The following is a 229,240-nucleotide window of genomic DNA, read 5'->3' as shown; positions in this document are numbered from 1 at the left end:
AAGAGAAAAAAAAATAGGAGAAATAACTTTGGCTTGTCAGCATGTTGAGGGAGTTTTCTAACAACAATTTCAAACAAATTGCTGCTTTCCTCTAAGGGCTAATTTCTTGTTTGCTCTGCAGGTAACCATTTGAAGTCTGTAACTAAACTATTCCCATGATGGGGACACCCAAAGCTTCCTATGTCTTAATCTCTCAAAGAACATTCCATAGGCCTTAACAATTCCCAGGTGCTTTATATGAATTTCTTAAATGCTTTTGCTGAAGCATGTTTTGCTTTTTGATACAACTCATATCCTTTTTTACACTCCTGCATCCTTTGGGATTTCTGAATCCTGGTCAGAAACTGGACATCAAGATTAAAGTGGAGTCCATATTGGAGTTTATGACTTTTGGTCTCTGATTTCTAGATCTTAAATAAATTGCATCAATTCTGAGATTATTTTCAAAATACACTGGAGAATTTCAAGCTAATGTTAACTACAGCCATTTAACCACTCCCACCATCTTCATTGTTTCGCTAAAACCTAAAGATCCAGTTTTAGGCAACAAGTGATAAAACTTTGGGTCACAAATAATCCTATAAACTGGGAAAATGACAAGTGGCAGAACTCACTCAAAATCTGTCTGTGTCCAAATACAGGGAAAGCTTTGGCTTCAATCTCATCTTGTATGATGAGATCTGTATTACAACATTTCCAGATCAAACTTCCCCTTGCTCATCTCCCTTCAAGAACTGCCAGTCAAGAAACCCAGCACAACAGCCTGGATGAGCTGTGATAAGGTAGGAATAGCCACACTTGTAGAATAGCCAAAGTGAGACCATCTATCCTGAAATATTGTCTCTGATAATAGATGGAAAATGGAACATGGAAAATGGTGCATGTCTTTCCCTAGGGAGCCTCCACTCAAGGATTTCCTCAGCTGGATGTGGCAGCTCTGTACTTTGTAAGTGGAATTTCTCTTCCATGAATTCTGCATGTTGTTTGCTCTTGAGCCCACATAACTTTTAGTATCTTTAGTTTAGCGTGGGAAGGTCATCCCTAACTAAATACTGACATAAAGAATCACCTTCTCTGCCTTGAATCTGGATCTAGATTCATTTAATGTCCCCTGCTTCATGGATCAAGGAAAACTGTGACCAAGCAATCCCCAGGCACTTATTTTACAGACCTTTTGCATATCTGCCTTTTTTTTCAAAGAGAGAATAGAATGATTAGTCATCCTTTACGATCTCACACCTTTCATTTTCCTCATTTTCTTTCTCTATGTCCTGTTTAGTTCTAAGTCCTTTTTGAAATGAGGGTCTGCAGCACCACATATGCTTCAGGGAGCAGACAAGGTTGGGATTTGTGCAATAACACGATGATATCTATTTTGTTCTCTGGTTGCTAACCCCAACACTCCTAATTTGCTTTTTCAGACACTGTAGAGTTAATGTGTTCCTGGAATTGCCTTTCAAAATCTTCAAATCTTGTCTGTTGCTGCTTAGTTCAAAGCACGTAGTTTTATATGTGAATTAATGTTTTTTTCCCCAGTGTGTATCACCTTATACTTCTAAGCCATGTTATGGTATGGCTGCTTAGTTTCCTTGAAAGCCTTTGGTGAAGGAATTTGTTGAAAGCCTTTTGTAAATCCAAGATCAATCAGATCACCCTTATCCACGTGTTTTTTGATCCCCTCAAAGAGCTGCCTTATGTTTGTGAGGCAGGAGTTCCTTTTATGAAAACTGTTTTAACTCTTCCCAGATAAGTCATATTTATCCAGATGTCCACTGTTCCATAACACAGCTTCCACCTCTTTCTTTTGGATAGATATCAGGCTGACAGACTTCTTGTTTTCTGAGTCTCTCTTGGAAGACTTGAGCTAAAAAATGGCACTCTCTAATCTCAGTAATGGTCAGCTATTTCAGCTTTTAATTCCTTTAAAGCTCTGTGTGGTCTTGGTGACCACTTCTTAGGGTTTTTTTGCTTCATCTGCTGCCACTTGTCCATATATTTTCTCCTTGTGCTGTCATAATTTATGATACTGAACAGTTTTATTACAAGTGGATTTATCTAAAATCTAATAATCAAGTATTTCTGCAGCTGAGTTCAGAAGACATTCTTCAAATGTGAGAAGAAATAAGACATATGTTTGTCTTTTCATCCAGCAATAAAAGCAAAGCTTTCATTTCACCTACAGTAGTATCCTAGGTGTGTGGATTCTTTAAAAATGCAAACATTTCCACCCATTCCTTAGTAATGAGGAAGAGACAGAGAGAAAGGGGATATCATGATCTCTAATTTATGGGCAGCATTTTACTGCTCTAAGTACCCATATGGTCTGGCTTCCTCCTTTATCTGCATTTCATTTTCTTTTCATATCTGATTTTTTTCCACATTAAAATTAACATAAGCTAGTTCTCCAATAATACTTATTTTAACTGCTTTCTAGATTTAACTGTATCATCTGTAAACAATTTAACAAAATTCCCAATTAATTGTAGAATGTGATTTTAGCCAAATGGGAGAATCAGTGGGCGGGGGGGGGGGGGGAAGGAAAAAAAAAAAAAAGCCAGTGCTTATTTGCTTGGTGGGTTCTTGGTGGGTTTTTTTTTGTTTGTTTGTTAGTTTGGATTGGTTTTGGGGGGCTTTTTCTGTTTATTTTTTTTTTGTGTTGTTAATTATGTGGAGAAAATCCCTCACTTGTAAATATATAGCTGGTTTAATGAAAAAAATGATAAAATCACAGCCATGCCACTTAAGAAATCATGGCACACAGTCTCTTCCAATGAAGGGAAGACAACCTCTTCCAATATATCCCTTCAAATTATTTTTTTTTGAAGTGGCTTCTGCAAACTGGGCAATGTCAGGCACCTCAGCACATGTTCTTTTCCCAAATCATTGCCTAATAACATACCTTCTTTTGTAGTCCTACAATTCAGTAGTTACATAAGGCAAAAGCAAATACCATTTTCCACAAATGTTACAGAAATAGAAAAATAAACTTCTGCTTAATTGCTACCCTTAAGTCTTTTTTCTCCTGACTTCAGAAGCAACAAGGAACAGAGACACATGGAAAGGATTTAATTTTCAAAAGAGGTACAAAATGACAATGTGAATTAAATATATTGATGGAAGCTTCAAATGCGTGGCTCCAGCTAACATCCATTAAAGCTGATTCTCTTCATCTTTTCCCAACAAAACTCTCTTGTCCTACAAGACAAGTTAATAAAATCCACATGTTTTGATTGCATGAGGAACATTGCAGTGCACTGCCAGATGGATTTGCTCACTGGAAGTACAGACATTAAGTACCAAAAAGGCAAGGGTACCAAAACCAGTAATACCAAGTTCTTAGTGAAAACAAATCAAATATACAAGTCATAGATAATTCTTAGCTACCTGTAAGGCTAGACAGGAAAACTCTGCTCACACTCATATTAGGCATGAGTAGTTCCTCACCAGTAAAGGTAAAAGCTTTTAATTTTAATTCCTAAAGTGGATTATATGGCAAGGTACTGTATGATGGGTTGGAATTTTAGAAGTAGCCCTGCTTTCTTTTTTTTTTTCCCCAGCTTCAAGACTGGCAAATGAAGCACAGTGGAATAAGCACAGAAAAGTACAGGAGCTTATTTCTCAGCATTTAGGTTACTGGGTGTCATCCTAGATCAGGAGTTCTGGATCTATTGTGAGGAGGAAAATCCAAATAAACTGGCAAAAGAAGCCACTTTCCTCCAAAACACAGAAACAATGTTGTTAGCATTGAGCATTGCTGAATTATACAAGAGTAAATGGAAATTTGTGTAGAGAATGTAACTACTGTCCAATTAAGGAGCAGCTCTCAAATCATGTACGCAGGCCCTCTGCAGCCAAAGACCTGCACCATTAAATATAAGACATAAGAATGTATAAAAATGTATAGATAACTCAAAGAGATAAGAATTTGGGGAAGAGGCCTCTCATGTTTCTTTGGTGTTTGTCCTACCTGTTCCTACCACAGCCAGTCTCGGATAATCAGGAAATACTTTCCTAAACTAGCTAAAGAGAAGTTAACTTTTTTTTCCTGTGGACTTCTTGGAGAAAATTATTTTGAGGTTTTCCTTTATGAAAAGACAAGGATTTCAGATTGTGTCCAAAAATTAATTCACAAAATAGCTACAAGACTTTGTTGTGAGAGAAAGTAAAACACATTCATTGTGAACATGGGGAAAAAATTGTGATGCTGAAATTACTGTTTCTTATTAATCTAGGAGTAATGTTTTGGGCTAGAATTCATGTTTCCAGGTGCCATTCCACTGCTGGTTTTACTTATCCCTGTGTTTTAGCAAGTAAGAACTAATTTACTCTTGGGACTTGGAAAGACTCTTAGGTGTGTATTTCCTTTTCATTTTGATTCCCAGGAGATGGGATGACTACATTTTTGGCTTCAGTAGTTGGAAAAATTCAGATAAAAGCCTCCAAAGTAAAAAGAAAGCTATTTACATGTCATTTTTGTTCTGGTTTTGGCAGGGAGATGCTGCATCACATTCTTCCTAAAAGAGCCTATGAGAATCAAAATTGATCTTCTCTGCCAAAGCTTGGAAGAGCCTTGAACGGAACACGCATGTAAGTAATGCAAGCAGGTGTTTCACTTTCCTCACCTCTGCCCTAATGCTTCATCCTGCTCTTTGAATTGTCATTTCAAGGGGGCAGTTAAGTAACACAGCACTTTTTAGCCATCTGTTCATCTAAAATAGTTGGATTTTATGGTCTCCTCTCTTCCTATTGAAAGAACATTTCATGCCAGCGTGTTGGGCTAAAGAAATTCACCATGCCAAATTCTCCTCTGAGGTACCACAGTGAAATTAATCAAGAGTAATCACATCATATTCAGTTAGAAAATATATTTTCATCATAGCTGAGATATGAATTAGGTCCAAATAATCTACTAAATTTTGAAATATGGTTTAGTGGGGAATTTAGGATTGAATACAAATATTTAAAATTAGTCTGATGAATACTCTCCTGCATCAGATTTTATCTTTTAAATTTTGTTTCCTGTTAGCAAGTGTAGAGGTGATTCACTCCCCTTGACTGGTTGCTTGGAAAGGGCTCAATTACATGCATGGCTGCAGTCCAGCATAAAAATCAACTATTTTTGCATTGCAGTTTAAAGCAGGTATTGTTTCTTACTTGGAAGGCTCCTAAGAATGATTTTTTCCATAGTGAAAACAAGAACAGGAGAAGCAGAGAAAAACTGAGTTATAGTACAGCGCTCAGGAAGTTTGGGTTCTGTTACTACACTGGAAAATTCTTTTTTTGGTCTGGGCCTGGAAAATGGGAGAAATAGCTGCTAGAAACCTTGAGGAATATGATAACCTCTGAAATTCTCTGCTTTTAGTTTGGTAGTTTGATAGTTTGGGTCCTCCTCCTCCTTTCCTTCCCTCTTTGCTCTGTATTACAAAATAAGCTGTAAGGTTTGTGAAGCTCACAGCTGCAGGGAAGGGTTTTGCTCAGTGTGTGCCCCAGAGGGTCTCATGTTGGTGGTTCCAACTACAGCATCTGGCAAAAGGGCAGGGCATAAAAAGTCACCTTGGCATCAAGTCCTGCCTGCAAAAGGCAGACAGCATTGCTCACTGTGCCTCTGAATGGTTCTGGTTAGGCTTTACCAGAGAACCAGAGGTGACACAACCAGGACCTCCCTGCATGAAATGTTGCCTTCCATCCAAATAACTGCGATAGATTAAAAAGCAATCCAGCTATCTTCATTCCTGGCAATAGGAACAAGAATTCCAACTCTTTGATAACTAATTCCTTTCCAAGTGGAGCAGATTCTATTGGAAAAATCTGCCCTCCAAAAACACCTTGATATTTAACCCCTGCTGATCCTGCAGCCTTGCCTGCTGCACTGCATCTTCTTGCCACGAACCAGTTCCCAAACTTCTCAGCTCCTTCTGCCTCTGGTACAGGCCTCTGCTTTTGGTGGTCATGTACTCTGTAGCTGGCCTTGACTTGGATCTGTCTGTTTTCCAGACAACTGCCCGTGTTTGCAAATGCTGACCAAGTGGTTTATGTGCTTCCACAGGGCAAAGCTACCACACATGCTGTGACACCAAGCATGGCATGGAATTTTGCTCCTGCCCTTAATTTTAACTCCAGCTGCATGTCCTATCCCTCTGTTGCTTCTTTGGTGTAAAAATAACATGATGGATTTTTTAAAAAAGTAATTCTGATGTTTATTTTTGTTGATCATGGGGAAGGCATCAATTGCTTTATACTAAAGGTATCCATATAGCATGAACCTAGTATTTTTGGGTTAACTTACAGATTACTTTGTGATCAAGACTAATATTTAACATTAACGGTGGAGTAAAGCAGAGGCACAGTCAAAGTAAGAACACACATAGAAGTATTTGCAACTTAAGTAACTCAGTCAAATCACCAGTTTGTTATGAAGAATTCAGTCAGCTACTCTTTTTTTTATTGCTAGTAAGTTTGAGTACTGCTCTATAGCAAGACTCACTACTACATCAGACATTTTAAAGACAAGCAGGAAGCAAAATGAAACCCAGTCTAAATAAAGCTGCTTCAGATGCTTTTGAGTGTAAAAGTGAAATATATCAATGTTTGAGAAATTCCATACATTCAGCAGGTAAACAGAGAAAGGCTGGTTCAACTTTCTGCTGTTCTTTCAGACTGATGGCCTAATGTTTATTCACAGTTCTTTATAAGGGATACATTATTAATCAGATTATACTAAGACCTCATCTTTGTTTTTATGTTAGAGTTCATTAAGTAGCAATTACAGCAGGATAATCAAGTCTTGGGGGTTTTTTTGTTAAGCACAGGTAGTGCAGTCTTCCACTCTCATGCATCTTAGACAGTAGTAAATGAATTTTAAAAAGAATCTAAATTCCCCAACTGAAACATCACAGCAGTTTTCTCAGAACACCACATCTATCTCCTGTAAATGTTCCGGATCAAGTTGCCAGAATGTTGATTTCATTAGAAAACCAAAATAGCAACAGTCAGTGAGAGTAAGCAGAGGAGTCTCACAGCTTGCAGATACTGGGAAATCCAGAGTCTTGAACTAGCCAGAGAGTATTTTTTGGGAGAAAACAGTCATTTTTCTAAAGCACATTTGCTTTTGTAACGTGTGCCTTGCATAGAACTTACCACATGTGGACCATAAAGCGTTTTATAAAAATTTCTGTTTAACTGAGTTTCAGGGAAAGAAAGTGGTTTTAGCTAAAAGGGGACCAACTTAACAGGAGATCAGGACCTTGGCTTTAAGGCAAGTGCCCTGTTCTCAAGACCCAGAGTGTCTCCTGAGTAAATAATAGCATTAATAAATAATAGCATTAAGTACTCTTTCACTTGCATGTAGTTTTTCATGCCTAAATAGAATTTTTTGCTTTGCAGAAGTGACAGCAAACTCTACCAACAGTGTCTGAGGTAGGCAGTGAACGCCCTCTGTGCTGGTTGGTTTTTGTCCTCTGGGGGAGTTAGGGAGCATGGAGACAGCAGGGGCAGTCATTGTGGATTTCCCAGTTGCCAGTGATGTTGAAAAGGGTTGGGGCAGGGAAGAAATGAAACACTCCCAGTCCTCCCATCCTCTGCAGGATATAACAAAATTCAGCCATTTCTAGGGTGAAGCAGTGCAGCTGCTCTAAAGCTTACCAGCAACCAACAAAACATCCCAGTTCACAGCAGGGAATAGAATGTATAATCAGTCAAAATGAATTTGCAGATGAATTCAGACAAACAGAATACAAGTTTATGAATTGGAATTGGATTCACACTTCTTCTCATCCAAAAATAGTTTGGAAACTTTAATGAGCACAAGGTGCCAGGATGTCTTTATGCTGGAAGCAGCCTGAGGGGTAGCACAGCTTCACCATCACTGTGGAGTGGGAGGTCAGCACTCAGCAGAAGGAAAAAGGGAGATTCACTGGCATGATCCATGTGCTCAGCAATCCCTAAGGGCCTCCCAGTGACCTCCTCGACTGGCCAGGACTCACTGTGGTCCTGGGTGCTCTGATGCACAGCCTGAGTTACCTTGGTGAACAAAAACCCAACAAACCAGTCAGGAATTATTCTTCCTTTACTGTGGCCTGAGCTGACATTTGTGATAGTGGACAGTCCTTGTAGGAAGTATCTATTAACATGGGGTACATAAAATATACAGTAATAAATGCATGGCCAGGATTTTAACATTGCTGTATTGTTTGTGCTGAATAACAAGGCCTGCAGACATCAGTCTGGTATTCTGAAAACCCTTGGATGTTTTCATTCCCTATAGGGCAGTGTTCAAAGGGTGCACTCCAATAATATTTTCTAATTGCCTTTGAGACTGTTGAATCAAAATATCAGTATTCACTTCTGCTGTACCCTCTTTCAGGTTTCTACTGTGCTTAGCTTTTTATATTAGAAATGCAGCCAAATCACAGCACTGATGTGTTTCTTCTGACAGTAGTGTTCTGATTTCTGAAATATTACATCTTCTCTTTTTCTTCATATAGCATTTTCTAATCTGACACATGATTTTTTGTGAGGAACATAATTCCTTCAAACTTTCATTGGTTTTTTTATACCAAAGTCCTTGCCTTCATTTTAATCAAATAATATTTTTAAATATAATTTCCATTTTTCTTGTAAAGCACTTTACACTGAGCTGTAAGCTGGTTTTCATAGACCTTAAATATACAGTAAGCAAAGCATTAAAGAAGATTTTAGTGAATATAGGTAAGCAAGATAAGAAAACAAAGTATATTTTTACGTCAATAGCTCTTGGGACCCTTCTGATGTGCAAAAGCAAACCTGTAGCTTGCCTGAAGGACATACAAATGAAATAAAAGAAGAAAACCAATTTCAACAAAAAGAAGCATTTTTTAAAATGTGTAATCCTTGGAGTTTTATGAACTATTCCTTGGGATGAAATAGTGTTTACTTTAAAGAACATACCAAATATTGCCTACATCTTCCCCTAGGGAAAGGTTTGTTCTGATTCTTCCTGGCACCTTGTAGCAATGCTGTATTTTAAGGACATGCAGTAACTGAACAGGTTAGGATAGGATTTAGGGTTTCCTGGAATCACACACACATTGTCTAAATGGGCTGTGCTATGAGATAGAGACAGGAGATCTGCATGGTTTGCTCAACTGGGGCTTTTATAGACCTCCAGTAGTAATTTCTGGGAACGGTCCAATCTCAAATTATTTGAAAAATAATAATAACTAAAAACCAAATTTTATAATGGTCTCTGAAAGATTTGAGGTAGCCTTTTCTAGAGCCTGTATACTACTCCAAATTAGGTCTGAAATGTATGAAATCACATTGATTATCAGCAGCATTGCATAGGTACCACTACAGGATAAATTTTCCAACTTAATTAATTCTGTTAAGAAATGTAATTCAACCTACAAGTTCATCATCACTGACAATGATTGAGACCAAACCAGTCTGATTCTCAGATTTTATGGCACAGTTTAATTAAAATTATTTAATACAATTACTTAGAATAGTTTAGCAATCCTGCATTCTCATTTCATTCACATTCTCATGTGAAATTATATTCCAGACCTAAAACACACTTTAGTCTTTAATGATGTTTCCACATTTCTGAAATTGAAAATCTTAAAATACTTTAAATGTTATAGGTGAAAACAGAAGATAAATCCTACTTGTAGTTCCAAATATGCAGACTGTGACATGCTGCATGCCTTTTGTCTCAGTGTGCCAGGCTAAAGGACAACAGGAGCATCCTCGAAAAAAAGAGGTATCTGGATCCATTTCCAAAATGGGCCTGAATTAAGGGAGGAACTTCCAGTGCCATGGCTTCTCCTTGGTATCTTTTGCTGATCTCATGTTTCGGTTTCACTGGAGCTGATTTCTGGGACGAGAAATCTGATAGTAAGGATTCAGTGGCCAAGTAAGTGCAGGGTTCCTCAGTGCTGAGTTATCCACAGCTGCTCACTGTTAATAGCTCAGAGAGAGACACAGCAGGACTGCTGGGACAGTGGCTGCCTGTCTCCCTGGCAAAATAGGCAATGTCCAAACTTAAACCGGTTATTTTCCTCAGTGGCGTCGTATTTCAGAAGAGCTTTTGCATAACTTTAATGTGTCTGTTATAACCAGGAAAAGAGATAAGGGTGAGGAGTGGAACTACAGCACAGCAATGATGAAAGGCATTGGTTTGCATCCTGCTTATGAAAGAGTCACTGATACCCTGCAGTATCAAAACCACAAAACCACATCCAGTTTAACCGATGCTTGTCACCTCAGGGATGACATTTTCCATTCTGATTAGACAGTTGGGAGAGATTTGAAAGCTTTTAGACTGCCCCTGACATATCCAATGTATTGGCTCTGATAACACATAGAAAACCAGCTTATATTACTTAGTGGTGAATCTAGCTCTGGTTAGCAAGAATAAGACAGATCAAGCCCTGTTCTTGCCTGCTTTGTGTTGCTTGTTGAGGTTTCTAGTTAATCTTTCATGTAAAGGATGCCACCGTCTATCTTCATTATGACATCTGCTTCAAAGGCTCCGGGGGTTTTTTCAGAATATTTTTGTACAGCAATGAATGCTTTGGACAGTTTGTTTTGAGCTCACAGCCATTACTGAGGTATAGCTCTAGGTAAAACTGTTTAGTACTTTCAGAAGATTTAATAAGGTTGTAGAACAAGGACAAGAAAGCCTCTGGAGCCTGAATTCCAGATACACGTGAGTTACATAGCTGTTGTGGTGTGATTCTTGGGGCTGTCCTGTGCAGGGCCAGGAGATGGATTTTGATGATCCTTGTGGGTCCCTTCTAATTCAGGATATTCTATGATTCTGTGATTTTTTGAGTGATTGCTTTTTTTCCAGTCTCTTTTTACTTTAACACAATTATGTTTATTTGTGATAGGGAAGAAAAGTAACTTTACAAAGACATCTTCCTCATGTTACTTCCAATCTCTCTCATGTTACTCCCATGTTTCTACATTGTTAATTAGAAAAACATCACCTATCCTGTAACCAAGGCAGCATTTTTAAATGCACTTGGACAGTAATTAAAACCAGAGTATGCAAACAGGTAAAGTACCTGCATCATATTTCACTGGAGATATACAGGTGGCATAATTTTACATACAGATATGCAAAATATATATGTGTAAAATGTAGTTGTAAATATACATATATACACCTTCGACCAGGCAGCTGGCCACAGGATGAGAGGATACAGTCTTAAGCTGCTTTAGGGGGTGTTTAGGTTGGACATTAGGAAGAATTTCTCCCAGAATCGATAACCAGCCATTGGAATGGGCTGCCCGGGGAGGCGGTGCAGTCACCGTCCCTGGAGGCGTTTCAGGAAGGCCTGGACGTGGCACCGAGGGACATGGTTTAGTTGACGTGGTGGCGTTCGGTCATAGGTCGGACTCGGCGACCTCAGAGGTCTTTTCCAACCTAACTCATTCCGTGATTCTGTTTTTCAAGCACATAACGAAGCAAAACAAGTGTCCCTTTAGTAACCGGGCTCCGTGTTCGGAGCGGGATGGATCCCCGGGACAAAGGAAGCTCCGTGGCAGCCCGACCGCCCCGGGCTGCCCTTCGCCCCCGCCGGGAGGGCACGGCCCGGCCGCGGGCGCGGCCTCGCTGCCCGCACTGCGCAGGCGCGGCCCGCGCCGGGCCGCCTCAGACGTGGCACTCGGGCGCGTGAGGGAGCGGGCGCGCGGCCGCAGGTAACGGTCCCAACCGGCCCCGCCGGCTGAGGGGACAGCGCGGGGACAGCGCGGGCGGCGCGGCGGGCGCGGGGCTGCGGCCGCCCTCAGCAGCGCCGAGCCCGGGGGCTGCGGCCAGCGGCGGAGCCCGGCCCCGGGCGGGCACAGGTACCGACTGCCGCGGGGCGGGCGGTGGCTCCGAGCGCCGGGCCGGACCTGTTGCGAGCTTACGGTGGCTGAAAGCTCGTAGGCGATGGGGATAGAAAAGTTACATGCATGCAAAGATGTAGTAAAGCTTGACAGCGAACGGGGAAAAAAATGAGATTTTGCTTTCATAGCAGTGTGGTACCGGAAAAGAGCCCAGAAATAGGTGTGTGGCTGTGCTGCATGCGGTGTGTGCGTGCAGCGGTGTTCGCTCGGCGGGTGTGATAGAGGCGCGCACCCCGGCATGGGCACCGCACTGACCCTGCGAGGGAAGGGACGGCACCGCTGCCTGCACGACGTGCTGGGGAGAGCAGTGTCTCCGAACAAATACAAAGTGGATACTTCTCCTTCAGGGAGCCAAGGACTCGAGCCTGTTTTTGTTTCTGTTGTCCTACTTCTGTTTGCACATAGTTAGCTTTTACATATTCCCAACGACAGCAGAGCGGTGCATAGGTGCAGCGATCCTCTGAAAAAGTTGACAGCCTATTCGGTAATAGAGGTCAATTAAATTTTACAGCTGTTCTTCAGTGTTGGTGTTGTTCCCCGGGTTATGGGATACAAGGTAAACTAGTGTTGAGACAAGGAGAAAAAAAGTTTTCATGACCTTCTCTATGAACTCTTTTCATGGTGTGGTGGTGCATCCACACCCCCACGGTATAATTTCTGAAATGCTCATAATCCTTCAGGCAACCTTAAAGCACTCATTTGTGATAGTTGGTATATATACCTATCCTGAGAGGAGAATAAGTGTCCTTGGTGCTAAATAGAGTCTGGAACTGTGTGGAAGAACTTGTATTATTTCATCTGTGCTTAGAGCTTCTGTCTCACTTCAGCACAACCTCTCTGTGTTTATACTGTCTGTGGGAAGTTTGACGTGGCAAGATTTTTTTTTTTCTTGTGTGTGTGTGAGTAAGCTGTTGAGGAAGTAATTTCCTCCGAATGTTCTTGCAGCTTAAGGTGCAGCTGGCTCTAAGTGAAAATCTCTTCCTTTACGTAGATATAAAGTGTGTGTACGTCTGTGCTGGTGCGTAGGTAATTTAATGCTAATTTAGTGTCTTTTGGAACAACTAAAGCTCTTACTGCCGCGTCTTCTCTGATGGAGGTGGGGGAGGGAAGAAGGTGCAGCTGGCCTCAGCAAGCCTCTGATTAAACATTTTTCGTTCTTCTTCCTGTGCTTACCTTGTTAACCAATAAATAGGAGAAAACTCCATAGGATTAACTCCTGGGAGCAGTTAACCACTGCAACTGAGAAATCTTGTGCTGCAGTGAGGAATGTGGAGAGGGCCAGGCCCTGTAACCAGCCTTCTTGTCTGATGTGGATGATCAATAAAACTGTTGAGGTTTTTAACTTCAGAAATGTCTGTTTAGTTTGGGAAGCCTAGGAATGGGCTTTCTGGTAGGGATAACTTTTCTCTACTGACATGTGCCAGTGCAGCATAAATTTATCTGTGTGTTCTTGGAGTTGTAATTTCAAGGTGCCTTTGTGTGTGCTTCTGAAACTCAAGTAGTGTTTTATTCTCATCCAGTTTCCATGTTTAAAAATGACTCCATGGCTTGAGTTTAAGAATGTGAAGTACAGGTGGTTGGGAAAGCTATTTCAAAGGAACACCTAACACCTGAAATGCTAATTTATATTGTGTAGTTCTTTAGAATGACTGGCTTATGTGCTTGGGACTCTACAAGAGTAGTAAATGCTTGTTCAGGTTGGATCCTCAGCATTTCTCATAACAGTTTAATTTGGGCTTCAAGAAAGCGAAATTCTGTTATTGTCAAATTCAGTCTGCTATCAAAATGGAAGCTCTGACATGAAAAAGAGGAATCTTGTTATCAAGGCTGCAGAGTGTGCAACTTTAATAACTTTTCAGATCCCTTGGTGGCAAGGGCTCTGTATCTGAAAACTGATCTGTTGAAATACAATCATATGGTTTGTCAATGCAGGACTCTTCAGATTTTTTGCTTCTAAAAATGATGGCAATTACCAGGACACTCTTTCCTGGAAGTTTTCTAAAATGTTACTCTGTCCTGTTAAACGAAATCTGACTCCAAGAAAGAAATTACATATCTTGTGAATGCTCTCATCATTAAAAAACTCTTCTGAATTGCTGTCTATCACACTTTGGGGGTTGCTTGTTTCATTTATTTAACAACAACAGGATCAAGATGTGAAACTTAGGGAGAAGATGCCTGATAAAAGCAAGGGCAGCATACAGTGCTGTTGAGGCCACACTGCCTCAGCTGTCCCTCGTGGGATGCCTTGTGCTCACTTTTGGCACACTGGGGAGTTCTGCAGTAAAAAGGCTGCTCAGGCCTGGGCCAGTAATGCAGAAGACAACCAGAATTAGGAACTCTCCGTATCCTGTACTTGATTCTCTGTTTCACCAGCATCAAAAGCAAGGAGTCTTCCCATCACTTGCTTGGAGTGGGGTTGATGCAGAAGGTTTGTAAAAGGTTTGGTGGAAAACTGGTGTTGTATTCCACACCTCCTGTAAAATAAGGTGTGCTAGCACAGGAGAAGTCGTTGTTAGGGGGAGTCTTCTGCTGCGGTCACTCTGCCTTTGCTGATTTCTCAGTGAGTTCTGTGTTCTTTGACATGGCTGGTATTTGAGGAGCTGGAGTCACAGGGTATTTTCCATGTGTAGCTGAAGTCAAGGCTCTCCCAGTAAAAAGAATAGTATGGGAATTTCCTTTGAGAGTTTTTTCCATCTGCACATCCATTGCTTACAGTTCTCTCTGTGAGCTTGGGATAGGTGAATCCCATTTAAATGCAGCATGTGGTAATGCTGAGCAAACTAAGCTATCGAGCAAAACCAATATTTGCCCCTGACTTCAGGTAATTTTTTGCCTTCAAATGTGTCTTTTATCTTTTTTGGGGGGAGAATACTATTCATAGCCTTTTAAAATGCAGAGAGAGTGATGAATATGAGTGAATGTCGTTTTCCTTTTTGCAGGTTGCTGTAGAGGACACAGTACTTGGAATGAGAAAATTGCCATTATGAGTCAACAAGGTTATGTTGCAGCTCCTCCATATTCCCAATCCCAGCCAGGAATAGGAGGCTTTGGACCACCCAGTTCTTCAATTCATTATGGACATTATGGGGACCCTAACTCTTCATACTCAGCACCTCAACCAGGTATTATTTTGGCTTAAAATTTGTTTTCAGACTCTACCTTTATCTACTGGTGTTTTGCATCTCTTTCTACTGTGTGTAAATTTTACACTGATACTGCAACTGGAAACAGAAAAAAAGTTTTACCCAGTTTCTCTAAAAAGACAGCAGGAGTTGTGTTCCTCTAATCAAATGCTGAATATAGTCAGAATTCAGATAGAAATGCTTCTGGTAATTGACTTATTGGAATACTTGAGGTAAATACTGGTTTTTGTACCAGATGGGTTTTTTTTGTGTTAGAGTAATGTAAAGGGAAATTAGTTCAAGAAATACAGTTTCTTGAAAGGTTGTTCATTCAACACTGCTGTTTACATAAATCACAGTTTCTTCACAGTCACTATACTAGGTCTGAATTAGGAACACTTTTCAGCACAGGAGAGCAGGTTCTACATATGGAAGCTCTTTTTGTTTTTACTTTAACAAGTTGTTTTAAGTTTCCATTCTTACCTTGGCCTCTGAAATCAAACGGACCTCTTGTTTCTACCTTGAAATATAACTGGGTGACAGAGAATTAGCACTGCCCCAAACTGCTAATTGCTGTGTCTGTTTGTTCATTGTTTTTTTCTTACTATTCCTCTTGGGTTCTTTGCTGGAAAGTTATAAACTGCTGTTTGTTTGCTTTTTACTCTCTCTTAGTTTTTTGTATCTGCTTTTATAACTGAGCAGAAATCTGTGCTTTCCAAGAGAATCACTGAGATTGGAAGGGACCTCTGGTCCAACACCTCTGCTTAAGCAGGGTGACCCAAACCTGTTATTCTTAATGCCAGAGCAGAGCTGCACACTTGCATTTCTTGCCCATCTTGTTCTTTTTACAGGGTTTTACATAAAAGCACTTAATCTTTTGCAGGTGTGTCCAAATCAACTGTGCCTTTTGGATCTCCAGCTCCTGTTGGGCCTCCACCACCTGGTGCACAGCAATTGAGCCAGACCAGTTTCCAGAATGGCTCTGGTACACCAGGACAGCAGCCACACAGGTGACTGGAAAGGATCAACACCTGAGCTGTTTGACCTCTGTTACCTCTCTGTGAAGGAGGCAGGAATGGGAAGGGGAGAAAACAGGGACAGGTGAAAGCTGTAGAAAGAAATCTTTGCAAAAAGGTTGTATGAGGGGATAGACAAGCTTTATTACACAAGCCTTATTTTATTATTTGTGTTGCAGGTAAATATGAGTCAGTATTTGAGTCAATATGCAGCTCTTTTATTTAATTCTGTCAAATATTAGTTATTTTCCACATTTCCCAGGAATGGCAAAATTAGTTTGTGTACCCATAGCTCCTTCAGTTTTAGTGACCTTAGACACCGTTTAACAACATTCTTCTTGTATGGTTGAAATCTTCATCTCCTTCTGTGGTTTTTGTGTAGCTATTTCATTTTCTCTGTGGGAAAGAGGACCCAAAAAGACTGGTGATCAGTTCTTCAGGATGATGTACTCCTGCATAGGGAGGAGTGGTGGTTGTCCTGAAGATGACAAAACAGGGTGAATAGAGTCAGGTTGACATGACCTAGCTAGCAAAATACTGATTCTCTTCTGTAGCTTCCCATCATTGCCCTGACAGCTGCACATCTCCTGTTCTTCACCTGGTCTTGTTTTTTTTCAGAATTGCTCAGAGCTGCTGTTCTAGGCCAGGAAGTATCTAGACAAAAATTTCAAGTAAAGCGAGCTCCACTTCTCTTAAAATAGCTGGGCTCATCCTCAGTTTTACAAGGGAAAATCCATGTTGATTGTCTCTGGGACATAGCCTGGGATCTTATTTTACCAGAGTGAAATAGTCTGGTAGAAAATGCCTTTTTAAGCCATGTGTGTGTTACTGCTTTCTTTTCTTTGGTTATTTTTCTTGCATTCACATATTCCATATCTGATAGTCATGAAGTTTTTCTCTACCTGCATCTTCTTTTTTCCTCTACTACAGAGAACTCCTCAAGCATTCCTCACTTCCTTTTCTTCTCTTCACAGATTTTTCTCGTAACCTTCTTCATCCATCCCTGGTAGGGAGTCTTTCTTTATAAGCTTGGACAAGCCATGGAGTGCTGTGATATGTTCAGAAGCTTGTGTTTCTTAATCTTCAGGCTTACAGTTACTACTGCTCTCACTTTGCCATACCATACTCACTCTGCTTTGTTTCTAACAAGTGTGCAAACAAACATGGACTGCCTGTTTTTATTAAACAAATGTGCAATCTCTGTGTCCTTTGTGTATTTTAATACAAGTGTACATTTTCTGAGCAGAATGTGGGCATACTCCATTAGGGTTTTGTCCTAATTAATTGTTTCAGCACCATCTTGAGGAGGTATGAGATCTTTGAGAGATGTAATTTTTTTGCATAACTGCACTGATTTTTTTCCTTTAGGTTTCAAGGCCCTTCACCTCCAACTAACACAGGACCTTCCTATCCTCCCTACAGTCATCAATCCCAAGCAGCCTTTCCAAGTACTGCACCTGCTTCCTCTCCAGCACAGCTTGCTGACCAGCTCAACAGCATGCAGATAAATAGCTATGGTAATTGGTTTATCTGATTGACTTCTTCTCAGTTACAGCATTAAGACTATGATAATTAAAACTTACTGAAGTTCTGTATAAACAGAAAATGAGACCTTTGACCACCATCATTGGCTTAAGTTCTTAGCATTTTATCTCATCCAGTTCCTTTAATGAGTAGTATTGGGTTAATTCTCAATTGATGTTTGACAAACCTTCCATAAAATTCTGATACCCCAAAAGTTGTTTCTCAAAATACTCCGTGCATGTGTCAGTAACAGCCAAGGCATGAGCAATAATATGCAGACAGGGTTTAATTTTTCTCAACTTTTTACGGGTTCTCTAGTTACAAAACTATTTTCTTTTCTTGTCTAAACATTTTTGGGTTTTAATCTAAATTTATCTCCATTTATTTTGATGTTATACCATCTCAAACCTAGGCCATAAAGATGTGATCATGTGATGCTTCCATGTAAATGACTTCCAACAACGAATGCTGATATGAATTTAAATTATGCAAAATATATTATATAAACAATTTAAAAACAATTATATAAAATACAGTGTTCTCATGTTATGTACTGGGAGGCTTGAATTTTAAGTGTAAAGATTTTTTTTTAGTTAACTTATGTGACGGAAGACGTATTTCAGTGTTTGTATATGAACACGTTCTTTTGCTTCAAACCTAATATTGGTTATTCTTCTAGCTCTCTTTAAAGTTGTGTTGTCTTTGGGGGAAAATCTGATTAAAAAATGCAGGTTTTGTAAAGTAATAAGTGTTTACAGATTGTAAGTCTCAAAAACCTCTCTTTCTAGAGTCTTCTTAATTCTAATTGAAATCTGGATCTTATAAACAACCAACAATTCCTTGCCAGTGTCTACAAAATAATTCCCACATGTTTCATCTTTTAGTATCAAGTGGGTTTATTTTCCATCAAACCTGTAATGGTGAAATACAAATAGCAGACTAACAAAAACATGCCACTTAAGAGAAATGGATTATTGAGCAAAAAGAATGTTGTTTCACATTCTGAAATGAAGTAGTATTTTGAAAGCTGAGTGACCTATGTGTGTTCTGGTGAAGAACTGTCCAACTCTGGCTTCTCTCACTCTTTCCCTATCTGCCCCAGCTGCAGGGTTTTATTGCAAGTAGAGCCCAAAGAAATAAAATGACCGAATCAGCTGAGGCCTAAACCACGATTTGTCATGTGGTCTGGCACACAGAGTCGCATAAGGCAGTGCTGTCAGTATGGGATCCAGTGTTGGTTGTATGCTATAGAAATGTACTGAGCAGAACCAGAGCACCTTTGACTCAGGTTTGGGAGGTTTCCATTCCTGACTCACCTGCTGTCATCTCTTGCTCAGGTCCTGGCACTGCTCCAGGCTCTGGCATGTCTCCCGGGCACCCGGCGGCTTTCCAGGGCCCGCGGCTGCTGCCCCCAAGCCAGCCGCAGATGGGTTTGCCTCCTGCACCACAGCTGCCTCCTCCACCAGCAAACAGTGTCAATGGCCTTGGTGCTCAGCCAGCATTGCCTCCTGTGGCCAGGCAGGGTGGAGTCCCTGGGCCTGTCCCTCCAAATCCTAACTTGCAGCACCTTCCGGGACAGCCTCCAGGGCCTGGATATCATCCTCAGCAAGGTAGGGAAGGATGTTTGTTATGTGTTTGAAAACAAAGGTGCAGGAGCAATCACTGGTGGAACTGTGTCCATTCATGACTGAATCTTAGCTGACTGGGGAAAATGAAATATGAGTTCCCTTTCTGTAGAAGGGAAGGATGTGCATTGTCAGTCAGTACACTTGAGACAGGCTCTGCTTTTGCTCACAAGTTTAGCACTCTGTTGAGACTGTAACAAGAAAAAGGAGATTAATTAGGATCAGAATCAGAATTAGTAGTTAGTAATTGGTGAAGGCACACCCCACTACAGGAAGGTGTTTTTCTTACACTCTGTAAAGGTATAGGCTGCTTTCTGTATTGTAGTAGTGTCATAAGCAGCTTTCAAAAATGCTTTGCTACAGCAGCAATGGATTGTAACTGAATACAAAAAGCCAACTAATGATATCAGTTTGCATTGACTGATGTTAGTGGAGAGATTGTCACTGAGGTAATGGCCTGGCGTGAGTAGCTGTGGTAATCTCTACTAACTGTCCTACTTGACAAAACCTGAAAACTTTGGAGCCAAAGTTATCACATCTGGTGTTGGTCTTGCTTTTTAAAAACACAAACTAAAGCCAAATTGAGCCACAGAAATCCAATTCTTTTAGTTGCTGAAAACAGAGGGGAAAGAGGAATTGCACTTAGCTGAGTAAGAATTAATTGCATGGCAGAAGTTGATGTTAAGCATTGATAATGGAACTTAAATACTTGAAATGAATTATCATTTGTAACTCTGCAGCAAACTATGGTCCTCAGATGGCAGCATCCCAGCTGTCCTATCCTGGTGCTTTTCCTGGTGGTCCAGCACAGCTCTCAGGCCCACCACAGAAGAAGCTTGATCCTGACTCTATTCCAAGCCCAGTAAGTAATGTGGCTCTAATTTTTTATAAATGTAACTTGCTGCTGCATTTAAAATAAAGCAATGACAAATGCTAACATTGTGTTCGTTTTAGCTGGTGGGGTTTTTTTTTGCCAAACATACTTTGGCACTTAGATGTGACTTACATGGCTTGGTTCTCAACATACCTTCTAGTTCTTCCAATTTCTAATTAATGCAATTTTGTACTCTGTGCTGTCAGTTTTGGATCAATTAGTGTATGAAATTAGTTGGAGTACTGAAGAGGCTTTATAACTTTATCGAACATGGGACACTCATACATGAGTATGTCCCAAATAGTTTATAGGAAATACTTCACTAGGAATTCTCAACAGGATTCTTAATGAGACAGTGACCAGTACTGAAGAACTGCTTGTGTTCACTGCAGCTTTCCTTCTCACTCTGAAAAGTTTGAAGGCTTGAACTTAGTACCAGATACCAGAAGTAGGATTTGTACACAATACAGGTACACGAACTCTGCAAGTGCAGTCCTGGCAAGGCTGAGAAGTCATGTGCTCAGAAGCCACTTTGCCTTTTGATTTCAAGAGTTTCTCAGGCAACTGGAGTTATTTTCCTGAGCCATCATTTCAGTTGCTGCAGCCTTGTAAAGATTTCAGTAGCCTGGAATATTCCTGGTGCTTAAGCTTCATGCAGGCTGAAGAGGCTCAGCTGTTGAGCACGCACTGGTGGGACAGTGTCTCTTCTTAGGATGGTGCTAGAGAAAAGAAGGTTATGCTTGCATCCATCTTTGTGAAATAGTCTAATTGGTGTGCAGAGAAAGGGCTGGTCAGGCACAGGCAGCATTTAACTTCTTTATTGGAAACAGCTGATGGAAATAGAAAGCAATAGTGTGCTAAACTCATGGAGAAAATGTTCTGGTGCCCACACTTGGAGTGGTTCTAGCAATCACCTGGGCAGCTCAGAAGGTCCTCAGAGAGTCAGAATTCTTGAAGCTTCAACCTAGAACTTGCTACTTTAAAAAAATGTTTTCACCACTGCACAGCAGGCTAGTCTGGGTGAAGGAATTTTACACTTCTCGCTGAGGCAAGTTTGCTGTACAGGAGAAACATTTTTGCAAAAGCCTCACACTGTTTGGTATGAAACTGTCTTGCTTCTTTAAATTTGGGTATTCTTTTGTCCTTCTAGAAAAGATTTTTTTTTTCTTTACCCAGTGATGAATTTGATGCAAACCCCCCGTAACTTTGGAAAAATACTTGTTGGTAATCCCTTAGGGGTTAATGTAACATCTCCAATTGCCTTGTTAAAGGCAATTTTTAACTGAAAAGCACTGTGTAAAAAATCCCCTGAATCAAGTGTCTGTATAAATAACAAATGCCCTTAAGTCAATCATTCCTAGTGTTTCAGTGCAATGCTTTTTACAGTAGAGGGATAAAATGATCTTGTCTAATTAAAAAACAAAGGGCAGGGAGAGAAGGAGGTCTGGCATGAAAACATGGGCTGATGTCTTGTTTCAATTATGCACACAGTATAAACAGCCGTGACTGCAACAGCTATGTTAAAATAGGTTAAAAGGTTTGTTTAAGCCTTCCAGAGAGGATCAGAAGGTATGTTTAAAAGAAACATGATCTGGGTCAACGTCTGTAAAGGACAAAAAGCTAATTCAGAACGAGGAATAAGTATGACCATGTGTATTTCTGTTGTTATATTTACATTATATAATTATAGTAGTGTTGCCAGATAAATTTACTTCTTATCTGTAGCCATTGTTGATTTATATTTCTCTTATATATGTTAGAGGCTGATTTGTACCCTGACAACATCTATGAAAACTTGCATCTGGACTTTGTCAACAATTATTTCCAAGAACAATGATATATTTAGGTCAGTTAGCTGCAGAATACCGTGGCACATTGATCCTTTGCAGAGCTAAGTCTCAGAGTGGTTTGCTTTCTTGAGCCAGTGGACCTTTTTAGAGCAAAACCTTTTTCCTTCTAATGCAAGAGTTAGCTATAAGTATACAAGCCAGGGAGGCAGGGAAAAGTAATCAAGCAGAAGATCTAACAAGCTCTCTGAGGAATGTCTTGTATATTTAAATTGCAGTACAGAAAACTTTATTGATGAAAAAAAAATTATAGGCCCCGGACTATTTTCAGTGTGTTAGGAAATAGCTCTTGGACATTGATCAGTAGACTCCATGCAACTAATTTAGTTTTTCTTCTCTGTTTGCTTTCCAACAGAGGCTTCTGAAGTTGCCTAGCTATTATTAGAAGTTCATGTGCAGTGTAAAGGCACAATTCCATGAGGTACCAGCAGCAGTGGCAAAGCCAGTTTGAGAAATTCCCTGTCTCGTTCCTCTTGCCTCCCACAGCTGTTTGGCTGCACTCTAAACCAGGTTGCTGAGGAGAGAGGAGGAATGATGGTATCAGTGATTGGATTTCTGGTGTGGAACAAAATACAGCTTTACATAACTTTGATTATATCCTGAAAAGTGTCAGCATTAAACCTGAGTGAGGGATCATGCAGAAGTAACAGGGAGCAGCCTATGGGAAAGGAATTTGGGCAGCAAAGTCAGCTGCATAAATATTTCCTGACATTATATTGTAAATGGTTATAAATGAGGCTTCAGCCAGAGTCTTTCTTTGTGTAGATCTTAGCCTGTTCATGAGTGTAGCTGAATGCATGACTTACCTTCCTCATGCTGTTCTTGCTTCTTCCTCATCAGATCCAAGTGATTGAGAATGATAAGGCTGCCAGGGGAGGGCAGGTCTATGCCACAAACACGAGAGGACAGGTTCCTCCCCTCGTCACCACCAACTGTGTGATCCAGGACCAAGGTAACTGTCCTTGTTGCTCTTTGGGAGTCTTCTAGGGGAAATCTAATATCATTTAATAAAAAAAGGTTAAATTCTCAAATTTCTCATCTGAAAATGATGGTATTTGCTCTAAATTGTACATTAAATTGCAAACTTCATTTGAACAGGAAATAAGGGGGGGAGGAGGGAAGTGGGAACTGAGTTCTTACTCCTTGACTTAACACCTCCTCTACCCTTCCTGGCCTTTCAAAGAATATGAATAATTGAGACAACTTTCCTTTTTAACTTAAAATTTTTGAAGGTGTTACATTTCAAGTTAAAAATCCTTTCTGGATTATTCTGAAAATTTGAAAGGTGGACATTGGAAGAAGCAGTAAGACTAGACTAGCACTGTTACCTTTTAGGATATTAATTTCTATTCAAGTGATAGAGGCAGTGTGCAAGCTGTCTAGTTGATGTACACTGGCCAAAGGAAAAATTTATCTGCCTTTGCTTCTGCCTGGAGCCTGGAGTTGCAATCTTCCACATGCTGCTCTTGACAGCAGGCTCAATATTTTAATACAGGTTAAACTGGTGGTCTTACTCAGCCCAACAGTAATTTATCAATGCTGAGATAACTTGAATAAAATGTACAAACACACTAAGATTTTTTGGCATTATCTGAGAATGGGATAAATCCATTCTGATGATCCAAGAAATTCCTTTCAACAAACTGAGCAGAGCTGCAGTTTGTTGGTTACAAAGGGAGCATCAGGAAGCTGATTCCTGAACTCCTGTCTATGCTCTTGCCTGCATCTCACAGCAGCTTCTCCTTGAGGGGCCTGTGCTGAGTGTCTTCTTGGAACTGTGGTGGTGGCTTTGCACCCTGTATTTTGCAATGTAGGTGAGCATGGTGATGTTAAGACAGACACAGTGTTTTCTGAATCAGAGGTAGCTCATGAGAGCAGTCTTAACAGTAGAGATCAGTCTGCCTCATCCCTTTATGTACAGTGTTGACATGTCCACTAGGATAGCATCCACATTTTCTTCTAAGATCCTAGATATGGGATGTTTCCAAGTAATCTCTACTGAGATTGTCCTTGCAAGTAATTGTTGGCTTATTCTTGTCATGTTTAAATCTCTGCTTTAAACTCAGGAAGAAGAGATTTAACAAGAGGGAGGGGCAATGGGCTGGGATATAAGGAAGAAAGATGGGTAAAGCCTGCATGGGAGGAAAAGAAGGAATGTGTTGAATGTGGCACATGCACTTGTTGCTTTGTGTTCTGATTTTCCTGCTCGCCGCTGGGCAGGGCAGGTTCCTCCTGGCAGCCTCTCAGTGCTCTGTGGTGTTTGCAGGCCACGCCAGCCCCCGGTACCTGCGCTGCAGCACCTACTGCTTCCCGCTGACGGCAGACATGGCCAGGCAGGCCCGCATCCCCCTGGCGGCCGTCATCCAGCCCTTCGCGGCTGTGCCCCCGAACGAGGTACGGAGCGCTGGGCTCGCTCCTCGGGCCGTGGGGTTGGTGGGGAGGGTGTTTTAGCCACACTGGGAATTGCTACAACCAATTCGTAAAGAGGCGGCAGAAGACTGAGGTGTGCTTGGGCCATGGTGTAACTTGAAAGGACAGGAGTTGTCATTTGGAAAAGGTACAGTAGTGATGACTCCCCTGGATTCCTGGTGTTTCCCCAACTGCCTCTTGTTCATGCCACCTTTGTCACTTGCTTACTCTGCTGGAACTCCGTAGTTTTAGGCAAAGGTATTAAAAGAGGATGACCACAAACTGCATGAAGTTAATTTTAAGGTGTGGAGAGCTAGATTTGAAGAAACAACGTTTTTCCGTTGAGGTCTTTACAAAATAATTTAATTTCACAATAGACCAAGAAGATAATTGGGTTTTCTACTTGGATGAGTTGAGTCATAGAAAGAAGACAAACGTAACCAGCCATTTTTAGCACTCATTTGAAGGCACTAACCTTTTCTCACATAACCATCTCTAATGACCCTCCATATTCAAAACATTTCCCTAGTTCTTCTGCAGATCTGTTCTGCAGTATTCTCTGGTCTTAAAGCAATTACACAGGTTTCCTGGCACCCCAGAGGATTCTATCAGTGGCAGGGATAAATCCATTTTTCTACTGCAGCATTTAGCTACATCATCTGTGGGATTATCTTGCTTGGTCTTCATCTGCTGTGTCTTCCATTGCTTCTAAATTCTTCAGCTTCCAAATTCTGCAAGGTCTGCAGAATGCATTTCCTTTTCATGTCTTACATTGATTTACTCCAGAGTGCTGTGTCATGGGGGAAAAAGCAGGGATTTCATCAAAGTTGTAGTATGTGATTGTGTCTTCAAAAACTCCTCATAAACTCCCTGCAGAGGAAAGCCTTATTAAAATTGCTAAGACATTCAGTGCTTGGTTTTGCAGTCTGATTTTTCTTTAACTGATTTTTCTTTAACTATAAATTCTTGGTAGGTTTTTTTTTCAATATATGTTGGAAAAAAGCAGATGTTGCTCTTTATCAGGATGGATAACTTCCAATCCAGCAGACCTCTGCAGTTTGAGTTGAGAGTATTATTTCAGCAGGGTAGATTGCAGTTATCTTCTCTGTGGTCCACAGGGAAATAGGATGTATTACTGATGGCTCTGCAGATACCAAGTCTCACCATTTGTCTGCTAGACAGCAACTTCGGGTTTCATTCCAGTTCTTGAGGGAAACGTGCACCCTTGGCTTGTTGCCACCCCCCTGCATTTTCTCCTAGATGAAACTCCTGCTGCTGCTTCTCCACGCCTTCACTTTATCAGGCACCCTTTGCTCTTTACCACCCTTGATCCCAGTTTCTGTGCCCAAGTGGCACTTAAAAAATCCATTTTCACATTGGCTCTTCATTTGTGCATCTTGCACTCAGAGTCTGCCTCTAGTCCTTTACATTTCCCACACATGGCTTCCTTGTCTCCTGCATTGTGTTTGGACATGGTGATCAATGAGTTGCTAAAATCTAAATTTCTTCTGCATACATCAATTTGCAGTATGTCCAAACATTTGTCCTTGGCCAAGTTCAGGGGGGTTTTCCTGGGGTTGCCAAGAAGATGTGCTCAGTGACCCACCCGTTGTGAAGTGTGAGTGCTCTTGAGCTGTTGCAAAGGTCTCTGGGGCTCATTAATCTGGAAGGAGCAGTGTGTTTTTCCCTAGCCTCTCCTTTGGAGGAGCCTGAAAAATGGCTCTCAAAATTGGCAAAAGCCCAGTGTGGAAAATTCTAGTCAGAACAATTCTAGCTTGGTAAAATTGTAAGAACTAAGGAGATAGTGTTGGAGTGGGAAGAGCTGGGCAGTCTTAGCTGAGGCAGTTTTTCCATGGCTTGCGTGTGCCCTTTGTCTTCACTGCTGCTGCCAAAATAAGATCTTACTCTTAAGATATCCTAATAAAAATGGTCTTCCATATGGGATTTATAAGTACTTTAATTTTGAAAAGCCACTTAATTTGAAAGACCTGGGCTTTTTATAGAGGTAAAATAGATTCAGGGGCTTATTTGTGTTTCTGAACTTCCTAGTATGGTGTGTTCTGCCTGAAACTGGTGACTGCAAGGCACAGCAAGTTCTTTCTTTCAGAATATCCACCCTATTTTAGAGATAGTGCCTCTTAACAGTGTCTACAGGTGTTGCTCATCGCGTGCTGTTGGGTTACAAGGTGAAAATATGTCTTATTTTCTTTATTTCTTGATAAAAAAGCATGTTTTACACAATAACTGCAGCAAAATTTAGTTAAGAACCAAGAGAAATAGCTAAGTCTTCTGGCAGTAGCAGAATTAGGAATGTGTATGAAAGGGAGAGCCCAGTTGTACAGATCTTAACTCTCTTTCTTAATTGAACACTGTCACCGTTCGGGTGGATGACTTGTAAATGTAATGGATTTTGTTTTTAGAAAATAAGCTGTCAGTTGCCTTCATGGAGACAGTAACTCAGCTGGAAATTGAGTTCTGGGGATTTGCTTCCTTTCACTAAGCATGCAAGAGGAGATAGAGATAAAAGATCCTGGGAGCTTTCAACTAAAAAGTTGCGATCTGGGGACTCAACAGTATTCTCACACTTTCAGTTGGAAGGTTTTCCAAAGGGGAAAAGGTAATTTGGGATTTCAAAAAGTCTGAAAGGCAGATTTAAGTTCATTATTCACTATGGGTTCTTTTTGGCCAAGTGGAATGTCTACACAGAGAGACTGGTGTCCTGCCTCCAAAAGTGAAGTGGGAATATTAACATGAAAGTGTATTATTTTTTTTTAATTTATTTTAGCTAAGATCTGATAAGAAATTGTCAGGAACAGAAAATTGTCCAAAAAATGAACAGGGATGTCTTTTTAAGAGGTGTACACCAGTTATCTCCATTTCTAGTAAGGAATAGGATACAAGGAATAGGATTACAAGTTAATCTCTGTAGGAGAAAATAAGAGCAGAAAATGAAATCATAATGTTGGTAGATAAGGATGTTAAATGAAAGGATGTCATGCATGTCTTTGAATAAATGTAATCCCCCAAACAAACAAATCTCCCCTGCAGTGAGAAAGAAAAAAATGAAAAATGTAACCTGGTAAGGCTGCACAATGAAAGCGTTGTGGAGAAGCCATAATTAAAATTGAGACAGTAACAGGACACACTGAGGAAAAGGTCACAAATGAAGCTTTACTTCAGAAATGTGAAATTACACAAGAGTGAATTTAAGGCATTAGTGGAGACCACTGGGTAAAGAAGGTTGTAGGGTTGTGTTTGATACCCCAAGAACAGGTGAGGCAGCAGCACTTGGCATGCAGGCACTGAGCCTCAGAAGGGCAAGTGAAAGGGATTTATTCAGAAAAACCCTCAAGCTGAAAGTTAGTGGGGGAAAATCCATGGAGGGCACAGAGTCTGTTAGAGGTTGCTACAAAAAGCCTGCAGCCAATCTAGAAAATCATGAACTAGTGAACATTGCATGTGCACTATTTATCACTGGAAATAAAGGCTGTTGAAACATTCATGCCTTCTCTCCTCTGCCAGGGTCTTAAAAGCACTACAAATTTCACAGTCCTATCTTTCCAAGTCCATATTTATTATTTCTCTAAAGTAACAGTTCATTTTCACTCTCCTGATTTGGATGATCTATGGAAAGTATTTGGTTGTTATAGATTGAGAGTACAGTATCATTGTTTGACAGAACTTATTTTTAGTCCACCAGTGCTTTAGCAACAGTCCATAAAAATAAACTAACTCTCACAGTTATCATCCTAGACCAAGCCCTGCATGAATTTGTTTTGGAGATGGATGAATATTTCCACAGCCTGAATAAACCATGTGATCTTGATTTAGCATTAATACTACTTGATATCAAAAGTTAGTTAAAAGAGTATTTCATGTTGTAAAATCCAAAATAAACAATTCAAAATACTTAGCTCTAGCTTTAGTTATTTGCCTTCTTTGCTTCTTAGTAATTTTGTGTCATTGTTCTCTGCCATGTTCTTTCTTATTTATTTAAATTTATTAGCTTTTAGAAATATTTATTGGTGGGAATCTAATATATCACTTCCATTTTCTCCTCAGTTAATTAATTAGTTAAGAGAATGGAATTGCTTCTCAGAAATGCTGGTTCATGAGCTAAAAGCCATTTTAACCTTTTCAGAACTTGTCAGAATAGTGAAATTTGATGAGGCTCAGTGCAGCTAAGCTGTTTGGAAAGCCGTGATTTTTACAGAGATGATAGGATGGGTTCCTAGATGGAGCTGTAAGGTCGGCAGCAGCTAAAAATTGAGTAAGGTGGATAACTAAAAATGTGATTGGACTCTGTGGGACCCAGGTCCTGTTGTCCCTGATTTCACAGCTAGTGAGCAGGGCAGGCAGGCTGTGGCTGCAGTTGGAAGCACAGGTTTGCACAGATACACACATTCATGAGCAGCTCTGTGCTTGTGCAGAACTTGGATTTGAGGAGAGTGAGGAATGCTTAGTCTGCAAGATGAAATTATTCCACCTAAACATCCTGCTGAGGGCTCCTTTCTATTAGGAATGTGTTAATAAGCTGGCTCTGAGGAGCAGAGGTGCTTGCTGATAACACCTATGCACTGTAAAAAGCCATCATTTGGGTTTTACCCTTTGATTTGTGTCTTCTATTTGGTTACTGATTCACAGGAGGCTGTTATTCCTTAGAGCATGGGAGCTTGGCTAATTTAAGAGCTTTTAAGGAGGGATTCTGTTGAAAGGTTCTTCCTTCAAAAGGGCTACATTATATCAACCGGGTCATGCTTATCTGCATGGTGGCTGGCTTGACACAAATGAGGACATCTCTGTCATGACACCCCTCCACAGGAGCAGAGTTAGACAGTAAAATTGTCCATAATGCTAGTAAGATGATAGTTCTAAGGAAATTGAAGAAAAGAGCTGCTGTTGACACCTCTGTCCTGTTGTCAGTATGGATTATTTTGCATGTTCTGATGTCTGGATTGTCCAAGCTCCAGCAGGGAATGATTTTGTCAGTGTCTTTGGGTTGTTGTGTTTGTTCTAAAACATTTTGGGAGTAGATGATAAGCCCTGCATATGGGAGGTACTTAATACATGTTGCTGCATACCATGCTGTGTGAGCCTATACACACATTTTCCAGGTATTAAAGTAAAACCATTTCCAATGAATCCTTCTTGGTGGTCTTGTTTGGGAGAGGACTGAGACTTCGGGGTCATAGTTTTGAGTCTGCTTGGGGCAGGACCATCTTTGTTGCTGTGTCAAAGCTGTTGTATTTCATTTTTTTTAGCTGACTAGTAGCAGGTTAATGTTTGGGGTTTTGCTAAGCTCCTCTGAGGTGCCAGATTCATGGTGTGGAGGGCCCAGAACTTGCAAGCACTTGCAGGTGCTTCACCCAGGAAGTGTTACACAAGTGTTATCCCCCTCTGGAGATCAGTGCCTGTAAGCTTGGTTTCACAATGCCTAATTTAGAGGTGCATAAATCCTGTGTTAGATGAGGCTTTCTTTATGGAGTATGCCCTGTGCTAGTGTGCACTTGGTAGTAAATCATTTGGAATTGGATTGCTTCCCAAGACTTCCTCATCAAGGGGCAAGTTTTTTGTTAGCCTGTAACTAGCATGAGCATTCAGAGGCAGGTTTAGCAATGGCTTTTGCATTAGCTTTTGCAATGGCTTTTGCAGCAGAGCTTCTTCTAATTGAAGCAAATTTTCTCATTTACTTTCTTCTGTCTTTTGGTTTTTAGTGTACATTGAAAAATAGTCCTAAAATGTAAGTCCTAAAATGTACCCTTGAAAATACTTCTGTGGTATGTTGGTCCCTGCATCACTGGTAAGGATGTAATTCTGATAGAGATGAGAGCAGTGACCTGAAAATGGGACATGTATATAAATTTTATTTGTGTTCTAATCAGAGTTCCTGACTGATTATATACAAATCTGAAATTTAAACCAAGAAGAAGCCTTTATAAGGATGATGTAATACAGTTTCTGGTAAGTCAGAGACTCTGACTGTCCTTCAGAATTGTAATGGCAGAAGAAAAGTGTAACTCTACAGCAGTACATATAAAAGGGAAATAAAAAGTAATAGTTATATCCATTTAATTAACTGGCCAATAATAGTGATAATTTGTTTTGCCAACAAAAATGATGCTCAAGTTAAAAATCACTTGGGCTATTGATCTATTCCTTGAAAACTTCAGAGAGTCAGAACACACTGGTATTGACTAAGTTCCAGAGGAAAGGTTTGTATTTTGCTTTTTAAACTGGAGTTCTTCTTGCATATTTTATCTATCTATGCATATTATGCAATGTTGAATTTTGGATGTCACCATGTGAGGTGTGTTATTACATGGAAGTTGTGTGCTTGCTAAATAGAGGCACAGATCATCTCCTCAGGAGGGCAGCTCTGTGTCCTTCACAGGATTGCTTTCCTCCTCTCATGGTTGAACCCCAGGCAGTTCACTCCCCCCCCAGTGGGGCCAGGGAGAGAATGGGAAGGGTAAAAGCTGGAAAACTCATGCCTTGACACAAAGATTAATAGGGAAAGCAAAAGCCACAAGTGCCAGCAAATCAAATCAAGGAATTTGTTCACACTTCCCATGGGCAGCCAGGTGTTGAGCCATCCCCAGGAGAGCAGGGCCCCCTCACAGTAATGGTGCCTTGGGAAGACAAACTCCATCATTCCAAGTGTCCCTTTTCCTCCTTGTTCCCCCCAATGCTCCTTGTTCCCCACTTTTACTTACTGACCATGAGGTCTGGAATATCCCTCTGGTCAGCAGGGTCAGCTCTCCTGGCTGTCTCCTCTCTCAGTCTGCTCCCAGTGTGGCACTGTGGAAAGCAGGAAAGGCCTTGGCCCTGGGTGAGCCCTGCTCAGCAGGAACAGAGCCATCTCTGTATTCTCTCCTGTGTTCAGCACATATCCAAAACACAGCTCCATTCCAGGCACTGTGAGGAAAAGGAACTGTAACTGAAACTGAACTGTAACTGAAAAGTAACTGTGCCCAGCCCAAAGCAGCACACTGCAGTAACTCAGTTCCACCCAGTTGTGACACTCAGCTGTGCTAATAAAAGAGAGAAGGGTGGTTGCAAGTCACAAACAAATATTATTAATGTTTCAAGGGTCTGGACTCTGCTTGAAGCATCCCAGCTATTGTAGTAGCAAATATATTCATGAAAGAGAGACAGAATAGGAACATTGTGACCTGATGTGGTATTTGTGAAGTAACAGTTAGTTTTACTATTGACCTTCAAAACCACCATCCTAGAAAGGACTTGACTTTGTTATAAAGGGCATTAAACTCATCCCAAATGTCCTTGCTACAGAGGTGAAATTTAGTGCTGTTTTTTGTTCACATAGCAAAAATTCTCCTTGTACTTTCTAAGTTCTCCTGTGGCAATTGGCTAGCTCTAGTTGGCTTGGGAATGCAGCATGATGCTTCAACTATGCTCACTTTTTTCTGATCTCTGTGGAAATAAATTAATTAGCCTTGGAAATATGTTCACTAATAAATACTATCCAGGAAAGGCTGCACATAAGCAGAGCTGTTCTTTCCATCTCTAATTAAAATACTCCTAAACATTTCTATGCTTTTTTTCCTAATTAAAGTTTCTTTCTTTAATATATTTGGCTGTGCAGAAATGGGAAGCATACAGTTCCTATTGTGAAAGTTCTCAGGAATGCAAACATGAATAGTCAGTTTAAAAAGTCAGAGTAGTGTCTTCTAACAAAAGAGAAACAGCCTTGGTTTTGAGAAGGAGGAAAACCTTCCACTCATTAGATTCTCATGCATGGTCTCAGCTCAGCAATTGCTTTTCTCTCATATGCTGATAAAATCCATTATGTCTATGGATACACATCTGCCTCTCCACCTGTGTGTGTATAAAAAGGAAAAATTCCCAACACCTGATTGGTCCCTAAAGTTGCTGATAGCCCAGCAGGCCAAAATGGATCTGAAATCCAATGTGGAGTTTTAGTTTTGTTGTTGCTGTGAAGACATGAACAACATTGATAATGTTCTGGCACAGGATTTCCTCTAGGAGAGTGCTGCATCAGAGGTCACTATAGCACACTTAGATTCGTGTGTAAACTGAAATAGCTGTTCTGTAAACCTAGAGCTGCATGTTCCATGAGCACTGTTTGGAGTGTTGCTTTATTGCCTGTCCTAAGGATGTAGAAATGGTCACAGCTTTGTATGCATTAAATGGTCTTGGACTTCTTAAAGCAGAATTGCTGTGCCAAGTAAGCAATTATCTTTGTATTTTACAAGCTGTGCCTGTGTTTTAAACTATGGTGTTGAGCTGATAATTTATTTAGCTAGCTTAAAAAAATTATGAGAGGATAAACTTACCTTGATAAATCATACAGCACCATACAGTAAGAGACTGGTTCTGTCCAGAAATCAGTATTTCATGCCCAAATTCAGTCTGACATTTTGAAGATTCTCTAGAACTCTGCAACAGTGATTTGCAGAAAAACAGAAATCATACCTGAATGAGGTGTCTTTAAGAGTTCTGTTTGGTTTTGTAAAATAAGCCAGACAGATATGTCACTGAAAATCCTACTTCAATTTTAATGTGAAAATCTTATGACCAGTAAAGCTAATCCCTTGGAATTACTACTTAGCATTTCTGTAGAGAAGCTCTTTGAACCTTGCCTGTCTTGCTTGTCAGTGATTTTACAGTTAGTGTAACAATCCTGCCTTAGAGTCTGGGAGCAGGGGTGCAATGCTGCACCACCTGTGATACTGATAAGGGGGGAAGTGGAACTGTGGATTGGTACAGCCCTGGCATGTGATGGAACCTGTGCTTATCACCCTCAGGGGTGCCAACAGCAGTGACAGCGCTGTCCTGGGGCAGTTTGGTCTGGCTCTTGTTCTTGCCGTGGGTTTGTGCCTCTGCAGCAGCTCCCTCCTGCTGGGTTGAGGTGCCCTGGGCTGAGGCAGGTCTGGCTGAGCTGATGGGTTCCAAGTGCTACCATTGTGGAAGTGTGTTGTGCAGCACTGTCTCTTGATGACCAATTTCACACTCCTGCTTCTGTCCTCAGTGAATCCTGGCTGCTGGCCATGCCTCCAGATACAGCCTGTGCCTGCATCCAAAGAGCACTGAGCACTGCAAAGCTGAGAGGGGCTGCAGAGCCCTGCCCTCTTAATGCCTGGGGCTCCCAGCCTGGGATCATCATGACCAGCAGAACTTGGGGTGCCTCTCTCAGGCATGGATAATGAACTTCTGTCCTTTTTTTTCCTCTCCTTCTGTTCCCTGTATGATACATGTATCATTATTACATGTGTTTTCCCCCATCCCCGAACTCGCACAAATCCTTCTCATGTTGAATAGAGTGTAGTCTGTATTTACACTCTTCACACTGCCAACTCTGTTCAGTTAATTGCTATATTCCCCTTAAAAAGGGAGTGCTGAGTAAGGATTTCAGGGCTGGGCTGAGGTATGATACACAGAAAGTGATAAATGGTTTTCTGGGTTTTTTCCTACATACTGAATCATATCCCATGTGCAGGGTCCACTTGAAATTCAGCTCCCATGCCATGGTGTGTTTTGCAGTGCTGTGTATGCAGAGGAATGTGCAGCCTGGGCCTGGAGGGGCTTTGAGCAAGGAGGTTTGAACATGCTTTTGGCATTTTTATGTGGTCTGAGAAAACCAGGCTAGAGGCAGGAGAGCCTGCATCACGTGGGGGATGCTTTAGCCTTGCTGCAGTCTTGCAAGCAAACAAGGAAATCAATGGAAAAGCGTGGTACAATAAATAGTTGAACCTGCTGTGAACCTTGCAAATGAGATAGTCCAAACTGGCCTGAGTCATCAGCTGTTCAACATCTGAAAACCAAGAATAGGCAGAATAACTCCTGCCTTCAGAGGGAATGGCTTCTGATAAAACACAGTGGGAACATCACCAAGGGAAATGCTTTCTTGACGTTTTAATGTGAATCAGTAAAGCAACTCAAAACCAAGGGATTATTTGTAGACTGGTTAATCTTTCTCAAAAGCAATCTATGATGATAGAAAAAAAGAAAACAAACCCTTTCAACAGTGCTAGGAAACAGAGACACTTTGGTTCATGACCTAGTTTTTTTCCAAAAACATCAGTGTTATATTTCAGAATTCTCTTTGATTATCCAGTGGAGGTTTTTGTCATCTTTTTACTGTGCTAATTAAACACAACATTTTCCTGGGGCAGCAGTGCCATGCTTGGACAAAGCCTTCTCCTTTGTTCATTAGAAGGTTATGTTGTATAGCATATATTGACATTTTCCTAGGAATATTTTAGTGACCAGATTTTCATCAATGTAACTGTCACTAACAACTCTAGGAGCACTGCTTACACTGTAAGGGTGTGAGAGAGACACTGATCTGTTGATTTTGTTGTCTGAGAAATGGGTCATTTTCTTCAGTATCTGTATGTGCCTCTATTGTTCTCCAGAGGATCTCTCCCTTCGGATTTTTTCTCTTTACAACGCTTTCCCAGAGGTGTGCCATGATGATCTGGAGCTTTAGCACATCCTTACTCCTACACTTAAAATTTGCAGCTGTGGTCCACATCCTGCAATAAGAATACGGTGATAGTTTGCAGGCATCAGCCTCAGGAGCATGTCAGGACTTCATTTTTATAGCAAACAATAGAAATTCAGCTTTCTCAGACTTTAAAGTGCAGGTTCAAGTCCCTTTGGAAATTTTTATGGATGTGTTTTATCTTGGAGCTGTGCCACCAATGTCTGTCTGTTGCTTTGTGATATTTTTCTGACTCCTGAGAGATGGTCTTGCTGAAATATTTCCAAAATAAAACTCCCCTTATTGCAGCTATATTTGGGGTTAAGTTATGGTTTATCAGATCAGCACGCAGGGCTTGCACTTCAGTGGGGCCTCAAGGTTCCTGAGAAATTTAAGTTTGTGCAGGTCCCTTGCAGCATTTTCCATCTTCTGCCCAATCCTCCTTCGCTTTAACATAAAATTACAATGTTGTGCCTCCCAGCAAAACTGGGAGATTCTTTCTGAGACAAGAGAGAGAAAATGCTGATACTTGGTTGGTGCAAAGGCAAAAGAAACAGGAGTATTGCATTTACTAAAAAAAAAAAAAAAAACCAACAACAACAAAAACCCCAAAACAAAACAAAGAAAACCCCCACCAAAAACAAAAGAAAAACAACCCCCCCCAATATAAAAAACTCTTACTAAATTTTACCCCATTCCCCTGCTGCTATGGGAGTTTGCCACTGATTTTGATGGGAGCATAAAGAGATCTCTCTGCTTTTTCTTCTGGTGTACAGTGACATCTACAGAGAGTGGAGCACACCAAGCAAAACTTTCCCATTCTGTATCACTTTTTTTTTTTATTACTCTTTTTCTTTTATGTATCCTTATTTTAAACTCAGGACTTTTTATATGCACAGTATTACTTACGTTCCCACAGAAATCAATTTTTTTTAAAAAGTTGTTTTACTATGACAGAAAGGACTTTGATGTTTGGAAGTGCAATAGCAGTTTGCACACAGAAATAGGAATTCCTTTCTCTTGATTGGGTGGTGGGATGCTGGGCTCTACAGTGCAATGCACTGAAAGGCAGCTTTTTGGAGATGAAGATTCTTTCACAACTTCATTGTTCTCATCAAGAAGTGGATTTTGAATGCTTTTAGTCTGAGTTCTTCTGCAGTTATCATGCAGATAGCTTTTTCATTAAATATTTTAATTATTGATGTAATGTTCTGAAGTGTTAAAGAAAAGACTTCAGATTTAAAGCTGTAAATTTCATTATTTTCCTAAAAATTCCAATTAATAAATTAGTTTAGGAGGCAAATAGGGCTGCTTTAAAAAAAATTAATTTTTAGACTTAATTAAAAACTCCTTAATTCTGTCAAGTACATTTTTAGTTGTCATTTCTTGGTTTATTTTTTTTTTGCTCTTAATTTTTTGTCTTCAAGAAGGTAATTTATTACATGTGTGTAAGAATGTAGATACTTGGGCTCTGAACTTCATGGCATTTATTTTTTAATTGTTCTTGTTTATGCCTTTTATGGTAGAAGTCTTAATTTTGAAATATCAAAATGTGAACATTTTTGGGGAGTAATTTTTTCTTGGATATTAAATATTAAATGTATCAAACCAAGGTTGAAAGTGACTGCATCAATGTGTACAAATACATCAGGAGTTGGTTTAGTCTTGGCTTTTTCCCATACCAGGTCAGATGTTATGATAATATTAACTGCAAACCAGATCCAGGTCTCATTAAACTAATACAGCAGAATGATAAGCAGAAAATTGCCAAGTAATGAACAAAACCCAGAACTTTTAAACCTTATTAAGCCATTGTGGCTGATGAGCAGGTTTCATGGCCAAGGCTTTCATGTCTGAAAAATGACCCTGATGTTTGCCAGCTGGCATTATTGGTTAATTTGGGTTAAACTCAATTTGCAAAGAGGAAAGAACACAAAGTAAAAGAATATTTCAGTGGAGCAGGAGGGAGCACTTAAAACCCATGTAGTAAAAATCTACTTCTATGTAGAAAATCCTTGGCAAAATGCAGCCTTATGCAGCAGTAAAAAATAAATTGTATAATAGATGAAATACACCCATTCCTTAAGAAGAGACAGAATAATTATTTTAAAGAAAAAAAGAAGGTGCTAGTGTGATGTGTTAGCATTGAAAGGCATTGTCAGCATTTTTCTTCCTGTAGGGATCTGCTGTGTCCAAACTCTGGACATTTCTTATTCCTGCCTTTTGAGATTTTTAGCTGGGGATGACAGGAGTAAGGAAAAAAAGATTAAAAAGTATTGTTTCACCAGTAATTGAGGGAACTTCCATTTCTGCAATGGTTTCAAGTATGAATTTTCTAACTCTTAAGAATAATCACAGGAGGCTTTCAGTTGCTGCAGTTTTTATGGAAGGAGGCATCTGGAAAATGTCTTCCCTTAGCCGTGGGTTTTGGCAGGGGCTGCAAGCAAGCGTGGTCAGTGGAATTAAACTGACAACTGCTTGAGGTACTGTACTTGTTTGCTGTATGTGCTTTCCTTCAAGAAATATTAGTATTTATCCTAAATCTCCCCTCTAGCTGGTGACCCTGACATCATTTCAGCTGGAGTGTAACATGTAACAAGGCAGCACAGGGGGCAGCATTTAGGACAAAATATTAAGGGCTTTCTCAGCAAATACCCCTTTGCAACTGACAAGCAGCAGTAGATTTCTTTAGGAAAAGTTCCACCTGACAGAGAAACCAAAAGACCTGACTCCAACAGATTTTTCTTAGCGAGCTATAAAAATTACCCTTTGCTGGAGAAAATCAGCCTGGAGCCCTAAACTTCCAATGCTTGCAAAACCTTGTGGGGTTTTGGTCTGAATCTATTCTTTTTCTGATAAACATCAGAATACAGCCCATGAACTTGTGAATTTAGCCCTGTCACAGACATGTTTTATGAAAAATCCTTTCCTTAGGATTTTTTCTCCTGAGAAGCTGAGAGGCCTCAGGAACAAAATGTAAACAATGGTTCTCTGCTGCTGTGAAATGCAACAGGTGCATCTGGGATTGGTCCATGTTGGTTGTTTCTAATTAATGGCCAATCACAGTCCAGCTGTTTGGACTGTCTTGGTCAGTCACAAGCCTTTGTTATCATTCCTTTTCTATTCTTAGCCAGCCTTCTGATGAAATCCTTTCTTATATTCTTTTAGTGTAGTTTTAATATAATATATATCATAAAATAAATCAAGCCTTCTGAAACATTCTTGTTTCAGTCAACATTCTTATCTCTTCCCTCATCCTGGGACCCCTGTGAACACCACCACAGAGCCCCTGAGGGGATCTCTGGGGCTCAGCAGCTTTTGTGTGAGTGCTGAACAATAAATGATCTCTCAATCAGGTGGTCTCTAAGGAGTTCAATCTGAATTAACTCTTTGGAGCTCTCCTTGGTGTCATGTTGACATTGCTCTCTCTGTACCTCTTCCTCCACAGACCCCTCTTTATCTCGTAAACCATGGGGAGACCGGCCCCATCCGGTGCAACCGCTGCAAAGCTTACATGTGTCCCTTCATGCAGTTCATTGAAGGGGGCAGGAGGTACCAGTGTGGCTTCTGTAACTGTATAAATGATGGTAAGTCGTGTTTCTCTCGTCTGGCATTCTTGTCAATTCCATAAGTCTAAAAAGAAACTGCATCCCTGAAATTATTTTCTTGACTTGCTGATTTAACAAAAAATAGTTCAGGGAGATGCAGTAACTAGGCTTATTTCAAAATTTAAAAAAAAAAATTCCCAAGAATAGTAGAGGGAAATATTTGTTCAGTATAGTTTAAAAAAATATATGAAAAATAATGCTGACTCATGAAATCCAGCCTGGTATGATCAAAAGTTTATTTTAAAAATTTTGTGACAGCACAGGATACAGAACTACTTGTGTTGTTAATTGAAAGCAATTTTTGTGCTGAAAGAAAACATTAATTTCTTTAAGAAATGCAAATTTACAGCAAGAAGCAAATATTTAGACCCATGTTAGCTTCTTCCTGTGTATAACTGTGGGTGCAATGGTTAAATAATCTATTCATCTTGCTGTGACAAGTGTTGGTTTTCACAGAAGATACCATGCCATATTTGTTCAAGTGTGCTGCATGTGACTCATAACTGTTCTTGTGCTCCTGGCAAAATCCCAAATCTTGGCCAGAATGAGCCTTTCTAGACATTTGTATCAAGCTGCATTTCCTCAGCTGGATCACAGGGCTATGGTGCTTTCCCTAATACAGTCATCTTTTCAACTCTGAAACATGAACCTTGTCAGACTCCCTCCAACTGCTTTGCTGCCTGGAGCTCTAATGTTTGTGCAGGCATAGCAGATAATAAATTTCATCGTTTGTTAACAATTTAAACTCTCATAAAGGGAAGTTTAGATGCACTGGGAGCACTTTAAGGAAGACATTTAAGTTGCAGTATCATTTTAAATCATGCTGGTATTACTACAGTGACTTAGTCAGAAAGCACTTGGCAAAAAGAAAATCATTGATAAGGATTAAAAATGGCTAAGAAAGTAGGTTGATATTCCCCTCACTCACACACACATGCACTTTTACAGGCAAAAATGTGAAAAATAAGCATTCTGAATATGTATTCATTGAGGAACCATAAGACTGGCTCTGTGTAAATTGTTGGTGCAAACCCATTTGATTTCTTACTGCTTTGGAGTATATCACATCTGCTGAGAGGATTTGTTGTGTTGTTGCTCTATTTGCCCAGTTTGAAATGTTTGTTCCTGTTCTTGTGTTGGCTTGTAGTCCCCCCATTCTTCTTTCAACACCTGGACCACGTGGGCAGAAGGATAGACCACTATGAGAGGCCTGAGCTGTCCCTGGGATCCTATGAGTACGTGGCTACTTTGGATTATTGCAGAGTGAGTACTGCCAGTGTGCAAACCAGTGTACACTGTTATGGCAAAACAAACAAGCTCCTCAGAGTAAATGCACTTGTAAGCTGCATATCAGCTTCCAGGAGCATTCTAGGAAATATGGATAGGTGTAGAGGATACAATGGTTTGTTCTTTGGTGCTGCAGAACATGATACAAGCAAGCAAGAGTAACAAGCAGTGCAGCAAAATCATGGATGACCAGTCTTTAAGCGAGACATGTGCACATGTTTACCAGCATGTTGCACTGTTCAGGGGATAGCTTTGAAATTCTGGTGCATTGTTGCATTTTAGATGTATGTCTTCTACTGATTTTTTAAGACCAACACATGCCTAAATTGCCTTCCTAATATCCAAAACCTTAGCAAAGGAATTTGACTTTGGAATCTGTTCCTGGCAAGAGTCTTCTTAGTATTCTGACCAATAAGTTACAGTAGAATTGGTTCTCTCTTTTTCATATCAACTCACTGAAGAACTCAATCCAGAGCCCACTCATGTTACTCTAAATATTTGTAGTTGGTTTTATTACAGAACTCTATTTGATACTTCTGAAAGCATAAATTACTTAATCTTTTCAAACTTCACCTCATTTTACAAAACTGCAAATGTGACTTCATCTGACTGCAGCACGGACACATTTTTCTGTTCTTGCTGGAATCAGGCAGAATTTTTTTCCTGTGAGTGGAGCTGAGGCTGTCATAAGGTTGGAAAAGACAACTGGGTCATACAACATCTTGGAGTAGCTACCAGTATCCTCTTCAGACCATCAAATTATTGCTGGGATGAAGAACATGAAAAGGTTTGGTTCTGCTTGCTCACTAGAGTACTGCTCCAAAATCCAGTGAGATCTCTGAGCTAACCTGTAAGATTTGATTGAAACCTGGGTTAAATCCCAAAGCAGGAGAGAATTTTGGTGGGATGCTGCAGAAATACAGTGTGGGACACTAAGTGTACATCTAGTGAAGCTCCATCAAATCTGAAGCCTCAACTTCTGCCACCTGTCTTAAACCAGGGAGTTTCCTCTACAGGTTACCCAGTCTGGTCTGCCTGCTTGCTACAAAGATGCATCCTCAGACTTACTGCGATGTTACAAAAAAGAAATCTCTTAGAAAATAACACTCTGCTCTGGAAATGCTAAGTCATTAAATTTAGCATTATTTTGTAATGGACTTTTCACTTGGCTCCAAGTTGCAGTGGTTCCCTTCTTTTATAAATCCAGTACAAGACCAGAACTGAGAAGTCATTTCCTTTTGTGCTTATCAAATGACAAGGATGAAGAGCTACAAAGAATGTTAACAAATCCCAGCTGTAATGGTTTGCATTACTGCACTCCTGCTAAGCGGATGTGGTGAGAGTACAAGTCCGTGTTTCTGCCATATATTTGTCAGACCTTAGAGATTCTTTCTAAATGCTGATCTGATACAAGAGTTTAGAAGCAGTTTTGGGTGCAGTTTCTGAATCCAAGTACAGTAAACAGAAGAGTTTTGACAAATCCTGCCTGGTTTTGGTTCGCTGGAATTAATCCTGATTTGCATGAGTCAAATAATTCAGATGCAGGGAATAATGTTCAGTTCAGTTTAAAGTTTGCCAGGGACTAGGGATAAGTCATAATTCAAGGGTTAGATTAATTTTTCTTAACTGGAATTTTTCTAGGGTTTAGTTTAACAAGCATGATTTGTTTAAGAGCTCAGAACTCTATATGAAGGAAGTGAAACTGTAATGAAAAAGCTGTCCTGAATTTGACACCAAATAATGACCACTACTCATCTAATGGGAATTAAGAAAACCCATTTCAGGGAGTGTGATGTTCACTCTTGCTCTGTTCATTTTGTATTAACTTCCAAGGTACATCTCTTGGCATTACATTTTTTAAAACAAACCTTCCTCTTACCTTTTTCTTACTTACAGAGGCTTGTGTCAGTAGTGTAGGCCCAATTTGTGTGCCAGTTACACTGTGGATAAGAGGAACTCCCTAAGGAAAACAGGAGTACAGAAAAAAGCCAAAATACAAATTTTTTTAAACACTTGAGTTCCAGCAGAAAAGTTGGTGCTTAATCTTCTCTAATGAACTGTTATCCTTTAGAGATTTTATTCCATTAGGATGCTGTTTTCTAGTGCTAGTGTTCTATTCCAGGGCTGGGCTTTACCCAATATGTGTCAGCTCTCTGCAGTAGTTACTATTTACGATTCACAGCATTTTTCAAACAACTGAACACTGTATTTGCATTTTGTTATGGTATCATCTCTAAATTTTTTCCTCATAACAGGACACTGTCTAATTTTCCCTGTGAATAATCTTTTTTTTTTTCCCTGTGTAGGACAAGAAGCCTCCTAAACCACCAGCTTTTATCTTCATGATTGATGTATCATACAGAAACATAAAGAGTGGCCTAGTGAAACTCATATGTGATGAACTGAAGACTCTGCTAGATAAACTTCCAAGGTAAAGAGGCATTAGTGTGCTTGGCTTAAACTCACTCTGCTGCACTTCTCATACAGCTTTGTATGATGAAAGGCAAAACTAAGCTATGGGTCATGTCAGAATTTCCAGAACAGGAGTTTTTTGAGTGATAGTGACCAAATGTAAATTTTAATGCTGCTGGCAATTGTTACACTTGGATGTCTGGCCTTACTGTATGAACAGAAACAATCTGCCATGCTTTTGCATGTGGCGTTTGTATTCTTTTCCTTGCTTGCAGCGAACTCTAGTGGTGTTATCAGCTCAGCCACATCTCGTAGCTTCCACTTCACTGGCAGCACTTGTGTTTGCTGGGGCCCTGCTTTTCTCATTGAATCCAGCAGGGAAACACCCAAACCAGAATCCTCAGGAGTAGCCAGTCTCTCTAAAGCCATAGTGCTGGTGGCTTGTATCTTAGCTCTAAATGTTAATTAGCAAAACTTTCAAAGCTTCTTGCTGCACTGTGAGACTTTTCTGTCCTAGTTTGTGTCTGAGAGAAGAAATCTTGTAGTCAGCAACAATTCTATGAAATAGAGCACATGTGCTTTGTGAGCATGAAACACAGCAGCAGTGTTACTGCTCATCAGTATTATTGATAGTGTATGATTTTAGTGTATTTGGTGTAAATTTTAGTGTATCAATGTAGTTTTCAATAGAGTTTAAATAGCACAGACACGTAGGGAAATGAGAGCAGTGAAAGACTGAAAAATGAAGTAGACAAGATGTTTCTTGTCTACATATAAAGGCATATAAAAAAAATAAAATGCTTTCTAAATAACAATGCTTGCAGAGAGAAAACAGACTTATGAAGTGGAGAGAGCAGTGTGAGGAAGGGTGGGAGATGACTTCCTTGGGACAATCTGGGATATGTTAAAAATCTTTTTTCTTATGGCCTTCTGGGATCCCTGTGCCGGAAAGAAATTCCAGTCCGGGGTGGGGGTTTATTTTATCAGATGCCCATGTAAGGCCTTCTCTCAAGTAGTTTTTCACTGAAGATTACACTGGAGACACAAGTGGTTGATATTATCCTGGGCATATCTCAGAGTTTTCCATCAGGATTGGTCATGATTCTGAAGAGAATAAGAGGCATGAGTGGAGTAACAAAAAACATTTGGCAGTTTGGAAATTTGAATGGGGCAAGCAGAAAAGGAATGAAAGCAAGTGTATCTATATCACAAAAGAGACATACTCATCTTTCTCACCAGCACTCTGAGAGATCTGTTGTGAAATAATTTGGGCCAAAGTTTTCATGTCTGTTGAAAAAGCAATTAAAAAAAGAAAGCCAGGCCCTTCATTTTCCTCAGATTTTTCTGTTGGCTTAAGCAATATTAATTTAAAAGAAGACAAACATAAGGCATTCCACCAAAATCTATGGTGAAAATTTTACTATGTTGCTTAGACACAGAGGTCACTGTGTGGTCATTTTCTGTTGCTGGGCAAAGACACCAGCAGAAATATTCTGCTGTTCCCACACGAGGGAAAAGCCCTATGCAGGGAATTCCCCTTGAGCTTGTATCTTTGAGAGGAAGGACTTTGGGTACCAAAGAAATCTGTGCAGAAAAAAAATTGCTGAAATTTTACAGCAGATGTTTTCAAACCTGTGTTCCAAACAAGAACCCCCTCCCTGACTGTATCTTGAGAAATACTGAGAAATGTGTTTGTAGAAATGTGCTTATGAGTTCAGAAAACCAGAGTAATGAGTTATGCAATTATGATTTTTAGGTATATAATTAAAAATAAAAAACAAAAAGTATTTTAATGCATTTCTGTGGATATGGGTCAGGTTTCTCCTTGTGAGTCTTCCAAAATAACTAGAGTGTGAGCTACAGAGACAATTGGCTGCTTAAAGCTAACCCTTAAAACAATGATGGGACTTGATGGAAGTGGGGCAGTGCAGACTGACACTGGTAAGAGCAATATCTGGAATAAAGGTCCCAAACACCTGGTCTGTAACACCTTTGGGACTGGGGTGATGTGGATGCTTCTCTTTGAAGTAGCAAGGTGGTGTATGTGTTGAAATTGAATAGCACTTTGTGCTCATCAAGCTCCATAAGTAATTGTGCTGCTTTCTTTGCCATGTTATGATGTCAACCTAGTTTAGTCTTTATCTTTGGGATTTTTGACTGTTTGAATGGGATGCACCATTGATAGGGTTGATGTAACTTTATTACCTTTTTTTAAAGAGTAAACATTAGAGAAGTTGATTTTATTCAGGTGTTGGAATTTGACCTAAGGCCAGGCTTGAGTCCATTATATCTGCTTGGTTGTTGTTTGCTTTGTTGTCCCCAGTACAGATAATGATCAGAGAGCAGCGTTGCATGTCAAAGGGACGCTTTTATTGCAAGGTCAGGATTTCAGAATTACAACCAGTTGGGTTTTGTTTTTCTTACAGAGAAGAGCAAGAAGAATCCTCAGCAATTCGAGTTGGTTTTGTCACTTATAACAAGGTCCTCCACTTCTTCAATGTAAAAAGCAGCTTAGCTCAGCCTCAGATGATGGTGGTCACGGACGTGGCAGAAGTTTTTGTTCCTTTGCTGGATGGCTTCCTGGTTGACTTTGAGGAATCCCGATCAGTTGTTACCAAGTAAAGTACAATTATACTTCACGAGAGTAAGATGTCAATGCTGATGATGTGCATTATGCCTTTTAGTCAGTTGGGTTTGGGGACATACAGGTATCTATTGAAGTACTTCAGAAGCCTGCAGATGCTTCAAAGCCCTGTGTTTGCTCCTCTGAGGCAAAGAAAAAGCAATATCTGTGGCATTCCAGTGCCAAACTGGAAAAGTTAGTAGGCCAGGTGTAAGGCACCTTTCAGCTGTGCTGCTTCAGAGCTGGGAGGGGGGTGAGGCTCTGAGCCACGTGGTGTTTTCCCTCTTGCAATGCACATGATGTGGAGTCCTTACAGCACAGCAGAACTACTTAATGGTTAGCTATTTATTTATTGCATGTTCCTTTAGGTTACAAGCTTTGAAACAATGCATCTCATGGAAATAAAAAAATGCATCTTTTCTTTTATTCTGGCTTAGATCCTAAGAAATTGAACAAGGAGAATTTGTATTATTTTTTGCACTATAAATTTTCATGATCAACATCTTCCTGTGTGAAGACAAGGTGTGTTTGGGGATTACCTTCCACTGACCAGCTGAGACACTGATCCTTTCTCTTTCATAGCTTGTTGGACCAGATTCCAGAGCTGTTTGCAGACACTAACGAGAGTGAGACCATCTTCGCTCCAGTTATCCAGGCTGGCATGGAGGCACTAAAGGTTAGAACATTCCTCTCTGTCAGAGAAGCAGCTTGAAATCAGTTTTGCTAAAAGCCAGTCCCATCACAGCTGGAAATTAGGGGAAAAAAGGTGTTGAGTGTTTCCAGCACTGATGTTCCGTTCTTCTAACAGTACCTTCCAACCGCTGTAGTCAGAATAAGAGCTGACAAGCATAACATCTGTTCCCAGATGTTCTTATTGAGGGAAACCAGTCCCCAGAGTCTATTTTGTGTAGGAGAGATGTTTAGGAGAAGATGAGGAGCAGGAGTCAGGTTCTTGTTCAGCATTTAAGAGAAATAAAGACACGTTTAGTTACCGCAGCAGAACAAATCAATCCTCCTGTGTCTGCACAGATACCCAGTCCTTGCACGTGTGAAGGGCAGCAAAGTCAGTATAATAATAATAATAGCATCAGACTTTGCTCTGGTTATTCTCTTGCTTCTGCAAAACTTGTTGTGCAAAACAGAATATTTATAACTGTCTGTCTGTGACCAAATCAGGCCATGGCTGGAGGGTTTCCTTTAACTGACAAGTTCTCCCAGCTTGGATACAGCTGGCAGGGGATCCACAGCCCAAGGTGCTCCCCAGCTGCTTTCTGTTTGTCTGGGACATCCCCTGAAGTGCTGACATTGCCATGGAGCATTGCCAGTTAAATGCACACCACCCTGCTTCACCACAAGATTTGTAGGGGCAGAGAACAGCGAGTGGTGCTTTAAAATGGTTGATTTGGGAGCTTTGTATGAATAATGCATGAACTGTGAGTACATAAATTTGTCTGAAGAAAAATTTCTCAAATATGTTTTTTTTTATATTTTGATTTAATACCTGCTTTCTTGTTATTTATTCATATTACCAGCAGGTATGTGTGCAAAGCACAACTGAATGCTTTTTCCTAATATTTGATTTCTACAAAACAAATGTAAGGGCCATAATTGTAAATTACCTTTGATGGTGGCTATAAAAGAAAGCAGCTCTTAATTAAACATTTTATTTAGCTCAGGATTTTTAAGTTATAATTTCTAAGGATTTTCTCTCTGAATTATTAATCTGCAAATACCTTTGCTCAAGAAAACAGTCCTTGTCTAAAAAGAATAAATGGCTTCAGTTAAAAATACATACATTTTAGAAATTTTGTCAAACTGGTATCACTAATTCATGATGCATATCAGGACAAACAGGTATTTGGGAAGTCTTTCAGCCTTTAGCAGAAGTCTTCTTCAAAGAAATTGAAGAAATTGTCATTGGTGATCAAAAGTAACTATTCTTGAAATATCAGGGGTGAAATTTCAGCCATTTGAAAAGTCATGTGCTGCCTTCAGTTGTGTTTCTGCCACAGCAGAGAGACTTCTGGTTTTGCCAGAATGCCACAGCTGATTTTGAAAGGTGGAATACTTTGTGAACATGGTGATTTCTGATTTGTGCCTGCATCTTGGCAGTGTAGATTTCAATGTGGAACCTGCTACAGGGATGGAATTGTCACCCATTTATAAAAATGTATGGAACACCAGTGTGCCTGAACTGAGTTTTTCTGTTCATAAAAGCTGCATTTCCTTTTAATTTGATCCCATCTGAGTATTTGTATTTTGTTCCCATTGCATAATGCTTGTGTCCAATTGGAAAGTCTCCAAGAGAGGAGCTCCTCCTTTTGCCTCTGGAGAAAGTGCTGCTGGAATGGCTCAGGCAGCAAACCTGTGTGCTGGAGTGCTGCTTCCTGAGAGAAAAGGCCCCGTTTCCCTGGGGGCTTATTCCATCAGGCTGTGAGCCTGGAGATGAATTCCTGAGCTGAGAGGAGCTTGCAGGAAGCACCCACTGTTCCCTGAGCCCCCAGGGTGTGAGTGTGGGCCCCTTAACCCTGCAGCAATAAACGTGCCAATGTGGTGTCTTTGGAACAGGCTGCAGAATGTGCTGGGAAATTGTTCATCTTCCACTCTTCTCTGCCAACTGCGGAAGCACCAGGGAAACTGAAAAACAGAGATGACAAAAAGCTGCTCAATACAGATAAGGAAAAGGTATTTTCTGCTCTGAGCAAAGAGGGGACTGCTGTTACACTGCACTTCTCTAATAGGGCATTGATCCTTTCTTATCTCTTTTCTTTCACACAAAATGTTTGGTTATATGATACCTCTGTAGTGATGGGTTCTCCAAGAACATACTGAGGTGTTCCCTGTATCCATGGGCAGGGAAGCATGTTTTTGATGATAGCCATGCCTCACTTCAAACTTGCACTTCATCCTTTTGTCTTCATCTGGCCCTTTGAGTTGTGATTAATATCTAATATGATGGCACTTGCATTTTTCTTCCTGTGCAGACCCTCTTCCAGCCACAGGGAAATTATGAGGCCTTAGCCAAGGATTGTGTGGCCAATGGCTGCTGTGTGAATTTGTTCCTCTTCCCAAATCAGTACATGGATGTAGCCTCCATGGGCCTTGTCACAATGTACACTGGTGGAACACTGTACAAGTACAACAATTTCCAGGTCAGTGGTGTGGGTTTCCTGCCTTTCACATAGTAACTGCTGTGGGGTTGCTGTTGTTTTTCATCTCATTTCAGTGTGTCCTTGGACATTTAACTTAAAAGCGGAGTGAGTCTGGAAAACCTGGTTATCAATTACAGGGGATAAAATCCAAATTTAACAATGGCAGGTCAAGCTCAACTTTGGATCTTGAAGCAGCAATAAGCTGGTTGGCATCCTAAAATTTTGCTGAAAGATTAAGTACAGGAATGTCCAGTTAATGTTCAGGCCTGGTGATGAGTGGTGGACACTTGCATATACTGATTCTGTTAACAATCACATTTAAAATCCTTTTTAAAGGACTCAAGAGCTGTGAGCAGATTTGCTGTGGGGACATGGAGATCATGGCAGGGGATGTTGGGTCACTGCTGTGCTGCTGCCCTTCGGTGTTGAACCTCTGAACCTTGTGCTTTGTGTTTGCAGCTCGAAACTGACAGCCCCCAGTTCTTAAGTGACCTCAGGAAGGACATCCAAAAAAAGATGGGATTTGATGCAACAATGAGGGTTCGGACAAGTACAGGTAACAGGACCCATGGGCATGAACTTTAAATAATGTAGTGCCATGCAAATCGCTGTAAGATCAGGCTGGCTTAATTTCATTATGTACCTCTTGAAAATGAATTTAATAGACTGGCAAAATCCACGGCTGTGTGTGTATATATTGGTACTTAGATACATATATATGTACACACACACATGCACTTGCTGTGTGTGCCTCCTTAATAACTGATTCTCAAGTCTGAAGGCTTCTGCTCACTCTGCACACAGCATTGGCTGCAAGCAAGTTGTATAAAAATGTGTTGCTGCTGGATACTGACCTATGCCTTCATTTTTGTACTCTAATGACATTCCTGTGTCTGTCCAGCTTCTTTCATTCATTCTTAGCTCAAATGCAGGTATTAGAGAAAGGGACACACCCAGAGGCCAAGCCAGCTGGGCAGAAGCTCTGGGTGTCCAAGTCACAGCTTTTCCCTTTCTCCAGCTCTCACAAATGCCATCAGCAAGGACAGTTGTTGGGACTCCTGAGGCCGTAAAGCCCTGAGGGGAAGTGGCTCCTGCTTCAGTAAGTGATGTCAATTTAATTTGCCATTTTTAAATGAAATGCTCTGTTTTAATCTGGCTGCAGGCTTCAGGGCTACAGACTTCTTTGGGGCCATTTACATGAACAACACCACGGATGTGGAGATGGCAGCAGTTGACTGTGACAAAGCAGTGACAGTGGAGTTCAAACATGATGACAAACTGAATGAAGACACTGGAGCCTTAATTCAGGTAAACAAACCTTAATTCATGTCTACCATAAAAGGGTAAGCAAGACATTCTGCAGCCAGAGGGATGGTGTAGGAGTGATGGGAACAAGGCACAACTTGCACAGACTCTTGTGCCATAACACCACTAGTAAAAAGTGTGTTCCCCTACACCTGTGCTGCATGTTCTATTCAGGGGCACCCAAATCCTTTCTAAACACTCACTGAGACCTCATCAGCTGTTCGTTTTTTCCATTTCACTGTAATTAAGTTTATGTGGAGACAGAGATTCATTGCTACTTATATGGCAATTGTTATTGCTGTGGCATTCCTTGTGACCTCTCTATTCAAGGGCAGCTCTATTGCTAAACCTCATTTCCCCCTCTAGGGACTCTAGGATTTTTAATAATTTTAATATGAATACCTTATTCTGTAATGTCTGATAGATGTCCCTAAGAACCACCAGTGCTGCCAGCAGCACTGCCAGGCTGCCCTGGCTGCAGAAGTTGTCATCTGCCTTTGTGTGCCCAGAGAAGGTGGCCCATGGTGACACTTTGTGCCTCTGTTGCAGTGTGCCGTGCTGTACACTTCGATGAGCGGGCAGAGGCGAATCCGCATACACAACCTTGGTTTGAATTGCAGCTCCCAGTTAGCTGATGTCTACAGGACTTGTGAGACTGATGCGCTTATCAACTTCTTTGCTAAGTCAGGTACAGCAACAAAGCAATTTTTTCCTTTTTTACTTTGGCATGAATGAAGGGGAAGCAAAGGGGGCTGAAGTGATTACCTAGTGGGAAATAATTTTTTATAATTTGCTGCTCCATGCCTGAGCAATTCCTGAAGTATTATGAAATTGAAAAGACAAATAATTACCTATTTTAGACAAAGTGCCATGGAAGTAGTACTTGTGTATAGGTAATACACAGAAGTGGGCAGGTACAGTAAGTGGCAATGGGCATCCTACTGCAGATTGGGGGTTTGGTGGGGTTTTTGGATGTCTGTAGAAGAGACTGAGAAGCAGCCTCAGCCCTCAGGTCTGTAAAATCAGAAACCAGCAGCAGACAAAGATACTTTGAGAGAGTGTCTTTTTTAACACACACTTTTGTTCTGTGCTTGCAGCTTTTAAAGCCATTCTGAGCCAGCCGCTGAAGACAGTCAGGGACATCCTGATGAATCAGACTGCTCACATGCTGGCCTGCTACAAGAAGAACTGTGCCAGCCCAGCAGCTGTCAGCCAGGTAAAACCTGCACCCAGTCCTACCCACCCAGGCTTTGCCACAAGTGCACAACCACCCCACAACATCAGCAGAGCCAGAAAGGAAAATTTCAGGACAGACTTGTCCTTTTCTTTCAAACAGAATTAATGACAGGTGGGATTCAGTGGTGGCACTTGGAGCACACAGAAACTGTTGTTCTGGAACAAAAGGCAATGCCACTGATGAAACTGACGCCTGTACTCACACAAAGGAGCTCAGCCAGCCTTTTTCTTCTGCTGGGATTACGCACTGACTCACAAAGCTTTCATTTTTAACTCTTAGGTTGTTATGGATGGTTGTAGTATTCTAATTTTTGACTAAGCAGAGTGACTGATTTGTTTCCATTTAATTTATTCAGTCACATTTTAGTGATTCAACTCAAGGAAAGACTCAGGCTTTTCCATCCCAGAGGTGCTGCCAGTAACCACAAGCCTGGGCAGTGAACTGTTCATTGTTGGTGAGGACCAAATATGTCAAAAACCAGAGTCATTTATTGTGGACCACTATTTCTCTTCCTAATTCTCCAGAGAATGCCCCAAAAACTAACAGTGTTCCAGGGAGATGACAGCAGCCAAGACAGCAACTGCAGCTTACACAGCAAATCATTTCTGTTGGATTCTTTTTAAATGTGTTGTTTTCTCAGCTGATCCTGCCAGACACAATGAAGGTGCTGCCTGTGTACATGAACTGCCTGCTGAAGAGCTGTGTGCTGGCTGGCAGGCCCGAGATCCCCACTGATGAGAGGGCTTTCCACCGCCAGCTGGTCATGGCCATGGGGGTGGCTGACACACAGCTCTACTTCTACCCCTTGCTGCTGCCAATTGTGAGTCACTGGTCATTTTTTCACTTTAATTTCTAACCCCTCTTACCTGGAAAGGAGCCACTAAGATGTACCAACCCTTTCAGTAGTTACTTTTCAAGTGAATCCCACAGCTCTTGTGTGTCTTGCCCCACAGCACAGCCTGGATCTGAAGAGTGACGCGGTGCCAGCCGCCGTGCGCTGCTCCGAGGAGCGGCTCTCCGAGGGAGGGGCCTTCCTGCTGGCCAACGGGCTGAGCATGTTCCTGTGGCTGGGAGCCAGCGTGTCCCCAGAGCTCATCCAGGGCCTTTTCAACGTGCCCTCCTTCGCACACATCAGCACCGAGGCCGTGAGTAGATGCACGCTAAGAATTGAGGATTTAGCAAGACCAGATCAGAGAAACAAGTGAGGGCTTTTCTCATCCATTAGCCTTAAAAGCAAGAGCAGGTGGCCAGCAGAAGGTGTTTAGACACCAGAATTGCTTTAAGTTACATAAAACTTGACACTTTGATACTTCCAACACCAAGAGGACAGAAGCTTTCACAACTTCTTTCATCTTCTTCAAGTCCTTTCAACTGTGTATTACTAAAATTAGAGCAAAACACTTTGCAATGGTTAAGTTTTCCTGGTGATGCATTTTCATGTAGTAATTATTTTAAATTGAAAAATGAGTCCTCAAGATAACACCTTCTAGTGAAAGACATGGATTTTCCTGGTTTGGTATGAAATCCACAGTACCTTAGCATGTAACTATCAGCAGCTATTCTTGGTTAAAGATGTGACTGGACTGTAACAACTTGCTTTCCTTCTGACAGACATCCCTGCCTAACCTGGACAATCCATTTTCTAAGAAACTGAAGCATATCCTGGAGCAAATCCAGAGCCAAAAGCCCTACACTATGAAGGTAACTGCTTTTTGCCTCAACTCCTTCTTGATACTTGTTCAGAGGAACGTTCCAGGCTTTAAACTTACCAGTGGCTGTAAAAGGTTTTTTAGGTATCGGGATTCTTCCTGCACGTGGATGAGTTCAAGCATGATTTGTAGGCACAGGCATCTCAAATGTGCTTTATTCCAAATCAAGACTGATTTTCAAAGGTACTCAGGTTTAAAGGATAACCATTTTATTCTGCACTCTTCAATTCCCTTAGTCTCTCCAGCTTCTGCAATGTGGAGATTTATTAGTTTTGGGGGTTCTCCCCACCTCAAGAGCATCCACTATGTCTCTTACTATGTCACAGTTTTCCTTACATAGGAAAACTGTGCTGCCATCTAGTCTGACTACATCCTAAAATTATCTGTCTGTATCTTTTATCTCTGCAGCTGATGATAGTGAAGCAGCGGGAGCAGCCAGAGATGCTTTTCCGCCAGTTCCTAGTAGAAGACAAGAATATTTATGGAGGAGCCTCATATGTGGATTTCCTCGTGTGCATTCACAAAGAGATCAGCCAGCTGCTCAGCTAAGGCAACTCAAGTAAAACATTCAGTTCCTTTTTGCCTTTGCAGGAGGGACAGTTTTTGGTGCCTGAAGGCTGGCCCACAGCTCCACCAGACCCAGGCCTTCTGCTGTGCTTTACTGACCCTTTTCTGTGCTCTTTTTGTACAGTTTCATTTGATCCCACCTCTCCCTGAGTATTCTGCTTACTTCTTAAGCTGTAGAATAGGAAGTTCTGCACTCAGGTATTAATCTTCTGGGAGTAGTGACTCTCTACATGAATTGCCAGATTTCAGACTACCAGTGCTTAAGAGCATATATGGTATATCTTTCTTAAAAGACAATGTAGAAACTCTCAATTATTCCTTTTGCTAGTCATAAGTTGTACCAGAGCTGGGAAAGATGATCAGAATCTGTACAGAGGATAAAAAAAGACAAAACACTTGTTTTTCTAAGTGAGGACGTGGAGTTTAATCAGATTTGAAATAAACATGTAGTTCAGTTTGAAGGATTTCAAAGTCCTTCCTGTGAATCAAATCTCTGTCAAGTAAATCCCTTTTTCCTTGGAAGGGACAGGTGTTACTGTATACAGAAGTAGAGCTCCAGGGACCCTTCCACTGCCAGGGTTATCCAGGAGACATAAATGCCTCAGTTTTGTAACTGGACTTGAGTAAGTGTAACAACAACAGGGATCACAGGAAGAACAGTAATCAAACAATCCTTTTGCCACCTTTGGCAGATGATGTCACACTATTACGGTACAATTCTGTCCACTTGGGGGCAGCAATTAGCGTACAATTTAATTACATTTTCAAAATTGCACAGGTTAGGCTTTATTTAGTACATTTGCGAACTGGAATATTCCCAACACAACTCAGAAAAACCTGTCCCTCAAAATTTCTGTGGCAGATCAGCTGTGAGACAGTTGACACGTTAACCAAAGGTTATCTGTGGTGCTATAATACCTCTTATTTAATACCAATTCTATTACAGTGACCTCCTCTCCCATGACTGATTTAATCAATGGTCACTGCTTTGAAAAACTAGTCTTTGCTAATACCAATATTGAAGGTAGTATTTGGAAAGCCAGAGCCTTTGGAATGGCTGTTTACCTCAGATACTTCATCAGTCTCTCTGTCTCTTTAGGACCAATGCCTCTGAACGTGAGGTTTGAACTTTGCCAAGCTTGAAAAGCTATTATTAAATAAATTAGTGTTTCAAAGAAAGCCAAAAACACTCAAAAGTAAGGCTAAGCCTCAGTAAAGAAAAAAGTGCCTTTAAACATGTTAGTGTTGCTACTTATATTAATCATTTAATATCCACAATAAGCAGTGAAAATGCATAGTTTTTTGGTTCAACAGCTGATCTATACAGTCATTCTTGTGATTGACCAAGAGCTCTTGAAATAAGTGGCTGTATTACAAAAGGGTCCTCAGCCTGAATTCAGCTGCCAAGACAAGCACTTTTTAGCTGTAGACATTACCCTGTAAAAAGTATTCGTTGCCATTTCATTTGTAAAATGACACCAGCAACATTTGTGTAAAGAAATAAGCAATTATTAAATATAATCTGTGTGTGTGTTTATTCTTTCATACATCCCAAGTTCTCCAAGGTTTTATGGCCATGGCATCCAGCAGTGAGTTCACTGTAGGTCACCTTCTCCTGTGACTCTCAAGACAGGCAGCTTACATGGCCTCAAGCATTTTCAGTGTGTTTCTGCTGCTGTCACCACCCATGGCTATGGTGAGAAGACACAATCCAAGTGAAGCCAAGTGTCTCCAAGAGGGGCTGTTCAGAGGCAAGCTCAGGTAAGCCAAAGCTGGAGCTACTGCAGCAGAGCTCTGGCCTGCCTGGGCAGTGTTAGCTACACTGAGGCATCACGGTGGAGAAAACTGCACATGCTGACAGCTGTCATGGCAGTGACAAGCATCACACAGACATACTACAAGTGCACTGCCTGGCTTCACCATAAACTGCAGGGCTGGAGTATTTAACTCAGTTTTACACAAATTAGCACTTTTTTTTTTCTCCTTTTTCATTGCTGCAGTAATTATACTCAAAATTACTTTGTGTTTCATAGAACTTGCCTGCTGCTTTTTTTTCAGCCCATGAAAATGACCCTGTTACAAAAAGGATTAGTGCAGCTCTCTTCCATATTAGGTTAACATTGAGCCCATTATACAGTTGCCATTTCTGTTAAAGGAATAAAGTTGCCACCAGCTTCAGTAATTTTGCCAGGAGAAAAGACCTTTTCTACTATATACAGAAAGAGTGGTTCATTTATCTGTCCTTTTCAGATTACTCAGTGTATCTTTATAAAGCCACAGGATTCAGAGATTTTTTTCAATGCGATGGGCTTGAATTGTTCATGTATCCCTTTTTAGAGTGCTCTCAGGATACTAAAATCTATAGCAGGGCATAGAAAGCTAGCTGAATATTCTAAAATTAATTCCATTACTTACTTCCAGTTAACTTCGATGATCATCTCCAAACTGCTCATTCAGGTTTGGAGCCTGAATTCCACTCCTCTGAACAAAGCACAAACAGGTTTGTGCACAGGTGCAAAGACTGGAGGATGTAAGGATGAATCCAAAACTATGCTCTCCAAGAACTGAAAGAACACATTTCTTAAAACAAGACATCCAAACTGGAATGAGGGACTTGCACTCTTTCCAGATCTTGCCAGCACCATAACTCATTTAAAAAAAAAAGCCATCTGTGGAAATGGGATGCTCCTTTAAGCCTGGCAGAGACTTTCTCCAGCACCACAAACCACCCTTCCTGTTGCTCTTCCTTTACCACTCAGGGCTGAGCCATGGAGACCTGCTTCTTTAGTGTGTGTGTGTATTTCAGGTTTTTTTTAAACCAAGAAAAAAATCAATATCATATGTTAAAAAGAACCCCCAGAGCTTTGGGGAAAGTGGGCATAAATGTCAAACAAAACACAAAGAAAGACTGAGCTACTAAGGGATCATTCTTAGAGCAGCAGTGGTGGGGTGGGAGGGAAGAAATATAGGAGACAAATTTAACACCATTTAGGAGGGTTTATGCACAGTGTTTTCATTGCAAGCAGCATTTAGAAGTGACAATTTAGTGATTTATCATATCCCAGCACACTCCTTCCCTGTCAAAGTGATGGGCAGAACCAGCAGAGCAGCTCTGAACACACTGTTCACTACAAGGCACCACCAACAAATCCAGAACAGCTCCACCCTTGGCCAACCCTGTCCCCTTGGGCCTTCTGAGAAGCTGGGATTTAGGAGAAGGCCTTGCAGGGGAACAGTGTTTCAAATGTCAAAGGCTTTAAAAATCTACAAGGCTATGAAAGAACATTTCAGGGTTTTTTTCAGCTGATTGTTTAGGAATTTACTTGGAATAAGCTTCTTCCTCAAGAGGGATTTCAATTCTACACATGCACAAAGAGGAGAAAACATGAATGCAGTGTTGAGACAGCTCTGTGCTGAGAGCAGTGGTTTTAAGGTAAGGCCCTTGTATATCTGGGAGGGTGAAACCTCTGTGTTCAACCCTCTGGGATCATCACTTGGGCTTCCTGTGCTTCTCAAGCTCTCAAAGTAAAATTGACCTACCAAACTCATCTTTGTCTCAATCCTAATCCCTGCATCATCCTTCAGGTGTGTTTCCTCACAATGAAATTGGAGTAGAAAATGCTTTAGGAGATGCTTTGCAGCCCCTTCTTCCCCAAAGGCCCAACAATCTGCTTTAATTTTTAGGAATGCTCTTCAAGCACAAGGTTTGGATGCAGCCAGTGAGACTCACATTTCAGAAGGACCATCAATGGTCTGATAAAGACACAGCACTTTCAAGCAGGCTGCTGGGACTGAGGAGGATATTTGAAAGCTGTTGACATGCAGTTCTAGCAGAAGTGCAAAATGAAACGTAATGTAGTAGAAGTGGAAAATGAAATGCTGTTAGACAAGGCTGCTGCCCAAATTGGCTCTGCCTGGATCCACCTGGCCTGCAGCACAGCCTTCTCCCTTTCTCCTCACTGCCTTCTGCTCAGCACCGACCCAAACCTGGGCTATTTCAATTCCTGTCAGACACAGAGCAGCTGATGGGCAGCAAATGCAGCCTTCCCAAAGTGGCTGTCCATGGCCCGGCCTGCAGGGCAGAGCTCAGGGAGGAGGTGGCAGCTTCCTCAGTGGCTTTTCATGTCCTCTCTCTGCCATGCAGACACTGGCATGCATGGCACGGCTCTGTTTTGGCAGCCGGTCCCTTGGCAGGGCTGGGTGAGCACAGGGTGAGTACAGGGTGAGCTCTCTGCTCTTTGCTGTGACACCTGGGCTGGCAGGGATGACACAGTGACCTCGGCCGGCCCATGCTGCCTGTGCCATCACCTGGCACTGACGTGTTTGATGAAAATCCTTTGCTGGGATTTTTCTCCTGAGAAGCCTCAGAACAGAAATGGAACCGGTAACAATCTGCTGGCTGTGGAGTGTGGGCTGGAGATGGTTTAGCAACAGGGGCATCTTGGATTGGTCTCCTGTGCATTGTTTCTACTTGATGACCAATCATGGTCCAGCTGTGTCGGGGCTGTGAGCAGTCCCAGGTTTTTATTATTCATTCCTTTCCAACTTTCTGATGTCTCCTTGCTCTTTTAGTATAGTTCTAATATCTCATTTTCTTTTAATATAATAGAGATCATAAAATAATATTTCAGCCTTCTGAAAGGTGGAGTCAAGATTCTCATCTCTTCCCTCGTCCTGGGGACCCTCAAACACCACCACAATCAGCGGCCGAGCGGGTTTGTGCGACCCTCTCAGTAACCCTCGGCCAGTCCCGAGTCGGCAGAGACCGGGGGGCAGCCCTGACACGGCCGAGAGCGGGGAGACACTGTCTGTGCCCCGAGGGTGCTGAGGGCACCTGGGCTGGGGGGAGACACTGTCTGTGCCCCGAGGGTACTGAGGGCACCTGGGCTGGGGGGAGACACTCTCTGTGTGTGCCCCGAGGGTGCTGAGGGCACCTGGGCTGGGGGGAGACACTGTCTGTGCCCCGAGGGTGCTGAGGGCACCTGGGCTGGGGGCAGACACTGTCTGTGCCCCGAGGGTGCTGAGGGCACCTGGGCTGGGGGGAGACACTCTCTGTGCCCCGAGGGTACTGAGGGTACCTGGGCTGGGGGCAGACACTCTCTGTGCCCCGAGGGTGCTGAGGGCACCTGGGCTGGGGGCAGACACTCTCTGTGCCCCGAGGGTGCTGAGGGCACCTGGGCTGGGGGCAGACACTCTCTGTGGCCCGAGGGTGCTGAGGGCACCTGGGCTGGTCGCCTTTGCAGCACAAGAGACACCAGAGACAGCGGTAGAAGAGAAAGGGCCGACTCTTAGCAGGGGTTAATCCAAGGTTTTATTAGGATCCCAAAGGAGCTCCTGCACCTCAGGGGCCTCCTGCCGAGAGCCCCAGGGAGATGTGCCAAGGTCACATTTAAAGGGAGGTGGAAACCCAAAGTAGATAACATTTTACCAACCATTAAGTGACCCTAAGGGACGGATGCTGTGGGATAGACATTTAGGACAGCGTATGGGGCAAGGCTTGGGGGGCTGACCCCTGGCCTCTGGCTGATCACTGGACGACTTGGACCGAAACTTCTGCATGGAGGGGATGGGAGGCTGAGTGATTGACAGAGAGCCAGGGTGGGGGTTTGCGGATGATCTCATCCCGGGAGAGGGATAACACAGGTAAAGGGAGGGGGGTACAGTTTGGGATAAACCATTTGGGAAAAATATGGGGATACAAAACAAAATGACTTCAAAGTATTACAAAGTATAAAAATGCACTACAGCAGCTTTGGGCAGTACCAAATAAAATGTAATAAAATGCTTTAAAAATAGAAAAATTAAAAATAAAAATTAAATAAAATTAAAAAACCAAAATTAATCTAAAATAAATGAAAAACAAAATAAAAACTGTAAACTGCTGTAAGAATTCCATAAAAGGTAGTGCCATAATGCAAGACCCTAAAAAACACCACCACAATCACCAGCTTCAGTTGGTCTGGGCAGCAGCAAATAAAAAAAAACTAAAAAGCTTTAAAAATAGAAAAGTTAAAAATAAAAAATAAATTTAAAAAAATAAAATAAAAACGTTAAAAATTAAAAAAATTAAAAATTTAATGAAAAATAAAATTAAAAAATAAAATAAATGCATTAAAAATAGAAAAGTTAAAAATAAAAATTAAATAAAAAATAAAATTGGAAAAAATAAAAAGCTTCAAAAATAGAAAAATTAAAAATAATAAGTAAATAAAAATAAAATTGAAAAAATAAATGCTTTAATAATAGAAAAATTAAAAATAATAAGTAAATAAAAAATAAAAAATAAATTAAAAAGCTTTAAAAATAGAAAAATTAGAAATAAATATTAAATAATTAAATTTTAAAAATAAAAAGCTTTAAAAAGAGAAAAATTTAAAATAATAAGTAAATAAAAAATAAAATTTGAAAAATAAAATGAAAAGCTTTAAAAATAGAAAAATTAGAAATAAAAATTAAATAAAAAATAAAATTAGAAGAATAAAATAAAAAGCTTTAAAAATAGAAAAATTAAAAAATAAGTAAATAAAAATTAAAAAATAAAAAGCTTTAAAAAGAGAAAAATTAAAAATAAGTAAATAAAAAATAAAATTAAAAAAATAGAATAGCTTTAAAAATAGAAAAATTAAAAATAAACATTAAGTATAAAATAAAATTTAAAAAATAAAATTAATTAAAAATAAATGAAAAACAAAATAAAAACCGTAAAGTGCTCTAAAGTAGCATAAAAGTTCCATAAAGGGTAGTGCCGTAAAGCGCGACTGCCGTAAAATGGGTCGTAAAGTGCGACTGTTGTAAAAGGGCCGTGAAGCGCCAGTGTCGCAAAAAGCGGTCGTAAAGCACAACTGTCGCAAAAGGTGCCGTAAAGCGCGACTGTCGTAAGAGGTGACGTAAAGCGTGGCTGTCGTGAAAGGGGTCGTAACGCGCGACTGTCGTAAAATGGGTCGTAAATCGCGATTGTCGTAAAAGTGGTCGTAGAGCGCGACTGTCGTAAAAGGGGTCGTAAAGCGCGACTGTCGCAAAAGGTGTAAAGCACGACTGTCGTAAAAGGTGTCGTAACGCGCGACTGTGGCGAAAGGTGACGTAAGGCGAAAATGCCGTAAAACTGCCGTAAAGCGCGACTGCCGTAAAATTGTGCCATACAGGCTGGCGGCGCCCTGGCTGTCACGGGGTGCCGTACAACATGGCAGCGCCGTGGCCGTCGTGGAATGCCGCACAAGATGGCGACGGCCGCCCGAGTGGGCGTGGCCGGGGCGGGGCGCCGCGTCGACGGGCTGACGTCATTAGGCGGCACTCTGCCTGCAGTTCGCCGATGCAGACGGCAGGGGGCGCTGTGCCTGCAGTGCCCCAAAGCAGACGGAAGGGGGCGCTGTGCCTGCAGTGCGCTGGTGCAGACGGCAGAGGGCGCAGTATAAATAGAGTATAAAGTATAAACTATACAGAAGAAGAAATAAAAGCTCTATGTCACCTGCAGCTGTAGAAAATTTCAGGCTCCAATGGAGGAAATAGTTTTCCTAAAATCATTACCGTTTTGGGGTTTTTTGCACTCCCAGGTAGCCTGAACGTTTCTACTGCTGCTTTTTTATTCAAAAGCTAGAATGGAAAGCCAAGATTAAAAATACAGGGAAGAAAGAAAAAGAAAGAAAAAAAGAAAGAAAGAAAGAAAGAAAGAAAGAAAGAAAGAAAGAAAGAAAGAAAGAAAGAAAGAAAGGTGAAAAAGGAAAAGGATGAGAGTGAAAAAGGAGGAGTGAGAGTGTAAAAGGGGGTGAAAAACAGAGTGAAAAAAAGAAGAAAGAGTTGGAGTGGAAAAGAAAGGACATTCGGGAGGGGCGGTGCTGCCTAAGGTGCTTCCGCGCCCAGGAGCGAAGGAGCCGCTGGATCCCCTGGCGGGAGCGCAGCTCCCGGTGGCGGCAAGCGGAGCGGTGGCTGTCAGTCCGAGACTACAACTCCCGGCAGGCCCTGCGGCCGTAAAGCGCGGCGTCTGACGCAACGGCCGACGCGCCGTAGGAGTGGCTGGCGGCCCGAGGCGGCCGCGCGCCGGGGGAGCGGGCTGGGCGCGGGGAGCTCCCGGCGCCTGTCCCGCGCGGGACGGAGCCGCGGCAGCGACGCTGGAGGGGCGAGGCCTCCGTCCGGCCGCCCGCACGGAGCCGAGCGGCGCGGAAGGGGCGTCCGCCCGGTGCCTCGGCCTCGCTCAGCGGTCCCGGTGGCGGGGGCTCGGCTCGGGCGGGGCGCGCTGCCGCCCGCCGATGGCGGAGCGCCGGGCGGTGCTTTGCTGCCGCGGGCCGGGAGCTGCAGGAGCCGCCCCGGGCGAGCGGCGCCGGGCGCTGCCGCGGTCACTGTGCGGCGGCTGCCCTCGGGCTGGCGGAGGCGCGGGAGCCGCCGAGCTGCAGCGTCTCCCTCGGGCCGCTGCCGCTGCTGCGGGCGGGGGCGGACGAGCGGCTGCGGAGGCGGCTCCGCGGCGGGCTCAGCCTTGCGAGCAGAGAGCGCTCGACATCGCTGGCATGACACGGCTGCTGAGTGCCTCAGTGCTCGTGGCTCTTCCTTCCACGCAAACAGATGGAGCGGCATCGCTGAGCAGTAAAACACAGCGATGGCCCGGAGAATGGCGAGCGCAAGGAGCGCCGGGCTGGATCCTTCTGATGGCACAGGTGCGATCGGCAAACTCAGCCCCTTGTGCCCCTGCCCTCCCGACCCCCAGGGGAAATGCTCTCCAGCCTCGAGCTGCTGAGAGACAAAACGTGTGATGTGACACCAGGGTCCGGAAAAGGTTTCCGTTTAGATTAGCAAATGCCTCAATTGTTCTTGGTTACATCCTAGGATCGGTTTTAGGCAGTGACTTTATACTGCTTGTCGGATTTTCTTGTGCAATGGTAAGAAAATAGGCAGGTCTGATACTGGTTTCGCTTTTTTTCTACTTCACGTTCCATGAGCTGCTTTTATCCAAGCAATTGTTTTAAAGTTCTACAGTAAGCATTTATGGTTCACTTTTTTTTTTTCTTTGCAGCACCCATGACTTTTTTTTTTCTCTAAATCGGCAGTAAATATAGCTGAGTAAAATTACCTTGGTTTTCTTCCTTCTTTTTTAACTGAAATGTTTTTATTGATAATCCTGTTTGAATATGCAGAAAAAGTGGGTATGTCCTCTAATATATCCCAGCTTTTCTTGTTTACAGGGTACTCAGAAAATCTGTCTCCCTTAGAGTCCCACTGAAACATTCTCAGTGCAATCTCCATTAAGGTATGGATTGACAAATGAGCCACCATCAGTTGAGATATTTGCCTGTGTACCTTTTCCTGTAATTCAGAGCTTGCATTCTGTGGTTTTTATGATAAATCTATAAAACATAAAAAATGGTTTTGCAAGTCTTAATCGTTGAAGGGAGCAAGAAGTGGTTTTAAAGCCTGTTCTTGACCAGACAAAGGGAAAAAGTGTGAATTTGATGCTGAACTTGTCATTTTTCATTTGACTTGCCTTGAATTATTTAGGAAGAGAGAGAACTAGAAAAAGAGAGAAATAGAATTGGTTCTTGAGCCCTCCTAAAATGCTCCCCGTGATTCTGTGTGGAGCCCAAGTGAAGGGTGATGGAACAGAGCCCTGTGCTTTAGAAGGAAATCAATTTCAACCTGATCTCCACCCTGAGTCTCCCTGATTTCTGTTTTTAAAATGCAAACTCAGTTTAGGAAGTGTTGGGAGTCAGTATTTTGGGGAAGAAATGGCAGTTGCACAAACCGTTCCATTTCCCAGAGGCTCTGGGAAGGATTCATTTTGTAAGCGCTGTAACTGCCATCGGTTGGGGGTTCGGGGTTGGAATGTGCACTTGCCCTCCTATAAAGCACTCGTTCATTTGCATTTCAGTGCCAGGAGCCTGGAGAAACTGGAGAAGAGCCCAAGAGACATTTTTCATCCTGAGATACAAAAGGTAGGAAGGGACTTTTTTTTGTTTGGTTCTTTTTCTGTATTATTTTCTGGAAACAGAAGTAATTAAGTATAGATACCACTGGTTTGTCTCTTCCAGTAGCAGATAATAATAATAATAATTATAATGTGATACTGCTTAAACTGTCTTTATCCATTGAACTGGCCATTTCAAATCCAAACTTCTAAACACAAATAAAACCATCATCCTTGTAGAATCTTTAAGAGGAGGGGGCTAAAGATGCTGTTTTTGTTGACAGGATTTATTGGTTCTTGAAGGGCAAGAGGTGAGTACAAGCCTGACTACTTCTAGCTCACAGACCCGTCCAGTGAATACAGCTTTGTATTTTAATGGGCTTATGGTGACTTGGAAATCAATTGCTCATTACAGTAAAAATAAGTAATATTTTTTAGAACATGACAGCAAAAATAGCTTAAAGCACCAACTTAATAATAATAGATCACCAATTTAAGGAAATAATTTTATGCTGTACTATCAAAATGTAAAGGTAAATGATTATGTATTAGGAGCTGGTATGAGATGTATGTTCTAATGCGTAGGATGTATACAAAGATACAAACGTACTTGAAAGTCCTTAGAGGAAACAAATTTTCATGTCTTCTGTTTGACTGTTTACCATATAATAGTTGGTTTTATGTCCCAGGGATCGGTGAATTTTAAATTTGGAGTCCTGTGTGCTATGGATGGTCAGCTTACAGATGATGAAATGTTCAGGCATGGTGAGTTTTTCACCTTCTCCTTAATTGTTTTGTTCACCTACATAAAAAAAAAGGCATGTTTATTATTTGTTACCCTGTTCTGATCGTTTCCTCAGTATTTGCTGGAGCTCTGCTTACCCAAGCTTTGGGTAAAACAAGCTTTGGGTTCCTTCTGTCCCACTGGGAGTTGCCCAGTTTGGTTGCATCTGGTGAAATTCACCCTGAGCCCTTACAGAACCAGCTCAAACCACGTGAGAGCCATTCGCAGCTCTCTCAGGACACCCGGAGGAGGATGGGTGACGTTTCTGAGCATCTGGCAAGTGCACTTCTATCAAAACTCGGCCTGTGACATTGCTGGGGAAAACCCTTCTGTATCCTGAAGGGTTCCTCAAACTCTGTTGAGGATCCAGTTAGCAGTTGCTCACCTGGATGGTTCCAGCTCCTCAAGCTAACACTTGTACTCTTGCCCTGTAGTTTAGATCTATTGTAGTTTTGGTATTTTGCAAGATTTTACGTCTTTGGACAATAATGTGCATTTCACTCTTTGGAACCTCTTTGGGAGGATCCCACTCTTTGGGATCATTCCTTGGTGCAGCACCACCTAATGGGACACTTGGCTGCTGTGCTGAAGGGCTTGGTTACTGGAATTGTAAATCCCGGAGAGTTTGTCAGTCTTCTGTCCCCAGGGAGGTGTCACGCTTTGTTCACCGTTGCTCTGTTTGTCAGGTGCTGCTTCTCGTCGGAGGTATTAACTTCAAACTGCCCTGTTCTTTTTTTAACTTTTTTTCCTGGTTCTCTCCGTAGGGCAGGGAAGGACTCTCGTATCCCGGTCGTCAGACTCAGCGCTGCCCGAGAAGATACAGAGACTGTAAAAATCATAAGGAGCAAATGTGACTGCAGAGGAAACAAACTGGAGAGAACAAAAGGTGATATTGTTCTCCTTCCCCTGGATTAGAAACATCCACTGTGCTTTGATGCCGGTGGCTGCCAGGGGCTCGTTAGGTCTCTTTAGGCAGGTGTAGGTGTTCACTTGTAGGTTTTCTCTCTGGACGAGTCAATTCAGACTTTGCTGAGCTTATATTTGAAAATTACTCTCTAGTACAGTCCAGCATGACATTTTTGAATGTTGTAAAAAAACCATTTTACTTTGAATTTGCTAATGATGAGAAGCTTTAGGTTTCAGGGTTGGGAGATAGGAGAAGAATTTTGTGGGGACATTAGACTGGTGTAAAGCCCGCTTTAGGCTGGACTGGCACACTTGCACATCCCCTATCCAACAGTAGTGCTTAGATTAGCCAGGGTGCTGCCCTTTGTTTCTGTAGGAATAAATGTTTCCTGGCCTTCAGAAGTAAGCTGCTTTGAAAACCTGGAAGTTGCAGTACAGTGACAATCCACGTGCTTGGGATTCAAAGGAGATTTCAGAAGGGTGATGGGCTTTTGTCTTTTCCTACCAGTCCATGTAATCCTACGGAGGAGTTTTTAATTGCGTGCTGCCGAGTCATCCATCAGAGCCCCGTTGTACCGATCATCGTGCAAATACAAAACAAAAACTCAGAGCCTGTCCCAGCCCTTAGAGCCCAGCCCATTATTTCCTCAGGCTGCCTCTGTGTGCCATTGATACTCACCACGGGAGCGAGCTGAGGGTGGCTGCAGCTGTTGGGAGCAAACTCCTTCTCGGCACACAGCAACAGAACTGGGACCACGCCTGGGCCAGCGCCTCTCTGCTCTCGTCTCCCCAATCTCCAGCAGAGCAGCTCCGGCCCATCCGGGTGTGCGTGACCCAGTTCCCGATGGTCTGAACGCGCTGGGCAGCGCTCGGCTGCTGTGGGGGTTCAGGGAAGGCAGAGTGTGCATCATCATCCTCCTGAACCTACAGACAAACCCAAGGGAGAAGCCATAGGGTGGCAATCAGTCGCATCCATGCTAAATAAAACTCGCAGGTGTTTGTAAGGATTGTTTCTGCTTGTTCTTTGTTGTGCTTCTGTGCTTAGAAAGCGTCCCTTGAAAATGAGTTCAGTTCATCACTGGAAACTTTGTTTGCAGACCCTCACTGAGCAGAATTTGTTGCAGACTCGGTGCACGCTGTGCTGCCCTCCTGGGAGTGTGAGGAGCTCCAGCGTGCTACTTTGTGCTTTAGGACACTCTGAGGGATTTATTCCTTTTGGGAGCCACGATGAGAATTCCCAAGAGAAGTAGTAATAGGGTATGATATTGGGAAAAAGCCTGTGTCCTTGGAATGTTGTTGTTGTCGTCAAAAGTTAATTTTTCCTTCTTTCTTAGCCAGTAGTCAGCTTTTTGCCTTTTTTTTTTTTTGTGGTATCAGTATTTGATTGTTTAAAAAATTGCTTCAAAAGAACTGCAGTGGCTGGCCACCAGGACCTTGTTCAGATTTGCCTATTTGCTTGTAGCTAAAACGTTTCCATATTGTTTATCATTCTATTGAAGAAACTGCTGCCCAGTCAACTAAGAACTGAACATCTCTCTGTCTGGGACATGGGGAGAGGATTTAGGTCATGTCTTTGTTTCCAGAAAAAAGTTCCAGTGTAGTTTCTAACTGGAGGAAAAGGGGAGGTGAAGACTCGGGGCTCTGATGCCGTTGGGGGCACCCCGAGGTGCCCAGGAGAGGGAGCCCCACTGCGGTGCAGGAGCAGGTATGTTATCACATACTAGAGAGCAAATTATAAATAGAAATATGAAAATTGTAAATATAAAAATATTTTTTAAATCGTTAAATAAAGCGGGTTTTTTTCTTTGTCAATAGGCAGGGTTTTGATGATAAAAATTATAAATACAAATAATAGACAGAAATCTAAGTCTAGAAATATATCATAAATACATACAGATATATATAAAATTTAAAAATATAAGAAAAAATTGGTTATAGCAGTAGATATGATAATTTAAATATATTTTTCGAATTTTATATATATCTAATTATTAATATAATGCACCAAAGAAACGATAAATAAAAATGTGAATATAAGTATACAAAGTAGAAATTAAAATATTTCCATATCGTTTAAAATAAGGCATTTATTGTATTTATTTGGTTAGAGATGGGGTTTTTATTTGGACTAATAGAAGTATTCTAGAAATATAAATCTAACTATAGAAAGATAGAATCAATAGAGAAAGATATTTCTAAAAACACAACCGGACGACGCCGCCTTCGGGGGAATCGCACGAGCTCGGCCGAAGCAAGGCGAGAGCGGCCGACCCTGAGGGCCTCGAGCGAACCGAGGCGAGGCTTCCGAGGCTGCCTGAAGCGAAGCGAGCCGAGCTCAGGCGAAGCGAGCCTGCTGCTCTCGTGCGCGCTGCTTAGCGCCAGTGCGCTCCCAGCCTAATGAGCTCCTGCCCGAGCCCGCGCTCCCGGTCGTGTCCGCGCCGTGGCCGGGCCGCCCGCGGGACGCGGCAGCGGGAGAGCCCCGAGCCGGGCGAGCTGAACGGGAGGCGGCGGCGCTTGCCCGCCCTCAGGGAGCCGAGGCGAGGCGAGCGGAGCCGAGGCGCGCCGAAGGCACAGAGCGGCTGGGAGTTGGGCCGAAGCGAGGCGAGCTCGGCCGAAGAGGCGAATGCAGGCGACAAGAGCCGAGTTTAGGCGACAAGAGCCGACTCGAGCCGAGCGTCTCCGGAGCGAGCCGAGCTCCGCCGGGCGCCGCAGCATCCCGGGCAGGGCGAGGCGCCGGGCCGGGCTCGGGGTGCGGCCGGGGCTCTGGGAGGCTTCCCCGCCTGTCCCTCTCTCTAGCCCTCCTTCCTTCTCCCCGTATTCGCCTTCTCTCGCTCCCTTTCCCCCATTCCCTCTCCCCCCACAAACCCGGCTCCTTCCTGTCCTGTCCCTAGCCCGCTACTCCCTTCTGTTCCCCCTCTCTCCCTCCTCTGTCCAGCCTCCCTCTACCCCCGTCCCGGGCTTTCCCTTCCCGTGCCGCTTTCCTGCACAGCCCGAGCTCCCTCGCCGCCCTTTCTCGTGCCCTGCTCTCGCTCCTCTCTTCCCGTGCCCCCTTTCCTTCTTTGTCCCGCAGCCGCGGGGCTCGGGCTGCCGGAGAATAAAGCCCCGAGGGCCGGAGCCCGGCGCCCCTGGGCCCTTGCAGGAGTCCCCGCGCGGGGCCGGAGGCTCTCGGCGGATCCCCCCGTGCCGCTCAAGCAGCGCGGCCGACAGCGCCGGAGCTGCGGCTTTGCCGGCATCGCGCTGAGAGCGGCCCCCGCTCCGTGCCGGGCCGTCCCCGCCGTCTGTGCCGCTCCCTCTCTCGCTGCCCCTGGCCCGGGACAGCGAGGCTGGGCAGGAACCTCAAGCCTTCTGGGGGCTGCCCCCCCTTTCTTGTTGCAGCAGAATCCCTTGCTGGGGCCATGCACGTGTGGGAAGGGCTTGGGGGAAGCGCTGCGCTGCTGTCCAGGGCAGTCGGACTCGTTCTGAGCCTTCTTTGGGGGTCAGGGAAAGGGGGGGGTGAAGACTCGGGGCTCTGATGCCGTTGGGGGCACCCCAAGGTGCCCAGGAGAGGGAGCCCCACGGCGGTGCAGGAGCCGGTGGGGGGCGGGCGAGGGGCGGGGGTCACGTTGGGTGCCGTCCCCCAGAGGGACCCAAAGCTGCCCCCAAATGCACAGGGAAATTGCATTCCAATGTCTTGGAACAGAGGCTCATCGGAAGTTTTCTCAGCTGTCCAAGGCACGGAGCCCTGGAGCCAAGTCAGCCTGAGCTGCTGCGTGCTTGCTGTGAGCCTTGAGGTGAGCGCGCATCATTGCGGGCTTGGGATCGATTGAAATGCGCTAAGGAAACCAGCTCTGGGGAGGGAGGGAGGGAAATGCTCTCTTAACATGTGCCAATGCTTCTGTCAAACTCATCAGGGCAGGACAGCGTTCAGACTGAAAGTGTGAGAAGATGTGGAGTGAGACAGAGAATCTGACAGGAGCACCGGACTCACAAGTGCACGAATTTTGCTTTTGGCTTGGATTTAAACTCAGAATTTGTAAGGAATTTGGGAAGGAGAAGGGACATTTCAGAAGGAGAAGAAGAAGTTGTTGCAGTCCTGGCAAAATCTTTGGTTCTGGCTAATAAAAGAACTTAGTTTAAAAAATTAAAAAGAAAAAAAGTGGTTTTTTTTTCCTTCACTGTGATATTCATTGGTGGTATATGGTGTGTTGTTTTATTTCTTGGTCTTACTAACTCTATGTAAATAGTTTTTTGAGTGAAACTAACCTTCTGGACGGGTTGGTTTGTATTTGAGGTACGATTAATTTCAAGAGGTTTCTTTCCTAGACTTCTGGTAGGTATTCCTGGGATTTTGGTTTTGTTTACTGCATGTGTAAACACAGAGATTTGGTAGGGCCAGCTGGGCTGCTGGAGTTTTGGGTGTTAATTTATTAGATGGCTTTTGTTAGATGCAGTTTTTAATTGTTGAAAGGGTTTTTAATGTAGTTGTTTTAAGGCGGTTTTTAAGAATTGTTTGTATTGTTTCATGTTGTTTGTAGTTGGTGTATGATCAGGGATATGGTGGAACTTCTTGAACGTTCTGGTTTTAGTGTTCCTAAGTTCCGATTTCTTTCTGGTTTGATTTTTTTTTTTTAGTTTTATTTTTGGAGGCAGGGGCATTTATATGGTGGGTTTTTATAGCCAATATGTTTTTAAATTTGGGTAGTGATATTTTTTACTATTTTAATAGTTTAGATTTTTTATTTTCATGCTTTTATTTATTTTTTTAATTTTTAAAATAATTTTTATAGATTATTGGTTATTATTTGTGAGTTAGCATAAAGGTAGAGCTTTGGGGGCTTTTTTAGTAATGTTTAGGGTCAGTTGTAGGGTTTTGAGTTTAGTGAGTTGGTTGGATTTAATTTTTAATGGGTGTTTGTTTTTACTAGCAGTTCTGTCATTTTCCATGTGTATCTGAGTTTTTTGGGGTTTTGAGCCATTGGTTTAGGAGGAAGTTTATGATGAGAATGTGTGGAGCTTTTGGGCTAGTTATAGTGGGATTTCAAGTTTCTTTACAGTTAGGTTTATTTGAGTTTTTCTTAGGGTTAAATGTCGTGGGGTCTTTGTTCTGTTAGTCCTAGAAATAGGTTTTGTTTGGATATGCTGTGATGGGATGAGCGTGGGCTGCGTACCGGTGCTGACAAAGGTGCAGGATTTTTGTGGCTCTGATGTGTTGGGTTAATGAATTGATATGGTCTAATATATAGATTAAAGTAGAAATAAATACAAATTTAAAAATAAATATAAAATGATAGTGGTAAACATAAATATAGAAAACAGATAAATATATAAAACTATAATATATAGTATATTATTGTAACGTACCATAATATATATAAATGATAGTCTATTTTATATATATATCCAAAGACATATAAATATAGATTGTAAATCTAAAAATATTTAAATATAGTTAAAATAAATTGGGGATTTTTTGATTTGATTTGGTTATAGGCTGGGTTTTTCTACAAATAATTAAAATAATATAAAAAATAGAAATACAAATATATATTTTAGATACCAATATCTATAAATATTTATTATAAATAAATATAAGAAATATATAATATAAAAATGATATATCTATTTTAATATTATTTATATTATTTATTTTTTAAAAAACCCTCCTCCTCTGTGCAGTCTGTCACAGTTGCCCACAGTCTGTTGTGCTGCTTACAGAAGTGCCAAAAGCCAAAACCTTGAGGAACAGACCTTAATGTGACTCTATAAATGGCTTTAACAATCCCCTCCTTTCTTGTTTTCTTTTTGAGGCAATCCTGATTGCCTTTGGTTTTCTCCAGCCAGAGTTAATCCAAAATCTGTCTCTTCAGGCCCCTTTCTGGCCTTGCCTAGAGCACAGCACACTTTGTTCCCCCTTGAATGTTTCTCCTGGCTGGTGAGGCCATGAAAGGAGTGGGAGATGATGTGAGAGGAGCTCAGTGCGGGGCAATTGCAGAGTTCCTCGCTCTCCCCTGTGCAATAAGGAGGGGAGCAGTGCCCAGCAGGCAGACGATGGAACGAGTGGAGATGCCTTGTGAGGAAGGCAGAAGGAATTAATGTCTGCAGGAGCCCAGGGAGCGCTGGGGCTGTAACTGGGAGATGCACAGCAGACATTCTCCCCACACAGGGCAGGGCCGGTTTCTCCTGTTTCTGGGCAATGCCGGGGTGGCTGTCACTGCTGCTGCCACTGGAACTCTCAGCCCAGGGCTCAGGCCATCATCGCCAGCAATCATCTCTGCCAGCTCATGGGCATTGCTGAATGTCTCCTGTGCTGCTCAGTGACGCTCAGCAGCCTCAGTTCTGCTCAAAATCATTTCAGTGGGAGCTATGAGGCACAAAAATGCTGAGACCGATTTCACAGAGCCACCTGTCCCCCGTGAGTGCAGGGTGCAATCCCAGCAGAGCAGGGGCAGCTCTCCCTGGCTGTGCTTTCTCTCAGCACCTGAATGACCCTCAGTGGTTGGCAGGAAAGGGGCTCCAGTAAAGTGCCTCCTTTCTCCTCTTCCTGGAGTCCCAGCTGCAGAAAGAACTGAGCAGTGGGGTGCAATCCTTGTTTGAAATGGCTGAGAATGAACCTCGATCCCAGCCTCAGAACTGAGCCCCGATCGTTGCGTTTGCCTTCTCCTGGGTGCGCTGCAGTCGCTGCCGTGCCCCAGGGCAGGGATTTGTGTGCCAGCCTTAGCAGGCTGAAGTGTTGGAGATCTCTGGGTGGGCAGGAAATGGAATGGGCTGCCTTGGCCGCACCTGCTCCTGCCAGCTGGATCCAATATCCATGGGGGACTTTGCAGGCACCGCGTGCGTCAGTCCCGCTCCTTAGGACAGGCTCCCAGCTCTGCCCTGGCACTGATCCGGGACCTCTGGGACACCAAGGGTTTGGAGCGGCCCCTGAGCCTCGGCAATGCCTGCAGGGCTGGAGGCTTCCCTGGGCCAGGGCAGGGAATCCCTGCTCGTTCCCAGGCGGGAATGCCCGGGCTGGAGCAGCTGGGAGGCGTGGCCCATGGAAAGGGACGCGAGCTAAAGGCCGAGAGCTCCGGGGAAAGCAGCGGCTGCCAAGGGAGCTGAGCCAGAGGCAGCCCGGGCAGGGCAGAGGATGGGAATCCTGAAAGGTGAACGTGCCCAGACCGGCAGAGGGCAGAAAGCAAAAGTCCAAGCCAGCAAAAGACAACGTAAACCGTGGAGATAAAAAGACTCTTGAATTTGCCTTTTCTTAATGAAATAAATCCAGCTGCAGCAACAGAAATAAAAGCAGTGGGAAGGATCATAGCAACAGGCGGGGTTTTGCTCAGCTCTGCTTTGCTTTGATTCCACTACAAAAGATCAAGGCTTCTCAGGAAGATGGAAATGAACACATAGGTTGATCCAAGAGCAGTGAAAAGTGGGAATGAGGCACTTTTAGCCCCAGGAATGGCTCTGCCCTTGTGCACTAAGAGAGCTTCTGCAGCAATTCCCGCTTTGGTGGCATTTTCCAACAACGTGGATTTTCTACAGGGGCAGACTTGGAAAAGAGCAGCTCCACGTTGAGATCATGTTGAGAGCTGCTCATGAGTGTCACAGAAGCAGCTCCCCAGAAGCTGAACTGTTCACTGCAGAAAGAAGGAGAGGCAATTTGTTTTGCCATTCTCAGTGTGCTAACAATGTGTGCCATGCAAAGGTCACGAGCAGAGATGGCAGCAGGCTTTGCTCTGAGAAGCAGAACAGGTTGGATTTAGGGCATCCTAATGAGATTAGAGTGAGACAAAACCTCAGCTGATAGGAGCAGAGGAGCACGTGGATCCATCCAGGGATTTCTGTCATGGAAAGCTAAATCGGCAAAGATCTGGCATCAGCTTTAATTGATGGCTGTCAGCTTTCCGCTTTTGAGACCTAGTCAGTGGCATGGTATTGGCCAGAGTTTTAAACAGAAAATGGCATCAGGTGTTATGAATCTTAGCTGGGTGTGATTGCGTAAAGAAGGAAAGGAGAACAGCGCTGTTTCTCTTTGTTTTGGAGCCTGCAGCCATGGTGGCTGCTTTGCACAGTGCACGTTGGTAGCGGTCGGTGTGCGAGAGTCTGTCAAATGAATATGAAAGCTTCTGGCCATGCCTTGATCCCGCGCAAGGAGCACAGAGCGAGTTCTCCCCTCAGGAGCAGCCCTGTCGGCCGGCAGTGCCGGCTCCTCCCGGGCACTGCCATGCGCCTCCTCCTCCTGGCGGAGCCCGAGCAGAGAGCCCGCGTCCCCGAGTCCCCGGGCGGGATGCGAGTCCCGGGCTCGGGCCCGTCCCTCTGCTCCCGCTCAGTGCAAGGGGCTCGGTGCCGGCTGCTGCCGAGCCCCGGCCGCTGGGGCTCCGCTTCCTCTGCCAAAGCTGCCGCTGTCCCTGAGCGAGGCGGGGCAGCTGCCATGGCCCGGGAGCGCGGCCATCCTTGGCGAGCTGCTCCTTCCCGGCGGCGGCAGCTGGGAGCTGCCTCAGCCTGAGCTCAGGAGCCGGGCAGGAGCGCCCGGATCGTCACCCGCTGCTGCCCGCTCCGGCCCGGGCACCGGGCACCCCTTCGCTTCCCCCGGGCCGAGCGGATCCGGGGCTGTTCCCCGCGCCGCGGCAGCGCCCGGAGCCACGAGCGGCATCGCTCCGTGAGCCGGAGGCGGCGCAACAAACCCGGCTGGGGATAATGGGATATCCCAGTGCTGGGATAACGCGGCATTGCAGACAGGCTGCATTTGATGGCATCCTTTCAGGGCAGGCTTCCTACCTTCTAATGCCACGGGTGGGTTTTCTGCTAGCCTGGAGCAGTTCTCACAAGAGAATCAAATGTGTGAGAGGTCCATTCCCTGTGACCATCTGTGGGGATGGCCGCAGTCAATTCCACGACCCTGTGAACTGAGACTAATAAATTGGGCATTTTTCTGGTCTCAGAATCGAAGTCTTAAGTCCTGTGAGTTGTTTGGGGTTTTTTTTTTTTGTTTTTTTTTTGTTTGTTTGTTTGGTTGGTTTTTTTTTTGTGGTGGTGAAGGTGAGGAGGGCTCAGGGACAAAGTCCTCCGCTGCTGGCACTTGGACCCAGTCGCAGCTGGCCAGGCCGAGGGCTGTGAAGCCGGGACTTGAGCCCTGTGTTTCGGGGGTGCAGAACGAGGCTCGCCCAGGCCCCGAGCACAGAGGCCGAGTCCTGCATGTTGGGGCCCGGGGCCAGAGCCCGAATGCTGCGTGCGAGTGCTCGGAAGGCGGAGCCCCGGCCCGGCGCTGTCCGGGCCCGGCCCCGGACTGACGGGGGCGGCTTCGGGGCTGAGAGAAGCGCTCAGGCGCTCCCTCGTGGCGCTCGGCAGCGGAGGCCGAGCTCCGGCCGAGGCTCTTCCCGGAGCCGGGACACTCGTGGGGCCTCTCCCCGGTGCCGATGGGCGGGGGGTGAGGAGCCGGGAGCGCGGCGTTGCGGGGCCCGTGGGGCCGGCGTTCGGGGGCTCGGGCCCAGCCCCCGCCGCGGTCTCGGGTGCCGGAGGCCCCGGGGCCGTTGTCGGGCGGGCGGGGAGGTGCCGGGGGCAGGAGGCGGGGCGGGAGCCGCGGTGTCCCCGGGCCTGGGCGGGTCCCGGCCGGTGCTCGGCGAGCCCGGGCCCGACGGAGCGGGACGGGAAGGCGGGGCCGGCGGTTGCCGCTCCCTGCCCGCCACTCCCGCCCGCGGCGCCGGGACACGGAAGGTGACACCGGGACGGGGCTCTGCGGGCTCAGGAGAGCCAGGCCCCTCCCGCCCCATAGCGATGCCAGTCTCGATGGCGACGGGGGAGAGGCGGCACCGGCCGGGACCCCCGGCAGAGCCGGGCAGCGCTCGGCCCCCGCAGCCCGGGCCACGGTCACGGCCCCGCCGCAGCGCCCCGGGCTCCGAGCGGTCCCCGACGGGAGCAGCCGTCGGGCGGGGCTCGCACAGCGCCGAGCGAGGCTCCCGAGCGATGGCCCCGGGACTGCGGGGGACAGGGGGGCGGGGCCGTCACAGGTGTGAGGGGCGGGGCCACGGAGCGCGGGCACGGGGCGATGCGACGGTGCCACCGCCACCCTGGCCGGGGGTGGGGGGCAGAGCGCCGCTGGGGTGTGCCGGGCGGTGCCGCCTCTCCCCCGTCGGACGGATGGAAGCGGCACCGGGCCCGGGACCGGTCTGGGGCCCGGGATGGGCGCGGGCACGGGGCGCTGCCGAGTGCGAGATCGCGGCCGTTCCCCGGTGCGGAGCCGCAGTGTGGGGCCGGGACCCCGTAGGGCGCCCTCTGGCGGACACGGAGCGCGGTGCGAGCGCGGCGCCCCCGCCTGGCGGGGGACAGCGGTGCGGGGGGCGAGGCCTGAAAACAGGGGGCGGGGACAGGGGCGGAGCCGAGCGGCACAAGGGACGGGGCCTGAGAGAACGGAGGCGGGGCCAGGCGGCACAAAGGGCGGGACCAGGGGCGGGGCCGGCTCAGGTGTGCACGGCGGGCGCGGCTCAGGTGTGCGGGGCCCCAGAGCGACTGCGCGGGGCGGGGCCGAGGTGTTTTAAACCCCCGAAAGCGCTTCGGCCGCCATTTGCTCACTCAGAGCACGGTGCGGACGGGAGCTCCGTGTGCGGGCTCCGCAGGTAAGGCGCGGAGGCTTCGGCCTCCCCTCCTGTCCCTCTCTCTACCGCTCCTTCCTTCCCCGCGTATTCCCTTTCTTTCTCCTCCTTCCCTCTCGCCCTAAAACGCTCCTTTCCTGTCCTCCCAAACCCGACTCCCCCACTCGTTCCTGTCGTGTCCCTTCCCCGCTACTCCCTTCTATTCCTTCTCTTTCCACCGTCCCTCTTGTCCCCCCTCGGCCTTTCCCTTCCTCTCCCGCTTCCCTCGTCACTCCGACCCCTCTCCCTCCCCGTCCTCACCACCCCCATCTCTCCTGTCTCCCCGTCCTCCCCTCTCCTCCTTTTCTCGCAGCCGCGGGGCTCGGGGTGCCGGGCAATAATAAAGCCCTGAGGGCCGGAGCCCGGCGCCCCCGGCCTCGCTGGGGTCCCCACACGGGGCCGGAGCCGCTCTGCGGGTCCCCCCATTGCAGTCCAACACACCGCCCGACACCGCCGGGGCTCCGGCTTTCCCAACATCACACGGGGGGGGTCCTGGGGTGGGGGGCCCGAGTTACAGGGGCCCCCTCATTAGGAGGGGGTCCCAGGGGGGAGGGGGGGTTAGGAGGGGCCCCCTCATTAGGAGGGGGTCCCAGGGGGGAGGGGGGGGGATAGGAGGGGCCCCCTCCGGAGGAGGGGGTCCCTGCGGGGGGTCGGGGAGGGCCCCCTCCGGAGGAGGGGGTCCAGGGGTGGGGGCGGGGCCTGGGGGGTACCTCCCCCTCCAGGCTCCGCCCCCTTCCCCGGACCCCCTCCTCCGGACGGGGTCCCACCCCGGCCCCCTCCAGGGACCCCCTCCTCCGGACCGGGGCCCGGGAGGGGGGGGGGGAGGGCGGGTGGGGTGGGGGGGAAGGAGAGGGGGGCACGTCACTCGGCAGCGTGACCACACGTAAAAAAAAAAAACCCCAAATTGCCAGACACACGACCCTCCCCTCCCGTCCTGTCCCCGCCCACCCCACCCTCCCCCCGGGCCCCGGTCCGGAGGAGGGGGTCCCTGGAGGGGGCCGGGGCGGGACCCCGTCCGGAGGAGGGGGTCCGGGGAAGGGGGCGGAGCCTGGAGGGGGACTTACCCCCCCCAGGCCCCGCCCCCTCCCCTGGACCCCCTCCTCCGGAGGGGGCCCTCCCCGACCCCCCCCCAAGGACCCCCTCCTCCGGAGGGGGCCCCTCCTAGCCCCCCCTCCCCCCTGGGACCCCCTCCTAATGAGGGGGCCCCTCCTATCCCCCCCCCCCTCCCCCCTGGGACCCCCTCCTAAGGAGGGGGCCCCTCCTAACCCCCCCTCCCCCCTGGGACCCCCTCCTAATGAGAGGGCCCCTCCTATCCCCCCTCCCCCCTGGGACCCCCTCCTAATGAGGGGGCCCCTGTAACTCGGGCCCCCCACCCCAGGACCCCCCCCAGTGTGATGTTGGGAAAGCCGGAGCCCCGGCGGTGTCGGGCGGTGTGTTGGACTGCAATGGGGGGACCCGCAGAGCGGCTCCGGCCCCGTGTGGGGACCCCTGCGAGGGCGGGGGCGCCGGGCTCCGGCCCTCAGGGCTTTATTATTGCCCGGCACCCCGAGCCCCGCGGCTGCGAGAAAAGGAGGAGAGCGGGGAAGAGAGAACGAGAACAGGGGAACGGAGGAGAGGGTGGGGAGAGATCGGGGTGTGCAGGACAGCAGAGAACGGGGCTAGGGGGAAGGCAGGCTGGAGGAAGGAGCAGGATTGAGGGCGGGTGGGGAGCGACTGGTGGGGGAGAAGGGGGAGCGGGGAGCTGGGAGCGGGATCAGGGGGGAGTCAGGCTGGGGAGGGAAAGCAAAGGATGGAAAAGTAGGATAGGGTAGGTAGGGGAGAGAACGAGACAGGGGCGGCCGCAGGGGGGGAGGGAGGGGAGGGCTAGGGGGGAGAGGGAGGGGGGGGGGTTTGGGGGGGGGAGGGTGTAGGGGGTGGGGGAGGGGTGGAAGGGAGGGTAGAAAGGAGAATTGAGAACTACAACACAACAGAAACGCAGCAGCAAAGAAACGCAGAGAAAAAGAGATATAGGGCCCCGGCCGACAGCAACCCCCCTCACCCAGCGCCGAGGAGCAAATGGCTCCGCCGTGTCCTCCCCGCGCCTTAAATCCCCCAAGGCCCCGCCCCGCGCAGCCGCACTGGGGTCCCTCACACCTGTGCAGGCCCCGCCCCTCGCACCTGTGCCGGCCCCGCCCCCGGGGCCCCGCCCCCCGCCCGCCCATAAATCCCGGCGGATCCGCGCCTGTCCCGTTTTCTGCGGGGGATGCTCATCTCGGGATGCGGCGGGAGCGTCGGTCGGAGCGCTGTGCGGAGATCCGGATGGGGGGCTGCTGCTGGTGCTGTGTGCGATCCAAGGCACTCGGGTGGGACCGGGATCGGGATCTAGGTCTGGGAATTCGTATCCTGGTCCTGCCGGTACTTCCTATGGGAGCTGGGCTGAGCCGCTTCTTCCTCGGCGGGTAGGGTACGGGTACTGGGGCCGGATGATCGACAGGGGACTGGGGCTGGGATCGGGACCACCATCGCTGTGGTCGGGAAAAGCCGCTCCAGGACAGGCACTGCCGCTCCGGCTGCGGCCAGTGCGGGGCTGGATCCCGCCGGGGCTCCAGGCGCGCTCTGGCTGCGGCGGTAGGGAGCCGGTGCTGTGCCGCTGCCATGCTCGCCAGGAGAAGGACGCTTCCCCGGAGCAGCCTCTGGATCGCGGCTGGCAGCGGGAAGGACACCGAGACCGCCCGTACCGGCCCCGGGACCCCATGGGCATCGCCGCTCGCTCAGCGCCGCCGCCCGCCCCGCGGGGCGCCCCTTGGCGGACACGGCGCCGCCCCGCAGCGCCCCCGGCCCGGTAACGCCACGAGCGCCGCGCTCCCCTACGAGCCACAGCGCCCGCAGCCCCTGCTCCGTGCCCGCAGCCCCTGCTGGGGGCTGCAGCTTCCCAGCCACGAGCAGCCGCTCTGGGACGGCCGCTGGGGCCGAGGCGTTGCTGCTCCCGCTCCCATTGTGCCTCGGGTGGGACTGGAGCCCCAGGGAAACGCTAAGAAAAACTCCATGGGTTAAAAAACCAGTGTAAACGATTTGTTCTTTATTTACAGAGCCGTGAGAATCATCAAGTTAAATGCTGAGAAGTGACTGGCCCAGCTACGTATCAAATACAGAATTTTGGCCTTCTCAGCACCCTGCTTCAAACACCTGAGCCAATCCCAGGGCTGTTCCAAAGGCCCTGTGTGGGATGGGAATGACTGCTGCCACTAAGAGAACTCCTCTACAAATGCAGCTCCTTCCCTTCTGCTACTGCTGCTTTACACAGCAGCCCCTGCAATGGCTGTGGGGCAGAACTGGCTGGCACTCAACATGGCAGCACCAAACTCTTCCCCATAGCCCTGATTGTTCTGCCCTTGCCAGGATTTCCCCAGCAGCTGTAAATGTGCTCCCACAATGTCCCTTTGTTTCCCCAGGAAGAAGCCAACAAGACAAGCCCTGATGATTACCTTGCTCCGTGGCCAAAGCTCTTCAGGAGAGTGCCGGGGGGCGTTGCCTGCAGGTGAGTGTTGCCAGCTCCAAACCATGCTGGCTGCTGAGGCCAGGGCTGTTTTTCTGGCCCAGGGGCCTTGGTGTCTCCTGCTGGCTGCCAGCCATGCTCCTTGGTGTTCCCTGGCTGTGTCCCAGCTGGCTGGGAGCGCAGGGCAGGAGGAGGCCAGGAGCTCCTGAAAGGCAGCAGCACCTCGTGTCTTTGGCATCTGCAGGGGAGGAGCTGTGCCTGCACCGTGGCTCCTGGGCCAGGGGCTGCTCTGAGCAGGCCCCTGGAAATGCTTCAGCCTGGACAGAGACCACCAGCAGCCCAGCAGGACCCCAAGGAGCAGCTGGCATTGCTGGGAATGGAGGCACGGGCCCTTTGCAGAGGGACTCAGCAGCAACTCCTGGCTCAGAGCTCCCACACAGCTGCCAGCTGTGGCCCAGCCACCCCAAATCCCTTCCCTCCTCCCCAGCCTGAGGCCATCGGCCATCAGCAGCATCAGAGCCAAGGCCATCTTCCCCCACAGATGTTCAAGCCCAGGCAGCAGCCCTCAGAGGTACCTGAAAATCAGTGGGATGGAGTTTGGAGTTTTCCAGGGATCCAGCTGGAAGTGCAGAAGTGATGGAAAGCTTTCCCAGGTAGGTGCCACTGGAGGGGTGCTGAAGACAAAGCTGTGCATCCCTTTCCTGAGAGAAAAGAATTTGTAGAGGCCCCTGCTGAGGCTCTGAAAGGAGCTGAGCTTCTGCAGGGAGAGATGTCCCCCCCTGGGCACAGGGGCTGCCTCAGCTCAGGCTGGGAGCACATCTGGCCACTGCCTTCTCCTGCTCTAAACCATCCACTGGATGTTCTCCATCCTGGAGCTCAGGGGGGTGAAATGGGCTCCATTCCAGGCAGCTCTGGCCAGTGAGCCCAGGGACACCATTGGGCTGAGGGTTCTCAACAGCCACTTCTATGGAATAGAACCCTGGCCTTGGCCCTGTGCTGCTGAGCTTCCTTGGAAGCTCTGCTGGCTCCTGACACAGCTGCTGTCCAAGGCAGCAGCTCTGCCTGGGAATGCCCACACTCCATGGGGCACTGGGAGGTTACTGCAGTGGGAATGGAGCAGGGAATTTGGGGCTATGGGTATAATTCATCAGAACTGGCACAGCTGACAGGGAACCCCAAATCTGGGCACCACACAGAGAACAATCTTTGTCCTGCCCTGTCAGCTCCAACCCCTGGGCTGAGAAGTTTTGGGAATTAAATGGGTGGAATGATACAAACCACAGCAAGTGGCATCACCCCGAGGGACAATCCAGGTCCCAGACAATTGCTCCACAATCCACTATGGGGGAAAACACCCTGTGCCTGCCAGGAGCTCTGACTCTGCTTCTCTACCAGCTCCTGAGCAGTGTCAGGGCCACCATGAGAGCTTTGAAATCCAAACAAACCCCATATCCCACACAGTGAATAATCCAAATAAAGAAATGCATTCTTGTCATCAAAGCTCCAAACTGTATCAGGAGCTCTGGCAACAAGTTAATGGGATTCCCAGGAATCTCATTAATGCTCTTGGTTTCATTTTTATGTATTTTTAATCCCTCAGTGGGCAGCCTGTACAACTTATCCTGGGATTTAGAGGCTGAGCAGGGCTGGCTTTGGATTGACCTTCGCCTCTGGCCCCAGCCTGTGCAAACACACCTTGTGCCAGGCTGGGTGAACTCATCACCTCAGCGTTTCCCTCCTAAATATCCCCTCCTTATCTCTCTGGAGATTCACTGACATTTTGCCCAAACCATGCACTCCTCACCTCCATGTGGTCTCCAAGTGTCCATTCTGTTCCTCACAGGTGCCCTGGTGCCACCGTGTTGGTCCCTTGGCCTTTCTCCAGCCCGAGGCTGCTCCTCTGCTCGCTCTCTGCAGTCTCATCCCACAGGGATCCTCTTCTCCCTTCCCTGCTGGCTGCTGCCAAGGAAGGAGGACACAGGGAGTCTCCAGTGCTGCCTCCTCAGCCCTGGAGAGTCCTGGCTGTGGGCCTGAGGGGCCTGGGATTTCCCAGGGAAATTGTCTGCTGGTCTCTCTTCAATGACCTCAGCAATTCCCCCCAAAATGCCACCTCACTGCCCCTGACATCCCCTCACATTCCATTGCCCTACACAAACAGTTCTTGGATCCCCTCTAGATCACACCAGGTTTTCAGCCACATGAATGGCATCACCTGTGCCCACTGCTTGTTATTCATCCAACCAAAATCAAGAGCAAATGTTGGCTGGGCTTTAATAACAACTTGAAATAACTTTACAGCAAAATAACTCACCTTTTTTTTTCTGTGTTTTTTTTTCCTTCAGCTGCTGGGCTTCCCTGTGAGGATGTGTGCTGAGCTCTGGGTGGAGGGGACTGTCAGGCTGAATGGCTGTGGGTTTGTGTTCTTCTCCCTGGGCATCAGCCATTGCCCAATCCCTTTGCCCAGGCTGTTCCCTGTGCCTGTGCTCAGGCTGGGGCAGCACAGGCAGACACAGCTCTCAGCACTCCCTGCTCCAAACACAGCTCTGGTCTCCTCTGCAATCTGGCTCTGCTGGGAGGTTTGCTCCTAGAGAAATCCAAGAATTGCTCATGGCAATGTGGAGAATCAATCTCCACAAAGGGAGGTAAGGAATAAAATCCTGCTCTGGGAGGCCTTGGGATCTGCAGGGCTGCTGAGGGAAGGGGACATTCCCTGCCTGCAGTGCACACAGCCCCACCTGCAGCAGCCAGCCCAGCCTGCCAGCTGGGCTCTGCCAGCCCCTCTCTGAGCACCCTCCCTGTGCTGCTCCCTCTCGGTGCCTTTGGCAATCCCAGCCTGAGCCTGAGCAGCCCAAAGCTCTGGCTGGCAGCCCAGGGACAAAGGGACGCTCCCAGGGATGGGGCACATTCCCAGCAAACGCTCCCAGCAGGGCCCAGAGGCACCCCTGGAGCTCCTGGCTGGGGCTGGCAGGAGGGCACAGCCCCCAGCTGGGCTGGCAGTGGCAGTGACAGCAGCCAAGTGCCACGCTCTGGTGGCACAGCACAGACACCCAGGCCAGCACTGCCCGTGGGAGGGGCACAATGAATGCTGCTCCCTGTGCTGCCCCATGCCAGCAGGAAAGCTCCAGGGGCATGGAAACTCCTGCCCCTTCCCCCCAGCCCAGATGAGCACTCCTCAGCTCCCAACACCCAGTTCTCACCTCCAGCCTGCTCCCGGGGCTGCTGCCACGTTCCTGACAAGGTGCCAAAGGCCCCTGGGCACAGGGCTCCCTCTGTGTCTCAGGGCTTGGGCACGGCAGGGACCAGGCTGCTCCAGCAAGGACAGCCTGGAAGCAGAGCAGATGTCCCAGGGCTGGCAACGGGCTGGGGACAGCAGTTCTGAAACCCAGAGTGCTGAAAACAGCCCCCAAAGTGTTCTATGGTCACACCTTGAACATGGCTCCAAAGGGCAGCAGCTCTGATGCCAGAGCAGCACCTGCACCATTCCCTGTGCCAGCCCTGGCTCACTGAAAAACAAACCAAATCAACCACACCCAGGCCTTGTTTGCACAATTCCTGATCCAAACCCTCACCTTTCCTGCCCAGCACTGAGGCAAATCTGACACAGCATTGAGAAGTGACCTTTGCTGAGAGCAGCCATCATCCCAGTCCTCCAGCCTTGGCAAGACTGTGCAGTGAATGGACCTCAGCTCTACTCCTAAACCTCAATTTCTGTCACTTTTTGTTAGAAAGATACTGGACAGGAAATCATGCAGCAGAATTTGCAAATTGCACAAGGAATAACAAGGCCCAGAGCAAAGCCAATCACCCCCATCACTGCTGCACCCCAATTCTGGGAGAAATGCTGATCTCATTTCTAAATACTGCCCTTCCCTCCCACTCAGTCCTTCCCTGCACATCCCTGCAGAGCATGGACTCCATCTTTTGCTGCCAACAGCTCCTCTCCAGCCCAGAGCCCACTGCTCACAGACACAAACTGAGCAAGCCTAAGGCAATGTTCCCAGCAGCAGATGCAATTCCTGAACTCCCTTTTCCCTGGATTCTGAGCCCTTGCAGGAAACTCAGCTCAGCCCAGAGTCTGTTCTGCCTTCCCAGAGGGAAATACAGCCTGCTGGGCCCCAGCTCTGGCACCACATTGCCCTTGTTCCTGCTGCCCTGGAAAGGCACAGGCAAAGCCAGTCCCTCAGAGCCCATCCCTGGGCCCCAGGAGAGCTGGAGCTGCTCCCAGATGCCAGGGCCCTGCAGGGCTGTGCTGACACGAGCACAGGCTGACCCCTGTGCCCAGCACCACCCCTCACTCTGCTCCCACGGCTCCCAAATGCTGCCAGCCCTGCCCCTGCCCCTGTGCCAGGGCCGTGCCTGCCCCCAGCCCCAGCAGAGGCTGTCACCCAGCCCTGCAGCGGCTGCCAGCCCTGGCAGAGCTGGGCATGCACTGAGAGCTCCCCAAGGAAGGCCCAGAGCAGCCCTGGGCTGCACAGACAATGCCCAAGCTGCCCTCAGGGCACAGCCAGCACCACAGCTCCAGCATCCCCAGGGAACTCTGGCACTGCCTCTGCACCTCTGCCCTTCTCCAGCAGGCACAGCTGGGGCTGGGCTGGCAGCAATGGCATTGCCATGGCAGCTCATGCCAGCAGAGAGGAAAAGGGGAGCCCTGTGTCCCTCTGACTCACCCCACAGCGTGGGCAGGACCAGAGCCCTCCAGCGCAGAGCCCTGCTGCTGAAGCCTCTTGCCTTTGGCTGCTCCAACACCAAAGCTTCGGGCAAAGATGGGAGGAGTTGGATGATTTTTCCTGCCCTGAAAGAGAGGAGAAAAAGAAAATTAAGTCCACTGTGGAAGTCCAAGGATCCCAGCTCTCATAGCTCTGCTCTGCTGGCTCACTATGGGGTTTTACCCAGGAGAGGTGACACCAATTCAAACACAAACGTGTCCTTTGCCAGCACTTTTATTCCTGACTATTTCAGACAATAAAAGGATGCTCATTTTTCATCTTGCATTCTCTGCCTCATTTGAACAGAACCATTTTTATCCCAGAGCCCACGTGGCAGCCATTCCATCCTTTCCCATTGGACTTTGCACAAAGGAAGGGACACCCGGGATGCTGCACCACAAGAAATCCCAAAGAGAATCCCCTCCAAAACCTCCCAGGGAAAGGTTCTTTGCTTTTGGGACACAAGAAAGGCCTTGGGCCATTTGCACCCACATGGAAAGCCCACACTGAGCACTTGCTTTTAAAGATGTTGCACTTGAAGTTACAGACATGGAATTGCTTTGGGATTTGGCATTTCCTGCACCCACACAAACACATTCAAGGAATTAAGTGCAGAGTCCTGAAGTTTGGTTATTCCAGTGCTGTTTTGGTAGTGCCACTTGACACACCAAAATCCACAGCAACACTTCAAAAAATGAAAAGCAACTTTCACCCCCACAGCCCCCTTCCTTTCCATTTTGCAGTTTTGGGCTCCTCTTAAGAACAGGTTAAAGCAAAGAAGAGAAAAGGCCAGGACCTGCTCCCAGCCAGTGCCCCAGCCACCTGTTTGCCAGAGATTCTCCTTACAGCTGATGGCTTTTCTAAGAAAGCTCCAGCTCAGCCTTATCCCAATCCCCTGGCAGCCCTCACCATGAGCCCCAAAGGCCAGGGCACATCTGTGTGCTGCCTCAGGAAGCTCAGGGGCTCTCTGGGGGACAAAACCTGGTTTGGGCCCCAGAGCTGACTCTGCTCCCTGCTGGCTGAACTGTGCAGCTGTAGGATGCAGCTGGGTGCTGCAGGGCAGAGTGTGTCACCCTCTGTGCCAGCCAGGCTCCAAAGGCAGCCCTTGGTGCCCCAGCAGCCCTGCTGGAAGCGCTGGCAGTGCTTGGCACAGATGGGATGGAGCCTTCCCACAGCTCTGTGCCCTGACACCGAGGCTGGCACAGCAGAGAGGCCGATGGCAGCAGAACAAACCCAGCTGGCTTTCCATGGGCACTGATGGGACTGAGAGCCCCAGGCCAGAGCTGCTCCCTGCCCAGCCCAGGAGCTCCCAGTGCTGCTGCAGGGCACGGGCTCTGAGGGAACCCTGCAGCTGGGACAGGAACGCAGCAGCGACAATTCCCAGGCACAAAGAGATCCCCACCTGCTCCAGCAACTGAACCTCTGGGGCTCAGCCCCACGGGCTGTCCCTGCTCCAGGCAGGAGGAGCCACACAGCCCCCGAGGCTGGGCTCACCCCCTGCCCTGCCAGCAGGAAACAAGGGCTTCATGAAGCTTTGGGGACACCTTCTGTCCCCAGAGGGCTCTGACACAACATCCAGCAGTGTGGATCTTTAATAAAGACAGCTCGGACCTATCCTTGCCACAGACTCGCCTTTGTTATTGCCTCACAGTCTCTGCTTTAAAATATTTTGCTATTACAAGTGTTTAAACAAGACTGACCGTGAGCCCTGCACCCTTGCCGTGCTCCAAGCCCTAAGGCAGAGCTGGATATCCTCACACTCATCCAGCCTGAGGGAGCTGCTGCAGCATTTAAAACATTTACAAACCACCCCTGCCCTGAGGCTGTGCAGCCCTGGGAGGTGCCTGGGTGCCAGCCCAGCATTAGAGATGGGACATCAGGAGAGCGAGCAGACAACGCCCACTGCAGCCTCTGCACTCTCGGCGCTGCAGCTGCACGATCCTCACTGCTCAGCGACTCTCAGCTCTGATTCCAGGACTCCCGCCAGGAAACTGAGGGCCCTTTCCAGATGCAAATCCCCACAGAGCCACTGCTCTCCTCTCCACCCACCCTCCTGCTCCACCTTTTACCCCTTTGGTAGCCACCAGCCCACCCAGGACACAGAGGAGGCTCTCGGGTGCCAACTGAGACCCAAATCGATCCAGGTGCCTCAGGAAATAAATACAAACAAACTCCTCCCTTCTAGGCTAACAAAATGTCCCGGTGCCCAGTTCCTGTTTCCTAAGGCAAAACCCACGGATCAGGGGAAAATGGCAAGTCCCAAACCCAACCAAACCCGGTTTGGCATCGGTTTCCATCAGGACCGTTCAGGTTTCCCAGTGCCCCTCAGCTGCAGCCACAGGAGCAGCTTCTCTCTGGGACCCAGGGGGGTGGGCACAGGGACACCCATCCCGCTGCTTCCCGGCAAACAGAGCTCAGCCCAGCCCAGAATGGAACAGAACAAATGCAGTTCTTGCCCTTGCCCTTTATGTCTGAGCTCTGGCACGGTGTTATTGAGCACAAAACTCCCGAGAGGGGACAGTCTGTAACTACTGCTCTTGATCCAGGATAATCTGTCAGTTCGTGTATGCACTGCACAGCTTTCATAAACAGCACTGTAACAGACACTAGTTTAGACTGTAGCATAATAGAGACTGTGAAATGTTCAAATGCTGTTACATGTAAGGAACTCAGAAAATGGTGTCAGATAATGAGGTGATTTCCCACAGCTGGGGACAATCTTATCTGAAACACAAGATAACAGAAACCAGAGCACTGAAAAAAAGGAAAAATTTACTGACCCTCGTTATCAAATAACGAGGGAGTGAAAATAAAACAGGATGGCACCACAGGAAGAAATAAAGTATATTGGTTTAATCCACAAGATGGCACGAAGGTTCAAACCAAGCAAAAGAACATCTAAACTGAAAGGACTGTTTGAATATGTATAAACTCTAATGAATATGCACACACCACTGCAATGGAACAGAATCTAGACAACACGGTTTAAGGGAACCGGGTGCTCCTGGCAAACAGCCAAGCACTCCAGCGCTGCCCTTTATCCCTTAACAAACGTGTAAAAATTCTAAAGAGTGAACTCTGTTTCTCACCCAATAAAACGCTGTTCCCGCAGCTGGGACGAGCCCCAGCTTTGTTCCACGGCACACGATCCCAGAGAGCCGCAAGGCCCGGGACAGAGCCGTGCCACCCGCAGCGGGTCCCACGCAGCAGCGCCCAAAGCAGCCCCGGCCCCCTGTGGGTGCCCCCGGCCCCGGTGCCCCCGGCCCAGCTCCCTCCCCTCCGGCCGCTCACCTGAGGGCACCGCCCGCTGCCTCCCGGCGCTGCTGCCGAGCCGAGGGCATTGTCCCCGCTCCTGGCCCAAAGGCCGCGTTCTGCGCTGCAGGGCGCGCTCCGGGGGACGCGGGGCCGGGCAGGGACAGGGTGAGCCGGGCTGAGGCGGCTGTCCCAGCGCTCTGTCCCCTCCCGGGGCTCAGGCCGGGGAGCGGGGCCCTGCCAGCGGCCGCCATTGCAGCGCGGAGCAGAGTCAGGTAGGGCCGAAGAGCCGAGTGTGGCCGAGTGGAGCCGGCAACAGCCGAGTGTGGCCGACAACAGCCGAGCCTACCCGAACGGCCGACTCTGGCCGGGATTGGCCGAATCGATCCGAGCTTAGCTGAGGTGAGCTGAACGGAACGGGACGGAACCGCGTTCAGCTCAACCGAACTAGATAAGCCGAACCGAACTAGATAAGCCGAACCAAACTAAACTAGATAAGCCGAACCAACGCGAGATCAGCCGAACCAACCTGAACATTACAGAGTCGGTCGAACCAAACCGAGCTGAGCTCCGAATGCAGCGATCGGCACAGAGATCAGCCGAACCGCGCCGAGCTCGGCCGAACCCTGCGAGTGGCACCGAATTCAGCTGGATCAAGCCGAGCTCGGCCGAACCCTGCGAGCGGCACCTAGTTCAGCCGACTGGAGGCATTATGCATTTAATAAAAGCAGAAAGGAACAAATTCATCAGGTTTTTTATCTTCCAGGAGAGCATGCTCAAATTAAGGCTTCATTTACTTGTGGCAAATTAAATACTCATCAGTGCAGTGATTCTGAGCCTTATTCTCCCCTTGCTCTGAAAGTGTTACAAGTGAGAAATTAACTGACAGTTGCTAATGGGATTAACAGTTTTTCATCTCTAGTCACCGTTTCTATATGGTCCAAATCCCAGTGACTGAGAAAATGGCCCAATTTTCTTCCTGTATAATGGGGTGTGTGGGACTGTGTCTCACTCCAGTACTTCCTAAGTCTCATGTCCATCTCCACAAGGATATGGACCAAGATTTGGGAGTGCACAGCCCTGCACTACTGCCTTACCTGTACAGCCTTTGTCAGTCTGCCACTGCTGAAATTCCACCTTCAGTTGAGCAGGGGCAGTGTTGCTCTTCAGGAGGACAAATGCAGAGGTGAAGTTCCTTATCCATTAACCTCAATTAAAACATTCCATCAGCTGCTCATTAACAACATGGACATCAGGCTTTTCCGGTAAAGGTGGCCCATCCAGACAGCTCTAACCTAACACTTGCTGCAGTACTATTCATTTTTTCCTTACAGTTATTGAGCTATTTCTGCTTTGATGGGAAGAACCAAGAAACCTCCATCACCTGCCACGACTTTGCTCAGTCAGTGAAGTCTTGAGCAGCACCACAAACTAATACAGAAGCACTTCAGATCCAATAGCTTTTGACTCTCCTCTTCCCTTTAGCCTAAATGTATGTTAAAAGCAGCTCATTCACTGAACTACCAGTATTGGGCATGTAATTAAAAGAGGGAAATGGAAATTAACGTTTTCTACTCATTGAAAAACAAGAAAATACTTTTCCCTGGCACAAAAGCACTGGTCCTAAGGTAAAATTAAAAAAAAAAATCTTTACTTTTCAAATAACAACATAATTAGGGCAAAAATCACCAAAAAAAGTGTCCCTTCTAGGGCATTTACCTTCTCTCAGGTGCGTTCCATAGCCCATGGCAGACTTCACCAATGACCATCAAGTTCGTAACTCCCCTCAACTTTAACATCAACTTTAAAATTCCCCTTCCCAAATCCAGTCACTCTACAGATACACACATATGGCAGAGGAAGAAACAAGCTGTAAACAACAGGCAGTTTCCATTGGCACTACAGCAATCTCCTGTTAAACATGACCAAAGCCAGGGAGTTCCCCAGCCCATCAAAATCTTCAAAATCAAAAGAACAGTTCCTGTTTTCAACAGCACAGAGGAAACCACCTAGCAATTCCAAAACCTCAGGGACAACAAACATAAAATATTAAGAAAGACATTTAAACATCAGCTTTGATAAACATGTTTAATAATCCACTACTTTACAGGACAGTTATTTAAAAGCTGGGCTTCAGGAGAAACATTTAGACTTAAACGCCAGTTTTCCAAAACCCTCACCTAAGACACTGAGACACCAAAAGCCGGGTTTGTTCACCCTTCAAGAACTGCACAAGAAGCTCAGAGTTGTGGTTTTGCTAAAAACAGACATTGTACCTAGGGAAGGGGGTCGCTTTCTTTCCCCACTGCACTGGATCAGCAACAGCCATTCTCAAATGTGTGCAACACCCGCAGGGAAAGGCAGCACTCAGTTCCCTCAGCGTTCCCTGTTTCAGGAATCACACACTCACATCACCTCCCGGGTGCAATCCTCCCTCCAGCGAGGTCTCTGGGACTGCTCTGCAGTGACACTGCTCTCCCTCCCAAGGAACAAGGTGTTACAGACACACACTGGGGGAAAATCCCCACTCAAGGAGCAGCCCAGACCTGTGCACTTCTGGGCTGCACATAAATGCACAACTTGGTGCTTTCCAGGAAGGACAACGCACAGCTGCACAGAACTACCACTGTCCCCACTGCTGCCACAATAGGTGAGTGCATACACACCACAAATTAAAAATTCACCTTTTCCTATTCCCAGAATAATTTGGGAAGTTTAAACCAAATAAGAAAAAATAGAATTCTATTTATTTCATTTGCTCCTTGGTTTCAGAGAAGTTAAAATAGGTGTCAATACAGACACAGAACTTTTTCTTCCACAGGACACCAAGTCTGCTGTGGCCATCCAAATCGGAACTGCATTTCATGCCCACTCCATCATATTAATGCAAGTCAACCCAAACCCAAACCTCCAATGATGGAGGAGGAATCCATGTTTTGGAGAAAATGAAGTTGAAAAAGAAGTCTCCAGCTTGCAAGGTTCCTAAGTGGAGAGCAAGGGGGTAATTTCCATCCTACCCGCGGTGTGAAGGGCTGAGACTGCAAGGCCGACTGTCTGGAACTGCGTGCACCAAAAACAATTGTAAAAGTCATCTAGCTTGAGTCCCCAGAGGAAGGGGGAAGTTTTTCACTGTAGGAAAAACAAGACTACAGGAAAGATTCCCAGTCAAGGCGTAGGCAGGGGAAGCAGCCGTCACCTCCTCAGCGGGTGGGGAAGCCCCCTCGATGGGTCCCTCCACGGCCCCCTCTGAAGCCTCCCCGCTCACCACGGAAGTTGGTTCTGTTCCTCTCCCTGCCCCTTTCTCCCCGTCCTGCCGAAGTCCCTCCTCTTCCTCCTCCCCTGGGAGCACCCCCACCCCGGTCGGACTTGGATTTGGGCGGCGGGGACTTGGGCCGCAGCCTCTCGATCTCCTCGGTGCAGCCGGTCAGGTGGGAATTGGGAGCCGTGAAATACGAGGAATACGTTTCTGCGTTGAAGTTGCTGTTTGTGAGGGTGGGTCCCACGGTCAGCCAACCTCGGGAACAAAACCACAGTGAGCAGAAGCAACAACCAACTTCACTGAACAGAATGAAAAGTCACCTCTAGAGTTGCTGCCAAGTTAAGATTCATCTGGGCATTTCTAAGGGCTTGTTTTCCTTTTTTTTAAAAAAAAAATTATTAGACATGGCTGTGGCAACATTCACACTGTGCTTTCACAAACCCCTACCCCTTCTTCTTACTTGTCCTTACACCACAACAGTGCTTTTAAAAAAGACTCTGAAGTTATACCAGAGTAACCTGACTGTGAGACACTGACATACAGAATCCCCTGGCAGCAGCATTGAAGGAATACCTGAACAATGTGTCCTGATCCATGTATTTTTTTGCATTTTGCATCATGCCAGATGCAGGACCTACTGTGAGATACTGCCACTTGAGACACAGGCAAGAGCACTAAGCTCATAGGGGTTGAACATCAGTTGGAAAAAGAAATCACTTTTCTGAGAAGCATAAACATATGGGAGAAAAGGAATCTCAGCTGGATTTTTTTATGCTCACTGATGCATTTAACACATGGAAAGGCAAAAATATTGGTAAACAAAAATCTCTCTTCTGGAAAAATTACAGAAATGAGAGTTCTCATAAACTTTCTAAACAACAGTTCTGTGACTGATGGATCTTCACATACACCAAAAAACTACGTCCTTCAGATCTGCTGTCTGACCTATGACATACATCTGGAAACCTTTTTAGGACCCTGCAATGAATTTTACTGTTTGGTCAAAAACAACACAGCAGTTACCTGGTCGAATAGTGCTGTCTCTCCCGAAGAGGTGAAGCCGCCGTCGCCCCAGGCAGAAGTGCTCAATGATGTGAAAAATCTCCACAGGTTTCTCTATGTTGCCGATTTCAGGCTCCTCAGTGATGATGAGGTCAATGTCAACGTTGGCGTGGATGAAGTCTCCGTCGGTGCTGCGGCGCACGGTGCCCTTGATGCCCATGAGGCAGTGCTCCTGCAGACACACAGAGCTGTCACCTGTCACACCTACTGCTGTGCCAGGTGAGCACAAGGGACAGCAAGGACAGTTCTGAGCACATTCCACTCTTACAGGAGAGAAAAGCCTGAAACAAGAACTAGAGCAGAAAAGCTGGAGCCACAAAAGGAGCCAGCTGAGAACAAAGCAGAGCAGTACTTTAGGCAGAAGCTTGATAAACTCCACTATGAGGTGGTAAAACTCAAATCAAGGCTCAAGTCAGCTACGTAGACTTCTTCAGTTACAGAACTTTAGGCTGGAAAGGCTGAGAAGTCTCCACAAGGCAAAAGAGAAAAACGTGATGGCAAGAGCAAGGAATGGTTATTAATTGTGATTAATACCTGTCTTAGCATTCTAAACATAACTTTATTCATATAATAATTTGAAAAGTTTTCAGTCATGAAACAGGCAGTGGAAATAATAGGTACTTTTTCATACTGTACCTCTGTTAACAAAGGGACCCTCAGAATTCCCCTCAGATTCCTTTCTAGAAGATATTACTGCATAAAACCCCCAACCACTATCACACTCTCAGGCAGCTCATCAGCATTAGAAGTGTTCTTGAGCTGTAACATGCATCATTTTCCTTCCTTCTCCAACACTGCAGAACAATTTGAGTGAGTGATATGTGGCACCCATGAATGAGGGTTGTTCCAGGATGAAAAGAGGCTCCTACATACTCATTTCAGAGCTCTGTTTCTGGGAATATCAATCTTGGATGAGCGATGTTCCCAGGATCAAATGCTCTGACTCGCTAAGCGCCACCAGATGGCTCAGGAAACAGCCGCAGACAAGAGAACGTAATCATTCCTGAATTTTGGAAAGGCTTTGCAAAGTGAGTGGGTAAACATGAAAGGCACAACATCAGACCTGTCAAATCTGTGCAGATGGTATTGCACTCATGCAACACGGCTTTGGACCTAGAATTTACTTAAGGGAAAGGCAGAATACTGCTAGGCAAATCACGCACCAAGCCAAGCCTCCTCAGCCTAGTCCTTAGGAGAACTATCCCCAACCTTTTACTTTCATACCACAGGGTATGTCACTCACAACTCACTGGGATTCTCTGACAAGTGGCACAGCACCAAGTATCCCTGGAGAGATTCCTCAGCCAAACACAACAGAACCCATTTGCTGCTCTAAGCACTGGCAAACACAGCTTGCAACAGTGTTTGTTTAGTCAGAGCAAACTCACTCCATTTTCAGTGTTCATCACAAACAGTGACCTCAGCTCAACTCTTGCTCGATAAACAGGAATTCCCCCATACCACAAACTATTTTTCTGGGCTAAATAAAGACATAAACTCCCCTCAAATCGTCCTGTGTTAGTTTAACCTTGCCCTCATGAGCAAACTGCACATATTTGCAAAACTATATGCAATAAACACACAATACTTATACTTTTAAATATTTATAACTAATACAACACACTTTCAAACAAACTTCAGATTAATGTAAATGCAAGTCAAACAGAGATTCCAGATATCCTAAAGGGAAGTTTATACTCCTAACAATGGCCAATTTGAGACAGACTTGAGGATGTTTAATGCTAATGAATGATTAATGAATGAGGAAGGAGCCCTGAGGTTCACTGACAACTGGAAATTAATAAATTGTCAATCAGTTCTCTGTACTCAGTAAAACTTCCAGTTACACCCACATATACCCAAACTAATTATTTATGAGTCCCATTAACATTTCTCTAAGTTTCTGATCAACAGACATTTGAGACACAAACCAGAACACTTTTTTTTCTCTGCACCTCCTTTAATATACATCCTCCACCAAGCATCTTAAAAAAAGTTTGGTTTAAACCAAGCTGACCCATTCTGTCACTGGTGCTATACAATCACTTCCAGGAAGGCAGGAGACGCTCCGGTTCCCCCAGGCTTCTCTCTGGTCCAAACTCTGGGTGCACACTTAGTGTGCATTTAGAACCAATAGCTGATCTTCTATAGTTATTTTTTATTAATAGGTTCTGTTAAAATCTACAGATTTAAAAGACTTCTTTTGACATTGACTTTAGTCAAATTCTATTGCTAAGTTTAGTTCCATAAAATGTACTTTGCAGAACAGAACTTGGAAGTCTTCATGTTGGCTTTCTCTCACAAGCCTGTCACCAACACTGGCTGTGTCATCAGCACAGAGAGACAGAATGGAAACAGAGGAGGAATGGAGCCAATCCTTTACCTTGGTTCTTTGGAAGACAGCCTTGGGGTCTAGAGTCTTGGTCTTGCCAGGGTTGTTCTTATTTGTTTTAATCCAGCAAATGTCCTCACATCTTCTGTAACCCCATTTACGCAGACACTAAATGTTAGAAACAAATAAACCAGTTCACACTACATAAAAACATCAAGTGACCTGAACTGAACACTCACTTAGGAGTGAGTGTCAAGGACTGTCCAGCTACTACAAACCTGTCTATGACCAAACCCAACTTCAGACTGAAACCAGCCAAAGCAAAGAGATCCGTAATCACAGCTGCCCTTAAACAGTTGTCTGTGAATTGTTTTCATGGAAAGCACTGCTTGAACTAAATACTGCAGGAGCCAATTGGGAATTGGCTTGCTTGAAAATACTGCTTGAACTAAGCACTGCAGGAGCCAATTGGGAATTCTTAGTGCAGCATCCCCAACACGAGCAGCATTTCCCTGGCATGCACAAAGATGACAATTGTATCTCAATTTCTGAAAGAGTAGGGCCTTTCTTCTAGCATGAACAGCATTGCAGTTTTCTGGCAGAAAACTACTGAGACTTCTGTTCAAAAATTCTAACTTGGCAACCTGCTCCTCTGTCACCACACATACATCCAAACCACAACCCCAAGGAATTATGCTTCCTCACATAGTCAGTGACTCAGCTGGACATTTACAGTACCTAAACAGTTAATGCCATTTAAAATCACATATCCTCTAACACAGTAACAAAACATCCCTCAGTAGTTAGGGTTGAGAATTCTATACAGGGAAAAGTCAAAGATAAAAATAAACGCGTAAGCCTGTCCCTGATAAATTGAATTAAAACAACATCTTACCACTCGGCCGAGATCCAGACCCTCGCCCGAGCCGCACCACAGAAACACAAATGACCTTGGGGCTGCAATTTCTTCAATTTCCAATTTCATGATCTAGTAACAGTAAGTGCAATAAAAGCATTTCTGAATTAAATACAAATCACCAGTTGCATCAGGAAGAATACTAAGTCTTGAGGCATTGTCACAGAAACCATCAGGAAGCACAGCTGGGGGCCACCCAAGGGAAGCAGGGAACTAATTCCTTGTTTTGCTTTGCTTGTGTGCTTGGCTTTTGTTTTCCCATTAAACTGTCTTCATCTCAAAATTTGAGTTTTCCAGCTTTTACCCTTCCAATTCTCTACCTGATCCCATTGGTGGGGGAGTGAGTAAGTGGCTGCCCAGGGCTGGGCTGCTGGCTGGGATGAAACCATCACAAACAGAAATTCTACCTATTTTCAGAAATTCTAGACTTAAAAGGTCAACACAATCCACATGGTCTCCTCCTCCTCAAATCTCTGCTTTGTTTTATCATTAGACTGGCAGCAAAAATATTTAATACAGAAGCAACAGTACTCTGTTTCTTCTCCTCTCTCTAAGTATTCACATGAAGGTCGTGAAGACATTCTAAAAATCTCAGCTTAATTCCTATCACTAAATAGGAAAGACATTCTCTCCATTTTCACTTTCAGGAAAAGCAGCCAGAATTTATGAGAACAGTGGTTCAACAATGGCAAATGAGTAACATTCAAGATGAAATAACTTTGGGATGCAAAGCATCCGCTAGTCATCACAAGCTGAAAGGATTCATCTCCAACTTGCTAACACATCAAATCAAGCTTCATTCAATGCCATTCCAAGGAAGAATAATGCAGTAGGAGCCAGTCTAGGAGGATGTAACTCCACACTAGGAAGATGAGTCCTGCCTCCCACACTCTAGTTTTTCTGTTAGGATGGAATGTTTTTTCCCTGGGCAGCACTGGCAGGCATAATTTTTGAATAAATACATGAGAAAGACTTCCACAAGTGAGGTTTACCTATTTTGTTAAGTTTCTAGGGATTATTACTGGTTTGACCATCAAAATTTCCTACCCAATCAATACTTGGAGAATGGAGGAATGTCAGTAAAGCAAACTAACCTGCACTTTTTACTAGAAGACCAGCATATTAAAAAACATGCCTTAATAATCTCAAGAATTTCAAGAAACACTGGAATCTTTTCAATGGACATTCAGTATTTCAACAGCTAAAAATCAGAGAAAGCTCAGTGAAGGTAAGGGCAGAGAGAAAACCCACTATTACTAGGCTCAAGTTTTCAGCCAGGCTCAGAGGGAACAAAAAGTTGTATTCACTACATTAAACCCTGAAACCATTTGCTTAAACAAACGTATGAAATGTTCTTCACAGCAAAACAGGTACTTACGTCATCCCAGGTCCAGCATTTTTCATTGGCAGTAATGCCAGTCTCTCGGTAATATTCTTCCAACGGTGGCTCCAGGAGAATCACATCAAATTTGGACTTCAGTTCTCTAATATCAAAGGCTTCCAAGTCTGCTTGCAAATACCTGTTTAGACAGATGATGCCAGACTGCATCAGACAAGGTGAAACAGTGAACTCCATTCCACACAGCACTTCTGTGCAGCCAGTTAAGAGCAGGGTCTCCTGGGTGGGTTGTACATCTCAAATGCTCTAAATCCAGAGGAGATCCATTACACATCCTCACTTAATCAAGGCTGGATGCTATTGCATTGTGGTTTTTAAGTAGTCTTAATAAACAGTTTTTAGGCTTCTAACTTAGCAAGCAGGAAACAGATGCCCACGCAGACTGTACTACAATACCTAGTGCAGACTCACTGCACTTCCTGTACACCTGTGGACTATAATAGGAAGAAACATAAACATTTCAGAAGCAAACACTCACTGCCTGGCTAACTGGGAAAGTGGCATATTTTTAGAATTATTCCAAAGACTCTAAATACTGGAAACATTGTCACTTTTTATATAGTATACATGTATTTCTCTATTCCTGTACCCCCTGTCCCCAGCCATTGACTCCATTAAACACATGCTCACGCACACTCTTATGACTCTCCTTCACACCTGCACACCACTCACTGCTCTATCACTATCAAAAAATTACACTGCCCTCCCCTAAATTCCTTTAACTTTAGTAAAGCTGATCAATAGACCACCACCTTCCCCTTCCCAGTGTGTGGAAAAGATTCCATATGTACTTGGTGTTGTCAGAAGGCAGCATTTGATTACTGGTTTTCCTGCTTTTGTACTTTATGACCAAAACACATGCCTAGCTTAAAAGAGCAGATTGAGTTTGCAATTTGCACTGAGTTGTTCAGACAACTATTTCATAGGGTTTTATGTGACTATCATTAAATAAGGTGGATTTTTGTGGTACAGATCAACACTACTGCATGTGACAAGCATAAGGTTAAGTTGTTAAGTTCAGAGAGGTCTGAATCCCTGGAGTAACACGCTGCACACTGGGGCTGTGTCTGACATTCAGCAAAAACAAGGACAAATGACTTTCAGTCAGCCTAAACATTTTTGTCTTCAACTCCAAAATAACAAGTGATTGATGGACACTGAGATAATAGCTGAACACTATACAAAACCAGCTGCTACAAGAAAAGCTAAGGTTATATTAAGAGGCAAATTTTCTAAAGCTCTTGTTATCATAAACCACATAAAAACACGAGATTCACCACCACATGATATTCTCTTAGTTCCCAAATTAGAGCCTTCAGCCAAATGAGTTGACAATTTGGCCTTAAAAAAATCAAAGCTTTAGAGACTATAAATAATCACACACTGGAAAGAAAATCTGGTTTATACACGGTATTAAACATCTAGATTAAACTAACAACACCAGAGTGGTCTTATTCTCTTCTATGCTTCAATTGATTCATTTGTATACACAAACAGAAAGAGAAAATGTAAATTCTAAGCAGTTGCTGAAGATAGAGATTTGCAAAGCAGACAGCTAACTTCAAACAGGTCTGGAGAAGAAAGGCATTTTCCACAAGAACACTTACATGGGAGGAGTGTTAGATTTAGATATCAGCTCATCCTTCAATCTGATGAGCTCTCTAAGTTTTGGATATTCTTCAAACCTATCTGCTAAGCCTAAGAAGAAGAAAACATGAAGTTAACAACTACTTAACAGAGTAAATCTCTATCAATTAAGCATTGTCCAGTATTCTAAATACGTCCAAATGTTAATACTTAGCCTCATTTTAATTTTTGTTAGAACAAAGCAAACCCTTTAAAGCAGTTTTCATTCAGTACTTGAGAAAAGCCTCCGGCCCTCACCCAGCCAATCAGGGCTGTTACTGATGCAGTGTCTACGCTCTGATCTTCTCTAGAACACTACAGCTGATCAGGAATTCACAACTCCCGTTACCAGAAGGAAACAACCTTTCATTTAAACTCAAAGTGCCAAGATGATGAAAGAAACTATTTTGGTTTTCCCCCATCTCTAAATTTCTATTAAGATCTAATTAATATTAATTCACAGCAGAGTCTGTGTAATCTTTGACTGTGTAATCTTTGGACTGTTTCCAAAGTGGCACCTGGGGTGTGGCTGGTTCCCTGAGGCAACCCTCAAACTGAGATTTGGTGCTGTGTTGGCAGTCATGAAGATCTGAACACATACTCCTACATTTAGCTTTATGATGTCAATTTTCCAACCTTTCATGTGCACAGAATGCAAAGGAGAGAGCCCTCATTAGATCTTTTGCAGAAAACGTTGTGAAAAGCAAAATATTCTTTGAAGTATATTTCATTCTTGCTTAGAGACAATGGGTTTGGTACTGCCAGCAGCAGGTTCAGCATAGACCAACAAGGTGTCATTCCTGCTTCCCAAGCAGTATCACTTCAACTTAAGTAGGAGTGATTTAAAAGGCTTCATGTTCATTTAAAAGTACAACTTGGAATGGTACTAATAAATTGGGGGGGGGAAACTTCACCCAAACCCACGAACCCTTCATCTCTTTCCTTATTTTAATTCAAACTTCTTAAGTCCCAATTCTAGGAATGCAATGATAAAAGTGAAGTTCTCAGTACCTAACCTTTATTATCTCTTGCCACTTGTGCATGAAACACCCAAAAGTTATTTTCATCCTTTTTTTTGCATATGTAACAGCTTAAAGTTACTGCTGTGTTCTCCCAGTTTCCACTACTGTGCTGCTTCCAGCCATTTTGAGTCCAATACCCCTGGGCAACAGCAGCTAAGCAATAGACGCAAAACAAATTTCAATCCAAAACCCTCAAACTAACCAAACACAGACCCACAGGTCTCTCCCTCTTTTCCAACAGCAACATCAAAAAGATACAGCTGGGTGTTCTCTTAGAACCACTTGTTTCTCTTTGGGCCATGTGCACTAACATGCAGCACCTCAGCAGAGTTGTGATCATGGTGTGGAAAACGTGTGCTCACCAATGTACAGCTTGACACAGCTCAGCCCTGTTAAAGGCTCGGGCCCTGCTGCTGCGGTATTCATCTCCACACCAACACTGCCTGTTTGTCCTGTCCCTTCCCCGTTCATCTCCACAACATCGCTGCCTGTTTGTCCTGTCCCTTCCCCGTTCATCTCCACACCAACACCGCCTGTTTGTCCTGTCCCTTCCCTGTTCATCTCCACACCATCGCCATCTGTTTGTCCTGTCCCTTCCCCGTTCATCTCCACACCAACGCCACCTGTTTGTCCTGTCCCTTCCCTGTTCATCTCCACACCATTGCCGCCTGTTTGTCCTGTCCCTTCCCTGTTCATCTCCACACCAACACTGCCTGTTTGTCCTGTCCCTTCCCCGTTCATCTCCACACCAACGCCACCTGTTTGTCCTGTCCCTTCCCTGTTCATCTCCACACCATTGCCGCCTGTTTGTCCTGTCCCTTCCCTGTTCATCTCCACACCATCGCTGCCTGTTTGTCCTGTCCCTTCCCTGTTCATCTCCACACCAACACTGCCTGTTTGTCCTGTCCCTTCCCTGTTCATCTCCACACCAACACCACCTGTTTGTCCTGTCCCTTCCCCATCCGTTACACAGCAGTCATGGCACACAATAGAGGCTGCTGTTTCTCCATTTCCAAGAAGAGTGCAGAACTGCCTCAAGTACATAACTGTGAAGGCCAAGGGCTTTTGGCATAAAGATCCAATTGAGTCAAAACAGCCCAGATATGTTTCACAGAACCATTCACAAAATAGAGAAGAATAAACTAAAAAGCCTCTGGAGGCAAATCAAACCTCTTTGGGCTGCCATTTAAAAACACAACCCCCTTGCCTTGGCAATCTTACACTTGATAAAATAAAGAGAACTGTTGCATAAAACTGCAGAGGGAGATGTTCTGCTCCTTTTAAAAACCAAATGCCAGGCACCTATTCTGGGAAACAGGACCAAACCATGCCTTAGTTTTAGCAAGTTTAAGTTCAGGCCCAGTGCAGCATCATTTCAGTAGTAAGTTATGTCTGGATACATGTAAACCTGAAAAGCAACGTCCTCTACACCCGGGCATTCTAACAAGCTGTCAGCAGTTACCTAACTTAGCTGAGAAACATTATCCATATTGCTTCCTGACTTAAATGTCATTATTTCCCATACTTTACATGCTTAAGAGGCAATACAGCCCAGTACACAGCTGAACTGTAAACTTCCAGAGGTTTCAAGATCTCCTCATTAAACTCATCTACTTTCTGGAATCAAAATAGCTTAGGTTGGAAAAAAAAAATCTTCCTGGTGAAATACTTTCAAGTAAAACTAAGGGTAAGAACAGCCTTGACAATAATGACCTCCTAAGTAACTGAAAATAAAACCATTCATGTAGATGCCTATACTGATAGTATGCACACTGAGACAAAAAACTAGGAAGAGTTTGTGTATCTACACTTCTCAGCAACTGTAAGGAATTACAAAAGGGGAGGAAAAAGAAGTGCTATTGAATCAAATGAGTCATCTTCAAACAGTTCCTGGCTGTGACATACCAACGTCTCTGATGAAGTTCTGGGGTCTGTGTCCTGTATCCACAAAGTGCTGGCAGTAATCGTTGTGTGGATTCAAGCTCTGAGTGCCCTGGAGAATAGGAAGAAGTTCAGTGAGAGCAACAGAAGATAAGTGGACATACACAGACACATTGTACATGTTAATCTGATAAATGAGAAAGGAGCAGATTATCTTTTCAACATGCCCTTATAATTTCCCCTGGTCAACCCATCCTTTTAGCTCCAACCCAGGCCCACCATTCCTGCAGCCCATTGTGAGGTGCCTCAGAATAATGCAAACACCAGTTACAGTCAGAACTGTCACAGGCAACTTCTGCACCTGTGAGCTCCAAGCCACTACTTCAGCCTTTAAAGCTGTATTTCAGATCCCATTAGTTGCAGAAACAGATTAAGACAACTAGGCCAGCTTTGACTACACTTCCAATTGCAAAAGCAGCTCACCTTAAGAAAGGTACTGGAATCTTTGTAAATCTCTTCTTCATAGGGCAGGTTTTCTTCATCTTGCTGCAGCTCTACTTCATCCTTGGAAATAAAGCAGGTATTACAAGTGTGCACACAAGATCAAGCTGTTTCGGTCCTTTGCTTAAGAAGCAGATCATAAGGAGAAGTGGAATGTACAAACAGCAGATTCAGCTCCACGGCTTAAGTGGGGAAAAAAAAATTACCTATTCCCCAAAAGGTCTGCACCTCTCTCACTAACAAGGAGAGAGTTACTGGGAAAGGCCTCGGAAAGAAGAAAAAAGTAAAAACCCCTTCACTTGCAGCCCCTGAGAGTGCTTTACATTTTTGTCCCACAAAACTTTTATTCTTTGGACTGAAAGTATATCTTTTGTCAATATTATTCTGCAGCAGAACTTCTGAGCATTTATATCCAGACAGCCATCTCTTATTTCCCAGCCTTAGCAAAGTCCACACTTTGAAGAAACAGCTCACGGTACAAGTCAGTATTGCATCTGGACTGTCCTTAAATATAACTTTCTCTTCTATAGCCCCAGAATTTACATTAAAACTATCTAGAGAGCCACTGACTGTTATTCAACAGTTTCTGGGACTCAGAGATCTGTTACACTGACATGCTCTGAACATTCAACAGAGAACTGAGAGAGAACAGAAACTCAAGAGACTCACTTGACATCACTGCCTTCCCACTGATCCTGGATCAACCCAGTATATAGATTTAGAGAACACAGAAGTACAACTGAACAACTACTCAATTGATAACATCTGCCACATTATTACAGCTGTATTTACTCTATGCTACATAAGCTGTCTGAATGCAGAATAAAAAATTAAGACCTGTCCCTCCCAATTTTGATCCCTCTAAATGTTAAAATCTTCAAGTAAACTTCTGTTATTTCCAAGGTGGAGCTTTGGACTGACTTCTGAAATGCCTGATGGGATAAACAAGTCACAGCTTCCCCTTCCCCATTCAGGTGATGAACTTAGAGAGAGACTGTCTTTTTGCTTGTCTAACCAGATCAAACAAAAGATTACAATCAGAAACAGCAAGAGTGTTTGCAAGGAAAAGAAATGTACAGACAAGCAGCAGCAAGTGTTATTCAGGTCAAAAAAAAAAAAAGCTGAAAGCTTGAATTTTACTAAAAACTGCTTATGCCATCATAAGTTACACCTGTTTCCCTCTTTCATCTTTCTCTAAATCTTGTCCTTTTGATGATAAGTGTTACCAGTTAGATACCTGAGTGATCCCAATTCTCTTTTATGCCTTTGTAAGCAGTTTAAAAAGAGTCTTGTGGCCACAAACAAAAGCCCACACCACCAACTTTCAGAGGGAAAGGACACAGACACAGCAGAGACAGAATGACACCAGTAACACAAGGTACTAGGTTCTTGTACATTAATTCTCTGTGTTTTCCAAAGCATCTGCTATAGAGCTGCTGAGTTAGGGAAACAGGAACGCTGCACAGTATTCAAACATAGCTTGTTTCAAATGACTGGAGATACATGGAATCCATGATTCAACCAAGTAAGCTTTCTTCAGCCTCCACAACAATGGCATGGAAGCACCCCAAGCCTGCAGGTCTCTGCTTGCACCAACCAAGTAGAACGGGGCAGTCTCAAATTAGGTTGGCTGACAGCAAAATAGAACCACAAGTGGTTTTGTACTCCACACACCAGACAGACACATTCAAACAATGGAGCCAAATCACCTGGGGAAGGCAGCAGGTGGAGCAGCACTCACAGCTCCCAGAGGGGCCTCACAGTGGCAGCAGACTCTAATCCCATTGTTTCTCACTTCCAAATACACACCAGGGAGCTCAGCTAACCCTGGGACAACTGTTACAATTCCACAAGAAAGGAGTATTTTAGGAGCTCTCCAAAACCACAACTGAACTTTCTGACTTGAAAATAGCCATGATTCCTTTTTCCAATAGTGCATCTCTTCCCTATCACCCACCTCCCAAGGCTGGCAAGGCAGAGCCAAGGCTCCAAGACCGGAGTCAAGCTGCCAGACTGGAGTCAGTGCTGCACTTTGTTCTCACATCAGCCCGAGCCTTATGAAGAATCACCACTACAAATTCACACTTATGCTACAAAAAAGCCAAAATCAGACACACAGAAATTAAAAAACCCACCAAAATTAAAACACATTGCTTTTTTTTTTTTTTTTTTTTTTTGCATCAGATGTTCCTACATGGCTGAGAAAAGTAAAATACTTCACCTTTTATCTTAGAAACTGCTCTCACACAGGTTTGAGGGTACATTCACTTCCACCAAATATGAAGCCAGGGCACAAAAAGTTTAAATCATTTCAGAAGACTCACCTGATCCCATCACATAGAACCCAACAGTGCAAGTCAGGGGTATAGACACAAGTCCCTTCACATCAGAAATACCTCTGATTTTCCAAACAAAACTGGCAAACTTGCAAAACTTGTCCACAACAGTTCTAGTTAAGTCTACTATTGCTTTTGTCTAAGTTGCATTAAACACAATACAATAGGGCTTGACACCTTAAAGATGCAGATTTTTGTATGAGTTCATATTAGAAGAGTAAATTTAAGCAGGCTCAGAGAGCTCAGGAAAATGCAGATGGAATTTTACTGTTCTTATCTCCTTGCCAATAGAGAATTAGCAATGCCTGCAGGAAACAGCTGATGACTCCACAATAGATGTTCTACTCTGGGGTTTCAAGTTTCTTAAGTCTGTTCATCTGCTCGACTGAATTTTGTCTGAGCTAATGTTATTAAAATATTCTTCCATTTCAACAATATAGAAAAAGTCTGACCACTTGCAAGTGGTTACAGCTCACCTCAGGGTAAGTCTTCTCCACAATGATTAAGAAAATCTTAATGATAAGATTCATGTACTTTGCCAACTCAAGTAACTTATCCACATATACTTTATAGGTAATAAAAATTTAGTTCTTTACCATGTACTTGGTGAAGAAGTAAAATTAATTGATATTAACTGATCGCTAATGCAAGAATAAAAACACTGCTTCTCAAGCAGCTGTCTACCTCATGGTGACAAATTCTTTACTAAACAAGATACACAGACTAACACTTATCATGTTAAAAATAATGTCTGCCCCTTCACAGAGAGACTTTCAAAATCAACCATCAAAAACCATTCTGTCATACATTAACCTTTTGGTTTAGTAAGATAAAAGGTAGACACTATTACAGGAAGATTTACAAACCTGTACACAAATGTAACATGATTTACAAACCTGTACAAAATGTAACATGAAGGCTTTTTATTAAAAAAATTACTATTTCATCCAAGAGAATAGCAGACACTGAACTATTTCATAAATACACTGACATGGATTCGATTTAACCACAGAAAGAAGGTTATTAGGATATGGAAAAAAGGGAGGAGGACATACACTGCAACCAGATCCCAACCCAAATCATAAAGACAGCTGTATCGTAATCATGCCTTTATTTAAGCTCTTTATATCTCTTATCTCGGCCAAAACATCACATGAGGAGAAAGCTGTCACACAGCTTTGGGATGAGCATTTGAAAAGTGAAGGGCATGAGAGTTTGACACTGCAATGACCATGGAGGCATTTTGGTTTGTCTTTTTTAACCTTACTCTTCCTGGGCATTTTGGACACTTAAAAGAACATCCCGAACCAAGCCTCTTACTTCCAGATCCTTTAGGATCCCTTGTTTCTTCCACTCATCCAGAACTGCATTCCTTGGCACTGCACAGATGGGCCAGGAGACACTCTCAGCCTCCCTTGTCTCATCCCAGGGCCTGTGCCTGCTGCTAACTGCGCCACTTTTCTTTTGACACAATGAAATTCTAGTCAAGATTCTTTCTGTGTTTCCCCAAGCACACAAACACACATTTTACTGCTTCTTCCCACAGCCAGGTACAGCTCAGTGCTGTTCCCTGTGGGCACTGACTCCTAGGCCTACCTCCTCCTAGGAGCAGTACTAATTAAGCCTCCACACATTGGGGTTTGGTGAGTGCACAGTTCAATGCACACCTGAGGTGAACAATGTAGCATCTATGGCCTCTCTCTTACACTTCTACAGTGGAAGGCATCAAGGGAGATGCCACTGGGGAAACATACATATTAAATGATGTATACACATCACATTTAATATACACACTAATTTTCTAAGTCAGGGACACAACACCAAAGAAAAGTAACTTTTTTCCTCTTTTCCTTACCTTATATTCTTCAATCTCTTCCTCATCAGCTTCTCCCTCATCTGGATATTTACGTTTTGCATTTGGTGCAGAAGTATCATAAGCAGCCCTATGAAGAGCCAAAAATCCTCTTAAGAAAGTTTCTGTCTCCACAGAAAAGTGTTCAGGAATCTTTGATAATATGCTTGTCTGCATGTTACAAATTTGAAACTATTTCAAAACATCATACATGAAAAGCTATTCCTGTCTCAGTATATTTGAGTTCAGCACAACTTATTAAGAATAGAACTCTTGAAAACAGTAATTCCCTTGCCTTTCTCATTTTTCTGCTCTCAAAAGTAAAGTTTATTTTAACCAATGCACTATATCTACAGAATTAAGCTCATTCCCTTCCATTTCTCATTTTTCTGTTCTAAAAAGTACAGCTTGTTTTACCCCAAAGCAGTTTGTTTACAAAAATTTACAGCAGTTTGTTTACAAAAGTAAGCCTGTTCAGACAGATGTTGCAAAAGCAGGGGAAAAAATCAAGGAAGAAGACACAGCTGGGGGGGGGAAAAGATCAGAGACATGGCATGTATACTTAAAAAAAAAAATCCTTGCCAAAGTCAAAAGCCATGAAAAGGCCTGTATGCCAACAAGTGCAGGGACATGGATCAAAGCTTGGCAAAATTCCCCTTCAATTTCATTTCACCGCTGAAAGCCAAAACAGAAAAGAAGGCCTTACGAACACTCTGGAATGGAGATACCATCAAAGGAAATGAAATTGAAGGGGAAAAAAAATTGGGAAATTTAGTGACTACAAGAAGATGGACTGGGGTAACATCTGGTGCAGTGCAAAGGACCAAAACTAACCTAACAGATGTTGCAAAAGCAGGGGAAAAAATCAAGGAGGAAGACACAGCTTGGAGGGAAAGATAAACAGTAGATTTGATTTGATAAGCAGTAAATGCTCTGTCCTAGACGTATCTGTAGTTTCATGAGAACTTTCAAACTGAACTGCCCTGAACTGTGCTTAGCAGAAGCATGAAGGCTCTGGGACCGAAGCAGACGGCCCATTCTAAATTCAGATCTCAGTTTTCTTACACGGTAGCTTTTTTCACACCAGAAACAAAAGTCAGCCTGTATTTCCAACCTGCTCCTAGAAGGGAGTAATCAGACCCTACTCGCCTTAGTCGCGGCTCTGATTTGACTCATTAGTTAATTTCCTTTTACCGAGTGCGATCCCATGGCACTTGCCGGGCCTGTTCTCCTATCGAGCCCCCAGTTTTGGACAGCCACCGCCCTCCCATACCGACCTGCAGGTCTCTCTGGTTTCCGCGATCTCCCGCTGCTCATCCTTGCTGTTGAGCACGGCGCCGATGCTGTCCGCGTTCTCGGCCCCCAGCTGCACAGCGGCAAACACAAAGTCACGCCGCGTCCAGCCCGGTCCCCCGCCCCGGGCCCCCGCCCCCGCAGCGCCCCGGTGCCTCGGCTGCTCCGGGCCGTACCTGCTGCGCCAGGAGCTGGCGGCGGAGCTTCTGCCGCTCGCGGATCTCCTGCAGGCGGCTGTTCATGGCCCGCACCGGCCCCGCGATGCCGCGCTCCCGCCGCCGCCGCCGTCACTTCCCGGCCGCGCGTCACTTCCGTTCCGAGCAATTCCCGCAGGGAAATCCCGGTGCCAGCGCACCGCCCGTTCCCGTGGGATGCCGGCGATGGTCAGGTGTAGCTGTCAGGTTCACGTTCACTCAGGCGCTGCAGTGCACGGACCCCCCCTGAGGCGACACCCGGCTCAGGCCGTGTCACAGCTGTGACCACCTAAGCAGCTGGTCGGTTTTTCTAAAGTACATCCTTTATATCCAATTCCAGTATCCAGCGTGGTTATTCGTAGGTTAACCTTCATGTTTTGCTTCATCTTCTGATCCTTTAGAAACTTCCACTATGAGGGAAGAGAATCTTTGGAGCTCTTTTTATCTGATTTTTGGTGTCTTTCCCGCTTCCTCCTGTCTCCCTTCTCCTCTGTACTATCTGTCTGGGAATGAATCTAATCCATATTTCACGCTGACTTTCTGAGAACTATTCAGAATGCAGTGAAGAATAAAGATGGAAAGAAATCAAGGCCTGCAATAAATGTCAGTCCCTACTGTCTCACAAAAGGAAAGTTAACAAAAGAAAAAAGAAACATTACAAATTATCCCACAGTTATAATTAATGCTGATGTTTGCTCTCCTGACACAGACCAATTCTTCCTATAATTGCCAGACCCAGCAAGAGATGTGGGCAGCAAGAGCTGAGAAGTGACACTCAGGTCCCTGCTACACACAGCATGCTGTTCCTCTGCTGGTTTCTGAGTGCCAGATAATGACACACTTTACTGGTACAAGATGTTATTTTCCTTTTTTTGAATGTGTGAATATTCTTCTTTTTTTTATATTGTGTACATGACAATGACATTATGCAGGTCACTGAAAACTGAGAAAGATGCATGAAGAGAAGGAAATGAAAGAAGTCCAGACTAATACAAAAAGAAACCATTTGCAGCTATCACATTTCTCAGTGATACAATATCCTAGGGAGCTTTTGAAATTTCATCTATTTGATCCAAAACCCTGCAATACCAAAAGTTGTTTTTTTAATTTCCTTAGGGAATACATTACTAGTTATACTGTCCTATCCATAGAAATGTTATGGGGAAAGAAATGCTCAGTAGCTGTCTCGTGCTACTGTGCACTGCTTTGATATTGTTGGCTGTAATGAATACAGTAGAAGCCTCTGCACAGTAACAAAATCACTTCCTCCTGGATGTGATCTGATGAGGTTTGTGGGAGCCTGCACTCCATTTTTAGAACTGGTTGCTAAGATGAGCTGATCTTTACAAACATTAATGGCTTTGAAGATGTTCTGCTGTATACATGCACTCTTTCAAAACAATAAAGTTGTATTTTTGCAGAATGATCCATGCCTTTCTGCTTCTCTCTGCGTGCTGTGGTCAGTATCAGACAGAATTCTCACTGGTCTAATGGTGACTAAGGAGTTTGTGGAACTGTCATCAACTCTGGATCCATTATCCAGAGTTCTTCCTTCATGTTTATGAAGCCAATTGTTTACACATCCTATTTTTATTTAGCTGAATATTCCTGAGTACTTTACCTTTCACTTATCTTTTCTGATATGCATTCAATTTTTTTAGTTCCTTCTATTGTTGCAATAATTCTGAATTCAAATACTGTCCTCCAGCCTACTTGTATCTACTTCCAACGTCAGGTGGCTGTGCAATAAGCAGATATTCTCTGCCACTTTGCTTAACCATTTACAGCATTATAAAGTATTTATAAAACACTAACAAATAATGAGACAAATTCTCACCCATTTGGGAATTGTGTTACACTGTCATATATTCAAGTCTAGACTAGTCCATTTAGCAAAAACTGCTACTTATTTTGTGTCAGTAGAAATTATTGTAGAAGTTACACAGAATTAGACACAAGTGGCTACCTTGATTTAGCACTGTTCCCTCATTTTAATTGTTCGTCACATCACAAAATTCAAACTACATTGTGCCCTATTAGATGCTAAAAAAATTAATAAACTAAAAGCACCAAATGGATCAAATAGCTGAAATGAGAAAGTTTGTCTCAACTCAAAAAGGATGATTAGAAAAACAAAAAATATAAGAACCTTTTATAATAGAAAAACAGATGGTAGCATGGACTAACATCACACTCTTATTTAATGTCCCTTTCCCCCATGCTTTCAATGAAGTACCTAGATGTACCTCTTTAGCAATGTCTTTATAAATTGTTACCTCAATATTGGAGCCTATTTTGAACAAGTGACAGTATCCCAACACCCAGTGACTGCAGCTGCCCTTGATTTTGTACCCCTGCCTTAGGCTGTGTCCCCACCAGAAGGCAAATCCCACTTAGTGAGCCTAGTGCAAAAACACCACACCCATAAGTCTGTACAAGCTCACTGTAGCAGCTCCAATTTAGTTTAAAAATCTATTGGAAGGAACTAAGTAGCAGCAGAGTGTCTATCAGGCGAGCACTGCCTGTCCTTAGTAAGCCCACAAGCATCCAGCCAAAACAGAGCCTCCATAAACACCCTGCCACTGGCTGGGGATAATTTGCCCAGCATGTGCTGCGATTTCACACTTATCTAGATCAAGTTACACTGCCACTTGATCCAGCCCCGGACATGTCCTTTGTGATGGACACAGAGCCTTGATGTTGGAGGTGCTGCCCCTGCACCAAGTGATCATACCTGGATGTGACCATTGACAGGAATTTTCCAAGAGATTCTGTAACTCCTCTGCTTTTGAGTGGCACCATATTTCATTCTACTTTGTCAGCAACAATAAGGGACTTGCACACAAATGTTTCAAAAATGATAAAATAATTCTAATTCCCCTACATGGAAGAAACTTATGTAAGGCCTGAACTAAACATTTTTCTGGCTTCCTCACAAGCACTATCCAACATTGCTGAAAGAAAACCAGCAGGATTGGAGCAGAATTAGAGAAGCTATTTGAATAGAACTTTGTTTAGCTGAAAAATGTGGATGGGTCAAGAGAGGGTTTTAAGACCTTGCACTGGATTTGTTTAACTGCTGGGAATAGTAATAATTTCTGCTTTAAAAAATTATTCTGATTAATATATTTTGTTCTAGAAATGTCACAAACTACCAAAATTATAGTCTATATTCTTAATTCAAGATATCCTGTTTACAGCTGTTCAGACTTGACATTAGGAAGCATTTCTTTAGGAGAGGGTGGTCAAACACTGAGCAGGCTCCCTGGAGAGGGGATCAATGCCCCAGGCAACCTGTCAGTGTTTTAGAGGTGTTTGGACAATGTCCTTAACAACAGGACATTTAACTTTTGGTCTGCCCTGAGGTACTCAGGCAGTTGGACCACATAACAGTCTGATCTAGTTTGTTCTACTCTACAAATTCAGTGTGTTAATTTGTATTGCAAAAGATAAGACTTGGCCTTTTTACATTTCTTCCCTCAAGTCCCACTTCATTTGGAGACCAGGCAATAGGCTTCTCACCACATTCAGAGAATGCTTTTCAACAGAAATGTCTGTGTATATGCCTTAAAATGCAGCCCATGAAGAGAGGGTGGAGTGCAGCTTTATGTTGCATTGCATCTAGCCTTGTATGGACTCCTTTTCACTTAGACACTGCCCCCTTAGTGAGGCAGGAGTAAATCTCTAGTAATTATACAATTCAGTGTTATTATTTGTTCTACCACTGAGCTGAATTTGATCCACTCAAGGGCAGTACAGATCTAATGACATGATGTCTCTGTCTCCTGGCTTTACTGTTACAAACCAAACCATTAAAGTGTAAATTGGTAATGCTTTGAATAACAGACAGCCATATGTCTATACATCTCACTGTTCACCAACTTACAGACTTAACTCTACAAGCACCGAGACCAGAAAATATTATGCATCACTTTCCTGCTTTCCTATGTTTTTCACACAATACATTAAAATTATACTGCTTGTTTTATCTTACAGCCATACCCTGTGTCCCATCATGCTTGCAAAACAAGCCCAATCATTTTATGTTTACTTGGCGTACTTTTACACATGCTCTGTCTGAGCTGCTTTGTTGGTGCTGACTGGCAGTAAAGGAGACTGAATGATACTGTACAGAATGTGACAGGATATGGCAGCTTTGTACACTGAAACCCTCCTGTGTCTGATGCCTCTGTATTCCAGAAAACTCATCTTTATGTATTACCTGACATACTCAGTGCTTTAGTTTTCAGTATTATTTAGTGTCTCCTGGCTATCTCCACAGCTAACTAAATGGGGTATTTTCCATCAGCATGTTATTTGTACAAAATATTTTAAATATTTTTAAATATAGCCCTGAATTTATTGTTTATCTTCTTGTTACTCCAGAATATGGCTTCCAATGAAATCTTAGAGAAAGGAGTTTTTTACTTTTCCTGGATCCTAGGAAATTCAGAGAGAAATTCAGGAAGAAAAGCCCACATATACAGAAAAAAAAAAAAAAAAAAGTGAACACATGGATTACAGATCATTGAAGTAATTTCCCCAGGGAAGTGTGGATTTCCCAACATTGGGCACTTTTAAGAGTGCTGAACCATCCTGTCTAGGTTGTGCTTTTGCCAAGAAAGTTTGGGTCAGATGATCCTTGATGTCCTTTGCAATGTGGTGTTCTATGATCCTATGATTCAAATTGCAAGTCCACCTCCTACTGCTTGCAGCACAAGTTACTTACTTGATTTCTAAGGGCTAAATGAAGGCTCTGCTGAAACTAATGGCAACATTCTGAGACCTGGTTCCAAAACAGAGTAATAATCATAATAAAGCAAGGAGAGGTTTGAAATTTTACAATTGATAAAGTTAGCAGTACTTCTACTTCAGACAATTGGACATTTGGTCTGGTCGAATTTAATGATTTACCATCAGGAGGTATTGTGTAAAACAACAACGTTTAAAGGTTTAAAGTAAAATAGGTAGAGTGTAGTGTAATACAGTGCTTATTCAAAAAATAAATGGAGTGCCTAGCAGATCAATATGAAAACAGAAGTCACTATCTATGTTTTGTATAGCTGTACTATAGAAAAAATAGTGTTCTTCATAATCTAATGGGCTTAGTTTTAATTTTTCCTTTTACGTGGCATATCGTTATGTCAGCCAAGATGGCTAAGTATGAAACCAGTAAGTTGGAATGTGTAATTCCACAGACCCATTAGATTAATAAGGAAATAGCAATGGGGAAATCACAATAATAGGACAAGAGGGATCTGGGGAGATAAAGTCAGAAGTGAAGATGAATGAGGGAGGATTTAGCCAACAATGATGATTACAAGAAAGCTCTTTGTTTTGCCAGTAGTTCCAGCAGTGGAACTTTCCTGCTTTGTGCCCTTGTCATCTGCCACCCGTCCCATTCTGTGGGAATAAAGGCAATCTAAGTGCCAATGTCTGTCACTGGTCTGCAAAATGCCAGTGCTGTTCTAACTACAGGAGACATAATTCAGTAGTGCAAAGATAACTCTGATCCCACCTGGTACAGAAACTCCTCAAAACTGTACACAGGATCCCCACCTTATTTATTTTAAAGCATATGTGTCTGCATTGTAAAATTTCAACTACATTGTTAAAAGGAGGCACAAATATCAAGTATATCTTTGTGCATCACTTTATAGCAATCAATGTGAATATATGCAGCTCTGCATATATTTGTGAAAGGAAGCTAGGAACTACTGTATTTTTTAAATGGTACCAATATGGGCAAACTAAGGCATGTATTCATAATGCACAATATCTTCTCACTAACATGAGAAGATTCACTGGTTTCAATTAAATTATTAACCTATAAGCCAAGAGACCATGGATTATAAACACTCATCAATATATTCCCCTCCTTAACAGTTACACTTCTCAAATAATTCAAGTAAAACAAAAGGCAATTTGAAATTAGTCCTCATGCTTTCAATACAAACCAATAAATCCCAGTCTCCCTGAGTCAAATAAGTATAAACTATTTTTTCAGCTTTCCCTTAAGTAAGTATGAGAATATGGGTTCCTTTGAAAAAATAAGAATAATATCCTTATCCAAAACTATTATAAGAGAAGAGAATGAAGAGAGAATGAAGCCTCCATCTTTCTCAGAAAACAAATTTATATAAAATAGATAGGATTAAATTTGGCTAATGTTGACCAAGGGTCATTGCACATATGTAGCTCAGCAATAATAAATTCCTGCATCCCTCTGAAACTCTGCAGAAAAAAAAGTCTTTACAGACTCTGTGTGTGTTGCTGTTGGAGGTAGTGTAGCAATTAGCAGAAATGACTCATTCCACTGCTGCTAATGGGAGATGAGATTCGGGTGAGGTGAAAGACAAAAACACAAACCAACCCTGCCTGCCTCATTTTCTGTGGTTTGGGATTTTCACTGCACTTACACTTCACAACAATGAAATGCAGAATTCTGAAACAGGTATTATTAAGAAATGTTTTGAGAAATTTATCGCTGAGCAAAGAGAAGACAAATGCTACCATTCGAGACATAAATCATTGGAGGCAACTACCTGGACTATTTGTGAGAGAACTTATTTAAACAAGTACATTTCTAAAGCATTGTTTACCTCAGGGAACCTTCTACACATGAATAATGTCAGAGGAATTGTAGAAGGTCATATATCTCAGCTCTGTAACCAGTTGTCCTCAGTGACAGGGGATGTTTTGTATAAATAAGGCTTAATCCTGCTCTGTGGCAGGCTTACCTAATGTTGACTCATTTGCAAGGCCACCTTCTACATGAAAAAGAGTCCAAAATGTATGTTTTATGATGAATTTATCAATTTTTTTCCCACATTTTGTGTCCCTTGAAGGACTGACTCACTTACCAGATCCCACACAGACTCAGGGTAGTCAGGTTTGGAACTGAAGTTCCATTTCTTAGCAAAACTCCACTGAGCCTGTTTGTTAACAAATGTGATTTTCTATACCATTTCTTAGAAATACCCTCCTTGGCATATTCTTGCCTCTTTAAATATACTTATTTATAGGTTGGCTACACAGCCTCCCCTTTCACCCAGTTAACAGACTGCAACATATGGGATGCTGCCTTTACTTCCCATTGAGAGCATCAGGAGCTAAAGCGGCACCTCTGCTGTACTTCCACAAGCAGGCTGGGGCTCTCCTGCTCTCACACTCCAGTCTCATTCCCCACTCTGCCACATGGCACTGCACACTTGGGATCTGCTGAACACTCCTGCTGTGACAGGAGCCTAAGGAGTGCTTGGAGGTTGCTCAGGGAAGCAATAGCAAACCAGGCTCAAACCCCACAGCACTGGGAGTGCATGAACAGGCCCATATGCTGTGCCAGTTGCACGTTCCTGGGTGTTGCTGAAACAGTAGCAACACCACGGACACATCCTGTCTGCAGTGCTCCAGTGTTCCACCTGGTACTCCTGTCACCTGCTTTACACATGCAACAGAAACTGGTCCCCAGTTTTAAACCTTTCTCTTTTAACTGCAGTTAATTCATCGTGTCTGTGCAACCCAGTGTTGAGCACATAGACACCTATGTATTGAACTCCCCCAGGAAATCAAGTTTCTTATTGCCTTTTTCCAGGAAAACAGGTTCCTTATTCCCTTATAATAGGAACTTGGCCCCTTGTACAAGAAAACACTTAACATTTTAAAAAAGCTTTTCCTGTGATCTCATTACTGTGCCCACTGTGTTATGTGTTAATGGAAACCTCATCAATTACCGGCTGTTCAGCTACATCCTGTGCAATGCAGGGTCACCCTATGGAGCTTATATGGAATTATGGACAAAAGGCCTATTCTCTTCCACATAAGCACAAACCCAAATTAATTTTGAGTCAGACTTGGCAGCATTTCAAATTTCTGCTGCCCATGTAGTTAAAAAGAATGACACTAATGAATAAAATTATTTTATAAGAGCGCTGACTTACATCCTAAAAATGTTGACTCATTTCGGCGCCCGTTCCATGGCTCATTTTGCACATGCAATCTCCTTTGTGAGAAGCCTTGCTTCCTCTCCTAGTCCTGACTTCAGCCTGGTGTTTGATCTCACCCAGTGCCCACCAGGTCATGTGTACAAGTTTTTCCATTTATTCCAGCACTTGATCTATTTGCCCCAGCCTAGTTAATTATATGAAAAAAAGAGTACAAAATTATTAGCTAGACAGTAAGGAAATAATTTCTTTGTTGTGCCTGGCTGTTTGACTACATTTTCTCTGCTTTGTACTTGTTTCCCGGGGGAATTTTTCACATAGCTCATAACCTGAAGTCAGCCCTTGGTCTGAGCTGTCCCATCTGTGCTGCTGCTTGATGCTGATGTGGGCAGGAGGGAATGCAGGAGAGAATACCTTGGATAGGGCTATCAGTGGCAGTGAGACAGGACTGAGTCAGGCCTTTACTTGTCACCAGTATTTTAACTGAATTCCATCAACAGCTGGAAGTGCTCAGCTTTTCTAAAATCTCTGCTGACAGCACACTGCATGAGTGACTCAAAAATAAAGGTAAGCAGCTTTACTGAACACAGGAAGAGGCTAATCAGTGAATTTTCCTATTGATTCAAATGGCAGCAGAATTAGACTGATTCTCCAGCGGAATTTTAAATGCCGGGTATTAAATATTTTGTAACGCAGGACTACTATTTTTGCACGGTTAACCCACACATCAGACATTTTCACCAATTCACATGAACCACTCATTGAAAATTAGTCCTCTAATAACCTGTATCCTCACATGATGCAAAATCAGAGCCAGCCACAGAGAAGAACTGTCAAGTGCTTTTAGAAAAATATTGGGATGAAGGAAGCTCTTGAGTAAGTTTCCTTTAAAGCCTTGCATATAATGAATAACCCACACTGCTCTGTATTATATGAGTATTTCCATTATTTCCATTTCTTGGGTAACCTAAGGAATCTATGCACAGAAAGATGAGGGGAGCAGGGGGTGTTGAAGTGGTCAGATCCATTCATAACTAAGAATTATTTATTATTATTTGTTTTATCAACAGTTTGGTGTTGGGGCTATCAAAAATCAGTAGAGAAAAAAGCAGCCAACCCTGTGGAATTGTACAGAAACTAAAACCTATTCTGGCAGATGATTTCCAACTGCTGTCATGGAAGTTGCCAGTCACAGCACAGATTCCCCAGCTTTGGTCATTGGTGTTGGTCTACAGGACTGCTGTCAAAACAAGCTAAATACCAAGACTAAGTATTGGAACCATTTTGCAAAATCGGGAATGGGCTTCACCTGGAGCCAGTTCACCCTCTGTAATGTCATCTTAATGGGTTATTTTCCCTACCAATCCCAAAAGACCATAACAAGCCTTTGCTTTCCTATAAAAATACAGGCTTTGTTAAACACAGATTACTGACTTGAAATCCCCCAGTGCTGCAGCAGGAGTTTAACTTCCAGTTTCCACAGATTTGTGATTTTTCAGCATTTTTTTTCCTTTTTTTTCCTGAAAAGCTGGATGCTGTAATTTCAGAATCCAAGCTATATCTAACGCCCAGATTGATTTTGAGGTTTCCAAAGTACTACTTGCTTATTTTCCTAACTAAGAAAACATATTTTTGATTTCCTTTTCATTTGCAATTCCTTATTCATTTGCATTTCCTTTTTCAAAAGCAGTTCAATTTGTGAATGAGTTTTCAATAGTTTTGTACAGTAGAGAGAACACTTTTTAAGGTGGCTAAATGCACTAAGAGTATTTCATATCTGGAATCTTTCTAAAGATATATCAGAGTAATAATCCTCTGTTTCTTGCTTCTAAGTATGTGAAGGTAGAGTCCACCCTTAAAGCTTAGTGCAGTTCTTTACCGTTATTTTAAGTGTGAGAGTCCATTTTAAGTCCAAAAGAATCAAGCTTCTCCAGACCACAGTCTATAAATGTAACTCTTGCTTTGTCTTTGCTCTTTCCAATAACTTTTGAGTGATTGTGACTACATGTGACAGAGGCAGTAGTCACAGAGATAATGAGCTTCCTCTGAGTGTGATAAAAGCAGTCAAGCAGATCAGAGTGATTCTCTGCATGGCACCTGTAAGTACCAGAGCCGCAGGACAAACTGTGCATGTGCTCAGACTGTTCAGACACCAGAGAAACAATATGGGGGAGACACTCAGAAATGCTCAAGCCAAGAGAGAAGCTGCAAGCAAAGTGCCAAGTGTACAGCCTGCAAAAAACCTTCCATCAGCTCCAGGATTCCTTAAAAGAGTCAGTTCCTCTTTACAGTAAGTTTACTATTATGTCTTGAACGGACGCCAGACTGCGTCCCTAATTTGTAAATTGTAACAAAAGCTTAATTTCCTGTAGCATTAACAGACCTCATATCATAGGGAAAGCTCATTTATAGTTTCTAAAACAAATGAAGGCTCCTTCTGCTTATAAGGTCACATCACAAAGAACAATCATGATAAAAATTAAAATCTGCAAGATTCAATCTGTACATGTGGATCCTTCCATTAAACATGCACCCTGTCTTGGGAGTGAATCATTATGACGCTGCTTTTTTTCTTCTTGATGCGTTTTTTGGAATTGTAGTTACTTCCAAACCTTTTTCCCTGAGTAGCCTGCCCTCTTTTCCCCCACCTCCTGCTGAGTACCATTTTGCAAGCTCAGGCACAAATACCTCTACCCAAATAGGTAAAGAAGGTTCACTGCACAGCCCACACACCTTGGGGAGGCAAATGCAATCAGAATACACGAGTTAAGTGCCAAGCTCCCAGCTTTGCCTGAAGCACTTTGCAAGACTCATCATACTCATTTGTTCTCTTCCCCCTGTGCTGATCAGGAGAGCCCTTTTTCTTCCAGACTACAGAAGGGTTGGAAAAAGAGCTTAGGTCAGGGAATATGAAATATTGTTACTTGATGCCAAAAAGTGTTTACTAGGCAATGAAGGAAACCTTAACCAGCTAGGCTGAGCATGCTTTTAACTGGTCCTTCCCAAAGGATAAAAGCAAGCAACTTGTCATGACAGAAACAGAATTTCAGACAATTTAAAAATGGCCATAATGAGTTGCTTTCAGGCTAATATCTTGTATATAGTCAAATACTTTGAAAACAAATTAAATTCTTGCCAGTCCTGATGTTTTTTAAATAATGCATATCCATATCCCCAGAAGAAATCTCAGCAAGAAAGAACAATCTGTGCATTTCTGTCCACAAAGAAGTGCAACAGACACTGTGATAGCATAGTTTTCACGTTGCTGTAGAAACCCCAGCAGAGTATGCTTTGTGAGTGATTAAAATACAAACTGTAATGCTCCATAAAGAATTAACCACAGATAAGCAGAACTAAGATGAACACAGGCAATCCCAAACACTACGTTACCTGCTTTCCTTAGCATTGGAGCTCTTTTGTTCTTATAAACAAAAGTTTAAACTGATAAAGTTGCATTTTGCACCTTTTGAACAGTTTGGAGGTTGCTAAAGGAAGGGCACAGTTCAGTGGATATATGTGGCATTTTGCATGGAAAGCAAAATCACTCTCTTTCTTTTAGACTTTTGTCTCAACAAAAGATAGTGGAAATACTCATGTGCTCACTCAAGAACCAGATTAACACTTTCCAGACAAAACAATTAAGAGAGGAAAAGGGGACCTTATGGAGTGAATCAACAGACTCACATTACAAATTGCCAAATAAAGTGTACGTGCTCCATGAGGCGGAATTGGACCTCAAGAACGAACGGCATAGATTAAAACCAGCAGAAAAGTAAAACATAGTAACTAACCCAAACTAACAAGCAAACGATGTGAGACAAAGAAGCCATCTGACTGACAGCCAGCCCGGTGGGACAAGGAAATCAGAGATGATCAGGTCATGCAGACCTCTGCAGCGCTCAGAAATAAGCAGATTACTATTCAGAGCACATGGGACTGGGATAATGCTAAACCCTCGAAGACATTTCACGGCATTTGTTTCCAGCCCCTTTGTTCCCCGCTAACACGTCTGGAGATCTCTCCATCCCCTGTGCCCCCAGACGGCCCTGGGGGCCTCTCGCCCCGAAGCTGGGCGTCCCAGGCCAGGCTCTGTCCCGGCTCCTTCTGCTCTTTGTGAGGCTGTCGGAGGTCCGGGGAGAGGCAGGCACGGGACAAGGCAAAGAAGGTGGCTGCTAGGGGAGCGCCAAAGAGAGGAGTGGGGTGAGCCTGCGGTGAGACCGCGGGCAGAGCAGAACTCGAAGGGACGCCGGCGAGGGTGAGGGATGGTACAGGGGTGGTAGCCCCGAGGCTGGCGGGGGAGCGGGAGGGAGCCCCGGGGCCGGGCTCGGGGGACGCACCCCCCTGTAAACCCCGCCGGGGCTGCCCGAGGGGCCGTGCCCGTGGCCGGGCGGGCGCTCCGCTCCGCTCCCCGGCGCGCTGGGCAGGCTGCGGCAGGTAGGGAGCCGACAGTGCCGGGGCTGCGCCTCCCCTCGCCCTGCCCCCGCGGGCCGGGCAGCCGGGGGCGGGCGGCAGGGGTGTGCGGCGAGGGGGATTAGCGGGACGCCGCGGCCCCGCCTTCCCTCCTCGCATCCCGGGCGCGATGAGAGGGGGAGATGGACCCAAGCTGGCGGGACTGGCACCATGACATTCGCCGGCTTCGTGGTGGCGCTGGTGATAGGGGCGATCCCTGGAGCCCGCGGGCCGGGGCAGGTCTCCGCCAGCCTCCCGGCCGCCCGCGCCCCACAGCCCCCCGCCGGCTGCCCCGCCGGGGGCTTCCCTGCGGCCCAGCGCCCCTGGGCACCGGCGGCGCCCGCTCTGCCGCGCCGGGGGGCGGCGGGCCGGGCGCCGCGGGGCCGCCGCAGCTCCTGCGCCCTACCCGGCGGCGGCGAGGGGCGACCCGGCTGCGCCCCCGGAGCCGGCCGGGGCGCGGCGGAGCGCGGCCGCGCTGACTGCGAGCGAGGTAAGCGGGGAGGGGGCGAGCCGAGGCAGGGGTGGCGGCGGAGCGGAGCGGGAGAGTGCGAGGGGCTGAGGGACGCGGTGGGAGACAAACGCTGAGAGAGCCTTGGCCGGGCGGCGGCGTTCTCCCATCCCGTACCCGGTTCCCTGCCGCTGGAGGGAACGGGGAACGAGGGGATGGACACCGTGTGCCAAAGTGACAGCGAAAGCTGTTCGCACAGGAGAGTTAAACTCGTGCATCAGAGGATGCAGCGGAAAGACGGAGGTCCCGCCTGGGTTTATTTCTCCGCTATTCTAATACTGGGTAGGTGAACAGCGTTTCAAAGCTGCGCCATGAGCGTTCAGTAGGCTCAGCTTGTCAAGGCTGGCTGGCATTCCTGTTTTGTAACCGGGTTCACTTACTGGGAAAGCACTTTGTCTACAGAAGTGAAGTGGCAGAAAGAGAAATAGAAGGATGCCTGGCTCCAAAGATGAGATGTTTACACAGTATGACTTTCTTTGCCTCCCCCTCCCCAGTCTTAGGATAATGGGGTTCACAAGTTAGTGCTGGTGCTCAACAACATCTGTGAGCTGAGCCAAGAGACTTGTGCTCCCCTCACACACTCCGAGATGAACTCCCACTGACTTCAGTGGAAGTTTTCAATGCGTAAGGACTGAACAGCAATTTCTGCATCCAGCTCTTGATCAGCTTTACATTTCATCAGTGTTGGCATTAAATAAATTGATGTACAGTCTGGTTTTGAGTGACTTCACATTTTCTCCCACATTGCTCTGGTAGTATCTTCTACCTAAATAAGAATTGTGTCCTATCTATAGCTATACTAAACATGACCAAGCATAATTGTTGAAATGAAAATGAAATTTCCTTGCTTCATTATCCTTCCTTTTACATCTTTGGTAATAGCACAAAGTCAGCAGGGAGATAGATCGTTAATATTACTTTTTTGTTTGTTGTGAAAGCCGACTTTGGGTTGTGAGGGTTTTTAAAAATTAATTTACCTTCAGATGACTGAAAAGGATTCTTATCCTTCTCTTACAACACTACCCATAGAAGGTGTGTGAAAAAAAGGTAGTTTGAACAATTATAGGTATTGGTACAAAATACCCCATGAAGAGGATATGGAGATATCAAGGTCCCTATTGATCATTTACACATCAAAAAAATGCAGCTTCCAAAGCTGTGTTCCAAGTCACATGTACTCCTTCAAGAAGACAGAATGATGTTATGCAGTACAGATGTTTCTCTGGGAAGAATACCAGGCAGCTGTTGGCATGGAGGAGAAAACAGATATATTTTTTTCACAGATGAAAAAAACCCCAGAAGACTTCATGCCCTTTAACTGATCTCACTTTCAGAGAGGGTACCACAGTTGCTTCTCTAATTTAGCCCAGCATGTTAATAGTTTTCTTAGAATTCTTCAATCTGGTTCCCAAAATACTTTATGAGGACTTAGTCTAATATAATAGTGAAGAACACAGCAGTTTATTGCTAAGAGCCCAATCTTGCACTTAGTAAGTTTCAGAATCCCCTGTAAGTTCAGCATGAAGGGGATTTAAGCAAAAAAAACCACTAAAAATGCTACATGATTTGGGTTTTGCTGTGTTTCTCCAGTCTTTTCAGAATGCTGCTTTGTTCCGCCAGAAAAAGGAAATTCAGGTTGGCCCCTGCTAAAAGGGAAGACACAGCTACTGAACAATAGCCAATACTTTGTAATGGACAGATCATCTGTTCCTCTTGGACTTGGTGGTAAACTCCAGTGGCATCACCAGGGCCAGTGTCTGTCCAAAAGCCTCCATGGGGCAAGATGAAAGAATTAAGAGAGTTTGTGAGATGGCTAAAGGTGGAACATGGACACAAATCAAGCCATTTGTCCAGAAATAAAAGATTCCTGTAACATTCCCCTGAAGTATGTTCCTTTCTTACAAGAGGCAAAAAGATGCCAGTGAGGCAATGTCATGATGTGGTTATAGCTAGAGAGAGACAGACTGCTCAGAGAGAAACTTTAGTACCTGGGCTAAGGAAGCCCATACTCAGTGTTAGGCACCTGCCATAACTAAATACAATACCATATTCAAAGGCTTACCTGTAAATCTCTGGGTTTTTCTAGCTTAAATATTATAAAATATCTGCAAAGTTAATTGGCTAAACTTTGTGCTTATGCATATGTTAAATTGTTTTATATTTAAACAGTGACAATGAAATTTTTTTAAAGTGCCTTTGCAATTATACTGTACAGTACTAGACTAAAATCAGTTTTACTGTTTAAACTAAGAGGTTTTGGTGTTTCATTTCCTTCCTTCTAAAAATATCTGGGTAACATTACTTATTCATGCCTTGAAAGCAAGTAAATGAAATAGAAATATATATAACTTAACACGATTAACCAAGGACACCAGAGAGGACAATAAATGAATATGAGCATACTCTGCACAAAGCCCCTCTAAGTCCACCAGAATTTAGTATTTTAGTTGCTGCTAATAACAACTTACCTGTGGTCTACTCAGGTTCCAAGAACGAGGCCTAGCTCAGTACCTGGGAGCAGCTGCTGTCACACAATGTTTGTGTGGCACATAGTTACAGTTTTGTGCATATGTTGTTCATGCTATGTTGTTACACATATAATTTAAGGCACTCTGAATGAAGTGGGTTAATTATTTGCTTTTCTATTACAAAGAGGTAATACAAAACAAGGTAAGTGCCTTTGTCAGAGGTCAGTGGCAGAACTGGAAATAAAGTACAAAAGTACACATCTCCAGGAAGGCCTGACTTTAGAACCTTTCCATTAAAATTGCTTTTATCAAAAGGTGATTCCACTAATGTCAATCACATAAAGGTTCACTAAACTTTTGTGAGAGAAAAATCAATCATCAGACTCATAATCTAAACACTAGATTATTCTCCCTACCTGTTATACTATAGTCCAAGCAGTTGATGGAATGACTTCTGGGACTTTGGTTTTTTCCAAGAGCTTATGATTAGAAGTGAAACATGAATGCCCATATTTTCCTTCTAAGAAGCAGCTCCTCTGGAACCATTCTTACCCGAGCTGCACAGAGCGAGACCCCTCATTTTCTCCAGCTCTGCCCACATCTGACAAGTGCAGTCCTTCAGAGCCTGTTACATTGCTTACTTTCAGTTTAGATTCTCAGAGCTTTAAACCACTGATTGCTGACATGATGGATCTCAGTGCTGCAGAGGAACCAACACAGCACATTACACACTCAGTGTATACAATATTTATGAAAGTTCTAATATAAGAATCCTTGAGTATGCAATACTGCTACTGATCCTCAAGATAGTTCTTAAAAAGTAGTTCTGCTGGAGGCACCCTTTTTCAAGGTTAAAATGCCTGGAGAAAATAACTGTAATTTTAGTCTAAGAGCAGTGCTCAGGAAAGTGACAGACAATAGCATTCATTGATCACAGTGAGCACCATGCATAATTTTGCTGAAGTTAACAGGATTCATTTATTTTATTTTAGTTAGGCCTGATCCTGAAAGGGGAGTTTCCATTGATTTGAACCAATGTTAGGTTTTACCTGTGCTACATGCAGCTTTTTACAAGTACCTCATACAAACCAGTGAATTAGTTTTATTCTGAAACTGGGATAGACCCCTTTTATATGTATTATGGATCATCCCCATGTATTCTAAATACTACAAGTAACTGTGTGATCCCATGGGATATAGAGCATATATCAGTGGGAAACCTTCACACTTGATGTCAATTTGGACTGACCTAATTGACTCCAAGACAGCAGAGATGAATTGTCAATGCAGGGCCTTTCAGAAGCATTGTTCCACATTGGAACACCTTGAATATTAGTGCAGAAGTAAAAATATTTGTTGTTTTTACAGATTTCCAAAATTGAAATTACTTCTCTTGCTTTGCTTTAAATCTGCCATTTCAGAGCACGCTGCACTGGGGTGAAAGGCACAGGCAATTTTTACTTCTGATTCCTATTTTCCCAGCCTACATTTACAGCCAAATTGCAAACCTTTGGACAGTGTATACCAAGAAACTATGGCACGCCTTCAGCCAACATCATAAACACTACTGCTGCAGCACTAACACATACAGCAGAAGTGGAAGTGATTCCCATCCTATTTGTAATTCAGCCACACAGTAACAATGCTCATGCCCAGTGAAACATAAAAAATAAAAGAGTTTGAAGTTACCCAGTGACTCTGCACATGAGAATGTATAGGAAAAGAGGCCAAGCACAACAGTGCAATTCCTTTGAAGCTCTTCTGCTTTTCTGAGTTAATTAAAAGTTGGCTGGGTGGTTTTCCTCTCCCTGTTTTCCTGAGTGTCTCATCTTCAGCCTATATGGCAGGTGTTCTGGAGCAAGTCTCAGCAGCACCCACTGGATACCCTTACTTCCTTGCATTTGCAAGTATAACTTAATCTCCTTTCAACAGTGATAGCAGATAGGAAAGACTCTGACTTGGGCAGATACCAGGACAACTAAAATTACCAGACTGTATGTAAACAACAGGAATTGACCCTCAGTAACCTCAGCTAAAACAAAATGACAGTAAATGCATACATACTTTCTGAGTATACTCATTTTTATAAATGAAGGCATTTCTGTCAAGACAGCAGATTGTATTTTTTGATAAAGGGCTGAATTAAGTATGTCCTAAGACCACAGTATATGTCTAGAGCTGTCTCATAGGCCTGCTTTGTGTCCTGTGCCCTTGTTTCTAACTACTGTGGGGTCACATCACCTCTCCTCATCCTCCCTCTTCCTAACCAGTGCTGAGGAGGGCAGAGCCATGAGCAGGATCCTGGTGCTGCTGCTCTCTGTTGTTGAGCTTTGTGTTGAGGCAGGGCAGGTTTGATAAGCACTTTAAGCAGAGGTCTGACACCATACTGAACTGGTGGAGAGCAGAAAGAGTAGATACTACTGCATTAGTTCTACTCCCAATGGGTTTATAGTTTTGTTCAGCAACAAAAAGAGCTGAAAAATTATAGCTTAAAAATCTGAGATGCTACTGTACCTCTGACTCCAGAAACCTAGAGCCTCCAGTGCATACACTTAAGCCAGACATGTTTTGTAAGAGGGAATGCAGACACTCTGCAGAGTTGTTGTGCTCCAGGGGCAGCACAGAGGAAGCCCCTGAGACACGTGTTTGGGTGCTTGAGGCGTTACATTGGAACGGGAGTAGACTTAACCAGTGAAAATAAGAATTAACCTGTATCCTTTCAATCATGCTAAATATTAGGTTTCTTGCTTCCTATGAAGTGAAAAAGTATTTCCTGGCAATTTTACACTGCAAACACTGAGTATCTTGCAATTAAAATATTAGCACATAAAGAGATAGTTGGTAATACAGCATAAACACACACCGTGGCAGATCATGTTATCCTGCAATTCCCTAGGATCAGTTGACATAGGAAACACAGAGCTGTGTTTCATCATGAAGAAAGAGTTTTATATACTGGAAAGAAAAAACAAGCTACTGTAATGAAAGTCTTGATGTTGAGGTTCTGTTTTATGAGGTATCACTACTGTAACTAATGTATCTCTTGATCTGGTAATATAACTACCAGGTGTCTGAACACCACAACATTTTCAGTAAACAACAGAGAAATAATTTTCTCATTAGTACCTTTGATATGTTTGCTACATAATTATGACTTGGTCATATGACAGAGGTTGAGATGTACTTCAAAGTACATGTACATTATATTTGGTGAGCTCTATTAAATGGCAGATTTAATATTACCTACATGTAAAAATAGGCTTTCTTTTTATTTCTTTCTATATTAATTCATCAGGTGAAAATCAAGAATATTTAAAATTGGTTGCAAAATTACCTTTAGCAATCCTCTTGTGTGTTTTGCTGTATGTGACTAAGTTCTTCCACCACTGTCATTGGGAAATCTGTAAATACAGAAAGAGGAGTGAGCCAAATTCTGCCATGGAGACTTTAGAAGAAAATTTTATTCTTCAAGTACTCCCTTATTCAAGTATTTGAATAGAAACATTGTGTAATGTGTACTCAGGAAGCACTGTATTGATTTCAGTAGGTGTCATGCAGCACTGTAAGCAATCATGCACTAAAATAAACTTATTTTTGGAGATGACATCTTCAAACTCGCTTTCTGGTATGTCAGGAATCACTTTGCTATGAGTGCAGTCGATGTTTCAAGTGAAAATAATAGTCTATACAAAAGTCTGGTGAAGAGCAGAAATAAACAGAATTCCAAACTCTGTCTGTCTGTGACATACAGAAAAAAAAACAAAGAGAAAAAAATTAAAGACAGATAAATGATGTGCAACATGTCTACAGTATAGTTATATTTGACTCAGTAATAATCCTCTCTCAGGAATGATAGCTTACTCTGTAACATGAGTCAAATAAATGTTGTTTGTAATTTACTGCACAGTAAGTTACTGCTGAGAAAGTAAATTGGAGGCAAAAAGGAACACGCCAAGCCAAACATGAGGTTAATTAATTCCTTGAGTTATTTGGCAGTTGTTTGGCTTTGTGGTTTTATAAAATACACTGAACTAAACCCAGGACAGAGGCTGAGAAGAAAAAGTGGATCTACCTATTATTATTATTATTTACACAAAGATGAACACAGACACAATGAAATGCAGGCACAAACACTGACTGTTTTCATCCTATTGCTAAACTCCTGCAAACTGGATGATGGTGTAGCTTCTAAGTAGATCACAGAACAGAAGCAGATGGATTAACTGGGATTTCAGACAATATGAATTGTCTGAATATAGCTGGGCTGTGTTTGATAATTTAACAGAAATGTTTCTTGTTGAATTACTGTCATGATTTTCTCTGTTTCTCTGTAGCTACCCCTATAACCAGCTTTTCCCACCTTTGCCAGGGGCACTTGGCGACCTTCAACAGTAGATGCATCAGACATCTCAAGTAAAACTACTGTAATACAAAAATGCAAAATCTGCTATTTTTCTTGGATTTCTGTGCTCTGTAGCTCTCAATAAGCATTTTTCCCTCCCCACTTCTTTCAGACAATTCCTTATGGTTTTTAGCTTGCTTTGTCTGAGAGTTTGGTAAAGACCTCTCATGAATTAATAGAACTACATGCAGTGTTCTTCTGTCTGAGAAAAGTATGAACAAATGCATTCTTTGGCTAAAATAAACTGCTGTCATCTATGACATGCATAATGTTACATGGGTCAGAGCAAAAGCTATGCAGTCCATGTGGTTATTTTCTGATTCCCTTAAGGTCAATGGAATTTTGTGAAAGATAAAAGTACAGCATATTTTACACAAATATATATATATATATACATATACACACACTGTATAAATATATATATATACACACACATACATATATATGTTTTGCTCATTTGGGTAGAGGGAATCACATTTCAATAATTATGTGTCTATAAATACTTTGTGAGATCTTTAAGTTATAGCATCAGAAGGATCAGAAATATGATGCAGTTTCAGTATGGGGAGAATAATGCTTTCCTCATGTACAAAAAGGGCTCTCTTAATTTGTGCATCACTGTATGAGAATGTTAGGTGCACCAGAATGTTTCTTGGAAACAGCTCAGTATCCATGAAACAAGAACTCAGGGAAAATGAAGTTCAGAGTCTTTTGTGTGGGATGCCTTAACCAAGCAATAGATTATCTTGGAGGTGTAATTGTTTTATTTTTAATTTTTGGTAACTAGGGTCAGTGAGACTCCGGGGAGGCAAGAATGAGTTTGAAGGTACAGTGGAGGTTTATTTGAATGGAATCTGGGGAACAATCTGTGGGAGCCATTGGGACAATAATGACGCGACAGTTGTATGTCGACAGCTTGCACTTGGGTAAGTTTCAGTTCAAGTAAAAATCAGTCAACTCATTTTCATGATGTTTCAGTGTAAAGGACAATCTGCTTTGTAAATCCTGGGGGCTTTTTGTGTTTGATGATTGCTTTTTTCTGTTTGAATGTATTTGAATGCTGAAGCTGTTCTTCCCAGAATACTTTGCTGGCTTCAGCTGCATTACACTTCTATGAGGAAATCAGTATTTCCTCAGAAAGCTGAAGATCAGGAGCAGACTGTGGCAAATGCTTTGCTTTCAAAGTGAAATGTGTGAACAGGGCAGCAAGCTTCAACAAACTGGACATCTGGGAGATGTCCACATGGACAGAATTACGTGGTCTGATCCTGATCTCACACATCTAAGCGTAAATTAACAGCTCCAGTGAGGTTATTGAATCTATAACAATGTAAATGGAGCCAGGATTAGACTCTACATGGGCTCCTAATCACAGGAAAATTCCTAATTCTCAGGGGCAAGAGGTTATCCTAGTAATCACCCATTGTAGTATGCCAAATGACACCCGGAACTCATCCTACGTTTTTGGCAAATGGCAACACTTCAGAGCTACAGCCATACTGGACAGGCTGAAAATCCCTGCACTGTCCTCACTGACCATTACTTCCCAGTGCTGCCAGAATGCAGTTAATCAACAGCACCCTTTAGCATAATTTGTCTGCCTTTATTGCCTTTCTAACATTTCTTTCACTCACATACCAAAGCACTGGTTTTGCTTGCTACAAGCAGTAAGGGGCTTTTATAGCAGACTTGCACTGTGACATTCCTAATGATTAATCCACTTTTTAAGACTGCTAGCCAGAACTAAATCTAAGCTGGTTTATAATGTTCAATACCAATCTGGACACACCATGCCAACTTATAAAAATATAAGGATTAGATGAGATAAAAGTTCAGCCATCTGGAGGCTGTGATTTTGCTTATGACTTCAGCTGTCTACGTGCAGTGGCTCCTTCCCTCATTTTCATGTGAGTCCTATCTGCTCTCTATACCCTGAACATTTCAGCTGAACGAGGCTGCTGTTAGCAAAAGTCGTTCAGCAATACGGGTGAATGGTTTTGTCTTTTCAACAGAAATGGCTCAAAGCTGAACCCAGGCCAAAAAAGCCCCAAGCAAACAGTAGCTAAAACTTGGAGCTGTCTTGAATGTTTCAGAGAAATTTGGATCTCTGTACCACCAGGTGAACTCATGAGGTATTACTGGTGCTTTTCAGGTGCTCCATCTATCTGTTCCTTTGATATCACCATATTTGGGCTTTGTTTTAACTTCATTGTGCTTTGCAAGGAAGAGAAGATGGCTCTTTAAGTGTTGCTGTAGATTCAGCATGAGAAGGAAAAAGAGCTGTTTATAAAATGTTCTGGGTGGATGGGAATGGCTGAATGGAGAAAAATGGATGGGGGCCTGATCTGATGGAGTGTGAGGTGGTGGCACTGCCCCATCATCACAGCCACAATACAAGGCATTTATGGGCAGAACATGGTATGTCTGCATGGAGTAAAGGACAGAATAAGGGAGAAAGACCTGGTGGCATTACCCCTCCTGGAACTGTAACTATAGTGGGCTGGTACTGTAGATTCACCTATGGACTGTGGAGTCTGTGTAGTTTTTGTAGTTAAGAACTGGGAGAGCAGGAATGTAGCTGGCTCTGCAGCAACACAGTCATTGTACTAAAATATCCCACAACAAAATGGTGAGAACTGGGTCACATCTGTTACTTTTCTTTGTGCAGAAGACAATGGTGAACTGTATGAAAATGTGATGAATTTACACTACTGAAGAAAGCCCTTTCTTTTCTACTCCAAGATTTATATATGAGAAAATGTTTCCACTTCCCATCCTCCCACTCTGATATCCTATCCTGATTATTTTTACAGGGAAAAAGGTACAGCAAAACACATACCCTTTTCTGGATTAGGCCTTATTCCTGTTTTCTGGAGTGAAGTGCGTTGTCGTGGTGATGAAGAAAATATACTGTTATGTGAAAAAGATACCTGGCAAGATGGGACATGTCCTCAAAAAATGGCAGCTGCTGTCACATGTAGCTCCTCCCTGGGTAAAAAAAAAAACATATGTTTTCCTCAAGTCTGTGTTTTATTTAAGTAGAAGTTGTAATAATTACAATAATTAAATTAGAAAAAGTGTTAAGATTTCTTGGAACAGATTATACAGATTGAATAATTGCATTATTAACTGCTCCAAATACCTCAAGCAGCACCTAGCTTAACAACTTTTTACCTTTCCTAATCAACAACAAATTGTTTCTTTCAGATGTAGGTTGTGAGAAAGAGTAAGGTAGCAACAATCTCTGTCTGTAAAATGAAAACTGTTTCCCCACTTTTTTTTAATGTCAAACTTATATTATTAGGAAAACAAGTATCATTAATGTTTTTAAGATATTTGATATTATTTTAATCAAGATGCTAACTAAATGGGCAGGCATGCCATCAGATTTAAGATAGTGCTGCCTCGAGTGGGGCTAGGCAGACAGTGCTGGGGAGTTGGCAAGGCCAATCTCTTCAGCTGGAACCAAAACATGTGGCTGCAGCCAGTTCTGTGCTGCCTTTCTTCTCCTACTTATGGTTTTAAGTGGCTTTTAAAAGAAAATTTTGGTCTTAGAAAATTCTTGAGTAGAGGGAAGGGAGAATCTTTTCAAGCTAGGAGACAAATTAAAGAATGAAAACAAGAGAGTTTTGCCTAAAGAAACTGAAAATTATAAATGCTTTCACATTTTTCAGGTTCTACTGCAAATAGCCTTTTAAAATATTTATAACCTCCCCCCCCTCCCCTCCCCATATCAGTGACTCACTAATATGAAATTGGAGAAATGCCCTCAGTACTGTTGTTTTGGTTTTTTTTTTTTAATAACCAAGAACTAAATAGTAGCATTAATTGGCTGGAAAGTTACACAAATATTACTCAAATTTAAATAATTTGGATGTTAGATATGGCGGAACTTAAAAATAACCTGGTTCACATTACAGCAATTATGGAGTTTTATATGGCTTTAAACTATTTCTATTATTATAGATTTATTTAGCAGTGATGCTTCAATACAGTTTCTTGGTACACCAGAAGAGAGCTACTGATTTTAAAAGACTGGAAGCAAGCAGGGAATAATACTTGCACAATTCAACTGAGACTCCACAGTCAAAGAGATTTCACAGCTCTGACTGCATTTTCTAATGGAATGAGAAAAGGGATTAATTTCTGTGTTCATCACATAATTTTTACCTCTTACTTCAGATTTTACCCAATTTTGCTCTTACTTGTAGAAAAGTAGCTCTCCTGACTGATTCAGTATTTAGCCTTACAGCACTAAGTGTCTGTGAATGCTGTGACACTTAGGTAATTCAAGATCAATATGCTTACTTGTACGTGTAAGCTTTTTCAGCTAGTGAGAGTGGAGCATAAAGGAACTCACTTTACTTTCAGGTTTTCCATCTAGTAGAAAAAAGAAAATGTGGTTCTTGAGTGATGTTGGAGGAACCATTAAGCCACGTCTTCCTCCCTCTTTACTATCAGAATGGTATTTTAGGACATGAATGACCTGTTCTATATCCTGTGTTTGCTGCCAGGCCCTGTCTTCACTCCGATCCGGCTGGCTGGTGGGAGCAACGCCCACGAAGGAAGAGTGGAAGTTTACCATGGTGGCCAGTGGGGCACAGTCTGTGATGACCAGTGGGATGATGCAGATGCTGAAGTTGTCTGTCGGCAGCTCGGCCTTGGGTTTGTTTTTCTACATGTTTGTTATTCCAGCAACAAAGCAGAAGAGTTATCAGACCCTCAGCTGAAGCTAGGAGAAGCGTAACTGTCAAAAAAATGCTCCTTTAGAATCATACTGATACTTTGGAGCAGTAACTGAGTTTATTTATAGAAGATTCAGGTACAGTGACATTCATTTCAATTCCCTGGAACCAGTTTTTAGTGTCATATGAGAGGGCCAATTTTGTCTGTTTGGCCAGACAGATAAAGAATAAATGTTAACTTTGCAGTGAAAACTCACTACAATTCCTGTAAAGTTTCAATCCAAACCTGTAGGTGAAGAAAAGAAATTTTTGACTGTTTGAATCCTTACAATTCATTTTACTGCAGAGTCTGACAGCCTCCTGGCTCTGGCACAAGAACGCTGCTTTGTCAGGAAGGATATGTTTTTTGGCATGCTTGTGAGAATCTCTCTAGATTTGTTTAAGCCATGCATCTCTGAAGATTTTCAGTTTGCATATACTGAGCTAGAGATCTGTTTGAGGTTTTGACAGTTAAGCTTGTCAGTGATTCTGTCTGAACTAAGCATGGTCCGAAATACAGCTACAACGGCAGAGGAGGATTTTTTTGATTCACTTTCTTAACAGCCAGAGGGGATTTTGATACCCCACAGAAGATAAGTATTGGTATTTGCAGAAAAATGCTGCAGAGGTGGGAGACTAAGAGGAAAACTGCTGGACCAGAGAGGAAGGAGATGAGGACAATTGGGATGGTAGGCCAGTAGGGCTGAAGAGGGAAAGAACTGGGAGCAAGAAACAGAGAAGATGCTGGGTTGTATCCCATGCAGGAGAAGGGGATCATGTCTGAGACAGACTGGATGAGAGCTAAGCAGGTAAATGCAGAGGAGACTGGAACAGAAATTGCCTGTTCAAGCCTGCTGGGACTACAGTGAAGTGAAAGAAGTGGTATTGAAGGTACAAAGTTCTGTGGCATTCGTGGGTGATTCCCAGAGTGTACTTGTTTTGTAGCTGAGGCCATGGGTCACCCATGCCACCCAAATTAGCTCAGAAGGATGAGAACTTTGGAGTAGTTAAAAATATTGTAGATGCCCTGCTGAGCCAACATAGGAACCAATATGCTTCTCTGACATCTGGGTTTTTTCCCCCAGCTTATTTTATGTTGTATTTCTCTATTCCTGCACATTTTCAATTGGGAATACCTATTGGAAAGTCTGTCTTCTGGCAGGCTTTTCTTGCTTTGGAATTGGGCTGCTATTAATAGATGTGGGGAGTTACTAAGCTCTGCTTTGCATTTCTGTATACTAATGACAAGTGTAATGCTTTTAGCCTGCCTCCTTCCTGATGACACTAAAACTTTTTATTACTTATATTTCATCATCACAAACTGCAGTTTTGTGATGCTTCTAATTTGATTTGTTTTTCTGAGTAAATTAATTGTATTAAGATGGTGCTAAACCTGCTAAGTCTTTTTGAAATATGTCTAGAGATTTACAGAATTTCTCAAGTAAGCAAGATGTCACAACAAACATGCTAATTAATATGAAGTGAAATCAATTTACCAACAGAGGCAGTAGACCAGTTCTGAAGTACTAAAAATAATCTAAATTTGCATACTGTTAATCCATCTGAAAACACGCCAGAAACTGTAAAAGTAAAGCTTCTCAGTAAGTAGCTTCCCACACCCCTTCTACTTTTCTGTAGCACTCCTGTAAAAATCCAGAATTTGAATCTACCATTCATAGGTGGAAAATAATGGCAACTTCTTTTATTATTTGGTTTCCTAAACAACTTTTGCTTGACACAAATTCCCCTGGTTATAATGATGGGATGTGTTGTCTCTGCCTAACTCCAGAGACTCTTACTAGAATACGATAACATGGAATAAATTGTAAAAGAATTCAGAGCAGTCCATCATTATCTCTTTGATTTCAGCCAGCTGCTTAATGAATAGGGATTTTTTCCTTAATATTTTCTATACATTTCCGCCAGCATTTTTATCAGATACACTGGAAAAACAAGATGCTTTTTTAGTTAATTTAAACTAATGCTTTAGATAGGTAAATCATTACAGTGCAAACTTTAGACTTTTCAATCTTGCCATTTCAAACTAGAGTGAATATAGGAACAGAGAAAATATTGAGTGGAAAGAAACCAAACCATGGCTAACACTTACATATGAAAGACATGATATTTTAAATAGAATAGGAAAAATCCTGATAGATGATAAAGGGTTAAACACTGCATCATTTCTGTAATTCTAAAACAACAGAGTGTTTTCAATCAACATGGTTTTTTGTGCTCAAAACCCTTTCTGCTGACAGAGAATATACCCTATACAAGGCTAGTCATTGGTCTGCTTCCTGTTCTTATTTCTATTGCTGATGGGTGATATGACACTTGTCAAGTCACTTAAGATCTCTTTGCTGTGGTTTTCACAGGACTAAATAGGGAACAATCACATTTATCTGGGTATTTGATTAATGTGCTTTGAGGACAACAGGGGAAAGTCACTTTAGAAATATATATTAGATTATTTTTACTATGTATAGATATTAAATGAGTATTAAAATTAGAATCCTCATACCCAAGCTGTTCATCTGTAATCTCTCCTAGGAAAGTTAAAAGTCAAAGGCACAGGAAAGGAAAATCTTCAGCTTGCTTCCTTCTGACTGGGTGCTCCTTGCATTTCTACAGGGGTGTTGCCAAGGCATGGAGCCAGGCTTACTTTGGAGAAGGCTCTGGCCCTGTGCTGCTGGATGAAGTAAGGTGCACGGGAAATGAACTCTCGATAGAACAGTGCCCAAAAAGCCCCTGGCGAGAACACAACTGTGGCCACAAAGAAGATGCTGGTGTTTCCTGCACACCTCTCACAGGTACTCCAGTCATCAATCACCACAGGAAAAAACAGGACAAAGGCAGAGTTCACAGCTCTGCAAAAAACTTCTCAAGTTTGCAGAGGCACAAACTCAAACTGGATGCAGTAAAGGCAATGTTACTGATTTTGCTTTAGAAGTGCCATGAGATCTAAGAAACAGTGATGCTTGTTTCTGCTTTCCCTTGTTCCGGGCACAGATGGTGCGCTGCGGCTCGCAGGCGGGAAGGGCAGTCACGAGGGCCGCCTGGAGGTCTATCACACAGGCCAGTGGGGCACGGTCTGTGACGACGGCTGGACGGAGCTCAACACGCAGGTGGTTTGCTGGCAGCTGGGATTTAAGTAAGATTACTTGATACTGGATATCTGACTCGGTGACTTGAGCATGATGACAAACAGTTACATGAACCCTACATGGACCCTATTTTCAGATTCTGCTTTTTAATATTAGCTGAGTGCTTCAAAGAAACAACCAAGTTACAATCCATTAAAGCCTGCTTTCCTCAGTTTCACAGAGGTATGTAGGCCTTAGGTTAGGTAGAAAAACCTTCAACAAGTGTGATTTAGCAGCCTGTGCTATAGAGAAGAACTGATTTTGATTTCTATATTCCCTATAAAAGTTTGCTTCTTCTAAATCTTTGCTTGTTGTACAGTCATTAATGACACACATTTTCAAGGTGTAAGTACTTCTGCACTGCCTCAGAAATTCCCACAGCCTGGCCCTGGAACAGTTATGTATTGAAAAGCTTTTTAGAAAAATCCCATTTGTTTCATGCATTCAGTCTTCCCTACTTTTCCTACTGATCTCTGGCTACAAAGATACACTCTCAGTAGGTGACTGTTGTCTTGCCTTCAAACTGTAACAGCTGACATTCAAAAAAGGATTTTGTCTCAGTATGTGACATTTAAATGTACACAGAATACTAAGAAGATGCTTAAAGCCTCAGAGTCATTGAGCCAGCCATATGCTTGGTTGAAGAGCAGCCTTAATCAAAGGCATTACATTCTTAAGTTTGTACTAATGTAACAGTAATTCCTTAAAAAAAAACATTACTGAAGAGGCAGCATATGGTGCTTTCATTGAATTTAATGCTAACTGAACCTGCTTACTGAGAATATTTGAGAAATCTTTATTTCCTCAGGAATATCACTTTCTTTTCTCATGCTTAAGCATCATGTGTCCTCTGATCACCATGGACCAAAACATACCTCTGTGTTGTGCAGGTATGGAAAAAGTGCAGGTATGGAAAAAGAGGGCTCCTCAGAAGGAAGCTCTGGGCCCATCTGGCTGGATGATGTGATCTGCTCTGGGAAGGAGACAAACCTCCTGCAGTGCTCCCGGCGGGAGTGGGGGAAGCACGACTGCAACCATCAGGAGGATGTCAGACTCATCTGCCACCCAGAAAATGACAGCCACAAGCGCTCACTTGGTAAGGAAGCCCTTTGCTAAAGTCACAGTATGAGTATTGCTGTGGTTACAGATCTAACCAAAGTACAGGATACTTAAGGATTCTCAGAATCATAATATTTGTCAGATAGATGCAAGGAAAGAACAGGAAGGGAAAAAATCTAACTTTTCTCCTGAAGGTCACAGGAAATAATCAAGTTTTGTTTAGAACTTAAGCATCCAGAACATTAAAGCTCAACCCAGATTTGCAAGGTAACCAAGTCACATTCCAGGGATGCCATTGTCTGTCTCCACTAGATTTTGAACCTATTCAGCACTTCATGATAGATATCTAATTTTACTTGGCACTTCTCAACCTCCAAGTAATGTCTGGTGTCAAATGCTGGAGACATACCTGAGCACTGAAGAATACAAATCAATAGTACATCCTCCAATGGCTTTGCATTCAGACAATCCAAAACAAGGGATATGGAGAAGATGGGAAGTTCAGAGACAGCAAGAAGGTAGGATGAGAAGCATGAAATTATTTCTGTGTTACTATTGCCTATCATTTATAGTGTCTGGGTGAACGGGCCCCAGTCACTGACCAGGACAGAATGATACTACACACCCAGATAAAAGAGTTAGTTCCAATGTCAAAGCCTACAGACTTGTATGAAAATAAAGAGAATAAAAAGACTGATAAGTAATGATAGAAAAATACCAATTACACAGTGATAAAAATATAAACACAACAAAATAGAAACAAATAAATTTCAAAGATTACTAAATCCACATGCAGGTAATTAAACAATAATTCTGGCTATGAGATATTTGCAGTAGAAACTACAGGGGAACAATGGGTTGCACAGAAAAAGTTTCATTTTTACAATTTGCTACATGAAGTGTGTAGCTTGTCAGTATGTAGCCTTTTAGAAAATTGCTGGCAATGCCGTTTAGCTTACCCAAGATGATGTCTGTTGAATTTGAAATTGGTATTATATGCCTGTTTCCTTGAAATCACAGACTGAAGCTTTATCCCACAAACTACAACATGGTTTTACTGCACAATGTTGCTAGTTGTTTACAACAAAATTCAGCACTTCCACATGTACTTTTTGAGTCTCTCCCTCTCTACAGGCCTATTCTATATAGCCCTCTCACCATCCAATAAATGTCTTGTGTTGCAGTACATATATCAAATCCTATTTGTTAGAAAGAATTTTCTCAAACTAAAAATAACAGGAATTCAATCCATGACTGCTGTCTTTACAGATGCAAACCATCTGTGCCATTTTGCTCAATTTCCTATGAAATAGCTCTGCTGAAGGAGTCTGGTTCAGTTAAATACATCCATATAGTAACATTCTCACATTCCCACTACCAGAATGCTATATTAATTTTGTGCTCAGAAATATATATATATATATATATAAAAATATGTTTTCTAACCACAAGAAGATGAGATAACAATAAAATATTATTTAAACAATAAATAAACAAACAATAAAATATTAGTACTATTCTGTGCCTCTATTTGGTTAATAGAAGTATAATTCTCACCTAAGTTGTATTCTTCCAGAACATATCAGTTCAACAAGAAAATAAGAGTTTATCTGACATTTCCTAGGAGATTTCTGATTGGAAAGTGGACAAAGTGTTGTTACCATTTAATTCCCAGCATTTAAAAAAGCATTTTTTTCCCATAAGGATCAATTCAGTGGAAAAAAAGGAGAAATTAGTAGATGATAAGACTTAAAAAAACACAGATATTATGGAGCACTAAAAAGGAAATAGGATTTACTGCAATAATGACATTTGTTCAGTAAGATCACGACAGTGTAAGTAAACAGAATGTTGGTGAAGTTAAACCATGTAACTGTCCAGAGAGTATGAACTCCAACACAATATGCTTTAAATTACATCAGAAGCAAACATACTTGGATTTTATCTTCAAATACTTCCCCATTCATTTAATGACTTAGGCCAGATTTAACTAGCACTCACCAGAATCATGTTTGTTATACAGAAGTTACACATACCCCAAATTAATCTGAATTAAATATCAAATGCATCCATCTTAAAATACTGCTTTAAGAATGCAATTAAGTAATCCCTCATCCTCACATATTTAGAAAAGATTGGGAACAGGTTAGAAGAATGAGGAAGAGTCTTTTCCATTATTCTAAAAAGCAACTCTCATGTGTATATTAAAGATTATAATGTATGCCATACAAAAAGATTGAGAAGGTGATACTCCCTTGAACATGACAAAGAGGCCACAGAGGAATTCATTACTGTTTTAAAGGTATTTGCATTGCTTGCAGGCTACAGAGGCATTTTAGAATAAGTAAGAATTAAGTATGTACTTTGCCTAATGAGTCAAAACTTAACTAGAGGCCAAGCACTGCAGAAACCATGATCAACTAAGTCTGACTAATCCACATAAGTGAAATTTCATATTATGAAACTATCTGATTAAACAATCAATTTAAATTGCTAGAAAAATATAGAATAACATGCTGCAGAACAAGGTGCACAGTGATAAGGAATAGTTGAAGTACAACACAATGTTGCACTATTTTGCTGAGACAGTGGTTAGGAGGAGCAGCAACAACCAGTTTGAGAATGCATTTATGGACTGAGATAGAGTTACATTCACCCATAAAGTGTCTCTAAGGAAAATCTGTCCAGCTTGTATGGGTATCATATCAAAGGTATCTCAGGTGTTTTCTACCATTTGTATAGAATTGTGGTCAATTTCTGAACTATGCCACATATTGGCTTGGAATTAAGGAATCAGCTGAAGAGTAAAGTACAGTAGTATTTAGTACTGTCTTGTAATTTGTACAAACTGCTTCATTTTGCCAGCCAGGATGAATATGACTACTTTATTCACTGATATTAGGCTTGTTGAATGTAAATATCAGTTGTACTAAATATAATGAAAGTAACTAAAAGTATCAGTTCTTGCTTCTGTTGCTGTGAGCTGACAGCAGTAATTTATTCCCAGGTCCTCCCATCAGGCTGATGGATGGTGAGAATAAGAAGGAAGGACGTGTGGAGATTTTTATCAATGGCCAATGGGGCACAATTTGTGATGATGGATGGTCTGATAAGGATGCGGCTGTAGTCTGCCGACAGCTTGGCTACAAGTAAGAAAGCTCATTAGGCTGCTTGTCAGGTTATGTTTTCTGTATCTAAAAATCTTAAGTTTCTGCAACCAAATACCACAAACAGGTCTAATAAGATAATGTATGTCTTTTAAAACTTGTTAGTTTGGCATTCTTTTAGAAAAATGCATTCCTACTATTTGTATGAGAAGTAGTAAGGCTATGTCTTCAAAAAGAATGTTCATTAAGTAGCATAACTGGGAATGGGAATGTTAGTATTCAAAAGTGTGTCAGTCTGACTGACAACAAAAATGCAAGTTAGTGAGAGTTATTAAATACTTTTCATTATAAGTTAAACATTCCAAATTATTGAATCTATTAATTAAATACAAAACTTTAGTTGTCATATTAGTTTAAAAAACAGGTCAGTGTCCACTGTCACGAGGCATGGACACGATGACTGCAGATTGAGATGCAGGCACACCAGCTATTGAATTCCTAATTTAATGGAGTTTTCCCTTCCTTTAGTGATCTGGCTAGATTTCATGTAGCTCGAAGATCTGATGAAACTGTTACACAAGGGATTATGGCTCCAGTCTGCACGACTGTAATTTCAATAAGCTTCATTTAATACAGGAATAGACCTGACAGAACAAACCCACCCTCTAATTAAAACTACTGCAATGTATGTGTCACTTTTGAGAGAAATCACTTAATCAGGCTTACACCAGTCATCAGCATTTTTCTTCTGGATACCCAAGAGCAGCAAAAAGATAACTATAGGGGAGATATATAAATAGCAGTACTAATAAGACTTGAAAAATACCCAGAATAGTAGTGAAATACAACAGGAAATTAGTGAAATGTCATCTCCAAGTATATCTATAAAGAAATTTGAGCTGAAGAAATACAAATAATATTGTTTGTTGTATCTAACAATGTGAAGTCTGTCCAACCAAATATCATCACATTATGCCTGAACACACAATATATACCTTGTAAAAACTCCCTGGTATTCATTTAGTAAAAGCCTATTTAAAAGCAGTACTACACTGTGGCTTCTAAATGGCAAAACTTGACTTAGAAGTCAATATATCACTCTTACAAGGTACCTAACTTGTTAATTCTAGGATAAGTGTCCATCTATCCTAATCCACTTGATTTCCTCATTAAAAATATCATGAATAATAATAATAGTACTGCATCTGAAAAACTCAGCATTGTTATTTTCTGCATGGCCCTTGGTGTGGGAGAACTAAGAGGAAAAGATCTGAAGCCACTTCTCTCCAGGGACAGATCTGAACTGACAAAAAGGTTGTTTCTCTGAGGGTCATCAGTGCATAAATAGCTGGCTTGGAAAGCAGCAATTAAGGGACGCGTGTTTGTTAGGGGTGCACTAAGGCCATTGTAAGGGCACATTCCAGCATGTAACAAAAACAGAGATGTAACATTTGTACCTTCAGAGATTTCCCAATTACATGAAATAATTTCCTCTATTAAACTGCACTCCTTGCTCAAGAACACCACGATTTTTACAATTGTTTCCTGAGACGTTTTTCAGTGGGGGTTGGTTTGGGTTTTCTATGGTGCTGTTGGTTGGTTGGGTTTGAAAAGCTTTCATTCATATTATCAGCAAACTGAGAGATTACTGATGCACAGTAAGAGATAGATTGTTTTCATACAAAGGTAGGAAGAAGGAGGTAGTGCCCTTTTACTAAGTAACTGATAAGATCTGGAGAGCGAATTCTGTACTAAACTGCAATAAATACTTCTCTGGGAAAGGATAAGAATACTGCGGTTGGTGATTGATAACAAAGCAGTTTTCAATATCCTGAGGAACTTTAAAACAATGCCCTAAAGCAGAAACTTTGTTATTTGACAAAGAAACCAAAACCAAGTAAGAATTTACAATGAGTGCCTGTACTGTGTCACTGTGTTGCAACAGCAAACATAAACACATGAGCTGCCCACAGGTATCAGAGAGCTGGACTTATTTTTTTTGTGGTTATCTGTAATCAGAGTATCCCTCACAAAAGAAAAACATTTGGAGCAAGAGTCACTCTATTTGGGACTGACAAGTCAAATCATAGTAAACTCCTTAGGCAGAGATTGTCCTATACTGGTTCCAAAGGCAGTTAAGGCTTTGGATTATCTGGCAAATACCTCCTAACCATGGAAATTGAAAATGTGTAAGGACAGTTGACCTTGTGGTGTTGTCTCTCACATAGTGTTTCATGAGCTTCTCTTTCCTGGCTTTTTACAATTTCTGCATTCTAACCAATGTTCCCTACTTGGAAATCCTACCCATCTACCCTTCAGAACATAGTAAAAAAAATCCACACAGGCAAAGCTATCCATGTGCAAAAGTTTCAAAATGGAGGAAGCTCCTGTGTTACTTTCATGGTTCAGTTATATGGATGTGGCAATTGAGAGCTGGTTCACTTAGAGCCAGTCACGTTTCTACTGTGAGGAAGCTTTGAAAATGGTTTGACAAATCAGGATTGCTCCCGAACAGACCAAACCCAGCTCAAGAAGGGATGCAAACCCTTCATGCCATTCTCACTTACCTTCCCCAACACTGCAGGTAATAAAGAGGTACAAAAAGAGCTGTAAAGGGGGAGAAATACTTTCTTGCCTAATACAGTTTCATAGTCGAATTCTCTTTCTCGGCTCCAGCATTTCATCACATGTGCAGTTACAGTTCTGTATGCACAGAAGCAGTACTTCACAATATACAATTATAAAGTATCCTTTAAAATGGAAACCTGTATTTTAATTATCTAGAATTCCACATATCCTTATTCCAGTAAAATGTCAGTGAATTGCTCTTAACCAACAGGTAAGCTTGTAGTTCAGGCATGCTTAGAGGTGTCTGTGGCTTCCTGCCCCACTTCTCTGTATAGCCAATTGGGTGGTCTCTCACTCATAATTCCTTCTGCCTCCTAAACCATATACAACAAAACATCTATTTATAAATTAAGAAGATTAACTAATTAACAGTAATACTCTATCACAGGAGTTGCCAAATGAGATGCTTAAATGCTACAAAAGCACCAAGTACTGGGTTCCTCCCAAGAACAGGGGGGTGCAGACACTGAACTGGTGTTCAGCCACGTGACATTTTTAGACCTCAAATGGGGTGCCCTGTAAAAAACAACAGGATAATAAAATACTTTAATAACTACTAGCAACTTATAGGTCTGTACATCATCATTCCTACTGCATCACAAGTATACTGTATTTAACTGGCCCATCTATCTGAGGGAATCAGACCTGAACAAATTATTTTTAGCTTTCACAGATGCTGACTTTATACAAGGATTAAAGAGATTATGAAAAAGCAGCTTTCACGTATTTTATGGCAAAATGTAATGCTGATACAATGTAAAATACTTGGCACACTGCCTTCTAACCAGACACAAAAAAGCAGTTTTTAAACGTTAATGAAATATAGCAATTTTGTCACAGTTTTATTTTTTCTACATAGCAGAATAAGAGGTGGTGGAAGGTGCTTGTTATCAAGTGAAACAAGTGACAGGGTTTGGAATGAAACCTCAATGTCTTTGACTATTCACTTGGAAATTTGAGTAAAATGTAGACTAATGCCTCAAAATGTTTAATAATTTAAAAAAATGCTCTGTTTGCAGAGGTCCAGCCAGAGCAAGAACAATGGCCTATTTCGGTGAGGGCAAAGGCCCGATCCATGTGGATAACATCAAGTGTACAGGAAATGAGAGATCCTTGGCAGACTGCATTAAGCAGGACATTGGGATGCACAACTGCCGGCACAGCGAGGACGCGGGGGTCATCTGCGACCACCTAAGCAAGAAAGTCCCTGGGAACAGCAATAAAGGTGAGGCCCTGTCATGAGGGGCAGACCAACAGGTCAAGGTGAGCAAGTTTCTGGTAGGAAGAGACAGACTTAACAATCCCACCTCACAGAGGAAACACCTTTATCAAAAACAATTCTAGAACAAAAGGGGTGGGAATTCTCTCTGCTGACACTGTGTGAGCTTATTCTTTGCAGCTGCAGAAAGGAATCATCAAGACTACTCAATCAATACAGGGTATTTGTTGCCATGGTTTAGAGCAGCCATGTTCATTAAGCTGCTTGAGGGACATGATGCAAAAACCCAAATAGCTCCCTTCAGCTTTTCAAGGTGTAGGTTATCCTCAGATAAGGACTGAGACCTGTGTGGTTTGGCAAGGTTTGCTTCCACTTACAGGAAATAAGGAAGAGCCCTATAAAATCCTACATGTGAGAAGCAAATGTGTTCATGAATGACTCTGATCACAGTCAAAATAACTCAGTTACAAAGCATTTCTAAGTCTTTAAAGAATTCAGTGTATTTTCCCCAGTCAAAAGATCTCAGCTATAAAGACTTTCTAAATCTGTTTTCCCCAATCAAAATTTGCCTGTTAAAAACTACCATGAAAAATAGAATACCTTCAACCTTCAGATTTTTTATAAAGTTACCTCTCATTGAATATTGGCCACTTTTCATGTTGACTTTAACGCTCTCTATATCTCCCTTTCTGGTTTAGATTCTCTTGCTTCTGTTTGTGGGCTGAGGTTACTCCATCGTCGACAAAAGCGAATAATTGGTGGGAAAAATTCTTTACGGTAAATAATTGGTAAAGACAAATAATTTTGAATATAAAGCTTCTAAGACATATATTTGCCACAAGTGCTTTGCCCAATTTACAATTTTATTGTAGGCTTGCTGTTTGTTTTTCTTTTGACTTGTCATGATGTAGGAATAGAAATATACCCAAAGCAAATTTGCAGGAAATTAAAAAGTATTAATTGCTAAGTACTTGCAGCATTAGTTGAAAATCTGTAGATGCTTGTGGGTAAAGTCTGTGAATGGGTTAAATTTTAAACTTACAAAATAGCTATTTTACTTTTATCAGAGGATGTCTTCATATCAGGATGTGAGCTATAAAAACAGAGCTATCAATGTAGTACAAGGTTTTAAATGCCATCTACACCAAAAAAGAGGCCTGGGTATGATTCACTGCCTAAGACCTTATTTTCTTTCATAAAATAAGCCTTGATGATGACAGAACTAAAAATCCAGGAGGAACTGACTTTACTTTTTCAACAGTTGTGACTAAACACAAAAAAAAAAAAAAAAATTTACACAATCTTAGAAAAGGCATTGCAAAAAATACACTAACAGCATCATTACAAGCACTGTGCAGCCTGTTTCAAAGTACATGCACAGCACTGATCAATCCATTTCTAAGAAGACACTGCCCAAGTGGGAGAGCTTCAAAGAACAGTAACAAGAGGGAGCCCAGAAAAATATTTTAACACAGCCAGATAAAGTAAAGTAGGATGACTTACCTTAGTAAAGAGACAAATAAGATAACAGATAATGCATAGCACAGGAGGAGACTGAGAATTCTTGCCTTAGAATATAAGTTCTAAGGACACTTGCTGAAATGCAACAGTGACAAACAATGTATTGCAAAACTCAGAGCAAAGAAGCTGGTCTCATAAATCAGTACAGAAATGTTAGATGAAGCAAAAAGGTGATGAAAATCCAACAGTGCATGCAGAAATGCTTCAAATTCAAGAAAGGGAGCATATGTATGTATCAGAAAAGGACTCAATGTCACAACAAGTCATTAAGACAAGGAACTTGAGGAAGTTTGAAAAGAACTGGATACTTACATATGTACCAGCAAATCCAAAGCTGTCTGAATCACCTCATTTTAGAAAAACATATTAAATCCTACCTTTTAAAACGGAGGAGTGTCTAAATTGTTTTATTCTTTATGGGAAGTAAGCTCCTCCACCTTACTTTAAAACATTTGGCACGGGTAACTCTGAGATGCTGGACTAGATGGCCCCTGGCAGCTCTTGTTTTCCAGCACACCCATTCAAGTTGACAGTACTCAGAAAACACTCAGACTACCTGTTGCATACTCTCAGATGCTGCTGTTGCTTACAGGTGCATCTCTCTCCCTTTCTCTTCTCTGACTCCTAGTGTATTAAACCAGCAAAATTGAAATCATCCTGTATTCATAGTATGCAAAAATGACCTGATCTACTATAAAAAACAGATGACAGGCTGAAAAAAGGTGCTCCTCTATACTTGAGACTTCCACAGTTGCTTTATACCTCATTTTGCCACCTTCCTTTCTCATGAAGACAGGGATGGATGCTGGGTTCAGCTTTTCAAGAAATTTTCCTTTCCCCTCTCCAGTTGACAGGAAATTTCTGGTTTGTTGACTTGGACGGTATTTGGCGAGCAACCCACAGAATGTATTTTTGGCTCAATGAATGCAATCCGAGAAAATTCAAATAGCTGACTGTGGGAGGAAGCACTTAAGAGTGCTGGATGCCTAAATTTTCTGTAAAGTAATGTGGACCATTGTTAAAAGGAATTCTGAATGTTGCCAGGATATAAAATATTGACCATCCTTAATAAAGAGCACATTTTGTAAGTAAGCTGTGTCAGACAAACAAAGCCAACGGGATGCACACTGCAGGTAACCCAAGTTCCCCGGTGCTGTGTGCTGAGCACCGTGTGTCACTCCTGCAGGGGCGGCTGGCCGTGGCAGGTGGCACTGCGGCTGAAATCCTCTCATGGTGACGGGAGACTCCTGTGTGGTGCTACTCTCATCAGCAGCTGCTGGGTCCTCACTGCTGCACACTGCTTTAAAAGGTGGGTCTCTCTCCAATAGGGCACCCTGTTTTAAACTGCTTTGTTGTTCTGGGCATATGCAAAACCATTACAGTTCAAGCCCATGGAAAACTGCTCCAAGAGCTGGCCTTTGGTTTTAAAAAACCCCACCACTCAACCTCCTTTCCCTCAAACAAACACAACACCCTAAGGCATTGAAATTATTTGAATGTTATCATTCATGTGATTTATATTCACCACTTCAGTATTTTAATGAAAAAATAGGGATAACGCTTTGGCCATTTTAACTGTCTGTTCCAAAAAAAAATGCAGCTTATGGCTTTTAGATTATAGTGAAGACAACTGAGCAGACACCAAACATAGGGACTGGAATATTTTAGATTAAATTTGGTAACAACAGATCCTGACAGTGAGAGACATTTTTACTGTATTCACAGCAGTAACTAAATAAAGGACTTCACTACTGATGAAGTTACTGAAGTATAAAAGCATCAATTTGCACAATAAGGAGGCTAATCTTGTGATTAGTGACTATTTCATTGGAATGGGCTGGGAAAAAACGTAGAGGAGCACTACAGTTTTGAGGGTATTTGCTAGAGTTCGCTCAAGTGAGCTGCAAATGTTTTAAATTTTGATTTTGAGCCTTTATTTTGCACACTAGTAACGAAAATGAAGAGTCAGATACACTTATACTCAAATACAGTGCGCATTATCTTTGCTGTGCACCAGATGCACATCTTTTCTTGCGTCCTGAAATCACAGAGGACTTTCCTTGGCAATATTTCAAGCTGAAATAGTCAAAGTTAGTAAAATTTCCTGCTATTTCAACTGATGTCCTGGATGATTCTGCAGAACTATGGAAGCTCTTTAGTTGCTTTCGTCAAAATTCATAGACTATGGCTTCCTATTTCCCTGTTCATTTTCTCTGTAGTGATTGCCAAGGATGCTGTCTGAGGGTCTTGAGAAAGCCTTTGATTACAGGCTTGAAAACTGAATGTGGCACCAAGGAGTGCCAATTCTGGATACTCTGCTAAGCACCCACAGAATGGGGCAGCAGCATGGCTGGAGCAAAGTACACTGTGGTACTTCCAGATTGGTGCAGCTACTCAAGGGGCTGCCCCAGGCTGCCCTGAAACTGTCACCCGTGGTCTCAGGGACCAAAGTATTGTTTTGTCCCAGAAGTTACGTTTAAACTTTAATTAGACCTAAGAATGCAGCTCCAACACCATGTGGATGCACTGCTGTTTACTGTAAATGAGGGAAGCCTTTAGCTCTAAGCTGGCTTTGGAAGGCTGGGCTGAACTTCCAAATGATCTCAGAGTGATTTTCAGGGATAGGTTTCCAAGAGCTATCTATAGATCAAGTGCCTTCTTCACATATTTTCCACAGATGGACAACAGAAAGGCCAGTATACCATTTCTCATATCCTGGAAATTGGAACACTGCTTAAGTAACCAATGTAGGCTCATCTATACTACAAATAAAAATTAAGCATAATTTTATGTATGATTATTAGAATTGTTCACCAGTGTTACAGGGGAATTATTGGTTTCTATATTTTGGGAGATACATTATTTAAGATAAAATGTTTGAAGCCATTTTTTGTTTTATAACCCATCCTTGTCTTGAGTTATTCTGACAGCTATAGGGAAATTGGAAGGTTCATGCGTTTAGAAAAAATAACTGGATAATTAGAAACATGAGGAAGCATCGGAAAAAACCCGTAATGTATCTTATATACAAGTTCATCTTTGGATGAAGGGATGTTTGTTCACAGCCTGCAGTTCTCTCTCCATAAAGCCTAGAAGAGAAATTTTGCTCATGGAAGACCTGAAGGATTAGACCAAGAAAGCTTTACAACCAGGCAACCAGAAATGCAACCCACAACTACAAATAATATTCAGTGGTACAGCTACATATTGTGCAGAAAACTGTAATTTTTCTGCTTTTTCTGCTGCTCCTCAAGCAGGCTTTAACAAGCTATGCAGACCAGAACATTGCTGGATGGTATGAAAAGAACAGGCATAGGTTGAAAGGCGATGGGCCACTGTGGGCACTATTTTTTCCAAGCACATTACAAATTTCTTGTTGAAGGCTATTAAGGGAGAAATAAAAGGAAAAATATTTCTGTTAGCTTAGCCATATTTTAAAATAAATACATGTACCCAACAGTACTCTCCTGTTTGCATTTTGCCTGGGAAGGTCTGTGCATAATACAAAAATCTTCAAAGACATGCACAGAAAATTGTTATTTCAGCCACAGTAGTAATCTCTAATGTATTTACCATTTAGTCCATGATGTGAAACAAACTGGGATTATATCAGATGCAAAACAAGCCAGAGATTTACAGGCCTCCTATCAGTTTGACAATAGTTTGTGCTTGTGATGCACAAATACTTTGTCATCCTTACTTTAACTTCACTTGATGTAAGAGGTTTTTATTAAGTTACCTAAGCCTCTAAAGTTCCTCAATCAACTCAAGAAGCAGGCCTGAACACTTGTCATTCCAGTAATTATCTGGAGTATCCCAGTGATGTCAGTAGTCAGGCTGCAATTACTGGCAGTTTGCATTACCCTTCCTAAATAAATTTATAATGTACACCTTGTACATGTGAAGTGCCAGTCATGGCAAATGGCCAGAAGAAAATTGCCTGTGAAAATATTCAAAAACACATGGCACAACCAAAAACCTCGGAAGAAGGTTTTTATCTTCTTTAGATCACATTGAAATGTCAGTGTAAACATTTGAGAAAGCATTTTCGCTCTTAAAAAAATCTTTTACTAACATTAATTATGTTAACAATAAAGAAAGCGATGAACTAGGTTAGCACGCTCAGGATGTGACTTTGCCTGAGCCAGCCCTGTTTGTTTTCACCTCCGTCTCAGGTATGGCAACAACACTCGCAACTACGTGGTGCGGGTTGGAGACTACCACACGCTGGTGCTGGAGGAGTACGAGGAGGAAATTGGAGTCCAGGAGATTGTGGTGCACAAGGACTACAGGCCTGACAGCAGTGACTACGACATTGCCTTGCTGAGGCTGCAGGGGCCCGAGGAACAGTGTGCGAGGTTCAGCACCCACGTTCTGCCTGCCTGCTTGCCACTGAGGAGGGAGCGACCACAGAAAACTGCTCCCAACTGCTTCATCACTGGATGGGGTGACACAGGTAAGATCATTTCCATGCACCAATCTGCTTATCTCAGGCTGTTTTCAAAAAAACCCTCCAAATAATTAAAAGAAAATGCTCAAAATGAAAGTATTTTGCTCTTTTTTAACATAGGCAAATATTTTCTCTCCTGATCCTTAACCAGGAATGACAGTATTTTATTTACTGATTACAGTTTGTATTTGTATCCAAGCAATGATTAACCATGCCACTCTAAATCACAGCCCCTGTCAGTAACGTGGCCTCATTAAGAATGACAAGCAGAAATAAAAGGCTTATTTGTTGCCAGGCAGACCCTGCACAGCAGCTTATCACCCCCTGCCTCAGTACATACCAAACAGCTCTAGTAGATGTAAGGTTTCAAAGGTAAGGACCATGAATATTTTAATTTTGAAAAGGTTATTGAAATTACAATACTTCAATAGAAAAATGGATGGAAAATATGCACGATAGAATTTTAAATAGCATTTTAGTGTTCCCTGTTACCACTGACATTTTCAAACAGCTTTGATTTAAATAACAGAACATCTTGCCAAAATTTACAAGAGCCTCAATGCAATCTGCACTCCAGGCTTCTACTTGCTTTTTTTCGGTCAGTACAGGATTCTTCCTCTTCAAAGGTCTCTGTCCTTTAAATGTTTCACAAATTAATAACCATGTTTTACTTTTATCTTGTTGTGGTGCTGAATACAGTGCAAGACAGCAACCACACTTGAGCCTTTGTTCCAGTGACTCACTAGAACTGCCAAGGAGACAAGGCAAGGCCAAGTATCTGCCCCTCCTCTTTACAAGCTCTAATCTGTGTGCACAGATGTCAGGGTCACTGTACTACAATAAATGAGAGAGATGTGTAGGGTGGGTTTTTTGCTAAAAACAATTGTTAATTCATTGCCTAGCTCTGTCTAGCCTTTTTACATAATTCACTGAAAGTCCTGCAATACTGTTAACTTAGGACATCTATTTCAGGAAACATCAAACACTGCAGTAATTGGCTTCAATTTATGGTAAGAATTTACATCATTGCAGTACCTCAGCTGACATTTCACACTTAGTATATGAATCATAATTGCTTCACAAGTTATAAGATTTTACTTAAAAAAAGGTAAAACCAACAGTGGCTTTCATTTCCCATGCTTTCAACTGAAAGAGGTGCAAGATGTGTAAAAAAAGTAGAAAGATCTACTTGAAAGCCACCAGAAGATGCAGCACCTGTTCAGGCTGAGCTACACTAGATTTGAACTGATGACACAGAAATAAAGGATTTCTGCTGCTTTACTCTCAGCTGCTCAAGACTCCCCAAAATTGCTTCCACATAGAGGTATTAAAGCGTATGCTATTCTGTAGAAGACAAAGTGCTCAGAATAAACCAAATCCCATCCTTGGAAAAATCCAGAGAGCACATGCAGAAAAGCTACTTTTTAAAAAAAGCATCTACATTTTACATTTACAATATCTACCGTATTTTAATATTGTATTTAATGCAGAGATTTTTTTCAGTAGTCTTGCTTCCAGAAACTTTATGTAATGACAAAGCAGTGTGAAGACTTGAGAGCAAAAATTGGATTAAACCACATTTATGTTTCCAAGACTGACCATTGTAATGAGACAATAATTTCTATCTCCTTTTTAGGACGGGCTTATTCAAGAACACTGCAACAGGCTGCCATCCCCTTACTTCCCAAGAGGGTGTGTGAGGAGCGCTACAAAAGGAGATTCACAGGAAGAATGCTCTGTGCTGGAAACGTGCAGGAACAGAAACGAGTGGACAGCTGTCAAGGAGACAGTGGTGGACCACTGATGTGTGAACGCCCAGGGGAAAGCTGGGTTGTGTACGGTGTCACCTCCTGGGGCTACGGCTGTGGGGTCAAAGATTCCCCAGGTGTCTACACAAAAGTTTCATCTTTCGTACCCTGGATTAAAAGTGTGACCAAACTATGAATGCCCATAATGAAAACTGAACTTTGAGGCAGGACAATTTGAACAGCAGATGCAGTGCACAGCTGGGGCCCACAGTGGGTGGAAACAGACATTTTCCTGATTCATGTGTTTTTGTTTTCATTAAATCCAAGCTGTATACACTCAAGCCTTCCAGTTAGGGATTACCGTCCTTCCTGTTCCAGAAGTTTAAATATTGCATGAACAAGCTACTATGTATCTAAGGGGAAAAGTGATAGCCAGCTAGAGTTAATACTGGAGCAGGACAGCTGGAGACTGCCCACAAGACTGTTGCTCCAAGCTATTTATGCTCCAAGCTTCTCTACAATTAATTACAGATCTCAATTAATCTTCAGTCTAGTTTATTAGTCTATTTTATTCCTATGATTTTACACTCAGTCCCCTAAATTGGATCATGTTTCAGTAGCTTCTGAGACCATTCATAGCCTGATTCTTGATAAGTAATTCTCAGTATGTATTAAATGCAGGAAGGAAAAGAATGGTCAATAATCACATTCCCAGTTAATTGGCTAAATGTCTTCACAGGTTAGTGTGCTTGAAGTACATTCCTACGTAAAACAGGCAGTACAGTGACAGTTTCCCCACAACATCCTGCACAGCTGCAAGAGCAACAACTTATCTACTTCACTTAGGTAGCATTTGTCCTATTTCTGAAATTGGCAATTTTGAGTATATACAGCATTTTGGAAGAAGATTCACTTTTTCCATTTACCACTAGCTGTCAGTAGTGTCAGACTAACAGACATCCCTATCCTTTCAGTGCTGGGCTTTGCTCAAGCAGCGCCAAGAACCTTGGTCAATCCTACCAGACAAAGTTATACATACAACGGAGCTGTTGAGCCGAAACTTGTCTGAAAAGGTCTATAAAGTCTTAAACTATGTTTTCTATAAAGTAAGATTTAGACAACTCTCTCCTGCTTAGCTGCAACACTGGTTCAGACTGATCTCACAGGAAAGCTTAGTTTTCAGTGACTTCTAAAGCACTGACACATCTTGATTTTGTTTAATTCCATTTCCAAATACTGTTCCCCGTGCCATGAAATCCCTAACAACTTGTTAAAAAAATGCACTGATAACCAACTTACTGTCCATTGAGAAAGGGCCACCACACCGAACCTAGAACACAGCAGGTAATCACCACCTTATTGTAACACTGAAAGGCACCAGTCTGGAAATCACCTGTGAATTGACTCATTGGGGAGGGAGCCACCACACTACAATCCGCAGGTCAAAGACTGTGCTGAGTCCAAGTGCGCTCTATGCATCACAGTAACAAGCATGCTCATAAAAACAACTGAAAGCCGTGGGCCATGAAACACTCCCGTGTGACAAGTGTGGCAGATGAGCGTCACCACATAGTGATTGTGCAAATTGCGACCACCAGTGACTGTTTCCCAGTTTCCTATTCCCCAAACTGGCTATGACTGTGTTGTGTGGTGTTTTGTGAAAAAGTGGGGTGCTTGCATTCATGCTGTAAGTGGGCAATTATTCATTTTTGTATTGTTGTGTGTCTCTCTGGTGTTATAACAAATATCCAAGACTCACTTGCATATTAAGTGGCAATGACATTGCCGAAGCCCATATGATTGAACATTTAGCCCTTAATATCTCCAACCTCAAATTTAAGTTTTCAAGGGTCAGGACTAATTATTGTAACTGGTGCTAAAGTAGTACATGAGGTGCTTTAATACATTTTAGTTCTCTGTAATTCCACACTATTTGAAATAGTGTAAAATATTTTAATACATCATAAATCACTGTACTGTGACCACCTACTGTTAGACCAATGCAAAACACCGTGCTAGTCAACTTCAAAACCATTGCATTTTTACTTCTATATAGCCCTTAATTACAAGGGAAGTCAGTCTGTCAAAAGTAGCTGCATGTAACATTCAAGTTTTGCTGTACAAGACCCATTGAGACTTGTGGTGAAGTAGGCTACGTAGTGCAATATATATGCGTTATATACAGGGGAAAGGATCATCCTTTAATAGCTGCACCACAGAAACAGGATACTTTGTGGGGGGGGAACTAAACCTGCACACTTAGTGTAGTAAACATTTAGATTTAGTACAGTACTTTCTTATTTTTGCTCTTTTAATAGAATGCTTTGTTAGATTTTAAAATGTTGCACTGTTTCCATGCTGAGCATGCCTTCTCAGTTTCTAACATAAAATGAAATTGCCTCCATCTTATGCCATTCTCATTTTTGTTCAGTGAGCCTGATGGTGTACATGTATACAATAAAAACTGCCACACTGACTACAATTTCTCTATGTTAATTAATACCACAGATGTACAGGCAGCTGCTGCAGAACATCAGCTGGGTAAAACTCACATAGGCTGTACCTGAATAAGGGGACTCTTGAAATCATCTTCCCCAAAGCATATAAACCTAAAGGAGTTTGTCTCATTCCCAGTGCTTTAACTCAGACCAGTTACATTGTCCTAAGTTCATCCTACACTTTTAAAGCTGTCTAGTAACTGTGTTAGGGGTGGCACAAACCATGAAAACGCTTGCATTTGCCTATTTAAGATAATCAAGGGCCCTTGCAGAGCAGATGTGCTGAGGTTATTACAGAGGTCCAATGGTTTTGGAGAAAAGAGATTTCAGAGTACACACTCCTGATTGCTGGCCACCAGGCTTGGCAGCCACCACCCTGGAATGCAGAGCAGTAAGCCATATGATCGGGCTGTTAAAAGCAGAGAGTAACCATGCACCACCAGTTAAACAGGTGTGCTATCACTTGTTACAGCACCACAGAAGAAAATGCATTTAACTGTACTTCCACTTGGGCAGAAGTTTATGCTTAAAAAGAAAGTGAGTTTCCTGTGACAGCTCTCTAATCTGCCCACCAAACACAACCACCGGAAGCCAATTGCTCAGATCTAGTGCACGGTGTAATTAGAGCCCACAGTTCTGCTCCCTTCACTTCAGGCAGGAATCCTGACCTCAGCTGCCAAACACCTAGCAGCAAGTACACCGCATGCTTATCATCTCAGCTCCAGCTCCACAGATTTTGTTTCCCAGTCCTTTCAAACCCTCCCTTTTCACTCCCAACTTCTCAGTTCTAACTATCTGCAAAAAATACATTATTATTTGAAAGATATTCCACAAGAGATTGTGCCAGCACAGCTGGTATTCACTACAACAGCACATTCAAGTGAAGTATCTTGTCTGAGCAGGCAATGATTCACCATCTACTGGATCTATATCAATTTTCTCAAGTATGGATTCCTCAGCAACGGCAAAAATCAACTCTATTAAATTAAGTTGTTGCTTCTGCCCTGCAGCACCTACCTCTGATTCAAGCCGTACCAGTTCTGGAGCAGTTCCCAGACAATGCATCAGCCACCTGAAACCAGAGATTCTGCCCAAAAGGTGTGTCCCCAGAACTGGCAGATTCGGCATGTGTAAGTAATCCTGACAAACACGTGTAGGTCAAGTCTTAGTTACCAGCAGTTTTTCAAGAAAGGAACCACACTTGCAGCCAGTCATGTCTCTTTATTGACTTGTTCATACATTCAAATGCTTTACATTCACACAGACACCAAAATTACAGCTGGACTTTCCACTTCCATTTTCCAGACTTCAAAAACTTACCTGCAGCTTCTGCAGCACGGGTACACTCGTTGAAACACCTTTCTAACACGTTGGGAGCAGAGGAGCCATCCCTGAAGGTGCAGTGCAGCCACTCAACTATCAAAACCAGTACTGTAATAGCTTAAGGCCCAGTGCCAGCCCAAAGAGAGGAGCAGCACACAATGAGATCCTAACTGTATCTGTCTGTATCGAAGCAGTCAAAGCTAATTGTAGGCACAGTAAGCTGGGCTCCAGCCCCTCTTCATCAAGATGAGATGGACTGCAGAAGCTCTCATTACAGCTCCAAATTTTAACTTCGTTTAAAAACTGAGATAAAGACCTAGCCTAAAATTAGCTTTTACTAGCTCTGCTTGATAAGCAGAAATATTACTGCTCCCAAAAGACATCGATTCCAGATGATTAAACATATCTACCCCACCCTAACTGAAAATGAACATGTTTAGACACAGCTACTCCTAGAACTCATATGTGGAATTTAGCCTCATCTTCTTTCAAGATGGTTTTTCCCCGGTAAAAACAAGTTTGAGGCAATTTAATATTGCTACTGGAAACTCAAACAGCAATCATCACCAAACAGTAGGATGCTCTCCCAGAAGTTGTAAAGCTGCTCTGAAACAAAGCTGTTGGTATTAACTTCCAATCTCCCTTGCTGCTACAGCCGCAGATTTCTCTTAGTACTCACATGCTTATAAAAAAAGACATTCCTCTTGCCCAGGATATCCCTGAGGAATCTGTGCATTCAGATGCTTCTAGTTTGGCAGGCAAAGTACTGGCAGTGTGTTTTTTATGCTAGGAATAGGGGATTATGTTTTCTAATGTCTCTACATCCAAACCAAATTCCTCCTGGTCACACTAATGCACTTGATTACACTTTTCTGTCCCAGAAACACATAAAAATGAAGCATGCCTTAAAACAGAACACCATGATACCTAGATTTCGAAGTACAAGTCACAGTAGAGTAATCGTTAAACATAAATTATTAAATCGGCATTATTCCTGCCCTAAATCTCACCTCTGAAGAGCTTATTAGACACAGCCAGACACATACTTTTTGGGAAGAAGATCTTTAACAACTACGTCTTCGTGCTTTCAGCTTCTGTGCTCCTACGGAGTTAAAAAAGAATAAAAAAGTTTAAGAACTGGGCTGTAATAGTTTCCTGAAGAAAAAAAAAAAGTGGAGAAACCTGAAAAACCAATTAACAAGAAAACACCCAAAAAGGGGAGGCGTCTAACCCCACGGCAGAATCGGTTTGTCACTTGCCACAGTCAACGACTCATACCCACACGAGGGTAAAAGCTATGCCAATTAGCAAGGCCCTGCTCTTCCATGTCTAGGAAGGGAGTGAGCCACAGACGGCAGCTCCCATGGATTCATGGATCTCTGCTTCCCCCACCACCCCCCTCGTCGCCACGTGGCGGCCGCCATTTTCCCTCCCTCATGTGGGCCCAGGCCCCGGCCCCGCGCGGTCGGCTCCCACCCGTCCTCCCTGTTACGCAGCCCATGCCTTCATGGAGCCTACCTTCTGTCTGTTACGCTCCGCTCCTTTGCCGCCGTGGAGGAGAAGGGGCCCGATCCACGAACACCGCCGCCGTCACTGCCACTTCACCTTCACCCTCACTTTTCTACTCCCGTGGCCGTCCCCCCTTAGCGCCAACGGCCGCGCCGCGCGCTCCCCCCCTCAGCGCCAACGGCCGCGCCGCGCGCTCCCCCCCCCCTCAGCGCCAACGGCCGCGCCGCGCGCTCCCCCCCCCTCAGCGCCAACGGCCGCGCCGCGCGCTCCCCCCCCCCTCAGCGCCAACGGCCGCGCCGCGCGCTCCCCCCCCTCAGCGCCAACGGCCGCGCCGCGCGCTCCCCCCCTCAGCGCCAACGGCCGCGCCGCGCGCTCCCCCCCCCCTCAGCGCCAACGGCCGCGCCGCGCGCTCCCCCCCCTCAGCGCCAACGGCCGCGCCGCGCGCCCGACCACGCGGAGCCCCATCAGCACGCGACCCATCCTCACGCACCGGCGGCGGCAACTGAGCGCATCCGGGACCCCGGGCTGGGGGCGGGGCTTGGGGCGCTGGGCGAGGCCACGGCGCGCACGCGCACTGAGCTCGGCCACAGGGGAAGGTGCGGAGGTCAATGGGATCGATCCCCCTCACCTTTTGATTGCCGCTCCTTCCCGAATATACCGAGCAGCATTCCCGCGGGGAAACGGGTTAAGGCATTCTCCAAAAGAAAACAGAGACCTTCAGCTGGTTTGAGACAGCGATGCGGCTTCGTCTGTGTAGATACACGTGTGTGTGTGCTTGGTCCAGTCATCAGATGGCCTTAAATGTTACAATAACACTGCTCGGTTCTTGAAAACCATGGACTAACATAAAAATCAGAGGTCGTGAAAGATGTGCTAGAAAAATGAAGTCATCCCTCCAGGTGAACACAGATTACTTTCCTTTTCCAGTCTATGTAAGCAACTGCACGCTGGCCAAATGTCCACACCTCAATTTGGAGTTACAGCAAAATAGAACAGAATAGTCCAGTTGGGAAGCACCTATAAGGATCATTAGTCCAAATGCCAACCACCTCAGGGCCGACCAGAAGTTAAAGCCTGTTGTTAAAGGCATTTTCCAAATGATTTTTTAAACACTGACAGGCCTGGAGCATCAACTACCTCTCCAGGGAGCATGTTCCAGTGTGAACACCTTCTCATAAAGAAATGCTTCCTAATGTGAAATCTAAACCTCCCCTAATTACTGTAACTCTCACACCACAGCAGCTTATTGGACTATTACTAGTCATCCTCAGTCCAGGGAAGATGATCACCCTTGACTTGGTCTGAATTCCTCCTCCACTCAGGTTTCCCTGGCCCTTGGTTTCAGTGCTGATCGCTTTCCTGCTCCTGGGATTTGCCCTTGGCTGACTGTTGTGCTTTCTCCATCCATTTCACCCAGAGAGACAAAAAAAAACAAACCATCTTTTGCCTTTGAGCTCTAGGAATTGGTGGACTGGAAGAACTGAAAAGAAATATGATAGGAAAGTAGATAAACCAAAGACAGAGGCCAAAAAGCTATAATTATTTGTAGCAAGGATCTTTCCCCTTTTCTTATTACTTGTTACTACTTTACTGGTTTTCTAAGAGCTTATAGAGATAGGTATTATACAAGAAGCTTAGACTTGTTAATTTTAAGTTGCATCATTTCTCTGTAATGAATGCAATATTTTGTAAATGTAGGTTTCCCATCTCCCACAACTCCCCTAAGCAGATTTTACCCAGCTAGATAAGTACAATTTTGTGTTCTGTTCTGAATTTGTTGATAACAGTGAATTTTCCTTTGGACATTCATACCATCTTCAGAGGTTTCTCCAAAGAAAGCTTTTCTCATGTCTATGTAGGCTGATGCATTGGCACAACTATTGAATCCCCAAGGCAAATGATTTGAATAAATTTTCCTTGTTATCTTAAAAAAAGCAAACTCTGGAGATGTTTCTCCAGCACATTAGCAAGTGCTGGCACAAGAAATAAAAAGTAAGCAGGAAGAAAAGCAGTAAAACAAGCAGCTGCACAAAGCAGTAATATTCACTCACAGCAAGAGTAAGCAGTACTTTTCATTTCTGAAAACATCTCATGCTGCTCCTGTGCTGCTGGACCGTGTTAGAGCTCAGCATCAAGCTGCAATGGCTGCTAACCAACCTGGAAAAGGACAACTTTGTGAATGTGAAAGTCACTTCCACACAGCACTACATTTTCTTATCAGAGTTTATTGTTGCACTTCAAATACCATGCCACACTATCAGAATAATATCTATTTTTTATTTTAAAAAAAACTCTGAGAAAAATGTTTCCAGCAATTTTCATTCAATGTGAATGACAAGAGTATTACATCTATAAACATTGAAATATCTATTTAATTTCTTCCTGAGGAAGTTTCACATTTTTAAGCAATGAAAAAGGATATTCTGTACAAGATAGTCTGCAAATCATCCAAACTCATTCTTTCTGCACAAGTAGAACTGGGAAAATATCACAGTATTCTCAGGAATGTTAGCTCAAATAATTAGGTGACTTCTGATCAGGCTCTGTGTTTACACCCCCAAATGGTCAATACCTGCTCAGAACCACACATTGTTTTTTAATGGCACTGATGCCCACATTAAGCAACTTTCAGAATCATGTTTATGAAAATGAAGATGAAACTCACAAAATCAAGCAGTTGTTAAAGAAATCATGGCTTGTGCAGTTACCTTCTGGGGGAACAGGAACCACGGCTGTGTTACCAGCCACAAGGAAACATCTGACTTGAACTAGCAAACAGATTTGTTGTAACAAAACTGCTTTTTTTAGAGTATTAATCCTGACACAGTGTACTTCTGGAAACCAAACACTGATTGCAGGGAAGCTGTGAACAGAAGAGGTTACACTTGGCCAGGTAACTGGTGTGGTGTGACCTGGTTACTGCCCTGTGCTCAGGTGCATCCCCTGAGACACACCCAGCTGCTGGCTGCATGCTGTGCTCAGCCTCCTCCTCCTCCTCCACCAAGCTGGCTGCATGTTACAAGTGCTTTTTAAAGGCTCCTGTTAAATGTAAGAACACACTGCAACAGAATAGTTCTGGAATAAAACCCCCCACGGCTTCATCCCATCCTTTTACAAACAACTAATCATCCACCCAAGGCCGAGGCCGTGCACGTGGAGGATTTATTGTGCCAGTACCTCGTGGTGACCACAGATGGGCTGCAAAATTCCCCAGGGGACAATGTGACCAATGTCACCGCTCTGTCCTTGACTGCCCACTCATTCTCCATCTGTCAGGGCCTTGGTTTCCCAGGGCAAGACGACAGAGAGGGAATTCTTTAAAACAAAGAATGAACTAGGAATGATGCTGAAGGCCATTCCTCCTGCATGTAGGAGGCACTCAGTCTGTGTTCTCACCCTGAAAACATCAGGCCCTTCACAGTGCCCAAGGTTTTTCCCATTTTCCTCTTTTTTAACACTGTTTCACTGAAGAATGTGGAGAACTGAGGCAGCAATGCACAACAGGAGCTTTGTGCAATCCCTGCATTTTTAAAACACTTGAGTGATGTTACAGCAGGTTGTATCAAGAGTAAAATCAATCATGACAGGATGAAAACCCCAGGTATTTTCTCCAGTTATTCAACTGAACTGTAACAAATCTATATAGATGCTTGCAGGATGCATGAGCAGTCCGTAGCATGCAGAGCTTTTGCTTTTACAGATGTTCAGAATCCAGAGTGTTCCTTTCACCAAATAAGAAGTACTTTAAGACAAGTCAGCTTTTGAGACAAATCCATATGACTGATTATTTAAAGTGAAATGAAATTCTCATTCTAATAAATAACAGAAATGTTCATCTTAAAAAATGTCTACTCTAGTAGGTCCTCATCCTTAATCATGCATATTCCCTTAGCAGAAATGTGCTGCGTAAAGAATATTGTTATATACAGCAAATCTGTCTAGGTTTGTTTCTTTACAGGCCTATCAAAACCACAGATTACATAGACAAAATCAATAAATAATAAAGATTACCAGTTAGAGGTACAGTAAGGATCTCAACATGTTTTCTATTTAGGGAATAACAGACTGGTTTCCATTCCATTACCTTGAAAGTTAAATTGCATGATTACACAAATGTCGTAAAACAGCACTGAGATATAGGACATTTTTTCCACCATCTGATGCATGTTTTTAAATATTCACCCTGAAACAAATGATGAAGACATTACAGAGCTCCTGTATAAAGCCTTGCATTTCGTACTGTGGTTCTTTCTTGTTTTCACTAACCCTTCATGCCTTTAGAAACACTCAGAGCCAAAGTTCTGTGAGGAGCATCAAGGCCACACTTAGGTGAAATGATCTTCCAATGATCTTCCTCAACTGCTAAACACTATTTATTGGACTTGATCTCACATCTAAACTGATGCACTGAGAGATGCACTCCTGAGAACTATCACAAATATCTGCCTGCAAGGGCGGATATTTGTCTTTTCCCATGATTTGAGTGTAATTTTCTATGTGTTTATTTTTGTCCCCTCTAAAGCTTATTCCTAATATTTAATACCAAATATGTTTAATGTATCTGGGAACAGAACTGGTATTTTCATCTGGAAGTCTGGTAATTTTTGCAGCTGATGTCATCTGAAGGTTGCAGAAAGATGCTACAATTTTGATGAGGTTGAGGGGGGAAAAGCATAGGTTAAATTTACAAATAAATTAAGGAAAAAATAGTGGTGCAACTTAAGGCAATTAAAGGAAGGATCTGACACTGCTTTTTAGGAGTTCTTAATTCATTTCAGTGACTCAGAGCAATGTAAGCCCAGAGTGCAATGTTTGGATCTGGCCACTCACAGAACCAGGGGTGAAAGCCTCTTCCTTGCACTGCTCCACTTTGGGTCACACCTGTTTAAGTCTAATACTGCAACTTGTGTGTTTCACATATCCAATCAAATTTCTGCTCAGATAATTCACATCTCAGTCAGCACAAAATCAGACATTTCAACTACAGACAAAGGCCTTTCCCACACTGTGAGGGTTTGTTGTCACCAGATATAATCACAGGCTCTGTTTTGGCTTCTTTGTGGTTTTTTTTCTACTGTGGTGGATTGCAGACATTGCTGGGTGCATTTGTTGCCATGCACAGCTAAATGATAGGTGATAATGTACTGCTCCCCAGTGTTTGCACACACTTTGGGCATTAGCAAGCTGATTCCAAAGGCAGAAGTACTCTGGGCATTTTGTGCTACATTTCATTATCTTATCCTATGCAACACAACAATCAAATCCTAAGAAAAACTGCCAGTGGTCCAACAAAGGGCTACAAAACCTACATGAGACACAATACTTTAAAACTGATGTATAAAAATGTGAATATTTACCGTGAAATCAGACAGGTCATGTATCTCTGATGTTTATACCAGCTGTAAATAACTCCCACATATGTGCACAGTAGTCCACAAGTCCACAGGCCCAGAAATGTTTATGAGAAAGATTTGGCCCACCAGAGCTCTAAGGAACACATGTATTTTTACAATCCACATGCCAGCATATGGAAATAATTTCTATCCTTTACACTTTTTTGAAGAGGTATATCTTACAAGACCTTCTGGTAGCCACTGGAAAGTTCAGGTATTACAGCTCAAGTGTGGAAGGAGATTTCAAAAAGCTGTTCTCCAATGCTATCTCACTTTCTGTAGTTCCTGTCTCAGCCACGATGGCAGGGGTTGTCCCAGCTTGTGGAGGAGTTTTGACAGTTCCACATTGTGATCTCTGTAGTAGCTCGACAGAAAGGCCCTGCACTGAGGGATACAAAAGGAGAGGTTTTTATTTAATAAAACTCTGTACTGCAGTTGCTGTGAATGTGAGGTCTCAAAGTTGGTTTGACCTGTGTGAAAACTTTACTTACTTTAGGCAATTTATATTGTTTTATGCTATCTACTGCATGCAAGGAGCTGAACTCTGAAAGGTAATTTCAAGGGAAACAAAGGTTGTTCAAAATGAACACCAAAGTCAAAGCAGAACTGAATTCTACTCTTAGTCTTGTACATTTGGAATCATACTGAATGTGATGGAGATACTAATATTACAGTGTGATTGAAATAACAGCTACTAAAATATCTTTTTATGTAGACTTGTATCAGTTAGCAACCCCCATTTTGAGAATCATTTACAGTTGAAAAAGACAAGGTTTTGCACAAATACAGTGTTGTCTTACCTCTGACCAAAATCCTTTTCACCCAATGGTTTTGTATCTTTATGACTCTACTGATGTGAAGTTATTTATAATTGAAGTACTGTGAGGGAAACGTCCTTGGTACATTAATTCTTGCTGCTGTTCAAACGGAAGGGTTTTATTTGCATTTTAGCCAGGCTAAATGAAATGGCAATGCAAGGCAGAATCAACATGGAAGTTAGAGCTAGAACAGGAGACTGAACTGCCCTTGGGTACAGACTGCAGCATTTGATCTGACTGAAACTTCCCCATTTGAGCATTTGCCTGGGGAAGGTATTTTTAAAATTCATAGAAACAGAATCTAGCCTCTGTTAAAACTGGATTACAGGAGTGCCTCCATTACCTGTCACAGTCTAACTAGGCTCATAGACAAGGGACCACAAAAATACACCTATCTGATGACAGAAACTTGCACTGTGGAACTTCTGCTGCTTAAGTCTATAAGGTAAAGGGACAGGACTTCCAGAACAGCACATTTAGTTTTCTAAGGGGTGCCAAGTTTTAGAATTTGTGGGGGGTTTTCATCGCTGTTGTTTTTTAATGACTTCATCTTCACATTTGAAATGAAGAACTGAACGTCTATGGAGCCCACAGCCATCTAAAACACTTCCTTTGCACGGAAAGGTAGCCAAATAACTAACTTCTACTTAATCTTGTCTTTTCTCCCTTCTCATGATTTTGCTTGTGTCATGTCCTGTGTGTGCCAACTGAGTTCCTGTACAACGCCAATGACCAGCATGCTTTACCTCAGAAGCCATAGGAGGGTATTTTCTGCCTTTGCTCTTTCCAAGACACTTGGTTTTTCCTTCTTCCAAGAGCTGACACCAGAATCCTTTATGAGAATCGAACCTGAAACAAACATTGTGCAGTGTAAAATCTGTGTGTAATCAAATCTAGGAGTCAGAACCCAAAGGACTGGATGTTACATTCCTGACTGATATAACTGAATCTGTTTTTCAGCTAATGCCAAAAATAAAGAGAAATTATTCTATTTGCTTTCTGTTTCTGCATATCAGCATTTCATGTTCCACTTAGGGAAGTAAAATTCATTTTGATGCGTTGCAAAATTCATATGCAATTCTCACAAAGCAGCACTTTGTCTGTCAGAGCTCTACTTCTGTAACAGCCAAGTGGCTCAGTGAATGCTGCACAGAACATTTAACCCCAAACTGTGTTCTGAACAAGTCACCCTACTGACAGCTCAAGGAACTATGAAGGGCTTTGTTCTGCAGTGAGCTGACTTACAGGCTAGCTGGTATTTTAGGAATGCAGGAACATGTGAATATCATGAACTGATTAACTCACGTTAGGGCTTCAGAGTAATTATAATGAGGAGAGACTCCCAGAAACTTCTGTACTTCATCCATTACAGTAGATGGGTCAGTTCTCAGCTGCTGTCCATCAATAATCAGCAACTACGACAGAGAAAATAAATGGAGGTTTAAATTGGAATTCATTATTTCAGGCTTGCAACTGAAACTTCCACCTCTGTAAAACTCCATCATATGAAGAGTACTGCCCCAGGGAACAATAATGGGCCCAGTCTTAATTGTCATCATCATTAATGATCTGGGAGCAGAGTAAATAGCATTTTAATTATATCTGAAATTATATTGCATTGGAAGCTGTTGTGACAACAGAAAAACAGCAGTGAAGGATCTAGAAAGATAAGAAATACTGTCAGGAAAGTGAGAGAGACTGGCCCAGCCAAGAAAAAAATTATATTAATGGCTACTACTTTTCCAGATAAAACATAAGGCCATCAGGGCTGATTCTTCACTATCACTGTGGGACATAAAATCTGGCAAAAACCTGCATGACAATGCATATTATTCAATATTCGTGGGTTACTTGTGGAGAAAAGCTAATGAAAACATAATAAGGAGAATTTCATTCAGGAGTCAGGATGTTACAGCATTGTGCACCTCATGAAGAGATATACAAGGCTGGCTGAAAAGAGAGTATGTGGGGAATAACAGCAGCTAGATGCATCAGAGCTTCCTTGGCACACTCTGGGGAAACAGAAGGTGCAGACTCCAGCCAACTTGTCTCAGCTACAAGAGCCCTGGATAAACAGAAGGTTGGGATTGCAGCCAACTTCCCTCTAACTGTTGGGTGAGAGCAGTGCCAGACAAGCTGCCAATGTCACAAAATTCCATTCCAGAAATAAATCCCCAAGGAGATAGCAATCATGTGATAGTGTCTGCCTGGTCTGCTGTTATCACATGACACTCAGGGCTTAGGATGTGCATCTTTTGAGGCTTGACCTTACATGGGGCCAGAAGGAGGGTAATGATTTGGAGAATATCCTGGAGATCAGCAGTCAGTAGACAAGACTTTTACAAAAGTAAACTTTAAGGACAGCATATATACATACATACATATAAATATATAATATATATATAGAGGATGAACATATCAGGAGTCTTGCTCACCTGGTAAGGTGGGAAGTAAGTGAGCCATCTCTCAATGTGGGTGGCATACCATCCAGGTGCCAGGCATCTCTTCTGCAGAGCTCTGAGCTCAGAGGGGGCTCGAGGGCCAGCTGTGATCACCTGATAGAAGCTGAATTTCAGAGCTGCGGGGTCTTCATGGGATCGCTGATGCTGCAAAAGAAGTGACATTGCTGGAACTTTACAGACCACAAAAGCCGGGGAAACAAGGCAAAACTGGCTGCTCTTACTGACAAAAATTTCTTAGCCTATCGTGTATTTTGAGCATGAACTAGATAACTGTGTCTATATACTTATTTCTGTATGTGCTGATTGCATTAATTAAGTAATCATTTTTACATGCTTGCATCATAGATAAATTGAAGAAGTGGTTACTGGTATTTTAACCCTAAAAATATGACAGATAACCATGGGTGATCACAGAGGGTCACTGACTATAGGGATATATCCTGAGAGGACACACAGAGAGGATTCAGGGTGGAAGCCTGGCCTGGTGCCTGCCCATGTTCTCCCAAGGGCATACCTGGTACCAGGAGTAGGCGCGGTCCGACGGGTCAATGAGGATGGTGATGATTTTGGCCTTGGGGATGAGGGAAGCAGCTCTCTTGGGAGCTTCCTCAGAATGGAAATAGTTGGCACTTTTCTCAAAGAGGAAGTCAGTGGTGACATTAGAAGGAGTTGGAAAGAAATCCATGTACCTGGGAAAGCAACATCATCCTCAGAATTACTTAAAAATCACACAAATGCTGATAAATCTGTTAGGCATACTTTACTCTAGAGTACTCAATTAAAACAAAAGCCTAAGTGCAAAAAAAAGAAAGCAAACCAAAGCTTACACTGTATCTTTGATCATATTTTACTTGGTACTAGCTTCCTTCTCACTAAATGTAACTAGACATTACAGCTATTTTTTTTTAACGGGATAAAAATGTTACAGTATTTATGTATTTAAAATTCACGAGTTCTCACTTTTCAGTCAGAACAAACTGCTCAAGTCTAAAGTAGAAATTGAATTTTCCAAATTTGGCCTTTTGCTGACACCAACTGAACTGAAATACTGTAAGAAAAAGCTACTTAGTATCAATCAGATGCTTTCACTGAGAAGAGGCTGTTTATACGGGAAGATGCACTGAAACCATCCCCCACAGCTTAATCAGGTAAAAGGTTTCTGAGCAGTGACAGAATTCACTTATTTTTCTGTGAGTCACGTTTTGGGGGAAATTTGGGTTGTAGTTGTTTAAGGGTTTTTTGTGAGCTTCCCTCATCTGTTATGAAGCTGTAGTTAAATTCCTGCAATTGCTTTGTCATCTAAGGACTTCTCTATCCCCGGCCCTCAGATCACTTCTTGTTATTGCTGGGGAAAACAATAAATGAAAAATTTTGGCCCTCTTGACTTTTCAGTTAACCTGTACTGAGAAAACAAATGTTATTTAAACAGCCTCTTCTGAAGACCATGCTTAAGGACCGAGATTTCCTGCAGTGCTTAGACTTTGCTCTGTTCATACAGATGAGCTACTTCCAGTACAAACGATGGGCTCTTCTTTGCTTTGAAATTGTAACCACTGAAGTCAGTGGACTTTTATTTCCCAGAAGTGTTAGGGCTGATTTGATGAGGCTGAGAAGGCTTTAGAGAAGCTTGTCCAAGAAACCTGTAACAAAGCTTACATAAAGAAATGCAGGACTGCTCTGTTTAGACTTCTGCACTTCAACAACAGCAAGAAGTTGTTATCAGTCAGTTCTTATCTTACTCTTCTGTCATGTCTGTTGGAAGCCTGCAATTTACACCTACACAGCTTTCAAAAGGGCAATGCTGAGGTTCTGAGGGCTACAAGGATCCTCTTCTGCTTCTGTAGTTGGTCCTGCTCTAAATCCAACCTTGGACAAAGACTGCGAGGCAGCTCAGGGACAAAGCCCTATCTCCACAACTGTAAACAAAATTGAACTGATTGCTATTTGTGAGTCTTGCAGGAATACCAGCCAATTAATGGACTAATGAGGAGAGCCCTTGTATCTAATTACAAAGTGGCAAGCTCATTACAAGCCAGCATTTAAACACCCTATCAGACTAGGTGGTCTGAGAGATCTGCCTGGCAGACAGAATGCAAATCTAAGAATTATGCAACAACACCAAGAGGGAGTGCTGAGGATCTGAGACTTAACTGTGGGAACCTGGCAGGGGTGGTGGGGCACAGAGTGGGTGCTGTGGTGAGAACCTGCCCAAGGGCTGTGCCTGGTTTAGACAGGCTGTCCACTGTGAGCCTCACTCACGGTGCCACGTTAAGATGAAGGTAATCTGACGTGTGTGTGGCAGCCACATTGTACCTGCACCTTGGGGAAGTGGATAAGGCAGGAGGAAAGAGAGAAGCAGCACAGTAGTTTTCCAGCAACATGAAAACATGGATTTTGTGGAAGAACAGGCTCGCTGCACTTGGGCTGTTCCATCAGCATGGAGCTGCTCTGCCTCGCCTGCACGTCCTCCTCACGGGCTGCCAATGCCTCGGCAGCCATTTCCCAGTGCCACTCACTCATTCATTCACCCAGCACATCTCCACCGGCACAAGAGCTGACTCAGCACCCTTCCCAGTGAGAATGTGGGATCCACAGCAATTCCACCTCTGGGAACACGAGGGGTGTGCCAAACAAACTGCATCTGATGTGTCTGCACTGAGAGCACACAACAGCCTTCACCCTGCTCATTTTATGGATGAATACAGAGTCCAAGGCAATAAAAGTACTCTCCCTTAAACTGGGGGCAAAATAAAGAAACAAGACAAGAAATCAATAATCCTTCCCTGGTGCTCCCCAGCTGCTACAGCATGTCAGCAGCTTTCATGCTGCAGTGCTTTACAGTGCAGCACTTGGGGAAAACAGAGGAATCAGGAGTGACCTTCAGGTGCAGCTGTGCCTGGTGACTCCCAGGGAGCCACAGTGAGTGTGGCAGCAGGGACACAGGCTCTGTCTCAGCACCACTTACTGACCCACACAGACACATTCTCCTAATTACCTGATCTTTAAAGAGCATTTTGAGAGGCTTTCCCTGTCCCCATTTTTTATTATTTACATTATTGCTACTGCTATATTCTACTTAAAGGAAGAAATGCCTCTTCCTGATAGTATCTTTGTTTTTCTCTTAAGAAATAAGATTTCCAGCAGGAAGATAACTTTTGTGTCCATATAGCCAACCACCAACCATTACTGTCCCACTTTCAAAGGCATGTGTAACAAGAAATACATTATTTTGTTATTCCTCTGCAGATAGTCATATCTGGATATTTACAAGAAAGCCTCACAAAAGTTAGTGCATTTAAGATATTCTGTAGTAAGATCATTATTCACTTGCATTTACTTCTCATTTCAGAAAGACACTGAAGGTTATTTCTTATCTCACTTTATATATGCACAGTTACCATTACCAACAGTAATGTCATTTTTCTATTGTTCACAATATATAAACTTTTAGATTTATACTAATAACCCATCTTACCAATCAATCCCCCTGTGGTAGTTATTTCTATTAAAGAACTGTACCTCCTCAAAGGTTTTTGGGCTGGGGGAGTTACTAATGATGGAAGGATGCATGATCAGGAACAAATACAAGGCTGTAGTACCTGCAAATAGGAAAAAAGTCCAAGATTTAAAATAAAAACACACACACACACACACACACATATTTATTGGGCTGCAGATGGGACTAAATCAGCTTTATTCCATTTCAACTCACTGAGGTGATGTCGATTTATGTCACATAAGATCCTGCACTTTCTGAGCTTTTAGAATTAGGACATATTAAGAACTGTAATTAGTTAATACAGACAACTGAAGTACCAGTGTTGAAATCTGTTTTTCCAAATTAAAATAGTCTGTTTTAAAAAACAATGATTTATGTATATGAGACTGTCACAAAAATAATTTTAAAATATGTTGCATTCAGTAGCTTTGGGGATTGGTGAAGATGAAAGGAATTTTGCAATTTTCTGATCACAGAGAACAAAAATAACCATTGAGTAAATGTATAAACTAGTGCAATCTTGTAATTAAAACTGCCCATTAGGAACTTCTTGACTTGAAAAAAATGCCAAGAAATAGCAATATTCTATAAACAAGACACACACAAGAACTTGCAATTCAGAATCCAACCCATTTGAAAGATGTCTCTGTCCTGTCCTTTTCTTTCTTCCACTTTGACAAGAGCGTGTCTGTCTTGTTCACCTCTTTATCAAAGTTTACTCACTTTGACATAAAGCCCAAAGAAACCTGAACACACCTGAACCCTGCATTCCCAATGTGTACTGACTGCTGTTGTGATTTACATGATTTAAGCTACGTTAGCATGGTATTCAAAAATAAAATAATGCTGTTGGATGATCAAGATCTCTACACAGCAGCCTGAGTCAGCAGTGATTAATTGTTTTATGTATCTGAACTTACACACAGCCTATCTTGTTGGAATAAAAGAAAATCTCACCAGTTTTCTGGGGTCCTACAACCAAGAATTTTGGTAACCGATCACAGGTTTTTTCCTTAGACCAGATATCTTTGTGCCGTTTGTCATCACAGGGGTTCTAAAACAGAGAAGAAAACTCAGAATTTCATTGGCAATCACATCTGAAAAGGTTCATATATAAATTATCTATTTTTCACCCATGAACAAAAATTCTTACCAAAAATTATTTTTCCTTATGACTGAAAACCAATGCATTCCAGAACTATTCCAGCGATTCTGAATGCTATTTCCAATGTAACCAGGTCAGAACCTGATTCGCTTAAAAGTCTGGAATTTTTTTAAGGAGAAGCATGTTGAAGAAATATATCCTACACATATATAGTTGCCCCATTCCTGTAACAGCTACCATACTACATCTGCTGCATTTTAAAACTAAAAGAGTAAGTTTATTATGATTTAAGGCTTTCTATTCACAAATACATATTCTGATCTTGCATTTCAAATCAGTACCTAATAGTAATCTTTAATCTTTGCTGCTTCACAATTGAATCAGTTTAAATTTGTTCTGGAAATGCTACTCACAAACAACTTTTGACACTGGTTTGGCAATACTGCACCGAGATGAAGAGAATTATCTTCACATACCCCTCAGAGGCTTTAAGAATATATATCTGTATTCAAAATCACATCAATTATGGACAAAATACACCACATAGAGTATGTCTTGCTCACTGTAACTTAAAAATGTCTTTTTTATAACTATAGTTCTAAGTAATTACAATTTTCCAAGTAATTTGGCTACAGGCTAATTTCCATTTTAAAAATTATTCTCAGTATTATGCAAAATCCTTGACATTTCCCCCTCTAGTTCAATGTTTTATTCAAAACCAGCATGAATTTCAAGATGCATATTTAAGTACAAATTTGCAATCTCTGACCCTAAGTTGGAAATTCAATATTCAGCACTGGAAAACATTTTAGTAAGCAAGCTGAAACGCATTTTTATGTTTGATTTAGTAAAGTTTGCTCCTTAGAGTATTTCCACCAGGCCACCTTAAAAAGATTTTATTTGGGTTAATATTATCACTGTCAGGACTCGGGTATCTACAGCTTCTTGGCAAACTTCTTCCTTAGGCAGCTCCCAACCTACTGTGAATAACTTCTGATTATCTTATCTATTTCCACTTGGCTAATTAGGGTATCCATGGTCTTAATGCTATTTTCTCTTTTTGGATGCTCTCTTCTCCTTACACACTTGGAGAAAAACTCATTTCTTCAACTGCTAGAAGATGCATATAAATCTGCCTGTCAAAGGCTTTATTCCTGTTAGTTCCAAAAGGAGAAGAGAAATAACACAACATGCACTTGCCTGCCTTTCCCCACATTTTTGAAGGCAAGTAGTGTCACAAATAAAACAAAATAAAGATAATTTTAGTTGTGCATCCTAACGCATATTAATTACACGGCCTTTAACAAGTGACGGGGACCACAAGCGCATCCTGAAGCTTCAGTTGCCTGGTTTATGGAACCAACTTAAAAATATACTGCTTTTCTCAACAAGAACCTGAAACAAAGAAGTAAAAAAAAACCACAACACCAAGACAATTTTTTTCTGATCTCTTGCTCAGCCTTCACCTGCCAGAGAGGGTCCTTCTGCTCAGGGAATAGCTCAAAATACTTGTGAGCCAGCTGGACGGGGGGCAGGGTTTGCAGTTTCAGGTTTGTCCAGGTATGCACGAAGTTGGCCAGATTGACAAAGGTGTACAAGCCCAGGCGGTCGTTGCCGTAATTGGACAGGTGTGTCATGAAGATGCTGATCTGTGGAGACAAAACGAACAGCACACCTCGAGCCCCTGCACCGCTAGATGGCAATGCAGCCCCAGGGAATGGAAACCTCATCATCTGCACTTGGCTCTTGGGGCAGCAAACCTCACCCAGGTCTGGGATCACGCTCGCACAGCCCAAACCTCACCCAGGGTTGGGATCACACTCACACAGCCCAAACCTCACCCAGGGTTGGGATCACACTCACACAGCCCAAACCTCACCCAGGTTTGGGATCACGCTCACACAGCCCAAACCTCACCCAGGTTTGGGATCACGCTCACACAGCCCTTACTACCCTGGCCCCTCAACTGAATCACTTCTTTCTGCTCAGTCAACTCAATGCAAGCAGTGAGGAAATGGCTGGACCAGGTGCCATGAGCTCTGTGAGCTGCAGGATGTGCAGTGCTACCCTGGGCTTGGGCAGCACTGACAGAACCTTTATGTGCACTCACTTGATGGCACACAGCAAAAACAGTGCCCACTGCTTTACTTTCAGGGGAATAAAAATGCAATGTTAAATATATATATATTTCTGAATATAATATAATACAATACTGTACTAAAACATATCTGTTTATAATATAATTTCTGATTTCATAGAAGAGTAAAGCCGTCACAGACCAGGGAAGCAGCTGAGCTCTATTGCTGTGACTTTAACATGCAAAACAGACCAAAAAAATCTGAAACCTGAGCACTTTCAAATAACTGCATGGAATATTCCCAAACAAAAAACACCAGAAGTCTGAAGGCTGCTGGTATGTTACTTTCCCAGTACCTTACTATGAAAGTGATACCCAGATAGACCCTCCCATTCCAGCCCTTGCTCCAACTGCACTTCTGCACTCCCAATGGAAGCAGTGCTTCCATGAAGGTTTCTCACAGGAAGGGCATTTTTGGATACACCTAAAGTGAGCAGGTGAACAGAGCAGGGATGCACAGACTGCAAGGAAGGGCTGCAGACAGAACCCCCTCTTTTTCTACAGTGATCCCTTTCCAAGGAAATTTTTCACTGATGCAACAGTCTGCTCTTGCACTGAAATCTGCAAACCAGTGATTTCTTTCTTTAAGTTTTTTTTAAGTACAACTCCCCCAAGATAAACTCTCCAGACTAATTTCCCTTAAAAAATTAGAAACATGACTCTTTTTATAAATAAATCTGCTAATGCCATGAATGAGCAATTTCTATTTGAAGTAAAACCTGAAGTAAGCCGCTTCAAAAAAAGAAAAGGTTATCATGGTCAGAATGCTGAAATTAGTTCAGGAACTGAAGTTAATATTTTGTAAAGGAATTCCAGTCCTTAGCTTAAAGAAAGAAAAGGAAAATAATGAAAAGCTGGTATTTACAGTAAAATCAGAAGATACACAGTGCTAAATCACTAGGAGATGATCTTTCTTTGTGGCTAGGACTGAGACTGAAAACCCCTTCCCTTTAGGCACCAGATGTGTAACCTTTTCAAGTTTCCTTTTTCATCTCAGTTCTCAAAGCAGGAACAGTGCAGCCACAGGACCACGTTGTTCTCACTAAAGTCACAATCAGCAGGTTTCCATAAAAAAGGTTAACCTGCTTTCCTGACAGCCCCTTTCTTTCCTACATGTGGGCTCAACTCTGACATTTTAATGTCAATTCACCTCCTGGCAACTCCTTACTTGCCAACAGATACTGCACTGCCATGAAAGAAAAAGCAGAAGAAGTTGAAAAGATTGCTAGTTCAGGGAAAATATAATTATTCTTTCCCTGAAGAGAACATCACTGTAATTTCAAGAATGCCAGTACAGGCTCAGAAATTGACTGGACATATCATCATAAATAATTTCCAGCATATAAAATTGTGTCAGTGAAGGGGAAAAATTACCCGAGACCTAAGCTCCCATTTTAGTTATATTTTTTAAGTCAAATACTTTATGGTTAATTATTTACAGCACAAAGATGATCAAATGCTGGTTGAAAACTTAAATGGCTGAATCTTTTAAAAAATCCATACTTAGCCAAGAAGATACATGACTTTACATTGTAGAAAAAGACTCTTCTAGATGGCATCATAAATATCAGAGATCAGCTGAGAGGGATGGTGGATCACTCCCCACTTCCCTGTGCAGAAGGATGGGGACACACACCAATCCCCTTCCATCTGCAGGTGGTGCCATTTCACACCAGCACAAAACATAATGATGATTTTTCCCTTCCATACTGGGTTTATGATGCTGTAATTTGCTCTATCATACCATGTTCTGAGTCATTCAAACAAGTTCTAATTAACAAGGATCATTATTCTTTCTCTGCAACTAATAGCATGCTTAAGATTTACTCTCTTGCTTCTAAAGATGTACTCTCTTGGAACCACCATCCTTTTAGGATTCCTTTAGGAGCTCTAAAATGAATCCTTTGTGGCCATGTCCCAAGGCTAGACCCAGTAAATAAGACTATTTCTTCAAAAATCTTCCACCTCTGGGAAATGCTGTACAATATAAACAGAACTTCATATATTTCTTTATTCCTCCTTCAATAGGGAAGCAGCTGTGAATATACTTATATTTACTCTAACAAGCATTTTAACCTCCCTTTCAGATAAAAAGAGCTGATTTGATTTTATTATTTCCAGCACTCTTCTCAAATCATTTCTTTCAGGCATCTCAGCATTTTCTTTATTTCAGTGCAGAAGGATCACCCTTTTTTAGCTGTTCCTCATAAACAAACCATCATCTTGGTTGCACTTCAATGCACACTCTCCACGGGATTTAATATCCTTCACAGGGGAACTGAAATGGAATGCAGACAGTTTTTAAAATGATGGTTTGGGACTAAATCTGGCCTCTGGGCAGCAGCTCCTTCGCTGCTCTCACACATTTTCAGATCAGAGCTGCAAAGGTGCTCTCCTGTGCTCTGCCTTCTCCTTCAAGCTTCTCCTCAGGATTTTCTTGTTCCCCAGAGTGAAAGGGTCTAAGTTTCATTTGCTCTCCTTCCTGAGTCCTGATCTTATTTGGGATTCTGTCTGGTACTGCAGAAATGTAGGGAAATGAGAACAAGCAGTCAGGAGAAAGAGCTTTTATTTTTTTGACTGCTCATTCCATACAGTTTATTTCCTTACTACAACATTTTCCAGTTAGAGGCAACAGCTTCTAGGTCAACAAACCAGAGCTGAGACTGAGAAGGAGCTGCTGCTATTAGATCACGTCTCAGGAAAAGATGAACCAGCATGATCTAATTTATGTATCAAGAGCAGAGAGATGCTTGATAAACAACTTACACAGAAGGAAACAATGCAACAAGTTACCCAACTTCTAGTGATGGATGTTAGCTGGCTGGGTATTTTAAAAAATACCGATCACTACAAAATCAAGATTATGAGGATGCTGCACCTATGGAAAATATACAAGGACACTACTCAAAGCAACCTTCTGGAGTCTTAGGAACAGCTGCTGTTTTCTGATAAAACAGAGGTGTCTGCCTCCCAAAGGAATGATATTACCATTCCCAAGAGTGACTAGCTCTTCCTAGGGCCCCTGGCTTCTTCAAGGAGTCTCTCTTAAGCTGCCAGGATCAGACCCCAAAGCAGAGAGATTTTTTTCAGACATCAACTGCAGCAGAAAGGGAAGTGGAGGGAAGTCTGAGACTCGCAGGACATGGATGATCTTGAAGAGTTTAATTATTTTGGCATTTCAAATCTACAACTACAAGAGCTGGCATAAAAAAACCAAACAGGTAATGAACACTTATTACATACTGGACACTTATTTTTTAACCATATATAGATCTATTGCAGGCAATTCCAACTTGAATAAATTCCTACTAATCAAACAGTCATCAAGGTACTTTAGTCACAGGCACTATGTCACCCTCCCATCTGTGCAAAAACATTACAAGTAGCATTGAGGCCTCCCCAACCCAATGAAGTTATGCACAACCCTTCAAATTGAAGTTAAAATTATGATTGACAATTAATTCTGTGGTCTCAGCTAGGTACTCACAGCAGATGCATTACCAATTTGGAATATTGCTGCTATTTCAGCTGCTGAGCACATGTTTACAGGCCATGAGAGTACATGCAACTCTCACAACACCTATATTCCAATTAATTTGGCATTGTGCACACTGTTTGCAGTTCTGCTATTGTTTCCAAGTTACACCAAACAGTTTTGTTTCAGCTATTCACAGTTAGTAACAGCAGGTTTTGCTCCATTAGACTGCCAAAGTGATGGAATAACAAATCAGAGCAGAGTCTACATTGAATAAGTATTTTTAATAGGTGAAAGACAGTCCTTTCAGACCTGGATGCTTGCAGAAAAGCTGTGTTCAATTCCACCACAGCTTGCAAGTCCCTCTTTAGCCCTGAGGTTGTCCTGCTGCTTTCACAGCTGCCATGGACCTGCCCACTCCATTTACACAGTGGTGTCTCCACCATAAATACAATGGAGCCAGAGAAGAGTTATGAGCTCAAACAAAATCATCTATTTGATGTAGTTCTGAATTGTTGATCTGACAGGAACCTCAAGTTTATTTTCTGCTGCTGCTGCTCATTCCCCTGCTGACTGAGTAATGGTACTACTGTTCAAAAGACTTGCTTGACTTTAAACCACTAGCACAAAGCTTTCCATTCAAGAATTTTAAGGATCACAGAAGAGTAAAGAATTCTGATTGCCACAGTTTCAATGCATTTCCTGCCCACTGTTACAAGGAATCAGCTCTAAAGAGACAGCTATTCTTGTCTGTTCCACAGCCCCTCCACACTGACTGTTCACTTGGGAATTATTTTTTCCTTTCTTATTCCACCCACAAAATACCAGACTCTGTCTGGCTTTTATGGGTGGGTTTTGAAGAACAGATAGGAAAGCAAAGAATGCTTGTGCTCTGCAGTCAGCCAAAATGCTTGGCCAAACTGATTTCTCCCCCTGCCCCAACTGATGGCAACTATTGCTGGAGTTACAGGCATGAGAGGACAGGGGAGAGATGGAATCGATGCCTTTCTCACCCATGAAATGGGGTAAGCCTGTCAAACTGAACCAACTTTCCTGCTTCTTACACTCAGTACAGTTAAATATGAGGCTGTGCCAAGCAAGATGGACAGAAAGGGAAGATTTGAGTCTGAGTCTTTGATTTTGATTTTCTTCTGTAGTGCCAGTTCAGGGTCACATTAAGACACAGCAAGTTCTGCTGATGCTCATACAAATCCTCTCATTTTCAGTGCTAAAGGAGATAATTCCTCCCTTGCTGCAAGTCAATTAGCTTAATAACAGCTCTACTCACTGCAACTGGGGAGAGGTAAAAATTAGAAGAAAATAATACTTAGAACTGAACGCACACAAAGATTACAATTATTTTAAGATCAGTCAAAGTGCCTAAAGCATTAGCAGCCTTTCCTCTTCATCAGCACTGCTGTAACCACGTCAAGAGCACACAGCTGGCTACACATTAGTTTCATTGTTGGGCTGTCAACCATTTGAAGGCTTTCACCAAATTCCTCTCCACAGGGCATTTTCCCTTTCCATCTGCAGACACACAGTACTTTGCAAGGAAGTGCATGTAAGTGCACGTAACGCAATTACTGCATTCTGTTTCTTCTTCTTAGGGGCAGAAAAGGTACAGAAAATTTTATGAACTGTTGGTTACCCTTCAACATTCATCTCGTAGGATAGAAAAGCTCCAGATCTGTATCTCCTGCAGTTCAAAGGATCTGAGAAGGAATGGTACAGTTGACAGCAGTGTCTATAGCGACCTCTTCATTATACATAGCTCAAAACCTAATGGCTCACTTGCTACAAGGGACACATGTAGGAAACTGGTACAATTTTGTTCTAAGACACACTGAACAGAAATTTGTTTTACTAATCCAAGAACTTCACTGCATATTGCAGAGAGATATGAATCTGAAATCACTGAAGATTCTAACTAGTTTTTGAGGAAAAATACTTGCTAAAATGTTTTAAAGACGGTACAGTGGTATGAAAAGCCGTAACTATGTGAGACAATGAACCAGAGATGTGTCTGACTGGATAAAATACTCATCACTATGTGCTCCTACAATGCACATTTTCCTTGCAGCTTTGCCCCAGAATTCTGTGGCTAAATCAGTGCAAGTCCCTCAACCTCCCTCTAAGTCAATGATTCAGCTGATAATGTGGGAGAAATGATGCCAGTACACCAACAATACAGGCTGCTGAAGCTTGCTTTTTCTTTTCCTGTGAAACATTTTGTGCAAGATCCTGAGATAGCACCATCTTGCCCAAGGGCTGCTGCAGCCAGCAAGCTCTTGAACAGGAGATAGACACAAAAATATTACTTGAAGATTGGGTAATAGTGCTCTCTTGGTGCTTGGGCTCTTTTTCAGCTTGGTGGCACTGGAGAATTTGGGATGGCTTACAGGAAGAGTGGTCAGGATCAGGTCCCAGCCACCAGTGCAGGGGTACCAATGGAAACCACAGGAACACAACCTGCCAGCCATGAGATTTGCTGCTCCTCCACCAGTCCAACTGCTGGTTCCCAGTTCCACAAACTGGGAAGCATCTGCAGAGCAGCATTTCCTGAGGCCTTCCATACCTGCAAAACACCTGCTCTGGGAACAGGGCCATCCCACTGGTTCTCAGGACAAAAACTCACAGCTGCACACACAGTCCTGTGATTTTTGTGGCTTATCCTGTGCATGGTGGTTGATCAAGCACACTGTAAGGAGGGAGAGACTCTCTTACACCACTGCACAGCCAAAGCACTGAGAAATTTTGGGCTTCATTCTTAGGGGCACTTATTTCAGAGTAGGGTACTCAGCTCCTGAAGTCTCAGCCTGGTAACTTACACTTCAAAAATGATATTCACTTCCAAATTAAATAGAATGAAGAAATTTTTTAAGATTAACATTTGATCCACACTCACATTTTCCAGGTTTGGAAACTAACTATTTATGTACTCATTATTGAGAACATTGTTTAGCTGACATTATAATGATTCATGGGTGGTGTTTTCTCTTAGCTTTGTATCAGTGAAAAATAACATTTTGAAAATGCCTCATAATGGAATTTTTGCATCCTCTCAACAGCTGTGTGTTTCACATAAAGAAAACACAGCAATTTTAATGAAAACACAAGAAAGCTTATGAAATCCAAAATGCTACTCCATAATCAGAGAGACTCCTAAAGCTACTTAGTCTTCATTTTAATGCCTAAATTTTTGCCCAACTTGGACTTGCAAACTATGACATAAATACACACAAAACCTAAAGCCCACAAATATAAAAACCTCAGTCTTTAAACTGACTATGTGCCAGGCTAATGCTTAGAACCCTCAGGAACTGTTCATAGGCAGATATTTAGAAAGCAGATGCATCGTCTTTTCAAAGGCATTCCTCAGAAGGAGTCTCGGGCAGATTTTAGCATAATATTCATTTACAGTTATATTTAGAAAACACTGCATTTAGCTTCTGTTCTTTTAGCCTGTATTGTATTTGGGATACCATAATTTTCAGAAGTAGGTGATCACACAGTCTGCACAGCAATGCATGAATCAAAGACCTAATTGTGATGTGTAAAAAGACATTACTGCACTCACATTCCAGGGTGTCAGGCAGACATGATCAAACATCCATGATGAATATCAAAAATCAGGGATGTTCCACTACTTGTCTTCCCTTCCATTCTCTTCATTCTTTTTATTAAAGAGGCTTATGCCTCAAGCACTCATATTAAATTTTGCTGTTTCCTTACATTGTAAAATAGTTTTTGGCTGTTGTGGCTGCATTTCAAGGTGGAAAATATTGTTCTGTGCCTTCCTCTAATTTGGTCACTGAGTAACTTCTAGTCAAAACCCACACATTGCCAAAGGATTGCTATGGTGCCAATACCCTCCTCACCCAGTGAATTTTCCAGGTCTTAGCTCTATTAACCTGGGGTTGGAAGGAGATGGTCTTGAAGGTCCCTTCCACCCTAAACTATTCTATGACTGATTCTATGCTGTGCCTGGAATGACACACATCATCAAAGCCAGGACTGCAACACTGCCACCCTCTAGAAGGGAAACCACACGTGTGCTGAGCAAGTTTATATTTCCCAATTCTGCTATGTGAACATGAAAAAGGGGAACAGAACACAGTAACTGCTCCCAAAGAGCCAAAACTATAGCCTGAAAGAATCTGGGGTTTGCAAAATACACCTCCATATAAATTGCTGAAGTAGCTTTCAGAAATGGTTTCCCCTTTGGACTGCATTACATTGCAGAAGATTAAAAAAGGACACAAAATATTAAGGCTTATTCAAAAAAATATTCAGGTTATTCCAAAAGATTTGAGTAGAAATATGTTTTGTTCCCTTTGGTGTTCCCAGTGACTACATCTCCATGAAACAGCAGAATTTTCTTTATATATTTGATTTGGATCCCAAATGAAAGCCTCATCTAGAAGCTTGTCTAAGAGGTCAGTTTGGAGGCAGCTGACCTAATCCCACACCATTCTGCAGTACTACGCTGCTCTCTTCTGTCCGTGCCCTGTAGTCTCAGTGCCTCACTTCTTGTTTATCTTCCATTAAAGAGAAATGAAAGGTTAAGCAGATATGGTTCATTTACTCAGATCTTTTCTTTCAACTCTGTGGTTCTTTTACTTGGATCTCTTCTTTGAAGCTGCTATGAGAGAGCAACTGAAATTTCTCAAAACTGACTGGAGCCCAAGCATTCCTTGCTTGCAGCCTTCTCACCTCAATAAGTGCTCCCAACACTTGGCATCACGACTTTGGCACAGCAGAGAAATGAACTTTACCTGAGATACTCACAGCAGTTCTTCACATTCCAATTCTTTGAAATATTAAGTCTCAGGGAGGGGTCTTATTTCATGCAAAAAGTAAAGAACAAGACAGGCTGGCACTGCTGAATTACTAACAACACAGATGTCAAAAAAAGGTGGAGACTGCTTTGCACAATTAACAGAGCATACACCTTAATTGAAATAATTGAAAAAACAAAAGAACTCACTGTCAGTAACCAATACTGCTGATCAGCCCTGGAACATTCAGGAACTTTTTCTTCAATTACTTTCTAAAAAACATTTAAAAATTCCACTGTACTTACTGGATTGAGAACCACTGTGAAGAACAACTCTCCTCCTTGAATACTTTTGTCTAATTCCTTTGGACCTCCAGGATACTCTTTATAGAAAATGGTGTGGGTGAATAAGCCACAAGTTTGCCTAGGAAGCACCTGAATTTATGAAAAACACACGAAAAATTCAAGAGCTTATAGTTTTAATGAGATTATAAAAGTCAGACAAGTAACAGATAACTGCAGGGTCTATTTGTCCTCTCAACTTTGCTGGAAATCAATACTGATCTAAATGAATTATTATCACTAAAATTGTAGCATCCAAAAATTCATCATATTTTGTTTGAAATTGGAGACTGATCTCTATCACCAAATTACAATTCCAGAGCCTTCTCCAACTCATTCTGTCCATAACACCTCATCCTAAATCCAAGTATTTGAAGTCTAGAGTTTTAAAATAATGTGAAAGATAATCTAAAATATTATCAGTCTATATCATATCAGTCAGTTCCACTTTTATCTGAATGATGGCTTCGTTGTAAATTCAAACTGTAATTGGAAAGGCAAATTGGGTTTTCTTTGGCTTAGGCATCGCAACCAATAATTCTACTCTGACACATGGGAAATTTGCCAGTAATGCTCACCTTATAAGAAAGATTTACTTCTCATTCAACTGTGCTAATTTTTTAAGACTGGTTGAAATATGTAGTACAAGCAAAACTATTTTTAAAAACATTCCAAGAACAAACCTTTTGAATATGAAGAACTACTAAATGCAGTTATGTTTTTCATCAGAAATTCAAAATATTTTCTCCTGAATTCAGGTAACAATTTACTGGAGATTATTTCAATTAGGTCTATTCCTTATGGAAAATCAACAGCTGAGTATGGATGTTCATGTATAATGCTTAACTGGGATTCTTATGATGGATTAACTTTTTAAGCATACAAATGCCTTTTTTAACACTGGCTGTGGTTTTGTAGATACTCTTTATTTCTTGCAGTTCAATTTCTCAACATGTTTTTTCTTGTGACATAGGGAATACTGTGATCATGAATTGTAAATTGCGTTGTCAGAAAATGTATGGAATTTGTACATCTGCTATAGACTTGCCTAAGTTTTAAAAAACCTTTGGATTTCATAGAGGAAATATGAGAAGAATTTTTCAGAGGCAGGGAATGAAGCTGTACTGGATGGGAGGTGCTCTGACAAATCTTACACAGCAATGTTCCTACTGAGTGTCTTCATTACTATTAGCCTGCAGATGTAAAATATTGATGCATTTGCCCTGGAGAACTGAAAGCTTGAGACTCCCTGAACAGGTGGTTTTATGAGACTGCTTTTGGAAATGGATTTTTGGCTGCAGCGTCCTTGTGTTAAATCTCATTATGTGTCTTCAAATGACGTGTTTTTACAAATATTTATGGAAGGGATTTTTGGAGATTCTGAGTCAATCTGTCTTCCCCAAATGCTTTGTGCTCCCTAAGCACATCCACACACCCATTATTTCACACGCAATGATTGCTTTGAGGAGTACAAACTGTAGCTCAGCCCTATATTGGTGTCAGTTCTGTTCCTAGATTTCTGGAGATCATTTTCATTTGCTTCACCCAAAAATAGATCAAAATGTTAAAATACTACTGCTTAGCTTAGGGAAGTGGTATCCATGGCAACACAAGAACAATACCAGAATTCTGTTCTAAGTGTCATGCCAAGGCTCTTGACCTCCCCAAAGTGCCTGCTGCAGCCAGAGGTACAACAGGACCCCATTCACTGCTCTCCCACACGCTCCAAAAGAAAGTTACTTGGGAAGATGCCACCAAGTATTTTGGAAAGCTGTTTTGAAACAGTTCTGAGGTAATACTGATGAGATGTGAACCCGAAATAGCCTCCATCCCAGTGCCCAGATGGAAACAGCATAAGCCTTCCACGCCAGTTGGGTACAAGCCCTTCCTTTGGAAAACGTGGCTGTGACAGCGCTGGGAGTTAGGAAATTCAGGAAAACAGTGGGATTTGAGAGCACTTTGGTAGCCTGGAGGTGGTGTGGGGGGTGTCTTCCTTCCCCACAGCTCCTGAGGCTCTGGGTTAACCCAGGCTGCAAAGCCCAGCCCGCATTTGTGTATGGCAGGAAGCCAAACAAGGGCAACCATGCACAGTTCATAGGGAAGACAAAAACATGTACCCAGCCAGATCCAGATTCTGAAGTGGCATAATCTGGCAATACTCTTTTGCAGCTAATGGTACCATGCAAATTTAAAACCTGAGAGAAATCTAACCCAGCATATTGTGTTAAATGATGCAAAACTGAGTTTTTGCTTGAGCTCTCTGAACCAGCATTAACCACAGGACTAGAACAGTTAACAGCCTGTTAACTGCTGTCAGCAGGGTGCCACCTTCATCAGCAGAAATATCACCAGCAACAGCCTGATTTTAATTAACAAGGCACTGTGAAATATACCTTGCTACTTATGCATAGCAATGTGTGCTTCTTGCAGTGTGAACTCTCAGGATATCCTGCCTTTCCACTTCAAAGGAAATGGTTCATGAAATGGCAGAGTACAAAATGAACATCAGCAACACAACTCACCATGATGTTTTTGTGGATGAAGCCTCGTCTATACCTTGCAGGTTTCAGATGTGGGTATTCTTCTGTGCTGGTTACTCTGATGTTCCAGACCTTTTTCCAGGCATCATAAAGTTGAACATGTACTGGGTAGACTCCTGAGTGGTGTGGAGCCACTGCATAGCCCAAGTCAGTTGGAATACCATGTTCCTAAAACATGACAGAACAATGGCTGCACTCAACAATTTAAGAAACTTAATGTTCTGGCATTTCTCAAATGCTTTGTTTGTGAAAGACCAAGAACGGGTCTGAAATTCAAATAACAGTAATATCAAACTATGATGATCTGGAAGGAGATGGAGGGCAGCATAGTGAAGATGAAACACAGGATTTAAAGACAAAACCTTTTTAGAAAATATGTTTCTGAGTAGGCAGGGAAGAAGGATATAAATGCATTTTACATTGGTTCATTCAATCTACATGAAACAGAAAGCTGCACACTTTGAAGTTCTTGCAAGCAATTTGCTCACAAACTCTGATTTCAGAGAGATAATCACTGGCACATACTCAACACAACACATAGCATTTGGCAACTACAACTACAAAACCACAACTTCCACTACACGTCCCTTCACAATTACTTGGATGAGGAGCTGAATTTCAGAGTCACTGCATTTCCCCTCTAGTCCATTCAAAAGACAAATCCATTTTCAAAAACCAGCTTAACTATTTCAGTGTCATGTTAAAAATGGAAGACAGATAACCACTTGTAACAATCTACAGGCAGAAGCTGTACAGTAAACCCTTGTGTAGCACATTTCCTATTTTTGAAGACTGCTGGCATTTACTGTGTGTACATACCTTGGTGCCATTACATTCTCTTCACACCCAATGCATTTTCCTTCAGGTGACTTTTCAAAGGAACAGTATATAGCAGATATTCCTTGTAGTCTGATCAGAGGAATCAATTTTGCCATGATTTAGGAAGACTGCCCTGGTACTGTCTTTGAATTCTTAGAGTTTTTAATATGGCTTGAATTGATACAATCATCTTCACCATATTTCCTGATCATACTGTGTGTGCAAAGCATTGGCTGATAGCTGGACCTCTTCCTTTGAATAACCCAGGTACTAAGGAACATGAAAATCTCCAGAAAAATGGGTGTGTGATGTTAGCAAAACCATTCATTGTGTGTAACAGACACATCTGGTTCAATCACAGTGGAGAACCCTGAGTTCTTTATGTTTAAAGAATTGTGAAATTCTTGTTTGCCTTTATGGCACACATAAAGGGCACCATGTGTATTCTGCCAAGCAGGAATGAATAACATCTGCCCTCCTGGTTGTACTGCACAAGAAGATAAAGAGCAGATACTCCATCAGTTACGCCGCTTTACACGATTTAATTCCATCACAGATAATCCAATTCTTCTTCCTTTTATCTTTCTTACTGCCCTTAAGCATGCATAAACATCAGAACGGAAAATATTCACAGATCATGTTAGAAATTGCATTCTCTAACATCCCACTGCATCTCCTTCATTTATCTATAAACAAAAGTCTGATTTTTAAGGCTTCTCCCCTCGAGTTTGACAATCGGCAGTAATAAGAACATAATCTAAATCTTTCACTCCAATAAGGGGCCTATCATCTTCAATGAATTAGTGTCTCCATTATTCCTCACTGACTGTTATTCCCCAGTTGAACATCTCCCACACAATACACACATTGAGTGAATAATGCACCAGGCATCAGCAATTTTGGCCTCTTTCAAAAAAGTGGCTACTTCGCTCTGTTATTAATTTAAGTGCTCTGAAGAAATGAAACATAGTGAGTAGCTTCATGTCTAAATATGAAAAAAATTAACATAAAATATCTGTAAGCATTCGGAGCATTGAAAGTAGTGAAGTAAATGGCAACTGCTGAAGTTACATAAACCAGGGTTGAAAATGCATTTTCCTTATAACACTCTAACAAGTACATCCTGCACATTAATCCCAGAGGATGTCTTAGACCACAAAGAACTACAAGGACCCATTTGATTTCCAGGGGAGCTTGCACCAGTACACAGAATCATATTAAAAGGGCAATTCTGGACACAAGACTTTTAAATTTTCAGGCATCTAACACCTACTGCAATGCCTTTTTCAAAGGAAACAAAGCAGAGCTGTCCTGTGCTCAGTCCAACTACAATTTACAGCAAACTAGGTGAAGTCTTTGTTTGAAAGAAAGCATGTGTCTCACTTAAAAGCCAAGATTTCAAATACAAACTTTAATTGGCTGATAGTCAGGTCTATCTTTTTCTCCTACACTCACTGACACATGACCATTAAGAGCATTCTTTGTTGTTCTGCTATTTCAAATCCCCCTGCTCCTTGCAGGAACAAAGCCATCACCTCCCAGCTAAAGAGCAACCAGTGGATTTCGAAAAGGAAGAGGTAAAATTAGGCTGTTGTAAGAGCAAATGCAGTTCAGTAAACAAGTTATGTCTGCTGAGATATTTTGATACCATTAGGTCTTAACACCAGACCCCCTCTTCAGACAAATAACATGTCTTATATATGGCAATTTTTGTTTATTGTATGAATTTAACTGTGATCTGTTTCTCCAATATCCTCAGACCTAACATTTGTTTTGATTTTTTTCTTATATTCGCACTGAAACATTTTGATTCAGAGCTTTGCTGTGAATAAATAATTAGTAAAGGCAATGCTTTTCAAAACAAGTTTACATAAAGTTGATGCAAAGAGAATATATGAGATGTTATTGGGTATCACTGCAGAACTGCATCTTTGAAAATGTGGCGCACTTACCTAACCCTAACATCCAGTGGTTTCACAAAGTCATTTGATACCTTTCAATGGAGTATTTATTCTTTCGGAAACGTGGGGTTTTTTTCCTAGTCTATACAGAATAATGGTTTCGGAGTACCTAAATTAAATAAAAAATGCAGAAATATAACTCACTAAGGCAAATTTTTTGTTGAGGATCATCTGCTCCACCAGTGAGGACTCATTGTGGAAGAGGTGTGGCTGCATGTGACTCCACATGTGGGGAAACCACCAGAACTCATCCACAGATCTCAGCAGCAGGTCATCACCCTCATCCTCCTCCTCAGTCCCTGCAGAGGGAATTTAAAAAAAAAAACAAAAACCCCCAAACATTTCTGAAGTAAACTTTCTCCTTTTACTATATTTTTACAAATGTTGGAAACAGTAAGAATGATGTTAACATAATAAATTGCGACCGGTTAAAATTCTTCCTGCTGAGGCACTGCTGGCAAAATGGGACAGTCAGGATCACTTGGCTGGCCCACATCCTATTTAATACTCTTTCTTTTATCTCTCCTATTTCTATATAGTTTTAAAACAAAATTATTTTAAGGGATAATATATACTGATATATTTCTACAGTAGAGATGAAACAACCATAAGGATGAACTGTGGCAGCTCAACAGATCCCTCAGTGAAATCAATACAAAATTTTAAGTGATTGGTGGAAATCACCACTCAAAAGCAGACTGAAAGGAGCTGAATTTTAATAGAAGGGCAGAGGCATTTAATCTGTTCCATACCAGCAACTAATGCAGGAACACAGCATAGTAAAGACTCTATGCTGTGACTCTATCACTCCTACTTGTCCTCCCACCACACAGAACACCATCAAAATCAAAGTAATTTTAGTGTTTGATTCTTACCTGTGTGATAAAATTTTCCTGAAAATCCAAGGTTGAAAGTAAAATTAGTAATCTGGGCTCTCAAAAGGTTCTGAGTATCAAGCAGGGCCTGAAAAAGAAGCAAACCAGCATATAAACATACCTGTAGAGAACACAACCTGGCACACAAACTTAATATAACGACATAAATATTTTTACAGTTGTGTGCCTTTTCAATTGGTTTTGCTATTTAAAAACAGCTCTTTATGCATGACAGAGAAGTACAGATATTTTTATTAGCACATAAAGATTAAAGACCGCATGAAAACTCCATCATTCTCCTCATGAAGATAACCAGCTACTAAATGCTGGGTTACTCCCTGAATCATGAGAGAGGAAAACAAAGGCACACAGAGAGAAAAGACCTTCCAGCAGTCACTCAGTAAAGCTGGGCCAGAGCCAGGAATTCATTTCAGATCTCCTGTGCCCCCAGCACTGCTCCATTCATGAGAGTGCAGAGCAACTGTCAGAGCTGCATTGCTCTGCATCAGCTCAAGTACATCCACAGCATTTCAGTCAGGTTTCAAAATCATGGGCAAGGCAAAAAGAAAAATCTAGAGAGACAGGAAGAAGCTAAATCAACCTTATTCCACATCAAAAAACTGGATTGCAGATTCCCCCAAATTCTGACTCATTTCTCAGACAGTGAGCATCCTGACTGTCAGCATCTGTGTACTTGCACTAAAGCAGTACAAACAAAAAAACAGCATGTAGGAAGAAGGGGGAAGCATTATTCATCAGGTACAGCTTCACTCATTGGTTTCAATAAGCTCTTCTTGATTTGTTACTCCTACAATCTACATATCACATTCAGGAGTTCACTCCCAGACTCTTACACTCTGCTGTTGTCTCCTTCAGTCTGGCAGGTGGAACACAGAAATCCAGCTTTGCCAACTTGGCAAAACAAAACCAAACCAGATGAGCAAAGGTCACAGAAAAGTTTTCCAAGTCAACATACAGTATAGCACAATGATTTTAATAAAGGGTTGAAAACATTACTATTGTCAGAGAAGCATGACTGTGCTATGAATGGGGAATGTATTTAACTGCACAAAAAAAGATTAAAATGACTGGAGATTTTCAAAGGTTCAAAGGTCTAGTAGGCGCCCTACTCTTGAAATGCAAAGACAACTTAGTGCCTTAAAAAATATGATTCAGTAATTTTAATTATTGTGCCTGAACATTTTCATTATATAAGTGATTAGCCTACAATTATATGCCAATGACAAAAAATAGTAGAAAGTCCAATCCAGTAGAGGTATTAAGCACAGTACACTCAACTTACAATTCCTTAAAATATGACCCATTTTACAGATTGAGGCAATATCCACCTTATTAGAGCACACAAGCTCTTCTTCAGGTCTTTCCCAGGACTCACCTGGTGAAGATCATCATCTTTCACTGCAAAGCCTGAAAACTGTCCTGTGAACAAGAGAGATTCTAAAGGAATAAGCAAAATGAAGCACAGAATTGAGATAATTGAACCCAAGCTCCAGACTTATGAAGCAGAATATTAAGTGAAAAATCTTGCAATGCTGTAACAAGGGCTTTTGCACAGGCTCAGAGTGCAAAGATCTCCAAGGAAGCTTCTTATTCTAATAAAAGGCACCAGATCTGCACAGGACTTACATGAAAAGCAACCCTGGGCTGCTCAGAATCTATTCAATGAAATAACCTTATCTCTGCATGGTTAAAAAGGTAGGAGGCAAATAATTCAGCGATTCCCTTCCTGTGCTAAGGGCACACATTGTTGAGGGGGAGGGAGGCTGAGCACAGCCTGACAGGAGGTGGCATGAAGGGCTGCTCACTTCTTTCCCTCCACATTAAGAGCTGAGAGCATTTTTTGGAGCTGAAGGTTTTATGCTGTACCTTCCTAACATGTAACACCTTCCCAGCTTGTCACCCCCAATCTGGTCTCCATCCAGCAGCATGGAAAAACCAGAATGACCAACAGGCTTTTAAAAGCGAGGAGGGAGAAAGGTGGCAGAAGGCCCAAGACATTTCTGCAATAATGCAAGACAGAACTCACTTCTTCCCTGGGAATTAATTTTGCCAGTGTGGGTCCCACCTTCTTGCCTTGTGTTGGGAATGTTATCAGCTAATTCCAAGGGTGTACCTGCTCTGCCTGCAAAGAGGGAGGCCACAGACAAGCTGTGAACCACACTGGGTACAGACAAGCTGAGCTAACATTTGAGTTGTCGTGCCTATGATTATTTTCTGGGCGACTTGACATTTTACTCATCTTTCAGGTTCTAAAAACAAAATGTTAAAACTCATGAAAAATATATAGTAGCAGATGGCAGGGCGTATTACTGTGAGTTTCCATCAGAAAGACAGAAAGAGAGAAATGTAGGGGGACTAAAAGCCTGAAATTTTCTTTTAACATGCTGCTTTATAAGCTGAAGGTAAACTGCTGGTATTTTCTGGATATTTTATAACTATTTATGAACAGCACCTCTGGCTATCTGTATGAGAGGTTACATAAATACACCAGTACTGAAGATTGTATTTTAGAATTAGTCTAGTCTTTTAGTCTAGTCAAGCCTTCATACGTTTATAAATAATTATTTAGTACATGCTATATTTCTGCTGGTACTATAAGGAAAGTACAACGTTGGCTGCATAATCCCTTTCATGGACACAGCTCCAATGTACTTTCTTTTGAACTTTTCCTAAGCTCACAGACGAAGTTTAGGAAACTCCTAGTGCCAGAAATCAAACATAAATGTTCAATACATGATGAAAGAACCCCTTTTCCTTCACTAACAGTAAAAATCAAAATCTCAGAAAAAGGCCCTGGTACCATTCAAGGGATAGACAGAAGTTATCCTGACAGCAAAACAACAGACTTTCTCATCTCTCAAACAGGACCGAGGCGTGGACAGATGACATGGGCTGTCAAAAGTTTTAGTTCAAGTAAATCAGCTGAAAAGCCAAAGATAAAACTCCTATCTTCAAACTTGCTTCCCACTTGCATAGCCAGGAAGCCATCCTGCCTCCTGCCCTCAAATATATCAATGTGATTGCACTTCAGAGTCTGCCACAGAAAAGCTGCAAGTGTCAGCCTGTCTCCAGCACACAGACAGTTGCAATTTCTTCAGCATCAACACAAATATTCAGACTCAAATGCCTTGACTGATCAAAGGAATAAATCAAGATTTCCTTGTTGAGCTCTGGTTCACCAAAGAGGAACGACGCCTTCTTTGTGCAGTCACACCAACATATTTATGACTATTTTCCTGCTGAAAAGCTGCTAAAGAACTCAGGCACTTGAAAAGAGAAATAGTTCAATATGCTGGTAATTCTACTCGTAATCACGTACATTTCAACTGAACTGGCAAGCAGACAGAGAGCCTCACAGTGCTGCAGCATGAACATCTTACACTTCACATCGGTACCTGCTTTTATGTCAGCAACAAATGCAAGGGCAGCTTCATCATTTTCCAGAAAGCCTTTCTCCTCCTCCTTTTTGTTGGGAAACAGATCTCATCTCTCAACACTTGCTTGCTTAACTATTTTACTGTCTGAAAATACTATCAAAGGAGCCATTAAATTAGGAACTATTTTGCTTTTGAGTAAAATTTCTCATGTTGTGTTGGCTCTTCAATAAAGGCAAGGCCCAATTAATAGAAAGTGTAATGTGAAAGCACCTGAGCTAAGCATAGCAAGCCCCTCTAGGGGAGCTCTTATACAGAAGTAGCTTTAATTTTTCCATATTGTATTTCTTCTGTAACCCCTGCAAGAGAGGGAAGAACAAGAAGTAAAGCCATTTTCTGAGCGGGGCTCTTGGTGTAGAGAGGTTTAATGAGCTGTTACTGATGTGATGTCCTTTTACTCTGCTCTTTTTGGGACATCACTTTGCCTTTTCCTGCTCTGGGAGTGCTGCAGCAGAAGCGGCTGCTCAGGTACTGGCACAGCACCTGCTCCCTCAACCTCTCCCTCCCGCAGAACCTGGGCTGCTGGGAAGCAGCACGACAAGCAGCCACAGAAGACAGCCCCAGCGAAGGTCCAGCCCAAGTGTCTGCGAATCAGGATTTTATTGGACAGTTTTGCTTCTGAGGAAAAATGATTCCTTCATGATAAATTATGTATTTTGGAACATCATTAAAATGCAATGACTACTCTTTTTGGATTTCCAAGATTAGCAATTTGACACCCATTACCATAAACATTTAATCTATGTGGGAGAAAGAATAATTGCTTTGGGTATAGGGATGTACCTGAAAAAAGCATTTTATCTATCCTTCAGACAAAAGGACAAGAAAGCTTCATTTGTCTTTGTGCACTCTCTTAGCAGAGCTGACACTACAGAGAGGGCAAGAGAAAAAACAAAGAAAACCTTTGGCTTTTTCTGCAAAGTGTTTTGCTGGCAGAGAACAGGAAAGCCAATTTTCCCTCTAAGTGTCAATAAAGTATCCGCCTGGAGCCCAATTATGTGCCCCCCTAAAGTTTTTAGTGTCCAACACAAAAAAAAAATTCAGGAGCCACAACTTCACCTTAGGGTCCAAACTGATGTGTCCAGTGAAGGATCCTTAAAATATAAAGAGACACTTTGGAAAATGTTGCTCAAATAATTTCAATAAAATGTTTTCTCATCAGGATACACTGTTTTAAATGTCACCGGGTCTTCCTTTAGAGTTGTTTTTTTATCCCATACAATAATGATCTTGATGATAGTGCAATTATGTATTTTCAAGTAATTAGGCTCTTTCATCTAGGTAAATCATTTGAACAACCAAGAGATTTAAGAAACATTTCTAACTTCTTTCACCAACTTCTCACTTCTCGGAGGCTGAGCTATCATCTAATGAGAACTGAGCTAATTACTGCAAGGTAACTTGAAGGTTATAAACACTTGGTGCCAATGGTGTTTAATAAAGCTAGGTAATTAGCATGCTGTTTTCAGGGTTCTGTCTGAACTTTGGCTTTATTAGCTGTTAATTAAACTGTACTTAGATGAAAGAGGTTACTGTTACTAAACAGCTAAACCATCTCGTTATTTTGCAGTTAGAAGAAATAAAATCCTGCATTTCTTTTAATTAAAGGTCAAAAAAAACCCCAGCTCAGTTGAAACGGAAATAATAAAACACCCTACTGCTACCTATTTTCCCGTGGATTTTGGTCAGATAGTTTTCAATAGAAACCTTGCTGGCTGCATTTTTATCTAATACTTGACCTGCTTATGTAACACCACGTATTAAGAGGCAAGTTCTCAGAGTATAAAAGAACTCAGAGCAAAACCAAAGTGTCTCTAAAATGCATTTAGAACCTCTAGGTATTTTTAAGTTCTTGTGATCCAGTGATGGTCAGTACAGAGACAATGTGAGGTCTGTGAGCCCAGTGGAAGCACTCTGGTAGCTGAGCTGCAGTCACACACAGCCCCAGAGCACGACAGGCCATCCCTCAGATGCTGTTCCAGGTCACTTCTGGGCCACTCTGCTCTGCCTGCTTAGTCTGACTTGTCTCCATTGCATCCCACCAGCAGCAGCTACATTCTAAGGGTTGCTCATTGATTTGTGCTGACACTTATCTGGCTCCCAGGAAACATTAGGCATTACACCTCTGCACCCCTCATTAGCCAACCCACGCTGCTGCAGCTTCACATCCTGTCTGCAAGGGTGCACAGTGTTCTGTCACAGATAAAACACTGCCATGGGCTGTTCCGTCCAAGTGGGCATGTATTTTATAGGCACCCAGCTCAGAAAGGACAGAGGTTGTGATCTGAGCTCCCAGCTCCACATTCATTATCAACAGCACATTTGCTCCTTATTTAATGCGCCCTCACAGGCCGGCTCCAGCTGTAGCTCCCACTGCGGGCCCGGCAGGCAGATCTGGCTGCAGCACATCCCAGTCCCTGAGTGGGCGCTCTCACCCTGCCACTGGCACTGAGTGGCTGCAAACAGCCGCAAGGCACAGCTCTGGAAGAAGATCAAGGCCTCATCTCTGAGCAGCAGAGAGCTCGGGCTCAGCTGATGCACAGGCAGCTGCAGCTGGGGCACTGCACCAGCTCTGCCCTGACAAGTCTGTCAGGGGCCACCTCACTCTGCACAAAGCACCCCCGGTCTTTGAGGTGCAGCTTCAGGCCTACCTATCCACCATGGCTGGTGTACAAAAGGTGATGTTCTGTAAAACACAATTTATCACAAATTTGATTCCAAAACTGCTATTCCCAAGGTGCAATAGCCTGCAGCTCCTTTCATGCTGCTGCCTAGGACCTGCTCTCCATGTCAGGTCTCCAAAGCACCTCCTTCCCTTCCCTTCCCCACACATCCTACCCAGATAAGAAAGGAACAGTAACATCACTCCAACCCCCTGCCAAGGGCAGGGACACCTTCCACTAGACCAGGTTGCTCCAAGCCCCGTCCAACCTGGCCTTGGACACTTCAGGAGGTGGGGACACCACAGCTTTTCTGGGCAACCTATACCAAGGCCTCACCACCCTCACTGTAAAAATCTCTGCTTCCTGATGTCTGATACAAATCTACCTGTTGTCATCATGTTGCAAAAGTCCCATACCTTCTTGGTGACTTCTCATGGGCAGCTCCTTGCAGCACTGACTCCTTCTTCTTCACAGCCCCACCAACAAACTCCATCTCTCCTTATAGCACAACCAACCAGCTCCATCTCTCCCCTCACCCAGCTAACCCCAACTCTTTTGTAGCACTCATCTTATTGGACACAGCTGTGGCCTGTTAAGGGCAGGCCTGTTCTTATCTTTGGTGATGAGTACAGCTGCAACTCCTCAGGGGTGAGACCACCTTCTGCACTATATTTTGTTACATTCTATCCCTCCACATCTACCCTCTTTCAATTTAATTCCTGGACTGACAGAGGCAGACTGAGAAATAAAAAAATAAAAACTCATTTCTTTAGGTAATGCAAGTAAAAATGTAGTGTCAGTGTTACATATATCAAATCCAAGAGAAAGTGAATATGGCCTTCTGGAAAAACCTCATCTTACTTTTATCTTCGGTGCCAATATTCTCCAGACCTCAAAACCTGAGCCTGGACAAACTAGGACTCACTTATCCCCAGAAGGCCTACAGGCTGTGCTTCCTGCTCAGCACAATATTAAATGAATAAGATTTCGAAGTCTGGTCTACATAATTATGTAAAAAATCAGAGATCAAGAGTGAGTGAAATTTATCTATTTTTCCAATGCACATAGAATTCAAAGCATTTAAATTTCTATACTTCTTTCCCACAGAGTAACAATGGCCACACTAACAATATAAATCTGTTACATGATTACAGAAAAACTCAACTCCACGTACCAAGGTATAACAAGCTGCTATTTACGTACCTTGGAAGAAGTATTGGACACTGCAAGCATTTCATGTCTAAAATGCTGACACCAAGCAAAAACAAACACCTTGGGGTTTGCTCACCTCTCAGCTCATACTTTTCCCCCCCAGGTAAGACTAAAGCACAGCATTTGTGTCAATGCCAAGTTCTACATACTAGAGAACAAAGAGTGCAAATGAATGAAGACTCAAACCCTGTAATCTAGACAACAACCAAAATGAACTGGTGGCTCTCCCTGCTTAGCAAAGCACAAGAAAAATTACCACATTACTGGCATATTAAATAAAGATCATTCCACGTGCTGGGCAATGCATCAATGTCACAGTTCATTCCCAAATGCTTCTCAGATGTTCCTTTTTTTCCTAATAGAGCCAAAAAGATTCCTCTGCTTCTAATACTCTTTCTGAATAAAAATAGCTATCTACCTCTGTCCCTTTGTTTCAGGTGAGCTAAGAAAAACCAAAAGCTCTTTTTCTATGTTTCATCTTTACTGACAGAAAAAAACAATCTTGAACAAAAAAAAATTTTGTGTTCTCACTCTGTCTGAAAGCACCAGGAAGATACAGATGGGAATTCAATGTTCAGCTTGCTCACCAGCCACGGGTCAGAATTTATGGTTTTCTCCTTCTCTTTATGAGTGGTTCTAAAGCTGCTGAATGAAATTCCCCAGCTACATCACCATTGGTATCAAAGAAATTACAAAAAAAAAGCCCCAAGAGAAAATTTCCACAAAATAACAAATACATCTCTTTTCTCAAGCCATACTTTCATGATTATATGCAGCCAACACAGAAATAACATATTAACTTATTTCAAGTTAATAACAACTTTGACAATTTCATTGGCTCCCACATAGTACCAAGTCTAAAGGATGTAACTGCAGAAAATCCCAAGACTTCTGTGAAAAAGGGGGGGGATGATTTTGTTAGAAGTGTTAACGCACAACTTACCTGTTTTCATGAATGCTTGCATTCCTAAAAGACAAGATTACAAAGGCTAGATATGCCTAGATAAAAATCCCAGCTGGCAAAGTCTACACTTGCAGCCTCAAACCAATACACAGGAATCCAACTGAGCTCAGCATTTGATTTACTGCACGAGATTGAGAACATATCTTAATACAAATCCCCTGCCAGTATTATTTTCCTTGCAATAGCATATTTCATACTTTTTTGCCACATCTAATTTTTAAAGACTTACATAATGCTTCAACTTCCTTTTGGCTATTAGCCTCTGTTCTGCTGTTTTTATTGGCTATTCAGCCTACGCTTAAATACCTCTGTGCCTTACATTAAATATTTTTATCCATCCTCACTGTTTATACCCTGCAGACATCTGCAGCCTATTGCTTTCTGCTTTGGTCATCCTTACTTACTGCATTCTTTAGCCTTTATTTTGTCATTTTTTTTGCTCAGATGTTTCCTGACTATTCTGGTGTCTCTAAGCACTCTCCAAATATTTCTAATCCGGTAGTGGGGAACTGAGCACAATCTTGCTAGAAATCTCCTCAGTCAGTAAGATGAAGTACTTCACTGATGTAAAATATTTTTCATAGTCTGTCTGAATTTAAATTCAGCTTACATTACAAACTTAGATACATTTTAGTATTCATCTTGTTTTAGGAGAATCTCAGGATTACCATTTTCAACATTTCTATTACCTTTAACAACGGCAGTGAGAAAGGACAAGGGATAAGAGGAACATCTTGCAGCATAAAATAACATTTTTTTACAGAAATGCAAAATTGATTTTCAGCCTCCTTTTGAGTGCCATTAGCCTTCTGTGGAAGACAACTCTTAGGTATCTTTAGTCCAAGTCCACTTTAGAACGGAGAAGAGACACTTGGCTTATTCCTAGGATTGCTAACACTAAAAGGCAAGTAAAAGGGAGCTTGAGGAAGAGCTGTGGCTTATCAGTTCCACAAAAATGCAACCAGTGTTCCCAAACCAAATCAAACCTGTCTCCTCTGGAGAGCCTTTGTCATGTGGATTTACTGACCTGGGTTGGAATGGATTTGGGGAGCATTCTTCTTCACAGTCACAGGCTTTTTTATTTGCCCTCACTACTGTTTCTATTTTCAAATGGATTGCAGTATAACTTCTGCAATATAAAGTGGTTTTAAATTTAATTTATTACTTATCTCAGATACAAAGCTACACTTTAAGGAGCAACAGTAATTCATCTCCAGGACTACAAAGTGAAAGAAGGAATCTCCTAAAGAGTAACTACTTCTAAAAATTGGTCGTAAGGTTTTTATGGTCTGTGCACAGAAAATAAACTGGATTTGGAAATAGATAGGGAATTGTTATTCCATGAGGGGCTACACATAAACTGGCAACCAACTGCTTTTCCTTCACGTGGTTTTGTAAGCACGGTCACCTAGAATCAGTCAGGTCATTGCACTGACCTTCCAGGCTGAACAGGAGAAGCAAGGCCACTTCCCATGCTGCTGTACTGTGAAGGAAACAAATGAATTGTGATTAGGACTTCCACTCTCGTTTTGTTTTCTTGCCAGACTGTGCCCCCTGATGTGACTGAAGAGCAGGATGGAGGAAGGCTCACTTTTGCTATCATGTTTTACAGCTAATGGCTTTGATTTCTAGATCTCTCTGCAGTTTGGTTTTTATCTGTTGGCTGTGAAAGTTTTATTCTGTTCTGTTAGCAGCAGGAAGTGGATGGCTAACTTGTCACTGAAAAAGCCCAGAATAAATCTTGCAGCAGCCACTCGTACACTGCTGCTGTATCAGTGCAGCTCTGCAGGGAGCTGTAATGCATTATTCTTGTTTGTATTACTGAGGTGCTTGCTGAACAAAAAGAGCCTCTGACCAAGAGAGCTCACAATCCATGGAAAGAGAGGCACTGACAGGACAGCAGCTCGTGTTTCCATGGCCAGATGGATCAACCCAACCACTGCAGAGTTTAGGTTATGCTGACAACACTCAAAGTGTGCAGAATCACGTGCATTTTTTTATCATGCCCATGAAAATATTCACCTACATACCTAAAGTGTGTACTTTCAAGTAGACAGACAGACCTTGCTAACCATGTGGCTGTGAACCAAGAATTACCTCAGTGCAGGCTGGCACACTGGGTGGACAAAAGCATTTCTTATGGATTTCTTTGCATGGGAAGCCTTATGCTCAAGAGTAAATATTTCTCTACATAATATATTAAGTCAAGGGAAAAACCAGAAACAACATTACCAAATATTCAGAGTTAGATCACTTGATCTCAGTTGAGTGTCATTCCTTAAGTTTCATTTAAAAGAGCTCTTGAATCTGAAAACTCCATTGAGAACAGGAAGACACCATTGTCACATTAAGCCTAAGGACAGCAAAGTGTTCACCATCACAGAGAAATACAGGGATTTAGAAATGAAAACAAATTACTTTGATTTTCTGGAAAGATGCAAAGGACTGAACCCACACTGCACAACATCTTACTTGGCAAAGCACCAGCAGATCTACAGAAGCCATGATTTCCTTTGGTTCTATCCTGAAGAAACCAAGGAATGTATAACCAATAGTCAGATCAGGTGCTGGGGTACAAGAGCTTGAAGCAAATCAGCCTCTTTGCCCTCAAAGACCTCATAGGATTTACCATGCCAAGAAACAGTTTCTGCAGTCTCTCTGACAACAAAAAACTGCAACTCAAATGCATTTTTCTTTTCTTAGCTACCTGCCACTGAATTTATAACAGCAGAAGATGGTGCAATCCTTGACATATCACTGTCTCAAGACTCAGGTCTGCATTAAACATTTTTAGGTTTTCATGTACAGTGTCAGGGCATTACAATTAAAAACCAAACCAAACAAAAAAACTCCATCAGATTCAGTTGCTCCAGTACTACAAAACTAAACAGAGAGGAAAAAAAAGACAGAAATTCATTTTTCAAAGAAAACCAAACACAAAATACCTGATGACACAAACAAGAATTTCATCAAAAGCAGAACTAATGGAAACCACTGAATTTACAGGAATGAAGGCTGCAATACCAAAACTGCATGCACGGTTTTTGTCATCATCCACCATGGATAAACTGCTAAATTAAACTCAGCACCAAGCTAATTCCACAGATTTGGAGGTGTCCAGCTCACACAGGTGCAGAACAGGAGGAAGAGGCCCATGAGGAATCACCAGCATTGCTCTGGCAGCCGCAGAAGTGTCACAGTCAAAGCAGAACCAGCTCACCTGCATCCCCTGTGGCCCCTCTGCAGTCCTCTTCCTCTGGGAGAGGATTTTTATCATGCTTTTAACTTCAAATCAGTACAATTTTAAAAATGAGCTGGGCTCTATGGAGCAGCAGTTATATCCATCTTACTAGATTAAAATTCACAGAGGCTGGCACATAAACCAAACTGCTTTTAGAAGTTAGATGTTATGGTAACTGACTGGTAGAATGTACTATATGCTGGTAGCAGCCCATAAAATATGTAAGACAATTTTTGTAACTTTTTTAAAAGTTGTATTTAAATTCTGAAATCTAATTCTAAGTCTCTACTGTCTCACAATGTGCAATATTCCACACTACTACAGCTGACACAATATGCTCAAGTAAACCAGTCTTCAGACAGCTACAGCATCAGACAGCTACAGCAACACCCCAGTCAGTAATTTTCCTTCTCCTCGACACTTCTGAAGAACTGAATGCATTTTTTACCTGCTATTTCCAACAAGTGAGTAAGAAATGGCTTAGGAGCTTCAAATTAAGGAAGAATGTATGTACACACACAGCAGACACATTCCACAATGGTGTAGGGTATTACAGCTAACCAACTGGGAGCGCAGAATGATTTAGCACACCAAAAGTTCATCATCATTAATTTCTTATGTAATTTAAAGATGTGATTAAAAAGACTTTTTGAGCGTCCCCGAAGCAAAGATTTATGGCTCAGTGGTTCTGCAGCTGACACATTTGATGACACATCTGTCATTTCTTTTCTGATAACCTTATACGTGATCCTACAGATAAAGAAGCAATTAACTTGGAGAATTAGACTTCCTCCTGTGACAGGGACCATTCTTTGTCTTGACAATTCAGGCTTTCTGCCTGAACCCTTTAGTCCTTCTGCCTTACCACAATATATAGAGAAAATTCTGTTCCAAGGCAAATATTTAGGTCATTCCTGTGCACGAAAAGCTGAACAGCCAAATGACTAGATTTTTTAAATTTATAGCCAAGTGGTCTGCTTTGCCTTGGGAAGTTCTGGTTCCTTGCCATGCATGCTGCAGAGGGTGAAAAGATACTTAATGGGTTTTAAATAACTGCAATAATTTAAGCAGTAATGTGAGTAATGTGGATGAATTTAATACAGGGAATATACAATTAAATTCTCTTAGTGGGGAAATCTGTTTTTAAACAGAAGTACATTAAACAAAAGGTTAGGCCACCAATGTGACTAAGAAAGCAACAAAGAAGTGACAGCACTGGCGATGGGAAATGGAAGAGGACTGATCCGACCCAATACAAATGTTTATATTTGATGTCAGTCACTCTGGAAGCAATTTATGAACAAAGCCACATACTTTTAAGGTGCAATTCACTAAACCAGAGCCCCCCTGAAGATGAGCTGTTTTTCTGTGTTTATGTCTACTGTGGGAATTTACAGGAGTAGCTCCATTAGAGGTGTCTGCCTTATAAACCCCAACACCCAGGCAAGATGAGAGACTGTATGGAGACTGAAGGGCTAGGAATTGATTCCCTTTGGCTGAACCCTCTCCATCACCAGAGAAATGTTTGTCACAGCTCCTTTCTCCAGTTCTGCAGTGTTAATGCCGGGGGACTGCAGCCTGAGTCTTGTAGTGCCCACTGCCATGCACATGTACACTAACAGATGCACTGCCCAAGCACTCCCAAAACAGAACGATACATAAGGATCTACCATCCCCTTCCAATAATGGATATGGTTAATATGGAGATTTTTCCTTGCAAATTATAAAGAAAAACTACAGGTATAGAAAAAGGTTAGGCTTACCTGAAGAGATCCCCATCCTGACTTCAATTCAGTCTCTTTTGAAAAGCTCACAAAGGACCAGGCAGTCAAGAGGAGCTCAAACAGCTAATTCTTAGGACAAAATAATTTGGCAGTGTTCTAATTTTTCATTTGAAAAATGTGATTAACTCTCAAGGAACTCCAGCAAGTGCATATATTGGGGAAATGAAGGGAAAGGTGGACGGCCTAGACCACCAGCACGGAACAAACTGTCATCAGGAAAAAAACCCACATTTAATTTCCCCTCTTTTATCATCTGCTTCTCCCTTGAAAAATCTCAATGCTTTACAGTAATAAAAATTTCACCAAGAGTAACTCTAACAAAAGAAGATATTAAATTAGTCGACTGTCAGCCAGGACAATCACGGTCTATTAAGACAAACTTATTCTGTGGATATCTAGATAGATTTTTCTCTGTATGTCTATTTAAATGAATTATTTGCACTGCACAGGCTCTTAAGTCTTTCTAAAAGAAACAAGGAAAACAAAATATAACATTGTCACAGCCTAATGGTCCCTCCTGCCTGACAGACAATAGGAGAGAAAAAAACACTGAAAAATGAATGTTGAGTTGATTATTACCAAGCTTATTTTCAAAGTGGGAGGCAATTAGACCATGGAAACATTATCTTCCATTATTTCTATTTTAGCAGAGGAAGATAAAGTACATAAATATAAGGATGGATGGTTATTGCTGATGCACAGTGACAGCTACTCCTTATCTTACATCGAAGAACTGTGTTCCATCAGCCTGGATGTTAGACACAGACTGCCAAGTCTCTAACAGGTACTTATTCAAGGAGTCTGAACCACTGTTTCAATATGTTGGGGTCCTTTTTGTTCTGTTTGTAATTGAAGAAGCTGTGGTGAAACTAGAATAAACTTAATCTGCTGTTTAACAAAACAAAGCATTTACAACAGAATTTAGGTTGATAAACTATGTTGGTAAAACATTTTCAGAAGGGCTCTTTACACTTGTGTTCCTGACACTATAGGTACTCGAGCTCAAGTAGCACCACTTGGCCTCCTCTTTAGAGGTACAGAAGACACTCATTTTGGAAGGCCTGCTTTTAATCTGACCTCTTATGAGCTCAATATATAACACTGATAAAATATTACCACTAAACCTTATAATAGTAATTTTTCTATGTACTTAACTCCAATTCACATAGTTTAAAGGAGAGGGAAGTTAAGCTTTAATTGGTTAAGCCCCCACATATTAATTATTCTGGCCACTTTGGAAATCTATTTTAGATATCTAAAGAAGAAATCGCTTTGAAACCATGATCTTACATGCAGTCAGGATCTCTCTCCTTGGAGACACTCAAAGGGCACCTGGCCATGGCCCAGCTTGAGCAGGGGGTTTAGAGCAGATGACCACCTGAGTTTTGCTACTGGTTCTGCATTCACCTTCCAGTTTCTGAACTCCAGCCTATCCACAGAGCAGCCAGAACCAACCCTAGAGGTCTTGTGGCTCTTGGGAGACCCCTCAAGTTTCAGATTGATTAGCATTTATAGAACACTGGTAGAAACACTCACCTTACTCTCCTCCAGCTCACAGCCCTAGCAGCTGCGAGTATACCCAGAAAATATTATCAAGGAGATATGTCAAACAAAATTAAATCACAAAAGAGCATCCTCCTTAATTCTATATTGCCAGTAGTTAAAATGTAAGCTTGGTGGAAATGAGCTAATCTTGAGTACTGAAATGATACAAAGTCTACATTTAGAACCTCTTTTCACACTAGTAGCACCCAATTCTCGGTCGCAGTCACTGCAGCAGAACTCAGTAAAACTCCTCTTTAATGAGATGTCATTTATCTGCAAATACACTTTACAATAACGTATTTCCAACTACTGCAAATTGATTTTGTTTCATTCCTTCCACATGTCATTGTGCCACCGAGGAGAACTCCTTTGATATTAATAGTAATGAAGATGCATCGCATCTGACAGCTCTAACAACATGTTTAATACAACATTTTAACTACAAGTAGATGAAGAATCAGAAGGGAACAGTTTTTTTTAGGTTCCATTGTTTCAGAACACAGTCCTGTATAAAAGAAATTATCCTACTTAAAAGTTATTTCCACTTTGATATTCTATTTAATTTGACAGTTTTATTTCGGGAAGATTACTTTCTGACATACTGCAAATTATTTTCCCCAAACAATATGGTTTATCCTTCTGTATCTGCTGTAATCAAATTTGTCTCAATACTCTCCTGTTTCTGGTATATAACTCTGGCAATTAAATATCCTAACTTATTTTAAAATGACAATCCTAAGGTGTCACTTACAAAGAGAAACAATACCAAACACGCTGTCTCCGACTGCTGTTGCACAACACAGTGATGGATTTATTCAGGCTTTATTTCACTCACTTTGTTAGCACAAAGTGGTGCTGCTGGAGAACAACACACGTTCTGCCAGGGATGTTTGTCAGATCTGACTCTTTTCCTGCCACCTGAGTTTGCATTTAGGAGACCCTCCAAGCATGCTCCCTTATCTAATTCAAGCACTGCCATCGTTCTCTCCACAGGAAAACCATTTAGGAAGCTTCACCTTGATTTCTCTTCTCTCCCACCTGATTTGTTTGCCTAAGGAAAACACCCACTTAACAAGGAGGCAAATCTCATTTACAATTGCATGTACAGAGGATGTTTTGGAAAAGAGTGTATGCTGCAATTTTAAAGCAAATTAGAAGCTGAACTGCAGGGTCAAGCCTTTTGTTTAGGGAAGCACTGTATGCAGAGCTGCTGTAGCTTGACAAATATATTAACGCTGAAAAAACCCAAAAGCATGGTTAAAAATGAAACAAAAATAACCCACTGCACGCAGTGCTGTCCTCATCTTTCCTTCTTGCAGTTATTCATTCCACTAACCAAGTTCTAAGAAAACATTCTCCCTTATTTTTAGCACAAATAGGGCAACACAAGCAGTATGATACAGATTATTACCTTCAAGACCAAATTGAGAAAGGTACCCTAATCCTACTACGTGCTTTGGGACAACACTCCTCACAAAAAGCACAGAAGAAATACTTACAGGAAGAAATGATGTTAATATGTTAGTGCTCCTGACCAACAACTATCACCTCACTTGAACAGTACAACAGGGTGGAAATTCAGGAATGAACAACTCTAAACATAAAAATGGAAATTGTCAAGTCATTTAGTGACAGAATGAGCTTTTAAGACCATGAATAACACAAACCCTCCTTGCAAGGGGGGTGCCATAAAAGAGAGATGAGAGAAGTGAAAGGCTGCAAGCAACTCCTGACATCCCAACCTATTTCAAACAGCCAGTAACCCTGTCCACTCTTGAAAGTTTATGCTGACATTTATTGTTGCTCACTACATTTACCTCCTGCTTGTAAGACTCTCAACATGTGCATTACATATGAACAGCTCCAGGGTGGAGCCCTGAAGTTCCAAGTATGAACAACTATCCACTCTCAGATTAAAAAAATCATGTTGTTGTAATGACCATTAGTTTGTGCACATACTTTACCTGTACGTCGTTGGTGTTCATCCTTGTTCCATCCTTGCCAACGAAGATATCATCTATGTCAACCAGAATGTACCTATCCAAGGATAGGGTGAGCTTCTTTCCAGAGAGGAAAGAGATGGCATCTATGAAAATCAGTTTGTGCAGCCAAAAATTCAAGTTATTGCCGAAAAGGACTCGTTGAATCCCATCGTGGAGCCCCAAGTCATGAATTACTGTGGCATAGAGAGCACTTATAGCAGCAGGTGGAGGGAGGTTTTCTGGTGTCTTTACTTTTGCAAATATCACTGGTTGATAAGTTGTGTGATTAATCTGGAAAACAGCCCAGTCATTTCCAAGCAAGGGCCCTTTCTCAAGCTTAGAAGGTTTAGTCACATGGAGCAGTGGGGAATGAGGGTTAATGCAACAGTCCTTAACACCCAGATTGCTGTGGACATGGAAAGGAAAACCCTTCCACTGAAAGCTCTGCAAGCTGTTCTCATTGCCTTTGTGAAATCCGATCACACCCACGCCATATTCTACACAGTACTTATCTAGAAGGCCTCTGTTCCAGGAGTCCATGTTCACGTACTTAAAAATATTTTCATATATTATGAGAGCGTATTTGCCTTTGTTTTTGTCTATTAGCACTGGGAGGTCACCTTTCCCAGATGCAATCTCAATGTGAAACTGAAACCTGCTAGATTCCAGAATGGTTATGATATCTTGGCCTAATGCTGAGTACTGGCTTTCCACAAACACCAGCACTACAAGGTCTGTCCTCAGGGGATCAACAGGCTTCATGGTCTTCATCTCCATCAGCTTGTATGGCAACAGTTGAGGATCACCACATTCCACTTCTGAAGAGGTTTCAGGAAGTTCATTTTCCTGTTTGTAGCCATTATACAAGTAGTAGGCAGAAATAACTATGCTCACCATACAAAAAGTGGCCAGCAAAATTACTGTTCTTTGAAAATGTCTGTGAAGTTTCAGGATAAAACTCATGGTGTTTACTTGCCTTAGACAGCTCTCAGCAGCAGCATGAAAAACAAACACAGATTCTCAACAACTTGTTCCAGTCCTCTGAAATATTTATGTCACCATTGCAGCACACACATCTATCTTCCACAGAGCTTTACTGAAGGTACAGTCTAGAAGAAAAGAAAATCAGAGATTTAAATGAGACACCACCTTGTGAAGAATCATCTGCTTAAATGAATGGGGAGCAAAGAAATCACTGCCAGCCAGAGGTTTGGAGACCAACAGCTCAACATTTTGCAATAATATATTTTTTTCTGCTCCCACTACTTGCCATGTGCATTTGAAGGTCTCTAAATCTCACAGGTTCCTCAACTCAGAGAATCAAATAAAGCAGGCAAAGGCACTGAAAAGCAGGACTTAAAAGCATTTACAGTGTTTTAGAAATTCTTTTTACCTAAAGATAAAAGTTAACTCCAAGTAGACAATTGCTAACAACCAAAGTATTGAAGAAAATTTATAACCTATAAAAAGCTGGGGCAACATGATTAAACAAATTCTATCTTGTATTAGTTTTTCAAAGAACCAAGAACATGTACATCTTAACTGTTGTACAAACAGATACTGATACACTCTATATCTATTATATATTATATCATATATTATATCTATTAGAGGAATTTTTTTAAGCAAAACTTGCTTCCTGCAACATTAGAGGAGAACAAAGCATTTTTCTGGACTGTGGAGTTTTGCAAGCTGTTAGAAGCATTTCTTTGCATTGAAAAACCCATAGAACAATCAAGCTCCTAAATTTGAGAAGAGAAAGCAATAAATCAAAAGTTAAACCTAACATGCAGATCACTTAAGGATATACTTATGTTCTATCTTGTACTTAAGGAAAGAGTAATTTTTCAAGCCAGGAATACAACTGCTGTCAAAACTCCCTAGTAAAACAACTGGCTGGTATGACAAGCATAAAATAATGATCATAAGTCATAAACAAAGGTTCAAAGCAGATTTTGAAAAATATTAAGTGTGTCAAGATGTAGAACATGCCACTGTAACTTCAGTGTAGTTTGCACCCAGGCCCATTTGGAAATGGGATTAGGATAAGGTGCGGCATTAACATGGTCATTTCCCAACTGAGAGGTTAATCCTTCCATTCCTGGTAGCGTTTTTTTTTTTATCCTACATGGTAAGCAAATTGGTCTTTCGCTCCAGATTTTCAAAAAAGCTAAAAACAAGTTACATACTTAACAGTACCTATGTAATGCCCAGAAACTGAATTAAACCCTGAGGACAGATCATCTTAGTGCCATGATGAGCATAAAGTAGTAATAAATGAGAAAAATCAGATGAGGGGAAAAAGAAACTCCAACTCATTCTATTCATCAAAACTGCAAAATTCAGCATGAACAGCAAGGGTACATGAGCTGTCTCATTCATAGTTAAGATTGAGAGCAAGATTCCTTCTATCTGGATAGATTCTGCTTTGGATAGACTTTGGTCTCCTCATGTTCTACTCACAGGTAAGTGTTTATCAACCTCTCCTCTTCTGGGAAGCCTTAAACTCAGCCTTGAATGTTACTTGCAGCTGCACAAAGTCCTGCTCAAAGCTTTTGGGCAGGAGACCTGCCTTTCACCCAGGCTCACTAATTACTGTTAGACTAAAATAACATAACCCCAGCTTCCTGGGTTTTATCTGAAACAAACCTGAAGAATGCATAAAGACCAAACAACAATATGGGAGCACCTTTAGAAGAACTCAACATTTTTAATAACTGAAATGTCCAATCCTTGCCACACTAGCTTCAAGAATATCAGTCTGGATGGCATAACAGGGCTGCTGAACATGGTAACAAGTCAGGTGATAAAGAGGAGTTCTATCCTGAATGAGTTAACACCAGAGAGAGGTTTCCAGACAGACGATTTTTCATTACACACACGAAGGGTTCTCTTCATTTTGCATTTCCAATTCAGCTGCCTGAATGCCAAGAGACACATAATTTTAGTGCCTAAATTTAACACTGACTGCATTCTGTAGAAAAGCTGTACACATGCCTATTTCTCTTTGATAGCCACAGATCTGGCTGGTCTATATACAGAAAAAATGAGAATTGACACTGACCTAAGCTCATAGCAAGGAAGGGCTGATGAGACGGAGCTGTTTGAACAGGATATTTCACAAGGGCTGCAACCCGAGAAACATTTGCAGCAAGGACACGGTTCCTAATGCCACTCCTTAGAGAGGAAAATCTGGAACCAGCCCAGACACCCGTGTTTTCTTCAAGAAAAGCCCTGTCATTGTATCCTCGGCTCCTAATTGCAGGTGCCCCCTGGGGCTACAGAGTGCAGCTCTAAGGAACAGTGGCTGCAACTGCCAAGACAGATGTGAGGTTCGACTGTGAGGAATTCTGAGGCAGCAGGACACAGCCAGACTTGGCACACTCCCTGCTGAAGGCAGTCAGGAAGTGGGCTGGAACAGAGCAAGGCACAAGGTTTAAATGCACACTCTCTGGTATCAGCTTGAGACTTAGGTAATTTTCACTTGCTTAAGGACTGGTTTGCATGGCAGGAGTTCCAAAGAACAGAGAAAGAAGAACACAAAAATGTCAAAGAGAACATGCATTTTACAATATCAACAGCCTCAAAGCCTTGACAAGGTACAGTTGCTTTCCTCGAGGGACAGCAGCATTTTCCTTTGAGCAGTAGTCCTTGCTGGATGCTCCAGTGCTGTATTACAGCAGCATGCTACAACAACTCACAATGCACCCCCTTGACAGTGACACCCTTGGGATGCACTGCACCACACCCCGTGGGACCTGTGGAGATCATGACCGTGACCTTTATCACATCTCTACAAGTGGCTTCAGCCAAGATGCTCCCTGCTTGCTCTCATAATTTCCTACAGTACAACCAGACAAAAAGTGTAATTCTCAATGTACCTACAGTGAGTAAGCTGTGAGAAGCAGCATTTCAGAAGAGGAGAGTGCTTGAGGAGTCTTACTTTCATGACCAAAGAACGCAATATTTACCAAAGAAAGGAGAAGTCATGATAACATCAACATCAATAAAAAATATCCAAGTATAAGAAAAAGGCTTAAATTAAAAAAACAGAGTCTAGAAAGTCTTCACAAGAGCTCAAGCTTGTTAGTATTGTTTCAGTGAAAAACCACGCAAAACACCCATAGATAGAGCTGACTGCATCAGCAGTCTCAGCTCTTTTTGATTTCTACAGTCATGTGGAATTCAGTGGCAGAGGAATATGGTCCCACCTGTACCTAAAATCACTTGAAATCACCTGAGAACAGGAATCAGATATTAATGAATCCAAAGTTCTGTAATGCTGATGTTGTAATAAATGTTACCTATAAAATAACTTGTATGGTATTTTTTCATGGTTTGAAACAATAAAATTCACCTGTTTGTTTTTCTATCTAGAACTTTATTGCTTTAGAAGAACCTGCATTTGATCTTCTCTTTTGCATTTTCATGCCACTGTGTTAAAATTCAGATCAGGACCTTTTACCACTACTGCTCAAAGCAGGAGGTATCAAAATGCTCTCTTAAGGTGAAAATTAGCATCTTTGAATATTCAGAATTTGGTTTTTAACTTACAGACTCACGATGGAGAAGATCTTGCTGAGAGAAAGCTGAGTCATGGAAGCAAGTTTTGCATTTTGTTATGAACACAGACAGCAAGGCTCAATGCTCTTGTCATCTACTGCAGAAGTGGTTTCTGCAGCCCAGAACCTGCTCATATGAAAATTCTGCTGGTACAGGAAAGAAATATCACCTTATTAAGCAGAAGATTGACCATTCTGAACATACTGCTGGGCAGTCACAATTACAGGCATCTGCAGGCAACCAGCATGAAATAGATGCATTTGAATAGAGATCTTCAATTTGGACTGGTTTGGGGGGTTTATAACTTGTTCTGCTTGTTCTGTTTCAGGTTTTTAAATTCACTAACAAAGTAGCACTGATGACAGAACAAATAGTGCAAGGAACCCCAAAGACTGAAAGGACACCACAAGTGAGTTCCTACCACTTGCAGCTTTCTTTAGTTTGTTGTTTCACTGCTAAGCACAAATGACCAAATTCTTGGCTTCTGTAAATCATTTCCCCCTGATAACCCTCATGGAAACTCTTCCACAAGACAATACAGGCTGGGAATGCAGCCTACTAAATTCTTCACAGAGGTTCTCAGTCCAGAAACTGCACAGGCACATAAAACTGCACAGAATCTTAAAAAATGTCTGGTAAAGTTGAATCATAAATATCAACACCATTTTTAAAATGACAAGAAACTTTTTTCTGCTGTCCTAATATCAAGATTAAAGCAATGGGCTCAACTAAAATATCCATAAATAAGTGAGAAATTGTTCTCAATTTATCAGATCAAATTTATCAAAGCCCAGTAAGAAAACTCTGGTTTAGTCTTACCTCAGGCCTGTGCTAGGGCAACTGTTTACTGCAATCCTTGATTAGAAACAATAAAGTTGGGACATACTTAAAGGTAAAACACATACTCTTAAAGGGTAACAAGAACCCTTTTCATCAAGAACTACTAAAAAGTTCTGGACTGGGTAGTCATCAATATTATTGAGGTATACTACATTTATCTGGGGACATATTTTTAATAACTTTCTTCTCATAATCCCCATCACTATATTCCCATTCTGTTCTTTACCAGCCTGGACAATACCACAGTGCTGGTGACATGCTGGGGATGTATTACATGAAGGATGAGTTTTTTATGCTTTAAATGAAGAGGAGAAAAAAAGGAAGCATATTGTTCAGCATATTACTACAGACATTTAAATCTCTACTGATTAGAATGCTGCTTAACTGCTTTGAACATAAAGGTCTGCTCTAGCCACTCACTATGAAACACAACTTCACAGGAAGCATTCAGAAGTCATTTTAGCATTACTAAATTGGAAATCTTTGGATATACAAAAGATACTGTAGGAAGCAGCAAAGCACAACCAAGCACAACCAAACCTGGGGTGAACAGCAGGGCTCAGATTTTTAAATCAGTTATGAAAACACCAAAGTAACCTCTGAGTACCCCTACTTACAACATTACTGACTAAAATATTCAAGCATTAACAGCTCAAATGAATAAATCCAGGCTGAGAATGAGACCTTACAACTGCATATTAAAAAGATATTTTCAACTTGTAAAAAGGCGATACGAGACATGAGCTGTCACGGGAAGCCTTTGAGACCCTTTAGTATCACATAACAAACCCTGGAATGTGTGATTACTGAAAGGTTTACATTCTCTCACAGCTGTTAGAAAAAAAGGGAATGGTTCAGACAGCACAGCAATTCTGATGGATAGAAATTCCTTTTCAAGTCCTTCAGGTAAGCAGTTTGTAGTTTCTACTGTACCTGTGGTATCCTAAGCTCCATGCTGCATTGCTTAATGCAGTACTAGAGATCCTTATAGGATAGGGATTCAAGCATTATAGTTTGTCAAGGAAAAATATTTATGAAGATTAAATATACAACGTTTAAAAATAGTTTAAAAGAAGGTTGTAAAGACTTCCACAGAACACAAAAGTTTAGTTTAGTCTTCAAATCACTCTTTACCTTCATACAACACTTTGTACAGAAATATCTTTAAGCTCTTGACATTGCACAATTTTTCTGAGATAAACCCTGCTATTTTTCAGCAACTGCAAAAACATCACTATCTAAAGAGTAAATGATTTGCTCAAGGTCTCTGAGATAAATGTCCAGCACACTGTCTGGTCCATGCCCATACCATTACTTCCCCTCTCTTTGCTGCCACAACCGCCAAGTGTAAAGAGTTAATAAGGCAGAGCTCAGAACCATTTCTTCCAAGACACCTGACTGGAGATGCTGACAGTGAGAGAAACGCTCTTTCTTTCACTTACCATTCGATTAGGAAGAGAAAACCCCACCGCACCAAACCCTGAAGCAATTATCCAGCATATCAGGCATCGAATTGAATAATATACAAGTTTTCTGCCATTTCCCGAGGGTTGCACATGACAGCTGAACCGAGCAGCAGCACATATCAATTTTTGACAGGATTTGGGGAATCCAAGCAGCTATAACCACCTGAAGTTATGAATAATTACTGCACTAGGCTGACTAATAATTTTGTGCCCCAACAGAGCCATAAGCAATTCCCGCAAACACTAGAGGGCAACAGCACCCCGCTGAACAGCTCCGGGAGGAGAGCGAACGGGAAAAGCCCAGCCACTGAAGGGCTGCTGCGGGGACCGCGCCAGGCAGATGCTCAGTGCGCCGGGAAACAAGAAAAACAAACCCAAACACCAAGAAACCCCGAGAAACCCCACAGAACAACCCCGCAAACGCAGCCTCCGCAGCGGGAGCCTCAGCGCCGGGCAGCCGCCCCGTCCCGCCGCGCTCCCGGCCCGGGCGGTGCCCGCATTGGAGCGGGAGCCTGCGGGCGGCTCGGGCACAACTTTGCCGGGGGCGCGGAGCTGAGCGGCTTCGCTGCGCCGGGCCCGCGGGCACCGCCCGCCCCGCTCGTTACCTCCGGGCGCGCTCCGCCGGCATGTCCCCGCGAGGTGCCTCAGATCCTGCCGCCGTCTGTGCCCTCCGCACAGCCTGCTCCGGGAGAGGCGCCGGGGCGCGGAGCCTCCCAGGGCGCGGAGGTACGGCGGGGCTGCCGCCGGGGGTGCAGCACCGCCCGGCAGCCTCGCCGCGCCCTCCCGGAGGAGGAGCCGCGGTCGCCGGCGAGGGGCGGGCGGGGGCTCCGCCGCGCCACCTCCCACATCGACCGCCCTCCTCCGAGGCTCGGCCGGGCCGGGGGCGGCTGCGGCCCCGGGCCCTCAGGCTGTTCCCGCCCTCAGCGGCCCGCGGGGCCCGCCCCTCACGGCACCTGCGGCACCTCCGTCCCACACGGGGGCCGCCGCCGCCTCACTTGTGGGGTTCTTAGTCCCTGTCTTAAATAAAGTATGATTAAAAAAAAAAAAAAAAATTAAAAATTTTTTTCGCTCCTCCAAAACCAATTTAGGAAGCCCCTGCTGCAGTCGCGCTGAGGCGAAGTTTAACTCACACCCTCCCGCCAAATCTCTCGCTGTCGGTGCAGCTTTAGGTACAGCCGATTTCTGAGCCGGTCTAAAGGTAGCACACAAGGGTGGAAATTCCGTGAGGTCAATTACATTTTGTCAAGACAATGTAGGGTTAAAACCTTGAGAGAATGCCAGGTAATGTGTTTGCAGCCTCGCTGCTTTTCTTAATTGAATTTTCTAACCCTATGTTAAACACAGTTAGTCCCACTGTATTTTTCACTGACACCCTGCATCCCTCGCTCTGGAGATGGAGCTGCTCCATTACTGTAGGTGAAGGAGTTAACGATTCCCTGTGTGAACTGCATTAGCTTTCACAAATGGGAAATAAAATGAATAAATTTTACAAGTGCCCTCTTGATCTAGCTAATTTACCTCACAATTGCCCAGTGATTGTTAGCTCACCTAATGGCTGACAGTTCAATACATCGGATTAACTCCATCACTGACGCTTGTCTGTCCAAACCTTCCTCCATGTGACTAACTCAAGGCAAAAACTTGAAGGAGAAAAGCTACAGTCACCTGAATGTTGCTTTTCCAAGCATCAGGAGAATTTACAGCTCTTAATTCAGGAATACTGTTATTTACTTTCTCCTCTTTTACTCCCTTTTATTCTCATGACACACTAAAACCCCCAACTTTTACTGTCTTCTGGGCTACAAAACAGTACAAGGTCCATAAGCTAGACTTAGAGTAGAAAAGAGAACTTGTCACAAGGGCTTACTATGTGTGAGGTTATTAATCCCTGGAATAGAGAGTCCATCTGAAATCCTGTTGCCCTCTCAGTATTCTCCAGAAAGGGATTTCCTCCCAGATTAAGCTTCTCGACTGGGTGAATATCCTGACACAGTCTTGTTTTGGGGACTCCCTATTATGACGGATTTTTCCTACAACAGGCTAGGAAGCACGGGGTGCAAGTGAGCCACAAGTGACCGAAATTCTCAGCTGTGATGAGTTCAAAGTCACGTTTTCCCTCCTAGCCTTCCCTCTGAGCAGCTGTTTTTAGGTTATCACTGGCCAGCCTGGTCAGAAACGTGTTGGAGAGCGCCTGTCCTCAGAAGCACTTGGTTGCTCACAGAGATGTGCCAGACACCTCACAGCTGAGGGCTGCAGCACTGCATGTCAGCAGCTGCGGCACCAAGCGCTTCTGGCAGGAATATTAACAACTTTCATCTTTCTTGGTGATACTTTTCAGGTTTTTTGCTCCTGAGCTGTCAGTGCAGCCTGAACTGGGAGTGATGTCTTAGCCATTCTTTGAGCAATACATCTTAAGGCACCGCTGACTGCACTTCTGGCCAAGATTTCTGCCTGGCACACAGCACTTCTCAAAAAAATAGGAAAAAGAGTAGTAAATCCAGACAAGAAATTAGGGAAGAGGAAAACCTATTGAACTACAGGCAAACAGAGACACATCTAGACAACTGCTACTCTCCATGATGAACTAAGGACTCAACCTTCTGCCTTTCTTACTGCTGGCCTCTACACGTGAATGCTCCCTTCCCCATTCACGTTTTTCTTCCAACTCAAAGTTTTCACCTGAACAATGTCCTTCTGCATCATCAGCAACCTCTCTTCCTCAAATGAACTGAATCCCACCTTGTCTCAGGGTCTCACTAATTTCAGGCAATTAGTGCAAGCAACAGTTCTAACCATTGCATGGTTCTACATCTGCAAATGAACTCTTGGTCCCACTCAAACCTGTGCAAAATTTGCTTATTTTTGGTGTGCTGATCATTACTACAACTCCCAGCACAAATTGCTCATAGAATAGACAGACTGATCATAGTGCACATCAGAAAGGTCATGGTTTGGAGCATTACTTGTAACGGCAACACTTTTCCATTAATAAAGAAATACTTTATCCAGTCATGCCATTTCCAAGTTTAAAGACGTCTTCCAACCAAACACTCATTTTTACTTGTATTATTTTTGTTCGAATTTTCTTGCAGGAAGCCATTAAATTGAGATAGGTATTTGAAAGCAAGGAGCATCGAGGCAATTGCCTGTTATTAGCAATTTCATGATTACTTTTTTACAGCTATTACAAATGCTACTAGTCAAAAGGCAAACTTACTGTAGATTTAACATGCTCTTTGGATTAATCAGAAACTTGTTTAACTGGGAAAGGTTTCTTTACACGTTTCATCAACATAATGAGGAGAAAAATGTGGCCTAAGATTTAAGAAATGCTTGTGGTCAAAAATGTAATCGGCTAAGAGGCTATCTCAGAGAAGAAAAAAACCCTAACACTGTTCAAGTTTATAACTGAACTACATTTTTCCAGTATTGTTATTACAATACCCTTCACTTGTGAAGTGTGTAAGGACTATTCTGTAGAAAACAATACAGAAAGCCAGCCACACTTATGGATTTTTCCCTATAAAGCCACTATCTTTCAGATGGAAAAGCCACTTATTGTTTCTTTTCACAACTTTGTATTTAATTTTCAATAACAGCCTAAAAAATCCCACTATCTGCATACATTGCAGTAATACCTTTCAAACCAGTGGAAGGAAGTTGCTAATTACATGCCGTGGGCGCTGACTGCTTGGCAGCAGCAAGGCGCTTTTATCTCCAGGCTTAGAATAAACTATTGTTATAAATATGTTTTGTTCCATGTTAATCAGGGTATAGAGACAATTGTCATCTTGTACAATGATCAAATGGGCAGCTCAGGAATTCCTTAGGTGTGTCTGTTTTAAGCTGCAAACCCACCCTTTACTGCTCAAGTGATGCCATGTGAAGTGTAAGACGGATCCGTTAATGAGGAGGACTGAGCATTTTCTGTTGCAAATTTACCAGGAAATTTGCTTATGAAAAGAAAGAAAAGACTCTTCCTTACCATTATATCAGGTTCAGAGGTTCCAAGTTAATAAAGATACAAAAAAAAACCCACAAAAAAACCAAAAAAACCCAGCAGTGATTCAGAATGTATTAATTTTTGTGGGTTGTTTTGAATGTATGTCAATTTGAGTGAAAGCTCCTTAGCAATATTGAAATTTGTTACAGGAAAAGGATAATGGGGATGGAAGAAAATTAAAAAGAAACCGAGTCTCTATAAGCACAGTCAACAGTCTGAAGCATCTTTGCCCTTTTAAACAAAGTAATAAGCAATTAAAACTTCTGTTAAAAATTGATTTTAGAATATATAATAAAATAGGGCTAAGAAAAATTTGTATTATTACCCTAAAATAAATTCATTTTCCACATGAATAACAAAAGAAAAGTTCTAAAATAGTCTTGTTATTTGCAGAGAGGGAAAACATTAAACTGCTATACCCAGCTCTTCAGTTGAGCAATAATCCAAACACTTCCCAAAGCAGAATGCCATTCACAGTCAGCTGGAAAAATCATCATAGTTTCATCTTTCCTTTCCCTTAGCAGAAGTAACTCTGGAGAAAATGGGTAATTTAGCTGACTTTTTTGCAAAAGCAGCATGCTTTAGCACTGCCTTCAACTTCCTCATACCCTTCCCTTCCTTCTATATAAAAAAATCCCTCCTGCCCTCTGTGCTCCTGAACACCCAAAGCACAGCCCTACTTCCCTGTGGCAACAAACAAAGAGCAATAACCAGAGGAGTTTGCACAGGAGTGGGAAGTTACTCAGCATGCAAGGTAACACTGCAGGATCAATGACATGACTGTCTGCTTCAGACTGAGAGCTCATCAGCTGGGAATCACTGAGGTGAGAAAGGACGTGGGGACCAGTCAAAGTTAGGGAGTATCTGTCAGCTGCCAAAGTGATGTGTCTGGAAAACACTGCAGGCAGTGCTCAGAGAGGAAAAGGAGAGGTGGATATCTGGAAGTGTTGATGCTATTTCATATGGCTGAGGTACACCCTCCCTTGGAAGGCTGGGTAAAGTTCAGGGAAAGTGATTCCAAGTGGAAGAGGTGGAGAGAAGAGCTGTTCCCATGATCAGGTGAATACACAGCCTGTCCCACGACTGTCAAGGTCAAGGTTGAGAGGTGATATAGCTGCAGCTCTCGAGGGGGAGACATCAATATGCAGTGGTAGCTCACAAGTATTTAAGGAAAAGAGATTTTTGTCATAATAATGATTGGGTAAAACTGGTGCAGAAAGTTAGGATGGAAATAAAAAGAAGCTCTTAAATCACCAGAGTGAAGCAGGCCTGTTCTGAGTAGTGAGGGCAAAAAGAGTGGTTAACTTTGAGATGGTGCTTGAGTGACAATCAGACATTGTTCATCACAGTGCTAGACTGGCCTTGATGGCTTAAGAACATCTGTCAATCAGTGACCCCAGAGTTTTTATAGTGCTGGGAGATCAAACTCAGCAAGAACACAAATAAATCCTCATCACTGATGTTGAAGTTGCTATCGGCTGTTTCAGCTGTGGTGGTTTGTTTGTCACACTGGTTGTTTCAGGCTGTCTGTAAGCACTAGAGAAGATGAGCACCTGCACTCTGTTCACATGAATATGAACATCTCCTCACAAGTCATCATTTTTTAATGAAAGCCTGTATTCTGGAACAGAAGATGTTAGCCTCCAGGGAAACATATCAGCTTGTCATCTGTCCCACAAGTCAACAGGTAAAGAAAAAGAGGCGATATTGTTTTCTTTCCTGCTAGAATTCATTTGAATACCAGATCTTTCTGCTTATTAATATTTCAGTTCTCCCCAAACATGAAATGGATTGCAATATCAGATAAGCTGGTATAACTCTTATGCTTGTCATATATTATTTTGATTTAATCATAAGAAATTACGTCAATAGGTTGCCCCTATGTAATCGTGCACCATGCGCAGAGATCTTAATTACCCTGTTCATCAATATTCATGATAGCCCATATTATCCTGGGTATTATCCTATATTGTTATATGTGATGCCACATGAATACCATATGGGAGAGGGATTTAAAAAAGGTTATAGGCTAATAAGTGTATTTTATTCCACTCAGAAAACTCAAGAGAAACAGTTCTTTTCAAAGTTCCAGAGACTGTTAATTACATGCAAAATGTTAAGTCACCTTAAAGGCAAATGCTAACTCAGATGGACTAAAGATTAAAATTAAAAGCTAAAAATTCCTATTGTTATTAGTGCCCCACTGCACTAGATATTGTGCAAATATATGAGAAAGGTGATTCTCATCATAATTCTACCTTTCAGCTTGGTTGTTCTAGAGCAGAAATTGCAGTAGGTTTAAGCTAGCAGCTGGTGGTCATATAATAGCAGTGAATTATAATGATTTATAATGCCAGAAATTTTGTATGTAATTCCCTGTGAAGTTTCCTAGGAGCTGTGCCTACAAAATACTGCTTTGGCATGTCAGCCTTACCACTTAATTTGATTTACCCATTGTGTGCCACAGCCCTTGCACATCGTGCCTACTCCTGGGCTACAAACTCGACAGGGCAAAGAGGCAGCTGGACAACTCAGGGGACTCACACAAAATCTGGATGCAGCTCCCTGCCCACTACCTGCTTCTCACGTGTCACTGGCCTCTGTGATCATATAGATGTGTGAACAGGAGGGATGCTCCTGCCATCCTTCAGTGCAGCAGGGGGAGCACAGCCGATATCTCTGGCACACCAGCACGACTGCGATGCTGTAACAACTCCCTGTGCCTTACAACATGATTTACAACTATCTCGATGGTGTTTCAAGTCTTGATTCTGCAAACAACTCAAGTGCCACTGTACACATAGGAGATCAGAGGGCTGGACCCAGGAGGCTCTGGGAAGGCTGAGCCACACTGAGTTCAGAGAGGAGGCCCAAGCTCATCATGAGTGAGCACCACAGCCTGCAAACAACTGAGGAGTTGGGATTTCTGCTGAGGAGCTCCTCCCTCAGTCCACTTTTGAGGCTCTGGGGTTTTGCCCTGAGGGGCACTATCAGAACTTCGCAATTCATACAGAACATTGTTAGTTAATTCTTTTCTAGAATTAGTATTTTGCTCTTCCAAACACTATTTGCTGTTTGAAGCAGACTGCAGACTGATGGAGGTGCATGTTTTGCCTCTAGCAAAGCAGCATTCTCCTTCTTTATCTTAACACTGCAATGTTTCTCCTCTTTGACATAAACAGTGTCCAAAGCACTCTAATCCCATCCATGCCCAGTACAAACAGAGCAAACAAGGAATGATTTATGTACGCTTGACTGCACTCTATATTTTATTAGATGAAGATGAATTACTGTGCTGGACAGGGACACATTCTCCTGAAAAATCCATCTTTGTAGATTCTGGTGCTCAATCTCATGCCTTGTGCAAATGTATTTTAGTATGCTCTTGCCATTTTCCACTTGCTGGTGCCACACACAGCAGAGTGGCCCTGGCAGAGCACTGAGGGAGGTTCCCTTGCTAGCTGCGAGATACAGCTCCAGCTTATCACTTCCAAATGACTCTGCTCTTGTGTTCCAGGACAGGTGTCATTTCCCAACTTCTGCCACATGCTGATAACGTTATTTAAGCAAAAGACCAAATCTTTTCCCTCTTTCCTTCCATCATCCCATTGTATGCACTGCACTCCCTGCCTTTGTAGCCACTTCTGAGACAAGTCTATCCATTTATACATAGAGAAAGAATTTAACTTTGTTGATACTGGACAGAAAGCCAAGGGTCTGCATCTTGTGAAAAGTCTTATGCATGGCTTCCTTCTAGGGAAAAATATGTTTTAAAACCCATAAATTGTTGATACAGGTTCAGCTGCTATCAGAAAAACCCCAATACAGTTTGTCCTTAAGTAACTGGATAGGTACATTAGCCATTGCTCAAACCAACAAAGCACTAAATTAACAACAAATAAGCTAATTTTTCCCATTCTCCTTCCATTTTCTCTAGCTTTCAGTATGAACTGATCAAACTCAAATTTCATTTGTCTCCTCCCATAGTATCTTACTCTCTAGCCATATAAACACTGAATAAAATCCATGTTCAAGCTCCTTCTTCCAAAGGTAACACAGTGACAGCACTCATGTGGGACAAACTGCATTGCAGTTTTTAATAAATCAGTCTTTACAAAAGCATTTCTAGAACTCCTCTTCTAGAACTGGCAGCATAATGAAGAATGTCCCTACCTCTTAGTCTCAGATTGGAGTATTAAAATACCTTTCAACAGTTTAATTTCTCTCTGAAATTTTTCAAAAACAGTCTCTGTTCTTATTTTACTCAGTAGACCTTTGCTTGCAAGAGGCAATACCCTGTGATTTCAGGGCCACAGCTACGAGGTACCTGCTCAATTCCTGTATCCCAGCTAGGATAGCAGACAAAGCCCCCTGTGGTGCTGCCGGGTGCTTTCCTTGCTGCAGGCATCCACTGGGCTCTCAGCTGAGAACTCTCACTTCACAAAAGCCACTGAACAGCAATCAGGAAAGGTACATAATGAATACCCCCTGCATACAAAGCTACCACTGACCTCAGAGAATTTTTTTGTATTATAGGACCAGGGCTCAGATGGTAGTCATTTCCAGCTGGTGTGGACATGAGCCAGCTTCAAACATCAGCTCTAGAAGCAAAAAGCTCTATGAGGGTAACAATGCCCTTAAGACACACAGTTGTAAAGGTTTTTCCTTTAAAAACAATCAATCACATCCCTTTTCCCAGCCTTCAAATAAAAAGAACAATACTTTTCCATATAATTGTAAGGCTGCACTCCCAACATGATCTAACGAGTGATGCCAACTCCTGTATGCTTTGAAGAGCTATTACACAGAAAATGTCCCCCTGTTCTGCAGTAGACATTCCCTAGTGCAATGGTTTTTCTTTCAGCCTTAATTGAATTTTGTAGCATTTGCTTGTACATGTTGTTGTTACCCACATAAGCTTTTCCTTTCTCGCTCTCTTTTTTTTTTTAATTAGAGGTGCCATTTACAATTCGCCTTCTACCAGGTCACAGAATAGAACAGAAATCCAACTTTACGTAACAACTGGCAATTCAAATTGTTAAATCAAGCCAAGCGTCAGTATAATGCAATGTTAATTTTCATAGGGTAGATAGAATATGAAATATTTTTATATCCCTAGTCATTTACAGAGGACATTAGGTTTATGTTTTGAAATCAGATTGTTACCAAGAGCTTTCTGTTTAAAAATATTTCATTAAGCCAAGAAAGGAAAAGTCTGAGACTCACTGGGGAGCTGGGAAATTGTCATCACATTGAACGCTCTGGTATTCCTGCCCAGAATTGGCATCTTGGGCAATATTCTTACAGGAGGACTGGGAGAAGCTAAATCACATGATCCTATCATCTCATGCTCAGATGGCTGTGGGCAAAATAGGTATTTAAATTATAGTGCCTGTTCAATTAAACTCATTTCTTCCACTGCTGACCAGGAGCAGTAAGATTTCAGGAGTTACCTCTCCTCTTGTGCTACTTGTAATTATACATTTTCTGAACTGCCATTCGTACTTTACTGTGCACAAGAGGGAGAAGACCTTTTTTAGCTGGAGGTCTGGGTATACTCAAACCTTTTATGGGATCTCCAGTGGGTGTCCAGAGATCATTCAGTGCTCAGTGGCAGTACTGGAACCCAGATTTATTCTCTTCCCTTTTCCAGCTGTGCTGGTACGCACAGTCTCACAGGTGTAGACATGATGGAAAATGTAAAGCACAAGAACACAAACCAGAAAGGCCTCTGTGCTTGCAATGACAAGCTTTTTAAGTCACAGCATCTGATACTATTTTGTCCTTTCCAAACTGAAACTATTGGCAAGAGTCTTAAAAACTCTTGTTGAGCTAAGAGCAAATTGCACATACAACCAACCCTGTGGCAACCTGCATGCATGTGTTGATTGCTAACCTTCTGCTATGTCATCTGCTCTTCAGGAACTGGTCCTATTTTATGGAAAACATCCTTGGATCTTTCCTCATCCATTTTGTCTCTGGGGCTCATCAGTTAGCCTCTAAGGAATGAGATGAAGGACTTCTACACTTTGTCAAAAAACATGACCGTTTCTTTGATCCTATTACAAGACAGCAGCATTACTGGAAGTGTCTTTGTTCAAAAAAGTTCATAATGTGCACTTTTTCAACATTCATCAGAGTTACTGGCATCTCTCTTAATCAAAGTGAATAAAAACATCAGTATCATGTTTTCCACAAAGTTTGCACTTTGCAGTCACCCACACTTCCCTACAAATAATGAGCTCCCCCAACCTCATATTCCCAAAACTTTTTTTTTCTTCATACAAAATAGGGCACACAAAAAAAGACAACCTGGTCTGTCAAGTGGCTGAAAAACATCTGCTAAGCCTTATCCAAATATTCCTACATAATGAAACCTCTCCTGTCAGTCCATAAGACTGAAGTTCAAGTCTTAAAGGCTTATTTTCAATATCTCCCCACATAGCAGAAATCCAGGAAGAGATTTCTTTTGAGAATAAGCACAGCCTATGTCCATGTCGCTGCTGAATTTCATTTACCTCTAAGAGAAATAACTGTCTTTTTTTCTGGGAATTGCAAATAGTAGAATATATTAGTTTTCTATTTTTCTATTCCTATTTTAAATGAAGGCAATAAGACTCAAAAGATGAAAGTTGGACACAGATGGAAAGGGATATAAACTGACAAGAGCAAGCGAAGTCCAGAATAGCAGGGATCCAGTGACACTGGATCTGTTCTGTGAAACTGGGTGGAACTGCTGGGACAGGCTGGGTGAAGGGATTGAAGTGGATCAAGTTAAAGTTGGAGAATCCATAATGAGCCTTGTGAGCCATAAGAAGATTGATAAAAAATGTGCTGGATGGAAATTGCTGTTCTGGTTCTCTTGTAGTCTATCACACCAGCTGGGCACTTGAATCTCCGCTGCCTCCTCCAGTTCTCTGACACACACATGACCTCATCTGAGACACCCCTGTACATAAACAGAGTCCAGGGGAGCAGAGGCAACGGGCACACACGGAAAGGCAGGAGGTTCCCCCATGTTTCACTGTGGGGGCGACCCAGCACTGGCACAAGTTGCCCAGATAAGGCTGTGGAGTCTCCATGCCTGGAGCTGTTGCTGGGCTGCTGCTTTGGTGACACAGCTGGAGCAGGGGGGCTGGGTGAGATGACCCCCAGAGGGCCCTTCCAGCCTCAGCCATTCAGTGATTCTGTAACACCAAAGGATTTCACTCTACACTTGCTGCTGCTGTGTGGGTGTTGTGTCACAAATGCCTTAAACTCAACTTCTGTACATTCTCAAAAGTCACTGGCAAGATAATTGTTTGGCTTGCTTGACTTCCTCGAGGACAAATTAGATTCTCCTCATATATGCTTTACCTTTCCTTACATTATTATCTTGCTCCTGTAGACCTTGTTCAATGAGGCACAAACCCTGTGATTTTAATGACAAAATTGCCATAGTTACTGTAGGACTGTGCCCTAGAAAATCATCAAACTTTTCTCTTCCTTTTTTGTAATTTCCATTTTAGAGGCAAATTACCTGTGGTGCTTCCTGCAGTTTATTTATGCTTCAGAGTGCAGCTCTTTGGCTGCCAAGCCCTTCACCTGCTGATAGCTGATATGATTGAAACCCAAGCCCTGATGTTCCTAACTCAATCTTGAATTTAGCCTGGTGCCTTGTGAGCAGCCATCCAGTCTCTCTGCTCTCAGGTACGACTGGAGGGGCCTCTGCTGTGCCAACCTGACAGCTCTAGCCAACCTTGGCAGCCTCTGAGTTTTACAGGCTGCTTTGCTTTAAAAGCAGGCTGTGATGCTGGGACCAGAATAAGTACAAAATATGTTACCATCAGATATACAAACAAATCTCTGAGGCACAGGAGATGTTCTTACAAGAATGTTCTGCTCTGCTTGGTTCAGTCTCCTTGGTCTGAAACTTTTGAACTACACCAGAATTGGAGATAATTCAAAAGCTGGAAAAATAAATCTCTCCTCATAGATACTTCATGTCATTTTCAATGAAAACCTAATTAGTTTTCTCTCCCTGTGACCAAAAAGCATGTCTTTTCTACTGTCAGGCCTGGAAGAATTATGAAATTTAAGCACAAGTACATGTCATGATGCTAATGAAGCTTTGTCTTAGTTTCAATCCACTCCATGCAGAAGCAATCAGACTAAATCACACTCAGTAAAAATAATCCACACCCAAAAAACCTAAACCAGCCCAAAATCCTATTTTCTCCTATCTTTGAGGAAATTAAGGGAAGGTTAAAAAATGAAGAGGATTTTTACTGTCTCTTGACCTCTAAAACATGTAAAAATAAATATGTAAATAATATTTAACTTAAATCTGGTTATTCTTCTGGTTGATATTTGACTTATGCTCAAGAAGAGTAGCCAAAAGAAAAGTCCACTACAGAAAACAAAATTACTACAACGGTGTTTTTTTCCACGAATACTTAAGAGAGTCTTTGTTCATGTTCATGAACTATCTATCTTCTTAAAAATAATTTATTTCATGTCATGGTTTTTGGGGAATATCTGTGGAAACACTACACATGGGGATGCAGCTGTGAAATAACTCCTGCTTTTTCTAAGCGAGTTTGAGATAATTAGGTGGAGCAATAGCTATTTCTATTCTTTTTATTTTTAATATAGGAAGAGGGATGTGCACTTGATCAAGGTATGAACCAGAGGACAGGTTAACTCTGACATAGATAACTTGGAGTTAAGGTCAGTATAGAAAGTTTTAGCAAATACCATCTTTGTATGTCCATGTACTTTCATGCCATGCGTAGAATTTAAATAATTTCCTATATTCATATGGTAAATATGTGCATGGTGATATTTCCTTTATTGCAGAGGACTTTACAGCTTGACAGAATGTTGGGATGGCTTCCCTCTAAGAGCAAGTGGGGATGGTGTCTAAATTGCTCTGAATGTGTACAGAGAGAAAAGGGAGTAAGGAATAACATCTCCAAACTTCATTATGATGATGGATGTGGAAGGCTGGTGATTTATGCAAACAGTCAAGGCTGCCTCTAAGGTAGGATGTACCTCCTGCAGGCTGCAAGAACAAGGCACAGGCACTTAGCAGCAAACAGAAGAACAGAACATGTGACCACTGAAATGAAGCTGTACATGAATGCCCTAATTGTTTTGTCTTATCCCTACTGAATAAGACAGCAAACATTCTACAAGTAACAAGCTGATGAAATGTCCATGTTTAAACTCAAAACAAGGTTAGAGTTAACAAAATATCTTGGTGTAGAAGTGTTTGAACATTTTATCCTAATATTTATTGTCAAAATTATTGCCTGTAAGCCCTTGACATTGAACCTCTTCACTTTGTTAACTGCTTGACAAACGGAGAACAAAACTGACTGTCCCTGCTGAAGAATGCAAATATCAGAGAAGACATAAATACAGACACACCAGGGGCAGGCAAAGAAACCTGACTGAAGTAATTCTAATGTTCCCAGGCAGGGCAGGCAAAATTAGGAACAAAATAACCGAAGGGGATGAAATAGGAGGACCAGAAAAGCTGGAGGACTCTGGGTTAAGGAAGTTAGGGTGAGGATCAGGGGGCTTCTGAGGAGCAGTGAGAAGTCAGAGAGAATTTATGAATATGGAAGGGATCTCAGTAATGCCCTCCTCACTTACTAAACCAGTCAGAAATTAAGATGCTCTGACATATACTGACATTTATCTCCTTCCACTGTTCTGATTAAAATTGGTCCACAGTTACTTGTAGCTTTGCAATGTGTTGAAATGAAGAAGGAAAAAAGTACTTTTGAGAGCAGTTAATTTGGAATTAAATTAGTTTCTTCACAGATCAGAAGATACGTACATAGCAGAACCTCATTGATTTATACCAGAATGTAAGAAAGAGCAAAGGACAGTCAGACATTACTCCTCATAGAATTGCAAAGCTATATACCAATCATAAGCAATCAAAGCAAGAGGGGAAAAAAAAGAGTATGAAAATAATTGTGCTCTGAAGGACCTTTTTTTTAAAAGATTTTTTTTTAAAGAAGGTAGAAATAAAACAGTTTTGGGTTCCAGAAAGTAATTTGCAACACAGAGTTCATTCAGGGAAGTTGGCATTTTTCCACTGACATCAGCAAGGCCCTTTCAAACCTAGAAGGTACCACAGCTCACCTGGAGTAAGGCAGCTGTGCCTTGAGGGTGATGCAGAAGGTTGGATAAAACACTGGACTAGGCACAGGCTGTTGCCTGAGGAACTGGGATCTTGACCTGCCAAGTCTGAGAGAAGAGAAAAGCATTCCAACCAACACACATATCCATATGTAGTTCTGAGGGCTTCACTTTCCCAAGCAGAAGAAAATATGAGAGATGGAATGGGAAGAAAAGTCATGCAGAAAAACACAGTTAAAACTTGTTTAAAATCAAAGGTTAAAGCCATCCTTTGAAAAAGGAAGAGAACTCCAAGCAACTTTTCTTTCGGTAAAGAAGTAAAGGCAACAATAAAAACAAAGCCCACTTGTAAATCTAGGGATGGAATAAATGAGATAGACCCCAGCAGAAATGACAGGTTAGAGTACAGGAAGTTCATATGGCTTGCTAAAGACATAAAGACTCAAATCTATGACGACCAGAGGTAAACACCTACAGCTGTTAACAGAGATAGAGAAGACTTGGAACTACTTCCTAAATATTCATGAAACAGAAAAAACCAGGACAGTGCACCTGTATCCTGTGAAAACAGGTGCTCTCCAGCCTATCAGTTGTAAAGGGGATGCTAAACCACAACCATGGGGGATGCATGCTTTTTAGTCAGGCAGTCCAGATTATTTCTACCCAGAAGCCTAAAATTTTGGGTCAGCAATTTTTCCTGAGTTAAATTTTTTAAAACATCTTGGAATACTAGGGCACTGAGAGAACACTTAGGTACCAAAATCTTGTGCCAATAATCAAAACCTTCTGTATGATACTCTTTGCAAATGGAGTAAATTCATAGGGAAAGCACAATTTGGGAAAAATCAAAGCGATTGTGATTCAGCGTGGGAGAAAGGAGAGAGGTAAATGTATGCATCTGGCCTGACATATGTTTTGGCTCAGCTGTGTGAAAGGAAAAAGATACATCCTGTAAAGAAATGTCACAAAGAACAAGTGATAAATAATGAATAAAGATTCTGCTTTGTTTGTTTATAGAATATCAAGAGCATCCTGCTAGGTGCATTTTCAATTATCATTCATTCTGCACAGCCCTACTGTGATTGCTTTAACCTTGATTTTAAGACAGCAGTAACAGTAATGTGCAAACATATTGGTACAGCCACAGTAGCAAGGCAAGAATGGTGAAAAGTGTATTTATAAAGCAGTAAAATCACATTAAAACTGCTATGCAATAAAAACTACATTGTAGCAGCATCTGGGAAAAGGGTATTCACAAACCAATAATATCCTATTAAAACTAATGTGCAATAAAAGCAGATTGCAGCAGAATTTCTAACAGCCTTCAGACAGGGCTCTGGAAATGGGTTTTTGACCTTTCCCAGTACTGCTGGCTTCAACTCAGCTCTTGGGGCACTGCTCAGGAAGCACCCAGGACACAGCTTGGGTTAAGTTACCAGGTTTTTCCCCCCCCATTAATCAAACTCACAGATGTGGTGAGTTAACCAATTAGGCAGCAAGGAACTTTCTTTAAAAGGACACCTGAATCTAATTAAACTATTCTGACAAAGAAAAGAAAGAAAATATGTGTCTGCTTCAAAATAAATGTTTTCAAATAGCACATGGCTGTATTTCCACAGATATGCTCCTGCATCCAAACTGCAGTGAAAATAACTGCATTTGAGAATAAATAATGGGATCTTTTTGAATAACTGACTTTGCTTACAATTTGAATCACCTTTGTTGAATCTCTGATTTTTCCCTAGGGAAGCTGAATCTAAAATCCACCCAAGTTCATTGGAGTTTTTACATGTCAGTGAGCAAATGTCAAACTCCCCACTGATCAGATCCTGCTATACTAAGGGAACCTGATACAGAAAAGCAAGAAAAATTAAAAGTAAACACTGGAAAGTGAAATTAATGTTTGTCAGGGCTGTGGTGGCTTAAATTCAGAGGCTACTCTGCAACTGTAAACAAACCTTGATCAAGGTAAGCAGCACACACAAAGCCATCGGGGGAACAACAAAGCTCCAGAAATGTGCTCAGGAGACAAAATAGCAGCAAGAAAAAAGTGATGCAAGTGTGATTCTGTGTGACATGGAGATATAGTGGAAGCTGCTGGGAGACCAAGTGGGTACCAGAATGAATTATTCCATTAGGGACAACATTGCACTGTTTTCCACTCTCCTGTGTTTCCTGGGGGTGCTCATGAACACCCTGCAGGACATGGGACAGACGTGGGGCTGGGACCCATCCCTGCTGCAGGGTGTGACTGTGTGTTCCTGCCCCTGAGGGGACAGGGACAGGGCTCCTCATCTCCTGCATCCCACAGAAACAGATGCATGTCCTGTGCTCTGCAGAACAGGGGTACCTTTCTCTGCAAGGCTCCCAGAATCTCAGGTAGCAAATGCTTTTCCTCTTCACCTAAGGAGACTTATGCCAGATTTCTTGAGCAGAATTTAGCACTGCAACTACAGATACATCATGCTCTTAGTTCCAATGGAATTAATAACTACTGGGGACTATTCACCCTCAGTTAATGTCTTAGCCCAAACCAAAGCCTGGAAATCCACACATGCACAGTGCACCATTATAAGACTGTTAATTCTTTACCAGAAACTTATCTCATGTACATCACATACATAAATGTGCTGGCCTCATGTTTTAAACATCTGAAAAAGCCAATTAGGCTTGTCACTGATCCCATTGTTTCTTTCTTTTACATTAAGGCTGCTTTATAGTTGAGATCCCTACATGGGATATGTCTCCAACAAAAATAACATAAAAACAAGGAGCTGAATTTTATTCCTCTTGTATAATGAGCTTCCAGTATGGTGCTTACAAAGACTCCGTTCTCATGTAAAGTAAGCAGGAGGGATTAAAAGAGCAAGGGCTGTATTTTACATTCACTTATCAGCTGTGGCTCAGCTCTTCCATGAACTGTATTATCTCATTAAAAATCCACTGTCATGTTGCTCAGTCAGGATATACAGGGGGCTGCTGTTCTCTCCTCTGAGTGACAGGCATCACAAGAAATGTAGTGGGCTGAATGACATGAGTGGCTGGGGAGAATAAATCTGTAACAGCACAATGCAGTGGAAAAATATTCTTCCAGTGTGATTCCATTTATTTTGGCAGAGATATAGATCAAAGTCCTTGGGACCAAAATTTGTTTTGGTTTCATTTTTTTTCCCCAGTGCAAAAAAAAAACCAAACAAAAAAAGCATAAACTGGAGATGCAGACAGCTCTTTTTTCACTGCAGGATAAGAACTGAGCACAAGATAGAGATAAGGACACACAGCCCTTCAAAGCCTGAGCACTGACCTTGAACTTCCAGAGGACTAATATCTCTGCCAAGCTTAGCATAACAGACTCCCTGGAATAATTTGGGCTGTAGCAGCCCCAGGTACAGAAACAAAAACAAAACAAAAACAAACCTAAGTGTTTACATATTCAGTTATTCTGGACTTTGTAAACTTTAGAAACCACAAGTCAAGGATGACATTTCAATGGCTTCCTTCACCTGCAAGTGACTACTGATATCTAAGCAGACCTGTTCTTTGAGGAGAAGAAACACATTCTGGGTGTTTGGGGGTGGCAGTGTTCACTTGGGCAGGTTGCTGATGTCTGCTCTTACCTGGATGTGAAGGTGCTTCCCAGTGAAGCCACAGGTGACCACTCCATTAAGGAGCCCTCGATGCAGCACCCCAGAGTCCAACATTAAGCACGTGCCCAAGTGCCCCCCTGAACTGATGTACTTCAGCAGCTTGGGCTCAGGACACACTTCCCAGTTACAAGAGAGGTTGCAAATAAACAACTGGGGCGACATTTGAGTGGTTCTTGAACTCAATTTGTGACCTGATTTTTCTCCACCAGGGACCGGGGAGTTTATTGCTATGAAAGGCTGGATCTGGGATTTGCACATTCAGCCCTTTCTAGTGGATGAGTGCATGTCTGCCTCAGTCTTACAGGAGAATGCTGGTGATTGCAATTCTTTACTATTGAGATGACTTCTGCTTCATAACAGGAGAAGTTTTTTACTACAAAATGTGAAGTGGGGAGGAAGGAGGAAGTTTTCCATCAAAAGACAAAGAGAAATGATTGCTCTCCTCACAGATTGAAGTACTAACTGGATACATTTAAAGCAATGTAGTTCAGGCCTCTGCTTTTTCTAATTATTCCACTTCTCATAGGAAAATCACAATGATTTGATTGAAAATAGTAATTAGGAAAGTTGCTGTTGTGTTTCACATCATCAGCAATTAATCTCTATTTTCCTCATCCAGCAGGAGTGAGGAAACTCAGGGCTGCAGAAAGCCCAGAATATGCATTTCCAGGCAACAACAGAGAAAGCCAACATCAACCTGCTGCTGCCATCAGTGAGCTGCTATACCTCAATCCTGCACCAGCTCCCTGGCCAGGGAATGACTGTATTTGGAACACAATGTATCCTAAAATTCCCTCTTTCTATATCCACATCATACTGCTGCTGCTGTCTAATTCTTTGACTAGCCTCACCTCAGGGCCTCTTTAATCACTACCATTTCCAATTTTCTCTTGCTCATTGAGCCTGTGTGCTCAGGAATAATTTCCCCAGGGGAGATCTCTCTGCATTTTTTTTTCAGGTTGATTCTCATTTTGCATTTCCAGTGCAATATACTTTTCTCACTAGGCGCTATTTTGCTCTTTTATGTCTCTATTCCTGTGGTGTTTATAGTACCTGTCACCTCAGTACCACCTACAAATTTTATTAATGTTCTTTTTCCCCTTCTCCAAAATACAGCTTTTTTCAGTATTTATGATGAAGCATCTTTCCCTATCCATCCTTGCCTACAGAATAATAAGATCTCTTAAAACAATGACTTAAAGAAGTCATTTTGTTTAATTATCAAACAATTGAGGAATGAGAAAGATCTCATTTATTTCCTTTACAGAGTCATGTAAACTTGTCTGTTCATAAATTTGAAAAGTTTACAACTGAAATATAGCGCTATAATTCAATACCTGTGAAGTCTGGAAAACGGAAACTGGAGCACATTTGTACCCTGTGGATAAAATATGTTCAATTTTCCCTGGCAAGGCTCAGACACCCATGTCAATGGCAATGTAAAACCTAAATTTGACTGCTTTTCCCTAACCATGGCTAGCTGACCTGTGCAGCCTACTGATACATTCTTGACAGTGCCTGAGCCATACCTGTGTTTTTCCATTAGGAGATTGCAAGCAAGATTTTTCCTACAATCCTCCTGAAAACATTCATACTGAACAATAGCACAGAATAATCTCTTAAATCTATGCTAGGAGAATCGAGAGGCTTTATTTTCCTCTTGACTGTAGAAGAAATTGCTAAGGTTTGGCAAGCTGCTCCTTATGTAAATGCTTTCTTTTCTCATCACCAATACAATGTCACAGTTATTTAAGGGTTTGCTACAATGCAACAAAAAAAGCATATTTTGGTTGCACTTCAGAGACTGACAAGGATTATTTTTAAACTGGTAAACAGTGCAGTAGAGTGGCTGCAGAGTAAAGACCCAGAAAGGAGGAGATAAAAATCAGGTCTTTAGGGAGGCCCAGCTTGGACTATGGGGAGATGCCCTGAAATTTTTCCCTCCAGTGATTTCAAAACAGACAGAACAATCCAGAAGAAAATCACTTTCTCAACATCCCTGCAGCAATAAGGAGCTGGTTGCTACAGAAAGGATAGTGGAAACCCTAGAAATATGGAAAGTATCAAAACAAAAAGAGATTTTAGGGAGGTGCTGCAGAAAGGTGGCCTTGCAATGTAATATTGCCTCTCTGTTACAGGTTTTAAAAATTAACAGTGCAAGTTACAGCCTACCAGACAATCTGTAGGCAGACAGCACCCTACAGTATCCCATAAAGATCAGTCTATTCCAAGGAATAAATGTGCAGATAAATGCTATTCTAGAGCACAGAGACTCCTATGGAAGTCAAACTAAATCAGAATTACAGTAATTAAGCTTTGTAGCCATAAGGGGAGGGAGGGGGGGTTGGGTGATTTTTGCAAGGTCACTGCAGATAAATACAGAGAATAGCTTAGAAATGTTCTGCAGCTGTGGGAAAAGCATTGCTACACTCCATCAGCCATAGATTCCTACAGAGATGGCACAGTTGAAAAGACACCAGCCTTGTGTGGAAGCTGGCTAAGTGCTAAGTGCTTTTCCATGTGTTTCCCAGATAAAAGCGGACAAAGAAAGCAATGAGAGTTGCAGAACTAACTCATCTCCTGTAACAAAATTCTGCCTGGTAGAGAACAAACCATCTCTGGGTCCCCAGAAAACATCATTAGTTAGGTGCAGGAGCTGCTGCCAGCAACATCCCCAAGTTCCCAGTGGGAAAAGCTTTTCAGTTGTGTCACAGGCCATGACAACAGAAGCAGTTCAGGGCACCTCACCTCCCTGGACATGACTGGGAACTTGGCACACCCCCAAATGAAAATTAATTTTTATCCTTCCTCTCTGGCCAGCCTTTTTCAAAAGTAAAGCAAGCAGGTTGTAAAGCAAAAGCAGGTTGTATTGGAACAGAAGTTTAAAGTAGAAGTCTTGT

At 42.6% G+C, this 229,240-nt stretch overlaps 4 protein-coding genes, 2 long non-coding RNA genes and 1 other non-coding gene across 8 annotated transcripts; 2 read left to right on the top strand and 5 right to left on the bottom strand.

Moving 5' to 3' along the window:
- Positions 1-11,617: 11,617 nt before the first annotated feature.
- Positions 11,618-54,183, top strand: SEC24D (SEC24 homolog D, COPII coat complex component). Its single transcript, XM_071452305.1, has 23 exons — positions 11,618-11,685; positions 14,817-14,999; positions 15,883-16,009; positions 17,384-17,532; positions 18,877-19,149; positions 19,905-20,026; positions 22,726-22,837; positions 24,152-24,279; positions 38,211-38,349; positions 39,518-39,633; positions 41,964-42,088; positions 44,496-44,687; positions 45,275-45,368; positions 47,261-47,377; positions 47,677-47,844; positions 48,304-48,400; positions 49,007-49,152; positions 49,699-49,837; positions 50,247-50,365; positions 51,027-51,206; positions 51,340-51,531; positions 51,998-52,087; positions 52,504-54,183. Exons 2-23 carry the CDS (start codon positions 14,861-14,863, stop codon positions 52,642-52,644), a joined length of 3,105 nt encoding a protein of 1,034 aa, XP_071308406.1. The 5' UTR covers positions 11,618-11,685; positions 14,817-14,860; the 3' UTR covers positions 52,645-54,183.
- A 1,139-nt stretch (positions 54,184-55,322) lies between these two features.
- Positions 55,323-59,440, bottom strand: LOC139602444 (uncharacterized). The gene is made up of 3 exons (XR_011683219.1): positions 57,545-59,440; positions 56,434-57,496; positions 55,323-56,353 (listed from the first exon to the last, which is right to left on the bottom strand). It is a non-coding gene; the product is annotated as an uncharacterized lncRNA (long non-coding RNA).
- A 28,897-nt stretch (positions 59,441-88,337) lies between these two features.
- Positions 88,338-124,678, bottom strand: METTL14 (methyltransferase 14, N6-adenosine-methyltransferase non-catalytic subunit). Its single transcript, XM_071452464.1, has 12 exons — positions 124,639-124,678; positions 105,919-106,346; positions 105,727-105,815; positions 104,453-104,540; positions 100,244-100,324; positions 99,785-99,872; positions 96,839-96,929; positions 95,211-95,352; positions 93,812-93,904; positions 92,968-93,084; positions 90,546-90,756; positions 88,338-89,777 (listed from the first exon to the last, which is right to left on the bottom strand). The coding sequence occupies exons 2-12, from the start codon at positions 105,982-105,984 to the stop codon at positions 89,464-89,466; spliced, it is 1,380 nt and encodes a 459-aa protein (XP_071308565.1). The 5' UTR covers positions 105,985-106,346; positions 124,639-124,678; the 3' UTR covers positions 88,338-89,463.
- On the top strand, positions 118,345-151,787 carry PRSS12 (serine protease 12). Its single transcript, XM_071452461.1, has 13 exons — positions 118,345-118,818; positions 126,494-126,632; positions 128,520-128,698; positions 130,221-130,371; positions 133,062-133,240; positions 133,440-133,581; positions 134,464-134,669; positions 137,640-137,781; positions 141,387-141,592; positions 142,285-142,363; positions 144,294-144,416; positions 147,283-147,563; positions 149,194-151,787. Exons 1-13 carry the CDS (start codon positions 118,500-118,502, stop codon positions 149,499-149,501), a joined length of 2,454 nt encoding a protein of 817 aa, XP_071308562.1. The 5' UTR covers positions 118,345-118,499; the 3' UTR covers positions 149,502-151,787.
- Positions 151,788-153,009: 1,222 nt separating this feature from the next.
- LOC139602531 (uncharacterized) lies at positions 153,010-154,831 on the bottom strand. Its single transcript, XR_011683285.1, has 2 exons — positions 154,645-154,831; positions 153,010-154,228 (listed from the first exon to the last, which is right to left on the bottom strand). It is a non-coding gene; the product is annotated as an uncharacterized lncRNA (long non-coding RNA).
- Positions 154,373-154,503, bottom strand: LOC139602588 (small nucleolar RNA SNORA24). Its single transcript, XR_011683327.1, has one exon. It is a non-coding gene; the product is annotated as a small nucleolar RNA SNORA24 (small nucleolar RNA).
- Positions 154,832-156,840: 2,009 nt separating the features above from the next.
- LOC139602436 (bifunctional heparan sulfate N-deacetylase/N-sulfotransferase 3) lies at positions 156,841-209,399 on the bottom strand. 2 transcript variants are annotated; one of them, XM_071452295.1, is made up of 14 exons: positions 209,162-209,399; positions 201,670-202,796; positions 184,842-184,929; positions 184,111-184,265; positions 181,169-181,354; positions 178,611-178,739; positions 169,379-169,561; positions 167,765-167,861; positions 166,784-166,907; positions 163,823-163,997; positions 163,282-163,452; positions 162,152-162,261; positions 161,593-161,695; positions 156,841-160,412 (listed from the first exon to the last, which is right to left on the bottom strand). In XM_071452295.1, the coding sequence occupies exons 2-14, from the start codon at positions 202,648-202,650 to the stop codon at positions 160,293-160,295; spliced, it is 2,622 nt and encodes an 873-aa protein (XP_071308396.1). In that variant the 5' UTR covers positions 202,651-202,796; positions 209,162-209,399; the 3' UTR covers positions 156,841-160,292. The 2 variants fall into 2 exon arrangements, with proteins under 2 accessions (XP_071308396.1, XP_071308397.1); XM_071452296.1 differs by lacking the exon at positions 209,162-209,399 and adding an exon at positions 208,533-208,684.
- Positions 209,400-229,240: the final 19,841 nt, after the last annotated feature.

The sequence above is a fragment of the Agelaius tricolor genome, unplaced genomic scaffold (assembly GCF_023055355.1).
Source record: "Agelaius tricolor isolate 1412-34295 unplaced genomic scaffold, bAgeTri1.0.p SCAF_34, whole genome shotgun sequence".
In the NCBI taxonomy this organism is placed as follows: domain Eukaryota; kingdom Metazoa; phylum Chordata; class Aves; order Passeriformes; family Icteridae; genus Agelaius; species Agelaius tricolor.
The sequence above is the reverse complement of the archived record's forward strand: the minus strand, read 5'-3'. Positions and strand labels throughout refer to the sequence as shown.

Excerpts from the sequence above, each read along its gene's own strand:
- METTL14 (XM_071452464.1), bottom strand. The coding sequence starts at position 105,984 with ATGAACAGCCGCCTGCAGGAGATCCGCGAGCGGCAGAAGCTCCGCCGC. Across the intron at positions 96,930-99,784 it reads GAACTTCATCAGAGACGTTG|GCTTAGCAGATAGGTTTGAA; the intron begins GTATGTCACAGC and ends TCTTCTTCTTAG. Across the intron at positions 90,757-92,967 it reads CTGTCTTCCAAAGAACCAAG|GAGCACTGCCTCATGGGCAT; the intron begins GTAAAGGATTGG and ends GTGTGTCTGCAG.
- LOC139602436 (XM_071452295.1), bottom strand. The coding sequence starts at position 202,650 with ATGAGTTTTATCCTGAAACTTCACAGACATTTTCAAAGAACAGTAATT. Across the intron at positions 181,355-184,110 it reads TCAACAAAAAATTTGCCTTA|GAACATGGTATTCCAACTGA; the intron begins GTGAGTTATATT and ends GTCATGTTTTAG. Across the intron at positions 178,740-181,168 it reads TCATCCACAAAAACATCATG|GTGCTTCCTAGGCAAACTTG; the intron begins GTGAGTTGTGTT and ends TCATAAATTCAG.
- SEC24D (XM_071452305.1), top strand. The coding sequence starts at position 14,861 with ATGAGTCAACAAGGTTATGTTGCAGCTCCTCCATATTCCCAATCCCAG. Across the intron at positions 24,280-38,210 it reads CGGCTGTGCCCCCGAACGAG|ACCCCTCTTTATCTCGTAAA; the intron begins GTACGGAGCGCT and ends CTTCCTCCACAG. Across the intron at positions 44,688-45,274 it reads TCCCGATCAGTTGTTACCAA|CTTGTTGGACCAGATTCCAG; the intron begins GTAAAGTACAAT and ends TCTCTTTCATAG.
- PRSS12 (XM_071452461.1), top strand. The coding sequence starts at position 118,500 with ATGACATTCGCCGGCTTCGTGGTGGCGCTGGTGATAGGGGCGATCCCT. Across the intron at positions 118,819-126,493 it reads CCGCGCTGACTGCGAGCGAG|GGTCAGTGAGACTCCGGGGA; the intron begins GTAAGCGGGGAG and ends TTTGGTAACTAG. Across the intron at positions 142,364-144,293 it reads GGTGGGAAAAATTCTTTACG|GGGCGGCTGGCCGTGGCAGG; the intron begins GTAAATAATTGG and ends TCACTCCTGCAG.